This window comes from Rana temporaria, chromosome 3 (assembly GCF_905171775.1).
Source record: "Rana temporaria chromosome 3, aRanTem1.1, whole genome shotgun sequence".
NCBI lineage: Eukaryota > Metazoa > Chordata > Amphibia > Anura > Ranidae > Rana > Rana temporaria.
Window position 1 is genome coordinate 420,564,649 of NC_053491.1, and position 288,358 is coordinate 420,853,006.

The 288,358-nt window shown below is 43.6% G+C and overlaps 3 protein-coding genes across 6 annotated transcripts in view; 2 read left to right on the top strand and 1 right to left on the bottom strand.

Annotated features, from left to right (window-relative positions):
* Positions 1-4,465, top strand: part of SFTPC (surfactant protein C) — a 5,076-nt gene extending 611 nt beyond the window's left edge. The window contains exons 2-5 of the mRNA XM_040346151.1: positions 270-422; positions 1,893-2,015; positions 2,521-2,628; positions 3,747-4,465. Of these exons, the coding sequence (XP_040202085.1) occupies positions 270-422; positions 1,893-2,015; positions 2,521-2,628; positions 3,747-3,860 (498 nt within the window). The 3' untranslated portion in view covers positions 3,861-4,465. The remainder of the gene's footprint in view (positions 1-269; positions 423-1,892; positions 2,016-2,520; positions 2,629-3,746) is intronic.
* An 84,015-nt stretch (positions 4,466-88,480) lies between these two features.
* Positions 88,481-230,783, top strand: BMP1 (bone morphogenetic protein 1). 2 transcript variants are annotated; one of them, XM_040346152.1, is made up of 20 exons: positions 88,481-88,738; positions 111,461-111,556; positions 156,934-157,089; positions 157,271-157,388; positions 157,506-157,684; positions 159,641-159,746; positions 159,933-160,057; positions 185,379-185,494; positions 189,306-189,408; positions 189,500-189,616; positions 194,348-194,493; positions 195,047-195,242; positions 199,914-200,039; positions 200,612-200,772; positions 202,341-202,521; positions 207,203-207,328; positions 209,012-209,139; positions 214,354-214,567; positions 219,291-219,541; positions 229,054-230,783. In XM_040346152.1, the coding sequence occupies exons 1-20, from the start codon at positions 88,588-88,590 to the stop codon at positions 229,186-229,188; spliced, it is 2,931 nt and encodes a 976-aa protein (XP_040202086.1). In that variant the 5' UTR covers positions 88,481-88,587; the 3' UTR covers positions 229,189-230,783. The 2 variants fall into 2 exon arrangements, with proteins under 2 accessions (XP_040202086.1, XP_040202087.1); XM_040346153.1 differs by lacking the exon at positions 207,203-207,328.
* Positions 230,784-247,456: 16,673 nt separating this feature from the next.
* Positions 247,457-280,841, bottom strand: LOC120933138 (phytanoyl-CoA 2-hydroxylase interacting protein). Of its 3 annotated transcripts, XM_040346155.1 has the most exons (6): positions 280,411-280,504; positions 278,553-278,646; positions 261,013-261,188; positions 258,546-258,720; positions 251,930-252,047; positions 247,457-249,087 (listed from the first exon to the last, which is right to left on the bottom strand). In XM_040346155.1, the coding sequence occupies exons 3-6, from the start codon at positions 261,178-261,180 to the stop codon at positions 248,562-248,564; spliced, it is 987 nt and encodes a 328-aa protein (XP_040202089.1). In that variant the 5' UTR covers positions 261,181-261,188; positions 278,553-278,646; positions 280,411-280,504; the 3' UTR covers positions 247,457-248,561. The 3 variants fall into 3 exon arrangements, with proteins under 3 accessions (XP_040202089.1, XP_040202091.1, XP_040202088.1); XM_040346157.1 differs by lacking the exons at positions 278,553-278,646; positions 280,411-280,504 and adding an exon at positions 280,729-280,841; XM_040346154.1 differs by lacking the exon at positions 278,553-278,646 and having other exon boundaries at positions 280,411-280,515.
* Between the last annotated feature and the right edge of the window lie 7,517 nt (positions 280,842-288,358).

The following is a 288,358-nucleotide window of genomic DNA, read 5'->3' on the forward strand; positions in this document are numbered from 1 at the left end:
TGTTCTTCTGGTAGATAGAGGCATGCCTTCAAAAATGCTGGTCGTGTACAGTCATGCTAACACAAAATAAATCATTTGCTTTTCCTCTGGCTATCTGCATACTTTTTCCTGGTCACTGATTCGGAAGGTATTAAACAAGTTGGTCATCATGAGAACTTAGCCACTAACTTGTTAAGGATGAGGTTAGCAATAGCAGCTCCCATGTTTCTCTTGTGGCAGGTTTACTTTAAAACTTTAAATCCTCCATTTAATCTTCAATTGTTCCCCAGGTGTATTCTGAGCTGCTGCCTGTGCCCAGGATACCATGCCTTGGTGGCCTTAAGAAGCTCCTCTGTGTGGTGCTGGTTGTGGTGCTCCTGGTCATAGTCCTCCTTGCTGTCCTCTTGATGGGCCTTCATATGAGCCAAAAACATACTGAAACAGTAAGTTTTATATTCAATTCAAAAAAGATAACGGGGAAATTTTTCTACCACCTAGTGTTTGGTGCAATTATGTTTATTTCAATGGTTTTAAAAGTGTATACAATAACGAGTGACTATTTTTACATTCAGAATGTTATTTGAGGTTTCACAAAACCATAAATTCTAAGAAAATAACACAGTCAACCTTATGATATAGTTATTACAGTACCAAATACAAAAGAGGCAATAGGGTAACAAAGTGCAGCAGCTTATGAACACAGAGTATAAACCAAGAAAACACAATAAATGTATCGTTCAACAACCCACGTAGGAACACACTTCAAGTATCAAACCATAGGAATTAACCTCTTCCTGCAATCTGTCATGGTTCGCGTGACAGATTAACACTTTACTTGCATGAAAGGCTGGTAGTAAGATTTGTATAAACATAAATCCAGAGAAGTTAAGAGAAGAGGAGAGATGGAAAAGGTAAGAAAGAGGAAAGCAAAGGAAAAAATAGAGAAGACAGAAGAAGTAGGAATCAGAGGTGGTATAGATGTCATACAATTACTGTTGGGAAGAAGACATGGGTGCCTTCATATAGGTTACCCATGGTTCCCAAGTTCGATCAAAAAAGCTTGTATATCATTGATCACACTAGCAACCCTCTCATGAACGGTGATCCAGGATACCTTATGTTTAAAAAGAAGAAATGGAAACAGAAGATGACTTCCATGATCCCAAGAATGACAATGTATATGTATATTGTGTATTGATGAATTATAGAATTGTCCGGTTTAGATTTGTCTACTCTACAATCCAAAGATTAGATAAATGGCAGTCTCTACAATTAATACTTTTACCATTACATAACTAGTTCTAAGTACACAAATGGTAGAACATAGTAGTCATACTCCAGTACATTATAACATTTCTGGTATGGGACCTTAAATACAGTTCTGGAAAAGCTGCGGTGGGGCAGTAAGGCTGGATTCACACCTATGTAGTTGTAGTGTTTTTTGCATTTTGCAGATTTGCACTACAGTCCATTTAACATGGTTTCTTATGAAAAGGTTCGGTAGTGCAAATCTGAAAAATGGCATAATGTATAGGTGTGAATCCAGCCTAAATTACAAGAAAACGGAAAATTGTATACTCACCTTTTCGTAATTTACCTTTCCTGACGCATCTTCATGGCAGCACACACTGGGTTGTGACTCCGCCCCAGTGTGTGCTGCCATGAATGCGTCAGGAAAACGGAAAATTGTATACTCACCTTTCCGTAATTTTCCTTTCCTGACGCATCTTTATGGCAGCACACACTGGGGCGGAGTCACAACCCAGTGTGTGCTGCCATAAATGCGTCAGAAAAACAGATTTGTGCAGACTGCTAACAAATATCAGTGGATTTTCCTCTCTGTGAAAACGTCAATAAGTCTGTGTACAGTACATAATGTTATAGTTCAGACCATTATCTCTTTGTGTCAACAGATTTTCCAGATGTCTCTGCACGATGGAGCAAGTTCCAAAGAGAAACCTGCTGAAGGTGTGGCGACCTTCCACCTGGACACTGGAATCAATACTTCAGCCAGTGTTATCTATGATTATAGCAAGGTAATGTCAGTTCCCATGTAGACTAAGCAACTGTATGATAAATTGTAACTTAGGGCAATTATAACCCTCATTTCTATAATCCATATTTGTAGTAAGAAAAAAAAAAAGTGAAATTTACAAAATGGCTAAGCAGTAATGCAAATATATTGAATGGCAAAATAGTTGATATATACATTTCATTGGTGTATACAGCTGCTTGGCTACAGTTCCACTTTTACAATGAATTCACACTGTTCTGTGTGCATTGTAGCATGCATGGTAATGTAAACACATAGGTGTAAATACTGTAAATCAGTATAATCAACCCTTCACACTAAACTGCAACTCAAGGATGTGAACCAATAACAAAGATTTAAATTTGAAATACATTGATTTCTGCTTGAAATGCAGCACAAAAATGCATGAGTTTTGCTGCTTGAAAATGGACAAGTTTAAGAAGGCCTGAAAGGTTAATAATGATAGCGAGTTTTAGTTAATAAATTCTTTCTCTTTTCTCTTTACACAGATGTTGATCTGCACACGCCCACGTCCCGGACATGCATGTTACATTACACGTATGGAAGCAGAACGCATACAGAGTCTTCAAAACATTGCTGAGAATGTGCTGAGCAAGGTGAGATTTTTTTTATCTGGGACAATTGCTCAACTAGGGACAAAATAGACCATTTCAGAAGATCGCCTTTTGCAACATTGGGCCAGATCCACGAAGCAGTTACGTTGGCGTATCTATTGATACGCCGCGTAACTGCTAGTTTGCTTCGGCATATCTTTGTTTGGTATCCACAAAACAAGATACGCCTGAAGCTGCGCTAGATCCGACTGGCGTACGTCTTAGTACGCCGTCGGATCTAAGGTGAATATTTACGCTGGCCGCTAGGTGGCGTTTCCGTCGATTTCCGCATTGAGTATGCAAATTAGCTAGATCTGACGATCCACGAACGTACGTCTGGCCGGCGCATTTTTTTACGTTGTTTCCGTAAGGCTTTTTTCGGCTTATAGTTACCCCTGCTATATGAGGCGTATCCTATGTTAAGTATGGCCGTCATTCCCGCATCGAATTTTGAAAATTTTACGTCGTTTGCGTAAGTCGTTCGCAAATAGGGCTTTGCGTAGAATGACGTTCACGTCGTAAGCATTGGCTTGTTGCAGGTTAATATCGAGCATGCGCACTGGGGTACCCCCACGGACGGCGCATGCGCCTTACAGAAAAAACTTCATTAACGTCAGGTCAAGTAAAATTAACATAAAACACGCCCACATCTTTAACATTTGAATTCCGCGCCCTTAAGCTGGCAGATTTACGCTACGCCGCCGTAACTTTAGAGGCAAGTGCTTTGTGAATACAGCACTTGCCTCTCAACGTTGCGGCGGCGTAGCGTTAATACGATCCGCTACGCCGGACTAAAATTACGATCCGCTACGTGGATCTGGCCCATCATGTTTATCCCCGTCCGACCTCCCCCCGGCTAGGTCAAAAAGTCATATATTGTGAACCTCTGCTTTGATGATGCAGATATTTTACACCAATATCCCGTGGCTTTCATTTGTTCCAACAAATTACAGAGAAATGTAAAAAAAAAAAAAAACATACAGTATAGTTTCAGTTTGTGAGATGGTGAAAACTCGGGGAAAAGTTTGGTTGTTATTTAGTAATTTTCCTATGTACCTCCTTAAAAAAATGTATTATAACATTTCACTGCCTGAACCTAAAAAATATCTCCTTTTACCCAGATTGGTTTGGATACTGCCAGACAGAATGAACCCGCTAAGCTGGAGAGTGATCCTTCAGTCTTGGGCACTACCATCCGTGTGTTGTGTGGGGACCTGCCAGTCTACTGGGCCTAATAGATTCTTCCATCCTCATGTGAATCTAGGCACCGTCAATATTATATCAATGTATACATTAATATTACCTATACACAGCTTCCCTACATGTCGCTTTTATTGAATGGAACATATGTGAGAAATGGAAAGGAAAACTGGAGGTGTTGACAGTGGCAACCAGTCAAACGTTAGCTTTCATTGCCTAAGATGCTTTAGAAAATTGGTTTATGGACAACATTGGCACTTTATGTGCCTCCAATTTTCAAATTTTGTAGAAAGTTAATGATAAATGTATAGATTTTACAGTTTGCCAGTTTGTTATTCTATATGCTGTATGACAATTCTGCCCATCAAACAACATTACCTATGTGTATGTACACAATGTGCAACTTCTGCAACTGCCATGTCTAAGTGCCATGGGATGATTTGCCTTGTTAGTTATACTGAATGTGTATAACATCTGCCATGATCCTCTACTCCATTTACACTTTACACACTCAGTTTACACTAATCCAAACATATACACTTGACTCCACATACCTCCTAAATGTCCCTATTTCAGGTGAGACAGTCTTGGTTTTAATTTCCGCAAGTGCATGTGCTATTGTCTAAATACAGTCAGAGTATAAATAACTATGGGGCAGCCAGATTTTTTTGCAAGATGTTGGAAAGTATGATTCTTAGTTTGTCACATTTTATGTATTCAAAATGTCCTTTTTGTCTTCTTAAAGCGGAGGTTCACCCAAACAACATGTATATACGATCATATTCTTTATACTTCCACCATGTACAGTATGCCCTTTTATTTTTTATTTTGGCTCTACATACCTTATTATGGCTATTTTCCACCCGGCTTCCGGGTACTGACTCATGCGGGAGTAGGCGTTTCTATGCACAGGCGCAATATCACCTAGGACTTCGCCCAGATGATTGACGTCCTTGAGAAGAGCCAAAAAAAAAAAAAAAAAGGGCATACTGTACATGGTGGAAGTATAAAGAATATGATCTTATATACATGTTATTTGGGTGAACCTCCGCTTTAACAACGGTTTGGTCCACAACAAATCCACTTTTGTTCATTGTTACCCAATAATATTCTATTTTATTGAACCCTCTTCAGATGTTGGCCCTTCGTTGCTGCTGTATACATACTGTATACTTCATGTTCTTCTCTGTATGTCTGAATGTTAATATAAGAGCTTACATTTAAATAATCAAATTCTTCAAAAATAAAATTTTGAGCATGCAACAAATGGTGAAATGCTGTTTACTTCTGTGAAAAATATAGTTTAACAAAACAATGCAAAGTTATACCTCCATGTAAAAAAAAAAGGCATAAACACATATGAAATAAACAGTTAGAACCTATACCAGGTACTTCAGAGTATGGTGGATCCTGTGACTCACTCAGTGTGTCAGTGCCTGGTCAATCAGCAGTGTCCCGAGGCAATCCCAGAGACCTATGTAAGCCCCAACTCTGGGAACTCGTAGCTTTTACAGGACTGTCCACTGTATTTTAGCAGTGTAGTAAAAGGAATTTGAGTAAATGTTCCTGTGGAGGGAAGCATTTAAATTAACCTGTTGTTTTTTTGGCCTTTATGGCCTAAACACATGTTTTCAAAGTAATCTGTCAAGTGTTTATCACTCCTTCTGCTTATGCTAATTTCCTAGCTGCCATGTTGATGCCTTGGCTTCAGTTCCCTTCATGAAAGTGTATGAAAAAGCAAATATATTTTTTTTTAGATTTTGGATAGAGCAGGTAAGGGTTGGACAGTTTATCATTTTTTTTTTAAATTATTGCTGTTTATATCTCTGCTGGGGAGATTCACTCTGTTTGACTTGGTGAGCATTGTTTCCAAGACAAGAAGTGAGGGTAAATCTAACATTTTACAGTTGTCACCAGAGCACACGTGTTCCTGTCACAACTTTCTATCATGGAAATCCCATTCACTTCCTCTCTTTTGTATCTCTGAGACAGGAAATGAAGGGAAGTCTCACCAGTGTTAAACAGTCAACAAAAAAACAGACCATTAGGGGATTTCACCAATACCTATTCTCAGGACCGTCTTTATCGTGGGGCAAAAGGGACAGCTGTCTAGGACCCAGTCATTGTTGAGGGGCCCAAAGCAGCTGACCCTTGAGCCCCTTGTCATGGGAAGCCCTGGACCGCTGGTGGTGGGAGCAGGGTGAAGAGAGACCGGGAGGGAGAAGAGTTTCCTTTCCACCGGAGAGGTGAGAAGTATAGGACGCAGCATACCTGACACCGCGGCGCCACCCAGAGCCTGGATTCCTCCACCCTCCTCTCCACTCCCAGCTCTGACAGCGAGCAGAGGACAGGTGGATCGAGGACCCACTGGAGGTGCAGGCAGCCAGGGACTGCTGTCTGCCCTCCTGTCCACTTTCAGCATTGACAGCGGGTGGAGGACAGGCGAATTGGGGGCCCCCCCAAGGACCCGCGGGAGGCTCGGGCAGCCAGGGACTGCTGTTCACCCTCCTCTCCACTTCCAGCTCTGATAGTGGTAGGAGGACAGGTGGATCGGGGCCCCCGAGGACCAGCAGGAGGTGCAACCAGGCAGGGACTGCTACCCGCCCTCCTCTCTACTTCCAGCACTGACAGAGGGCTGGAGGACAGGCAGATCGGACTCCCTGAGGACCGGAGGGAAGCGCATTCAGTCAGAGACTGCTATCCGCCAGGGAATGTCTGCGGTCTATGAATCAGCTGGAAGAAGCAAAGCACCTCACCCAGAAGGAGAATGGGCCCTGCCTGCTGCTGACCAGCATGAATGTATTATGGAAGGTACAGGGCATCTCTCACCCCCCCCTCTCTGACCCCTCTCTCTCTCTCCCACCGGGCACAATTTTGAAGCATGACATATTGGGTATCAATTTACTTGGCGTAACACTATCTTTCACAATATAAAAAAGAATTGGGCTAACTTTACTATTTTATTATCTTTTAATTCAAAAAAGTGTATTTTTTCCCCAAAAATTCAGTTTGTAAGACCGCTGCATAAATATGATGTTACATGAAGTATTACTCTAGGGTGTAATTCATCCATATAATCCAATCAGGGGAAAGAAGGAAGAGAAAAACTCCTCATAGTATAAAAATGTAAAATTTAATCATAAAATTCCAAAAATAAACACCCAAATCCACATCAGCAAAAAAAAAAAAACAGTCACCCACAATAGGTACATGGATGGAAGATGTCATGCAAAAAATGCGCAGTGAGGAAATGGTAAGGACCAGTGTACCCGACCGGTTTCGTCTCAAAAAGACTTCGAATCGGCGTGTGCTCCAAATCAGTTCTCACTTCCGCCCTCTCTCAGAAGCGTGCGCTCCAGGGGCCGGAAGTGGGTGTTTTAGGGATCCACCCACCTAGGGATGGGAAATGTGCCCTCATTGGGTCACCGCGAGTCCCGTCCTCACAGCGAGGATAACAGATGTCTCCCCCCCCCTAATCTCCGCCCCGGAGCCGTGGTTGGAGAGTGCTAGAGCGCAACACAGACGAGCGTAATGCGTCAGGCGGATCCCGCCCTTCCATAAAGGGCACAAATTCTAACATCATGGAGGAAAAGGGATTAATCATTAAATGAATTAAATAAATTATTATTTAAATTACTGCAAGAAACACCTCACCTCACCTAAAGGCAGCTCAATAACAAACTATCCATCCACTTGTGTTCATAGGTATCTGCAGGGGGAAGGACTGAACCTAATTTAAATATGAGATCGGTCTCACGAGAGTGATAGATTGTAGTAATGCAAATCACTGTTAATATTCACAAATATATCCAAATAATGGGAATTGAACATAGAGAAAAAATGAGAAAAAACAAGCAAGTTGATCATAAATGCCCTCAATCAACCAACCTACCTGGGTAGTATAAGCCACTCAGGATTGGTTGATAAAGGCATTGATATCCCACTCAATGTCAAGGCCGTGAGGCACATAACACTTGAGCTGGTATATCCAAAAAAACTCAAGTTTAGATACACCTCTGACACTAGGTTCACCTCTCCAATGGGGAATGAATTTGTCAATAATCTGAAAGTTGGTACCCTCTACTTATTTGTTATGCCGCTCCAAATAGTGCCTAGGCACCGTGTGGTTTGTGCGGCCTTTCTTGATACTGGTAATATGTTCACCTACCCTTGTGGAAAAGGCCCGTATGGTACGACCAACGTACTGTTTTCCACAAGGGCAGGTGATAAGGTACACAATGTGCTTGGTAGCACAAGTGAAAAAATGTTTATTGGGTATTCCAACGAAGTAGTGGTAGATTTAAAACTTGTGTTTTTTTTTCCTTCCACTTACATTATGCAAGCAAACATTGCATCTCCTACAGGGATGAAATCCCTTTGACAGAGGAAAAAAAGAGGGCTTAACAGGGGGATCTAATATATTAGGTGCGATTTGACTCTTGAGAGACATTGCTCCTCTATAAATCACCCCAGCATCAGTTGGAAGGGAAGGTCCCAGGACTTGGTCACTTTTTAGAATCTTGCAATGTTTCTTTATACTTTCTTTAATTTGTTTGTGTTGGGTGGAGAAAGTAGTAACAAAAGAGTTTTTAAATCTTGGTTCCTGAATAGTTTTTGGCCGTTCTGTTAGTACAGTCCTATCAATTGTGGTAATTCTTTCAATTTCCCGATGAATATCACGGCCATAATAGCCTTTGTCAGTAAATCTAGTTTTTAGGATCTGCGCCTGAACTTGAAAATCTTCAAGATTAGAACAGTTCCGCCTGATCCGTAGCAGTTGACTGCGAGGCACAGAACTTAACCAATATGGATGGTGACAACTGTTGACCGGAATATATCCATTCCGGTCGGTGGTCTTAAAGTAGGTTTTTGTCATCAACTGGTTGTCCTGAACCAGAATCTCTAGATCTAGGAAGTGTATATTAGAGTAACTTGCCTCATAGGAGAGGTTGATTCCAACTTGATTATGGTTTAAGGTGGAAATTAAATCGTCAAGAGACAGTCGATCATCCCTCCATAGGAGGAGGATGTCGTCTATGTACCGAACCCAGAATGGAGTCTTTCCGAGGGTTGGCCGAGGTCAGCCGAACTGTCCTCAGGCCTTTCCGGCCATTTCCGAGGCTCTCCGGTGCCTCCTGCCTCTGGCCGCATGCGGAATTGCATGTCATTGAAGTGAATGCGTAAAAAAATTTTTTTGTTTCCATTGACTTCAATGGGGAAACTCGCTTTGATATGCTTCCTCTCACTTTCTGACTGTATGTCTGTAACACCGCCGTCTCGATGGACGGAACGCGATGATGTCACCGGCACCCTACGCACGTTTCGTCTCCAAAGGACTTCTATGGGGATTTGGAGACGAAACGTGCGTAGGGTGCCGGTGACGTCATCGCGTTCTGTCACAGGAAGTGAGAGGAAGCAGATGGAGATGCCGCCGCGGTTTTTATGATTTGTTATGCTGGATCAGTCATCGCTCTTGTAAGTGCAATACTTTTTCATTACATTCATTATATCAACATATTACGCAATGGGAGATTCTGTTTTTTATCTTCTGAGTTACCCTTGGATTTACTAGTCGCTGTCCTGATTCTGGGGAGACCTATATCCCTGAGCTTGATGAGACTGGTTCAAAACAGTCGCCCTTTCCGGTAAGCAGGCAACCACACTTATGGGTGTTTAAAGATACGTTTTTTTTTTTTGGGGAAGATTGGTGTTCTTCATTATTTTCTTTGGAATCACCTGGATACACTTTGGAAGTTAACCCTTCACATGGACCATTTCTTTAAAAATGTGAACGGGACTCTGCTTTAGTTTTTTATTCACAACACTTATTTTGCTTCTTAGTTCTTTTCTTTTTTTGAGTGTTTATTATCATTACTCATATTTGTTTAGCATTGATCACTGTGTTTGTTAATTTGATTCAGTGTTTCACTACCTATTTTCTGCTTATGCATCAATTTAAAGGGGTTGTAAAGGATTTTTTTTTTCCTAAATAGCTTCCTTTACCTTAGTGCAGTCTTCCTTCACTTACCTCATCCTTCCATTTTGCTTTTAAATGTCCTTATTTCTTCTGAGAAATGCTCACTTCCTGTTCTTCTTTCTGTAACTCATCACCGTAAGGCGAGGCTTTCTTCCTGGTGTGGAGAAAGCCTCTTGAGGGGGGAGGGGGCGAGCAGGCAAGTCAGGACACTCTCTACTTTGCAGATAGAGAAAGGAGCTGTGTGTTACAGGGCGTCCTGATACTCCTGCTCGCCCCCTCCCCCCTCAAGAGGCTTTCTCCACACCAGGGAAAAAACCTTGCATTACTGTGTGGAGTTACAGACAGAAGAACAGGAAGTGAGCATTTCTCAGAAGAAATAAGGACATTTAAAAACAAAATGGAAGGATGAGGTAAGTGAAGGAGGACTACACTAAGGTAAAGGAAGCTATTTAGGGGAATTTTTTTTCCTTTACAACCCCTTTAACGACTTCAATACCGGCCCATTGTAAAATGACGTCCACAAAGGACCTCTACCGTTCAGAGTGGACGTCATATGACGTCCTGGGCTTTGTGGGGGGGGATATCTGAATGATGCCTGCAGCTAGAGGCATCATTCAGATATCCTTCTCTTCTGCCGGCGATTCTGCACAACGTAAGAATGATCATAGCGGCGGTTCCGCCGCTAGATCGTTCTTACAGGCGGCGGGAAGGGACATCCCCCCCTCCGGCCGCCATCGGTGCTTCTCCGGGCTCTCCCGTGCCATCGGGGGCCCGGAGAATGAATCGTCCGGCGCTGGCAGGAAGCATAGAGATGACTGGTGACCAGATGGTCACCAGTCATCTCTATGACCATCGGAGGACCGGGCGAGATGTGATGACGTCACGCCCGGGTCCCCGTAAGTAAAAAAAGCCGCGATTGCGGCTGTTAAGCAACTGTAATCATGAGATCGGTGAATTTTTTTTCACCGATTTCATGCTTTCAGGCCTGGAGGAGAGATGCAGGGTCTTATTGACCCCACATCTCTCCATAAAGAGTACCTGTCACACACATTCCTATTACAAGGGATGTTTACATTCCTTGTAATAGGAATAAAAGTGATAATAAAAAAATAAAAATAAAAAAAAGTGTAAAAAAATAAATAAATATGTAAAAAAAAAAAAAAAAAAGGAATACATTTTTTTTTTAACGCCTCTGTCCCCAGTAGCTTGCGTGCAGAAGCGAAGGCACACGCAAGTCCCGCCGACATATGTAAACGCTGTTTAAACCACATATGTGAGGTATCGCCGCGTGCGTTAGAGTGCCAGCAACAATTCTAGCACTAGATCTCCTCTGTAAATCTAAACTGGTAACCTGTAAAAAATTTCAAAGCGTTGCCTATGGAGATTTTTAAGTACCAAAGTTTGGCCCCATTCCATGAGTGTGCGCAATTTTAAAGTGTGACATGTTAGGTATCTATTTACTCGGTGTAACATCATCTTTCATATTTTACAAAAAAATTGGGCTAACTTTACTGTTTTGTTATTTTTTTAATTCATGAAACAATTTTTTCCCCAAAAAAAGACGTTTGAAAAATTATTGCGCAAATACCGTGCAAGATAAAACGTTTCAATGACCGTCGTTTTATTCCCTAGGATGTCTGCTAAAAAAACCTATATAATGTTTGGGGGTTCTGTGTAATTTTCTAGCAAAAAAATTATGATTTGTACATGTAGGAGAGAAGTGCCAGAATAGGCCTGGTATGGAGGTGTGTATAAAAGCCCTGTATGGAAGTGGTTAATTTTATATTTAGCGCTACACGTATCACCTTTCATTATATAGCGCAGTGTCAGTCCTAGGGCTTTTTTTCCTTTTACTCCAAAAAGGACGCCATATAATTTTTCTCCTAGTGCATTCACTTCAGAGCTGCAAGTCATATGACCAGCAATAAACAATTCTTCATTTACAGTAGCTTGATCAAAGCAAATAATTCTAGCAAAAGACATAATTACAACAGCTAATTCACAGTATTTGGTTTTAGAAGGAATGGGAGAATATTATGTACACTGCCCTCTATCCTAAGCAGTCACCAGAAACATACCTATCAAAGATGTAGTATATAATTGTATTCTTCAAAGTAACCTATTGTCAGTGAAGAAGCTCAACAAGCAAGGAAATATAGTGACATTTAGAAGCAACAGTTGAATTCTCACAAAAGGAGGCCATTTACTAGCAAAAGAAAAAAAATCACATATGAATTGTATCAACTGAAATTTTGAAGTGATTTGGTTAACACTGTCAGAGACAAAACAAGCTTCATGAAGAGACACAGTCAGCACCATCTGAACAACCTGAGCAAGAAACCTCATCTGACACTGCAAGAAAAGGAACAAAACCAATACAATTTTAATAAGTGTCAGTTATTTATCTTCTGGAAAGAAAGAGGCTGAACCACCTGAAACCTCACTCAGATGGGAAGGAATGCAAAAGCTACCTGTTCAAGAAAAAAAAAATACTATAATATTTTTTTCTATACTGGGTCTTTATTATAACACACTAACTTTATCACCAACCAATAACTTGGTATTACATGTGCATTACCTAAGCTTTGTCCTACACAGGAGCTCCACCCATATAAAAGTCAGCAGCTATAAAAAGTGTAGCTGTTGACTTTTCATAATCGGACACTCACTTGTCCCACCCACGGTCCAGCGATGTGGGCGAATGAATCCCCACCCCTCTGCCCCTCTTCTCCGCGGCACCTGAGGTGAACTTTCTTTCGGCACCGCGGAGCCCCGGGAGGAAGTTGGTGCTGGATGCCTCTAAAAATAGGGTATCTGCCCCCCCCCCCCCAAAAAAAATTACATGCCAAATGTGGCTTGTGGGTGGAACTCCGCTTTAAAGCGGAGTTCCGGCCACAATTTCACTTTTTATATATAAATACCCCTGTAATACACAAGCTTAATGTATTCTAGTAAAGTTAGTCTGTAAACTAAGGTCCGTTTTGTTAGGTTGTTACAGCATTTAGACACTTTATAAAATAGAAATTGACTGGGGCCATCTTAAGTGTGGGCATCATGAAGCCAGACTGTATGACTTCCTGGATTTCAGCCTTGCAGATCTCGCACATGCTCAGTGCTGCACAAGCAGTGTCAGATTAGGTTTCAGCACCTGTACTGTCCAAGTCACATGATTCTTCGAGACTGGGGAGTGCACAGACTCCTGGAAAGTTACACCCACTACATTCCCAGGAGTCTGTGCGGTGTAGGTTAGGAAGCTTAAGCACCTAGGTGCAGGAAGTGGGAAGATTAACTATTCTGCCTAGCAACAACACTTTGAAGGCATCTAAAAAAAAAAAAAAAATTCTTAAAGGACTAATGACATTTTTTTTAAAACTACTGATGTAATGTTATATTTATGGGTGGAACTCCACTTTAAGAAAAGAAAAGAAAAGAAAATTTGAGCTTGCAATTTAAAGTGGAACTTAATTGTATCTGAGCACTACAAACTGAAAGCACTATTTAATTCACTTTTACCATTCACATCAAACTCCCCTGTCCACCCATGACTCCATGCTTTATTTTGTTGAGAAATCAATTTGAAAAACACTCCCTAGCATTTCTAGCTGTAGCCATATTAAGTAAGGGCAGATGATTAATGTAGCACTTACTTCCTGGAATCCATCTGCCATTAGTTCATGCAGGTGTTTCATCAGATTAAGCGACCTGTCAGAAAGTGTAACGGAAGTGACGTTTCGTCGCCGCCATCTTGCTACACCCCACACTCGTCCATTGTAAGGATACACTGAGCAGGGGGTAAGCGGACATCTTGTTACACCCACCGGAGTTTTGCATACTACACGTTTTTTAACAGTAAACTGATTTTATATAGTGAAATACAGTATTTATAACTCCATGGGAATGTTTAGCAGTGAACTTTTGTCACTGCTAAACTTTCTGTAAGATCAGCACGCTTGCTGCAGCTTTTAAAATTCAACATCTAAACAGTAAGACAGAGTTGTAAGTACTGTATTTCACGATATAAACTCAGTTTAATGTTAAAAAAAAATGTAAAATGCAAAACTCCAGTGGGTGTAACAAGATGTCTATTTATCCCCTTCTCGGTATATCCTTACTATTGACGAGTGCAGGGTGTAGCAAGATTGGGATGACGAAACGTCACTTTCTGATGGGTCGCCATATCTGACGAAACACAGGTAGGAGGGTGTGCTTAGCTGAGAAAGCCCCTCCTTCCCTCCTCCAGATGAAAAAAATGCCCATGAAGACTCCTAGGATGTATGACTTAATTTTGTTTTAGGCCAGAAACCAGAAGGCAACTGAAGAAATGCAAAAAAATATAAATATACAATTTTAAACGCCTTTATAATTTCCTTGAAGATTTTGAAACTGACATTTTGGTGAGAAATTGTGGTAAAGCGCCACTATTTTTTGCCGTCATTTTTGCAGAGGTATTCGGCCCCTAGCGAGGGTTTCAGCGGCGCTTTGCCGGCGGTTCTGCCTTGCTGCCCATTCATTTCAATGGGCAAAAACGGTGTACACCGCTCCTTTACCTCTCCAAAGATGCTGCTTGCAGGACATTTTGTAACGTCCTGCCTGAGCATCGCTTCAGTGTGAAAGCCCTTTTTAGACCAAAGGTGCCTGAAAAACGCCCCAGTGTGAACGGCAGTGCCGATCCTGACCTCCCTGGGGCCCTAAGCAAAATGACATGTCACATTAAAGTTGAGAAGCGGAGGATGGGGTCGGTGCTAACAGTGACATGTCACATTAAATATTTAAGTTGAGAAGCGGGGGAGGGGGTGTTCTTCTGTCAGAAATTACATCTTACATTAAAGTGAGAAGTGGGGGGTGCTGACTTCTTACCTCTTCTCCCATCCAGCGAGTTGAGAAGCGGGGTGAGGGGATGACTTCTCACCAGACAGGGCCTCTAGTAATTTGGGGGGCCCTCTGCAGCTTTGCGGGGCCCTAAGCGGCTTGCATAGTGAGCCTATAGGGCGAATCTGGCCTGGTGAACGGGGTCTAAAGAAATAAAGAAATTAATTTGACGTTACCAGTCCAAGATTCTGTTTATTCAACAAATGCATTTGCCAGTAGTTGTTTCACTCTCACCCTGCAAACATATTTTATTGTTCTGCTACTTTTAATTTTACTGAAAAATGTGTTGAACACATGCAGTGGCGTTTTTATCTTTTTTTGCCAAGTAACATCTGTCCATACATCTCATTAGATGCTTCATAATATATTTATGTGCTAAATATAAGTGTGATATTATTACTCAGTATTATGCTGGTATAATTAGTACTCCTGCTATGCTACTACTACTATAAAATTATGATTATTAAACAGATGTAAGAAGACGTATTTCCTGACCAACTATTGACTAATAAAACCTGTTTAAATGCTGTATGGGTATCACCATAATGTCAACACTTCTTTAGTACAGTTTAAAGGGTAACTCCACTTTAATGAAAAAAAATATTGCAAATTTAGAAAAATAACAATATAATATATACAATTGCGACAAAAGCCAAATTGTAATTTATTGCTATTTAAAATGAGTTTTCCTTTTTAATCTACAGTGCTGCTTTTCTGAAGAACTCAATGCGCTATGGCAACCTGTAGACGTTACATACACAGATGGTGTATAGAACGCCCCCAAGATTCCATTTCCTGCTTATATGATTGGCTCACTGGTTTTCCCAGAAGTCTGCACTAAGAAACAAGTCAGATTTTAGGCATTCCCTGCAACAAAAACTTCAGTTTTGGTGAGATGGTCCCAAAGGGTTAATCACCTCTAAACCCCACCACTCCTTAGGGCCCTGCAAGTGCATCAACTGATCAAAAATTAAAATGTCACTGCTGCTATTGTAAGCCCTATGGGAATACTGTAGATGGCTACCTGAGTTTAGGGCATCAACCATTTGATTAATATGTGCGTTGAGGAAAGAGTTAACCTAACAAGCCCACTTATAAACTCAGGTGGACTTTCTGGTTCACCCACCTTATAACTTCTTTGTAGCTGGCCCCATGGGCGGGGGAAGAGGAAAGGAAAACGCATGTATATTTCTCTTGTTTTATATGCCGCTATCCTCGATATGTATCTCATTGATTGTATTTATACAATGCGTGTAAACCTGTATTACTGGAAATTTTACTTTGAAATGTTGTATACACTGATATGACTAATGCACGTATTGTATTCTTGTCTGTCGGCCTGTCAGTTTAGGTGGACAGTCATGTCTTGGTAGGTTTGCAGTTGTGCCATACTCTTTCCATTTTCGAATGATGGATTGAACAGTGCTCCGAGAGATGTTCAGAGCTTGGGATATTTGTTTTATAACCTAACCCTGCTTTAAACTTCTCCACAACTTTATCCCTGACCTGACTGGTGTGTTCCTTGGCCTTCATGATGCTGTTTGTTCACTAAGATTCTCTCACACATCTCTGAGGGATCTCTCACAGAACAGCTGTATTTATATTCAGAATAAATTACACACAGGTGGACTTTATTTACTAATTAGGTGACTTTTGAAGGCGATTGGTTTCACTAGATTTTAGTTGGGGGTATCAGGGTAAATGCGGCTGAATACAAATGCAGCCACACTTTTCACATATTTTTTTATAAAAAACAAATTGAAAACCATTGATCATTTTCCTTCCACTTCACAATTATGTGCCGATTTTTATTGGTCTATCACATAAGATACCAATAAAATACATTTAAGTTTTTGGTTGTAACATGGCAAAATTTGGAAAATTTCAAGGGGTATGAAAACTTTTTTAAGGCACTGTAGTTCTCAGTCCCTATTTTTTTTTTTACAATCAATTGGGCATGCCCATATCTACCTTATCCCTATCCAAGTTACAATCCCTTAATAAAACAAAATAAAACAAAGTACAAGGACTGCTTCTTGACTACTGAGTGTCTGAAGATTTGTATGTTTGGCTGTGCAGAGTGAGAGGCGGACCACATCTACCAGCAGCCCTTTATGGGGGTACCGCTACACATACAATGCAGGACCAGCTTTTTAGCATAGGTTGTTCGGCAGAAAGGAATATAGTAAGTAATTCTGCCTATACCATACCCCAAGACTAAAAGATTATTAGAGCCTTACTATCCAGGAGGGGGGAGCTACCATAAGGGGGTATTTTAGCTCAATGAAATTAGAATTATCCCAGAAAACACTTTGGAGCAGAAATATCACTGGCAGTTCTTCCAGCAAAATTGTTGTCAATTAAACGCATTTCTAACGTCACGCCTTGTGTCACTCTAAAATAGGTGGCTGACCTAGATAAACATTAATTTTATCCTGAGAGTTTGCCAAATGCTATAGCTGTCTGGGTACATCATTAGGCAGCCAAACAGATGACAAAACTAATTGATATGCACTCATTCAGAGACTCACATGCACACACATACACGTACGCTTGCACTATATTAACATAAAGTTAACATATAATATATATAGTATAAAATCCTTCATAGAAAAATAACCTCTCAAAGTAAAATCAATAATCTAATTTTTTTTACCTTATGTAGCACCCTTTAGTATGCTAGATGTACATAGGATGTAGTGTAGGTAAATTTGGCTTGGCTGGGAGCCAGGCCTGGGTTGAATCTGGGTCAGGGCTGAGTGACTCAGGGAGGCTGGATGACTCAGCAAGCAGCATCTCTGGTGACTCCCCCTGCTTTCTGGAACCTTGGAGAAGCTTCCAGAAGTAGTTGATGGGGTCTAGGATTAGCTGTTTGGAGTATTGATGAGGGCCTCGGCCAATCCCCAGTGAAATGGTCTGGCAGGGGGTAGACCACCTCATAAATACTTATGCCAGCAGGGGTACTCGGGTGGAAGATTGGAGATGGAGTGCTGAGGAGGCTGTCAGTGGGGCTTGAGGGAGCCACCTAGTCTGGGGGGGAGTGACCTTGGGCCTGGAACTTAGGTGCTTGATGGACCCTCTACAACACAAGGAGGACTCCTATCCTGGAGGCAAGAAGCAAGGAGAGGCCAGCGGGAGCGGGTCAGCATGTCTGGGAGATCTCCTGAGTGTCAGACTGGAGGGCTGGTGAGTGTCAGTCTGGAGGACTGGGGAGCATCTTTCGGGAGGACTGTGGAGAAGTAGACAGGAGGGAATATTTTAATTCAATATTTTAATTTAACTTCAATAAAAGATGCTGTTGCAGCCAGGAGGGCTGGCAGGGCCTGAAGAAGTGGTGCTGGGACCAGTAACCATTGGAGGAAGTGCAGTAAATGTGTTAATGGTGTCACTCTACATTCCACAAGTAAAGGGGTTATGAATCCATCCTTGCCTGTAATGGGCCTTTGCTATAGACTATAGTAGAGTGACACTGCTGGAGATTCTGAAAGCAAGTGAAGTGCTGGAGGAAGGAAAGGAGCTATATAAAGGACTGTATATACTAGGAGTTGTCCCTGAAGTTTGCTTTGAAGTCAAGCGGGTGTCCCAAAATACCCCTATCCCCATCCAAGCTCATTACCCTTAATAAAACAAAAAACAAAAACAAAGTACTGGACTGTTTTCTGACTCTGAAGTGACAGTGAACATTTGGTGTGACTGACTGTGCAGGGTGGGGGATCCCAGTTCACTGCAGCCCTTAAGGGGGTTTCGCTACACTTATTAAAATGTCTCATCCCAGATGCACTTCCCCCAATATTGGAGAGCATGCACAAATACTCCCTGGTGCATGCCCGTGGGACTACATATCCAAATGTGTGCTAGTATTCTAATGCCTCTTTTACACAGGTGATGCAACAGATTCAAGTGGCAAGAATCAGTTGATTCTTGCCGATGTGATTACATGTGTAGCGCTTGGTTGCTACTAGTAACTAACATCCACCATATCACCCTGCTGCCAGACCTCCATCTATCACCTCAGAGACAATGAACAGTCATTTGCATTGATTTGTTTTTGTTTATTGGGGGGATATAACTTGGTTGGGGAAAGGGGGATATGGGATAACCATCATATTAAAGAACTTGTAATTTGATTGAGTCTTGAAGCACAGATAATATCTACAGTCACTTCCCCTGCATCACAATGCAGACTATTTCTCCTCCTCTGTGTATCTCCCACAGACTGTTGCTCCCAGGACTTCTCTCCTCCTGCACAAACTTTAATGCAGATCGTTATCTTTCCTGAACAGTCTCAATGGCTGGCTATGAAATATGCAGTTACTAGGCCAGAGGTCTGCAGTACCTCTCCCCTCAGGCCGCATCGATTTGACACCTTTCCCACAGTCTCTCCTCTGGCCTCGCACCCAGCTACCCTGGCATGCCTCATCCAGAAATCCACTGTAATCCACTCACCAACCTTTTCTTGCCCCGAGTCCATGATAGAGTACATTAACTGGACGAATGTTCTGACAGCTTCTCCAGCCCCTCTGTTCCAGGACACTCCATCCATGACCGTGTAAGGATATAGCTCCCTCCCAGCTCTCCTGGGCTCCTCCGCGATCGGCACACCCTCCCAGATGGGGATGGCCTCCTGCTGCTGCCTAATGCTTCATTCTCCACGTCTCCCGACCGACAACTCCTCCCCAGTGGGCTGGGACCTGAACTTTTGTGGGAGGCCTGCCCCCTGACAATATCAAGTGGGGATTGGTCAGGGCTCCTCACATGAGCTCACTGTCACTCCAGTCCTGTGCCCTGCCCCTCTTCCAGATCATTTTACCTGGAAGCAGGGGAGGCACCCCAGAACTAGAGCACAGGTGGTCACACCCTTTGGTACACTAACCACTCCCTGCCTCCAGATCAAAACAAGCAGGTCTAACCTGAAGCATAGATCTGCCTGCCTAAATTTACCTGCACTGACAGTTTCCCTAGCAAAAAATGATCCTATTCTAGCATCTTTTTCACATATTTACACTGTACATTTTGGCATAGACATCCTAACTACAGGCCCCTGCAGCTAGTTTGACATACAAGTGAAGCCAGAGCACTACTCCCTTAGAAGGAATACTCTACCCATCACAGGACTTCATCTGTTCCCGCGGAGGAGATGGACAGCTGTCGCATCCCTGGCGTTCCTAAAAGAAGGCATAGACAAACATACAACCTATCTATACAGACTAGCTATACATTATCAGTTCCCCGGGCAGAGGGAGTTACAATCCTCTACGTCTACGAGGTGACAGAATAAATATTTTTTTTCCATAATTTACAAAAAGTGGCATGTGTTTCCCTGTCACTCCCTCAGGAGGGATCTAAGGGAACCTCCTGGTGGGCACAGCCAAAACATACATGCCAATGACCAATGAAACCTTCTGATTGCTCCTGGGTTGAGGGGCCCCTCCTGAAGGGTAGGTAGCAACAAGGTTTGACAGGGACGGTACACCTTAGTGTCCATGATTCTCTCTTATCAACCTGGGCGGATGGACGGGTAATAGTTTTGCCAATAATGTTCAGAGATACGGTGTGTATTTAGCTGCTTCCCTGATGTTCCACTTTGCAGTGAAATTGATGAAAAAAATGACACCACAGATTGATTATACAAAGAAAAAAATTGTGGGTGTTGAATGAGCGCAATTGAATCACAGATATTCAGTTTCCATGACAGCAGAGAATGTTGATTCTTAGAACATATGTGCAGTATTCTTTCCTTTTCCTGAGGCAGAATGAATATATTTCTGATGCAGATAAATCTTCCAATGTGGACAGCTGTTCTGGTCATAGATGTCTAATTGTCTTCAAATCACTTCCTGTTGTGTCTCCAGGACAAGAAGTAAAGTGAGATCTCCCCAGCTAGACACAGACAGCAAGAAAAAAAAACACTAAAAAGAGCTGTAACTATCCCCCACAATATTCAAAGAAATACCTCCAACCATTCCAGATTTCCTGGGACTGTCCTGAGACTTTAAAAGAATCCCAGCATCCCGCAGATCCGGACTTTGGGCGGGGCTGAATACTGGAGCACTTGATCTAGCACCTGCCTGCAGGTCTTTGCAGACTCTTTGTGGTGGAGTGATCTCCTTCCCATAGCATCCTCTAGTGTGCTAATGTATTTGACTCATGGTAAGTGTGAGTCTGGAATCTTGGTCAGGGTTTATTACAGGTCAGGCTGGATGACTCATAGAGGCTGATCTCTGGTGCCTTCCCCTGGTCCTGGGGGACAGTTACCAGCAGCCCCTGTGGGGGTAGTGCTACATTCCTGACAGAGTCTGTATAGTCCTGGCTGTAGGAAGAAGGGAGATAGTAGCAGGGCTGGACATAGACTTCTGTGTAAGGTAAGTGTTTTCCACTGACACTAATGTTCTTCCCCAGCCCCTAGTGGGCACTGTTATTCCCCCACCATCTGTTGGCCACTTTTGTTCTCCTCCTTCCTCCCAGACACTATTTTTCTCATTATCCCTGTAGCGTTACCCCAGTACAAGCAGCTGGTAGTTTCCCCAGGTCTTCCTTTATTGTAAATCATAAGAAGTATGTAAATGACCATATCAGGTTTACCTATAGGATGAGGTCAATGCCATTATATATAAAAATCAATGTTCTATGTGGCAATATTAACATCTATAGCATTATGGAATAAAGATTTTAAAATACTGGCTAAAATACTAACTTTGAAAATACAACACTCATTAACAAGTATCATCGATTTGGACCATACATGATTTACGACAGACATTAATTTACGTAGACTTTATATTAATATACTGTACATGCTCAACATGTCAACAAAGGGTCCAGAATGATGGCTTCTTTTAATAAAGAGAAGGCCTTCAATAATATCGATTGGCCTTTTCTATAGTAAATACTCAGAATGGTGGGATTCCCAATAGTGTTTATTATTGGATACAAACGCTATATTATAACCCCATGGCAGCAGTTAGGCTGGGAGGAAGGTTGTCAATAGACATGTGCGTTCCCGTTCGTAACAAATGGATTTTCGTACAAATTTGTTTGTATTCATACATTCGGATCAATTTGAACATCCGAAAAGCTGAAAGAGCCAAAATACGAAAATTACAGAATTACGAATAAGCAAAATAACGAACAAGCGAAAATACGAACGTATGATCGGACAATCTTGCTAAAATACGAAACACCGAAACAGCAAAAGAACGAAAATGACATCTATAACGAACGATTTGCATTCCGTATTTTAAATCCTCTGTCAGTTCGTATTTTCATTCGTATGTTCGTATTTTCATTTGTGTGTTTTGTAAATCCGTTTCTTTGTCTGTTCGTAAATTTGTGTACTCATATCGTTCTTTCGAATGGGCACTGGGCAGTGTAGTTATTGAGTGATGTATCTTACTTAATATCTTAGCCAATCAGCGTATCTCTTTTGTGCTGAGTCACATTGGACAGTGTAAAGCCTCGTACACACGACCGGACTTCAAACAAACTTTCAGTGGATTTTTGTCCAAAGGGAGTTGGCTGAACTTTTGAAACAGAAAAAGTTTGTCTGATGGAGCGTGCACACGGTCAGATTTTTGGGAAAACGCTCATTTTAAAGTTTGTTGGCAAAAATTCAGACCGTGTGTACGGGGCTTAAGAGAAAGTCTATCTTACTATGGATTAGCTGCGTGTTGCGATGTATTTACAAAGGTACAAAATTACAAATCTATTAAACAAAAATTATTATCTAACAAAATTTCGAATTTCGAATCAACGAAAATAAATTAGACCGAATTACGAATCATTCAGTATAAACGAAAATAAAACTGTTACGAAATACGAACGGGTCCGAATAGGAAAACTTGCGTCTTACGAAATTACGAATCTTTACGAACCTACGGAACGAGAACAAAAAACAACAACATTTTTTGTTGTGCACATGTCTATTGTCAACCTCTTTTCAGCTATAGAGTAACGCGGCAGGGCTGCCCTCTTTCTCCGGTCCGCTATAGCAATCGAGCCAGCGGCAGAGGCTCTTTGGACTTCCCCAGATATTCGGGGATTACAAATTGGGGGACTGGAGGAGAGGGTAACCCTATATGCGGATGATATGTTGCTCTTCTTGGGCGATGCTGGCCCATCAGTACAGGGAGCCTTAGATTTGCTAAATACATATTCGTTATTTACAGGGCTCAAGGTAAATTGGGATAAATCCCTGTTGTTTGCTATTGATCAAGGAGCACAGGATACAGATTCTACGGACCTGCCACTGCAATGGGTAACAGTATTTAAATATCTCGGGATAGTACTCTCACGACAGGCCTGTGAATTTTTTATGCTTAATTTAAATCCAGTAGTACAGGAACTTAAGAAAAAACTAAATGTATGAGAGACTTTAACCCTGTCGCTGTTGGGTGGCATAAATATAATAAAGATGAAGACTCTCCCCAAATTTTTATATTTATTTAGAAATTCACCACAGTGAGTACCGATTTTTTTTTACACAATTACATAGTAATTTCTTTTCATTCATATGGAGAAATAAACTACCCAGAATTTAATTGACTGCATTTATGCGCCCTTTAGCACAAGGGGGACTGGCCTTTCCAGACTTTCACAAATATTATCTAGCGACACAGCTGGTAATGGCAGGTGGATGGTTGAATCCAGATCACTATAACCCTGCGATAATGTTAAAGGCTGCGGTGGTAGGTTCCACTGAAGCACTCCAGGCATTGCTGTTCCGAGGTTTGAAATCTTCACATGACCTGACCCCCTCAATGGTAACAACGATAAAGGTATGGTGAGCTGGCTTAGTGCGAGAAAAACATTCTAAAGCGATTCTATCTCCAAATACTCTGCTGTGGAGGAATCCTCAGCTGCCTCATTTAAACTCCATTCAAGATCCAGGAGCTTGGACTAGATTTAAGGTTAAAAAGCTAGCTCATGTAGTGCAGGGAGAAACAGTGATACCGTTTGAAGAAATGATAGAGGAGCACTGGAATACTCCAGGAAGCTATTTTTTTAGATATATGCAACTTGCACGTGCTCTTTCTGCCCAATTTACTCAAAGCTTTCCGCAATTGGTAGAATCTGGATTAGAGCAGATAACTAGAGGGAGATTGGAAGAGAAACCGATTTCAGCATTATATACCCATTTAGTGGGAGCATCACTGTCAGATATGAGTAAGCTTCGAGCATGTTGATTAACTGCTTGCCGACCAGCCGCCGCAGTTATAGGGCGGCAGGTCGGCTCTGCTGGGCGAGATCACGTAGCTATACGTCATCTCTCCCAGCAGCCAATAGGGGAGCGCACGCACGCGTTCCCCCCGCTCATCCCTGATCTCGGTGCCCCCGCCGGGCACCCGCGAACGCTCGTTACAGAGCAAGAACCGGGAGCTGTGTGTGTAAACACACAATTCCCGGTCCTGTCAGGGGAGAAATACCTGATCTTCTGTTCATACAATGTTAGAACACACCCAGGGAACATACTTAACCCCTTCCTCGCCCCCTAGTGTTAACCCCTTCCCTGCCAGTGGCATTTTTATAGTAATCAATGCATTTTTATAGCACTGATCGCTATGAAAATGACAATGTACCCAAAAATGTGTCAAAAGTGTCCGAAGTGTCCGCCATAATGTCGCAGTACCGAAAAATTCGCTGATCGCCGCCATTACTAGTAAAAAAAAATATTAATAAAAATGCCATAAAACTATCCCCTATTTTGTAAACGCTATAACTTTTGCGCAAACCAATCAATAAACGCTTATTGCGATTTTTTTTACGAAAAATATGTAGAAGAATACGTATCGTCCTAAACTGAAGAAAAAAATAGTTTTTTTATATATTTTTGGGGATATTTATTACAGCAAAAAGTAAAAAATATTATTTTTTTTCAAAATTGTCACTCTATTTTTGTTTAAAGCGCAAAAAATAAAAACCGCAGCGGTGATCAAATACCACCAAAAGAAAGCTCTATTTGTGGGAAAAAAAGGACGCCAAGTTTGTTTGGGAGCCACGTCGCACGACCGTGCAATTGTCAGTTAAAGCGACGCAGTGCCGAATCGCAAAAAGTGGCCTGGTCATTGACCAGCAATATGGTCAGGGGCTGAAGTGGTTAAGAGACGTTCCAGAGTTAGAGGAGGAGGAGGAGAACTGGGAAGAGATATGAGGATTCCCTTTTCAGACAGTGGTTTCTCTTCAAGATAAACTTATACAATTCAAGATAACACACAGAATGTACTATAAACCCTATAGATTATTAGACATGTGCATTAGTTTTCGTCCCAATGCATTTTCGTCCGAATTTCAGGTATTTTCGTTATCGTTTTAACGAACGAAAGCGAATGCGCAGAATAAGAAAATCTAAAGATCCGACATAAAAAAATGCTTTATTTTCGTTTTTGTTGCAACAACAGATAGGAGATTCGACATGATGCTGACAATAACAATCTGTGTCGAATGTGCCTAACCTTAACTCTATTAGTCCAAGATTATTCTACATAGAGAGAAAAGATTCGACATTATAGAGAGAAAAGATCGCTGCTGGAATTGGGTGGGGGAAGTAAAATAAAAATAATGATCATGATGAATATTATTGGCTGATTGTAACCAAAGAGGAGGAGCAGTAAAATAGCTAGAACTAACTTGACAATTCAACATGAACGACGAAGATTCGACAAAGCATCGAAAAAGATACAAACATCGAATCTGTCATTGAAGGCTTATGGTGTCTGTCGAAAGTTCTAAGAAGATTCGATGGAGCAGCTAAACTGTACGACGCTGCAATCGTACATTTCCGGTGAAATGCTCAGCCCATAGGCTATAGAAAAATTCTAATGTTGGTTGACTAGTAATAATAATTAATAAATATAATTATTACTAGTCATACAACATTAGAATTCTGCTATAGCTTGTAGGTGGAATATTTGACCGGAAATGTAGGATTGCGGCGTTGTACAGTTTCGCTGCTCCGTCGAATCTTCTTTGAACATTCGACAGACACCATAAGCCTTCAATGACAGATTCGACCTTAATTCATTCAGATTTTCGGACGAATGTAATTTCTAACGAAAAACAAAATAAATAAAAACAAAAAACAAATACATTAATTTTTCTGATGAAAACGAAATTCCGAAACAAAATATTTCAGTGTGGACATGTCTATAGATTATATAGAATAAGCCCATTGAATTCCCAGAACTGTTGGAGATGTGGATATATCCCAGGTGATTCTATTCATATATTTTGGTCTTTTGCCGCTATTGTCATATTTTGGACAAGGGTTATAAATGTAATTGCTATAGTTACGTTAGGGGTCTTAAAACAGGATGCAGGGATCTGTCTTTTGGGACTGGTGGGGAATAATATTTCTACTATCGCAATGAGAACACAAATAAATCTGTTGCTTTATTATGCGAGAAAGGCAATAATACTGAACTGGAAAAAATCAGATGCTCCCTCATTTGCCTTTTGGAACTATTTAGTAAATGACAGCTTGTCTTTGAATAGAGAAACATATTGTAATAGAGGATGTCAAGAAAAATATGAAAGAGTTTGCCCAAGTTGGATAGTAGAACCTACAACGGTCTCTCTGAGCAATCTATGGATTAAAAAGCTGTAATAGGAATAGACATATGGAAGTTTAGGAAAGAAGGTAACGAGATGTTGTATAAGAAAGCGACGGGGTACAAAAAAACACACCATGACACAAGGTTTTATGGGGAAGAATATTTATTATTGTATGTACACTGAGCAAAATTATAAACGCAACACTTTTGTGTTTACCTCTATTTATCATGAGCTGAACTTAAAGATCTACGACTTTTTCTATGCACACAAAAGGCCGATTTCTCTCAAATATTGTCCACAAATCTGTCTAAATCTGTATTAGTAAGCACTTCTCCTTTGCCTAGATAATCCATCCAGAGCAGGGGTCTCATACTCAAATTACCTGAGGGCCACAAGACAAGTTTCCATATACCATGGGGGGCCGCATGCAAACTTTCAAACTTCAAAAACAGTACTGGTGTCAGCGAACGCATTATTAACCCTGACCACTATACTGCACACTGACCACTACACTACACACTGACCACTCACCATCAGGGTACAGCACATCAGGGTACAGCACATCAGGGCACAGGGCACAGCACACATGAGTGCACAGCGCACATCAGGGTACAAAGCCCAGCACATCAGGGTACAAAGCCCAGCAAATCAGGGTACAGGGCACATCAGAGCACAGCACATGGGGTACAGCACAACAGGCCACATCAGGGTGCATGGCACATCAGGGCAGGGCATATCAGGACAGGGCACATGGCACAGTGCAGGACATGGCACATCAGGGAACAGCACATCAGGACAGGGCACATGGCACATCAGGGTACAGGGCACATGAAACAGCACATCAGGGTACAAAGCCCAGCACATCAGGGTACATGGGGCACATCAGGGTACATGGGGCACATGGCACATCAGGGTACATGGGCCACATCAGGGTACATGGGGCACAATCAGAGCACATCAGGGCACATGGGGCACATACGAGCACACCAGGGCACATGGGGCACATGAGAGCATATCAGGGACAATCAGGGAACATGGGGCACACCAGGGAACATGGGGCACATGAGAGCACATCAGGGCACAGCACATCAGGACAGGGCACATGGCACATCAGGGTACAGGACATGGCACATCAGGGCACAGCACATCAGGACAGGGCACATGGCACATCAGGGTACAGGGCACATGAAACAACACATCAGGGTACAAAGCCCAGCACATCAGGGTACCCCATGTACCCTGATGTGCTGGGCTTTGTACCCTGATGTGCTGTTTCATGTGCCCTGTACCCTGATGTGCCATGTGCCCTGATGTGCTGGGCTTTGTACCCTTATGTGCTGTTTCATGTGCCCTGTACCCTGATGTGCCATGTGCCCTGTCCTGATGTGCCATGTCCTGTACCCTGATGTGCCATGTGCCCTGTCCTGATGTGCTGTGCCCCATGTGCCCTGATGTGCTCTGATGTGCCCCATGTTCCCTGGTGTGCCCCATGTTCCCTGGTGTGCCCCATGTTCCCTGATTGTGCCCTGATGTGCTCTCATGTGCCCCATGGTACATCAGGGTACATGGGCCACATCAGGGCACAATCAGAGCACATGGGGCATATCAGGGCACATGGGGCACATACGAGCACACCAGGGCACAATTAGGGCACATCAGGGCACATCAGGGCACAATCAGGGAACATGGGGCACATGAGAGCACATCAGGGCACATGAGGGCACATCAGGGCACATGAGAGCACATCAGGGCACATGAGGGCACATCAGGGCACATGAGAGCACATCAGGGCACATGAGAGCACATCAGGGCACATGAGGGCACATCAGGGCACATGAGAGCACATCAGGGCACATGAGAGCACATCAGGGCACATGAGAGCACATCAGAGCACATGAGAGCACATCAGGGCACATGAGAGCACAATCAGGGCACATGAAAGCACATTAGGGCACATGAGAGCACATTAGGGCACAATCAGGGCACATCAGGGCACATCAGGGCACATGAGAGCACAATCAGGGCACATGAAAGCACATCAGGGCACATGAGAGCACATTAAGGCACATGAGAGCACATTAAGGCACAATCAGGGCACATGAGAGCACATCAGGGCACATGAGAGCACACCAGGGCACAGGTCAGTATTTACTTGTTGTTTTCTTCAAAGGCAGAGTAGCGCAGGAAGCTTCTGTCATAAATTCACTTGTCTCTCATGTCACAATGCTACTCGCCGGCAGCCCCCCGCCCTCTCTTCTCGTCCATCTCAGATGATGTCACCAGCAAATGGGGATGGACGAGAAGAGAGGAGGGGCCGCACGGCAGTAGCAGTGTGACATGAGAGACAAGTGAACTTATGACAGACGCTTCCTGCGCTACTCTTCATGCACCTCGATCTACACTTCCACGGCACCCGCTCTGCCTGCTGGCCATTTAAAACTGGTCCGCAGGCCGCAGATGGCACGCGGGCTGCAGATGGCCCGCGGGCCGGTACTTTGAGACCCCTGATCCAGAGTATTACGATTGTCCCTCCACATCTCACTTTGACATATTTAGGTAGATTCACAAAGAGTTAGGCCGGCTTATCAGTAGATAAGCCGACCTAACTCAGAATCTATGCCGACTTATGTCTCAAACAGAGACACGCTTAAACATATCTAAGATAGGACGGCTTGCGCCGTCCTATCTTAGGCTGCAACATTGAGGCTGGCCGCTAGGTGGCGCTTCCATTGCGGTCAGCGTAGAATATGTAAATTAGTAGATACGCCGATTCACGAACATACGCCCGGCCGCCACAGTACATTTACGCCATTTCCGTAAGGCATTATCAGGCCTAAAGTTATTCCATCTATTAGATGGAATAGTAATGTTAAAGTATGGCCGCCGTTCCCGCTTCGAGATTTGAAATTTTTACGTCGTTTGTGTAAGTCGTCCGCTAATAGCGATTTACGTCGTTTACGTCCACGTCAAAATCAATAGGCCCGTGCGGCGTACTTAGCCGCAATGCACACTGGGAAATGTAGGCGCCCGGCACATGCGCAGTTAAAAAAAATCGTCAAAAACGTAAGGTCAAGCTCCATTAACATAAAACACGCCCCCTTACACACATTTGAATTGTTTAGCTTTAGGCTACGCCGCTGTAACTTAGCAGGCAAGTACATTGTGAATCATGTACTTGCCTAGCTAACTTACGGCGGCGTAGCCTAAACATGCTAAGCTACGCCGCCGCAATTATTACTAGGAGTAGAGGGCATAGCTGCTATAGGTACTGACAGCCTAGGGCTTGGCCAATTTTCTTAATTAAGTGTTTGTAAAGGATAATTTTTTTTTTTTAAATAACAAACATTGTATACTTACCTCCACTGTGCAGCTCGTTTTGCACAGAGTGGCCCCGATCCTCGTTTTCTGGGGTCCCTCAGCGGCTGTCTCGGCTCCTCCCCGCCTCAGATAACCCCCTTTGGGAAGCACTCTCCCAAGGGGGTTACCTTGCGGGCGCGCTCCCGAGTCCTGTATTCGGCGTCCATAGTCACCAACTACAGGACTCGGCCCCACCCCCAACATCATTGGGTTTGATTGACAGCAGCTCCAGCCAATGGCTGTGCTGCTATAAATCTATCCAATGAAGACCTGAGAAGACCGGGCAGAGGAAGAGCGCATTCGTGACACAGGACTTTCCAGGGCTCAGGTAAGGAAAATGGAGGGCTGGGGGGGCTGCAAATCGTAAGATGCATAGGATACATTAAGGTGAAAAAACAGGAACCTTTACAACCCCTTTAAACTGGCATGACCAAGATCTTACAAAAGGGTGTTCCTGCTACGGATATCCCCAGTATTTTTGCTTCCTGAAGCTCTAGATTTTCCCTCATTGGCTCATTATGCATGTTACACTGAGTTATGCTCTATTCCCACTGTTATTGTTATGATTGTTGGTATTTATTCTACCATTGCAGAGGATTATGTTCTCTATGTCTTCTCTAGTCTGCTTCTATAGTTGTGGTTCTCTGTATGACATCATACAATTCTTAAATCAAAAAAGTTACAAAAATGTTTTAGGAAATACCCTTGTTCACACAGGCAGTGTGAACAAGGAAGCAGTAAAAGCAGTCCACATTTTTACCTCCCACCGGCAGGCATGTCTGTGTACATTGGCGTAGTCACAGCTCAACATATTTTATACAGCATGTCTCTTTTGGCAGGCGGTAGCAGCAAATGCGCCCCATTCAAGTGAATAGGACTGTGTCACAACAACAATTCAACCACATCTAATGCACGCGGTTGTAGAGCAGTGGATTTCCTCTCAAAAGGCGGCATAATGCCTCCAAGTCACCTGTCAAGCGGCTTTGAAATGCAATCCACCGCAAATAGCTTTTTAGAACTGCCAAACCAACATCTACCTGTGTGTACGAGGCTTTAAAGTCATGAAATTCTGACATCAACTCAATCAAAATCATTTAAATTTTCACATCATGAATGGAGCTTGCCTTGACAAAAAAAAGTTTGGGGCAGATCCACGTAGAATTGCATACGCTACGCCGCTGTAACTTACTTTTTTTATCTTCGAATCCAGAAAAAATTTGCGCCGTAAGTTACGGCGGTGTAGTGTATCTCTCGCGGCGTAACGGCGCGTAATTCAAATCGGCGAGTAGGGGGCGTGTTTCATTTAAATGAAACGCGTCCCCGCACCCAACGAACTGCGCATGCTCCGTTCCTAAATTTCCCGCCGTGCATTGCGCTAAATGACGTCGCAAGGACGTTATTGTTTTGACGTGGACGTAAATTACGTCCAGCCCGATTCATGGACGACTTACCCAAACAAAACATTTTTTTTTTTAATTATACGCGGGAACGACGGCCATACTTAACATTGCGTACGCCACCAAATAGCAGCTTTAACTATACGCCGAAAAAAGCCGACTAGAGACGACGTAAAAGAATGCGACGGCCGCTCGTACGTTCGTGGATCGGCGGAAATAGCTAATTTGCATACTCGACGCGGAAAATGACGGGAACGCCACCCAGCGGACGCCGAAGAATTGCATCTAAGATCCGAAGGCGTACGAAGACGTACGCCTGTCGGATCTAACCCAGATGCCGTCGTATCTTGTTTTGAGGATTCAAAACAAAGATACGACGCGGGAAATTTGAAAGTACGCCAGCGTATCAGTAGATACGCCGGCGTATTCTCTTTGTGGATCTGCCCCTTTGTATTTACTCAAGGACAAAGTTATTTAGGAGTTTGTGTGGGCAAGTGATTTGGAGGTATGTGGACCTCAGAAGGCCTGTCTAATTTATGACTCACTTTTTTTCTCTCCATCGTTCATGTTCTCCTAGAGGGCTTTCCTATGACCCACGCTTTATAAGAAATATGAGTCACACTGTGCACATCCTCCTACTGTCCACATAATCCAGAGATAATCAAGAAAACAGCTGTCTGTGGAACACTTTCATGGCAGTTTCTAGAGTCTTGTAAGATGCCCAAACTAACATTTCCCAGGTATGAAGTCATGGCCTATTTCCTGCACTGACAATCCTTGCATGTTTGCCTGGTTGGTTATATCTCCATCACTGGGTTTGATGTACATCATGGCTTATAATGATTCAATTCAACCTACTGGCAGAGAAACATAAACTATATTAAACTCTTGGAAGACATAATGTGAAATTTGCAGATGCATCTGACAAAGAATTGTACAAAGAAAAACCTTATGCCTTTTATACTTTCTATTTCTGTGTGGATTAGAATGCATAAACAGTGATGTTTTTACATATTATCTTAATAAAAATTTGGACTCTAAAGGAAATTTGTAAGTTCTTTATATAACTGTATTCTATTTTGTATGTATTGCACACTACCCTCACTGTACACATGGCACTAATAATGTTTTCATTATATGTTTGAATTCTTTCGAAGCCTGATTAGAATAAACGTACAATTGTAATATTAATGTGATACCTACGTAATCATCTGTATAAAAACCTTCAATTGTGTCATAATAAAGCAGAACAGTTATTTGGGAAGATGCTGAGTGTATCTTTTGTGTCTGTTCCCTACTGCAGTAGTTATTATTAATTTGGAACCACTAATCAATATGAGGTTAGGAGATAGCCTATCTATAAAATGTCAGGACTAAAAAATTAACATTTCAAAAATATTTTCTCTTTTTTTGACAACTATATTTATTGTCATATCAGCAGGTGGACTATTCACGTGTTTTTTCCAAATGTTAAAAAACCTGGGGCCAGATTCTCGTACATCCGCGTATCTTTGTGCGGGCGTAACGTATCCGATTTACGTTACGCCTCCGCAAATTAGACGGGCAAGTGCTGTATTCTCAAAGCACTTGCTCCGTAAGTTGCGGCGGCGTAGCGTAAATCGGCTGTCGTAAGCCCGCCTAATTCAAATTTGAAACAGGGGGGCGTGTGTTATGTAAAATAACCATGACCCAACATGATTGACGTTTTTCACGAACGGCGCATGCGCCGTCCGTGGAAATCTCCCAGTGTGCATTGCTCCTAATACGCCGCAAGGACGTATTGGTTTTGACGTGAACATAAATTACATCCAGCCCCATTCACGGACGAGTTACGCAAACGACGTAAAATTTTCAAATTTTGTCGCGGGAACGACGGCCATACTTAACATTGGTACGCCGCACTTACGTCACCATATAGCAGGGTTAACTTTACGCCGGGAAAAGCCTAACGTAAACTGGGTAACTGTACTGCGTCGGCCGGGCGTACGTTCATGAATTTGCATATCTAGCTGATTTACATATTTCGACGCGTAAATCAGCGTACACGCCCCTAGCGGCCAGCGTAAATATGCAGTTACGATCCGATGGCGTAAGAGACTTACGCCTGTCGGATCTAAGGGAAATCTATGCGTAACTGATTCTAAGAATCAGGCGCATAGATACGACGGCGCAACTCAGAGATACGACGGCGTATCTGGAGATACGCCGTCGTATTTCGGTTGTGAATCTGGGCCCTGATGTTTACAAAGCTCAGTAGCTCAAGTGTAATGTACACAAATATTTGAATGTGTAAAGCCCCTCTTACTCCCCCTTCTTATGAACATCTCCAACGGAGGCTTCCATCAGAGTCAGGGTACCTTAAAGTATCACTAAGGGCAAAACTTTTTTTTCTATTAGGCCTCATGCGTTTTTGGACGTTTTTACAGTTGCTGTTTTTGGCTTCAGTCACTTTTTTCTATCATCAATAAACTCTCCAGCATGTTATCGGCATTTTGTAACATTTTTGATCCCATTGAGTAAAAAAATCAGTGAGCGTATTGTTTAAAGGATTTAAAGCCATTTTGTGTGCACTGAATGCCTTTTAAAAACCTAGGTATTGTTTTGTAAAAGTAATGGTGATATTGTTGCTGTGCTGCACCTGCAACCTGTGTAGAGAGCAGAGCTGTGGGAGGGACCCAACAGGCCTATCCACTACTAGCTGCCTGCAGAAATCTACAGGAGGGGGCCGCATACAAGACCAGTCACCCTGCACAAGGAGAAAGATCAGCAATATTTGGTCTTAATACAGGAAGCTCCTGCAGAGATGCAAAGTTTTACACTGGATTACTGTACAGATCTGAAAGAAATAAACAAAGCACAACAAGATTCATGTAAGAATGCACTGCCTCTTGTAGTTCAGCTTTAAAGAAATTAAACAAAACAGACCCAAAACCATTACCCCTTTAATTAAAAAAAAAATAGTTGGGTCCAGTACTCTTGAATTGCACTGCCAACGTTGGATTTCACTGGACCCTTTATGCACGCATTCTTTGGTACCTACGATAACCCCTTAAAGGATCACTAAAGGATTTTTTTTTTTTAGCTAAATAGCTTCCTTTACCTTACTGCAGTCCTGGTTTCATGTCCTTATTGTTCGTTTTTGCTTTGAAGTTGCTGTAATTCTGCTGTGATCTCCACACTTCCTGCTTGTCTGGCTCCTTATAACCACAGTACTGGGAGCTTTTCACAGTGGTCTAAGCTGTCACTACTGTGTGTCTGAAACTTAACAGAACCAATCAGATTCATTTTAAAAACAAAACACTGCCCTGGATTTGTTTGTTTTTGTTCTGTGGGTCTCTCTAGTTCACAGGAACATGAAACCAGTTTAAAAGTGAAACTAACTTGCAGGCACATTATATGATTGATTTTTATCCATTTGTAATCATTTTTAAAAGGAATCAGTTAACTATTATGTCTCTCACCTTAATGCATTCTATCCTGGGTTAGAATATTGTGATATAATGATATTTCTACTGAGAGCAAACAGACATGTGGCATACACTTTTACATTAATGAGCCACCTCTTTGTTCTGTTGCCTATAATCACAAGACTACTGTGCCTAATGGTAAACCCAGGCCCTGGGTCTTACTTTTTCTCTCCCATGTGTAGAGATTAAATAAATATAAAGATAAGAAGAAATCCATATTTACAGATTTCAGGTCTGGTACAGATCCAGGCCTCCTTTTCATGTCATAGGGAAGACTTTATCACAATGGCTAGCCTCTCATTATATGCAAAGCTTGGCATACAGCTCATTTATAGTTAATACATGCCAGTGCTCATGGCAGGGATTCAGCAAGTGTTATATGCGCTGAGGTCAGTGTATAAGAAGAGCAAGGCGCACTTCTGCAATCTGTTATGTGAGACAGGCATGACTAAGAAGCCCAAACTTCTACGGAGTAAAATTTCCTTTCTTGTAAGCAAGAAAGACTTTTCCAGCTCCATCTTCTTGGCTTCCTCTGTGTCTGGCTACATCATTAGTAAGTGATTAGAGAGACCCATGTCTGTTATTATATGTTTTCAGGACTTGTAAGAAAGCTACTGCATACAGCAAATGGAAGCAAGGCACCACTGAAACTACTTTTCACACATTATGACTGTCCTTATACTTGGCTACCTCTTAGGACCAGTTTCCGCGGACATGTCCGACAGTGTATAAGGCCTAGCGGACAGGTTTCCAGCGGACAAAAGTTTCTTAGCAAGCTAAGAAACTTGTCCGCTGGAAACATGTCCGTCGCACATGTCCGATGGTTAGTACACCTAATCGGACATGTCCGCTGGTTATGACGTGTAACCAGTGGCCCGAAATCCCGCGCATGCGTCGTTGATTCGACGCATGTGTGGAAGCATTGCACTTCTGTGTTTGAGAACGTCGGTGTCGTCTACGTCACCGCGTTCTCTGTCCGCGGGGATTTTGGTCTGATGGTGTGTACATACATCAGACCAAAAGCTCCCAGGAGACATGTCCGATGAAAACGGTCTCCTCCTGTGTACGGGGCCTGACAACAATTTATATTCCGGATATGTGCCTGCTGTACCATGTACTTGTATGAGAAAGTCTCTTGTTCTCTTTGTATTACTTCCTTTGTGTGAAATCCGTGGTGTTTCTGCCAGTCCTTCTGCTTTATTATTAAAAACTGACCACACTAAGCAGGAGAACACACTGTGGTCAGTTACCTAGCTATGCTGAGAACTCAACCTGCTCTCCTCCAATGATCAAACTTGTCTTGACATGCCCATGAGGCACAGCCATTCACAGGGAAGCTTAGTGTACTGCTTCCTTTCCTCACCCATCTCTTATGCAGCTGAGAACAGAGGGAGTGTAATCACTGATAATAAAAAAAAAGGGGGGGAAAGGTGTTTTGCCTTTCATTTCTATTTTAAACTGAATGGGTTGTTTTACAAGGTGATCGTTTACAATCACTTTAAGGTAAGTAAAAAAGGCATTTAATTAGAGTTTTTTTTTTATCCAACAATTAAATAAAGAGTTATACCGCATACACACGAAGCTTGGCTTGCATACACACGGTCACACAAAAGTTCTCTGAACTTTCGACCATCAAGAACGCGGTGACGTACAACACTACGAGCAGCCGAGAAAATTAAGTTCAATGTTTTCGAGCATGCGTCAAATTGTTTCCGAACATGCGTCGGAATTTGGCGTGTCGGAATTGCCACAGACCATCGGAATTTGGTCCAGCCTTGTCGGTGTCCGTCGCGTCCGAATGCAGCGTTAAATTTGGCGCCTCGGTCGAGCTGTGCAGAGCCGGATTTCCGGTGTGTTCGGCTCCTCTCGGGTGGCTGCGGGCGGAGCCGAGCATGGCCGAGCCTAGCCGAGTGCGCAGTACATCTTTGGGGCAGCTTTTGGGCCCTGAAAAAAACGCTCCAAAAACGCCCCTCTCCATTGAAATGAATTGAAAAGCGCTGTAAAAAGCCTTCCTTTCACACTGCAAAAACGCCCTAAAACGTTCGGTCTTATCGGTGCTTTACCAGCGTTTTTCGGGCGCTGGCAGTGTGAAAGGGCTCTGAAAGTACTCAGGCTTTCACATTGAGATTGCAGATGAGGCTTCGCTTGAATAACGCTCGAAAAACGCCCCAGTGTGAAAGGGGCCTCATGCCGCGTACAGGCGGTCATTTTGTGATAGAAAAAAACGAAGTTTTATGTGATGAAAAAAAACAACGTTTTTCAAACTTCATTTTCAAAAACGATGTAGCATACACACCATCGTTTTTTCCAAAAGCTCTAGCAAAGCGCGGTTACGTTCAGCACGTACGACGGCACTCTATTCCATTCAAACTCGCTTCATAACTTGCTTCTGAGCATGCGCGGGTTTAAAAACGTCGCTTTGCCCACACACACTATCATTTTAAATGACATAAAAAAACTACGTTTTGAAAAACGACACAAATTCAAGCATGTTCGAATTTTTTTTTGTCGTTTTTCAGAAGACATAAAACAACGTTTTCCTCACACACGGTCATTTTAAATGACGTTTTCAAAAATGTCGTTTTTTTGTAATATAAAATTTACCATCCTGTATTTCCAATACTTACCACTAGATGTCAACATTTGCCCAGCTTGGCACACAGAAACTGTTTTCCAAGTTCTAACTGTACTTTAGAAGGAAGATTGGATAACATACAAAGCTGTCATGATGAGACTACCCAGGTTAATGATAAATAGATTCTTCGAAGCCTCGTTTACAATACTGCACTATAACCAATGGTAAAAAACAGAATATTCTTTGTTGTTTATTCAACTCTTAATTTTACATCAGATGCAGCAGAATTGTTGGCAAATTGCCCTTTTCCGCTGAGTTAATCGTAATCTAAATGTCTTTCATGGGAAATGTTGAGAAAAGCGGTCATGAAAAGAAACTAGAGGGAAGAAAACTGTGTTGCCTTATTGTTTCCCAGCTGTGATTTATTTTTTATAAGCACCCCCCACATCCCAGTCTCAGGCCTCAATCAGATAGGGGCGCGTGGCGGATAGGCTGCTGCTAAACCAGTGATTCTCAAACTTTTGAAAAATATTTAAACTATTTAAAATATTTAAAATTGACAGCAATATTAACATTTTTTTATTAAGTTCAAAAAGTAGCATATACAGTATCCCACAAAAGTGAGTACACCCCTCACATTTTTGTAAATATTTTATTCTATCTTTTCATGTGACAACACTGAAGAAATTACACTTTTCTACAATGTAAAGTAGTGAGTGTACAGCTTGTATAACAGTGTAAATTTTCTGTCCCCTCAAAATAACTCAACACATTAATGTCTAAACCGCTGGCGACAAAAGTGAGTACACCCCTAAGTGAAAATGTCCAAATTGGGTCCAAAGTGTCAGAATTTTGTGGGGCCACCATTATTTTTCAGCACTGCCTTAACTACTTGGTAACCGCCCTATAGCCGAAATACGGCTACAAGGCGGTTCCCTAACTCTAGGAGGGCGTCAATATACGTCCTCCCAGAGAGTCACAATTGCGCGCCCGAGCGGGCGCGCACGCGCGATCACCGGCGCTCGGCGGGTCCACGGGACCCGCAGCAACACGGATCGCGGTAAGGAGCCAATGGAAGCGGCTCCTTACCACGTGATCGCGCCGTCCAATTGGACGGCGCGATCACTTGTAAACAAACCGGCGTCATGTAATGACGCCGGTTCCTCCCTCTCCTCTCTGTACCGTTCGGTACAGTGTGAGAGGAGAGGGAGGGGGGGGGGGGATCGGGCGGCAGCAGCAGCTGCCGCACTGTGGGCTGGATCTGTGACAATTGCAGTCACAGATCCAGCCATCCCTGCGCAATACTCTGCAAAATAAAAATAATGATGAGTGCAATGATGAGTGCAATACTCTGCAATACCCCACCCCATACTCTGCAATACCCCACCCCATACTCTGCAATACCCCACCCCATACTCTGCAATACCCACCCCCCATACTCTGCAATACCCACCCCCCCATACTCTGCAATACCCCCCCCATACTCTGCAATACCCCCCCCCCATACTCTGCAATACCCCCCCCCCCCATACTCTGCAATACCCCCCCCCCCCATACTCTGCAATACCCCCCCATACTCTGCAATACCCCCCCCATACTCTGCAATACCCCCCATACTCTGCAATACCCCCCCCCCATACTCTGCAATACCCCCCCATACTCTGCAATACCCCCCCCCCCTACTCTGCAATACCCCCCCCATACTCTGCAATACCCCCCATACTCTGCAATACCCCCCATACTCTGCAATACCCCCCCATACTCTGCAATACCCCCCCAATACTCCGCAATACCCTCAATACTCCAATACCTTGCAATACGTCGCCTATGGGGATTTTTAAGTAGCAACGTTTGGCGCAATTTCACGAGCGTGTGCAATTTTGAAGGGTGACATGTTGGGTATCTATTTACTCGGCGTAACTTCATCTTTCATATTATGCAAAAACATTGGGCTAACTTTACTGTTTTGTTTTTTTTTAAGCACAAAACTGTTTTTTTTTTAAAAACACGCGTTCAAAAAATTGCTGCGAAAATACCGTGCAAGATAAAAAGTTGCAACAACCGCCATTGTATTCTCTAGGGTCTTTGAAAAAAAAGCATATATAATGTTTTGGGTTTCTATGTAATTTTTTAGCAAATAAATGATGATTTTTACATGTAGGAGAGAAATGTCAAAATTGGCCTGGGTGCTCCAGAACGCCTGATGGCGCTCGCTGCATGTTGGGCCTCTCTATGTGGCCACGCTGTGTAAAAGTCGCACACATGTGGTATCGCTATACTCGGGAGGAATAGCAGAATGTGTTTTGGGGTGTAATTTGTAGTATGCATATGCTGTGTGTGAGAAATAACCTGCTAATATGACAGAAACTAGATATTTTTTTTTTTTTTTACAGAATTTTCAGTCTTTTTTCTTTTATAGCGCAAAAAATAAAAACCGCAGAGGTGATCAAATACCACCAAAAGAAAGCTCTATTTGTGGGAAAAAAAGGACAAAAATTTCAGATGGGTACAATGTTGTATGACTGAGTAATTGTCATTCAAATTGTGAGAGCACCGAAAGCTGAAAATTGGTCTGGTGATTAAGGGGGTTTTCGTGCCCAGTGGTCAAGTGGTTAAAGCGGAGGTTCGGTAAAAAAAAAAAAATTAAAAGTCAGCAGCTGCTAACACTGTAGCTGCTGATTTTTAATAAGGACACTTACCTGTCCTAGTCACCAGCGATGTCAGCCCCCGCCAAGGCCGATCCTCGATCCTGGCAGCTCCAGGCGCCGCCATCCACATTAAGGGAAACAGGCAGTGAAGCCTGTGCGGCTTCACTGCCCGTTTCCTACTGCGCATGTGCGAGCAGCGCGGCGCTTTGTGAATGGGCCAGCTACTTTCTGGGATACACACAGTTCCCAGAATGCAGCGCGCCCCATTCACAAGAAGAAACCGAGTGTAGGAGGATGAAGAGAATCCACCGCGGAAGACGAAGAGGCAGATTCGGGACTTCCGCATAGCAACAGCTATTTAGAGTAAGTAAAAATGTATTTTTTTTTTTTCATTTAATTTTTTTTTTATATTTTTTTTATATTTTTGGTGGAAAGATTTTTTTCAGGGTGGAACTCCGCTTTAATCCTCCTGGAAATGGAGTTCACCAGAGCTTTACAGGTTGCCACTGGAGTCCTCTTCCACTTCTCCATGACGACATCACGGAACTGGTGGATGCTAGAGACATTTGTGCTCCTCCACTTTCCGTTTGAGGATTCCCCACAGATAGGGTTTAGGTTGAAGACATGCTTGGCCAGTTCATCACCTTTACCCTCAGCTTCTTTAGCAAGTCAGTGGTCGTCTTGGAGGTGTGTTTGGGGTCGTTATGTTGGAATACTTCCCTGCGGCACAGTCTCTGAAGGGAGGGGATCATGCTCTGATACAGTATGTCACAGTACATGTTGGCATTCATGGTTCCCTCAATGAACTGTAGCTCCCCAGTATCAATAAGGCCTTTCAGTGCCCATCAGTGCCGCCTATTAGTGCCATCAGTGCCACACATCAGTGCTGCCTTTCAGTGCCGCCCAACAGTGCTGCCTATCAATGTCCATCAGTGCCACATATCAGTGCAGCCTCATCAATGCCTCCTCATCAGTGTCCATCAGTGCCAGTGCCACCTATGAAATCAATGGTGCCACTCCAAAAACACTAAACTGAAAAAAAAAACACAAAAAAAACATGGTGCAGCAGCTGTCGCTGCACTACACTCAGGTGTGAATGGAGTCAAAGAAAAGCCTAATAAAATTTTTAATCCTTTCTCCTCCCATTCGATCCACAGAAAAGTTTTAACCCTATGTCCCCACTAGGTGAACGTAATGAAAAGGAAGTAAACAGTTGATGGGATGTTGCAGCAAGTGTGGGTTGTACAACTACTTTGGAGAAATGGTGTAGAAAGAACACAGCCCTAGAGGTATCATCCAGTGACTCGACAGTCTGAGTGAGTTCCTCTGTCCTCAGGGATTCTGCATGCTGTAGCTGTCAGCACATGCTCTGTCCTGTCACTGCCTTGAGAAGTGTGAATTGTATGTGATCAAGCCACGCTCACTACATATTGCTGTTATGAAGTCACTGGACTCAATAATGGTCTAACCCTTTCAGGGTAATTTTCCCAATCTCTTTAACAAAAGCCTATAGCAGCATACTTTACACAAGCCTAGGAAGGGAACAAAAATTCACCCACAATTTTGGATAACTAAGGCCACAATCACATGATAAATCTGCTGCAGTGATGCAAAATCTGCAGAAAACTGCATCTGGGGGCCCAAGTGTGTGTGGACAGCCATGGCTGGGAAGTCTGTAAAAAGCAGTGACAGGCTGACAGCGGCCGCAGGTGTTTGAGGGTAATTGTATAAGGAGGGACAGTGTCAGGACTCAAGTACTCACCGAGACCAAAATGCTGAGGGCGGCTCACCGTTACGACCCAGCGCGCCCGCCCCCTGGAGTTGAGACAGGAGGCAGAAGCACGAGGAGGTACTGGTGCCAGCGGGATAACGGAACTTGATGGTGGCTGTAGTAGGCAGCAACAGGTCCTGCAGTGCGGCAGCCGGAAACAGAAGACAGGTGGAAACAGGTCCGGAATGCAGGTGTAGTTCAGGGAACAGACAGAGGTAGTCCGGGGTTCAAGCCAAAGTTCAGGGAGCGGAGACAGCAGCAGGTCCAGGTCACAAGCCAAAGGTTCAGGGGCAGGAGACAGTAGCAAGATCCGGGTCACAGGCCAAAGGTTGGGGTCAGGAGAGAGCAGAGAAGTCAGAAACAAGCCAAGGTCGAAGTTCCGGGAGAGAGCTGAGTCAGGAGGAATTCCAAGTCCAGGTACAAGGGAACAGCAACAGGGACACATGAGCTGACGATAAACCAGCAACCTGTCCTCAGACAGGGGCTGGTTTAAATAAGGCGGTCATGCCTCTGATTGGTCCCGCAAAGGTGCGCGCCCATGCATGCGCACCCGCTCACAGTGCCCGGGTAAGCGTCAGAGCGCAGATCTACCGCGCATGCGCGCCACACGGACGCCTGTAGAGCTGGGGCCCTGACAGACAGTTTGCATCCTGGGACAATCATCTGCAGGGCAGGACTTAGGGTGGTGGGGGCCCCTGGGCTTGAGTGTTGAAGGGGCCCCCTGGAGCTGAGAATTGGGGGGGGGGTCGAAGATGTTGAGCGAGGGGGGGAGGGGGGATCATAGTTGTCGAGCGGGGGGGGGGGGAATTTAAGTATTAAAGTTGTTTAGCGGAGGGGCGCGAATTGAAGTTGTTGAGCGGGGGGGGGGGCGCATTAAATTTGTTGAGCGGGGGGTGCCTCTCACCTGTGCACAGAATGTGTTGCCACTCTTTCCTTAAGCAGACATCCACACACCGCTCCGGTTCCTCCTGGGGGGGTTTTGCAGTTGTTGAGCGGGGGGGAGTGCCTCTCACCTGTGCCGACAGCCGGGGCCACAGACTGTCATTAGCCCGGCTGTCGGCTTTCTTCCCTTCAGCAGCCACAGTCCTCCACACACCGCTCCGGTTCCTTCTGCTTTTGTGCTGCCTCCTCTTGCAGTGCAGGAAAATTAACCCTTTCGCTGGACTGCGGGAAGAAGCTGTCTGTGCGGGAAAGTCCTGCAGAATCCGTGCGTGTTGGGAGGTATGCGCAGGGCCGCCATCAGGAATTTTTGGGCCCCTTAATAGGGTTGCCACCTGTCCAGGAATCACCCGGACAGCTCAGGTTTGGGATCTTGTGTCTGGGTTTCAGTCTGCCTGAAACCTGGACACATTATTTAGACTGGGCTGTGGCTCCCCAAGTAACTGAGGTAGTCACACAAAAATCTGTTGCCATTCGGGAGATGCGGGCCGCTGTCTGGGGGCAGGTTTGGCATCACTGAGGGGGAGCCATGATGTCAGCAAGAGCAGTTTGGCCACACCCACTGTTTGCCGCAGCGAGCTGCATTACCACTCTCCTTGCTTGAGGTGCCCCAGGTCTTTTATAATCCTGTTGTGTATACTACGAAAAAAATGTGCCCTGTGCCGCTTAAGTGTTCGGGTTTGGCTTGAAGAAAAGGTGGCAACTCTACCCCTTACACAGCTTAAGGCATGGGCCCCCTGGAGCAGAGAACCGAGGGGGGGGGGGGGGTACTGCCGCCTGAAATTGAGAAGCGGGGGGGGGGGCCTTAACAAAAAAAAGAAGAAATAAAGAAAAATATATACAGTACAGACCAAAAGTTTGGAGGACACACCTTCTCATTCAAAGAGTTTTCTTTATTTTCATGACTATGAAAATTGTAGATTCACACTGAAGGCATCAAAACTATGAATTGACACATGTGGAATTATACATAACAAAAAAGTGTGAAACAACTGAAAATATATTTCATATTCTAGGTTCTTCTAAGTAGCCACCTTTTGCAGCAGACACATCTCTAGAACTGGTAAGAGGAGACTGTGTGAATCAGGCCTTCATGGTAGAATATCTGCTAGGAAACCACTGCTAAAGAAAGGCAACAAGCGGAAGAGACTTGTTTGGGCTAAAGAACACAAGGGATGGACATTAGACCAGTGGAAATCTGTGCTTTGGTCTGATGAGTCCAAACTTGAGATCTTTGGTTCCAACCCCCGTGTCTTTGTGCGACACAGAAAAGGTGAACGGATGGACTCTACATGCCTGGTTCCCACCGTGAAGCATGGAGGAGGAGGTGTGATGGTGTGGGGGTGCTTTGCTGGTGACACTGTTGGGGATTTAATCAAAATTGAAGGCATACTGAACCAGCATGGCTACCACAGCATCTTACAGCGGCATGCTTTTCCATCCGGTTTGCGTTTAGTTGGACCATCATTTATTTTTCAACAGGACAATGACCCCAAACACACCTCCAGGCTGTGTAAGGGCTATTTGACCAAGAAGGAGAGTGATGGGGTGCTGCGCCAGGTGACTACCTCTTGAAGCTCATCAAGAGAATGCCAAGAGTGTGCCAAGCAGTAATCAAAGCAAAAGGTGGCTACTTTGAAGAACAGTTGTTTCACACTTTTTTGTTATGTATAATTCCACATGTGTTAATTCATAGTTTTGATGCCTTCAGTGTGAATCTACAATTTTCATAGTTATGAAAATAAAGAAAACTCTTTGAATGAGAAGGTGTGTCCAAACTTTTGGTCTGTACTGTATATATAAAAAAGGGGGTAGCCATCTGGGGCCCTGGATACCTCTGGACCCTTTAATAAAAAGAAAAAATAAACCTCTCGGCCCTTTAAAAAAAAAAAAAAAAACATTTATAAAAAATACATAAAAAAAGAGAAGTTGCCATCTGGGGCCCTGTGGCCTCTGGGGCCCTCTGGGCCTTTTAATAAAAAATAAAAAAATATAACAAAAATAAAAAAAATAAACATTTATCAAAATAAATAAAAAAGGGGGGGTTGCCACATGGGGCCCTGGGGACCTCTGTAAAAAAAAAATCTATATATAAAAAAAAGGGGGTTGCCATCTGGGGGCCCTGGAGACCTCATATAATAAAAAAAAAAATATATATATATATATATATATATATATATATATATATATATATATATATATATTTTTTTTTTATATATATATAAAAATATATAAAAAAAACATTTTTTTTTAATAAAAAATAAATAAAAAAAGGGGGGGTTGCCGTCCGGGGCCCGGGGGACCTTCGGACCCCTAAAAAAAAAGGGGGGTTGCCATCCAGGGGCCCTGGAGACCTCTGGGCCCTTTAATAATAATATATATATATATATATATATATATATATATATATAAAACATTTTTTTTAATAAAAAATAAATAAAAAAGGGGGCCCCCTATTGGGCGGGGCCCATGGGCTTGAGCCCAGTCAAGCCCAATGGTAAGTCCGGCCCTGATCATCTGTATTGCTGATACTTTGTACTGGCTTCCATCTGCAGCTGTCTTCACCCACGTTGGCTCATGGCTGCAGTTTTTGGTAAGATACCTGTGCACCACGGCCTATTTAGCTTTGGCTATGTGAAGGAGGCCCTAAAGGGACACTAACGTTTGCTATTCAAAGCTATTTGAGTATGAATTCTTAACTCAGAAAAACACCATCTATTGCACTTAGCCTCCTCAAAGTCTCCAGAATTTTTTCTTTTTTGCTGCTGCGACCCACTTCCCGTTAGAGGGTGGCTATGTCCATTCTCCAAGGTCCTACTATATGAAGTAACGTAGACACCCCCTATTGCTCATTTCCTCACTTTTTTCTTCTTTGATAAGTGATCACATAAATTCTGTTCTGCATAAGGGACTTAAGGGCGGCGAAGCAGTAGTACATTGATCGTGTGTGTGGGTGAGGGGGAGTGTCAGCACAAGTCAAATTATTGGAGGACTGGCAGGCTGTGATCCTAGCACAGACAGAAAACTGATCAAGCTGGGATGTATGTGCTTGCATGACTATCGTGGTCAGTTTGAAATAAGAAAAGCAGGGGGACTGGCAGGATCACTAGGTATTTCACACAAAGAAAGAAATACAAAGAGAACAGGATACTTTAACACATGTACAACCAACATATATCAGGAATATGAAATGTTGGGGTAATATATTGTTTAACCACTTCCAGCCCAGGCCTATTCTGGCACTTTGCTCCTACACATAAAACTCATCATTTTTTTTTCTAGACAATTACTCAAAACCCCCAAACATTATATGTGTTTTTTAGCAGAGACCCTAGGGAATGCGATCGTTGCAATTTTTTATGTCACACGGTCTTTGCGCAGCGATGTTTCATGAGTGAGAAAAAAACAGTAAAGTTAGCACAATATTTTTGTATAATATGAAATTTGATGTTACGCTGAGCAAATAGATACCTAACATGTCACGCTTTAAAATTGTGCACGTTCAAGGAATGGCGCCAAACATTGGTACTTAAAAATCCCCATAGGCGGCTTTTCAATTTGTTTTTCTTTTACAGGTTACCTGTTTATAGTTACAAAGGAGGTCTTGGGCTAGAATTATTGCTCTCACTCTAACGCTTGCAGTCATACCTCACATGTGTGGTTTGAACGTTGTTTACAAATGCGGACATAATTATTATTATTTTTTTATTGTTTATTTACATTTTTTTATTATACTTTCCCTTTAAAAACATATTGTTTTTATCACTTTTATTCCTATACAAGGAATGTAAACATCCCTTGTAATAGGAAAAGTGCGTGACAGGTCCTCTTTATGGGCAGACCCCACATACCTCCTCCAGGCTGGAAAGCCTGAGATGCAAAAAAAAATGCACAATTTCAGGCTTTCCTGCCGAGTCCCAGTGATTGTTTACTTCTGCCGGCTCGGACGTGATGTGATAACGTCCAGGCATCTGAGAGTCAAAAAGATTGTCGGAGACCATTTGGCCCTCAGTTTTCTCTATGGCTAACTTCCGGTGTCTGCAGATTTCTTCTCCAGCTCGCCAAACGCAGTGAAGAGCCGGTAGAAGCATTGGAGGGCAGCAGGAGAGGGGATTCCCCTCCTGCCACCGGTAAGATCGATCAAGCGACTAAACTCCCGCCATGATTGTTCTTACCGAGCAGGGAATTGCTGGCTGAACAAAATGATATCTGGATAATACCTGCAGCTGTAGGTATCATTCAGATATCCCCACTCAAAGTCCAGGATGTCATATGACGTACCTTGGGTGGGAAGGGGTTAATACTAGGGTTGTCCCGATACCACTTTTTTAGGACCGATACTTTTTTTCAAGTAGTCGCCGATACCGAATACCGATACTTTTTTTTAAATGTGTCCCCAAATGCAGCGATGTCCCCCCACATATGCAGCCATTGTCTCCCCCCATGCAGCCATTGTCACCCCCCATGCAGCCATTGTCTCCCCCCATCCAGCGTCTCCCCCCATGCAGCCATTGTCTCCCCCCATCCAGCCATTGTCACCCCCCCATCCAGCCATTGTCACCCCCCATCCAGCCATTGTCACCCCCCATCCAGCCATTGTCACCCCCCATGCAGCCATTGTCTCCCCCCATGCAGCCATTGTCTCCCCCCATCCAGCGTCTCCCCCATGCAGCCATTGTCACCCCCCATCCAGCCATGTCTCCCCCATGCAGCCATTGTCTCCCCCCATCCAGCGTCTCCCCCCATGCAGCCATTGTCACCCCCCATGCAGCCATTGTCTCCCCCCATGCAGCAATGTATCCCCCCATCCAGCCATTGTCACCCCCCATCCAGCAATGTATTCCCCCATGCAGCCATTGTCACCCCCCATGCAGCCATTGTCACCCCCCATCCAGCCATTGTCACCCCCCATCCAGCCATTGTCTCCCCCCATGCAGCCATTGTCTCCCCCCATGCAGCCATTGTCACCCCCCATCCAGCCATTGTCACCCCCCATGCAGCCATTGTCACCCCCCATGCAGCCATTGTCACCCCCCATGCAGCCATTGTCTCCCCCCATCCAGCATCTCCCCCCATGCAGCCATTGTCACCCCCCCATCCAGCCATTGTCACCCCCATCCAGCCATGTCTCCCCCCATGCAGCCATTGTCTCCCCCCATCCAGCGTCTCCCCCCATGCAGCCATTGTCTCCCCCCCCATCCAGCGTCTCCCCCCATCCAGCGTCTCCCCCCCATGCAGCCATTGTCTCCCCCCATCCAGCGTCTCCCCCCATGTATCCAGCGTCTCCCCCCATGTATCCAGCGTCTCCCCCCCATGTATCCAGCGTCTCCCCCCCCATGTATCCAGCGTCTCCCCCCATCCAGCGTCTCCCCCCCATGTATCCAGCGTCTCCCCCCATCCAGCGTCTCCCCCCATGTATCCAGCGTCTCCCCCCCATGTATCCAGCGTCTCCCCCCCATGTATCCAGCGTCTCCCCCCATCCAGCGTCTCCCCCCCATGTATCCAGCGTCTCCCCCCATGTATCCAGCGTCTCCCCCCCATGTATCCAGCGTCTCCCCCCATCCAGCGTCTCCCCCCCATGTATCCATGTCCCACTTACCTGCATCCCCGCTGCCGCCGACTGTGTCATACGCCGGGAACATTACAACTTTGAATCGCTGTAATGATTGGCGCTGCGTATAGACACTCCCCCTCGCTCGGGATTGTACAGTTCACCCGAGCGAGGGGGAGTGTCTATGCGCGGCGCCAATCATTACAGCTATTCAAAGCTGTAATGTTCCCGGCGTATGACACAGTCGGCGGCAGCGGGGATGCGGCGAATGGCGGCGGGATGCGGCGTCACGGCGACGGCGGCGGCGGCGGGGGAGGGGGGGGGGGAAGTATTCTATTTGGGTATCGGGGGTATTTGCGGGAGTACGAGTACTCCCGCAAATACTCGGAATCGGTCCCGATACCGATACTAGTATCGGTATCGGGACAACCCTAGTTAATACCTTGTTAAAACTTGTAGAATTATTATAAAAATACGTGGAGTTGCTTTCTCAAAAATATTGTACATTAGATATTTATCTATATTTGTAGCCTGAATCTCATTGATAAAATGTCAGGAAATTGTTGTTCGACAGACTGAAAGCTTGCAACTTTTTTTTGGATCAAGAATTATTCTGGCTGTGTACAGGCTGACAAAACCAAAATAGGCTGACCAATTCAAGCGTGGCTTACAACAACTGGCCCAATTTACTGGCACAACCACGTTTTTAATGGCATTTTACAAAAGTTACAGGATTACAGTTTAAAAAAGAACACATTTCATTATTTAAGCTACAAACAAGTACAATATGCACATAGCAATCTGATTTAAGGTAGATATTAAGGTAAAAAAAATACATATTTCTGTTATTTTCGATACAATAATTATTAAATTATTATTTTTTTGTCACCTATGTCCAACTGGAGACTGAGACGTTCGCTTAATTTCTGTTCCATAGCCACCACAGAACATGTGGGTAAATCCCTGGTAGCCACTAGGATCACCAATGCATAGTTGATGCCCCCAATTCTAAAGACCTCCTGTCTTCATCACACTATCACCTCCTTTCCCCATCACACCATCCCTCCATCATCTCCTGTCTCTATCCCTCCATCACCTCCTGTCTCTATCACTCAATCACCTCCTGTCTTCATCCCTCCATTACCTCCTGTCTCCATCACACCATCATTCCATCACCTCTTGTCTCCATCCCTCCATCATCTCCTGTCTCCATCCTTCCATCACCTCCTGTCTCCATCTCTCTATCACCTTCTGTCTCCATCCCAACATCACCTCCTGTCTCTATTACACCATCATTCCATCACCTCCTGTCTCTATCCCTCCATCACCTCCTGTCTCCATCCCTCTATCACCTCCTGTCTCCATCCCAACATCACCTCCTGTCTCCATTACACCATCATTCCATCACCTCCTGTCTCTATCCCTCCATCACCTCCTGTCTCCATCCCTCTATCATCTCCTGTGTCCATCTGTCACAAACTACGGTGAACGAGAGTGAACCACAACTGCGGTTAAGGGAAAAGATTTCAATGCACTTCTCTATGTCATGTGATTTTCAGTACTGTACCCCAGGCGTCACTCTAATCAGAGAAAAAGAGTTTGGGGGTTCACTACATCATATCTCTCACATATAGGAATGCATTGAGCTACTAAGGGAGGAGGTATTACAACATACCTTCAACTTCTAGCTTTAAAAAGGAATAGCGAACATGTTCAGTATTTTAGGCCAGGAGGCCATATACTATTAACAACAAATGTCAAGCACGTAGCATATGAGAATACTGTATGCAGATAGCATATACTTGAGAGAGGCAACTGAAGATTAAATGATATAAGAGTGTTTGTCCCTTTAAGATAAGCCACAGCTGTTATATAAAACCATAATAACTAATCCCAAGCACAGCGGTAGTATAAACTTGAGCCGGGTACAGTACTTAGTAAATGCAATATGTGAACAGGGTAATTCTAAAGCAATAAATGTAACGTGGTAATGGTACTTATCCGTTTGCAGAGCATGAGAGTTCTTCAGCAATAGCAGAGTATCGTAGCAGCAATAGGAATCTGTAATGGAGGCTTTCCTGGTGGTGGATATCTTAGGGTGTCCCCTGAGCAACTGCAGTAAGGAAGGCAACGTGGATCCAGGTAGAGGGTACTTAGTAGGATTAAGTTGTAGTTTAATGGTGGCATGGATCCGGGCTGCGATGGTTTTCAGCTGAGGGGATTATTGCCAGTAGTTTGGTGGTAGCGTGGTCCGGCTGCGGCCGACAATAATAGAACAGCGTGTAGTAACAACGCTGTGCTGTTTATAGCAGCAAGGCATGTGTGGCAAATGGAGCTTTGATTATGCTCGGCACTTCCGTGTTCCACGCTGAAACGCACGTGGAGCCGGGCGATGACGTCAGTGCGCGGTTTGCCGTATGCGTTCCAGCATGGAACGCAATACGGCGACGAAATCGCAGTTTACACCATCACTCTATTCCTCCATCACCTCCTGTCTCTATCATCTCCTGTCTCCATCCCCCATCACCTCCTGTCTCCGATAGATGGCACTGATGGGAACTGTTAGGTGGCACTGATGGGCAGCACTGATGTGCACTGATTGGCAGCACTGGTGGACACTGGAGAGACTGCACTGATAACCAGGACACTGATCAGTGCCCTAATTATGAGTGTACAGGTGAAACTCGAAACATTTGAATATTGTGCAAAAGTTCATTTATTTATTTATTTTTTTGTTTCATAATGTTCATTTATTTTACTAATGCAACTTAAAAGGTGAAACTAATATATGTGATAGACTCGTTACATGCAAAGCAAGATAGTTCAAGCCGTGATTTGTCATAATTGTGATGATTATGGCTTACAGCTCATGAAAACCCCAAATCCACAATCTCAGAAAATTTGAATATTACATGCAATCAAAAAAAAAAGAATTGCACATAGAACAATATCGGACCTCTGAAAAGTAGAAGCATGCATATGTGCTCAGTACTTGGTTTGGGCCCCTTTTGCAGCAATTACTGCCTCAATGCTGCATGGCATTGAATGGATCAGCCTGTGGCACTGCTGAGGTGTTATGGAAGACCAGGATGCTTCAATAGCGGCCTTCAGCTCTTCTGCAGTGTTCGGTCTCATGTCTCTCATCTTTCTCTTGGCAATGCTCCATAGATTCTCTACGGGGTTCAGGTCAGGCGAGTTTGCTGTCCAATCAAGCACAGTAATCCCACGGTCATTGAACCATGTTTTGGGGCTTTTGGCAGTGTGGGCAGGTGCCAAGTCCTGCTGGAAAATAAAGTCAGCATCCCCATAGAGCTCGTCTGCGGAAGCGAGCATGAAGTGCTCCAAAATCTCCTTTCAGTAATGCCCCGTACACACCATCACTTTATGTGATGAAAAAAAACGACATTTTCTGTGAAGTAAAAAATGACGTTTTTGAAACTTCAATTTTCAAAGACAAAGTTGCCTACACACCATGGTTTTTCTCACAATGTTCTAGCAAAGCGAGGTTACGTTCTCACCACTTTTTCCATTGAAGCTCGCTTCTGGGCATGCGCGGGTGTAAAAACGTCTTTTTAAACGACGTTTTTTGCTACACACGGTCAATTTCTGTGAAGTAAAAAACGACGTTTTGAAAAACGACACATAAAATTGAAGCATGCTTCAATTTTTTTTGGTCGTTTTTTACAAGACATAAAAGTGATGGTGTGTACGGGGCATAAGTTATGGGTTACTAAATATGCAGTCGGAAACACATTCGCTGAAGTGTATTCGGGATTGGGAACGGGAGCTAGGGAAGACTTTTAACCTGGGAGAGCAACAAAGGATGATTAAATTTATACATGAAACATCAAGATGTGCTAACTATAAGATTTTTTCTAGATGGTACAAAACACCAGAAAAACAAAAAAAAAATCTTCCCTGACACCACAGATCGGTGCTGGAGATGTCAGAAAGAGAAAGGTACCATGTTACACATCTTTTGGGACTCTCCAAGGCTGAAAAGTTTTTGGGGGGAGATCCTAAAAAAATTTCAACGCTTCACAGACTCAACAATACCGGAAGAGCCAGCATTTTGCCTCTTACATGTTAATGACCTGTCGGAGAAGGCATAAAAGGAATCAATCATTTGTCATCTTCTAGATGCTGCAAAAGCTTGTATACCACTAAAGTGGAAATCAACATCACCACCAACAATACAGATGTGGGTATGTAGAGTGAGGGAGATTAGTAGGTTGGAAGATCTGGTGCTCTCCTCCTGACATCAGCAAGAAAGATATTCCGGGACCTGAGGTCCCTGGAATGCCTTTCTCGCTTCTGACGAGGGAAAAACTCTTCTCGACAATGCAACAAATATGTAGGAAAACTGAATAGAACAAGGATATAGGGTGGTGGAGTAGGCGGGGTCCTCGTCCCTTCCGGCGCACAGAGTTAGATAAATATGTGTATATGTATGTCTATATATGTTTTTAGTTAGGGGGGGGGGCTCTTTTCCTTTTTTGGAAAGAGGGGGGATATATAGGGGAAGAATTATATAAGGCAGGTGACCCATGTGTTTAGTGTATCCAGCGTTATGATGACTCCCAATCTCAGGAAGATAGGAGAGGGTTGTTTATTTTCCATAGGTATAAGATATGAGCATAATGTTTTACTTTGGACTTTGTGGATACCTATTGATGTGATGTATATATATTGGGCCAGATTGTTAGAGGCGATACCACGGCGTATCTCCAGATACGCCGTCGTATCTCTGCGTCCGGCCGGTCGTATCTATGCGCCTGATTCTTAGAATCAGTTAAGCATAGATATCTGTTAGATCCGACAGGCGTAAGTCTCTTATGCCGTCGGATCGTAACTGCATTTTTAAGCTGACCGCTAGGGGCGTGTATGCTGATTTACGCGGCGAAATATGTAAATCAGCAAGATACGTGAATTCCCGAACGTACTCGCGGCCGACGCAGTAAATTTATGCCGTTTACGTTAGGCTTTTCCCGGCGTATAGTTGCCCCTGCTATATGGTGGCGTAAGTGCGGCGTACCAATGTTAAGTATGGCCGTCGTTCCCGAGAGGAAATTTAAAAATTTTGCGTTGTTTGCGTTACTTCGTCCGTGAATGGGGCTGGACGTAATTTACGTCCACGTCAAAACCAATACGTCCTTGCGGCGTATTAGGAGCAATGCACACTGGGAGATTTCCACGGACGGCGCATGCGCCATTCGTGAAAAACGTCAATCACGTCGGGTCACAGAAGATTAACATAAAACACACCCCCCTGTCCCACATTTGAATTAGGCGGGCTTACGCCGGCCGATTTACGATACGCCGCCGCAACTTACGGAGCAAGTGCTTTGAGAATACAGCACTTGCCCGTCTAAGTTGCGAAGGCGTAACGTAAATAGGAATTCGTTACGCCGCCGCAAAAATACGCCGGACTACGAGAATCTGGCCCATTATGTTTATCGGTACACTATTGTTATATCATTATTGTTGGTTTGACATGGAACTGCCTTTTTTTATTGAAAATAAAATAGATATTTGGGGGAAAAAAAATCTCCTGGTAGATGGCTGCGGTGACCCCGGACTTAATAAAGCACAGTGGACCAACACCAGCAGATGACATGGCTCCTCAAATCAATGCAGACTGTGGAAACTTCACACTGGACTTCAAGCATCTTGCCGTGTGCGCCTCTCCATTCTTCCTCCATACTCTGGGTCCTTGGTTTCCAAATGAGATGCAAAATTTGCTCTCATCAGAAAAGAGGACTTTGGACAACTGAGCAACAGACCAGGTCTGTTTTTCTTTAGCCCAGGTAAGACGCTTCTGACGTTGTTTGTTGTTCAGGAGACTTGACAAGAAGAATACGACATTTGAAGCCCATGTCCAGGATCCGTCTGTGTGTGGTGGCTCTTGATGCACGCACTCCAGCCTCAGTCCACTCCTTGTGAAAGTCCCCAACACTTTTTAATGGCCTTTTCCTGACAATCCTCTCCAGGTTGCGGCCATCCCTGCTGCTTGTGCACCTTTTTCTTGCACACAACTTTCTATTAACCCCCCTGGCGGTGTTCCCGAGTCTGACTCGGGGTGAGATTTTTATACCAAAATCGGTATCCCCGAGTCAGACTCGGGCTCGCCTCGCTGCAGCCACATACAAAGTTACTTACCTTGTCCCTGGATCCAGCGATGCCACCGCGCTGTGTGAGCGAGCGGGACCTCGCTCGATTCACACAGTGTCCTCCTGTGGCGCCGATCTCCGTTCCCTGCGATGTTACGACGCACGGGGGTGGAGAACGGCGCCAAATTCAAAAAGGTAAACAAACACATTACATACAGTATACTGTAATCTTATAGATTACAGTACTGTATGTAAAAAATACACACCCCCCTTATCCCTAGTGGTCTGCCCAGTGCCTTACATGTTCTTTTGTATAATAAAAACTGTTCTTTCTGCCTGCAAACTGTAGATTGTCCAAAAGTGTCCCTTTATGTCAAAAATGGTTTTAGAGCAGCTATAAATCAGCGATAATAAATTATAATCACTTGCAGAATTGTGCGATAGCGATTTGTGGGGAAATTCGTCATAAAAAAATTTAAGTGAGTTATTCCTAAGAGTTAAAGCGGTGGTTCACCCTCCTTGACATCATTATACCATTACATTCGGCATCGTAGCGCGAGCTACGGTATGCCGGTGTTAAATTTTTAATCCCCGTACTCACTGTGCTATCGATCATTGAAGTTTCCGACTCCCGCGGGGAATGGGCGTGCCTATGGAGAGGGAGGATGATTGACGGCCGGCTCTGGCACGTCACGCTCCCCGAAGACAGCCGGAGTAGGTCTCGGCTCTTCACGGCGCCTGCGCACAGGCTATGCGCAGGCGCCGTGAATAGCCAAGCCTATTTCGGCTATTTCCGGAGGAGCGTGACGTGCCAGGGCCGGCCGTCAATCACCTTCTCTCACCATAGGAACGCCCATTCCCCGGAATCTTCAACGATCCATAGCACGGTGAGTACGGGGATAAAAAATTATTTTTTTTTTTTTTAATAGGGTGAACCCCCGCTTTAAGAAGGCCTACAGTATAAAACGCCAAATTTCCTTGCAAATAATGGTACCGCTTTCAGCACCTTTTTTCTGAAATAATCATACCGCCAGGGAGGTTAATGTGCTTTGATACAGAACTTTGGGAACATCCAGCTTCTTTTGCAATTACCTTTTGAGGTAATATTCAAATTTTTCGAGTTTCACCTCTAGATGTCCCTTTTAGCAAAGATGATTATTGGCCTACTTCTCCCCTCCTCATGCGGTCAGCATGAGGAAACGTGTGCCAATAACCGGATTCTGTTGACATTCGTGATCAGCTGTAATTGGACACAGCTGATCATGTGGTAAAGAGCCACATATTGGCTCTTTAACTCAATATGTGATCAGCAGTGTCCTCCGGACACATCATATGACCGCATCCCAGAACTAGACAATCATGCTGTAGCCATCATTCAGCTATAACGCAAGTGGTTAAATACTTTAAAGCTGGTTAAAGCATTTGTTACCATAACATTTCATATTCCTGATATGTGCCTGCTGTACCATGTACTTGTATGAGAAAGTCTCCTGTTCTCTTTGAATTGCTTCCTTTGTGTGAAATCCCTGGTGTTTCTGCCTGTCCCTCTGATTTCCTATTAAAAACTGACCGCACTAAGCATGAGAGCTCAGTGTGGTCAGTTCTCTAGCTGTGCTGGGAACACAGCCTGCCCTCCTCCATTGATTAGACTTGTCCTGACACACCCCACCTACACTCACTGGGAAGCTTAGTGTGTTGCTGCTTCTCCTCCCCCAGCTCGTATGCAGCTGAGAACAGAGAGAATGTGATCACTTATAAAAAAAAAAAAGATATTTATAATGTTTTTATAATACCTATACAAAAAGGTTTAACCTGCCTTTTGCAATCAAGCTTCTTACCAAGTTCATCTTTGCATTGTTTGCAGGAAGAAAAGAAGGACTGTCAGGTCACCTGTGGCCAGGTGACAAGTGCACCCCGTTGGGGTCAGGGATGCACCACAGGGTAGTGAACCCTATAGCCGACTGCTGCAATCAGAGAGGAAGCGTGAACCCAAGATTCCCCAGGGCGCGGAGTCTAAGACCCAACTTTGTGTTCACCAGAGCCTCTAGTGGTGAGGATGCCCTTCGCCGCAGCTGGATCCAGGTCGTGACCCCTGGGATCCCCTAGGTTACGCTCCGCAGGGAGAGAGGGGAAGCAGCAACCAGGACAAGCGATAGTGATGGGTAAGCCGAGGTCAGGGCAACAGGCAGACAAGGGTAACCGAGGGACAGGCAAAAGGTCAGGGACACAGGCAAACAGGAGAAGTCAGGGACGAGCCAATAACGGTACACAGGAAGGTAAACGTAGCACACTGCAGACAGGAACTTAAGCTAACAACACGGTTGAACAGCAAAGCAGACCTGCAGTGCAACAGTTAATATAGACTTCCTGGGATGGCCTGGGGTGGGGCCATACAGGAAGGAGAGGTGATAAAAAGGCAGCCAGAAGAGAGTCAGCCTCTGATGGAGACATGAGAAAAAGGTAAGCTGCCAGACATTATTGCATGTCCATGACAGTGACTTTTTCAGCTATGAATAAACACTAATATAAGTGTGAAACGCGTCAGCTTTACCAGTGTGCTTAGCTGTGACTTGTAGTGCTGTTTTGGATTTTGGATTTTACAATAAAGGCAATTTTTATTCAGAGTGTGGCTGTCCAGAAGAATCCTTTTCTTTTGTTTTGACTTTTTCTGGTCATAGGGGTCTTGATTGCAGCTCTCGGATTCCTAAGATCAACCCATCATACAATGGTTACACCAGGAAGGAAATCTGACCCCCCCATATTGGAAAGTAGAGTATCCGTGTTCTTAGCAATGCTTACTCTAAAGAAGAGATGAATGTGGGCGCAGGCTGTATAACCACAGCTGCAAACCTGTCATGGAAGCCAATAAAGCAAAATCACAAACTCCAGCCTTCAAGTCTTGACTTTTATTGCAAATTCAAACTCCTGAGTGTTTTCTGAGGATTAACCCACCTTCTCCAGGACACTCCATTATTTGAATTAGCAATAAAAGTCAAGTCAAATTACATTCAATGAAGACCACTTATGCGCTAGTTCTTGCCCTCATACTGGAGGGGTTCAGCTCTTGAAGCTTCTGCTCTAACATATGAAGACTGGGCTAATTTATAGGAGGCAGAGCAAAAAAGATTCTTATCCTGCCCTTACTAATCAGAAGGTTCTATTAGCACATTCTAGAAATTACAAACGAGATCTCATTGATCACATAAATTTGTTCTGAAATATTTGTTATAAAGCCAATTACCACCAATTAAAAAGAATATTACATGTGCACAGGTGCAACTAACTGGTTCTGATATCCAGGGATGATCCCAACTTTTGAAGAATTGTCCCTGGAATGTTTGTAACTAGAAAAATCCCTGATTGTCTCGTTTTACCATTTGCACAAGACCCCATTTGCAATATTAGATAATAATGTAGTGATCTGTGGTCCATCCAGGAGGAATAGGCTTTGATTATGTGAGGTACGCCAGCTCAGCATCAAACTATCCCTGAAAACTATTACAGTAAAACCTTGGATAGCGAGCATAATTCATTCCAGAAACATGCTTGTAATCCAAAGCACTCTTATATCAAAGCAAATTTTCCCATAAGAAATCATGGCAACTCAAATGATTCGTTCCCCAACCATTTATTCATAGGCCCTTGTGTTTATAGTCCATATAAAAATATTATAGGAATGTGATGGGTTGTGTAACCATAAAATGTCCATCCACAAATGGAAAACTCCACAAGGGGGTTAGAAGCAAAATCCAGCAGGAACTACAGAGTACAAAAGGAAAGCGAGGCGCCTCTTAGGCCCCGTACACACAACCAAACATGTCTGCTGAAACTGGTCCACGGGCCAGTTTCAGCAGACATGTTCGGTCGTGTGTAGGCCCGAGCGTGCAGGATTCCAGCAAACATTTGCCCGCCAGCGGGCAAATATTCCTGGACTTGTTTTAAAACAGTCCGCTGGAATCCTGCCCGCTCGGACATGTTCGGTCGTCTGTACAGACCTACCGTACATGTCCGAGCGCCCGCCATCCCTCGCATGCGTCGAATGACTTCGACGCATGCGTGGAAGCATTTAACTGGCAGGCCCGCCCACGTCGCCGCGTCATCTTGTGTACACGGCCTTAGATTCGGTTCACACAGAAGTGACTTGGGATCCGACTTGAAGTCGCCCCAAGTCGCAAGACATTAGAAATTCAATGGAAGTGAATGGGCGTCCACTGCCGCCGCCATGTCCCCTCGGAGCTTTCTTCCTGTTATCGCCGCTCCGGCGCTGTGATTGGCCAGAGTGGCGATGACGTCACTCCCGCGCATTCGCGCGGGAACGGCAGATCCCCGCGCATGTGCGGAATTCCGGCAATATCATGGCATCTACAATTCACAATACCTGCACGGTCAGTGCGCCTGCGCCGTAGACAACGGTGCATTCCTTTCTGCATATATCTCCTAAACCGTGTAGGTTTAGGAGATATTGCAAACACCTACAGGTAAGCCTTAATCCAATGAAAGCTTAATCTAGGCTTACCTGTAGGTGAAAGAAAAGGTTGCTGCACTACTTCGAATCTGACTTCTAGGCGACTTGTATCCATTGATTTCAATGGAAGTTGCCTCCAAAGTAGGATCACTGTCTTGACTGAAGCGACTTTCCAGGAAGTGAAAATAGTTTTTAAGGGCAAACCCCTCCCTCCCACAGAGCAGATTATTATTTAATTGCCATCTGGCTTTGTCGCCTGTCCTGGAGGCGACTTGGGACACGTTGTAAATCGCCCCAAGTCGCCCTGATGTTCGCGCTCAAGTCGTCTCTAAGTTGCCTGTGAAAGTCGCGCTGGAAGTCGTGTTGCCCCAGTGTGAACCGGCTCTAACTGTAGCAATATGTTGCTAAATGTTGTACCTTCATTAAAGCGGGATTGTAAGGAAAGGACGGAGTGTCAGGGAAATGTCCGTAGTAGAAGTACTGGCAATCTTGCCAGTAGAAGAAATGGCCATAGAAGAAGTACTGGCAATCTTGCCAGTAGAAGAAATGGCCATAGAAGAAGTACTGGCAATCTTGCCAGTAGATGAAATGGGAGCCATAGGCTCATCATGTGACAGGAAGATCCTTCCTGATGCCTATTTAAAGAGAGCTCTGACCATCAGGCAGTGCTGACTGGTCTTCAGCTTGTACCCTGATACCCTGAATCTTGCTGTTACCTTGCTGATCTCCTGTTGCTGAACCCGGCTTGCCCTGACCCCGTTCCTGAACTCTGTTATTCCCGGACTACCGGTTTCTGATCCTGGCTATTCACCTGACGCTGCTACCGCCTGCTGCTTAGTACCTCGCTGCCCGCCTTCCACTTGACCCGGCTTTCTGTATGACCCCGCATCTGCTTCCTGTGCTGAGCCCTGGCAACCCCCCAGTGTCTGCGACTTGCTCCTGCGACTTCCTGCGACTTCCTGCTACAAGTCTTCCAGGAACTACACCTCATCTGATATCCAGTGTCGCTGCTCCTGCGGAGTGCCTCCTACTCATCCCGGCTCGCACCTCCCGCTACTGCTGTCGGAGTCTTCATCTGCAGGCACTCGTGTTCCTCCTGTCCCTCGGTGTCCTCTGTTTCATCTCCAGCGGTGCCAGGGCGGGAGATACAAGAGAGGCCGACCTCGTCATCTCAGTCTCCCATCAGGTACGTGACAGTACCAGTCAGCCAGTGATGGAGTCTGAAAGGGAGGTCTCTCTTCTACAAACCCTCTGTCGGACTGTTACCGCACTCTCTCAAACGGTGCAAGGGTTACATAAGGACTTTGTTCAGCTTCACGACCAATTGCAGCTTGCACCCAGCCTGGCTTCTACCTCTGAGGACTTGGGAATCAGGCATTCTGCTGCTCAAACCGTGACTTGCAACCTTGTTGAACTTTCCTGTTCCCCTGAGCCAAGAGTGCCCCTACCTGAACGTTTCTCTGGAGATCGTAAAAAATTCAGAACTTTCCAAAATGCCTGTGAACTTTACTTCTCTCTGCTACCCCGCACCTTCTCTACGGAAGAAGTTAAAGTGGGATTCCTTATCTCCTTATTGCTGGATGAACCCCAGGCTTGGGCCCACCGGCTTCGAGAGCAACATGATCCTGTCTTGGCGTCCGTGAACTCCTTTTTTGCGGCCATGGCTCAACTATATGCTGACCCTTTCCGTCATCACATAGCGGAAGCTACTCTGAGTCACCTGCAACAGGGCTCCAGGCCCGTTGAGGACTATGTATCGGACTTTCGCTTATGGAGCGCTGATACTAAATGGGACAATTCTGCCTTATGTTTCCATTTTCGTCTCGGCTTGTCGGAAGCTATCAAGGATGAGCTAGCCAGGGTGGACACACCTTCTTCCTTGAATGACCTGATTCTTCTTGCTATACAGATTGACTGTCGTCTACGGGAAAGACAGTCTGAAAAAGCCTTGAATTCCCACTTGTTGCCTGTTCATTCCAAACTTCCTTTACCCGCCTCCTCCGCAGCTATGCCGAAAGACACCCAGAAGGTTCCGCCTGCCAGTTTTCCGAGATCTCCTCTGACTCAGCAAGAACGATCTCGGCGTTATCATAATAGACTCTGCCTCTACTGTGGCGATGAAGGCCATTTCCTTCAGTCTTGTCCTCGAAGACACCGTAGGAGACCCTCTCCTCCATCTCAGATGGTTGCTTCTCCAAGCCTGGGCCAGAACCACACCTCACTACCAATTTCTCTCCAGTTTTCAGGAAAGATCCTTACTGTCCCCGCCATTGTGGATTCTGGGGCTTGTAGCTGTTTTGTAGACTCTTCCTTCGCTACCATGCATGAACTGCCATTGTGCGCCAAGAAAAACAGCTTTTTAGTTCATCTAGCGGATGGTTCAGGTATCAAATCGGGACCCGTCACTCTTGAGACTGCACTTATTCCCTGTTCCACGGCTTCTGGGCATCATGAACTCCTACGTCTGGATGTCATCACATCCCCTCTGTTCCCAGTTATCCTAGGGCAACCCTGGCTGAAGGCACACAATCCTCTCATCAACTGGTCCTCTGGGGAGGTGTCTTTCTCTTCTGATTATTGCAAGAAACACTGTTTTCCTCACACGCCCAGCCCGGGTGAACAATTCCTCTGCATCACTGTGGATCCTGAGACTGCTAAACTTGTGCCTTCCGTCTATCATGAATACCTAGATGTTTTCAATAAAAAGAATGCCGACACTCTCCCTCCTCACAGACCATACGACTGTCCTATTGAACTGCTACCTGGCGCTGAGATCCCCTTTGGCAGAATTTATCCCCTTTCTGAACTTGAGGAATTACAGAAGTATATCAACGAAAACCTTGACAAGGGTTTTATCCGGCCTTCTTCTTCCCCTGCCGGAGCGGGGATATTCTTTGTTGAAAAGAAAGATCACACGCTTCGGCCTTGTATCGATTATCGGGACTTAAATAAGGTTACCATTAAAAATCGATACCCTCTACCCCTCATCCCTGAGTTGTTTCAGAGACTGCGTGAAGCACGTGTTTTCTCCAAGTTGGATCTAAGAGGGGCATATAACCTGATCAGAATCAGAGAAGGGGATGAGTGGAAGACGGCCTTTAGGTCTCGTTTTGGTCACTTTGAGTACCTGGTTATGCCCTTTGGGCTTTGTAACGCGCCAGCGACCTTCCAGCACTTTGTGAACGATGTGTTTCGGGACTTTCTTGATGTGTTTACCATCGTTTACTTAGATGACATATTGGTCTTCTCCACTTCCCTTGAGCGTCATCGAGTCCATGTTAAGAAGGTACTAGACAGACTAAGGAAACACCATCTTTATGCCAAAGCAGAAAAATGTGAGTTCGAGAAGTCCACCATTTAGTTCCTGGGTCTTGTTATCTCCGCGGATGGGATTGCTATGGACCCCCAAAAGGTCTCTGCAGTTCTCGAATGGCCAGCCCCGACTGATAAAAAATCTGTACAACGGTTTGTGGGATTCTCCAACTTTTACAGGAAATTCATCAAGAACTTTTCAGGTATCATATCTCCCATCACACAATTAACCAGATCACACACAACCTTCTCATGGACTTTAGAGGCTCAAGCTGCTTTTGAAAAATTGAAGGGCCTTTTTACTTCTGCACCCATCTTGAGACATCCTGATCCTGCTTTGCCCTATGTTCTTGAGGTTGATGCCTCCGAAATTGCTGTGGGAGCCATATTGTCTCAACGACTGGGGACAAAGTCTCTACTTCACCCTGTTGCCTTCTTTTCTAGGAAACTAAGTACCTCGGAAAGGAACTATGACGTTGGTGATCGGGAATTACTCGCTATTAAGTCTGCCCTGGAAGAATGGCGCTATCTTCTCGAAGGAGCGGCCCATCCTATTCTTGTGTTCACCGATCACAAAAATCTTGAATATTTAAGAACAGCCAAGAGACTAAGACCCCGCCAGGCTAGATGGGCTCTCTTTTTTGCAAGATTCTGCTTCCATATTACTTATCGGCCAGGGTCTAAGAACGGGAAGCCAGACGCCCTTTCCCGTATGTTCCTAGACACTGAGGTTCCTCCTGAACCTGATACCATTTTGCCTGCTAAAAATTTTCTTTTGTTACAGAGTGATCTCATCTCGCAAATCAAGTCAGCAGTCCAGAATCATCCTCCACCTCCGGAACTCCATCTTCAATGTAAGGAAGGGCTCTACTACCACGGTGAGCAAATTTTTGTTCCTGAGCACCTACGAACGGCAGTTCTTTACATGTGCCATGACCATCCCTTGGCAGGGCACTTTGGAGCCTATAAGACCTCAAATTTGGTCCTGCGCTCCTTCTGGTGGCCCCACTTGTTGCAAAACTGCAGGGACTATGTTAAATCTTGCACAACGTGCCTTCGGAATAAGTCTGATAGGGCTAAGAATTGGGCCCTTTTGGAACCCCTTCCTGTTCCTGACAAATTGTGGTCTATGATCTCTATGGACTTCATTGTCGAGTTACCCCCTTCCGAAGGGTTTACCACCATTTTTGTAATTGTGGATCGGCTATCTAAGATGGCCCACTTTGTGCCCCTGAAAGGTACCCCTTCTGCAGCGGAAACTGCCTCTTCCTTTATCAGAGAAGTTGTACGCCTACACGGCATTCCTGCTAACATCACCTCTGACCGTGGGGTGCAATTTACATCCCGATTTTGGAAGTCCCTATGTGAAGCTCTGGGCATTAAACACTGTTTGTCCTCTGCCTATCATCCTCAGACTAATGGGCAAACAGAGAGGACAAACCAGACTCTGGAGCAGTATCTGCGTTGTTTTTCATCATTCGCACAAGATGACTGGGCCTCTCTCTTGCCGTTAGCAGAGTTTGCATACAATAACTCTATTCATTCTGCAATCAAACAAACCCCTTTTTTTGCTAACTATGGGTTCCACCCATCCTTTTTGTCTGATGTTCCCCAGGAATCCTCAGTCCCAGCAGTACAGGATCGTCTGGACTTCTGGAGGTCCAACAACCAACTCTTGCAGGAAACCATCACTAAAGCCCAAGAAAGCAACAAAAGGTTTTTCGATAGGAGGAGGAGAGGTAACCTTGACCTTCAACCAGGGGATAAAGTGTTGCTTTCCACTGCAAATTTAAAGTTGGCTTGCCCCTCTAAGAAATTAGGACCCAGGTACATTGGCCCATTTCCTGTTAAGAAGAGGATTAATGCTGTTGCCTTTGAGCTTAGCCTGCCGGGAAGTTTGAGGATTCATCCAGTGTTTCACGTCTCCCTCTTGAAACGATCCATTGCTAACCCCTTCCCTGATCGTGAACCCGAAGCCCCAGCCCCTGTGCTTGTCGAAGGAAACGAGGAATTTGTGGTCGAAACTGTTCTGGATTGCAGGAAGAGAAGGGGTCAAACCCAGTTTCTAATCAAATGAAAGGGCTACAGCCCGGAAGAAAATTCTTGGGAACCGGCTTCTAACATACATGCACCAAGATTGGTGCAAGCCTTTTTTCAACGCCACCCAGAAAAGAGAGCCCTGAGGGGCATCCAGAGGCTGCCCGTAAGGGGGGGGGGGGCAATGTAAGGAAAGGACGGAGTGTCAGGGAAATGTCCGTAGTAGAAGTACTGGCAATCTTGCCAGTAGAAGAAATGGCCATAGAAGAAGTACTGGCAATCTTGCCAGTAGAAGAAATGGCCATAGAAGAAGTACTGGCAATCTTGCCAGTAGATGAAATGGGAGCCATAGGCTCATCATGTGACAGGAAGATCCTTCCTGATGCCTATTTAAAGAGAGCTCTGACCATCAGGCAGTGCTGACTGGTCTTAAGCTTGTACCCTGATACCCTGAATCTTGCTGTTACCTTGCTGATCTCCTGTTGCTGAACCCGGCTTGCCCTGACCCCGTTCCTGAACTCTGTTATTCCCGGACTACCGGTTTCTGATCCTGGCTATTCACCTGACGCTGCTACCGCCTGCTGCTTGGTACCTCGCTGCCCGCCTTCCACTTGACCCGTCTTTCTGTATGACCCCGCATCTGCTTCCTGGCAACCCCCCAGTGTCTGCGACTTGCTCCTGCGACTTCCTGCTACAAGTCTTCCAGGAACTACACCTCATCTGATATCCAGTGTCGCTGCTCCTGCGGAGTGCCTCCTACTCATCCCGGCTCGCACCTCCCGCTACTGCTGTCGGAGTCTTCATCTGCAGGCACTCGTGTTCCTCCTGTGACTCGGTGTCCTCTGTTTCATCTCCAGCGGTGCCAGGGCGGGAGATACAAGAGAGGCCGACCTCGTCATCTCAGTCTCCCATCAGGTACGTGACAGGGATTCCACCCGCAACTTTTTTTTTTTTTAAAGTCAGAAGCTACTAACAGTGTAGCTGCTGACTTTTAATAAGGACATTTACCTGTCCTACTTGCCCGCGCTGATGGCCCCCCCGATGCCGATCCCACGATCGATGCAGGTCCCGCGCCGCCATTCACACTAGGGGAAACAGGCAGTAAAGCCTTAAGGCTTCACTGCCCATTTCCTACTGCGCATGCGCGAGTCTCGCGCCGACTTGTGAATGGGCGGCTGCTCTCTGAGAACACACACAGTTTCCAGAAAGCAGCGCGCCCCATTCACTGGGAGAAGATGAAGAAGAAGACAGACCGCGGCTACGGAAGAGGCAGATTACGAACTTCCGCATAGCAACAGGTATTTCGGGTGAGTATAATTTTTTATTTTTTTCACATTTAAAAAAAAAAATATATGATTTTTGGGCAAATGTTTTTTTCCTGGGTGGAACTCCACATTAAATGTAAAGATATTGCTATACTTAGAGGCACCTCTCTTCACTTTTATACTCAGTTGTGACATGACGCTACTTGTATAGCCTTCTGGGTATTGTGTCAATAAACGTATTTGTATTTTTATAATTGGTGCCTATAAAGTACATTTTTCTGTACCCTTAACATACGTCTCTACTTGTATAGCAAGACATTGCTTGTATATCAAGTCAAACTTTATTAAAAAAAAATTATTGTCTTGCAAAACGCTCTCAAACCAAGTTACTCTCAAACCAAGATTTTGCTGTATAGGAAAATCTGTATTTTTTAAAGAAAATGCTACTTGTCCAGCTGTTTCTGACCTTGTGCCCCTTTCACATGGCCGGTTTGTTGCAGCCACCGTATTCCTGAGACAAGGATATGTGGATTATTGCTGCTGGAATGACTGGGTTAAGCAATCAGGATGCGCTCAGCCCATTTAAACGAATGTCGGGCTGACAGCAGACACTGCTGATCGCATGTAGCTGCACACAGAGCAATTAGCTGCAGTTTGGGACAGATGGCCAAGCCTAGATGCAGTCAGCTCACATTAATTTAAATGGGCAGAGCAGCCATTGCTGATCATATAACCCAGTCATTCCAGCAGCAAGAATCCACAGATCCTTGCCGCAGGGATCCAGCGGCTGCAACAACCGGCCATGTGAAAGGGGCCTAATTTATTCCAAGTCACCAGTCTGGAACAACTATGCATCTAGCAATGTCTGTGGAAAGTCAAAACTCCTGATCATCATTCTTGTTCCAAGCACGTGACTCAGCAGTAAAGCATTTGGGCTAACATTACAGCCAGGTAACTAGCACAATCATAGGAAAAGTTAATTTTCTCAAAGAAGCTGTCGGATGAATTGAATGGACTTAAATTTTAAAGGATCGTCATTATGTCTAATGTGGGCCACACCTACTTAATTCCAGAAAATAATTAGGGCACTTCAGAACTTACAATATAGTAAGTATTGTAATTTACCATATTTAATCTCAGAGGAAGGGGCCATAAACAAGGGTGTAACTAGAAATCACAGGGCCTCATAGGTAAATTTTGATGGGTCCCCTGGAAACTATCTCTATTGTACCTGGCACCTTTTTTGCTGGTAACCATTGGATTATATTGTCTCATTAATAGCTTCACCCCTCACCATAACAATAATACACCTCTGACAACAGCTGTTTTATGGTAGTAAACAAACAAAAAATCGCTCACATTGGTGGTTAGCACAGAAATATGCTTTAGTTCATTATTGGTCATTAAAATTTGCCCCTGGTGTGCGATTAATAAAAAAATGATCTGGCATTGATGGACAGTAAGAAATGCCCAGGTGATGGTGGTGAACTGAAAAAAGTCGATGTCCAGTTGAAGTATGAATGCATGTTCAATGGTCAGTAGGATAGGGTGACCAGACATCCCCAGTTTCCGTCCCCCAGTCAGTCACCATATTGAGTACACTGTCCCCGGACCAAGTCTGTCCCCAGTTTTGCCCCTGAATTTGAATTGAACAGGGTCTGGGGCAATTTCAAAGACAGTCAGTGCAGAATTAATTAAAAAAAATCTGAATTACACACCTCCGATCCGCCACTAGCACCTTCATAGGATGAGTGTATAAATGTTTTTGGTTTCTCTGCTTAACAGGGAGACCACTAGGATCATTTAGCATAGACTGCTTAGTGTGCTCTGGTGCTGTTTTTTTTTTGTCTGAGTATCTCTATACCTAGCAACCTAGGGAGATTCTATGGGCTATAGGTGGAGACTAGGCAAATAAGCAGCATGAATATAGATACAGCCCTGGCAAATTAGAAGAAGAGTCCCCCCTTGGCATGCTGGGTGCTGGTATATATGTTTAATTAGCACATGGGCTCTGTGTTACTCCCAGGAAAGGATTGCATTAGGCTGGGGGTAACCTAAGGCCCCATGTGGCCTCAGGTGGGTGACCTAATGACCCAAATTGCTAAAATGTGGCTTCAGATGTAGGATCTGAGAGCCTAAAGTCTGTGTGGCAACCCTGGTACTACCATAGCTGACAGAGGGAGAGTCTACAGTCATTACCATATGGAATAAAGATCGTAGCTCTATGTCAGTTGCCAAATACAGGTACAGGTACAAAGGTACATGCTGATCAACATATGCTGTTAGTTACAGTAAAACCTTGGTTTGAGAGTAACTTTGTTTGAGAGCGTTTTGCAAGTCAAGCAAAAATTTTAAATAAAATTTTAAATAAAATTTGACTGGATATACAAGCGATGTCTTGATATACAAGTAGCCTCGAGTAGCAAGTAGCAACATGGTTAAATTTAATGAAGGTACAACATTTAGAAACATATTGCTACACTTAGAGGCGTCTTTCTTCTCTTTTAGCTCTGTAGCTCCTGCTGGATTTTTTTTCTAATCCCCTTGTGGAGGCTTCCATTTGTAGATTGACTTTTTATGGTTACACAACTTGGTCACATTGCTATAATCTTTTTATATGGACTATAAACTGGAGGACCTACGAACAAATGGTTGTGGAACGAATCATTTGAGTTTCCATTATTTCTTATGGGGAAATTTGCTTTGATATACAAGTGCTTTGGGTTACAAGCATGTTTCTGGAATAAATTATGCTCGCAATACAAGGTTTTACTCTATATGTAATAGTTTGCTGTCATCAACCACAGTTTGCAAACTACTTTCTTCCATCTTACAGTTGATGTAATGTGTCTGACTTAGTTCAGGATTTTATTGTCTAGTGTGGGAATTTCATAAACACCAGTAATGACTGAACACAAGAATCCCATCCTCAGGCACTGACACCTTATATCGGGTAGGGGAGGAGACTCTGATGTGTATTGCTTCATGACAGACAAGAACAATAACAGGGCTAGAAACTATTCCACACTGTAAATCCAACAAAGGAAATAGTTAAAATAATACATAGTCTTGCTATGATTTTAATCATAATAGTTTATTTTTAATTTTTACATAAAGTGCCTTGAAAAAGTATTCATACCCCTTAAAATGCCCCTTTTCCACATTTTGTCATAATTGTGAAGTGGAAGAAAAATGATAAATGGTTATAAAAAGTTTTACAAGTGAATATCTGAAAAGTGTGGCGTGCATTTGTATTCAGCCCCCTTTACTCTGATACCCATAACTAAAATCTAGTGGAACCAATTGCCTTCAGAAGTCACTTAATTAGTAAATAGAGTCCACCGGTGTGTAATTTAAAGCAGATTTTTACCCAAAAGTGGAACTTCTGCTCATTTGTCTCCTCCCCTACCACTTCCAGGAGACCCGACCGTAGCGCATTACGTCAGTAGCTCGGCTCCCTCCTCCTTCCCCCGCCACCGGGCAATAGGAGAGCACAGCGGTGCCTCGTGCATGCACAGTAGGGACCCGGCATATAGCTGTAATGCTTCACTACTTGGTTCCCTTAAACTTGTTAGAGTCTGCAAAAGACTTGAGACTGGGGCAGAGCTTCACCTTCCAGCAGTACATCGACCCTAAACATACAGAGCTACAATGGAATGGTTTGGATCAAAGCATATTCATGTGTTATGCCGCGTACACACGATCGGATTTTCCATCAGAAAAACCTTGCATACACACTATCACACAAAAGTTCTCTGAACTTTCGACTGTCAAGAATGCGGTGACGTACAACACTACGACGAGCCAAGAAAATTACGTTCAATGCTTCCGAGCATGCATCGGGATTTTGCGCGTCGGAATTGCTACAGACAATTGGATTTTCCGATAGGATTTTTTTCCGTCAGAAAATTTGAGAACCAGCTCTCAATCTTTTGTTGGGGGAAATTCCGACAGCAAAAGTCCGATGGAGCATACACACGGTCGGAATATCCATTCAAAAGCTCACATCGGACTTTTGCTGTCGGAATTTCCGATCGTGTGTACTGGGCATTAGAATGGCCCAGTCAAAGTCCAGACCTAAATCCAATTGAGAATCTGTGGCAAGACTTGAAAATTGCTGTTCACAGACGTTCTCCATCCAATCTGAATGAGCTTGAGCTTTTTTGCAAAGAATAATTGGCAAACATTTATTTTTCTAGATGTGCAAAGCTGGTAGAGACATCCCTAAAAGGATTTGCAGCTGTAATTGCAGTATAAGGAGGTTCTACAAAGTATTGACTCAGGGGGGCTGAATACAAATGCATGTCACACATTTCAGATATTTATTTGTAAAAAAAAATTGAAAACCATTTATCATTTTCCTTTCACTTCACAATTATGTGCCACTTTGTGTTGGTCTATCACATGAAATGCCTATAAAAAAACATGTACATTTTTGGTTGAACATTACAAAATGTGGAAAATTGAATGAATACAATTACTGAAGCCTGATTCAATGCCGTATTCGGCACTGTATGCTCTTTATAGACCAGCCTTTTGCAACCTTATGGTTCCACCAGAGGTTGCTAAGGGTTGCTTGAGCAATTTCTGCTTCTCATGTCTTGTACACACGATCGGTAAAAAGTTCACCGGGAAAACCAAGGGGAAAACCGAGAACCTGCTCGGTAGCTTTTTCCCCCTACACACGGCTGGGTTTCCCGGCAAGAAAACTGCCATGAGAGCTTTGGTTGGGAAACCCGGCCGTTTGTATGCTCCACCGAAGGTTTTCCCCATAGGTAAACTGCCGGCTTAAAAACCGCTGGGAATCCCGGTGGGAAGAAAAAGAACATGTTTCCATTTTTCCCACTGGGATTCCCGGCGGTTTTCCTGTCGGGAAAACTGTGATGGAGCATACACACGGCCAATTTTCCCAGAAAAAAGCTTTCATGGTAGTTTTCCCTACGGGAAAACTGGTCATGTGTACGAGGCATCAGATAGGTAACCACTGACAGCAATGATCATTTTAACTCTCTGTAAGGGGGGATTTTTCTGACTACCAATGGAAGGAAGCTTTTATTCCATCTGACTACCAATGGAAGGAACATTCTTCCTACCAATCACCAATGGAAGGAAGATTTTCTTACAACTGACTACAAATGTTATTAGCAATCTTTCAACTGACCACCAAAGGAAGAAGCATTCTTCCAAATGACTACCAGTGGAAGGAGCATTCTTCCCACTGACCACCAAAGGAAGGCGCATTCTTCTAAATGACTACCAGTGGAAGGAACATTCTTCCCACTGACCACCAAAGGAAGGAGCATTCTTCCAAATGACTACCAGTGGAAGGAGCATTCTTCCCACTGACCACCAAAGGAAGGAGCATTCTTCCAAATGACTACCAGTGGAAGGAGCATTCTCCCCACTGACCACCAAAGGAAGGCGCATTCTTCCAAATGACTACCAGTGGAAGGAGCATTCTTCCCACTGACCACCAAAGGAAGGCGCATTCTTCCAAATGACTACCAGTGGAAGGAGCATTCTTCCCACTGACCACCAAAGGAAGGAGCATTCTTCCAAATGACTACCAGTGGAAGGAGCATTCATCCAATTAACCAGTAATGGTAGGGACAATCTTACCAATGACCATCTTGCTAATGTATTGTGAGCTGAATATATAGTGATTATTAGCAGGGGATCTCTGAGGTCGGAAAGTTATTTCAATATCGTGTTTAATGCCCCTTTCTCTTTATTCAATAGAAATAGCCAACTCAAGAATCCAATCATTCAACTGTTATATACAAACATATCAAAATTATTCCTATGCAGACAATGATCAAAACCCCACATTTAAAAACCATTAAAAAACAAAATTTCTCATTTTTAGGAGGTAGACAAAGTAAGTTCTCATTGATGAACACAGCATTATTCAAAATTCTGTCCGTTTATTTGTTTTCTGGCCACCTATACAGTCTTGAGTTGGTCTTATGCAGAGTTATTTGACTTGTATTTTCAAATCCTCAGATGAACAAATACATGTCTCCAAAAGAACAGAGAAGGCTGTCCCAACAGGCTCCAAGGAATTCTTATTATCAGTCAATTTAATTGATATCAGCAGTTATTAGACTGCATAAGGAGTTACTTTGCCAAGCAGGCTGATTGCAAAACACCATTACAAATCTGCTGGAATAGTTGGTATATGAGTTATGTGTTCAAGTTCATTGGCATAAGACAAGCTTAATGCTGTAAGGGTGACCATAACACTATTAAACTGCCAGCATTTAGAATTCTGCTGTTATCAAAAAGGACTTCTAATGCCAGAAAGCGCCAAGCTATTTATGCCTCAAAGGAACGAGGAGCTGCTGTGTCTGTGTGTATGAGGCCTAAAGGTTAATGAGCTAGTTCCCATACCCATTCCCCATAACCACTTGTAGTTGTTTCATGAGTTCCTCCATGTTAAAAAAGGTTGAGAAAGGCTGCTATAGACCATTTGATATTTTTGCAATCAATAAGATGAGTAGCTGTCTCTTATAATAAGCTACAGCAGGGAAAGTGTGAAAGCTTTTACAAGTGTTCAGGAGCAGAACAAAATCTACACATCGGATCAGAGAAATCCTTTTTTCCACAAGATTGCAGTTTGTTAGAAATAATTGTATTATTGAAGCTACAGCACTGCTGGGCACTCAGAAGTTATTTTGAGAGCATTCGGTTACTGAACCTTTTGTCAGTGTAAGCCCCGTTCATACTTATGGCATGTTAATGGGCTCAGTATACATACATTATATCATTATATCATTAAAAATAAATGCCAGCACACCTCTATTTTGTACAAAAAGTAAAGTGAGGGGAAATTAAAAAAAAAAAATTGAGTTGTCCTCAGAAGAGATCTTCTAATGGGGACACCTATTCCAGGGACAGCTGTCTAAAACCTCATACACACGGTCAGACTTCAAACAAACTTTTACGTGGATTTTTGTTTAAAGGGCATTGGCCATGAACTTGGTATGCATACACACGGCAGGACTTTTTCAGCAAACTTTCCCAAAATCATGTGGTTTTTCAGCTCTTTACCGCCACCCTTTGGTCAACTTCTGCTATTGTTGGTTGATTTTAACATTGGTTCTGAGCATACGTGTTTGTACTTTGTTGCCGAAAAGTTTGTCCGTTTGCAGAGCGAACTTTTGTCAGATGAAAACCGAAAAAAGTTTGTCCGATGGAGCGTACACACGGTCGGATTTTTTTGAAAACCTGTTCATTTTGAAGTTTGTTGCCAAAAAATCAGACCGTGTGTATGGGGCTTAAGATGGGAATTCCCATCATTTTGAGAGATTTCTTTTTAACTGCTGTGTCCCTAGAGAAGGATATGAATTTAAATTTCCCCAGCAGTACACAGACAGCAAAAATGAACTTGTAGGCTTCCCTACTTTATAGTTTTAGCTATACATATAATTTAACTTCTTACCATATGCTGTGGGGTAAGGGTAGGACCAGTGCCAGCCCAAGACATTGTGCTGCCTGGTACCAAGAATGAAATGCGCCCCCCCCCCTTAAAAAAAATCACGCCCACCAAAATTCCCCCACATCCATTATTTTATATCATGATAACTAAAGTGGACCTGTCATGGCTCTATACATGTATATAGAAGTATAAAGAGGACCTGTCATGGCTCTATATATACATGTATATAGGAGTATAAAAGGACCCGTGTGTGGCCATTGGCTGCGACGTCAGCCGGCCACCTACGATCGATCCACAGAGAGCCAGAACGGGGATCTGTCAATGTAAACAGACATATCCCCATTCTGACAGGGGAGGAGAGACAGATCTGCTGTTCCCAGTGATTAGGAACAGGGATCTCTCTCCTCCTCCAGTCATTCAAACCCCCCCCAGTTAGAAACACCTCCCAGGGAACACATTTAACCCCTTCCCTGACAGTGACATTTACACAGTAATCAGTGTAATCAGTCAATCCTTCCTTTACACTGATGGAACGTCTCCTCGGCCAATCAAAACGGTAATAAAGCCCGGGTGGAAAGGGAGAGGGCAAAAGAAAGGGACTCCAATCGGACGGACGTACACCTGGAGTGACGTAAGCTGGCGCTGAGGACGCCGCTCGTTTGTTTTATCACTGCACGATTTAGTTAGTTTTGATGTAAGCGCAGGTTTTTCTACAATAAATTACCCCTGAGTCTTACTGTATTTCACGATTGGAGTCCCTTTCTTTTGCCCTCTCCCTTTCCACCCGGGCTTTATTACCGTTTTGATTGGCCGAGGAGACGTTCCATCAGTGTAAAGGAAGGATTGACTGAGATCATCTATAAGAACATTGCCAGTAAGGATTATATCAGATGCACTTTATTATTGGCCTGGAGGTAAGAGTCCTGTGAGCCCAGTGTGGGATACGATATTCATCTGTCAATTACTGTTACCTGATTGATTGGATACTCAGCAATACCAGCATTTCCATCTGACAGCTTATCTATTGATTTTTAGGATTTTTGCACTGCATCACTTTACTCGTTTATGGGACTTTTTTGCACAGCTTTGCCCATTCTATGTACTTGTGCACTTTATATATTTATCTATATTTATTTATTGAGCTTGGAAGCTCTCTGATTATTAATTTTTCTTCATTCACACATCAATATCATTCACTGATCACCTGGAATTTTTATATTGATTTCATTTAGATACCTTTTGTTTATGGCTACACTTATCATGTCTGTGTGATACGTTGCGCAGAATCCCATTTATTATTTATCTCTGTATTTGTGTATTGTAAACACTATTAGGTTTTGCTGCACTGTATTTATTTTGTTTTGGTTACTTCACATTAAGGGTTCCATATTAGCGCTTAAGCACTTATCACTCTAGGCGGAACGGGTTGGCAACAATTTGCCTCACAGTGCAGCGGGCTGAACGGGCTGGCGGGCGGCAATTTGCCTCACAGTGCAGGCAGGGCCAGTGCTAGGCAATTTGGCGCCATATGCAAGACCAGCAACGTGCCCCCCCAAACAAAAATGTCCCCCTGCGTCCAACATATGTGATGCGCACCAGGAAATTTAAGGGGGTGGGGTGGTAGGAAGCTGGCAGGGGGATGAAGATTACAGGGGGTGGTAGGAAGATGACACAGGTTGGTGGTAGGAAGCTGACAGGGGTGGGTGGTAGGAAGATGGCAGGGGTTGGTGGTAGGAAGCTGACAGGGAGGATGGCGATGACAGGGGTGGGTGGTAGGAAGCTGACAGGAAGGATGGAGATGACATGGGTGGGTGGTAGAAGACTGACAGGGAGGATGGAGATGACAGGGGTGGGTGGTAGAAGGCTGACAGGGAGGATGGAGATGACAGGGGTGGATGGTAGAAGGCTGACAGGGAGGATGGAGATGACAGGGGTGGGAGATAGAAGACTGACAGGGAGGATGGAGATGACAGGGGTAGGTGGTAGGAAGCTGAATGGGAGGATGGAGATGACAGGGGTGGGTGGTAGGAAGCTGACAGGGTGGGTGGTAGGAAGCGGACAGGGAGGATGGAGATGACAGGGGTGGGTGGTAGAAGACTGACAGGGAGGATGGAGAGACAGTCATGGACATGCAATAATGTCTGGCAGCTTACCAGGTGACTGACAAGTGGCTTCATCTCTCTGGCGCCTCCCTCTGGTTTCTGGAAGGTTCTAGAAAAGAGGTGGGGAGAGAGGATTAAAGTGGCATGAGGTGTATCTGGGAGCCCTGACCAATCCCCAGCTCGGATTGCCAGGGGGCAGGCCTCCTATTTACACCCAAAATTAGCCTGCTGGAAGAGGAGTTGTCGGATTGAAGAACTGAATGATGGAGGCTGTTGTGACCTTTGAGGAAGCCCCCTTTCTAGGGGCCTTGGAGAGCTGAGAAGGAACCCCTCCATACAACCCAACTGAGGCGTGTCCTGAACAGGAGCAAGAAAACGACAGCAGGGGACATTGCCTGTAAGTCATCAGGAGGGATCTATCTGGGGTCAGTGAGTGCCAGGCACAGTGAGAAGATCTGGGAGAGACATGCCAGGAGTACATGTAGAGCCAGAGGGAGAGACTGTAATGTCCCTGGGCTTAGAGACAGGCTGCTGCAGCCAGGAGGGTTGGCAGAGGCTGCAGGACTGCCTGGGGCCAGTAGTCCACCTAGAACACAGCTAGCTATTTTCAGTTGCTATTGGTTGCCAAACCAAAGGGGAATGCAGACCCCTGCCAGCAAATGGCGAAGTCAGAACTGTTTAGCCTTATTCAGAGTGGGGCCTAGCCATGCGCTAGCTGTGCCAGGAATCAAGCGTTGTGCAGTAGAGGAAGCAAAGATGACTAATAAGTGATGTGCTGGAGGATTATGGAGCTTTAGAGACTGCAAATACAGATTCCATATATCTTTCATTCTTTTAAAGTCAATTATCTTGGCATCCCATGTTCCCTTTACCCCATGTAAGTTAAATCCCTCAATAAAACCACAATAAACAAGAAGATGGACTGTTTGTTGTTCAGTGAGGAGTGACTGGAAGTGAATGCTGGGCTGAGAAGGGTGACGGGTGAAACTACAACACTCAGCGACCCAAGGGGGCACCTCTACATAAAGAAGAATGATGACAAACAGGAAAGGTACAAAGACAATGCATAAAATCTATAACAAATATGAATACAGATAAGTATTACCCGAAGACCAACAGGGGCGGCAAACTCAGAAAAAAGTAAGGTATAACAATGTACAGTAACCTGGGTCTGGGTAGATATTAAGGCGTACACATAAAACGATTCTTAGGTGGGTAGGAAGAGGTAAGGAGAGAGAAGAGTGCAGGGGAACATATATTAGTTAAAGCCGAACTCTGTGGTACCACATATATGTGTGAGGCTGGTGTCAAGTGGTTAACAATGTTTTGCAGAGTGTTGAAATTATGCACTGGAAGCTTCTTATATACAGCAATACACTTTACTTTCATGGAGGAATAGCAGAACATGTCTTTACATTATGGAGACAGGAACAGGAACAACAAACCAGTGTACTGAACATAGATAGACAATACATCCTGTTATACATAGAATACATACTATAAACACTATGGGCCTGATCCACAAAAACCGGCCGTAACTTAACTTTTGGCATTTAAGTTACACCGCCGCAAAATCTCTACCTAAGTGCCCGATCCACAAAGCACTTACTTAGAAATTTTGAGCGGTGTAACTTAAATCCGTCCGGCGCAAGGCGTTCCTAATCTAATGGGGCAAGTCCCATTTAAATTAGGCGCGCTCCCGCGCCGGACGTACTGCGCATGCTCCCAACGCGATTTTCCCGACGTGCATTGCGCGAAATTACGTTACGCCGAGTTTTGTGAATCGCGCCGGGTAAAAAAAGTTGCGTCGGAAAAAAAAAGAGATGCGGCGGGAAAAAAAAACAAAAAAAAAAAAATTGACAGCGTCGCGGGAAAGAAGGGTCTACTTTTACATGGTGTACTAACTTTACACTTTGTAAAAGCAGCCCTAATTTTGCGACGGCAAACTAATACTTACGGAGAAAAAACGAAGCTTAAAAGCTTTGTGGATCTCCGTAAGTGCTAATTTGCATACCCGACGCTGGATTTCGACGAGAAATGCCCCCAGCGGCGGCTGCGGTACTGCATCCTAAGATCCGACAGTGTAAGTCCCTTACACATGTCGGATTTCCTGCCTATCTATGAGAAACTGATTCTGTGGATCAGTTCCATAGATAGAAACAGGGATACGATGGTGTATCAGTAGATACGCCGGCGTATCCCTTTTGTGGATCAGGCCCTATAATCCTACAATGCCACCTGCAGCATAGATAGGTAAAATGCATACAGTATTGTCAGTTTAAGAACAACCATGCTGTTGTTCTTCCAACACCCCTTCTAAACAGAATGTGCTTTGTCAAATTACATTCATCTTCTTCTGGAAATAACTATGACGTTCCTTCAACAAAGGCTTGGCAAGTGCATCAGCAGTCATCGCCTCTGATGAGCAATATTGAATGTCAATAACACATTGCTCTTGATTATCCCTCAGTATCCCTCAGTTTGAAAAAAACGTTGTATTGATTTTCATGGTGTAGTACACATACAACTGCAGCCCACGCAGGATCAAGACCAAGTGGTCTCGGTTCACATCAACATTTAAAATATGAATAAAACAACTGAAAATTTTAAACTACTTTCCAATAAGGAGAGTGGGGTCTGCTCAGAAGAAGCAAGGCTCAAACAAAGGTGAAAAGGATATAGAACAAAGTAACAATTCTATGACAGAGTATTAGTCAAGGCCTACACATTAAGTTGCATCACTCGGCTCATTGGTTGCTGTAGAAGTGTCATCAAGCCAGCATGATCAGATCTTTTGAAACTTATGGGGGCAGCCCCTGCTGGCATATATAGCTTTGTAAAGAGGTAAACTGGCATTAATCAGTCCCTTCCAAAAAGGAACGGTGAGAGAAATTTTCTTCCAATTCATTGAGATGGCTTTGCGGTCATAAAACAACAAGAGACTATGGAGTATTCTCCTGGTCACTGTCATTGTCAGCTGATCCACCAGCCCCAGCAGAAAACATCTTGGGTCTCTTGGGACAGGTATCTGTGTCACACGACTAATTACTGCTAGGACCCCCTTCCAATATTGCGTTATTGCCGGGCAGGTCCAAAAAATCTGACAGAATTTGCCATGTTGATGCGAGGAACTCCAACAGGATGAGGAATGTGCAGTGGATAATCTATGAAATCTGTGCGGTGTATAATACGCTCTGTGTAGAATTTTGTATTGGATCATCTTATCCCTGGTGGAGATCAGGGAGGAGAATGGAAAATCCCATATCTCCTTTCAGTCATTATCATCTATTTCCGGAATATCTCTCAACCATTTCTGGCGAAGAGAAGACAATTTGGGACTGGCGGCCACCGTCAAGTAACTGTACAATTGGGAGGTGGGTTTCTCCAGATTCTGTACAGTAGGTGATACTTGACGTCGATGTGTTTCGTCCTAGGATTGACCCTTTCTGATTGCGTAAGCTTTATACATCCCTGGTTGTCTACTCCAGGAATTAGGAAGACAGATGGATATACATCCTTATCTATGTTGATGACATTTTAACCTGTTTTAAACAAGAAGGGGATTATAATCATTGATATAGTTCACAAACTGAAAGACAATTTTGAAATCAAAGAGCTAGGGAACAATAACAACTATCTGGAAATCCAAATAGAGAGAGAAGACGATGGAAGCTCAGAAAATCTCTGGAATCTTGGAACAATTCCATATGCAAGATGTAAAGGAAGTGAAAACGCCTATGGAACCAGGTTAACAAAAAAACAATGAAGCAGAAAACTTGCTACCCAACAATGACTTGTATCGCAGAGCAATCGGTAAGCTGCTACTGTATAAGTTGCCAGTGTGACAAGACCAGACAAAGTTGCAGCAGTGGGCATACTATGCTGGAAAGTTTGAGCTCCCTGTCAGCGTGACTGCAACGCAATAAAAAGAGTGATTCAATACCTCAATTCAGATTAAATTATGGTTACCAGCAACATCCAATCCAAAACTGGTTGTATATGTGGATGCTGATTGGGCCGGTGACTGCAAAGACCACAAATCCACAAGTGGTTTCATCTTCCAGTATGGGGAAGGAACCATAAGTTGGTCTTGTCGAAAGCAAACAACTGTTGCTCTATCTTCAACTGAAGCAGATTACATTGCAGCAGCACATGCGTGTCAGGAAGTGATATGGATTTGTCAACTTTTTGTGGACATTGGGGTAGACATGTCAAAACCAATTCCCATTTTTGAAGACAACCAGGGATGTATAAAGCTTACGCAATCAGAAAGGGTCAATCCTAGGACCAAACACATCGACGTCAAGTATCACCTACTGTACAGAATCTGGAGAAACCCACCTCCCAATTGTACAGTTACTTGACGGTGGCCGCCAGTCCCAAATTGTCTTCTCTTCGCCAGAAATGGTTGAGAGATATTCCGGAAATAGATGATAATGACTGAAAGGAGATATGGGATTTTCCATTCTCCTCCCTGATCTCCACCAGGGATAAGATGATCCAATACAAAATTCTACACAGAGCGTATTATACACCGCACAGATTTCATAGATTATCCACTGCACATTCCTCATCCTGTTGGAGTTCCTCGCATCAACATGGCAAATTCTGTCAGATTTTTTGGACCTGCCCGGCAATAACGCAATATTGGAAGGGGGTCCTAGCAGTAATTAGTCGTGTGACACAAATACCTGTCCCAAGAGACCCAAGATATTTTCTGCTGGGGCTGGTGGATCAGCTGACAATGACAGTGACCAGGAGAATACTCCATAGTCTCTTGTTGTTTTATGACCGCAAAGCCATCACAATGAATTGGAAGAAAATTTCTCTCACCATTCCTTTTTGGAAGGGACTGATTAATGCCAGTTTACCTCTTTACAAAGCTATATATGCCAGCAGGGGCTGCCCCCATAAGTTTCAAAAGATCTGATCATGCTGGCTTGATGACACTTCTACAGCAACCAATGAGCCGAGTGATACAACTTAATGTGTAGGCCTTGACTAATACTCTGTCATAGAATTGTTACTATGTTCTATATCCTTTTCACCTTTGTTTAATTTTCCAGTGTCATTGCTGGCATATACTCAATAAATCTGTACTATGTTAATTACTGGTTGTGTGGCGCTTCATCTAAAGTCCCAATGGGCAAAACTCTGCATTTGTATGTACAATGGGGATGGAGGCGCCTTGCAGAGTACTACCAACCATATTTTGTTTATTTATGAATTGGACACATTATGTAACTCAAATGTGTTGTCTTCATGTCAAAAAAAAACTTTTGGTGTGAGGAAATGCAGTTTGTATGGATCATTGGAGCCTATGGCTTTAGAGGCTACACATGACCAATACGTAGGATCTGTGTGTGGCCTTCTCTCCTCCTCAGGATGTCACAGCTGAGCAAGCCTCAATCAGAAATAAAGGAAAGCTCTGATCCTATAAATCAATAGGGGCCCATTCAGACTGTAATGTCCGTGCCAATGCGCCTTGACGTGCATAATGACGTGATTCCATTCAAAAAACTCAAACATCTCTCTATTTAAGGAGTCTGTATGGAGTCAGGATCTTGGCACACTGATCTGGGTCTGGACAGTGCAGAGAATATTTCCACAAGGCTGCACCCAGGGTGACTTTATTATTACAACAATAACCAGGGCCCTGACAGCAGAACAATGGAAGTTACATGAGCGATTGGCTGCATACCCTAAGCACTATTTTGTTGGTGACAGATTGCCTGTAAGGGCCACCATCTAAAGACTAGAACACACCATGAGATTATCGGACAAATAATCGTCAGTTTTTTTGGATGCTAAAGGGCGAAAATTCTCGTATGGCAGAATAAAAATTCGGAAATGTGATGTAATGTATTTGTAGTGTATTTTCGGACTAAAACTGTACTGATTTAATGAAAATTGTACGTTCTGGTATCGTGCGAGAACATTTTTTGTGTTTGTCCCTTCTGAAAACTTCAGCCAAATGCTGGGTACTAACGATCAGATTATCGTACAATCGCTTCAAAAGCCATATTTTTTGTACGATATTCTGATCGTGTGTACAGGGTTTAATTACTATTATTGGTATAGGTGTTGTATATTTAACAGTCTCCTGTAACATTAAATTTAGAAAACCTTTAGAATATGTCAGGATTTACTGCTGCCTGTGACCACATTGTGGAAGCTTCTCCTCACTTTCTATCTCTGTATTATCAAGGAAGAGAAATGCAGAGATTGGAGATAAACAGAATTACCCAAAAAAGTGTGTTGTTGTCTCTGCCACCATTAGAGATTTCTCATTACTTCTTGTCCCTTTTTCACCATTTCACTGGGATAAGACGTGAGAGGAAATCTCATTAGCTGGGACGTAAACAACAATAAATCCTGCGGGTTCTAAAGCTGGCCATACACTGTCGGGTTCCTTTTTTATTCTCCTTCAGTCAATGGGCTGATGCTAACAAAAACTACATCCACACAAATAAAGGAGATGGTGGAATCCCCCCCCCCCCCAAATCAGGATGCTTTATTCTGACAGCCGCACCCACCGCTGTCAGAATACACTGATCAACAGCTGTAGCTGCAGCCGCTAATCAAGAAAGGTTTTTCAACATGTAACTCCAAGCAGGGGCTGCCACACACTGATTGAAAATAATCTTGTCACTTCTAACCAGCCACATTTTAAACAGTATATTGCCAGCTTAACTCTCCCACTCCACTCTATTTAAAATGAAAGAAAGTTGGACTATAAAGTGGACTTATCTGTACATCTGACTCAATAGATTCCAGACATAGGTTAGTATTCACCTTTTCCGTCAATCATTTCCATTGTATTGAGGGGAAGACACTGCCTGAAAAAACGTCCTGATGACCGGTGCCCTCATTGGTTTGTTCCATGAGCCCTACGTCACTACTGCCTCCTGTAGTGGCTTAGAGGCCAGCAGGAGGACCCACAGAATGCAGCGGAGATCAGGAATCTGATTTTCAGTGCTGAATTCTGAAGATCCTCCTTGCAGCGATTTATTTTTAATACAATGGACATCTTCAGAGCAGGTGGCATTAAAAAAAAACAGAAAAAAAACAATACTTTCCTTCTGTCTGGCTCCGTCTTCTGTAGTAACTTAGTAGTAGACTGTAGTACTCTTCTAGTAGCTTGCCTCTACATGATGTCCTCAGTCTTGCAGGCTGCATGATGCCCAGCCTCATTCAACCCGGGAGACTGAGGACATTCTGTGAGTGCAGGGTGCCATGAACAAGCTACCTGAGGGGGGGCATCAAAGTGCTCTGCACTCAAATACAATGTTGTAGAGAACGTTGCTGCTGTGATCATGTCCTCACCACTCTCTGCATCATGCAAGACCAGCCAGTGCCAGAAGGCGATCCAAATACACTTCTTGTCATGTACAGTCTTGAGACATCTGGAAAAGAAAAGTATACAAAGAATAGCAAAAATGACACCCGCGGGAGAGGGGGGGGGGGGGGAATTATGCTCCAGGAGTACTGTGCCTGCACTGACATTTACAAGATTATGTTATATAGTCATTATCAGGAATGGCACTTTGGTCTCCATGAGAGTTAGGCCCCTTTCACATTGGGCGGATCAGTAATGATCCGCCCCGTGAACCTCCGCTTGCTCAGCGGGGATCGCTCCGTTGATCCCAGCTGAGCCGGCGGATGACAGGGCGGTCCCCGCACACTGTGCAGGGACCGCCCTGTCTTTTCTCCACTCTCCCCTATGGGGGGATCGGATGAACACGGACCGTCTGTCCGTGTTCACCCGATCCGCCAGACGGATGGAAAAGTAGGTTTTTCCTCCGTCACACTTTGGCGGATCGGAGCGAGTCGGATGTCACCGTTGACATCCGCGGCTCCATAGAGGAGCACGGAGCGCCGTTCAGGTCCACCTAAAAAACTGGCAGGCGGACCTGAACGGGCCGCCCGTGTGAAAGAGCCCTTAATAAATATCTAAATGTGTAACGCATGCACTGAACAGGAAATACATGTTTTTAATATGCCCAGGTGTGAAAAGGGCCTAAGAGTCTGTGACAGCAGCCTTTTATTCACTTCAAGTGGGTCTTGCATCACTCAACATGTTCATGGGAACGCGAAACCCACTTGAAGCAGGTCAGATGCAGGTCAGAAAGAATAAACTGCAGGTCCAATGTATCTGTCAATAATTCCAAATGATTTCAGAAGTGTTTTGAACTCATGCCTTTGAGACAAGTCCAAAGCCTGGTGACCAATCTTGTTTTAACATGTAACATGTGAATAGTCTCTTGGAACAGGGCAGCAGTTACAGTGGGTTGCGGTTGGGGTAAGGTGTCAAAAAAATATAAAAAAGGAGATGAAAAAAACGACATCTTACTGCAGCGATTTCTTGCAGACGCAAATTTTAGTGATGGCTGAATATCAATTCTCAGATCAGACTTCCTGATGGTGGCAGCAGTGGACTATGACTGCATAATCTATCCACTAGTTTCTTTTGGAAGCTTGTGTGACAACAATAGAACTCTATTTAGGGGAAAGATAAGGAGTGTTGTCACCATATAATACATATACCTGGTCATTTCTGGCTTTTTTTCTCCCAGGGGTGCAGGCTTTTTACTTGGATAATGAATCTCAAGGGGTCGGGCTCAGTTCTCTCAGTGTCAGTGTCACTCCCTTCAGGCAGAGCAGGGACCAAGATAGCTGCTGGATAATGGTTTATCCTCTCTCCAATCTCCAATGGCAGCTTACTGTGGGCAGAGGAGAGCCCACTAAGAACAGACTCCCTGAATGATGGCCACTTGGGTGGAGGGAAAACTGCCCTTCTTCATATCCTTTCCTTTAGGTGACATGCCACATGAGCAGAGAAGCTGCTTTCATTCCTGAGCTGGCCCTGGAAGGAGGTCTTATCTGTGCATTCATTCATGGAAGGGAAGGTGGGAGAGCAACTCAGCCCCAAAGATTGCCTTTCCTGATCAAAACCCCCCAAGGGGTACTCAGCCTTCCTTCCGCCTAACAGTCCTCCTACCTCATAGCTCTTCAACCTCCCTCCCATGGCCCCCTTCACCCCCTCAATCTTTCTTCCTCAGGGCCTCTTAGTCATCCTTCCTCCCTCAGAGCCCATCAATCTTCCTTCCTCAGGGCCACTTTAGTCCTCCTGCTTCCCTCCCTCAGAGCTCCCCAACCTCCCTCCCTTTGAGCCCACCTGGCCTCCCTCCCTCCTTCAGAGCCCTTCAGTTTTCCTTCTTTAGGGCCCCTTAGTTTTCTTGCCTCCCTCCCTCAGAGCCCCCCTTGCTTTCCTCACTACCTTCTTCCCTCCCTTAGAACCCCTCAGTCTTTCTTCATCTGGGCCCCTTAGTGTTCCTGCCTCCCTCAGAGCCCCCAGTCTTCCTCCCTCCCTCAGAGCCCCCAGCCTTCCTCCCTGCCTCAGAGCCCCCAGCCTTCCTCAGAGATCCCCAGCTTTCCTTCCTCCCTTATAGCCCCCCAGCTTAGCTTCCTGCCTCCCTCCCTCCGAGCCCCTAAGTCTTTCTTTATCGGGGCCACCTTACCCTCCCCCCCACCATTCCTCACCCTTTTTATGGTCCCCCAGCCTTCCTTTCTTCTTCAGAGCCCCACATCTTCCCTTACTCCCTCTCTCAGAGCCCCCAGCTTTCCTCCCTCTCTCAGAGCCCCCCATCTTTCCTTTTTTCTCTCTCCCCCTCTAAGAGATCCCCTGCCTCTCTCCCTCCCTCAGAGCCTCTAGCCTTCTTCCCTCCCTCCCTCCGAGCCCCCACCACTTTCCTTCCCCAAATCCCCTCAGCCTTCTGACTCCCCTCCTCAGCCTCCCTTCCTCAGCCTTCTCTCTCCCCTTCAGTTCCATGCACCCCCAAGAATCTCCCAGACCTCCTCCGCTTCCTAATCTCAATAACATAGACACCAAGGCACTTTTTCTCAGACGCAGCAGTATTTTTTCCTCCCACCGACGCCATAGAGATGTCACCAGAGGTAACAGTAAGGCTACATTCACACTTGAACTGAGTTTTTTCAGGCTTTTTTTTTTTTAAAGCACTTTTTTCAGGCATTTTTGAGTGTTTTTTCTTTGCAAATATGATAGGCATTTTCATTTAGGCATTTTTGCAGTGACCAAGATTGACCTGGGTAAGGTGTGGAAAAGTGGGGGAGCTGCTGTTTGAGCTGAAAACACCTGAAAAAAGGCTTGAAAAAAATGCTAATTTCTTGCTGTTCAGGTGTTTTAAACGCTCAAATCTGCCTGAAAAGCTCATGTATTTTTTTGAGCAACAGGCATTTTACTACAGGCGACAAAATGTTCAAATGTGAACAGGGGCCACTGAAATGAATGGGATGTTGCTTGTTGAACGTTTCTGAGCGTCAAGCATTAAGCTGAAAAACACTGATGCCGCGTACACACAACCATTTTTCGGCTTCTAAAAAATTACGTTTTTAAGGGTCTAGAAAAAATGACGTTTTTTTCAACCCGATCATTAAAACGGCCTTGCCTACACGCGATCGTGAGAAAAAAAAACGCTCTAGCAAAGCGCGGTGACGTACAACACGTACGACGGCACTATAAAGGGGAAGTTCCATTCGGATGGCGCCACCCTTTGGGCTGCTTTTACTGATTTTCACGATTTTCTGTCTGTTACAGCGCGATGAATGTGCTTACTCCACTACGAACGCTAGTTTTACCAGAACGAGCGCTCCCGTCTCATAACTTGCTTCTGATCATGCACGTTTTTTTCACGTTGTTAAAGCCCACACACGATCATTTTTTACAACCCGAAAAACGACAACGTTAAAAACGTTGTGAAAAAATAGAGCATGTTCGAAATTTTTAATGGCCATTTTTTAGATCGTGAAAAATGCTCTGGAGCCCACACACGATCGTTTTTAATGACTTTAAAAAAAACGTCATTTTTTAGAACCCGAAAAACGGTCGTGTGTACGCGGCATGAAGTGTGAACAGGGTCTTACTCATCCATTGGATAGAAATGTTCCACTGTCTAAGATTGGATCTCCACTCACGTTTGGGAGATTTCCTAACACTTCCTGCTGCTTGTCCAGGACAGGAAGTGAAGTGGAATCTCCCCAGTGGGTTTTACACTCTCCATCTCACACTAAAAAGTACAATGTTGGCAATACCTATCTCCACTCTATCCAAAACAAACTACTTACCTGTAAAGGTGGGAAGTGACCTTCTTCATTTGTGAAGGAACAATACACCAAACATCCACAATGAAGGAAGGAAATGATACTCTGCTTGTATCTTACCTAGGAGAAATGTGATGCTCTGCACATCCCTACCTAGATGACTGTTGAGTGATACTCTGCACTCTGGGTTTATAAACTGCACAACACCCATCTGTTGGGACAGGGAAGTCATCCATCCTCAGGCCAATCAAATAGAGAGGCGATGCTGAGGACATTCATCCACAGGGAAAGGGAAGGTACTATGTTCTCCAGGGACCTGTATAGAGGATCAGATCTGCATTACCCCAACACAGCCAGGGAAAAGAGCAATGATCTGCATAGCACTGGGTAGGCTCAAAGAGAGGAGTAATGCTCTGCACTCACCCAGGTAAAGTAAGGGAAGAAAGGGACGCTCTGCATACATCCAGGTAAAGTCAGAGAAGAAAGGGACGCTCTGCATACACCCAGGTAAAGTCAGAGAAGAAAGGGACGCTCTGCATACACCCAGGTAAAGTCAGGGAAGAAAGGGACGCTCTGCATACACCCAGGTAAAGTCAGGGAAGAAAGGGACGCTCTGCATACACCCAGGTAAAGTCAGGGAGGGAATCGATGCTCTGCATACACCCAGGTAAAGTCAGGGAAGAAAGGGACGCTCTGCATACTCCCAGGTAAAGCCAGGGAAGGAAGTAATTCTCTGCATGCACCAAGGTAAAGTCAGGGAGGGAATCGATGCTCTGCATGCACCCAGGTAAGGTCAAGGAGGGAAGGGATGCTCTGCATGTACCCAGGTAAAGTCAGGGAGGGAAGGGATGCTCTGCATTACCTGAGTAGAGTCAGAGAAGAAAATGACTCTGCATACATCTACAGAGGGTCAGGAAGAGGAGTAATTTTCTGAATACATGTGAACACAAAAGGGATGCTCTGTACCAACACCTGGGAAGTCAGGGAGAACAGTGATGTTCTGTATACATCTATTAGAGTCAGGGTGAGGAGTGATGATCTGTATAACGTGTATATTGAAGGTGAGGAGTGATACTTGGTACCTACAGCTGAGTAGAGTGAGGGACAGAAGTGATGCTCTGCATACTCATCGGTACAATCAGGGAGAGGAGTGATGTTCTGCTTACAAGAAGAGAGATGCTCTGCGAAACACATATACATAGATATAGGGAGGAGTGATGCTCTGCTTTCACATAGGTACAGTCAGGGGGAGTGATGCTCTGCATACATGGAGTGGAGTGATGTTCTGCATACAAGGAGAGGAGTGATGTTCTGCATACATGGAGTGGAGTGATGTTCTGCATACATGGAGTGGAGTGATGTTCTGCATACATGGAGTGGAGTGATGTTCTGCATACATGGAGAGGAGTGATGTTCTGCATACATGGAGTGGAGTGATGTTCTGCATACATGGAGAGGAGTGATGTTCTGCATACATGGAGAGGAGTGATGTTCTGCATACAAGGAGAGGAGTGATGTTCTGCATACATGGAGTGGAATGATGTTCTGCATACAAGGAGAGGAGTGATGTTCTGCATACATGGAGAGGAGTGATGTTCTGCATACATGGAGTGGAGTGATGTTCTGCATACATGGAGTGGAGTGATGTTCTGCATACATGGAGAGGAGTGATGTTCTGCATACATGGCGTGGAATGATGTTCTGCATACAAGGAGAGGAGTGATGTTCTGCATACATGGAGAGGAGTGATGCTCTGCATACACGGAGTGGGGTGATGTTCTGCATACAAGGAGAGGAGTGATGTTCTGCATACATGGAGTGGATGGAGTGATGTTCTGCATACAAGGAGAGGAGTGATGTTCTGCATACATGGAGTGGAGTGATGTTCTGCATACAAGGAGAGGAGTGAGGTTCTGCATACAAGGAGAGGAGTGATGTTCTGCATACAAGGAGAGGAGTGATGTTCTGCATACATGGAGTGGAATGATGTTCTGCATACAAGGAGAGGAGTGATGTTCTGCATACATGGAGAGGAGTGATGTTCTGCATACATGGAGTGGAGTGATGTTCTGCATACATGGAGTGGAGTGATGTTCTGCATACATGGAGAGGAGTGATGTTCTGCATACATGGCGTGGAATGATGTTATGCATACAAGGAGAGGAGTGATGTTCTGCATACATGGAGAGGAGTGATGCTCTGCATACACGGAGTGGGGTGATGTTCTGCATACAAGGAGAGGAGTGATGTTCTGCATACATGGAGTGGATGGAGTGATGTTCTGCATACAAGGAGAGGAGTGATGTTCTGCATACAAGGAGAGGAGTGATGTTCTGCATACAAGGAGAGGAGTGAGGTTCTGCATACAAGGAGTGGAGTGATGTTCTGCATACAAGGAGAGGAGTGATGTTCTGCATACATGGAGTGGAGTGAGGTTCTGCATACAAGGAGAGGAGTGATATTCTGCACACACGGAGTAGAGCGATGTTCTGCACACACCTGTGTATCCAGTAGTTTGTTGGGCCGGCTGTGCAATGCTCTGCAGCCCCCGGGGTGGGTGATCCTCCAATCCCCGGCTCCGGGGTGAGAGGTCCCCTGTGTCTCCTCCAATCCCCGGCTCCGGGGTGAGAGGTCCCCTCTCTCTCTCTCTCTCTCTCCCCTCCCCTCTCTCCCAGGACACAATGATATCCCCCGGCCGGACTGTAGAGGGGGCTGATTTGCAGCGAGCCCGCCTCCCGGAGACATCACATCCCAAAAAGAGGAGAGCAGAGGAGTCCAGACCAGCTCAGCTCTCCGCCCGCCGCCACCGCTGGGATGCCTTGGACAGGCAGAGCCCCTCCGCTCTTTCTATGGCTGCTCCTCCTGCCCGGGGTGATCCCTCTGGGGGAGGAAGATTACACCGACCTGTACACGGAGCTGGACGAGTCCGAGGAACACATCGACTACAAGGACCCCTGCAAGGCTGGTGAGAGAGAGGGGGAGAGCCGACCGGGGAGGAGGAGGAGGGGAGCGGAGGGGGAAGGGAGCAACTTTACACCCAAACTTTAATATTATTATTAATGGCAACAAAGTGTCCATCCGACCTCCCCCATGTATGTGTACAGGAGGTGGACTCTGTCACTTTGTATCTCTGTGTACACATAGGACTGTACTCCGAGCATAGCGGGACACCACTGTCACTATGTGCACCTACCTAGGGGGACATGCACTGTGGGTGGGGGCACCTACCTAGGGGGACATGCACTGTGGATGTGGGGCACTTACCTAGGGGGACATGCACTGTGGATGGGGGGGCACTTACCTAGGGGGACATGCACTGTGGATGGGGGGGCACTTACCTAGGGGGACATGCACTGTGGATGGGGGGGCACTTACCTAGGGGGACATGCACTGTGGATGGGGGGGGCACTTACCTAGGGGGACATGCACTGTGGATGGGGGGGGCACTTACCTAGGGGGACATGCACTGTGGATGGGGGCACTTACCTAGGGGGACATGCACTGTGGATGGGGGGCACTTACCTAGGGGGACATGCACTGTGGATGGGGGGCACTTACCTAGGGGGACATGCACTGTGGATGGGGGGGCACTTACCTAGGGGGACATGCACTGTGGATGGGGGGGGCACTTACCTAGGGGGACATGCACTGTGGATGGGGGGGCACTTACCTAGGGGGACATGCACTGTGGATGGGGGGCACTTACCTAGGGGGACATGCACTGTGGATGGGGGCACCTACCTAGGGGGATATGCACTGTGGATGGGGGGCACTTACCTAGGGGGACATGCACTGTGGATGGGGGGCACTTACCTAGGGGGACATGCACTGTGGATGGGGGGCACTTACCTAGTATAGGACATGATTTGTCCTCTGTCAGTGTGATCCAGGTACACAACTAATAAGGATATGCGCTGTAAAGACGGATACACACTATACAATTTCCTTTAGGGTGTTTTATTTTATTTTTTTTAGATTTGGCAAAACCATATAATATGACGTCAAACCCAAACACTTTTAATTTGTATTTAATCAGACAGGCCCTTCCACTACATAGTTGAAAGTAAGACCCCACACACACTATACAGCTTTTTTTGTTCCGATTTACTAAAACCATGTAGTACAAGGGCCGGCCTGATTGCATAGAAATTGAAACTCTTAAGGTTTGACCTCCATATTACATAAATTTACCAAAACTGGGAAAAAAAAAAAAATACAGAAAATTGTATAGTGTGTATCGAGGTACACCCCCAGTAAAGACATTTTATTTATTTATTTTAGGTACTTGTATAGCGCTGTCAATTTACGCAGCTACATTGGACACATCAGTCCCTACCCCCAAGGAGCTTACAACCTAAGGTCCCTAACACACACTCCTACATGTACTAGGGCCAATCTAGACAGGAGCCAATTAACTTAGCAGCATGTCTTTAGATTGTGGGAGGAAATCGGAGTACCCGGAGGAAACCCACGCAAGCACAGGGAGAGCATGCAAACTCCAGGCAAATGGTGGCGTGGTCGGGATTCGAACCAATGACCCCCTTTTTTTTTTTTTTTTTGTTCTGCTAGGTGAAAGTGCTAAAAACTACTCCACTGTTACTCTGGGATTGGGGTACACCCCTACTGCACTGTTACTCTGGATCAGGGTACACCCCTAGTAAGGACATGCACTGTTACCCTGGGATCGGGGTACACCCCTAGTAAGGACATGCACTGTTACCCTGGGATCGGGGTACACCCCTAGTAAGGACATGCACTGTTACCCTGGGATCGGGGTACACCCCTAGTAAGGACATGCACTGTTACTCTGGGATCGGGGTACACCCCTAGTAAGGACATGCACTGTTAGTCTGGGATCGGGGTACACCCCTAGTAAGGACATGCACTGTTAGTCTGGGATCGGGGTACACCCCTAGTAAGGACATGCACTGTTAGTCTGGGATCGGGGTACACCCCTAGTAAGGACATGCACTGTTAGTCTGGATCTGTTTACAGACTTATCAGTGTTGCAAGCTGTACCTGAGCTGAAGGTTTAGTAGACGTGTCCCCGGAAATGTCCTCCTTTCCTGGTCATCAGACCCCTGAAGGACCCCTGTTCACCCAACTTGTACATCCAGTATTCAGTACACATCACATACTCCTAGCCCTGGAATATCTCTATTGGCAGACTTAAATAGGAAATTAAAAAAAAAGTTTAATCCTCCAGATGTGATTGGCACACTGGTGACTGGCACTTGGTCCTATAGATTTACTAAGACTGGTGCAGCTGTGAATAGTAGCCAATCATGTTCCAACTTCAGCTCGTTCAATTAAGCTTTGAGAATAAAACCTGGAAGCTGATTGGTTTCTATGTAGAACTGTACCAGATTTTGTACTCTCCAGCTTTAGTAAATCTCCTATCTGTCAGTATTTGACAATCTGTGAACCTTTTATATTAGTATTTAATAAGACAAATCCTGTGTTCACGTTCTGATCTGTGTATTCTAATTGAAGTGTCCATGTCACAGCAGACAAGTGTCCCTGGCAACCAGGATTGCCTGAAATCCAGACAATGTTCTTAATCTTTGTGTTGTAGACGGGCACATTGCACAGCTTGGGAGTCCACAGGGGCTGTAATTAGGATAATTAGGTGCAGCCATACTGATGTGTCTGACTAGGAGCCTTGGCTCTCTATAGTCGGGTGGTAAAAAGAGCATCCAGCAAACCTCTGCTCTCTTGTCAATCTACCTGAAGCAGCGGCTCATTTATGCTTGAAGTGCCCTCTAAGCTCCCATGCACACTTGGCATTGAGCCCTGGTACATGGAGTTGAGGGCACAGGGGCACCGTCCAGCCTCGCTGCAGGCAGAATGTCAAAATCTATGAGAGCCTGTCAGCTGCTGCAGCTGGATGGTGCGATTGGCGGTACAAATGTTTAGGGCAGTGTGCACCCAGGGATGAATGGCCAGAACACAAGTCTCATAGCGTCTAACAGTGGGGCTGCCAAGGACACCTGTACCCTCTGCATGCAGCTAAATGCCAGAGCCCTATGCAATGGGGCATAAACAGCGATCTGCAGTAAATTGCTTTTCAGAGGGCGCTTGACAGGTGGTGATGTCACCTCCCTGTCTGTTTTAACCCCTGAAAACCTGCACCATGTCCATTTGTGGTACAGCCCCATTCAGTTGATCGAGTCATGTTCAGCAGAAAATGTGACACGGTGGGGGGGATACATACATACAAAAACTGTACGTAATTCATGAAAACCTTGTGACAGATTTAAGGTCTCTGATCTAACAGATTCAGGTTGTTTTTATTATCGCTGCTTTAAGATCCAGTGATAATTCCCATCAGATTGCTGTAAACTGGTATACAGACAGGCAGTGATGATCAGTCGGGCCTGTCTGTGCTCGGAATTTGTCATAAATTTGACCACTTCCCACACACGGCTTGGGGTTGCTAGGGTCCCACTGGCCACCTTCCTCCTAGTAACCGGTGAGACTTTCCCAGCTTTATTCATCTTCTGGCCGACAGCTGAATGTAAACAAAGGGGCAGAGATACTGACTGATGCGATTTACACAAATATGGCAATGGCTCTATTTGAATAATTACAGGACACTCCGGGCTGGAAGATGAATGGGCCAGGGATAAGATATTGGTTGTCATTATGTTTTTGGTTGCCTCACTGATGGCATCCTAGCAACCAGTGATATAGGGGGCACACTGACAGTGGGTGAAGCCTGTTGGGGATACTTGACTACTCCTCTACCAGATTCGCCTGCCTTGTGATTGCAATTGCAGATTCCATAGACTCAAATGCACTATTTTGTCCAAAGTTTTGGGAAGCCTACCTTTACACGCACATGAACTATAATGGCGTCTTAGTCCGTATAGTTCAGTATTGAGAGTTGGCTCACATTTTGCAGCTATAGCGGCTTCAACTCTTACCGGAAGGCTGTCCACAAGGTTTAGGAGTGTGTCTATGGGAATGTTTGAGCATTTGTGAGGTCAGGCACTGATGTTGGATGAGAACACATGGCTTGCAGTATCCACTCTTATTCATTTTAAAGGTGTTCTATCGGGTTGAGGTCAGGACCCTGTACAGGCCAGTCAAGTTCCTCAACCGCAAACTCGCTCATCCATGTCTTCATGGATCTTGCTTTGTTCACTGGTGTGCAGTCATGTTGGAATGGGAAGGGGCCATCTCCAAACAGTTCCTACAAAGTTGGGAGCATGAAATTGTCCAAAATGTCTTGGTATGCTGATGCCTTAAGAGTTCCCATCACTGGAACTAAGAGGCCAATCCCAACCTCTGAAAAACAACCCCACACCATAATTCCTGTCCCCCCCCCCCCCAAATGATTTGGACTAGTGTAGGTCCATAAAGGCTTGGATGAGCTGTTTAGGGTGGAGGAACTTGACTGGCCTACACAGAGTCCTGACCTCAAGCCAGTAGAACACCATTGGAATGAATTAGAGTGACGACTGAGAGACAGGCTTTCTTGTCCACATCAGTGTCTGCGCTTCTGGAAGAATAGTCAAAAATTCCCATAGACACACTCCTAAACCTTGTGGACAGCCTTCCCAGGAGAGTTGAAGCTGTTATAGCTGCAAAAGGTGAGCCAACTCGATCTTGAACTCTAAGGCCCCTTTCACACGTGGTGGATCAGTAATGATACGTATGCTCAGCGGGGATCACTCCGTTGATCCCCGCTGAGCTGGCGGATGACAGGGCGGTCCCCGCGCACTGTGCAGGGACCGCCCTGTCTTTTCTTTACTCTCCCCAATGGGGGGATCGGATGAACACGGACCGTATGTCTGTGTTCATCCGATCCGCAGACGGAAGGAAAAATAGGTTTTTTTTTCCGTCTGCAAAATCGGATCTTTGCGGAGGCGGACGAGATCGGGTGTCGGTAGATGTTCATCCGCTGACACCGCAATCTCATAGGGACCAATGTATGTCCCTTTTGCATCCGCAAACAGATGGATGAAAAAGCGGACATTCGGTCCACACGTGTGAAAGGGGCCTAAGGACTAAGACTGGGATGCCAATAAATTTCATGTGTGTAAAGGCAGGCGTCCCAATTGGTAATGTAGTGTAAATCCAATAGTGGGTATGGAACCAGCCCATTGGCTTTTTCTGTCAATAGCGAGGGAGGTGGACCTAATGATGATGAATTAGTTTGAATTCCCCCATTAGATTCCATGCACACCACAATAAAAAAACGTTATCGGGCTCTGAACTGGTGAGACGGCTTTATGGACCTGTTCCTGACATGTATGTGAATCTGATCCAAGCACCGACATTTGTAGTGTGGAGGTTGGTCAGAATTCTCTAAAGTAGCCAAGACGCTCTTTCTGAATTCCACGGTTTGTATTTGTAGGAGTTCTGCTACGTCTTGCTGCACAGCAGGATGCCTTGTGTGGAAAGCAGAGGAGACTGCAAGCACTGACACATCACCAAAAACATGATTGCTGGTCTGTTCTGTGGAGAACGTTGAACTATTCCCCCTCCTTCTCTATCCCAGCGGAGTTCACGACAAGATGTAACTAAAAGCCACGTGGTGGTGTAAAATCCGACCCCCCCCCTAGGCTCAGCACTAACAGCTTTGTGTACTTCGGTCTTGAGTGTTTCTGATGTGTGAGCATTGGTGTAAAATGTTTTGGCACCCGCAAATTGTACATTTTTATAGCCAATATGTCTTTGGATTTGACTTTTCCTGTGCATATGGTGTTATCCAAAAAACATAAAGCTGGGTACTTTAACGTGTATCTAAATGTAAGAACATGCATGTAATATATTGCACTTTACCCGTCCTTAAATGTGGGGGCTGCATTCGTTTTCTTTAGTTCAGGCTTTCTTCACTTTTATTTTTACAGTACCTGTTGACACTGAGACAAGAAAATACCAACAAAATTGTCCTCTCCCTCCCAAGACCTCCTTCTCTAGCTTCCTTGTTAACTCATCCCATGCTCGCCTCCAGGACTTCTCCAGAGCCTCTCCCACCCTCTTGATCTCTCCACCCCAATTTGTCCGACTATCTCCTGCTCTGTCCACTTTCAGGTGATCCCTAAAAACTCATCTCTTCAGAGAATCCTTTCTGGCCCCCACCTAACTGTACCCCTATCCCCCCCCCCCCCCCCCCCATCAGCCTATTCCTACAGTTTTTATACTTGACTCTACCCTTCTAGATTGTAAGCTCTAATTCCTACTGTATTAAATTGTATTGCAATTGTACTGTCTGTCCTTATGTTGTAAAGCATTGCGTAAACTGTCGGTGCTACCAAAATCCTGTCAAATAATGTCTGGTGTCCATAACTGATATGCAGCTTCATGGCAGCTGAAGATCGAATGGAGGACAAGATGGTAGCCTCCTTGGTAGAAAATGATAGGAGGGTTTGTTTCGGTTCCACTTTAAAGTGGTTGTAAAGGCGAATGTTGTGTTTTTTTTTTTTTTTTTATCTTAAAGCGGTAGTAAAGCCACGTGTGTGTGTGTGTTGTGTTTTTTTTTTTTTTTTTTTCATACCTGTAAAGCAAAAGGCATAATGAGCTAGTATGCTAGCTCCATTATGAAATACTTAGGGGAACTTGCCTGGTCCACGCCGAGGGAGATGTCATCTTTCCTCGGCGTGTCTTCCGGGTATCGGCACTCCAGCACTGTGATTGGCTGGAGCGGGAGACTCCTGTCCGGCGGCTGCCAGGCCTTTAGCCGAAGATCCCCGCTGCAGTCAGTGGCGCATTGCGAGGGGAATATCTCCTAAACTGTACAGGTTTAGGAGATATTCTTTATAATTACAGGTAAGCCTTATTATAGGCTTACCTAAAAGTGAAAGTACAGAGTATACTACCACTTTAAGATAAAAAAAAAAAAAAACCCTCTCTGTGTAGCAGTCCCCCTAAGCCGCTGTAATACTCACCTGAGCCCCATCTCTATCCAGCAATGTGCAGAAGTGCCTCGGCCATCTGGACCTCTCCCTCCTGATTGGCTGAGTCACAGCAATGGTACAATTGGTGGTCCCTGGAGGACATCATTCCTCGTTGGAGTTGTGCCTCCTCCTCACTTTCTTTCCCCTCCCCTTTCAGGCACCAAAGTACGGTCCAGTGACCTCATCATCTCCTCCGTCCTCGTCACTGGAGCAAACTTGTCAGTATGCTGCAGCTGGGGGAACATGACTGCTAGTTTCTTGTCCTTCTGTGGCCACTGACTACAGACCCACCCATCCTCATTTTTATAACCTAGTGGAGTGTTTTGTAGTTCATCAAGAGAGATGAGAACTGATAATTCAGCAGAGGCAAACCTGTGTGTGTGTTTTTTTTTTTTTCATGGATAACAAGTACATGATACCAGCTGAGGAAATAATTCACATCCAAATGTAATTTATGGAGGAAAAGGAACATCTAGGGGGCAGAGCCTCCTATTTGTTTCTATATGAGTTTTAAGGTTGTATAATTGTCAGAGACAACAAAGTGAATTATTTTATAGTAAAATCAAAAATGGCTTTATTATAAATTGATAAAAGTATAAGTCCGGTCAAAAATGACCACATACTCATTAATTTTTTTTTCTTCCTCATTTTATGTTTTGAGTATCAAAGAAAACTGCATTTGAATCTTGTTAAAGGGGTTGTAAATGTTCATCTTTCATTTTCTAAATAGGTTCCTATTGCATTGTTGGTTCACTTACCTTTTTCCTTCGATTTCCCTTCTAAATATTTTTTTCCTTTAAATTTCTCACTTCCTGTTTCTCCTCAGTAAGCTGTCCACCATCATCTGAGCAGTGGAAAGACATTTAGAACAGCTTACTTAAAGCGGTGGTTCCCCTAAAAATAAAATGTTAACATTGCCTTTCCCAAATAAATTACGATTAGAATCGGCCAGTTTTATTAAAAAAAAAAAGCTCCGTACATACCGTTTGTTAGATTCGTTCCCACCGCCACTTCCGGGTACGATGCTGGCGGTGGGCATTCCTAATTGATGGACAGGCATCCGACCGACGCATACATCGTGTCACGAGATGCCGAAAGAAGCCGAACATCGGTGCGCATGCGCCGTATAGAGCCGCACCGACGTTCGGCTTCTTTCGGCATCTCGTGACGCGATGTATGCGTCGGTCGGATGCCTGTCAATCAAATAGGAATGCCCACCGCCAGCATCGTACCCGGAAGTGGCGGTGGGAACGAATCTAACAAACGGTATGTACGGAGCTTTTTTTTTTAATAAAACCGGCCGATTCTAATCGTAATTTATTTGGGAAAGGCAATGTTAACATTTTATTTTTAGGGGAACCACCGCTTTAACACAGGAGGAACAGGAAGTCAGAAATTCAGACAACGATTCGTACCTACCTAATCTAATCATTTCTGTGGTAACTTAGGTTATGTGAACTGTCTGTCTAAAGCTTTTCCTCTCATTTTCATTTTTGGGCATCTTAACTATTTTATCTGGAAGTTTTAGGACAGGTGGGGGAAATGAAAGTGTGATATGGATAGAAAAGTAGAGACTCTGAGAGGGGGAGAAGGGGTTGGTAAAGAGGTAGAATGTTAGTGGGGGGTAGAGGATGAGAAGAGAATGGTGGGAGGAGAGGTGGTTACTTGGGGTGTGAGGAGAGGGAAGGAAGGCAAGTTAAGCCATGCTGGGGGCCCCTAGCCCCCCCCCCCCCAAGGTGTCCTGTACCCACTGTTAAGACCTGAATGCTTTCCAGTGTGGTTGCAAGGAGGTAAACCTGTACCAAGCATACCTTGTGGCTTGGTATATATCATTTTTGACCTCTAGGGAAGCCGTTCTATCAACATGGTGTTGGTCGTCCTATGGAACCACATAACCACAGTTGGTGGGTTAGTTTGTTTCCATAATGCTGCCATTGACTGTATTTGCCCTAGCAAAATTTAAGAGGTTTATCGGTATAGAGTTCTTGTAGTTCTTTTCTGTGAAGTTGTTAAAGTGGAAAAGAAATGTGGCCAGTTATAGGTCTAGATTAATCAATACAATAAGTTTGTGGATGAGTTCTGTTACCTTTTTGGAACTGTGCAATAGACTGAAAGTATGTAGGAGAGTGCCTGAGCTCTTATTACTTCTCCAACATGTTAGTTGGAGATTTTGGGAACATTTTTATGGTGGACGGTGAGGATTCTACACCATCTGGTCATTGTGTGTGTTTGTTTTTTTTTTGTTTTTTTGAGTTTTTGCGAAAAGTGTGATACTTGTGAACCCCATTTTATTTATTATTTTTTTTCACTGCCAGATGGAGGGGAGGGAGGACCTCCTCACTTTAATGTAACGGTATGTCTTATATATTAATTGATGCCTCATTCACATGGGGGATACTGAAGAGCATGCAGATGCAAGGGTTGTGTTCACCTGCATGATAACAGACAGTTCATGTATTCTTGTGCAGGCAGTCCCATTTATGTAAAGTGGGAAGCAGTAACTTCTTAACAATGTTGCGCACAGTGGACACAGGAACATTAAGATCTCTGGAGATGGACTTGTAACCTTGAGATTGTCCATGTTTTTATTCTCGTATCCTCAGACGATTCTTTGCTGCCCTTTCTCTTCTCCATGCGGCACCCAGAGACATACAACAGAAAGGTTGAGTCAATTGTTCACTATTTTAATTGATTGCCGGTGTGATTTCTATATTGTCACCATCTGTTAATACAATTACAAATTACAGGCGCATTACAAACTTGGAATGCAATTATTACAATTTTGAGAGTGCCAATAATTTCGTCCATGCCATTTTTGGAGTTTTGCACGAACAGGTTTTGGCTTTTTGTTTCTCTGTATTGGTAGGATGATTAAAAAAAAAAAAAAAAAAAATTTTTTTTTTTTTTTTTTTTTGTAATTGCAACAATTTTCTGTGCAAAATGGTGCATTATCTGAGAAATGCACGGGTGCCTCCTGACCCATTCACAAAGCGCAGAACAAAACTGTCTGTGGACGCCACAGGGCTTCCCTTCTTCAAAATGGTGGCAGCAACTGATTGAAAAATTGGCTCGGTGAGGACACCGCTGGATTCCTGGAAAGGTAAGGGCCCTAATATTAAAAGTCAGCAGCTACAGTATTTGTAGCTGCTGACTTTATAATGGAGGTTCACCCTAAAAACAAATTTTTAACATTAGACTAAAGACATTTACTTTCGACAGGTCCTTTTTTTTTTTTTTTATTCTGATTTGGTCCAGGGCTTCCATGTTCTGATGACTCCGGGACTGGGCGTTCCTATCCTTTGGTTCGATGATTGACGGCTTGTGAAACAGGTCCCCTGTCGCACAACGCGTGTCACCAGATTTACGGAAATAGCAGTGCTGCGAGTCGGCACTATACGGCGCCTGTGCAGTCGGGTCTACACGGCGGGCGCAGGCGCCGTATAGTGCCGACTCGCAGCTCGACTATTTCCGGAAATCTGGTGACGCGCGTTGTGCGACAGGGGACCTGTTTCACAAGCCGTCAATCATCGAACGGAAGGATAGGAACGCCCAGTCCCGGAGTCATCAGAACCCGGAAGCCCTGGACAAAATCGGAATATAAAGACCTGCTGAAAGTAAATGCCCTTACTATGCTTAGTATGCTGAATGTAATGTTAAAAAAAATTTTTTTGGGGTGAACCCCCGCTTTAAGGCCTTTTTCACCAGAGCGTGGAGCTGTCGGAACCGAGTGATTGGAGGTGTTCAATCGCTCAGTTTTTAGTGCGGAGGCGCATCCACCTAGGTAAGTATGATTTTGCCAAAAAGCCCAAAACCATACTTCTCTTTTGTAAATAAAAGCTGATCATTGTAAGCGGCCTTTTCAGCAAGGAATGGTTTGATTCAACGACTAGCTGCTACATCTGCACAATGGCTTGTTCTGTTGTACAGGCAGGGCTTTTTTTCAGGGGGAACTCAGTTCCACCACCTCTGGCTCGGACCCTTTGGTGCCTGCTCACCACAATCACTTGTAAACACAGAAGTCTGGTTTCTGTGTTTACAAGTGACAGCTCTGCACTCTGTGTTTAACCACCTGAACTCTGCATTCTGTATGTAATGCAATCCTGGTATTTAATGCCCCTTTAAGACACTTCTACTGTTTGTGAAATCTGAACGGGTCGTGGTTGAGTTCCTGCACCTATTTTCTGAGGAAAAAAGCTCTGTGTACAGGTATTCAGGGTACTGATAACTGGTACAGTTTCCATCAGTGCTGCCTATCCTTGCCCATCAGTGAAGGAGGAAAATTACTTATTTACAAAATTTACTGACAGAATTTTTAGAAAAACTTTTTATTTTTTTCAAAATTATCAGTTTTTTTATTTGCGTGTGTGTTTGTTGCAAAAAAAAAACAACCCAGCTGTGAATAAATACCATCAAAAGAAATCTTTATTTGTGTGTGTGTGTGTGTGTGTGTGTGGGGTTTATTTAATTCGAAGTGTGACAGCACTGGAAGTTTCAAATTGGTCTCGACAGGAAGGGGTGAAAGTGCCCTGTTTTTAAAGCGGTTAAAGTAATTTTGAACCTATAAAAGATCAGTTGACCTATTGGCCCTCTCTGTGCTTGTTACCCAGCTCGTCTCCTGCCGCACACCCCGCTCCTGTCGGTCTCTTCTAGTCCTCGTGTACACATAGACTATTTTGGCCATGGGAGGATGCAAAAGAGCGGTCAAAACGTTCCTATCCTGAAAGCAATTCTTCCGCGCTGAAGAGGTGGATGAACCTCTCCTAAACGATCCTAAAAGTGTGTGTATGTGTGTGTGTGTGTGTACATAGGCTTTTATGGAGCTGAGTTTAAGAGCTCTGGCAAAAAAAAGCCAAAAGCTCCTAAACTCAAGTTTAGAAGCTGCTAGTGTACATGAGCCCTTATCTCCCCTCCCAGTCCGTCAGCACCTCTATGCTGAACACTTCTTCTATCTGAGTGACACATACAGCGTTCCTCTCCCCTCCCCACACATCAGGAAAGATTCCCTGCCACATAAACACAAAGGCCGACACGCAGACACACGCATTAACACAATCATTTGTATATTATGCAGTGATTCACACATGAAGGCACACAAATGCATACTGACTCATGTCTGTCCTGCACAACACTAGAGTAGTACAGGTCATGTCTCAGAGCCATTGTGAAATTTTGAGTATAAATTCCAACTAACAACAAACTTTAATGTGAGCTCTGACATCTGTAATGATGTGAAATTTGTGTGACGTGAAGGACTTCCTGCATCTACTGCGTTTTTTCCATGTGAAATGCTTTGTCTGTCCAGAGGGCTACAGGCATGGCTTTCCTATAAAGACAGTCGCCTATCCTCCGACCCCTAGCAGTACATACTTTTTTTTACTAGCTCCTAAGCAGCTCAGTTTTAATTGGGGACTTGGGATCAACCTGTCAGAGCTTACACAGGGATACAGACTCCCATGCTGGTCCCATAGTACTTAAAGCAGAGGTTCACCCTAAAAAAACATCTATGTACCATCCCATCCAGCATACTTGCGTCAGCTATAGTATTTTTTTTTCCCGCTGTATTTACCGTTTAATCGCTTAGTTTCGTTTCAGACTCCCGTGGGGAGTAGGCGTTCCTATGAAGAGGGGAACATGATTGACGTCTGGCTATGGCGCGTCACGAAAATAGCCGGAGTAGGACTCGGCTCTTCACTGCGCTATACCGCGCCTGCGCACAGACTAGGAGCTGACTGCGCAGGCGCCGTATATATCTGAGTCCTATTTCGGCTATTTTCGGAACGCGCCATAGCCGGACGTCAATCATGTTCCCCTCTTCATAGGAACGCCTATTTCCCCGCCGGACTCTGAAACGAAACTGAGCGATTAAATGGTAAATACAGCAGCGGAAAAAAAAAATATATACTATAGCTGACGCAAGTATGCTGGATGGGATGGTACATAAAAGAAAAAAAAAAAGTTTTAAGTTCACACTGGCATTAAAAGCAGGCGTTTTGAGAGGCGTTAACTCCCCTCAAATGCCTATGCAAATGATACAATGGGCAGCACATAGAGCTGTTCACACTATCAAAACATGAAGTGTTCGTGACGCGTTGCTTCAAAATTGAAGCCCCATGTCAAATCAGGAGGCGTTTGAAGACTTTAAACGCCTCCCATTCAAGTCAATAAGTTGAGCCTTGAAGAACTGATTAACTCTAACATTTACAGTCACTTCCCCTGCATAACCCATGCAGACTATTGCTGCTCCTCCTCTGCATCAACTCCTGCAGACTGTTACTCCCAGGACTTCTCTCCTCCTGCACAGAACTTCCACTGTAAATTGTTCTTCTTCTTGTCCCATCATCTTCACTTGACAAGAGATCACTCTGAATAACCCCAGATACTGGCTGAATTTTGCTGTGTAGTTACTAGGCCAGAGGTCTGCAGTACCTCTCCCCGACAACTTAGTGGTTTAGCAGCTTGTATTAGTTGGTGGACTGCATGGTTCATGATGACCATCCTGCAGTCTCAAGACTATGCAGAAGAAGGTAATAGAGTAGAGGAGGAAGTGAAAGAAGAAAAAACTAAAGGTAGAGGAGAAAGCAGCGCACACCTTCCTGCAGCTCTTAAAGGTTCACTAGGATCTGGATGAGGTGGTCTCCATCAGGTAAGCTATCCAAGGAGAAAAAATAAAAAAAGGGGGCACATCACCTTAGTCCATTATCCCTTGGATAAATATTTATTATGGAAAAATAAAACTACTCACAATTGTAGCTAAAGGGTTCACAATGCAACAATTTCCCACAAATGGCGACAATAGCTCGAGCCCAAACGCACTCCAGATAATCGTATGGGATGTGATGAGGGCCACTGCCAGCTTGTGTGTTTCGAAGGCCGACCTTCATCAGAGCTCAGGTGCTGAGCTCTGATGAAGAAGGTCGTCCTTCGAAACGCGTAAGCCGGTAGTGGCCCTCATCACTTCCCATATAATTATCTGGAGTGCCTTTGGGCTCGAGCTATTTTCTGTTTCCAAAAGCAATCCAAGGATCCCAAGATTTTTTCATATCTGGGCATCTTACCCTGCAGGATGGTAGAGAGACCTTCTTTGAGCATTATCCAGGACAGTATGGCCTTTAGAAGATCTAAGGGTCTCGTAGGAGATTTCCAAGATATTGCTATCATAATTTTTGCCACTATAGAGATGAATACTATTAGCCGCTGAATGAGTCTTGGGGCTCCCTCCATGGAATGACAAGCCCCCCTTTTTTACTTTACGTGTCGCTTTCACTAGTGGGTATGTGTTGTGCAGCATAGTATACAGTAGGAAAAGCAAGACTTTCATTGCAGCAGAAGCCGTAGGGTTGGGGGAAGGGTCAGTGTCGGGAACAGAGAGGACTACAGCTGGAGCCCCTGGGAGACTCATGCTGATGGGATAGATGAGAACATGCTGTTTTATACTTGGAAGTGCATATGTGTCAGAAGGTACAGTCAAAGAACTTAGTTTTCCTGACCTGCTATGCTTACTTAATCTTAAAAAAAAAAAAAAAAAACATTATTCAGCCTGGTGCATCTCCTTCTAACTTGCATGTGTATCATGTGTCAGCAGAGCTCAGATCATCAACTAGAGCGTTATTCCCTACGCTTCATTTTAATCTAATTAGATAATAAGACATATGGTCATAATTTACATTAGCATGTACAGCGAGCAGCTATGTTCGCCAAAAGGCAGATCACTGCAGCCAAGAATACTGAAGGAAAATTCCAGCAAAGGGGAACAAACAGAAATCGCCTTATTTTCATAACCTCATACTTGGGTTTCAGGTGCAGAATAAAGTCCTGCATTTACTATACAAGGAATCGCATCGGTCACCTAGCCACAGTACTGTAGAGTCAACTATTCTGTTGACCTAAATGGTAACTGTTCTCCAAATTTAAAAACATGCAATATACTAGAAAGTTAGTACACTTATTACGTAACTGCATGTTTAACTTATTTTTTTACTAAATTTGTGCTTACTGGTATGTTTATATGATTAAATGTAATTGCACTCAATGTCTGCTTAGCTACAACTCACTAGTCTACCCTTTTTTATTTTATAAAAAAAAAAAAAAAAAAGTTTTGCCTTTTCATTTCCATTTTAAACTTAATGGATTGTTTTTACAAGATGACCGTTTTACAATCACTTTAAGTATTGATCCAGAATTGATATAACTCCCAGGCAAATGTAACCCTTTCCTTTAATAAAAGAAAAGCCTTGACTTTAACTTAATAATAATCATAATATTATGATAATTATTATTCTTTTTTTTTTATTCTATTTTAAAAGCCACCTTGCTAACAAAGTTTTTACTTCTGGCGAATGCTGCTATTTGTGTTTTCTGAGCTGCAATTGTGCAATGAATTTGCGGCAGTGTTGTCAGCTTCTCCTCTCTGCATCTTCCCATTGTAGTGAGCAGTGATGTCTGCATGTTGGCGTCTCTGCCTTTTTGTAAAGGAAAAGAAATGAGAGAAGTTTTAGAAGTGAAATGAGAGCTTTCATTACTGACCTTTCTAATATTCTTAAAGAGTTCCGCTGAAAATGGTAGTCAGCAGCTACAAATACTGCAGCTGCTGACTTTTAATATATGGACACTTACCTGTCCTGGGTGATTGCAATATCTGCACCAGAAGCCGATCTGTCCCTTGGCTCTCGCGTGGAGGTCCCGCCATCTTCGATAATGGAATCAGGAAGTGAAGCGTTGCGGCTTCACTTCCTGGTTCCATACTACGCATGCGTGAGTCGCGCTGCGCCATCCTACTGGTCCCTGTTGTTGTCTTCTGGTACCTGTGTGTCTCCCAGAAGACAGCGGGGGGCACCGAGGAGGGGATACTGCAGCGCTCTATGCCCGGAAGTGGGAGCGAATTCCTGGATTGCACAGGTACCTGCTCCCTCCTCCCCTTTAAAAGGTGCCAAATGTGACAACGAAGGGGGGGAGGAATCCGAAAAACAGAAGTTCAATTTTTGGGTGGAACTCCACAGCCAATGGCTTTAATACTTTGGGTTTATTTAGACCCCTTTCCCACTGAGGTGCTTTACAGGTGTTTTTCCGCTAAAAATGGCACCTGTAAATCGCCTCTCAAGCCACCCTAGTGTGAAAGTCCGAGTGCAGTCATACTGGGGCGGTGCACTTGCAGGACAGGGGGGAAAAAAGTCCTGCACGCAGCATCTTTTGGGGTGGTGCGGGAGCGGTGTATACCACCTCCAAAGTTCTTTGGCAGTGCCGCAACACGAGCAGTTTAACCCTTTTATTCGGCCGATAGTGGGGATAAAAAGAGCGCCCTGCTAGCGGCCGAATAGTGCCGCTAAAACTAGCAGCGCTTAACTGCTACCTCCCCAGTGTGACATCTGGCTATCATGCACAGCTGCATCGGCTTCTAACTTCAGCTTGTTTTAATTGGGCTTTGACAAAAAAAAATTGAAGTTGATTGGTTTCTATGCAAAGCTGCACCAGATTTTGCACTTTTTCTTGTAACGTTCCCTCTTTGAGTCACTGACCTGGAGCAAGTATGTAGGCAGTCAAGTCAGGACTAGTGATCTGCATGCTTGTTACTGTGTATATGCAGAGGTTGTGTGGTCAAGGTTTGCTTTGCTTTAGCATAGTACTGGTCTTCTTTTCCTTTTTTATTTTTCTCCAAGGGTGAGTAAATTGAGTTTTTATATAGCCTGTGTGGGTGGGAAGGGGATTAAGTAAATCTATGTCAAGGTTTTTGGCTATATACCCCCCCCCCCCCCCCTTTTTTTTCCAGAAAAATCCTATATAAAAAGTGGTCAATACTGCATACATCCACTTGTGTCCATGAGTTATGTTATGAGTTGACTTGCGTAGTACGCTCTGCACATGTATCGCCCTGAATCCGAATGACCGTGCACACTAGTCATTCTGGGAGACTGAAGTCACACTGTGAATGAACTTGGTGTCACAAAACCCACATCATAAACTATCAATAAATGGTGTATTGCATGCTGTTCATACAAGTATGACATGTTTGTTTTATTATATTTTCCTTTTACAATGACTTTAAACTATGTGTGTTTAGTATCACTTTAAGCCTGGTACATATAGGCAGTTCTTTTTTTCATTCAACCCCCCCCCCCCCCCAAAAAAAAACAACAACTTGGGAGCTTGCTGTACTAGCTCCCTGCTACGTTGTGTTCTGACAGGGGGACTGATCCCCTTCCATAACACACTGGTTAGAACTCGCAGCCATTGGCTGCTAGTTTTCTAGCATGCTTGTTGGACAGAAACCAGTCATGAGAGGCCCTCTGTCGGATAAGGAACTCTAGTCTACACAACCGGATTGTTTTGTCTGATTTTCAGCCCATGTGTTATTTTAAGGTGAGATTTACACAACAATTTGTTGTCTGACGGTAGAGCATGTGCGGAGTTACCCTGGTCATTCGGAATTCCCATTTAGGCTGCATTCACACCTTGGCGTACCTAATCGCTGCGTTTTGTCCCAAGAATTGCGGCGACAAATTGCTGCGTTTTGTACCGCGATTTGCGGCGACAAAACGTCGCGATTGTGAATGCAGCCTTACCCCAGGTCCACTTCTCCTATGCCGAACGCCGAAGCGGCCTGAAAAAAAGGGTCCGGGACTTGTTTTGAGCTTCAGGCGTGCAGCGTCTCGGCGTTCGGCATGGAGTTGTGAACCATCTCCATAGAGGGCAATGTAAAAATCATCCCTCCGGCGTATTAGGGGCTGCTGCGGCGTCGTGCTCCCCCAGGGCCACAAAATATATAAACCGCATTTATAGGCGCTGCCTCAGAGGGGACAGGGAGGGGGGCGGGACAAGTTCCATTAGATTACATGAAGAGAGTCTCATGTTTACTCAGTGGTGTCTGTAATAGAACGTCCAGTCTCCTGGGATGCCATTGAATGACTGTTCTGTCTATCATAGGAGGCGGGACTTTGTATTAAAAAGTTAACTGAGTAAACAGATTCTCCTGTTTTGTAATCTATCGGCACTCCCCCCCCCCCCCCCCCCCCCCCCTCAGAGGCTGCAGATGGGCATCAATCAGGCTGCACTGATGGCAATGGTAAGGCTGCATTCATGGCACATGTAAGGCTGCAATCATAGCAATGGTGAGGCTGTGCGTGTTATGCGCCGATAAATACGGTATATCCAAATTACACACCCAAGCTCATCCTTAGTCCTGAGCAGCGCTCTGGGATTCGTTGGGGCCACAAAAGATATATACAGTGTATCCAAATAACACGCCCAAGCTCATCTCTTCACCACACACAGCCACAAAGTCAAGAGAATTCTTGTTGGGCGGTGTATTAGAGCTCGAACAAACACACTTGGACCAAATTTTAATGGTTTAAAGAATGTCGGGCAAAATGGTCGGCCCTCACGCATGTTCACTTCATCAAATCTGGCCCTCTTTGAAAAAAGTTTGGACACCCCTGGCCTAGATAAACATGTGCACATGGTTACATGCGTACAATAGGGTCCAAATTGGACTGCAGACACTGAATAAACGCTGTGTACCAGAACAGACCTGTGTGAATGGTCCATCTGTATAACTTTGCGATCTGAATGCAGCCTATATTGTACGTGAGCCCTTATTGTTGGGACAAAGCTTGCGTTTCTGGTTTATATAGTTAACAAGGCTGAGAGCCAAAAGTAAAGAACTATCAGTTTGATTGCAGAAGTCCTCTTCTTCATGGAGCAGGAAACAGGCACATTTGTCCTTTTAATAATATGTTTTCCTGCACGTAATAAAAGTGGTTTCCTTTCCCATGAGAACAGACATGGATACCTTGACCAGAGCAAGTCATGCTGCTCCAGGAGCATTCCAGGACATAACCACTGACGGCAGGCATGCAGATGGCTGTACATCTGTCCAGGGTTTACTGGCCAGTCTGCATCCACAAAATACTGACTGACTTCAGCTTGTACTCTCCTCTTTGTCTAGGAAGACATTCTTGACTTTTTTTGTGTAAATTTTTGGTGAATCGTGAAAGAAAGTAATAAGGGTTTAAGAGATGACCGCAGCCATAGAAAACGCCATATCGTAGGCCCATACCCAATCCTTGTCTCGCATGCTGTCACTATTCACATTTTGTGGTCTTTTTATACCTACATGTATGTTTCACTTATTGGAAGACGCTGGAGTCAAACTGCTTGACCAGGTTAATTCTATTTTTCTCAGGGATTTTATTGATATTTCTGTACAACTCTGGCTAAAAGTTTTGTGAATAACACAAATATATGTATGCATACATTTTTTTTTTATTTTTTTTTTTATTTTTTTCCCCTCAGTCGGCTGCTTTAGTGTGGGATCCTCATCTTCTGGGGTCCCTCGGCGGCTGTCTCGGCTCCTCCCCGCATAAGCTAACACCCCTGGGCAGCGCTTTCCCAAGGGGGTTACCTTGTGGGCGCGCACCTGAGTCCAGCATTTCCGCCTATAGACACGAATGCCAGACTTGCGCCCAATGGCTGCGCTTCTATCAATCTATTCAATGAAGAGCTGAGAAGACTGGGCCGAAATCCAGCACTTTCTCAACGCAGGACTATCGAGGGCTCAGGTAAGTCAACCGGGAGGCCTGTAATCATTGGATGTTTTTTCACCTTAATGCATAGTAAGGTGAAAAAAACAGGAAGGTTTACAACCCCTCTAAGTGTATGCAAAGAGTCAATATCTGCAGTGTTGACCCTTGCATGCTGTCAACTAACTTCTGGGCCACATCCTGACAAGCCCATTCTTGCATAATCAATGCTTGGAGTTTGTCAGAATGTGTCGGGTTCTTTTTGTCCACCCGCCTCTTGAGGCTTGACCACAAGTTCTCTATGGGATTAAAACAGGGTTTGCCAATTTTGCTTGGAATCTAGGAGCCAGCTAAAAAAGTTAGAAGCCAGAAAACGCGCCCCGTCCTGCCGAGCTTGTGCGAAGAAGCGAACGCATACGTGAGCAGCGTCTGCATATGTAAACGGTATTCAAACCACACATGTGAGGTATCGCCACGATTGGCAGAGCGAGGGCAATAATTCGAGCCCTAGACCTCCTCTGTAACTCAAAACATGCAACCTGTAGAATTTTTTTAAACTTCGCTTATGGAGATTTTAAAGGGTAAAAGTTTGTCGCCATTCCACGAGCGGACGCAATTTTGAAGCGTGACATGTTTGGGTATCAATTTTACTCGGCGTAACATTATCTTTCACAATATAAAAACAAATTGGGCTAACTTTACGGTTGTCGTCTTATTTTTTTTAATTAAAAAAAGTGCGCTTGTAAGACCGCTGCGCAAATACGGTGTGACAAAGTATTGCAACGACTGCCTTTTTATTCTCTAGGTTGTTAGAATAAAAAATATATATTAAATTTGGGGGCTCTAATTGGAGGGAAGGAGATCCCAGTGAAAACACTGGGGAAGCTCCATTAGAATTGCTGGTTTACTTGTCATGCCAGCGGCCACCACAAGATGGCGCCAGATCACAGAACAAAGCTTAGGCCTGCAGAAGGCCGCAAAGCCGCAGCCTCAATTACCCGCCGGCGCGGCCCGCCGTAATCGTGCGGTGGAGGAGGTAGTGGCGCACGGAGACACAAAATGGGATATCCTGTGTCTCCATGCACCCCCACCGCACGATCGCATCGGGCCTCGGCTTTGCAGCCTTCTGCAGGCCTAAGCTTCCTCGGACGCCAGGTCGCTAATTCTAGTCACAATTGCGCCCGGATTTTGTCAAACCCTGGATTAAGGTCTGGGGAGTTTCCTGGCCATGAACCCAAAATGTCATTGTTTTGTTCCCCAAGCCACTTGGTTATCGCATTTGCCTTTTATCTTAAAGTACTCCATGCTGGAAAGGTCATTGGTGATGAACAAACTGTTCTTGGATGGTTGGGAGAAGTTGCTGTTGGAGGATGTTTTTGTACCATTCTTTATTCATGGCTTTGTTCTTGGGCACAATTTGAGTGGGCCCACTGCCTTGGCTGAGAAGCAACCCCACACACATAGATGTGCACCCCAAAGCTCAAACACATTTGCATGTGTATATTGACTGACGGCAGCACAATGGACGGTGTCAGTAGTTTTTTAATAATTTTTTTTTTTTTTTTTTTTTTTAGGCTCCTTTTTGGAAAATGCAGTTTGACCATTTAGAGTGTAGATCTATAAGGTCACACCTGACAGTTAAAGAATATGTAAACCCAACATTTTTTATTCCTGATATGAGCCATGTACTTGTATGAGAAAGTATCCGGTTTTCTTTGTATTGCTTAATTTTGTGTGAAATCCCTTGTGTTCCTGCCAGTCCCTCTGCTTTCCTATTAAAACTGACCACACTAAGCAGGAGAACACATCAAGGTCACTTCTCTAGCTATGCTGGGAACTCGGCCTGCTCTTTTCCAATGGTTAGACTTGTCATGCCGTTTACTGAGAAGATCAATGTGCTGCTGCTATTTAGAATGTGTTTATATTTCTGCACACGTTGTGCCTTTTCATTTCCATTTTAAAAAGGGTTTTACGCCCGCAAGGCTATACTGCTCAAATGGAAATGCCCATTGGCACCTACTCCCTATTTTTGGAAAGCTCTGGTTAATGCAGCAATACCGCTGTATAAGTTCACGTATGAATCCTAGGGGTTGTCTTGGAAAATTTACCAAAACGTGGGATATCTGGGTCACCCCAGTGGGGACAAACCCCTCTGGGGATGCCCCCACAAGATTCACCCCCCCCCCCTCTGATTTATCTATACTTGCCTATTGAAGGCATCTGTAGGGTAGTGTGGATTAGGTGGTGCCCTTTTTTTGGTTTACGCCTATGCCAATGAGCAGTTTTCATATCTGAAATTTTCGTTGCCAAGTGAATTGTTTTGATAGTGTGTTTGTTTTTTTTTTGTTTTTTTGTCTGTTTTATCTTATAAGCCTGGGCATGCCCAATAGGTGGTGTTTTGTACCTTAACCTGAAAATACTTTAATAAAGAGTATATTTTAAAAAAAAAACGGGGTTGCACCGATACTGGTGTACTCGTGTATATGCTCCCATGCTTAATCTGATGCCTCGGAACAAAGGGTTCCACTCCTGCAAGTCAGTAGGAGTCACGCTGGCAGCAGTGGCAGGTAAGCTGGCAATGGTGTGGGGCACAGCTTATATTTTCCTAATCCTGGGTGTTCTGTCAGAATCTGCGACCTGTCACATTGGGTAAGAGAAGTGACGTTCCGTCAGAACACCGGCCATCTTTGTACACCCTGTAGTAGGTCTGCAGTCAGAAGGTGTTAGCCGACATCTTGTTATACCCAGCCCATACAGTTGGTGAACTATATGGGCTGGGTGTAACAAGATAACGAGATGTCTGCTTCCACTTTCTGACTGCAGGCTGTACCAAGTTGGGCGTTGCGGTGTTCTGACGGAACGTTGCTTCTGTTGGTTTGCCGATTCTGATGGAACAGGTCTGTCCTAGCAGAATTTAATAATTTTAAATGGAAGTTGTCTCATTATGCCAGCCAATCCCTTAACTGTGTCCTGCGGAGACGTTTTCAGATGGAGGGCCGCCTTTAAGGGCTCATTGTTGAAATCCCCACCCCCCCCCATATTTTATTGTATAGAGTCTTAATGCATCTTGTATCCTTATTTAATATGTACTACTGTTGTGCTTTGTTTCATGTTTTCCATTATGGCTTGCGTGAGCTTTCCTTGGTGATGCATCCTATAAATAACAATGGAGTTGTCATTTCATATTTAATGTATTTTAATACCCAAGTATATCTTCAATCCAATCCATGTTTTCTGACCGGCTACTTTTCTCTCTCTCTCTCTCTCCAGCTGCTTTTATTGGGGATATTGCCCTGGATGAGGAGGATTTGGCCCTCTTCAAGATAGATCGTATTGTGGACTTAAGGAACCGAACAATCTCTACAGGTAACTTTCTGTAAATTTAATCTGTGAAATTTAATATAATATAATTTTTTTTTTTTGTCGTCAAAGCACACAGTGATGAGAAATTCCAAAATGTAACACTTGTCACCAGAATAGGGGAAGTGATGAATATCTTCCAGTTGGTATGCTTGTTCCAGGGAAAATTGGCCAAGGTGGATGTTTCCTTCATTTGTAGAGATTTCCTGTCTCAGTTGAGATTCCAGGACAGAAAGTGAAGGAAAATCTCAATGGAACATAGGGCAAAACTTAAAACTGACAAAGGTTTTAAGTTAACATTTTCATAGTCTATCCAAAACTAAGACTAAACATTGATTGTACCTATACATATACTTTATGCTGGCCATACATAGTCCCCTCTTTTGTCTCTACTAATATATCTATCTATCTATCTTCTTATTTTTCGAAGTTAGAGCTAAAGGAGATTGCTGTACAATAGATTCCGTCATTGCTGCTGAACAGCATGGATGGAAAAAATGTGCACTGCAGGCTATTGTATTTAATAGCCAAGTTTACATAAAAAAAAAAAAAATGCACATTTTATTTTTTTCTAAGGCTGCATTCACACCTGAGCGTTTTGTCGCCTGAAGCGCAACGCTCAAAAACGCTAGAGGAAGAAAAAATACATTATTCCCTATGGAGATGGTTCACATCTCCACACCAATACGCCTGGCGCGTATCGGGCGGTTTGGTCGTTTTTGAGCGTTTCCATTTCCCATAGAAAGTAATGGAAACGCACGATTCAAGCGACTAGCGCGACAACGAGCGTTTGCTACGGGCGATTCGTCGCTTTAATCAATAGAACTTTTCACCCAGGCAGAAGATTAAAAAAATCTACCAACATAGCGAACAAATGATGAAAAGATCATTTTTCCTATTGGCAAGAATAAAAAACGTCGAAGTACAAAAACGGTGGACGACGCTGTATGCAAACGCGCAAATAAGCATGAATACACACGACAAAACGCCGGAAAAAACGACCGACGCTCGGGTGTGAATGCAGCCTTAGGCACCAGCAGAGCATCGGAGAATTCAGCAGATTGCAGATTAAACTCAGTATAGCTGTCCGCAGTTACCCAAGTGCAGGAAGAGCAATGAACTATGAGGCCGGGTTCAAACCTATGCAAATTGAATGCGCATTTCTCTGCATTCAATTTGCATAGCAGGAGAATGTGACTGGCTCTCTATGGAGCCGGTTCACATATCTCCTGTGTGTGCGTGCGTGCATGTTCTCCCTGTGCCTGCGTAGGTTTCCTCCGGGTACTCCGGTTTCCTTCCACTTCCAAATACAGGCTGGTAGGTTAATTGGCTTCTGTCTAAATTGGCCCTAGTATGTGTATAAATGTGAGTTGGGACCTTAAATTGTAAGCTTCTTGAGGGTAGGGACTGATGTGAATGCACAATGTATATGTAAAGTGCTGCGTAAATTGACAGTGCTATATAAGTACCTGAAATAATACTTTGGCGAATACTTTAATAATACTTTGAACTGTGTCTGCCATAGAGATAAATGTAATTAAGACCATGTCTCACTAGCAACTTTGTAACAGATGTGTAACGGCTCTGTTTTCTCCTGGATTTGTAGCTGGCTACAGAGTTACTGATGTAGCTGGCTTTAATGCAGATCTAGGCAGCTACAAACCGCTTGTGTGCCATGATTACCAGCAGCTGCATTGGCTAACATGACTCGCTCCAAACCTTCCAAAAATTCAGCTGCTTGTGAAGTGAGCAACCAATCACTTGAGTGCAATGCATTTTTTTTTCCCTAGCAAGAGAAACATGGGGGGGGGGGGGGCAGCTCTGTACCCACTACAAAATCACCAGAGTGACATTTGACCTATAGCGGCTATTACTAGGTTTTTCCAGATCTTTGCCCTCAGCTCCAAACCTTACACCATATTCCTTTCCATTGTGAAAGGAGGACAAACGAAACTAAGGACTAAACTAAGGATTTTATTTGGTGGCTGTGTTTTATCTACCTTAATTTTCATATATATTGTGACATTGTTATAAAGTTAGTTGTGTTTTTTGGTTGCATACATTTTTTTATTTTTTTTTGTTTTAAAAGAAGGGTGCGTTACATCATTAATGTACATTTTTGGTCTCCCTTTGTTGACACGTGGATGTTTTAGGTGCACTCAACAATTTCCTGTATACCGTGTTTCCCCGAAAGCAAGCCCTACCCTGAAAATGAGACCTATCTGGATTATCAGGGTGGGCTGCAATATAAGCCCTACCCTGAAAATAAGCCCTAGTAAATCTTATTAAAAACCCTGTAATGCTTTTGTTAATAGCCAGTGTCTCCGTTTGCAGCTGAGTTTAATGTTTTTACATGTTTACAATCACCGCTGACCCGCCGGAGGTCCTCTTCTCTCCTCCTGTATGATGTCTGTGCCCCTTCCTCTTCTGCGCATGGAGCGGGCTGACGTCATTCGATATCTCGGCTGTTCTTTCCTCCACTCCTCCCACCTAGCGGCAGCCCCTCTGTCTTCAGTACACAGACGTCAGCGGCAATCGCGGCTCTTCTTTTCCCCTCCTTTCCTCCCGCTGACGTCTGCGCCCTCTCTCTTTACCGTAGTGCACGGAGCACACTGACGAAACATTCTCTTTCCTCATCTCAGAGAAATGTTAAGGTACTTTTATACAGTATAAAACAGGACTGACTGAACTGTAATAGAACTGATTACTTTACTATCAATTCAGAATGATTTAAAAAACAGACTCCTGACCTGACAATGTTGTGGTGGGGGGGGGGGCGGGCTGGGGATGCAGGGGGTGAGGGGAAGACGGAGGACACGGAATTTTTAGATTTTAAGAGGGAAATTGAGAGGGATAGATGACGCTGCACAAACACTGTGTTGTCTATCATGCTTTAAAGAAACAGAATTTTTTTTTTTAAGCAACAACCAGCCAGACAAGACCGTAAATAAAGCGTGTTTTTTGTGACCATAATTAATATAAAACCCGGGCTTATTTTCGGGGAAACACAGTATTTATATATATATGTGTGTGTGTGTGTGTGTGTGTGTGTGTGTGATAAATAAATACAAATATATAATATTATGCATGTTTAAAATCACCAGAAACGGGTGTATCATTCTTCAGTTTATTCTGAAGAAGGATGGTAAGTGTGGATCTCCTTGGTGTATCCAGCACTTGGCTAACAGGTGGTGAGGAGTTAGTTTTTTCAGGTGCAATGAATGCTGGGACTTGTAGAGCACAGGATAGTAATTTCTGTGTATGCAGCTGCCAGTAGTAAAGCTGTTGCTAACCTGCACCATTTACACCTTTCACAACCAACCTAATGGGTAAATCGGCGTCAGCAGACAGATTTCTTGTAGAAGTGAGTAAGATGGATGTAATGCCTCCCTATTGGTCAGGGGTGTTACTCGTCACATTAAAGGATCAGCTGGTAGGGATACAATGTGGAGAGAGAATGCAGGGTCAGCTTGGAACAGGAAAAAGCAAGCTTGGCATATAACTTCTATAGCTCTAAATTTACAGATCATTTTGACATGCAGATTTTACTCAATGCTAAGGAATTTGTCCTCAAATGCTCAATTTTAATTGGTGGCCAGGTATGTGACAGATTTTGGCCACATGCACACGGGCGTATGAATATATTCCCCGAAATACTGCTAGAAGTTGGCAGAAGAAATGCCTCTAATCGCACGTTTGTTTGTTTACAGGGGTATGGCATTTAGAATTGAGTGTAATTTTATTGGCTATAATATTTATTTATTCTAGCCACAATGTAAACGCATCAGCGTGCATGTGCATTCACACGTAAATTTCTGTGATTTTATTGTTTTCATTTTCGCACAGTGTTATTGTTTGATGCGCTCACTGTATCATATGTAGAGTGGCTCCTATTGCCAGCCCAGGCTCAGACCAGTTAGTGGATTCTTGCAAGGTGCAAAACACAAATTTGCGTTGCTTGTACTTATACTCCAGTTTTGGGATCTGACCAATGCCTTATGTGACGTGTCTAGGTATTTGTACTAGGGTTGTCCGATACTACTTTAAGACCGAGTGTCAGTAGTGTGTGGCTTTTTTGGGGGGGGGGGGGGAAGGGGGAAGTGGACGGTGTCAGAGTGTGTGTGTTTTGTGTTTTGTTTTATTTTATATTAGCCCTGTTAGGGGGGGGGGTGGCTTTGGTAAGATATCGGGGGTCTAAACAGACCCCTGACATCTCCCTTTTTGAGACAGGAAAAGGGACTGAGGACACAGATTACTCAGTCCCCTTCTCTGCAGCCTCAGCTACACTGAAGATGAATGGACAAGAGATGGCGGTTCCTCTCCATTCATAAACTGAAGCATCGTAAACTGAGTTTACGATGCTCAGTGATGGGTATGAATGAGAGATCGCTGACTCTGTGCCTTCAGTAAAGGAAGGAGCTGGTAAATGACATATTTACCGGCTCCTTCCTCCGCTCTCCATCCTGACAGATCAAACAATGAGAGGGACCGGAGGATGATATGGGGGACAGTCAGGGGTGATCGGTGCGGCGCTGGGGAGGAGTTGCAATCACCAATCTCACTGTATACATTTCAATAAAGCGACTGAAAGCCGCAGGAGGGAGAGAAGGAGAAGCGGCTGTCATCTGCTTTATTGAAATGTGTACATGGAGATCAGTGATTGTAACTCCTCCCCAGCGCCGCACCGATCACCCCTGACTGTCCAGGTATCGGATTAAGCATCTGATCATCTGCCCAAGTACAAATGCTTGGTATCGGTATCGGGACAACCCTAATTTGAACTGTGAATTTTTCTTATAAACTGTACTTTAGAACATGTAAACACACTGTGAGTCCATTGCTTGACTTCTGAAAACTCAATAAAACTTTTATTCTAATTACTTGAGTCTAACTACGCTCATAAGCTCCTCTCAATGCAGTTTTGGGGCATTTTCTTATCGCGCTCTTCTTAAAAACACTCCTCCTAAACGTTGCATTTAAAATATGGATCTGAGCGCCCAGTGTGCATGGCCACATGGGTAACACTGAACTGAGTTTAAAGGCATAAAAAAATATACTTTACCCTGTAAAAGCAGCTTTTTTTTTTTTTTTTTTTTTTTTTTTAACTCCCGTGTGCTGGTGGCCTAACAAAAAAATAAAAAATAAAAAAAATATATATATATATATATATATATATATATATATATATATATATATATATATATATATATATATATATATATATATATATATATATATATATATATATATATATATATATATATATATAAACTATAACATTTCTTGCATAAGCCCTTTTATTTTTCTGCATCAACACCCCCCCACCCCGAAACCATGTGACCCGATCTGCTACTTGTTTTCTTCCTTCCTATGATATCTTGCTCACCTATGACCTTTTAATTTTTTTTTCTGCTGAATAAATCTTATTTTATCTGCGTTCTTTATACCTCACCCCTACTCGCTCATCCTGTTGTTCTCATTGCTTTCCTGTTTTGATAAGGAGTCATGGAAATCATCTTAGTCATGCCCCAGATTTACGCATACACCTACGGTGGGATTTTCTGTGATTCTCATAGCCTAGCTCTTCTGACACGAGACGCTTTTCCTGGGCCAGCTGGTCAGCTGTGGTTGGGCGGGGGGTGGATTTGTTTTGTGTTTGCATTTTTAGGAATTCTATATTTTCATGGACGGACGTCATGATGATGTCTGTGTTCCAGTTTTGCAAGTTTGGAGCGTGCAAATTTGAGGACATTTTAAAGAAATCGCAATTCTTGTCATATTGTAGTAATTGGGTCCGTAAAAAATAAAATTATTGTGCAACATTATGTCTGAGGATATTAACAGTAATATGTAGATACAGCCCTAGTGCTTGTGGGAGCTGTAAACTGACGACCATATTACATCACCATACATCCAGGGACAACTAGTCATGCCCACATCACTAGAAAGTTTGGATGCTGTTTCAATGGCAGCAGATTGAAGTTGGGAGTGTCCACATTTCTGTCTTTTCCAGAACTGATTCATTGCACATAATACGTTGTTTGATATGCCAATTCAATATGTATTAAACTGGTGTCTACTTTGTGAAATCCCTTACTTTTTCAACATCTGTCCGCACAAAACTTTTACTGTTTTTGGTTTTATTTACCTAGTTGGACTGCCCACAGCACTTGTCCAGGTTTTGCTATTGGAGTGGTACCTCTGCTGGGGCTTGCTCTCTGACTTCCTCTCGGGCTCTCTGTGTGAGTAAGGTTAAAGTGGAACTAAACTGGTCTCCCCTCAGTGGTGCAGACACCTACATCCAGTCTTCTTCCAGGTTCATGTTCTTTGGTTTTCTTGCTTGGAAGTTCATTCATTCTGGCACTGAGGTGCAGCTAAAAATGAATGCAAGCAATCGCGTAGGTTTCTTTTTGGAGAAGAGCACTAGGGGTTGGATTACTAAAGGCAATCGGACTCTGCACTTTGCAATGTGCATTTGATTTAGAGCACAGGTCTCAAACTGAGCGGCCCTCCAGCTGTTGCAAAACTAAAAGTCCCATCATGCCTCTGCCTGTAGAATTCATGCTTTGTAAGGCCCCTTTCACACTGGGGCGGGAGGTGCGGTGGCGGTATAGCGGCGGTGTTTTTAGCTTCGTTTTTCTGCCGATAGCGATGCGGTTTTAACCCCCGCTAGCAGCCAAAAAAGGGGTTAATTAATACCGCCTGCAATGCGCCTCGGCAGAGGCGCAGTGCCGGCGTTATAGCTGCGGTTTTCCATTGCTTTCAATGGGAAGGAGCGGTAAACACACTGCTCCAAAGATGCTGCTAGCAGGACTTTTGGAGCGGTCCTGCTAGCGCACCACTCCAGTGTGAAAGCCCTTGGGCTTTCACACTGGAGAAACAGCAACCGCTGTTTAGGGTCGGTTTGCAGGTGCTATTTTTAGTGCAATAGCGCCTGCAAGCCGCCTCAGTGTGAAAGGGGCCTTACTGTCAGCCTTGCAATACCTTGTGGGATTTGTAGTTTTGCAACAGTTGAAGGGCCGACAGTTAGAGACCCCTGATTAGAGCTTCGTAAATGAGCAGAAGCTCTGCTGACTTTCATGATCCAATCATGTGCAAACAAATTTTTGTGTGTTTGTTTTTTTTTTTTTTTTTTTTTTTCTTGCACGTGATTGCAAAGAATACCCAAAGTGTACAGCCTTTTTGCCTTTAGTAAATCGACCACATGGCATCTGCGATTTTTAAAGGGGTTGTAAACCCTAAAGGTTTTTCACCTTAATGTATTCTACCTTCTGTCACTTAGCCCATTATACTTGCCTGAGCCCTGTGTTTCCCACGACTGGAACGAGCACACCAGCTCTGGCCAGTGTCTCATGTCCTGATTGGATAGATTGATAGCAGTGCAGCCACTGGCTCCCACTGCTGTCAATCAAATCCAATGACATGGTGGGAAGGGGCCGAGTCCGAAGGAGAGACTACACAGCAGAGGCAAGTCGGGCTTTTTTTTAAATTTTTTTTTTAAATTTTTTTACAAACCCTTTTTAAGGCTGAATTCACACCTGTGCATTTTTTTGTGCTTTTTACAGATTTGCACTACAGTCCATTTAGCATCAAAGGGAATAGGGAATACAGGATTATTGCGGTGCCACAGAAAGTCAATACCAATATTTATAAGACATTGTTGCAACATTTTATTAATTACAAAGGAAAGTTAAAATGCATATCCAAAACAGTAAAAGAGGATAATTCACATGGATAGTATAAAGGGAGCATTTATTATATATATATATATATATATATATATATATATATATATATATATATATATATATATATATATATATATATATATATATATATATTCTCTCGGTCAAGTCTTCCTGACTAGTTTCGCCAAACATTGGCTTCATCATGGGATTAAGATGTGACTCTAGAATAACGAGGTACATATGTTAAGAAACCTCATAATGAAATATTTAAACAATATGACATGAATAGATGGCTGGACAAAGAAGCCAAACGGCCGAGCGCAACATCCAAGGGTCCACCCCCCACAGGCACACGGCGTGTATACACACTCTAAAACCCAACAAGATGGTGAGTTTCCACCTACCCCAAGATCTCCACGAGATCAGATTGAGGAACAAAAAACCCCCCCGGGGGTGGATGTCAGACCAACAATGCCAAAGCGTGGCTAACATTTGGAGTGTTGAGACAAACCATTTAACACTGACAGATGTGCTAAAAATGATCAGCTTTCATATTTTGATTGTTAAGCCTTTATCCCAGAAGAAAAAAACAATTGCTGCAGATGAGCTGTAGTTTGTCCTAATTTTGTTAGTGTATCTAAATCTGCTAATACAGCCAACACTCCCCTCCTCCAGACGGATAATGCTGGCCAGATCAACAGGGGTGGGAAAGCCTAAAAAAAACAAAAACAAATGCAGCTGTCACATCTAATGATTGGTAAACTGCAATAGATTACAAAATATTACTTTCTTTGGATTTGAGATGGTTTTCAAGTTCTCTGGATGAGTGGATGGTAATGGGTGTCATTGATTCCTAGTGATAGGTCACTGCAGACCATCTGAACAGAAATGTGCAATTTCTGAGATGTTAATCCCACACTCTGCTTCTATCTGCATCTCACCCCACTCACTCTCTGCTTACATCGCATTCTTGCTTTTTATGCGTTGTGTACATTCCTCCCATTTCCCTTTTTTTATGTGCATTCAGATTCATATTTTTAACTGTTTATGGGTCTGCTTATAGAACTTTTATTGACTTTACTCATCCTCCCCTTTTTTTTTTTTTTTTTGCTTTCTTTCATCACTCTTTTCTTTTCTAAGTGGAGCTTGACCATTTTTAATATACCAGGTTACCTTGCAGTACTGAGAGAATATAAAAACATTTCTGTGTGGGCAGTCAGTGTTCCTGACCTTGGTGCTTCACGGTCATACTGATGAGCATTAAATTTGAAGCAAAGGCAATATCTTTTAAAACCCCTCTTTTAAACTTTTGTCTTTTGCATTGCTATTTATTGCTAAGTATCATTTCTGTCTGCCGCTTTGTTCCTCTGCTATCAGCATGAGTCACTTCTGACAAGTTTTCCTGACACAGAGAGAAAAATGGTGACAGGGGAGCTGATTGACAGCCTCAGCTTTGTTCTTGTGTGCTGTGTGAAGGGTGGGTGTGTCCCTTCCCTCCAATCGGCTCTCAGAGCTCTCCTCACTGAGCTCTGCAGTGTGTGACTTCAGCTTTCTACCCCCTTTTTTGTTTTTGAACTTTGACGAGCTTTAAAAATTCAGGACTTTGAACAGATGTAGAGAAGACCTCAGATGGGTACATTTTATGAAGAAGGATTCGTTTTAATCTCGATCACCTGAGGCTAGCCTCTTCACTGTGTATGTATGTATGTATGTATGTATGTATGTATGTATGTATGTATGTATGTATGTATGTATGTATGTGTGTGTGTGTGTGTGTGTGTGTGTGTGTGTGTGTGTATATATGTGTATATATAAATTAGTGTGTGTGTGTGTGTGTGTGTGTGTGTGTGTGTGTGTGTGTGTGTGTGTATATATGTATATATATGTGTGTATATATATATATATATATATATGTATATATATATATATATATATATATATATATATATATATATATATATATATATATATATATATATATAAATTTATTTATTGTGTTTTACATATATAGTTTACAACCGCTTTACCAATAAGTGTGTGAGAATACCTCCTTGTAACTGAAGTAACATTTCTCTCCAGTATACTATTACACATTTTTTGCTCTAAACCAGGGGTCTCCAAACTTTCGAAACAAAGGGTCAGTTTACTGTTCTTCAGACTTTAGAGCGGGCAGATTGTGACCAGAGGGAATAGAACATTTTTCGGGCTTCAGTTGGAGTAAGCGGTGTCCCATCTTTGGTTTAGTGGGAAGACTAGTGCCCCATTATTGGTGTCAATGGGAAAAATTGTGCCCCATTTTTATTGTCGGAATAGTGTATCATTTCAGTGGGCTAAATAATGCCCCAAAAGCCGGATAAGAGCAACTAAGGGGCCGCAGTTTGGAGACCCCAGCTCTAAACGATCTCCCTAATTCAAACTGAGAAGGATAGCCAACCATATTTTAAGTCTTCTGTGGCTTCAGAGGCTTAAAGCACTTAAAATACTTTTTTTAAAAGACTCTTTTGTGTTCTTGGCTTCCACCACACCCAGATACAAATATTCACAAAGTACATCTTCCTAAACATAGCCGCAAATGCCACAAAGGCTTGTAATAAAGCACACAGCCGCTTCATTGTAATTATATGGAAGGTAGGAGCAGCAGTTGGACGACTTCTATGGAGTTACGTAGGAGAAGTAAAGTTAAATTTATACTTGCCTGGAATGTTGGACAGATTTTATATTACACAGACTATTGATATACCAGAATTTGTAAGTAGTACTTAAGTGTATTGTCCCCTTTGAAAATGCCAGCTGACTTGTTCTTATGCTGATGATCCGGCTTTTATGGAAACCTGTCATTGGGGGGGGGGGGGGGGGTACAAACATATAGGCTGCCTTTTCTGAGCTCTTATTCTCAAAGTTTTAGTTGCTTGGCAGTCATGATGATACTTTTGCTTCAAAACATTGTGTGACCAACCTAGAACAAATATGCAAATCTGAATTTCTGACTTTCCTTATCATACCTTTTCAAGGTTATTGAGTCGGGAACAGTGGTTAAGCATGACGGCCAGCAAACTTGCATTTTAAGGAGGTGTGTTCAGCAATGACAATGGCTCTGAAATAATTAAAGCTAATCGATCAGGCAACTGCTATTTTTAGAAAGAGCTTATAAATGGCAGACTTTGTCTTGATGGGTTTCCCTAAACCAGTGATGGCGAACCTTGGCACCCCAGATGTTTTGGAACTACATTACCCATGATGCTCAACTGCACTGCAGTGTGCATGAGCATCATGGGAAATGTAGTTCCAAAACATCTGGGGTGCCAAGGTTCGCCATCACTGCCCTAAACCATTTGCTGTCTATAGGCCATTTATAAACAGCCTGGAGTTTAACCACTAAGGCTGCATTCACACCTGAGCGTTTTGTCGCCTGAAGCGCGACGCTCAAAAACGCTAGAGGGGAAAAAATACATTATTCCCTATGCAGATGGTTCACATCTCCACTCCAAAACGCCTGACGCCGAACGCCTGAAGCTCGAATCGGGCGTTTCTATTTCACATAGAAAGTAATGGAAATTCTTGATTCAATTCAAGCGACTAGCGCGACAACGAGCGTTTGCCACGGGCGTTTTGTCGCTTTAATCAATAGAACATTTTACCCAGGCAGAAGATAAAAAAAAATCTACCAACATAGCAACAAGTGATGAAAAGATGATAATTTTTCCTATTAGCTAAAATTAAAAAACGGCGAAGTACAAAAACGTCGGACGACGCTGTATGCAAATAAGCATGAATACGACCGAACGACCTATGCCTAGGTGTGAATGCAGCCTTAAGGACCGCCTCCTGCACATATACGTAGGCAGAATGGCACGGCTGGGCACAAGCACGTACCTGTACGTCCTTTTTAAGTGCCCAGCCGCGGGTCGTGGCCCGGTCCGAAGCTCCGCGGACCCGATTGCCGCTGGAGTCCCGTGATCGGTCCCTGGAGCTGAAGAACGAGGAGAGCTGTGTGTAAACACAGCTTCCCCGTTCTTCACTGTGGCACTGTCATTGGTCGTGTGTTCCCTGATATAGGGAAACATGATCAATGTCACACGTCCAGCCCCGCCCCCCTACAGTTAGAAACACATATGAGGTCACACTTAACCCCTTCAGCGCCCCCTAGTGGTTAACTCCCAAACTGCAATTGTCATTTTCACAGTAAACAATGCATTTTTATAGCATTTTTTGCTGTGAAAATAACAATTGTGTCAAAATTGTCTGTGTCCGCCACAATATCGTGGTCCCGAAAAAAATCACTGATCGCCGCCATTAGTAGTAAAAAAAAAAAAAATTATTAATGAAAATGCAATAAAACTATCCCCTATTTTGTAAACACTATACATTTTGCGCAAACCAATCGATAAACGCTTATTGCGTTTTTTATTTTTTTTGCCAAAAATAGGTAGAATACGTATCGGCCTAAACTGAGGAAAAATGTTTTTTTTTATGTATATTTTTGGGGGATATTTATTATAGCAAAAAGGAAAAAATATTGCATTTTTTTTTTTCAAAATTGTCGCTCTATTTTTGTTTATAGCGCAAAAAATAAAAACCGCAGAGGTGATCAAATACCACCAAACGAAAGCTCTATTTGTGGGGAAAAAAAGGACGCCAATTTTGTTTGGGAGCCACGTCGCACGACCGCGCAATTGTCAGTTAAAGCGACGCAGTGCCGAATCGCAAAAACTGTCCGGGTCCTTTTACCTGCATTTTGGTCCGGGTCTTAAGTGGTTAAGTAGTTAAAACAAGATCATGGTTAAGTATGCAGCTGTGAGCTTGGTACCTTTTCTCTTTTTTTTTTTTTCTTCCCCAAATGGTGATTGGCTTTCACTCGGTGATCCCTTTTTAGTTTACTGTGAAGGAACGCCAAACCCCTGCCACTGCTGTTGAGAACCCTGGGACTGCATTGAATTCTGTCAGCATGGAAGGAGGAGGAGCTTGGGGAACATTCTTTGCCCCATCTCCTCTGTAATGTACGAACCCAAAAACATTTAGCATTTTGTTACTTCTTCTGCTGTGACCATGGAGGGAGCTAATCGGGCACAATCTGTGCTTGATTAGCTGCCGTGTAGGCAGGGGAGACATCGGGGAACGAAGACCCCTTGTGTCCACATAAAAAGGACTTGTCATCTGGCCATGGTATTGCATAGATTGCGCTACACATGTTAAGTATTACTCTCACTTGGACGCAGTGACACATATCTAGCACCATATACAGAAAAGTATGACTATATCTAGCACCATAGTTCAGTTAACTTGATATACGCTAAATCAGGGGTGTCCATCCTTATTGACCTTTCTGGGCCATATTAAAAGAAGAGGTCTTGTCTTGGGCCACACATAAAATACACGAACAATAAGGACAACACAAAAAGTCGGACAGATCACAAGCTGAGGATCTCTGATAATGTACCTATTTGAGTAATAAAGGTGTTTTTTTTTTTATTTTTTTTTTTTTTATTTATTACAACATCTCCACAAACTGGTTCCATGGATGGAGTAGCAATTCTCAAGGTGCTCATCAGATATTTTTGATATCTATTTTCGCCCTTCGTGTACTTCATCCTTGAAAATGGTTGTTCACAAATAAAGGTGCCGAAAATGTATGACATGAATAAGGAGCGATTTGTGAAGAGTGGGATATTTTTTTTTTTTAAAAAACCTCTTCTGAACGATATAACTTGACGGATAGTAACTGACGCTTAAAAACTTCAGTTTTTATGCGTTTACATGCCGCGTTTGGACACGTTTGCATTCTTAGGCCTCATTCACACGAGGCGGACTCCGTTGCTACAGAGTCCACCAGCTCAGCGGGAGATCAGTCTGCAGATCTCCGCTGAGCCGACGGATGACAAGCTCCTCTCTGCTCACTGAGCGGGGAGGGGCTTGTCGGGCACCGCTGTCTCCTATGGAGCGATCCGTTTTCATCAGATCTTACCCGATCTGCCATGGACGGATGGGGACGTGCCCCCATACGTCTGTTTTTGTCGGATGTCAGCGGACATGTCTCCGCTGACATCCAACGCTCCATAGGGATGCATGGAGCGGCCGTTCAGGTCCGCCGTCAAAACTGACAGGCGTACCCAAACGGTCCGTCCTTGTGAATGAGGCCTTAGAAGGGTTGTTTTAGATTTTATGACCATTTAAAAAAAAAAAAACTCCTGTAAACTAAACTCTTCGCAACATTTTCACGCGGTCAAACGCGTTTGGCATTTTCAAATGCCTCTAAACATTCGTCCTAAACGTTTTTTCTTTCCAAAAAAATGCCTTTAAACTCCTCTTATCAGTACATGTACACAGGGTCGTTTATAGTCGTTTCTAGGCAGTTGAGCGTTCAGGGGCAGCTTGACAAAAAATGCCCAACTGCTCCTAAACTTCCATGTATCAGCAGCAGAGGACATGAGGCCTAAAAGTAAGATTTTTTTTTTTTTTTTTTTTTTCGCAATCTGTGTCCCGCTCCAGAGATTTCCCTTCACTTCCTGTCCCATAACCAACAGGAAGTGAGAGGAAATCCCTGCAAATCAAGGGAATTCCTTGGAGGACCCCCAACTCTTTTACTTTCACTTTCATTGGTAAACAGGACAAATATGAAGGGTTGTCTCCTTAACTGGGGGGATGGGGGGCTGGTGCACAATCCCTCTCCACTCTATCCATAACTAAAAAAAAATTGTCTTTTTAATTATACTATAAGTTAATATAATTATACTATAAGATTTTTGTGTTGAGCTGTTTTATAGACCTTTTGGGCTGGCGGTTGGACACCCCTGCTCCAACTGCTTTTTAAAGCGGGAGTTCACTCAATTCGTTTTTTTTTTATCTTCTCCCCTTAGATTCCTGCTTGTTTTGTCTAGGGGAATCGGCTATTTGTTTTAAAATATGATCCGTACTTACCCGTTTTCGAGATGCATCTTCTCCGTCGCTTCCGGGTATGGGTCTTCGGGAGCGGGCTTCCGACGGTCGCATCCATCGCGTCACTCGTAGCCGAAAGGAGCCGAACGTCGGTGCGGCTCTATACTGCGCACCGACGTTCGGCTTCTTTCGGAAAATCGTGCCGCGATGGATGCGACTGTTGGAAGCCTCTCGGAAGACTGTCAATCAAAATAGGAACGCCCAGTCCCGCAGCCCATACCCGGAAGCGACGGAGAAGATGCATCTCGTAAACCGTAAGTACTGCTCATATTTTTTTTTTTGTTTACAAACTTTTATTGCAAAAGATAGAGAGCGGTACATAGTTGGATATATATAAAAATACAGCATAATTATAAAAGATGTGGTAAGTTCTTATCAGAAACAGAAATATAATATGACACAGCAAAGCAATTGGGGTTAACAGGCTTTACTTAGAGATGGGAAAAAAGCCGTGGAGGATCTTGAAAGAATATTGAAGGAAGCCATGTTAAAAAGAATGTGGTATAATAAAGAAATTAGATTGTATTAAAAAAGAGAGGTGAATATTCCGACCAGGGGGACCATTTATTGTTGAAAATGTGCATGGTGTTTTGTAGAGTATGGGAGATTTTTTCCATCAAATTTATCTCGTTAATCCTGTGTTTGAGTGGATTTAGGAGTATTATTGGAGATTTCCATTGAGATGCAATCAACCAGTGTATGGCTACACATATTGTATGGATGAGTCTCATATGGCATGTGGAAAGGTCCGTGATGGGGGAGAAAAGTAAACAGTTATGTATTGTAAGGGTGAGTACTGCTCATATTTTAAAACATCTAGCGGATTCCCCTAGACAAAACGAGCATCCATCTAGGGGGAAATTGTCATATGTGTCATAACGGGTGAACCTCCTCTTTAAAGTGTTGCCTTTGGACAGTTTTGGATACTGTACTTTTTCACCATTTCACTATGCTTGGCAAACTTTTTGGGCTTGACTTTTTGGTTCTTATTTATGCCTGGCTCACACCTATGCATTTCTTAGCTTTTTTTCAGTTTTGCAGAAACTCACTACAGTCTGCTTTCCACCACAGGACCTCTTTGTGCTGAAAGTGACCTTTGTGTATAAGCTGAAGTTAGGAGCTGATTGGCTACCATGCACAGCTGTACCAGGTTTTGCACTTTCCAGTTTTAGTAAATTAACACCTTTTTATGAGTTTAAAGGCCTTATTTTGCCATTGAACTTGTGGCAGGTGACGTGGCCAGGTCATGTGGCAAGTGGACAATCCGCAACTTGTGCCAGGTGACGTGGCCAGTGAACGATCCACAACTTGTGCCAGGTGACGTGGCCAGTGGACAATCCACATTTTGTGGCCAGGTGATTTGGCAAGTGGATAATCCATAACTTGTGGCAGGTGACATGGCAAGTGGACAATCCACAACTTGTGGCAGGTGATGTGGCAAGTGACACGCTAAATACAAGTACTCTGTTGCTACTCACTCTGGTCTCACAAAACGGCTGAAATGGTTAATACTGTTTTTTTTGAGCTTGGGGAGGGTCTTATGATGTTTCTTAACTAAACGCAAATGCGGTAAAACGCTGTGAAATTTGCGGCAAAACGGACGTTTTTAAAACGCCGGTTTTAGCCTTTAAAAATGTGTGTTTAGCAGAGTTTGCACCGGTGTCCCGTGTGCAAGGGGCCTTTGGGGGTCTGCCCTGGGGAAAACCTGTGGAAGCGGGAAATACTTTGAAGCGAAAAAAAAAACGTTCTCCGCTGGGTGATCTATATACATTGCATGGAAACTTTTTGTTGCAGATTCCTACCTTTTTGTTCTGAATTAACAGCTGTTTGTGTTCATGTGCACAGCAATAATTCTAAAACCACTCCAATACAGATTCAATCAGCTTCTGCATCTACAGGGCTCCGAGGAAAGTGGCAGGGTCTGCATCACTTTAAACATGATTTTCATTTGGGAGTATCTCGGCAAAAAAGTTTTATATATATATATATATATATATATATAAGTGTGGCGTACAATTTTTAGTTAATATGTTAGGTTTCAAAAAGGCAATTTTATTCTTGCTCTAAATATAAAAAAAAACAACTACCGTATTTATCGCGGTATAACGCGCTCTGGCGTATACCGCGCACCCCCAAAGTGGCCCCCAATCCTGTGGGGAAAAAAAGATATTTTTTGTTTTGTACTTAGTTTTGATGTCTTGCGCGGCGTCCATCTGCGGCCTCGTCGGGTCCGGCGTCCTTCTGCGGCCTCGTCGGGCGTCCATCTTCGGCGGGTCGGGCGTCCATCTTCGGCGGGTCGGGCGTCCATCTTCGGCGGGTCGGGCGTCCATCTTCGGCGGGTCGGGCGTCCATCTTCGGCGGGTCGGGCGTCCATCTTCGGCGGGTCCGGCGTCCTTCCGCTCGTTTCCCGCCACGACTTTGAATACTGCGCCCGCATATAGCGAGCGCAGTACACTCGTGGATCTTCGGGCAGGCTCGGGCACCTCTCGCACTGACGTCCTGTACGCTCAGGACGTCAGTACGAGAGGCGCCTAGACTGGCCGAAGATTCACGAGTGTACTGCGCTCGCTATATGCGGGCGCAGTATTCAAACTCATGGCGGGAAATCGGGTATCGGCGTATACTGCGCACCCACGATTTTGCCCTGATTTTCAGGGCAAAATAGTGCGTGGTATACGCCGATAAATACGGTATATGTTTTAGGGAGCAAAATCTCTAATCCACTCTGAGAATACCAGACAGAAGAGATATACTGTATATACTATTGGAGGCTGAATATGGAAACTATCATATCCCGTATATACTTGAGTATAAGCTGAGTTTTTCAGCACTTTTTTTTGTGCTGAAAATGCCCCCTTCGGCTTATACTCGAGTCACCTTTTTGCACCTAATCTCCCGCATTTTGGGGACCCAGTGCGGGCCGTAGGTCCCCTGCACCTTAAACTTGGCACACATATAGTCCCACTCTTCCTCTACAAGTGTGCAACGTTTTTTGCCCGGGGGACCTACGGCTGGGGAGCACAGATTTTATTTGTTTTTCCCTTCCATAGACTCCCATGTTAAACGGTCATGTCTCCGGTAACTTTGGGGACCCGGTGCCGGCCATAGGTCCCTTGGCACACATGTAGCCCCAGTTCTCCTCTACAAGTGTGCAAAGTTTGCTGTCTGGAGGACCTACGGCCGGGGAGCACAGATTTTTTTTCAAAGCCTGCACCCCTTCTATATACTCCCATGTTAAACGTAAGTCCTAGTCATGGGCACAGTGAGGGGGGCACATGGACACCCTAGGCTTATACTTGAGTCAATATGTTTTTCCCATTTTTTCAGGCGGCTAGCACGTGTAAGAACTATAAGCTGCAATATGTTACATTTTGTGTTCTTGGGTTTACTTGCAGTGCCTTGAAAGTATTTAATTCCCTTGAAATTCTCCACTCTTTGTCATGTTGCAACCAAAGATGTGTGTATATTTTATTGGGATTTTATGTGATGGACCAACACAAAGTGGCATGTAATTGTGAAGTGGAAGGAAAATAAATGTTTTATTTTTTATAATTGCAGTAAAACCTTGGATTGCATAATTTGTTCCGGAAACATGCTTGTAATCCAGAGCACTCGTACATCAAAATTTCCCATTAAAGCGGGAGTTCACCCAAAAAAAATGTTTTAACCTTAGATTGATGCTCATTTTGTCAAGTGTTATCGGGTAGTTTTTTTAAAATCGAAGTTGTACGTTTTAGAGTGATCTTCTCCGCAGCTTCCGGGTACGGTCTTCGGGACTGGGCGTTCCTATTTGACAGGCTTCCGACGGTCGCATACATTGCGTCACGAGTAGACGAAAGAAGCCGAACGTCGGTGCGGCTCTATACGGCGCCTGCGCACCGACGTTCGGCTACTTTCGGAAAATCGTGACGCGATAAATGCGACCATCGGAAGCCTGTCAATCAAGTAGGAACGCCCAGTCCCGCAGCCCATACCGGGAAGCGGCGGAGAAGATCGCTCTCTAAAACGGTAAGTACTGCGTCTATTTAAAAAAAACTTCCCGATTCCCCTTCACAAAACGAGCATCAATCTAAGGTTAAAAATTTACTTTTCGGGTGAACCTCCACTTTAAGAAATAATGGAAACCCAGCGGATTCACTCCACAACCTTTTATTCAGAAGTCCTTTAGTTTTGTAGTCCATATAAAAAGATTTTAGCAATGTTACCAGGTTGTGTAACCTTAAAATGTCAATCCACAAATTGCAGCCTCCACAAGGGGATTAGAAGCAAAATCCAGCAGGAGCTAGAGGGTATAAAAGAGAAGAGAGGCACCTCTAAGTGTAGCAATATGGTTGCATTTAACCACTTAAGGACCCGCTCATGTACATATACGTTCTGTTTTTAAAGATGGATATCTCGGTAACGGCAGCAGTTGAGTGGTCCTGTTAACTAGAACGGTGGTCTCCGCTGCGGATTAGCCGCAAGATCGCCGTTATCGGCGGTGGGAGAGGGGTCCCCTCCCGCCGCTCTCCCGTGCACTCCGCTGCTTACCAGAGCCGTTGGCAGCGGCGGAAGCGATCAGGTCCTCTGTCCATCTTGCTGTGGATGCAAAATGGCCCCCATCCGTCCCCATAGCAAAGCAGGGAGGAAGTGACTTCAGAACGTCACTTCTAATCATGCTTCTTAAAGCAATATTTTTGTGTGTGTGTTTGTTTGTTTGTTTTTTTTTTTTTTTTGCTTTTAAGTCTAAATATGAGATCTGAGGTCTTTTTGACCCCAGAGCTCATATTTTAGAGGACCTGTCATGCTTTTTTCTAGGGATGCAAGGGATGTTTACATTTTTAAGGGTAAAAAATTTACGCCATTCCACGAGTGGGCGCAATTTTGAAGCGTGACAGGTTGGGTATCATTTTACTCGGCGTAACATTATCTTTCACAATATACAAAAAAATTGGGCCAACTTTACTGTTTTATTTTTTAATTAAAAAAAGTGATTTTTTTCCAAAAAAAGTGCACTCTTAAAGCGGTGGTTCACCCTCCTTAACATCATTCTACCATTACATTCGGCATCGTAGCGCGAGCTACGGTATGCCGGTCTTAAATTTTTAATCCCCGTACTCACTGTGCTATCGATCATTGAAGTTTCCGACTCCCGAGGGGAATGGGCGTGCCTATGGAGAGGGAGGATGATTGACGGCCGGCTCTGGCACGTCACGCTCCCCGAAGACAGCCGGAGTAGGTCTCGGCTCTTCACGGCGCCTGCGCACAGGCTATGCGCAGGCGCCGTGAAGAGCCAAGCCTATTTCGGCTATTTCCGGAGGAGCGTTTTTTTTTTTTTAATAGGGTGAACCCCCGCTTTAAGACCGCTGCGCAAATACGGTGTGGCAAAAAGTATTGCAATGACCGCCATTTTATTCTCTAGGGTGTTAGAAAAATAAATATAATGTTTGGGGGTTTTAAGTAATTTTCTAGCAAAAAAAAATGTTTTAGTCATGTAAACGCCAAATCTGAGAAACAGTCATGGTCAACATTTAGCAACTCACATGGTTGATGATTAAGAGGCACATCTTGGTATGCAGGCCCTTGGGGTAAAGCTGTCCACATAGACCGTCCTCTGCTCCACTGGGTCTCACTGCTGTCAGTCTGCAATTATGACCGGGAAGACTACCCTGCAGTAGAGCGATCTGAAAGAGAAGCTTGAATCGCTCGTGGCGAGCAGCGTGGAAAAGATGGTGTTGCTGACGGTGCGAAGGATGGTTTATGTGGACAGTTGCTAAATGTAAACCATATTACTACACTTGGAGGCACCTCTCTTCTCCTTTTTATACTCAGTTGGGACACGATGCTACTTGTGTATCAAGACATCGCTCGTTTTATTAAAATTTTTATATTAAAAAATATATATATTGTCCTGCAAAACGCACTCAAACCAAGTTACACTCCAAGGTTTTACTGTATGTGAAAAGTGTGGTGTGCATGTTCAGCCCCCTGAGTCAATACTTTTGTAGAACCACCTTGCGCTGCAATTACAGCTGCAACTCTTTTTGCAAACCTAGAGAGTGACATTTTTGCCCATTCTTCTTTGCAAAACAGCTCAACCTCTTTCAGATTGGATGGAGAGCGTATGTGAACAGCAATTTTTGAAGTCTTGCCACAGATTCTCAATTGAATTTAGGTCTGGACTTTGACTGGGCCATTCTAACACATGAATATGCTTTGATTTAAATCCATTTGTGGCTCTGGCTGTATGTTTAGGGTCATAGTCTGCAAAAGTCTTGAGATGGGGGCGGAGGTTCAAACAGGCTCTCTTCTAAGATTAGCGTGTATTTGGCATCCATTCATCTTCCCTTTGACTTTGACCAGCTTCCCTGTCCCTGCTGAAGAAATGCATCACCACAACATGTTTCACGATGGGGCTGGTGTGTTCAGGGTGATGTGCAGTGTTCGTTTTCTGCCACACATAGCGTTTTGCTTTTAGGCCAAAAAGTTTGATTTTTGGTCTCATTTGATCAGAGCACCTTCTTTGCGTCCTCCACATGGCTTCTTGCAAACCGGACTTCTTATGGCTTTCTTTCAACAATGGCGTTCTTGTCACTCTTCCATAAAAGCCAGATTTGTGGAGTGCACAACTAATAGTTGTCCTATGGACAGATTCTCCTACCTGAGCTGTGGATCTCTGCAGCTCCTCCAGAGTTATCATGGGCCTCTTGGCTGCTCTTCTGATTAATGCTCTCCTTGCCCGTCCTCTCGGTTTAGGTGGACATCCATGTCTTTGGTAGGTTTGCAGTTGTACCATATTCTTTCCATTTTCGGATGATGGATTGAATAGTGCTCCGTGAGATGTTCAAAGCTTGGGATATTTTTTTTTATGACCTAATCCTGCTTTTAAGGTTTTGTACAACTTTATCCCTGACCTGTCTGATATGTTCCTTGGCCTTCATTATGCTGTTTGTTCCCTAATTGAATTCAAGGTTAATCTGCTCAATACGACCACATCCCTTGGAATTGTAGAAGACCGAAATATAAATAAAATGATTCACTAAGGTTCTCTAACATATGAGTTTCACAGAACAGCTGTATTCATACTGAGATTAAATTACACACAGGTGCACTCCATTTACTAATTGGGTGACTTCTGAAGGCAATTAGTTCCACTAGATTTTAATTAGGGGTATCAGAGTTAGGCTGGGTTCACACTACTACACTACTTTCATCCTACTTTGCTCTGTGTTCAATGTTTCCCTATGAGAGCGTCTTGTACACAAGTCCTACACAAGTCGGTCCGACTTTGAAAATGCTCCCTGTACTACTTTTGGTCCTACATTGATTCTACTTCAGCCCATTGAATATCATTGAAGTCGGACCAAAGTAGTATCCTGTTCATGAAAGTAGGATGGATGTAGGACCAATGTAGGATAAATGTAGGACCAATGTAGCAGAGCAAAGTAGGATGAAAGTAGTGTGAACCCAGCCTAAAGGGGACTGAATACAAATGCACGTCACCCTTCGAATAATTTAGTACATTTTGAAAACCGTTTATCATTTTCCTTCCACTTCACAATTACGTGCCACTTTGTGTTGGTCTATCACATAAAATCCCAATAAAATACATTTAGGTTTTTGGTTGTAACATGAAAAAATTGGGGAAATTTCAAGGAGTATGAATAATTTCAGACAATTTTTAAAATTTTAAATTACATTTTTAAATTGTATAAAGCAACCTTTCTCAACCAGGGTTTGGTGCAGGACTGGGGAAATTATTATAGAATTTAGGAGCCAGTCTGTCTAAGGCTGGGTTCACACTACGGTTTTCCCGTCCGTCAGCCGCATACGATTTATATGAAAAACCGTATGCGGCTGAAACGGACGGGAACGTATGGAACCGCACATATGTGCGTTTTCCATTGACATTAATGTTAAAGGAAAACGTATGCGGTTGCCATACTGTTTTAAAAACGACCGCAAAACCGTGGTTGAACACGGTTTTGCGTACGTTTAAAAAACGTTTTGCCAGCAAATCGTACGCACCCGGATGCATCTGAGTGCATACGATTTGCAATGCATTGTCTATCTATACGTTTTCCTGTCCGTGCCCGTACGTTTTCAATACTGAAATCGTATGCGGCTGACGGACGGGAAAACCGTAGTGTGAACCCAGCCTAATACATGAGTGAGCTTGGCTGACAATAACTGGAGAACCTCCAAGGTTGGACACCAGCTGTGAGTTATAAGGTGCATTGGCTACCTGGCTAATGGGATTGGTCTTGTCCCTTACTATAGGTTGCTGGGGGTTTCTTGAGTAATGAGGGATAACAAAGTGATCTCCCATTTTCAATGTGTACCAATGTACGGGGTGATTTCCCACTGAACTTTAATGTAAAGGGTCATATCTACAATGATCACCAGTTCACGGGGGCTTATTCCCACTGACCAAATGATACTTTTCCACAGTGTTTCTTTTTATTTTTCATTTATTTCTATGATTATTCAATGTATATAGCCAGTAAGTGTAAGACTAGGTTCACACTGCTGCGCTGCAAATGCATTTTTTTTTTTCTGTGTGCTCATTACCGCGATTTTACCGTAAATTTCAGGAGTTGGACATAGCTGCGATTGATGTTCTAGCCAATGGAATCATAATGTAATGTAAAGAAAAAAAAAAACGTAACTTCCTGTGTACTTCCTGGTTTTTGTGGAGAGTAGTGTGGTGGAATTCGCACATATATGAACCATCAATGCGATTCCAGAACGATTTACATTGATGTCTATGGAGCTGAATTCGCATTGCACACGGATCAAACTCGCACAGGACCCTTTTTGCACGCAGCTTAGATTCACACCACACTTATGTGAACGGCACTAATGTAAAACAATGTTATTTAAATGATTTGCAAATTTGAGCGATCACAACGGCTCAAATTCGCAAAAGAATTGACAGAAATATTATAGTTATGTAAATTTTATTCCCTCCTTCTTTTTTTTCTTTTTTTTTTTTTTAAACGGCTTACTGAACTTGCCATTTTACTGTGAAATGTAAATAGAATAAACTTTAGCAGGTTTTCCTTGAGACCTCAATTATTTCAAGGGTTCCTCTAGGGTGAAGAGGTTGAGAGAGACTGGTATAAAGTCTTTATTTTTGTACCATTCAGCCTAAGCTTAGGGTGATGTAAAATCCCACATCATGTGTGTGTGCACTCAGGCTTCTTTGCAAACCGTTTGGCAGCTATTGTCTGGAATTCTGTATTGTGTGTGACTACCATTATTATGGCTGGGGCATTAAACCCACGGTATGAATAACGCATACAAAGGAGGGACAACTGTTTGCTTAGGCCCTTACAAGACTGCGCCTGATGTACACTGCAAAGGAGTGCATGATGGCAACTGCATGGTTGCTCGGCAACCTAAACGAGAATTATGTGAGGTTCAGTTCATGTGCTTGTACTGGGCCTCAAGACAGAGTGCTTAGTATTTAATCCCCGGGCCTGAGACTTGTATTGGCGTCACCCTGGTATTTGAAGGTACCGTGAGGCGAAAATGGGAGTGATGGAGATATTTTTAAAGTTGACAGTCACCGACGGGAATTTGTTTTTATAGTAGGTTGTGTGTTTTTTTGTTGTTACAATTTTTACTACAGAACGCTATTGGCATATCTAAAAGAACCTACTGTAGAGTTTTTATGAAATATTGTCGTACAATTCAGCAACTTTGTTCTGTCTCCCTGTTTTCTGATGTGTAAACTGCATAAATGCTTGGGAATGTAGAACTAATGCATTAAAACCTTGGTTTGAGAGTAACTTGGTTTGAGAGCGTTTTGCAAGACAAGCAAAATCCTGTAGAATTTTTTTTTTGACTTGATATACAAGCAATGTCTTGATATAAGAGTAGGGTCCTGTCACAACTGAGTATAAAAGGAAAAGAGCCTCGAAGTGTAGCAATATGGTTACATTTAATGAAGGTTCAACATTTACAGACTCTCGCATGGTTGATGAATAAGAGGCACATCTAAGTATGCAGGGATCCAGGGTAAAGCTGTCCACATAGACCAGCCTCCTCATTGCCATTGACGTCATCTCTTCCACTCTGCTCTCCACATGAGGTGCTCTCCACATGAGGTTCAAGCCTCGCTTTCAGATCGCTCTACTGCAGGATAGTCTTCCCTGTCAGAATTACAGACCTGACAGCGGTGAGAGCTGGCGGTGCGGGGGATGGTCTATGTGGACAACTTTACTCCGGGTGCCTGCATTCTTAGATGTGCCTCTTTTAATCATCAGCCATGTTAGTTGCTGAATGTTGTACCCCATTAAATGTAACCATATTGCTACAATTAGAGGCGCCCATTCTTCTCTTTTATACTCTGTAGTTCCTGCTGGATTTTGCTTCTAATCCCCTTGTGGAGGCTTCCATTTGTGGATGGGCATTTTATGGGTATACAACCTTGCATAGCTATTATCTTTTTATATGGACTATAAACTAAAGGACTTATGAATAAATGGTTGTGGAACGAATCATCAGTTTCTATTTCTTATGGGGAAACTTTGCTTTGATATACAAGTACATGGTTCCGGAACGAATTATGCTCGCAATCCAAGGTTTTACTGGATTGTCAACATTTTTTCTTGGAAGTTGGGGATGATGCTTGGTTGGTTACCAGCTTAAAGTGTGTTCAGTTACTTGCAGGTAGCCATGTATAGTTGGTGTCTGATACCTTGTAGATCCTAAGGCATGAAGATCTGCTTAACGTCAGTAAAGCTACACTTCTATTTTTTTTTTGCATACTGTAATATAGAGGGCCCAACGTCGCCAGCCAGCTGCTTGTGAAAAGTAAATGGCCTTTAGTTGGGTCTCAAACATGCCAACACAAAAGGTTATCTTCAGTAAAATAAAGGCAAAATAGTCCAAAATCCAGGTATAATGAACACAGAAAATGGCTCCCCGCCAGTATCTCAATCCCATGCTTGGGCTTAGGGGTCCCAGCTGTTTTGGGGCGCAAGACAAGCATCAGAAGCTCAGCAAACTGAGTCAGTCTTCAGATAGTCCACGCTTCTTCACTGCTGTGAACCACTTCACAGTACCTCAGGTGCAGATTCCCTCCTGCTTTTTAAAGCTCCTTTGCAAGTGGGTTAGTGCTTTCAGGACCCAGTAATCTGGGTTTGGAGGCTCTTTCCCACATACAATCTCTCTGAACTTCCAAATTCCTTGTCCCAAATAAAGACTTGTGAATCCAGAAAGTACTGTAACCCGGTCCTCTCCTCTTTGACCGCCATATTACCGTACTCTCACCATGCATGACTGAGAACCCCCCAGTACTAAAAATGTCTATCAAACTCTCCGTTGAAGGGACCACAACCCAAATAGTGGTGAAATAAACCTCCCCTCTAGGACCAATCCCTGAACACTGACAAGAGGGTCACACGCTGGGCACCTCTGCCATTCATAGCCTGCCTTGTATTTTTTTTCAATGAAGGCAAGGTGTTCTTTGATTGGATGAGTCGGTGATTGTGACAATACTGCCCTTTCTCTCCATCAATCACCGAACACCCTGTATTCATTGAAAAAATATATACAATGTGTTCTTTGAACCCAGATCACGGCTATCGCTGTATGTAATGTTGACTACTACAATGATATACAGCATTCTCAGCAGATATCTGGTATGCATACTTACATTGAGTAAAGCTGGTCTAATGTGAGTATGCAAAAAATAGAATTACTGCAGTTCAGCTTTAAAGTTGAAGTCCAGGGATAGGCAAAATTCTACCCTTGCAGTGGGGGTGCAAGGATTATTGGCTTGTTTACTGTATGCCTAGGGGGGCCTCCAAAAAAAGCTATCTTATTTCTCCAGCCCTCCCACAGGCTGCCTCCAGGCTTCAGTCCCTGCAGCCTCTTCTCCCCCATGTCCCCATGGTTGTAGGTTATTAAATGTCATAAAGTCCAGTGCAGAGGGTATAGAGGATACTGAAGGATGGTTCACAAGCTGGGGAGTAGAAAAGAGTGCCCGCTGCCATGGGATTGGAGGGATAAGGTAAGCAAAACTGCTGTTGTTGGTCCTCCTAGACCTAAATTAGTATTTTACCCTTGCAGTGTAAGGGAAGCCCATTGCAAGGGAGAATGTTTAATTTTCACCTGAGATTGGCTTTAAAAGAGATGTTTGGGATTTTGAAAAAAAAATGCTCATCCAGATGGATGCAGGATCGCTCCCTCTGCTGGCTCTAAACTGAGCAATCAGAGACTGGTGATCACTCACTTCTCGGCACTATGGAGTACTGAGTTGGGTGGGAAGCAGCGGCTTGATCTCTCTGCAGCTCACTAAGCTAGCTGCCGGTCCAGGGTTCTGGGTGGATCCCAACTATTTCGTCTGGATCTTTTCAGAGACTGAACCAGCTCTGTGACATCAGCTGGCAGCAGGCTTCAACCCACTGTCAGCTGAAAATGGGTCACAAGAATATAACTTTTGCTATACTTCTCCTTTTTAAAGGGGAACATCAACGGACACAGCGAGGCAGGTGACCAAATTCACGGCAAGTGTTGGGAATACAGTGTTGTCCTCTCCATCACCATCCTGTTGATTGGACACTGAAGAAACATCCAAACCCAGGTTTTTGGCTATATCTGAACAAGTTTCTTGCTACGTAACCATTCACAAGCTACAGGTTGTACAATATTTTATTTAATGAAACGGATTGAGATGTAGACAGTAAAGGCTCATAAAGGGAGGGGAGGGTAAATTCCTGCCAAAAGGGATTATCTTTAAGTGTGTTTATTATAGAAAAAGGATAGTGCTGACAGACAGATATTTGTGTCCTGAATCAGCACGGTAAAGGAGGACAAGATTTCCTCAAGTGGCGCCAATAAGAGAAGAAACAGATATATATAATCTCCCCAAGGCAATAATTGTTGATGGCCAGGACGATATAGGAGCAGAATTTTATCTGTAGAGAAATGGTAAAAAAATAACTGTTTAACAATAGTATCGGGAACACAAATTTTAAGTGTATCTAAAGGCAAAATTGTATTTTATTTATAATTTGGATAGAGTAGAAAAAAATAGGCCAACGGATTGGCTTGGCCATTGGTTTTTCATTTTATGATTACATTTTCTGCACCTAATAAAGTAAATCGCAAACCTGAGCATGTGATATCAATGCTTTGAAGTCGAGAAGGATGGGTCAAGCCTTCCTATTCTCTTATCACAGCGTGGTCATTAACCACTTCAGCCCTGGAAGGTTTTACCCACTTCCTGATGAGGCCATTTTTTTTGCGATCCGACACTGTGGTGTTTTAACTGACAATTGCGCGGTCATGCAACGCTGTACCAAAATAAAATTTATTTCCTCCCCCCCACAAATAGGGCTTTCTTTTGGTGGTATTTGATCACTTCTGTGGTTTTTATTTTTTTGCACTATAAACAAAAAACTCCAGATTTTGAAAAAAATTGCTATAATACTTACCAAAAAAAATCAAATTTCTTCATTAATTTAGGCCAATATGTATTCTACTACATGTTTTTGGTTAAAAAAAATCCCAATAAGCGTATATTGTTTGGTTTGTGCAAAAGTTATAGTGTGTACAAACTATGGGATAGATGGCACCTGGCGGGCCGGGAAGGGGGCGATCAAGGGAATAAATGTGTTCCCTGTGAGGTGTTTCTAACTTTGTGGGGGGGTATGTTTCACTGGAGGAAGAGAGATCACTATTCCCTTTTTACATCGGCACACTGCTTATCCGTCTCTCCTGTGAATGATCGGCGAGTCGTGGCCCCTAAACTACATGCACAAAATCATGTACAGGTATGCGATTTTTGCGCACCTGGGCCACCCTGCCGCAGTAAATGTATGTAGGGTGCTCCACAAATGGTTAACGTGGCTTATGCTGCAGAAAGGGATGGGTCAAGTTTGACATTTTACAGGAAAACCCCAGATTTTCCCTTAATTTTAGCCGTATTTTTCTCTGGACTTGCTATTCAATTTGTCATGTGGTTTCCTCTGCAGACAACCTTTACCTGTGAATTGATTCATTATATTCTCGGTTTGAATTTCCCATGTTTTGCAATTGATTCACACTTGAGAATTTTTTTTTTTTTTTTTTAAATGACTCAAGGTTGCATTTGGTGAGGCGCTTATAAGCGTAATTGGGCACAAACACATGTGTGTAAATGTATTCTAGTGGCTAGAATAAATAAATATTCCTGCCAATAGAATGCTCATATGCTTCTAAACGCAATATGCCTATAAACATGTAAAAATACGACATTGGAGTCATTTTTTCTGGCAGCATATTTGGATCATAAACTCATATATGCCTGTGTGCTTAACTTAGGCTAAACCTTGATTGTTCCAAAAAATCCCTACAAATTTCGTACTTGACCATAAAATGTTCTTGTGACTTAGGCTAGGTTCACACTGCTGCGAATTCAAAATTGCAGTAAAATCGCGATTTTACCACGGTTTCGCAGCTGCGGTTTTGCTGCGATTTCGGCCGCTATTTGCAGGGTTTAATGTAAATCGCGGCCCGAAATCGCCAAAAAGTAGTACAGGAACTACTTTTTGAAATCTGTGCAGTAGGGCTGTGCAAATTAACTTTTAATTAATCGATTAATCTTTAATTTTTTTGATCGATCAAAATCTTTTTGATCGATTAAAATTCTTTTGATTGGTACTCCCCTCTCCGCCGACTTCTGGGCCTTCAGGGAGTTCCGTAGGAGATCCAGTAACGTCACGGACACCGGCGGGGCTTGCCGTGTCCATCTGAAGGGCTCCTTTGCTGTGCCTTCCTATCTGCATGCCGGCGGGACCTTACTATCAGCCACACGCAAGGGCTGTTACACTTCCCTTTATCACTTCCCTCTATCAACCTGGGATTCTACAACCATCCACTGGGAGTTGTGATAGTTCCCTTCATGGGACATCTACATGCCGACGAACTGATGTTTTTTTTTTTTTTTTTTTCACCTCAGACATAACCATTTGCAAAGGAAGGTCGCGAGTTTTACCCGCCTTTCATTTGCCCGCCATATCTCCTTCCTGGTTTCGCATCATATGTGGAAATTTTTAAATGTGGCTTTTTTTTTTTTCTTTCCCTTTTTTTTCCCTCCCCCCTCTCCCTCCCCCTCTTTCCTCCAGTCATATCTATCGTGTGTATTTTATCTACTTTTACATATCTTTAAACATTTCACCTTTAATTCTTGTAACCCTTATACCCCCGTTTTCCACACCCCCCCCCCCCACCCCATCCCCTGGGACTCCAGTTGCCTTTCTGTTTCTGACTTTTTTTTTTTTCCCTTCTCTTAATTTTGAGGCTTTCTTATATAGAGTCCGTCCTTAAAAGTCCGAAAATATCTTGCCAAGTATTATACCCTATGCACCCATAAGCTCCGCGAATGTCATGGAATTTTTGAACTCCATCCATTTAGACCATGTCTTTTCAAATTCCTCTAAACTATCTGAGTCACTTAACCTTAGAAATTCTAAGTTTTGAATATAATTCATTTTATTGCACCATTCTTTAATGGGAGGACTTTCCCTTTCTTGCCAATGACTGGCTATCAGGCTTTTAGCTGCGGTTAACATGTGGGGTAAGAGACTTTTCTGATATTGTTTCATAGATAGTCTTATCCTCTGATGCAAACATCCCCAGGGGTCATCTGGAATCTCTGTGTTCGTTCTTTCCGTAATTAATTGTCTAATTCTTCTCCAATACACTTTGATTTTTGGACACTGCCACCATATATGGGCCATATTTCCGATCTGCCCACATCCGCGCCAGCACATCTCTGAGGCTTCTTTCTTATATTTGTGAGCCTTGTCTGGAGTGATGTACCATCGGATTAGGCATTTATAGTTTAACTCAATTATTTTACTATTTGCTGATGAAGTGTGCACTCTTCTCCATATTTGTTTTAATTCTGGAATATTTAACGAGGATCCCAATTCCTCCTCCCACTTTTTAATACATGGTGGAATGTCCAAACAATCATCTTCTATGAAATTCTTATAGATCTTGGAGATAACTCCTTTCCCTGTTTGTCCTTGACTAATTCTCTCAAGTGGGCGTAAATTTTCTGCTGATCTATACGGCTGTGGGAGAGCCTCAAAAAATGTTTTAACTGGGCATACCGCCATTAATTTATCTCTATTATATCTCCTTTTTCCTTCAATTCTTCATAGGTATTTAATTTATCTCTTGTCATGACATCCTTCAGCTGAGCATTCTTTTTTTTTTTATCCATTTACCGGATATCTTTTCTAACCCCGGTGTAAAATAATTTGAGTCTTTTATTGGCATTAGTGGTGAATTAAAGTCCCATTTTTCCCTCTTATGAACTTTATCCCAAATTTTTATAGCATGACGAGTGATGCTATGTGATTGTCTACCTAACTCCCTATATTTGTCTGGGATCCAGATGATGCTCCCTAAAAGGGCATTGCTCATCTGAAATTCCATGCTTGCCCACCTTTTTTGCTTAGTGTCCCTAATCCAGTCTATCACTCTTGTGAGAATTACTGCTTCATAATAACCTCTTATATCTGGTGCTCCCCATCCCCCTTGTGTCTTATTTTTTTTCAGCGTTGCCCAACTAATACAAGCTTTTTTACCCTGCCAGACGAACTGATGTTAACCTCTCCTCATCTGGATTCAGCAGTGGTATCGTTGTACAAATTTTTATACCAGTATCATACTTAGCTACATGTTTTTATGACTGCTTTTGGTACCATTTGGTATTACTCGCACCATTTTTACAGTTTATGTAGCTACATCGATTTTATCTCCAGTGCAATATCTATTTTGTTGCCTACTTGAAGACTATAAAAGTTTTAATGTTATTCCCATTGAGCACTGCCTTTGTGTGTTTTTTGTATCCTGCTATCCATTTTTCCAGTGGTTGGTAGCTGCACTGGGAATCAGCCTGCAAGGAGGAGATCAGCTAAAAGTAGTTGGATCTGTATGTGCGTTTTATAATTGATCAAAATTTAGTCGATTAATCGATTAAAAAAAAAACGATTAATCGAACAGAAAATTTTTGATCAGTAACAGCCCTACTGTGCAGCGATGCGGCGTCGCACCGATTTAGGATGGTGCCAGTGCCGGCAAATGCCACCGATTTGACATGTGAAATCGCATCTCAAATCTTAACAAATCGTACCCAGTGTGAACCTGGGCTTAAGGCTCCACTTTAACAGGTGTTCAGCCACAGTGTGAATCCCAGAGTCCAGAATCAACTGATCCTGAGTTTTTGTCAGTTTTGTGTGCATCCAGCTGCGATCATCACAGGCGATCACTGGTTGTGTGAATAGGCACGAATAGCTGTGGCAACCAAGCTCATACACTGCAATTACAAGACTGCCGGTGGCCACAATTTTTTGCGCCAATTTGCGTAGGCCATGATCATGTGCATTTGCAGCTGTCAAAACCAGCAGCAGAAATCGTTAGATTTCTTCTGTTGGGATTGACATTGTGGCTAAACGCCCGTATAAATGTAGCCTTGAATATGTATTCAGTGAGGGGGGGGAAAGTATTTGATCCCCTGCTGATTTTTTACATTTGCCCACTGACAAAAATGATCAGTCAATAATTTTTTTGATGGTAGGTTTATTTTACCAGTGAGAAACCATAACAAAAATATCCAGTCCATTTAACATGGTTTCCTATAGATGTAGTTGACATCTGTGCATGTTATGAAAGGGGCCAGGGACTTTTTTTTTGTTTTTGTTCTGGTTTTTGGTTCCATAGACCAGGGTTTGACAAATTTGCTTGGAATCTAGGAGCCAGCTAAAAGAGTTAAAAGACAGAAAACGCGCTCCCGTCGAGCTTGCGCGCAGAAGCGAACGCATACGTGTGAAGCGCCCGCATATGTAAACGGTATTCAAACCACACGTGAGGTATCGCCGCGATCGTTGGAGCGAGAGCAATAATTCTAGCTCTAGACCTCCTCTGTAACTCAAAACATGCAACCTGTAGATTTTTTTAAACATCGCCTATGGAGATTTTAAAGGGTAAAAGTTTGTCGGCATTCCACGAGCGGACGCAATTTTGAAGCTTGCCATGTTGAGTATCGATTTACTCAGCGTAACATTATCTTTCACAATATAAAAAAAAAATTGGGATAACTTTACTGTTGTCTTATTTTTTAATTGAAAAAATGTATTTTTTTCCAAAAAAGTGCGCTTGTAAGACCGCTGCGCAAATACGGCGTGACAAAGTATTGCAACGATCGCCATTTTATTCTCTAGGGTGTTAGAATAAAAAATATATATTATGTTTGGGGGCTCTAATTAGAGGGAAGGAGATGGCAGTGAAAATAGTGAAAAATTACACTTTTAGAATTGCTGTTTAACTTGTAATGCCAACGGCCACCACCGGATGGAGCCAGCTCACAGAAGGACACAGAGGGACTTCACAAGGCCGCGGGCTCAATTACCGGCCATCGCGGGTGAGGTGGGGGCGCACGGAGACACAGGATCCTGTGCCTCCGTGCGTCCCCTAATTGAGGCCGCGGCCTCAATTACCGCCCCCCAGGTCACAATTTCTTGTCGCAATTGCAACCTGGGGATTGTCGACCCCTGCCATAGACTTCAATGGATCAAAAGCGTGTATTGAAACTGCACCTGCAAACTGCAACCTGCATAGGTGTGAACCAAGCCTAAGCACAGGTTCACACTTCTGCAATCTCAGAGATCACATGCAATCTCTGAGCAATGCGGGTTCTGCCATACAGTTGTATGGCTGAACTCGCATTAGACTCGCACAGAAAATAGTGCAGGGACTTTTTTTTCCCCATACTAAAAATCGGATCGCATGGGTGTTCTCACCTATGCAATCCGATTCCTGTGCGAGTTCGCGATCTGTGAACAAAACTGGGGGTGTCATTAACTTTAATGACACCCGCAGCGTTTCGCACAAGGCAGTGTGAACTGCCTGCAGGAGAGGAGTGATGCAGGAACCAGCACTTTTTTGTGTGCATGAATTTTTGCATGAACACTAATCTGGTTTTAGTACTTTTTTTTATTTTATTTTTCTTTAGTACGCTTTTGGACTTGTATGAGAGTCAAATTTGGTGCATAGCTGCTGGTAACATCACAATTTCATATCATTTTGTTGGTAATATTTTTGTTTTAGGTCTGTGTTTGGGGCTTTGCACACATGAAAAACCACTGTAGCAGCTCAAAAGGGACATAATTTAAAGTGAAGAATTGGTGCCTTTGTGAAGTTCTTATTGCTGCCTCTAAAGAGGGTAATCCCCTTCACTTTGTAGAGGTTTTCTCACACTTTCTCCTCTTTGTAAAAAGTGAAGGGTAATCTCCCCAACATGGTACAGACAGCAAAAAGTAGGGGATGTTTAAAACTCTTGTCAAACACAAAAATTGCTATATTCATGTAGGCATTCATCCCTGCAATGTGTAATATAATTGTGACGAATGCAGGTAACAAAATTGTTAATTATTTAAATAGTATAGTGAGCAGAGTATAAATGGCATAGCTGTGTGTGCGTGTGTGTGTTTTTTTTTTTTTTTTTTCTTCCATCAATCTGTTTAATTAGTTTACTTTTGTGCCTCTTATCCCAATCTGTAAGTCCTTCTGCCTCTTTGTCGGATGTCTCTGCTTGGCCTGAGAGTCACACTTGTTCTAAGGAATTTTCTGATGGGTCTGACAAGGTATTCCTGGATGTCTGTTTTCTTGAAAGGGCCTTGAAGTGGTCTGATGAAAGCCTCCATTGGGTTATCCGGTAAATACACAAGCTATGTCCATTGACTCCTCTGTCTGAAGAGCGAAAGCTCTACTAGATAATCTGCGGCCTGCCAAACTTCAGTCCTTGTTACGAAGTATAATGAAATTGTCCTTCCCAACATGTTAATGGAATTTCCACTAAAGTCTAATTATCTAATTCTTCTTCAAGCTTTTCTTTGGTTTAAAAAGTGCAAATCTCTTCAGGATTCGGTGAATTGCACTAAATAAAGCCTGCCAACCTGTTTCGAATGTCCTGTTTTCTGGAATGATGGTATGTTGGCACGTTATGAAGCCATGTGGTTCACATACCTGCTTCTAAGCTTTCTCCTGTTCAGTAATCTTTCCCAGACTAGTATTGAATCAATGTGCTGAACATTTTTACTTTTATAGCATCTCCTGCTTTTGTTCTACTTTGATCACATAAAATAGAGCTGCCTAGACTTTAGCAAGGACAGTTAGACTATTGAGAATAGTAGGGTTTATGGTATGTGATTTTCGATTTTAAAACCTTTATTTATTTAAAGCAAAATTGCAGCCAAAATCTAAAACCGAAAAATCAGCACAAGGGACATAACTTGGTCAGGAAGATGTCCTTTGTATTGAGTCCTCTGCCGTAAGTAGTAATCTTCCTTCATCCTTCCCCCATTGCTGTAATCTTCTGGTGCGGCGGGGGTTAATAGAGCCAAGGGGCTGTCGCAGGCTCTCATCAAGAGCCTGAATATGCCCATTCTTTTCACCCTGTTGCTTCATTTACCGGTACTATAGCTTCTATTGGTAAAACGGGATCTAAGAATAGGGTACAGGCAGATGATTACTGCCAAAGAAGAGGAATCCGAAAAAAGGGACACATCCCATTGACTGTAAGTTATGCCCCTTGTGTGGATTTTCCTGTTTTTGTTTTTGTCTGCACTTAGACTTTATCATGTCTTCTTCCTTCTTCTTCATCTCATACCTGCCTCCTCTGTGCAGTTGGTTTTGCACAAAGCAGCCTGGATCCTCCTCTTCTCAGGCTCTTCTTCTCTTCTCCTAGCCCCTCCCTTCTTTGATTGTCCCTCAGCCAGCATCTTGCTACAGGGGGCACTAAAGCCGAGTCAGTGTCGTGTATCCATTCAGACACTAAGCCCCGGCCTGGCTCCGCCCCTCTCTCTTCTGATTGGCTGACTGACTTTGACAGCTGCAGGAGCCAATGCCGCCGCTGCTCTGTCTCAGTCAATCAGGAGGAGTGTCCTGGATGGCTGAAGGGATCATGGACATCACTGGAGGGAGAAGGGGCTCAGGTAGGTAATTAGGGGGGTGCTGGGGGGGGCTGCTACACACAGTTTTATCTTCATGCATAGATTGCATGAAGATAAAAAACCTTCTGCCTTTACAACTCCTTTTTAGAGTATGCAACAATGGCTGCATCTGCTCCCTGGAGCAGGAGGAGTGGAAAGAGCTGAATTTTCTCAGGTTGTACATGATGCAGCTTCCTCTTTCCAGAATGGAAACCGGAGAGTGCACATCACTGTCCAGTGTGCATCATCATTGCCACGGTTCTGTCGCCTGTGCGTAACCTGGAGTGCTGAGTTTGGGGTGCTGTCAGAGTCCCCTGGGTGCATAACTGAGAGTAGATGTTAAGCTGTGTGTGACTGGATGGTGAGCTGCAAGATCACTGGGAATAAGGGAGCAGCTGCTGTGGGGAGCTACTATCTGCTGCTAGAGACTGAGCCGTTTAGGAAGTGATCATACAGCCATCTAGTAGCCTTATTGTTGCCTGCAGACTTGACTGGGACTTTTCTTGCATGCACCAATGGTACAACTGGGCCCAACGCTAGCCAACTGAAAAGTTAGGACTAAAGAATGTCTCTTTACAGCTGCTACACAGGGAGTTTCACCTATTGCTTATGCTAAGAGGTACCTCTCAGAGGACATTGCACCAGATCTAGTTATAGTCTTGTTTGTATTGCTGTTAATCCTTACATGTACTGTTTATTGCTAACTTTGCTGATGCATGAGGTAATCCCAGTCTAGTGGTACAGAACTCTTATTTTACCTTGGTATAGTGATTATCTTGTCTAGTTAACTGTGTCTGAACTTACCTTCTGTGTGTTCATTTATGTTTAAACCACCATTTATTCTAACCTGTAATAATACACTGAGTTTGTGTACCACTAAATTGTCTTGTCTATTTCATGGCTAATTTACAGCCAAGTTAAATGTATCTATAGTTGTGTCCTTTATAAGTACTTGCAGTAACTTTTCTTCAACCAGGTGTGTAAAAGGATTTAGGTTGCTCTTGGAGCTGAGGCGCAGAACAGAGGTCCCAAAGTACCAAGTGGCTCTTGTGCAGCACTACTGATATAATTTTCTCCCTCGTCTTCCAGGACGGCACGCTGAGAGTAGACTGGCCACCTGACAGGAAACACAATCAAAAAAGAGGTTAAAAGGCCCCACCCTTCCCATGTGCCTCAGTTTCTGATTGTGTTTCCCCTACAGCGAAACAGTTTTTTATTTTCAAGCTGACCTAAGGCCTGGGGCTGGTGGTCCCCCCCCCGGAGTCTAGACCTCAGGTACTGGGTGCTTTTGGGTCCGGTCAAGGTGCTTGCACTTTCCCGGGGGGGTATCCCTTCTTTATGGTCTAGGGAGGCTGAAAGTGCTATCTAAGAAGAGTGCCTCCCTGGACGCCAGAGCCTCCTAGCTAGCAGGGCTTCCCTAGTGCTCTGAGGCGGCCGTACCTCTCTCCCCCCCCGTCTTCCCTCCTACCTTACAGGGAGACTTCCCCTCTGCAGCGTGGTGTCGGCTGGGCTGGGCGCCGCTCCGAGCGGCGCCGTCACTTGCTGGGCGCGTATTGATGACGCGCACGCCGTCCGACGGCGTGACGTCACTCCGCCCCTACAAGATGGCGGCCTCCACCGACGGATGCCAGATTTCGCTGCAGAGCACAGCAGAGGCAGAGCAACGCGCAGCCGGGGAGAGAGAAGGGCCGGGCGCCCTCATCATGGAGGACCGTCTGACAGACATGGCTGCTGAGGAGTCCACCCGGGGTGAGTCCTCCTTGTGTTCGGGGGTAGGGGGCTTCCCCCCCCCCCCCTCTTGTTGTAGAACCTCAGCTGTGAGAGTATGTTGCTAATGGGCCTTTCTATTTTACATTATGTTTTAGGAGAGGACCCTTCTGCCCAGGGGGAAGCCAGTAGATCCACTAAACCCCTTAAAAAAATTAAGAAATGTGGGAATTGTAATGATAAGCTCCCGACAGACTATAGCAAACCCTTTTGCTCCAAGTGTATCCTTAAACTAGCTGGGAAAGAGACCTCGCAAATCATGAAGGATTTTCTCTCTGTGCAGTCAGAAATGCTCGCCACTCTCAAGGATTTTAAATCTTCCTTGAAAAGTAGGGAGTCTGATCCCCCTGTACCTGGTCCTTCGTCCCAGGAGGGGTCCACTTCTGCGCGGCTGGGTTCCCGCCAGCGAACTAGGAAGGCTCCTTCCTCTGACTCCGAGGATTCTGAGGTCACTCTTCAAGAAGAGGGCCTGGTGGAAAGCCAGGCGGAGGAAGAGGACGAGGATGCCAGGTCTGGGAAATATATATTTTCCGCAGATGATATGGAGGGTCTTCTCGCAGCCATTTACGCCTCTGAGCAGATCCAACATCCAGCGGAGCAGGTTTCAGCCCAGGACAGGATGTATTTGGGTTTAATTAAGCCTCAGTCTAAGACTATCCCAGTGCATCAATCCCTCAAGGATATTATCCGGAGGGAATGGGCTGAGCCAGAAAAGAAACTTCCCAAGTTTAAAACCTGGAAACGCCGCTGCCCCTTTAAAGATGAGGTGGAGGATACCTTTTTTAAAGTTCCTCGTCTTGACGCATCTTTAGCTCAGGTCTCTAGACAATCCGATCTCTCTTTTGAGGATGCTGGGAGTTTAAGGGATGCCATGGATAGGCGTGCGGATACCTCCCTCCGTAGAGCCTGGGAAGCCAATGCAGCCGCTTTGGGTCCTGCGTTAGCTTCAGCATGCGTCGCAAGGAACACTGCCGCTTGGACTTCCAGGCTGTTAGATCATCTAGCAAGTTCTTCCAAGTCTAGAGAAACTCAAGAGTCCCTCCAGGTGATCGGCAGTGCGGTAGCCTATTTGGCAGACGCAGCTATTGAGACGGTTCGCGCTTCAGCCAAGACTGGAGCACTTATTAATGCTTCTAGGAGAGCTGTCTGGCTGAAAACTTGGAGGGGCGACCTTGCGTCAAAAAACCGCTTGTGTGCGATTCCGTTTGAGGGTTCCCTCTTGTTCGGCACCGCATTAGATCAGGCCCTAGCGAGATCCTCTGAAAAAGGAAATAAATTTCCCTCCAAACCTAGAGCAAATAGGGGGAAGTTTTTTCGTCCCAACCAGAGGAAAAACCCCCCCCCAGGGAAGAAATCGGCACCCGGCAGGCGCTGGGGGTTTGGAAAGGATAAGCCAAAGAGTGGGATCCTTTTTTCCAGCCCCAAGCCTGGTGAAAAGGATCCCAAGTGACGAGAGGGTAGGGGGCAGGCTCTCCAGGTTCCTTCCCGCTTGGGAGGAGATAACCAGGAGTCCTCACGTCCTTCAGATCATCAGGGAAGGTTACAGGCTAGAATTCCGCCAGTTTCCTCCCCCCATTTTTCTCCTCACACACCTACCAAGCGATCCTCGCAAAGCCGCTGGACTTTCCCAGAACGTTGCCAGCCTGGCCGAACAGGGAGTCATAGTCCCAGTCCCTCCAAATCAAGAGGGCCAGGGAGTATACTCCCATATTTTTGTCGTTCCCAAACCACTCGGGAAATTCAGATTGATCATCAATCTCAGACCCCTAAATGTTCATCTTCAATACAAGAAATTTCGTATGGAGAATGTGTACAGTCTCAGGGGCCTCTTGTTAGAAGGCGTGTTCATGGTGACAATAGACTTGAGGGATGCTTACCTTCACGTTCCTATTTGTCCGGATCACCAGAGATTCCTCAGATTCGCCCTCACCTCTGCCCAAGGAGTTCAGCACTGGCAGTTCTCGGCCCTCCCCTTCGGACTGGCTTCCAGTCCGAGGGTGTTTACGAAGGTCCTGGCAGAGGTGATGGCTTTTCTACATTTAAAGGGGATCTCCCTCGTCCCTTACTTGGACGACCTTTTGCTCTTCAACCTGAGTCGGGATCAGCTCCTTCTGGACCTGGCCACTGTCATAACCACCCTGGAATCCCTTGGTTGGATCGTGAACAGGGAGAAGTCTTCTCTCCTTCCAGAACAAAGGAAGATGTACCTAGGTTTTCTTATAGACTCCCTAGAAAGGAAGCTTGTCTTATCCCAAGACAAAGCACAGGGTCTTATGACAGCGGTCAGGTCCCTAGTGGCGGCTGTAGATTCCTCGTTCAGAGAAATCATGAGGTTGTTGGGACGGATGACTTCGTGCATCCCGGCAGTTCCCTGGGCACAACTCCACTCAAGGCCCCTGCAGGCCTTCCTTCTCTCATCTTGGGGGGGAACGGAAGAGACGTTGGATACCAGGGTCAGTATCCCGGTTCCAGTAAAAGACACCTTACAATGGTGGCTATTGCCCCAGAACCTTTTAAGGGGTCGTCTGTGGAGTCAGGTCAACCCGATCAAAGTCACCACAGATGCCAGCAGCTGGGGGTGGGGAGCCCATACGGAGGAACTTCGAGCCCAGGGTTCTTGGAATCCCCAGCAAAGGCGGGCTTCTTCCAACTACCGGGAGTTATTGGCGGTTGGGGAGGCTCTGGAAGCCTTCGAGGAGAGAATTCAGGGCCGAGAGGTCCTAGTCCTCTCCGACAACGCGACTACGATCGCCTTTCTCAACCGGCAGGGGGGCACCAGGTCACACTCTCTCCTAGCCCTCTCCCTGAGGATCCTAACTTGGGTAGAACAGAGGGTGCCCTCTCTTCTAGCGGTCCATATAAGAGGGTCCCTCAATCTGGAGGCCGATTTTCTGAGCCGCCAGCCCATCCTTCAGGGGGAATGGGAATTATGCCCGGAGACCTTCAGCTGGATTTGCCAACAGCTCGGTCGCCCAGAAGTAGACCTCTTTGCGTGCAAGGGGAACAAAAAGGTGAGCAGGTTCTTTTCCCTCTCCCGAGAGCAGGGTTCACTGGGCGTGGATGCGTTGGCTCAACCCTGGAGATTCCGGTTGGCCTACGCCTTTCCTCCCTTGAATCTCATCCCAAGGGTTCTGCAAAAATTAAACGCCTCAGACACCAACCTGATTTTAATCGCTCCTTGGTGGCCCAAGAGGTCCTGGTTCCCCACCCTGAAACATTGGGCTCTAGCTCCCCCGCTTCCTCTCCCTCCCCGGGCGGGTCTTCTGCGGCAGGGGCCGGTCTCTCATCCGAACCCAGAATTCTTCAGCCTGACGGCATGGCTCTTGAGAGGTGGAACCTGCAGCAGAGAGGCTGTTCGGAAAAGGTGATAGGAACCCTGTTGGCTAGTCGCAAGAAAGTCACCAGACTCATCTATGCAAGAATCTGGGGGGTCTTTTCGCGCTGGTGCTCCGCGAAACAGATCTCCTACCCTGACATCCCCGTCATCCTGGATTTCCTCCAGGATGGGGTGGAACTAGGCTTAGCCACTAAGACCTTGAGAGTCCAAGTTACGGCCTTGTCCTATTTTTTGGACAGGAGCCTTTCTGGGGATCCTCTTATTAGGAGGTTTCTGACAGCCAGGGACAGACTTTCCCCTATAAAAGTCTCTAGAGTTCCCCCTTGGGACCTCTCCCTAGTCTTGAATCAGCTATCTAAGGCACCATTCGAACCTATAGATAGTATTCCAATTAAATTACTTTCCTTTAAATTTACTTTTTTGTTGGCTATCACGTCTGCCAAAAGAGTGGGAGACATGCATGCTTTTTCCATTAAGGAACCCTTTCTTCGGGTTTTTGAAGACAGGGTGGTACTGAGTCAGGATCCTCTGTACCTGCCCAAAGTGGCAACTAAGTTCCACAGATCCCAGGAGGTAGTCCTCCCTTCGTTTTGCGCAGATCCCAAGAATGAGAAGGAGGCTACTTTTCATTGCTTGGACGTAAGACGTTGTCTTTTGATTTATTTAGAGAGGGTAAGTGAGTTTAGGAATTCCCCTCATCTTTTGGTTAATTTTTCTGGTCAGAAAAAGGGTCAGCAGGCAACAAAAGCTTCTATATCCAGATGGATCAGGCAGGCTATTTCTTTATCCTACACCTTAGCGGGTAGACCAGTTCCTGTTATCAAGGCCCATTCCACCCGATCACTGGCAGCCTCCTGGGCAGAAAGAGCAGGAGCTTCCATAGAACAAATATGTAAAGCGGCGACCTGGTCAAGCCAGAATACGTTCGTCAGACATTACAGAGTCGAACTGCTGTCACCGCAAGATCTGATGTTTGGTAGGAAGGTCCTACAGACGGTGGTCCCGCCCTAAGGTAGGCCCAAAGATTGCTTGCTTTTCTCTCAGCGTGCCGTCCTGGAAGACGAGGGAGAAATGACCAGTTACACTTACCGGTAGCTGGATTTCTACGATGTCTTACAGGACGGCAGGCCTACTTCCCTCCCTGTTATTTACTGCTATTCGGAGTTATTTTTTTATTAGGTCCTAGGACCGTGTTCTAATAGCGGTTACTTATCTACAAACTGAGGCACATGGGAAGGGTGGGGCCTTTTAACCTCTTTTTTGATTGTGTTTCCTGTCAGGTGGCCAGTCTACTCTCAGCGTGCCGTCCTGTAAGACATCGTAGAAATCCAGCTACCGGTAAGTGTAACTGGTCATTTTATCATCTAGAAAACCCTTTAACCCAGGCTTTCTCAACCATTTTATCCCAGATGAACCCTTAAAAAATGTTCTGGTGTCTGCAATTCCTTACTAAAACAAATTTATCCGAGTTCAATGGGGACAATGCCCCTTACGTTGGCAGTCAATAGGAAATCCAACTCTTGTAGAAGCGGTCGGAATGCCAGCCTTGGAGACAGTTTAAAAGATCATGGGCATCATGTTGCTTGCTTTGCCAAATAACATTATCCCTGGAAGCACCATCAAATGGGAAATCAATCAGCCACAGCTTAAGGAACCCCTTGCAACCTCTGGCGGAACCTTGGGGTTCCACAAAATCCTGGTTGAGATTGGTTGCCTTAAACTCTAAAACTTGGAACATATAAGCTCAGATAATTCAACCAAACCATCATTTGTATCATTGATTCTATGACAGTCCTACTGTGTGTGTGTGTGTGTGTGTGTGTGTGTGTGTGTGTGTGTGTGTGTGTGTGTGTGTGTGTGTGTGTGTGTGTGTGTGTGGTAGAGGCAGTTGTAGCAGAGATCGTTAACCTAGCTGTATGTTTTGGGGATGGGTTAGAGAACACAAGGGTAAGCGCGTATACAAACTCCATTCCATGCAGTTGGCTTCTATGGTGAGAATCAAACCCAGGACCCAGAGTAGTAAGGTAAAATGTAGGCCAATTGGGCAAAACCGTGTACCGTTTTTGGGGTCCAAATTTTTAGATGGTTCCCCAAAACTGACAATATAGCAGCAAGAAAGTGACCATGACATTCGGCAAGAAAAGTATACTTAAATACTCAACAATTGTTTTGTCCTCTGTAGGTGAAAAGGCAGATCAGTGATCATTCCATAGGAAATGTGCTGAACAGAGTGTTCTGGACCTGGAAATCGTGTCCTGATAAGCAGGGTCATTGTGGAATGACAAGCATGTACACAAACATAGAGGCTCCCTCCCTGTTTGCTTACTCAGCAGAAAAACGGTGACAGCGTCTTCCCAGCAGCTTGTCACAGCCAGACAGATGTTTGGCAACATCCATGGTGGCATGCCCCAGCTAATGAATATGTGAGAGACCAATCCATTTCATGTTCTCTTGCAAAAGTGCTGTGTGGGGGTTTTTTTTTGTTTTGTTTTTTTTTTGTTTTGTTTTTTTGCATGCAACTGTTGGTAAATGTTTTAGCAACTGAAGCAGAAAACAAGGGTCAAAAGCGGGAAAAGTGTCTTTTTTTTCAATACTAGTTAGATTCCATCTAGGGAGCTCCAAACTTTCCGAACAAATGGCCAATTTACTGTCCTTCAGGCCTGAATCACACTAGTGCGTTGCGTTTTTGAGCTTTGTTGTCTTTGCGAATTTCTCTATAAGGTGTTCTGCAGATCAACTGTGTTTTAGCTGCAGATCAGGTGCGAATTTGGAGACCTGGGAGAGGGGAGGGGGAGGGGGGAAGTGTATTGAACTGAATGAGACAAATACTGAAGAGAAATGAACACATCTGCGAATTCAGCTGCGTACCCATCAGGGCTGTGGAGTCGGAGTCGAGGAGTCGGAGTCGGGGGAAATTTTGGGTACCTGGAGTCGGAGTCGGCAAACAATGCACCGACTCCGACTCCTACTAAATTTAGATTGGAATAAAAAAAAAAAAAAGCAAGTTTAAATGTCCCAATTCACAAAAAGTTATAATTAATGACTTCTCTACTGTAAGAATAAAGACCAATGCATGCAGTGCCTCACGTAACCGCAAAACGAACACGTTAAGTGACCGTGAAGAAGCATGCTTTTCATGTGCTTCACTATATGGCACGCAACGCACAATTAGGAGCTGCAATACTTATACTTTCCATAGTGTTGTGTTCTGCTTTTACAGGGAACGCAGCGTCCATGTGTAACCTAGCCTCTCACTGATAAGGGATTAAATAAATATGTTTTTTGCAGGACTAGAGAGTGAGACACTTGTATAAGTGAAGGGAATGGAGGGCCAATAGTTCAAGACTGAAGCTGTAAACCATTTGGAAAAACTGCTGTCATTTAGCTAAGGCTATAAAAACTTGTAAACTCCGATTGTTAGCTTAAACTTTAAACATGACTATGGGATTCTCCTAGGAAAATCATGTTTTAGAATAAAAAAAACTTTGTTTTCATTGTGTTTGTCTTTTGCTTAAACTGTGCAATACAGTAAACTGTTGGATTCCCAGCCAGTAGTCCTGTGGTAGGTTGTGTTTCTTTCCCTCAAGGAATGTATAAAATACATTCGCATATTAATACAGAGGAGTCGGAGTCGGAAGTACATAAAACTGAGGAGTCGGAACATTTATCTACCGACTCCAAAGCCCTGGTACCCATAGAAGATAATGGGACTGAATTCGCACCTGAGCCGCACCGCAAGACATAAAAACCCGCACACGGTTTGGAGGCAATGCGCAGTGCGGATGCATCGCACATATGTGAACCAGCCTCATTGAAAACAATGTATTTTGAAATGTCCTGCGAATTGGATGCAGTTTAAGCCGCACTCAATTCGCATAGGTGTGAACCTGGCCTCAGACTTTGAAAAGACTGGACTTTGGGAATTGGGAGTAAAGGACCCATCAATGGTATTGGTAGAAGGAATAGTGCCCCATCATTGGTGTCTTTGGTAGGAATCGTGGCCCACTGTTGGTACCAGGGGCATAAATAATGCCCCATTATTGGTGTCAGTGGGTTGTTGGAGTCAGTGGTAGGAATTATGCCTTGTATCAGTGGGAGAAATAGTGTCCAAAGGGCCACATCTGGCCCCTGGTCCAGAGCTTGAAAACTACTAATCTGATCTAGACTTAAGGAATCTGTTAGGAGTAATAGATGCTTTTTTTTTTTTTTTCTTTATACATTAGTCCTGCAAAAGGACTTGTTTATTACAGGGCTTTGACGGTGAGACCTTTGAATTTGACCTGACTATGTATTGTTACCCCTCTCCAACACTACCTGGAGGAATTGAAGTTGGATTTACTAAAAGCCGCATTATGATGGTCACTATTTGTAAAGTCCATACCGTGCCTTCCTCTGGCTACCTCACTGTGACCATGATTAGGCCTGCTGAACCAGCCCCCAGGCATTGAGCATCACATTAGGGGAGCGCGCACATAGGGGTGAGGGTGCTTTTTACTCTGAGGTTGAACAGAAAGGGGATTCTCCAGTGTATTTAAAATCGATAGGGATATAAAAACAAATATGCACACACTCTCTCCTATTTTTTATTTAATTTTTTTTTATATTCTCTGCTACTCGTACAGTATACCTTATAGATGCGATGTATAAGAAACTTATCCCATTCTTTCCTCTTCTGTTCCCCAGTATCCAGACCTGCAAGGAATGGCACATTGTCAAGGACAGGACGCCGTGCACGTACAGACAGAAGAGTCTCCCGTGGCAGGCGAGCTGCAACCTCTCGACCAGAACGCGTGTGGCCACATGGGATTATTCCTTACGTTGTCAGTGGAAATTTCACAGGTCTGTCAATAACTCTACCTTAACATAAAAGCCCTAACTACTTTATCTGTTTAAGCTTTTTATACCCTTTTGTCATTCTGTCATTTTGATGATCTATTTTTTAAATTTCATAAAACTTACGAAGTCCTCCTTGCCCTGTTTTTATCATCTTTTTTTAATATATTGATCTTCCATGTCACAGGCAGTCAGAAGGCAATATTTCGGCAAGCGATGCGCCACTGGGAGAAGCATACTTGTGTCACGTTTCTAGAGCGAACCGATGAGGACAGTTACATTGTTTTCACATATAGGCCTTGCGGGTAATGTAGCATTTCACATACAAATCAAAATGCTGTGTGGTTTTAATTTTTTTTTTTTCAGTTCTCAGAGTATTTACTCTTTTTCTTGTTCCTCCTAAATTGTCATCTTGCGTGCAGGTGCTGCTCCTACGTTGGGCGTCGTGGAGGAGGACCTCAAGCCATTTCTATTGGAAAGAACTGTGACAAGTTTGGCATTGTGGTTCATGAGTTGGGTCACGTCATTGGATTCTGGCATGAACATACAAGACCGGACCGGGATCATCACGTCACCATCATCCGCGATAACATCCAACCGGGTACTTGAGAAGATGGTCCCCAGGGCCCAGGGCATTTTTGTGAGCTTTTGGTAGCTGGTATTGGCAAGTAAAAAAAAGGACAGCTCCAGTTCTGAAAGATGTGCATTTAGTACTATTCAACCTTAAAATAAATGGACACAATTGGGTTTACATGTACTGTAAGTTGATTATGTATTCATTATGTAGGTTTACTTTGGGAACCTTTTTATATTTGTCCCCTTGTTTAGCCTTACTTAAAGAATATCTCTGACCTTTTGAAGACTAACAGTTGGTGTCATGTGCACTGACGCAGCACCATAGCCTAAATACGTACATGTAGAGATGATGATTTGTGAAAAGGCAGCAACTGTCAATCCTCATGGGAGCTTGTTAGTTCTGACTTCCAGCTCTGGTGTTGTCAGTAGACACTATTAAGAAGGCTGAAGTTTATGCACAGCCAAAACTTTTTTAGTTCTGTTGGGCATTTACTGCTATTCGGGGCTCTCCTAAGCCAGCCATAGACTGTTCGACTCTCAGCCTGTTCAGCAGGGAGCAGCCAAGATTCAAACCATTTATGGGCACGCTGATTGTACCCTTGTTGGTCAGCTTGGGTGCAACCAGCCTGATGGATTGTCTTGCAAATTTTATTGCCAGTGGCTATAGCCACGAGCACAAAAGCTCCACGGAAGGAATCACCCCACCAACACTGACTGCATTGATGGAGGGGAATAGAGTGACTTTCTTTCCTGCAGCCTATGGTTTTCTGCAACAGTCTACGGCTGGCCTTAGAAATTTCCAAGCACATGCTGTCTTCTGACAATAGTTTTCACGATAAAGGAATTAAGGAAAAATCTCCAATGCCAACAAAGACAAAAATAAAAATGCCTTTTTTGTTTTTTTTTGTTTAGTAGAATGGAGGAAGGCTAGATCCCTTTCTGTTTTTTTTATTGCTGTCACTTGGACAGTTAGTCGTTTCACACTACGGCGACACGACTTCCAGCGCGACTTTCAGAGGCGACTCCGACACGACTTGAGCATAAACCACAGGGCGATCTGGGGCGATTTACAACACGACTTGAAGTCGTCTCCAGGACAGGAGACTTTCCAGTGGCCAATCGAACAACAATCAGCTCTAGGGAAGGGAGGGGAGGGAGAGGTTTGCCTGAGAAATGTATGTTATCTTCCTGGAAAGTCGCTTCAGTTAAGACAGTGATCAGACTTCGTGGCGACTTCCATTGAAATCAATGGGTACAAATCGCCTACAGGTCGGATTGAAGTAGTACAGGAACTTCTTCTGAAGTCGGAGCTTAAGTAGTGTGTATTAACACTGCTCCCATTCACTTACATTGTTTTTCTCTACAGCGCGACTTGGGACGACTTGAGGCGACCTCAAGTCGGATCCCAAGTCGCCCCAGTGTGAACCGACTCTAAATGGAAATCTCTCTATCAGAGCCTCGGGTAGCAGTGAAAACCCAACAGAGGTTCTCATCCTTTCCTCATCCTCCCCCCTCAAAACAAAAAAAGTTTTGGGCAGAACTTGCGTTTTAAATATAAACGTTTCTAAGTAAGCCTGCACAACTGTAATGTTTGGGGGAAAAAAATCCTATTTTGCATAATTCTAGGCATAACTGGCTTTGATTAAAATGTTTTCCCAGCAGTTATTGAAATTGTCAGAATGTGGGAAAGTACTTTGAGTCTCATCATGCAGATTAGGAGTTATGACTTTACTCTGACATTCCTGATCTGCATGCTTCTTCCAGGAAAATAGACAGTACATGTAGCACATTTTGCAGATCAGATATCAAAACGGTCTGATCATAGATTTGAATAATATTCAAGCAAGGACATTGAGAATATAGGGTAAATTTATGACCAAGACTCCTCGAGGGTGTGTCCAAATAGTGTGGCTACGTCTTGGCAGTTAAGAATTCCAGAGGATCCCTGTGTTTTATATCTGATTGACTGTTATTTCCTCAGGACAGGAGTATAACTTCCTGAAAATGGAGCAAGAAGAGGTGGAATCTTTGGGAGAGACCTATGATTTTGACAGCATAATGCACTATGCCAAGAATACTTTCTCTAGGTAAGGGAATATTTGGAATTCATGAGACATAGTGTCTTTACCAATTACTGTTTCCACTTGATGGATCACAACCCCATCTTGACGGAACACTTGAAGATTGTTCATTAAACCTTTGTAATAAAGCTGTCCATGGCCTGTGGCTGTACTGTTGTTCACGCATTCTTTGGGTTTTTTCTTTTTTAACAGAGGGATTTTCCTTGACACAATTCTACCTAAATATGAAGTTAATGGAGTTAAGCCATCGATAGGACAGAGAACAAGACTTAGTGTTGGGGATATTACTCAAGCCAGGAAGCTCTATCAGTGTACAGGTAATGTGGTTTGCCACAATTTATTTTTATACTAGCTATATGTTGGTATAATGCTGTGTATATTAAGCTGCCATTATTTAAATAAAATGCTGTCAAATAAGCTGTAAAAGAGAATACCTGGTAGAGAATGTTGTGTATTCGTTGACCTGCTGGTATGTAGGAAATGTGTGCACTAAGCTATATTAGTGATGCCTAATCTCAAACTGTGCTTGCGGTTTTAATGGTTTGCCTGGAATTTTGTATATATATATATATATATATATATATATATATATATGTTCCTGATCAGTGTAATATACAGGAAACGTGTATACGGATTGTATTGTACAAATAATACAGCATGTCCTTTGCTTTGTTGATGTACAGGGAATAATTTGTGCACTAGATTTTGGTACTACACAAGAACTAGGGTATGTAGTGGGTTTTAGGATGTATAGGAAGTGCTTTTGTACAGAAGTTATTGATTTTATTTAGAGAAAAGTGCCATGTGTTCTTATCTCTGTCACTTTCCACCTATTGCTGGCTATGCAGATGTTATGTATACGTCCTTTCCTAAAAGTAAAGGGCATGCTGTGTGTGTACTCTGCTCTCTGGGTGTATGGAAAGCTGTGTGTACTAATTTCTGTTTAGTGTGTCTGTATCTATGGAATGCTGTGTGCTAGATCTGTGTGCAGCGGATGCTTTGTGTCCCAGAGAATGCTCCATGTACTGGGTTCTACTGGTGTCCAGGGAATGCACCATGTACTGGGTTCTATTGGTGTTCAGGAAATGCTGTGTATTGGGTTCTGTCGCTGTGCAAGAAACGATCTATGTACTGGATTCTGTTGGTGTGCTGGAAATGCTGTGTACTGGATTCTGTTGGTGTGCTGGAAATGCTGTGTACTGGATTATATTGGTATACTGGGAAATTGGTACTGGTGTATTGGATCCTACTGGGATGTATGCTGAGAATTTTTTTTGTGTAATTCACTCTATTGATATGCAGGGGATGTTCTGTGTGGGATCTATTGGTGTGTATGAAATGATGTGTGTACTGGATGCTGTTGATGTGCAGGGAATGTTCTGGGTCTACTAAAATGCTGGGCGTGCCGAATGAGTTGGGCTCTGTGTACAGCTAATGTTCGGTTCTCTGGGATCTGTCTGTATGTATCGCTACCCCCTCAGGAGCCGCTGGTTGTTTGTGGGATCGGCATATTAAGTTACCTCTTACCGTTGTCTAGGGGTGAAGTTGATGAGTAGATTAGTAAGCGAATGTGCAGTCAGCAAATAAAGGTTTTCTGAATGCTTTATTTCTCGGCCGAACACGACCAACAACCATAAGAGGTAGATAGGAAAGGCTGATGAGGTAAAGGAACTTTGCAGTATCAGGCTTTTGGATGAGAAGAAAGCAGTCCTGCTTTCACAGTTAGTCGCCACTCTAGCCAGAGTGGGTGAAGTGCCTCCGGACAGACTCCTGCTACGAGCCTGGCAGCCGAAGCGCCACTTTAAGGTTGCTGGGAGGAACAGGTCTCTGCCACAGACCTGGCTCTAGGGACCTCTGCCACAGGCCTAGTACTTGGATGAGCTAAATGGATTGAGCGAATCCTCCCAGTAGATTAGGTTACGGTCACCGTGTGACAGTTGAAGTGTACCTGTCAATGTCCCGGTCACCAGATCCCTGATGGTTCGTTCAAGCCCCTCAGATAACCTGCCTCCTGGTTTTCCTTGAGCCGATCCCCCACCGCACAGCACATAGCTTGTGATATCTTCAATAGAGTTGGGGACCCAGTAAATCACTAGGGCCCCTTTCAGCAGCATCGAGCTCCGCGTAGCATGCGACCCCGGCCTGGTAGGCCATATCGCCGGGGTCCGTTGGATGCGCACCCCCTAAAGGTGGGTGCCACACCTGGAACCCGCGAAGAACCAAGAAATATGGCGTCTGCCACAGATATACTTTCCCCCAGCATGCCCCTCGAGGGAGAACTCCTCCAATTGGCTGCTGGGGAAAAGTGGCTCTGCCAGAACCCCTCTAGTGCCAACTGTCGCCCAGGGGTGGGATTGGCACCCCTGGAGCGCAGACTGACCTACAAGACAGTTCAGGAATGACAGCAGCCCAAATTTTACAAATTATGAATGGGAGCAAAATAACATCTCCATACCACTCCTATGCAGACGACACACAACTGTATTTACGCATCTGCAACAAAAAGGATCATTCTCTTGGACTAGAAATGCCTCACTCTAATAGATAACTGGATGACAAACAGTTATCTTAAGCTCAATGGGTCGAAAACAGAACTTCTCCTGTTTCATGCTAACTGGAAAAATGACCCCGCGTCAACATGGACTCCCCCGCCCATTCTAGGTAAAACTATCACCCCTAGCACCAAAGTCAAAAGTCTCGGAGTCATTTTCGATACCTACATGACAATGGATGCACAAATAGGGTCAGTATTCAGCGGATCCCACCATCTGCTGCGCCTACTACGCAGACTCACGCCCTTTATCCCGAAAGAGGACATTGCAGTCGTGGTGGGAACAATCATCAATTCCAGACTCGACTACGCAAATGCCCTCTATCTAGGACTCCCCAAATACCAAATCACTCGTCTGCAAGTCGTTCAAAATACGGCCGCTCGACTAGTGACTGGAAAAAAAACATGGGAATCAATCTCACCTTCACTGAGATCCCTTCATTGGTTGCCAGTAAAAGACAGAATCACTTTCAAGGCACTCTGCCTAATACATAAGTGTATTCAAGGAAACGCCCCCCAATATCTATGCGAAAAAATAAAAGCCCATAACCCCAATCGCAATCTGCGATCCACCAATCAAAACCTCCTCCAGATACCCAAAGCCAGATACAAGTCCAAAGGAGATCTAAGATTTGCAGTCCAGGGACCTCGGCTGTGGAATGCACTACCAACCACCATCTGACTGGAGTCGGACCACTTGGCCTTCAGGAGAAGGATTAAAACCCATCTCTTCTGAGGTCAAGGGGTTCCTTACCCATGAAATGGATACAGCGCCCAGAGGCGATTCAGTTTGCATGTGTTGCGCTTTACAAGTCTCTCTCTCACTCATTCCCCACTAACTTTAACGTAGTGCCCATACTGAAAGTAAGGGGGTGCTACATGTATATGGGGGTACTGTGTGTACAGGACTTTTTTGGTGTGCAAAGAATGCTGCAATGCAATTGTTTCCATTTAGCTCTGTAGTGTGCAGTAAATTGTCTGTGCCGTTATTTTCCAGACTATGCAGAAGGGTTGATATGTATTTGGCTCAGGGAATGCTGTGTGAACCAAGTCTTGTTCTTGGCCTTTTCCTTTTCTAATTGACTTGCTCCGATCTTTCTCTCTCTTTCTCACACTCATCAGTTGGAGAGCTGTACATCTTGTCCCCCTTTCACCATGCTCGTGTAAGTGAACCTTTCCCAGTTTCCCTGACAACTGCAGGAAGCATTTGTTTGCAATGGTCATCAGCTGTGTGTAGAAATGTCAATACAGTGTTACTCCAAGCACAGAGCTTTGTCTGTAACCATCTAATTTCCGAGAGGAATGTAGCCCACTGCTATATTAACTCTGCCGTGTCCTAGCCTGAGCAGAACAGGTTGTATTCAGCTGGCACAGATCTTCCAGAACGGCTTTTTCTTGGAATACCACAATGCGTACCAGATGTCCACTCACACATGTGCTGGCATTGTCCCATAATGCTTTGCTGTAACTTCTTACTTGTTACAAAACCTAGCTGTTGTCATGCTAAACCATTTCATTTTAGAAGGACAAATGGAAAATGCTTATTATGTAAGATAAAAAAATAAAATCTACCTGAGCTAGACAAGTCTCAGGAGTCAGGTGGCCAGTGCACCCTAAAACATGTCTGATGGCTAAGCTGTTTATGCTGTAGTAATAAAGTAAGTGGAGCCACACATTGCCTTTGCTAAAAATATAAACACAAAGTGCACCCGAGCATGCAGATGAACTTTTTTTATAGGTGAAAGGTAAAAATGCTTACAATATAGTGACTTGGTCAGGGCATATCACCAGAACTGACCTCCCCAATAGTAAACCAGCCGTTCCTGAAGACACACTTGTTGGGTAGCTGGCCTAGAGAAGAGAGGTTACCAGAAAAGAACATGCACTAACAGAAGAAGCGGCAGACCAAAGGATAAAATCCAAATTCATATATTTGTTTTTTACATTCGCACACCTGGCCTAAAGATTTCCAGACTCTTGCAGCAGAGGGGTCATTGGGTGGATAGTGGGGGGATATCCCCCTTTCCCAACCAGGCCCCTCCCTCTACTCACTTTTTCTTTCTACCCCCCCCCCCCTTTTTTTTTTTTTTTTTTACTCCCTTTTCTTATTTGTTTTTCTTTCTTTCTTTCTATGGTCAGACTAATTGACTTTTACAACTGAGGCTGCCAGCTCGATTGTCGGCCTTCTAGGTGCACCTATACACCAATCGTTTTACATGCTCCAGATCTTGCCATTTGTGAATCACTCTTTCCTTGGCTTCTGGGCTTCTTCCTGCCCTTTTCCTCTTGTTTTAAGACTTGAGGTCAACACATATTTTGTATTGTTAAAAATAGTTTGACTTTCTCGAAGGCCTTTGAAATCCTGGCCATAGAGACATGGCGTCCATCCCTGTTGAGGTCTTTGGACTTCACATGCTTTCATTATAAGTGATGTTTTTGCAAATGGATATTACTAATAATTGTAGTTACCATGCTTTTATATAATGTCAGGCCTTTGGGCCCATGTATTTGCACCCTTTCAAATAAAGTATTTTGTGAAATATCAAAAATAGTCGGAGAAATAACCCTCTTCACCTTGAATGGACTAAACAATATAGCTTTCTGTATGAATCTAATGTAAGGAAGCTAATTGGTCAGTCAGGAGAGTCACTGGCCAGCATTATCTGTGGGAGCAATCGAGATCAAGGTTCTTGATTGCTTTGGCAGATACTGCTTGCCAGTGACTTTCCTGGTCTAGCAAATGGGTTCCCTACATGGAATAGTGCAGGAAAGCTATATTTCGAATCCATTTGAAAGTTATTATTTGAAAGTGGAAGTCCAAGCTCTAACTAAGCATAACACTGCTCCCTCCCTCTTCTAACTCCCATTCTACCTACCCTATAGAAGGAAGATGCATATACTTGCCTATTCTGAGAGTGTTGTGGTCAAGTCACACGCTTTCCCTAGCAGCTGGCTTCAGGGGAGAGAGCCCTGAAAATGGGTGGCATGCCTGGGTGGTAATGGGACATCAGTTGTCGGCTGTCCCTCCCCCTAAAGCCACTGCTGGGAGACGATCACGAGACTGGATTACAGCACCCTAAGGCTCCATTCACATCTTGGCGACAAAACGCCCGACGCTCGATACGCTGGAGGGGCGAATTTCCATTGCTGTCTATGAGATGGTTCACGCCGAAACGCCGTACGCCTGCCACCTGAAAACAAGTCCCGGACCCTTTTTTTCAGGCGGCATTGGCGTTCGACCATAGACAGCAATGGAAATTATTTGTTAAAAAAAAAAAAAGTTAAACGAATCGCGGCAAAATACGCCGCGTACGCGGCGTTACTTGTCGCCTAGGTGTGAATGCAGGCTGAGAGATTGCAAGTATAAGAGTGTTCCTTCTACACAGTTGTTGGAACAGGAGAGTGGTTGGAGCCATTTTAAGCTTGGTTGGTTAGAGCCTGGACTTTAACTGAAGCCCTAAGAGCCCTTTAATACGGGTGGGTGGACCGATCTGATCCTGTCCACTAAAAACGGATGGATAGGGATGCGTTCACCATCTGTCTGGCAGATCAGATTGCAGTAAACAGACAGGCAGTAGAGGAGTGTGGGCTGTGTCCACTCTGCATAAGCAGAGTGGGCACCGACCAGCCATCTACCTGCTCCGCAGGGATCAGTAAACTGATTCCCCACTGAGCTGGTGAACTCCAACGGAGCCTGCCCTGTGTGTAAAGGGCCTAATGTGGTTCTCTGATCACTGAAATGCATTGACTGTTTTTAATACTGTATAAAGAACTTTTTTTTTTTTCTTCCTTTTCGGTCTGGCGCCGCTTCCATTAAGATAGCCTTGTCTGCTATGAGCAGCTTAATCTGAGCCATTGAGTTCTCTTGCTCCATTTCATTACTTTGTATTATCTCACATCACAGTCCCAGCAACTCTTGGGTGCTTTTTTCTTCATTAAAGTAAAGATGTTGGCAGAGAACTTCTGAAATGGACACTACAGGAACCATGGTAAAAGGAACCTGCAACAAAGTTCCCAGAGTGTGGAAACGGAGAAGTTTTTTATTTTGGTCATATGAAGAACTTCCAGTCCCAGGCTAGATACTTCACAAAACTGGGGTACAGCTTTGGTCCTCCAGTTCCCACATTCTAAGATGTTTTTGTAGATTGCTTCAACATGGTTCTTGCAGGGTCCACTTCAGGGGTTATTATTTCTGCTAACCTCTCTACAAGAATGTTTCCACCATCTGTTGGTGTGATCTGGTTTATAATTGGGGGTGGTGGTTGTATTCCTGATGCTATGCCCTGATCAAGTCACTTTATTGTACATGCAGTTTTGTCTCTAGCTATTAAAACAGTAGGCACCATGCACACTGGCATTTTTCACTAGCTCAAAAAAAGCTAGAAAAAATGCTAATGGCATATTTGTTCTAGCTTCTACTAGCATTTTAATAGCTTTTTAGAAGCTTTGAGGAGCAGTAACATTTTATTCCGTTGTTTTTGCAGTACATTTGGGGGAAAAAAGCTGTTGATAGCATTTTTAGGAGCATTCAACATGTTTTTCTGCTAAAAAAAAACTTCCTGCTCCTAGATGCTGAAGCTCAGAGTGCTAATAGCCGAAAGTAGGTTGCATGGACACCTAGGATAACGCTATTTAGCTTCTAGGAACAGAAAAATGCTCATAACCAATTCTAGGCATTTAAAACAAAAAATGCTAGCGTGAATAGCCTTCATGTGCATGGTTTTTGATTTTGCATGCTTATATGGCCTATGGATATACGCAGAGCTTGTGAGCACAGACATATTTCCCTTTGTACCATTTGAACATTTGACATATTTCGTGGCTTTTAGAAAGTTCCTGATGGTTCTGTGATGTACTAAGCAGCTGCAACATGACTGCAAGCACCAAACATTTTTTACAGCGGTCTTGTTAAATATGTTGCTTTGGTTCTCTTCAGTGGGACCCCTCTGATTTGGCAGTGCAGGGGGTAGCAACAGGTTCTCTCTAATGTTGGCTGCTGTGAGCCTTCTCTTTTCTCCTCACCACTGTTTACAGTTGCTGGGAGCAACTAAAAAAGTTGGGGCACCATTGGATCACCTCTCTTGCTTTCATGTTGGGGCAAGGGGTCTTTGGGAGAGTAGGTAATCGGAGTTCACTTGACTACCAGGAGACCAAGTAGAGGACTCTTAACTGTGTGTCTCCTGAGTTTCCCGGGGAAATTGACAGCTATGGGAAACAGCCCTCAGCCTTGTATAAACTCCAAGTTGTGGAAAGCTTAAAACAGGGCTGTTCTCACCCACATGGTTAGAACGGAGCAACAGAAGAGTAAAGGGACGGGAATAGGAAATAGGCTGGTATAGAGGCCAAAAGGCAAAGAACAGGTTCACTTAAAGCGGGGGTTCACCCGAAAAACACATTTTTAACATTGGATTGAGGCTAATTACGGGAAGCACAATCGGGTGTTGTTTTTTTTTTTTTTTTTAAATCAATGCAGTACTTACCGTTTTAGAGAGATGTTCTCCGCTGCTTCTGGTTATGGTCTGCGGGACTGGGCATTCCTATTTGATTGACAGCCTTCCGACCGTCGCATACAGCGCGTCACAAGTTGCCGAAAGTAGCCGAATGTCGGTGCGCAGGCGCCGTATAGAGCCGCACCGGCGTTCGGCTTCTTTCGGCAACTCTGGACGCACTGTATGCGAAGGTCGGAAGGCTGTCAATCAAATAGGAATGCCCAGTCCCGAAGACCATACCCGGAAGTGGCGGAGAACATCTATCTCTAAAACGGTAAGTACTGCATTGATTTTAAAAAAAAAACACCCGATTGTGCTTCCCGTAATTGGCCTCAATCTAATTTTAAAACATTTTTTTCTGGTGAACCCCCGCTTTAAAGAACTTTTTTTTTTTTTTTTTAATCGGTTCTACATTAGAAATATTTTGTGCGTCGGCTGATTAAATCTCTGGCAACAGATTTAAGGATCAGACAGTTCTTAGCAAGCCAGAAGATTTCTAGTATTTCTTTACCTCTGGGACGCTAGGTTGTTTATCATCTTATTATCTCAAACAGTCAGATTTTTGTGTTACTAATCTTATCTCATGTGATGTGATGGTACTTTACCATTTACTGATAACAGTTCTGAAGCTTGACTTTACCAACCTGTGCTATAGGCGGTATGTAGGATACGGTTTCTGATCATTTATTTTTAAAATCGTATTTGTCTGGCAGACATTGTGATTTAATGGCTTCTGTAATTGTAAAGTTCTGTTCTGAGTGTCCTTGTCTTCGTGTATGGTTGTTCTCAGGTCAGTGGCTTAGAAAGTAATAAAGCCAGAACAGCCAAGCAATTGGCATATTCAGTAGGACAAGTCGCCTACATATTCATATTGGAAATGGGTAAATCTCACTCCAAACTGGGTGTATAAATGAAAATAAAATAAAAAATGTAATGATAAGCTGCCCCCCTAAAAAATCTGTGTTATCTGAGATGTATACAATGTGAAACGAGGGCAGGGGGCGCTAGATACACAAAGTTAAATAATTAATACTAAACAAATTATATGTATGTGCAAAACACGTTAATATGCAAAACAATAGTGATAAATAATTGATGAAGTCCCTTGAAGTAATCAGCTACACGCTGAAAAACTCCATAGTGCAAGTGAAGTATACAATAGTCCAATAAATCCCACTGAAGGGAAATAGTTAAACAGTCCTTGAATAATAAAGTGCTGTGTGCTTTAAATCCACTGAATAAAGTGTCCACCTTCACCAGCTATAGGATGTTCACCCAACTGTTGGTAAGGTGCCATCCTTATTCTGAGCACAGTTGGGTGAACATCCTATAGCTGGTGAAGGTGGACACTTTATTCAGTGGATTTGAAGCACACAGCACTTTATTATTCAAGGACTGTTCAAATAAATCCCACTGATGGGAAATAGTTAGACTATTGTATACTTCACTTGCACTATGGAGTTTTTCAGCGAGTAGATGATTACTTCACGGGACTTATTCAATTTATTTATCACAATTTTTTGCATATTAACGCTTTTTGCAAAAACAGATAATTTGTTTAATATTAATAATTTAACTTTGTGTATCTAGTGCCCCCTGCCCTCATTTCAAATACATATTCATATTAGTACAGGTTTCCTAGCCAGTACTTTTTTTTTGGGGGGGGGGGGGGGGGGGGTATAAAGTGAGGAAAGATCAGGACATCTGTGATTTTTTTTTTTTTTTTTTTTTTTTTTTTTGTAAAAATCTTTATTTGTGGACGGCATGGTATTACATCACAACATGTGTTGTCATAAGCATCTCACATCAGACAATAAGCCATCCGTTTTCATATTTACCAACATAACAGGAATGCAGAAAGAAACAAGAAACAAAAAAGAAAAACAGGGGGGGCACATAGTCTCCCCGGGACTTGGTAGCTTTACCATTATCACTAATGAACTGGGGAACCAGGTAGCGGTCCCAAGACGAGGGCCACCTCCCCTATACAGTACACATAAGTTTGTGGCTTAAAATATAGAGGTGGCACACAATCATCTAACCAGGTAATAAAAAAAGGGGGATTCCCCGGCGCTCCAGGGAGGGGCCAGGGACCGGAGGCCGATCCGACGGACAACAATTAAACCACTTACACTGTGCAGGTTATGAAGGAAAGCCGGCCGGGCGCGCACGAAGAAAGGGGGGCCTCCAAGGACCTCCAACTTGCCTCCCTCCCCGCAGCAACCCACACCGACCCCCACCGCGATCGACAGGCCAGCCCCGGGGCGGCAAAACAAGTGCCCAACCTCAGGGGAGGTCAGGCTGCCCCCCGGGAGCCGGTCGCCGAGTCCGTCCGACCAGCCAGGACCCCCAGCCCACCAGCCACCAGGGCCCCCAGTGTCAACACAACGTCCCTAGGCCCCAAGGGGGGGACCATAGGGAAAAGAGGGGAGATAAGGGGAAAAGCAGGAAGAAAAGGCAGGGAAAGGAAAAGAGAAAAGGAAAAGAGAAAAGGAAAATAAATAGAGTTAGAAGGAACGTACCTGAGACCAGACATCCAGCTCCTCCCCCGCGCCACTTGCCACCTCCTCCACGTAATGATAACAACTAAAAGTAAACGACACTCAAGAAGTGCAAAGCGGCTCAACCAAAGGCAGGGCTGCAGGTTATGGGGCCCGAGGTCTTTGCTTAAGGGAGGGGTCTGCTAACTCCAATAATGCCACAACCAAACTGGAGGAGACAAGTCTCGAGTCCAAGAAATACGTCGTCCAGGCTGACCAGGTGCTAGAGTAACGCTCCCGGGTATTCCTACAAGTGGCAATCCAGTCCTCTGCCTCCCGTATCTCATCAACCTTGCGAACCCACTCCTCCCTGCTGGGAACCTGTGGGCGCTTCCAATATATTGGAAGTAGCCGTTTTGCTGCGTTCAAAAGATGAGGCAGCAGACTGCGTTTATACTGGCTCGCCGGCATGGGAGGAATGTGCAACAGAAAGTGAGTCGGGGAGAAAGGGACGTCCAGATCCAGTATGTCCTTAATCTGGGACTGTACATCCAACCAGAAAGGCCTTATCACTGGGCAGTCCCACCAGATATGTAAGAGCGTACCCCTGTGGCCAAGTCCGCAGGCACCCGGTACCAACGTGACAGCAGTTTATAGTTTGTTTCTTGGGTCTTGGAGTCAATGGAGCTAGATCGGGTGAATTGGTATAGTTGCGTCAGCTGGCCGGGGGTAAAAGTCGTGTCCAAGTCTCGTTCCCAGGTCCGGACAAAAGCGGGTTTCCGCGTGGGGGTCGCAAAGCTAAGCAGGCGGTAGAGTTCAGAGATCATGTGGGGAATCGGCTCCTCTTCAATAAAGAGGCGTTCAAAAGCTGTGAGTGTAGAGGTGTCCCTGATCAAGTCCCTGTGGGTCTCAAAAAAGTGATGAAGCTGTCTGTAGCGCCAGAAGTCCATGGGAAAGGACCCGTGCCGCCCCCTAAGCATCTCCAGGGGTAGAAGCTTACCGTCTCGTAACAGTTTACCACAGCTAGCATTACTGTCGTCCACCCATGACCCGAAGAAACCCGCCTGCTCCCCCGGTGGGAACCACAGGAAACCGCCCAATGGGGCCAGAGAGGACACGGGAGGGGCCAACGCCAACCTAGCATTGAGCCGGTCCCAGATCCTCAAAGTCTGGATCGTCAGTGGGGAAACCGCGTCCGACAGTCCCCTATCCCCCCGGGACAGCCAAGGGGCGTAAGAGAGGTTCCTACCCGCCATGCACTTTTCCATGGGAACCCAAACCTTGGTGGCAGCGTGAAAACGCCAATTGAGTATTCGCTGTAGGATAATCGCCCTGTGGTATCTCTGAATATCAGGGAGACCCAGGCCCCCCACCTCTCTCGGGCGTGTAAGCAACCGAAGCGCAATTCTCGGCTTCCGGTCGTTCCAAATAAATTTAGAGATCAGGCTGGACACCCGAGTGAAAAAAACCTTAGGAAGGGACATGGGCAACATCTGCATATAAAACAGGATACGTGGCAGGATATTCATCTTCACTACAGCCAACCTCCCCAGCCAGGTAAAGGCCGTCTTAGTCCAAGTGGCCAGGTCATTTTTCACTGTGGCTAGCAAGGGGGGGAAGTTGGCTGCGTAAAGGGTATCACATCTATCCGTCAATTGGACACCTAGATATTTCAGGGAGGACTTTGCCCAAGTGAACGGGAAAGCAGTCTGTAGCCGGTCAGCCAGTGAGGACGAGATCTGGATAGGGAGTATTTCAGACTTTGAATAATTGACCTTAAAATTTGAGAGGGATCCAAAATGGTTGATTTCACGCAACAGATTTGGCAACGAGATCAGGGGCTCCGTCAAGTGAAACAGCACGTCGTCAGCATACGCCGAAAGCTTGTGCTCAGTGTGGCCCACCGTCAGTCCTTTGATGTCGACATTTGCCCGGACGGTGCGCAAGAAAGGCTCAAGCACCAGGGCAAACAAGATGGGCGACAGCGGACACCCCTGCCTCGTGCCATTTCTGATCGGGAATCTTTGGGAAAGGAATCCATTAACCTTCACCTGGGCACTTGGGTCCGAGTACAGCGCCATAATCCAAGTCAGCATATGTGCACGGAGACCCATAGTTTCCAGCACGGCCTGAAGATAGCTCCAATCCACCTGATCGAAAGCCTTCTCCGCGTCTGTGGAGAGGATAAGATACGGGGGAGAGTCGGCGGTGACACGTGCCCAGTGAATGAGCTGAATTGCTCTGACAGAGTTGTCTCGGGCCTCCCGGCCCGCAACAAACCCCGTCTGGTCAGGGTGAACAATTAACGGGATCAGGTGTTTCAGTCTGGTGGCGAGAATCTTTGCTAGGATTTTGACATCCACATTCAGGAGGGATATGGGTCTGTAACTTTGGGGCTGGGTCGGGTCCTTCCCATCTTTGGGGATGACTGAAATATGGGCTAACAACGCTTCACTGGGGATGGCACTGCCTTCTGCTATGGAGTTGAAATAAACACACATCGACCCAGACAGCAGTGGCAGGAATCTTTTATAGTAGGCTTTGGTGAATCCGTCGGGGCCGGGGCTCTTGCCATTGGGCAAAGACTTCACCGTAGCCTCTATCTCCGTAGGGGTGATGGGGGATTCTAATTGGGTGGCCTGTTCGTCCGTCAACGAGGGAAGGCCAGACGCCGTCGGATAGTCACGTATGTCAGCGAGTCTCGAGTCATCGGTCCCGGGGGGCGCGTCGAACCCAAGTCATACAGGGAGGCATAATATTCACGGAACCCAGAGGCTATTTGGGAGGACCTGACCGCCAGCAGCCCAGAGGGTAGGCATAGCTTATGTATCAACATTTGTGCACGCTTCTTCCTGAGTGCCCTGGCGAGCATACGGCCACATTTATTACCGTGCTCATAATATTTATGCGACATGTAGCGTATTTGTTTACGTGCCTGTCGGTCTAACAAGCGCAAAAACAATTCCCTCAGGTCAGTCAGCTCCCGCAGAGCCTCCGGGCCGCCGGTATGCTTATGCCGAAGTTCAGCCGTTTGGAGGGCCTGTAGCACCCTGTTAAAGTCCGCCTGCTGGGCCTTTTTTAGTCTAGATCCCTGGGAGATCAATTCACCCCTCACTACCGCCTTATGGCCCTCCCATACAATGCCCTTACTCATTCCTTCCGTGGTGTTTTCTCAAATAGTTAGTCAAAACCTCCTTCACTCCCGCGACAGCCACCTCATCGTCCAATAAGGATTCGTTTAGTCGCCACGACCAAGCCCGACGGGCGTCCGGTTGGAAGGCCAACGTGGCTGACACAGGGGGACATCTGTGATTTTAAGTGGGTTGCCATTGTTGACATCCTGAAAATCCTGTCTGGCTATTCCTATTTTTAACACTTTGCATCACTGATTTGCAAATGTATGCAGCATTTAAAGTCCGAATACCTGAACCATATTTTTGTGCTGAACCAGCATTGAACTGAAAGGATACTTGTATAAAGCCCAGACAATTACAATCTTTGGGAAGTGAGATCAACAACAGACTATGTATTTCCTTTTATAATTAATTTATTTTAAATAGACTAGCAATGTCGCCCAAACTCTACATTTCTCAGCCGTGGTACTTTGTGCATATTTCCAGATGTCCAGGTAAAAGCACAACTTTCATTGGCAGAGCTTAAAAGAAGCCTCTTATTTTGCCTTCTGTAAAGAGGTGTGAAAAACATGCAGTATTGGCAGCAGCCAAGTACTAGAAGGAAAAAATGTACTGGCAGTGGCCATAGTCGGATTCAAACTATGAAAGTCCTGCTCTCATATTGGTAGCAATTGGTTATAGAGCGCTTACTGAAGACCCCTTTTTTTTTTTTTATAATCATTCGTTTTTATTTGTTTTTCTTAATTCAGTAATTGACAGGTACAGTTAACATTGTTGCAAAGTAACAGTATAGACAACAACCTCCTTGTACCATAAGGAGAGAGTATACAATTGCTATTAACACACAAAAAATAGAGAAGAAAAGCTGATTTCCTTCTACTCTTCATCCCAGTGTCTATTCCCTTGTGTCTCCCCCCCCCCCCTCCCTCCCCCTATCCTAAGGAGCGTGCCACCCTCTTCGTTTCCTTACCTAGGAAGTGGACGGGTCGGTCTAGTGACCTCGCTACCTCCAATAGTCATTGACGAGAAAAGTCTGGCTGACAAGCCTTCTAACAAGGCCCCTCCCCCAGGGGTCTCCCCATTGAGAACGGTTGGGCAGTTGGGCTGTGGTTATCCCTTGTTGTCAGAGGAGATGAAATCCTGATGGACAAGGGCATCTCCGCCCCTATGTCCCCCTAGGAGGGATCTCCCGCAGCCCTCATCCAGGGTCCCCAGAGTCTCACAAATTTACCATAGTTCCCTTGTCTGGTAAAGGACACTCTCTCACTGGAAATGGTTAGGTTAATGGTCGCTACCCAATTTTCTACGGACGGGGGGGGCATGTGCTTGCCATTTTTGAGCTATTATCTTGCGTGCCTGAAAAAGGCATCTTAATATTGCTTCCAGGTTGCCAGGTGGAACTTGATTGTCCTCCATGCATCCTAGCAGGCAGGTCAGCGCCACTGGGTCGAGGGAAGACCCAAAAACCCTATTAATCCTCTGTTATCTCCACCCAATAGCTGTAGAGCTTTGGGCACCTCCATACCATATGCAGGAAATCTCCTTTACCTCCACATCTTGGGCATTCATTGTTTTGCCTCCACCCTAGTGTGAACAATTTTTGGGGGGTATAATATACCCTGTGCAATAGGAACAGGTGGGACAGTCTCGCTGGAGCTATTGAGACCAAAGCCCCCTTAATAAATGGACCCTAGTCCTGGGGGCAATCGCATTAAGTGATCTTTTGTATCAGAGCAGTGGGCTGTTTGCAGTGACGGTGTTATAGAACAGACCTTGGAAGTGGCAGCCATGAAGATTTATGTGTATGTGTAGCATTGTGGTTCACATGCCTAAATTACATCACTTAAATATTTAATAGATTGGTTGTCAGAAAAGGGAGGGATGCATTAATTGGCGGATTAAATAATTGTCTCTTTAGCAGTGATATTAAAGGGGTTGTAAAGGTTTGTTTATTTTTTAAATAGGTTCCTTTTTAAGCTAGTGCATTGTTGGTTCATTTGCCCTTTTCCCTTCTAAATGTTTTTTTTCTTTGTCTGAATTTCTCACTGTTTTTCCTCGGTAAGCTTTCCACCATCATCCGAGCCATTCTGGCTGGGGGTTAATCAGCCAGAACAGCTTACTGAGGAGGAACAGGAAGTGAGAAATTCAGACAAAGGAAAAAAAAACATTTAGAAGGGAAATCGAAGGAAAAGGTAAGTGAACCAACAATGCAATAGTTTTAAAGGAACCTATTTAGAAAATAAAAAACAAACCTTTACAACCCCTTTTTTAAATGGTCACTAAAGGAATTTTTTTTTTTTAGCTAAATAGCTTCCTTTACCTTACTACAGTCCTGGTTTCATGTCCTCATTGTTTTTGCTCTGATGTTGCTGTAATTCTGCTCTGTTCTGGACACCTCCTGGTTGTCTGTTTCCTGAGGACCACAGTACTGGGAGCTTCTAGTTTCGTTTTCCAAACCATCACTTCTCTATGGCTCTATACAGCACAGAGGCAGGATAACATTCAAAAACAAAACTGAAACTATAGGTACATTATATGATTTATTTGTATCTATTTTTAATCGTTTTTAAAAGGAATCAGTTAACTATTATGTCTCTATACCCTGTAAACAGTCATTTGAGCAAAAAAAATGTTTTCCTTTACAACTCCTTTAAGGCAGAACAAAAGCCTTTACAAGGTACTCAGGATGCCAATGTGTGTAGACTTTTTTTAGTTCCACTACATGTAAGAAGAAAGCAGGGATTCATTTGTTTTTAGCCTTCTCATTTGCTACAGCGATTTCATCAGAACCTATACCAAGCATCTTCACTTCCCATATTCACAGATAACCTCAGAACATCTGTGTGACATCTGGTGATCACATGATTGTGACATCATCATGAGTGGAGAGACACCGCAGGAGGGTGGGGAGGAGAGGGCCATACCGCAGGGAATGTGTAATTAGGCGGTCAGTGTAACTGTCGGCCACCTTGTCTACTGTTTTTCTTTTTTTGCAGGAAAAACCTCTGATCCTAGTTTAACTTCCAGACTGTTTATTTTTTTTACATTCAAAACTGAAAGCTGTCAATAGTTTTGCATTGAAAGTTCTGCCAGCTGTTAAATATCACTAACGTAAAGCTACAATGTCTACTTGTTGTTTGAAAGCAATTTGTTAAAGGAAAAGTATATAGAGAAATACAGAAGCTGCTGTTGCTGACATGTATAATACCTATAAAACGGATCATACTTGAACCTGATTGCTTGCTGTGCTTTTTTGTCCTTTTCACATCTTTGTACTGGTTTATGAAACCAGTCCCTGGGTTCTTAGTGTTTGGTCAGCCATTCACACATGCTAGCAGTTAAGAGAAAGGGAAAAAATAAAATATGAAGTTGCTACTGCCACAAACATAGGGCATTTTAATGTATCATCTGCTCTTCAGTTTATTATGGAACTAAATAGCTTTGCATTTTTACACAATTTTCTCTTTCGTTCATGGACGGGCACAGCCTTAATCTTGACAAAGTGGGAATTGGGCTTCCTTTAGGAGTGACTAGGCAGAAAGTGTTAACTTCAAAGCTGAACAGCCCTGCCCAGGGGGCGGTCCTACTGGCTATATCCCCTCAGCCTGCACCAAGCAGTTCAGTTTTTTTTTTCTTCTGCCTAGTTAAGGAGAAGACATGGCTCCCTTCGGGTCCATAGGCCTGGAAGCTTTATTTCAAATCTACTTTGGATTTTTGGTATTTTTTTTACTGTGATCTTTGATCAACTGCCGACTGGGCGACAGGCTGGATCCCAGATCCTTGTAGCCCCCCCCCAGTTTCGGCCATCGCTCTACAGGTGGCCAGTGAGCTAGACGCTCCAGGGCACGCATATGACCGGTCTTTAGGGCCGAGTCGCAGCAGCCGGGCCGACAGTCACCTCTGTTACCCTGCGGGAGATGGTCTGTCTAGGATGCTTCCAGCACAACCCTAAGGAAGGGTAAGTAGTAATCCCCTGCTTCAGGAGGAAGACAGAGCTGGGCATTATTGGAGAGGTGAGTAAAGGGCCTTACCTCCTCCTTAGACTCTCTGAGCTATCTGCTGGGCAGGGGTTCCTCTGGGGAGCTTCACTTGGGGAACCATAAGTCACTAAATCAGTGTATAAAGCTGCATAAGAGATTCTGCTTACCTGTGTGTCCTGCTCCATGCTGTCGGTGGCCATGTTTGGTGTGTCCATGCTGTATTTCTTGACTTGCACTGGCGGCTATTTTCTTGTAGCTGCCTCTGTATTGGCCTCTAGCGACACTCTTCAGCCATTTTTCTGGTGATTTCTGCTGATGTGCACTGACTGCTGCATTACTCTGCTGCACTGTGGTTTTCTGCCCTGTTGGCCTCTAGTGTCAGATCGGCAGCCATTTTACCAGACCATTTAAAAACGTCAGATGAACAGATACACGCTGCTGACTGAGCAGTCTGAAAGATTGACAAAAATAGCAGCCCCACAAACGGCCTTCGATACCAGCTTTGGAGAGCACAGATCGACAGACACACTCTGCAGGAAGCAGCTCTGCTAGCTAAACCTACTACGCTTCCTGGGTGGTGAGTCTTCTGGGGGGGAAACCCCTCATCTCTGCTGCAGCCAGGAGTGGTGGGTTACTTGTTTGGGAGTCCCTGTGTCAGGTGTGTGGACAGCATGGCGTCAGAAGCAGACGCTTTTTTCCCCTAAGACACCGGAGCTGTCAATTGATGCCCCTGCACCCGATGTATCGGTGGACGCTATCTCGGCAATCCTAGATGCCTTCATGGCCAAGGTGGAAGCAGCGTGTGGGAGAACGGGGGCTAGAAAGCGCCCCCTCCCCCGCCATCTTCTGGGAACAACTCTTGATGCGGGGTCCAGCTAGCGCTCATGACCCTGGCTCTGAGGTAGCTGAGGATGCGGATAGGGCTCTAGTAAGTAACCTTATCACCGCAGTGCAAGATACTCAAAAAATAGAGGGGTCTGCAGAAGCAGCAGACGTGCCAGTCCCCTTTGGGTTCCGTAAGGTGACCCGTACTGCTAAGGTGTTACCTTGTGTGTCTTATTTAGACAAACTTTTATACAAGGAGTGGGATAAACCACAGAAGGTTTTTTCAGTCCCTAAAAATCTACGTTACCCTCTTGAAGAGTTTTTTTTTTTTTTAAATGGACCTCGCCTCCGATAGTGGACCCTCCCCGCCTTCAAAGACCCTGCGGAAAAGAAGGCTGAGGCGATCACGCACAACCTGTACACGGTAGTGGGTTTGACGGTACACCCAACCATAGTTGGGGCCCTGGTGTCTCAGACACTCACGGAATGGGCAAAGATGCTGCTCAATGGGTTACAAGCACGCCAGGCTTCCCCGAACGAGGTAGCCCTAGCTGACCAACTAGTACAAGGCCTAAAATTCGTTTGCGAATCAGCCTTGGGCACTATTTCTCTGCTGGCCAGGGCTTCAAGTCAGGCAGTGGTGTTACGCCGTCTACTTTGGTTAAAGATTTGGTCCGCCGACCAATCTTCCAAGAAAGCCCTGATGGACTTGCCCTTTAAGGGCGACCAGACTTTTTGGAGCTTCCCTGGATTACATAATTAAAGATGCTACAGGAGGTAAGAGCACACTGCTCCCACAGTCCAAAAAGGGGAAGGAGCCACACCGTAGGCAAGGGCCCTTCTTTACCGCACACAAGCGTTTTTTTTCGTCCACCCAGTACAGTGGGTAAAAGACCACATGCCGATAAAGTGCCTGCTCAGGGACAGAGACATCTCTGGTTTCACAAACCTGCAGACAAAGCTACGTCCGCATGAAGGTTTGCCCCCACCCATCTCTCGGGTGGGGGGACGTCTTCGCAAATTCGTGACCTGGTGGACATCTCAGGTCCCCCGACCGGTGGGTTTGCAAAGTAGTGTCTTCAGGGTACAAGATAGATTTTTTTTTTTTCCCTCCAGCTACAACCGACTCATCGGGAAACCCTATTTGGGGCAGTTCAAGACCTGCTGAAATGCGGGGTGGTTATTCCTGTCCCAGTACAGGAACGGTTTCAGGGGTTTTACTCAAATCTGTTCATAGTACCAAAGAAGGAGGGCGTTCGCCCAATTCTGGACCTCAGTGCCCTCAATTGCTTTGTGAAGGTACAAGGTTTCTGCATGGAATCCGTTCGCTCTGTTGTCACTGCCCTCCAGCTGGGGGACTTTCTGGCATCCTTCGACATCAGGGATGCCTATTTACACATCCCCATATGCACAAAGCATCAGAGACATCTGCGCTTTGCGGTCAGGGAAGACCACTACCAATTTGTGGCTCTCCCCTTTGGCCTGGCATCAGCACCAAGGGTGTTCACTAAGGTGCTTGCCCCAATTCTCGCCCTACTAAGACAACGTGGCATCGCTATCGTGGGCTACTTGCACGACCTGCTTCTGAGGGCCGGTTCAGCCTCAGAATTAGAGGTGAGCGTTTCTATAACCTGTCAAACCCTCAGACACTTTGGTTGGGTACTGAACTATCAGAAGTCGGTAATGGTACCGACTCAATGCCTAGTATATCTGGGGTTGATTCTGGACTCATCAGAGGCAAAGGTTTTCTTCCCTGTGGAAAAATTGCAGACCCTCCGGGCTGTGGTGCGGCAGTTGACATCCCAGAAATGGTCATCACTCCGCTTTTGCATGCAAGTCCTGGGCCTCATGGTGGCCTCCTTTGAGGCAGTACCATATGCGCAATCTCACACGCAAGTGCTACAGAAGGAAATTCTGTCCAGATGGGACAAGTGCCCATCATCCCTGGATTATCAAATCCAGGTGAGCCACCTGGTTAGCACCTCCCTAGTTTGGTGGCTGACCTCACCGGCACTTCTGTCCGGGAAGTCGTTCCTTCCCCTTCACTGGATAGTCATCACAACGAATGCCAACCTTAACGGTTGGGGGGGGGGAGTCTGGGGGGTTCAGTCGACCCAGGGTCGCTGGTCCCCGGAGGATTCCCACTTGCCGATCAATGTCCTGGAACTTCGGGCGATCAGGCTGTGCCTCTCCACATGGTCTCAGAGGCTACAAGGGCGTCCAGTCAGGATCCAGTCGGACAACGCCACGGCAGTGGCATATGTCAACCATCAAAGAGGAACAAGAAGCTCGGCTGCAGCGTCGAGAGGTCGCCAGATGCTGGACCAAGGAGAATGGTCTCTGCAAACCGGATGTGTTTCAGCTCCTTTGCCCAAGATGGGGCACGCCAAACGTAGATCTCCTAGCGTCTCGACTCAATCGGAAGGTATTGAGGTTTGTGGCCAGGTCAGGAGGCCCATGGGCAGACCCGACAGATGCGTTGGTAGCACTATGGAGTCAGTACCTTCTAACCTATGCCTTCCCTCCTCCTAAAGCTTCCTCCCCATCTGCTTCGCAGAGTGGAGACAGAGGGGATCCGAATTGCTAATTACAGTGTGGGCCGGACCAAAAATTAGCTATAAGTACAATTAGGGGGCAGATATCTGCCCTGACTGTCTTTTTTTTCAACGACCCCTGGCGGCTCACTCTCTAGTGAGAACGTTTTGTACAGGGGGTTCGGCATGCGGCCCCTCTGGTCCGTCCTCCACTACCTCCGTGGGGATTTGAATAGCAGACCTCCCTTGGCGTCTACTGCTATGAGCGTACCTGCTGTTGCAAGGTCCCATACGTCATCCTGCTTTACAGTCAATGGCCTTAATGGCATGACCTCTAGGTACCTCAAAAAACTGAATTTGAGAACATTAGGGAAGTTCCCTTGTTGATACTTTCTCAGAAAGTGGTCCTTTTGGTGGCTGTTATGTCAGTTAAGACGGGTTCTGAGTTGGCAGCCTTGTCATGAAAGGCTCCCTATCTGATCTTCCACAAGGTGATGCTGCGGCCGCAGCCTTCTTTTTCTTCCCAAGGTCATTTCGACCTTCCATCTCAAGGAAGACATTGTACTGCCATCCTTGTGTCCTCATCCGTCGAATCCTAAGGATACGACGTGGCATTCCTTGGACATTGTCCGAGCTCCGAGAAGATACTTGCCTGTTTCTGCGCCATCCGGAGGTTAGACTCACTGTTTCGGTGGCTGGTCTCATCGGCCACCATTTCGAGGTGGATCCGACAGATCCCGATCAGGCTTGCGCTATAAAGGGTCGGGCGCCTCCCTGTCATGATGCATTTGACCAAGGCAATGGTGCCTCTTGGACTTTCTGACATGAAGCATCTGTTTCCCAGGTGTGTAAGGCGGTGACCTGGTTGCACGGTCACACTTTCACTAAACTTTACAAGTTGATGTGAGTGCATCTTCGGATGCTTCTTCGGCCGCAAAGTTTTGCAGGCGGCTGTTTAGAGTTGCAACTCCTCAGTTGAGGAGCTCTGTTTTGTTTTGGGGTGAAGTTTAATTTTATGCTGTTCCCACCCCTCATTTTGACACTGATTGGGGACATCACACTTTGTCAAGATTAAGGCTGTGTCCGTCCATGAACGAAAGAGAAAATTGGATTTTATACTCGCTGTAAAATCCTTTTCTCTGAGTTAATGGACGGACACAGCACCCACCCCTCTTTTTTTTTTTTTTTTTTTTTTTTTTTTGCTTGCTACGAACTGAACTGCTTGGTGCAGGCTGAGGGGATATAGCCAGTAGGACCACCCCTGGGCGGGGCTGTTAAGCTTTGAAGTTAACACTTTCTGCCTAGTCACTCCTAAAGGAAGGCTAATTCCCACTTTGTCAAGATTAACCACTTCCATACCAGGTACTTACGCAGCTTCCCGCCCAAGCCAATTTTCAGCTTTCAGCACTGTCGCACTTTGAATGGCAATTGCGCGGTCATGCTACACTGTACCCAAACAAAATTGGCGTCCTTTTTTCCCCACAAATAGAGCTTTCTTTTGGTGGTATTCGATCACCTCTGCGATTTTTTTTTTTTTTGCGCAACAACTAAAAAAAGGCTGAAAATTTGGAAAAAAAATTACGTTTTTATTTTTTTCTGTTAATTTTTTTGTAAATAAGTTTTCTCTTTCAATTACGGGCACTGATATGGCGGCACTAATGGGCACCGATGAGATGGCACTGATGGACATCGATGAGGTAGTACTGACGGGCACAGATGAGGTGGCACTGATTGGCGGCGCTGGTATGCGACACTGATGGGCACACATAGGCGGCACTGATGGGCACACATAGGCGGCACTGATGGGCACACATAGGCGGCACTGATGGGCACACATAGGCGGCACTGATGGGCACACATAGGCGGCACTGATGGGCACACATAGGCGGCACTGATGGGCACATAGGCGGCACTGATGGGCACACATAGGCGGCACTGATGGGCACACATAGGCGGCACTGGGCACTCATGGGCGGCACAGATGGGCACTCATAAGTGGCACAGATGGGCGGCACTGATGGATACTTATGGGTGGCACAGATGGGCACTGATAGGTGGGCACTGGGCATGGATGGGCACTGTGGGGTGGCACTGATGGACACTGGGGTGGCGCTGATGGACACTGGGGTGGCGCTGATGGACACTGGGGTGGCAGCACTTATTTTTTGCCAGGTTGCCAGTCAGTGCCCATTTGTGGGCACTGACTGGCATCTTTTTTCTTTATGCTTTTTTTTTTTTTAGACTTTTTTTTTAGACTTTTTTTTTTTTTTTGCCCACCCTGGTGCTCCAGGGTGGGCATCCCTGGTGCTCCAGGGTGGCGATCCGAGGGGGGGCTGCGCTGATAAACAATCAGCGCTAACCCCCCCTGTCAGGAGAGCCGCCGATCGGCTATCCTCTACTCGCGTCTGTCAGACGCGAGTGAGGAAGAGCCATCGACGGCTCTTCCTGTTTACATCGTGATCAGCCGTGGTTGGACACGGCTGATCACGTGGTAAAGTCTCCGCCGGAGGCTCTTTACCGAGATCGGAGATGCAGGGTGTCAGACTGACACCCCGCATCACCGATCGCCGCGATGCGCGCCCCCACGGGCACGCGCGGCATGAAATCCTGCAGGACGTTCTAGAACGTCCTGTCAGGATTTCATAACCACTTCCCGGACGTAAATCGGCCATAGGCCGGGCGGGAAGTGGTTAAAGGAGTTGTAAATGAAGAAAAAAATGTAACCTTAATGCAATCTATGCATTAAGGTGAAAAAACATCTCATAATGCCGGCCCCTCCGAGCCCCCGTTATACTTACCTGACCCCTCGAACGTCCCGCGCGGTCCCGAGATCCTCTTCGCCGCTCAGCCTGGCCGCTGATTGGCTAGAGCAGATAGATTGAGAGCAGCGTAGCCATTGGCTGGCGCTGCTGTCAATCACATCCAGTGACACGGCCGAGTGATACAGTGAGCGGCTATGGCTGCTGGCTGTATCGCGGGAGCATGCCCGAAATTACTGACCGCCATGCAAGCTCTCGCATGACTGTGGTGAGTAATTGCGAGGAGGACCAGAGACAGCCACCGAGGGACCCCAGAAGACGTGGCTCGGGGCCACTCTGTGCAAAACGAACTGCACAGTGGAGGTAAGTATGACATGTTTGTTAGTAAAAGGAAAACATTTTTGTCATTTAAAATAACGCTTTAAGGCTGTGTCCACCAATGAACTCAGAGAAAAGGATTTTACAGTGAGTATAAAATCCTATTTTTGCATTAATTGAATACTTATGAAATGCACATATTCGGTAAAATAGACAGCACTTAATGATATTATCAACATCAATGACTGGACCATTTAGTTGTTACCGGACCATCTGGCTTTCCAAGCTTTGTAAAAGCAATCCGACATCCTAGTTTTTTGCAATAAAATACAAGACCACAGCAAAATTGGGTGTAGAAGTGAGAAAAGATGACAAGCAGATTATTATAATATGAGGAAAGGTATACAAACTAAGCTGCTAAAGGACTTGGAGGCACATGTTTACAAAGGTCCGACAAAGGTGGTCATTAATTGGTCTGGGAATAGCGACAACCCTTGATTCTCCCTTGCTATGCCTCAGTCCGTATCTTTCAATCATTTCCATCCACTAAAACTAAAAACTTAAGTCATTCTCTGTTACAAAAAAAAAAAAATGAACCCACGCTTGATGTCACAGTAATCAATAGACTGCAGTAACCTTTGTGATTTACAAGATCTGTGCATACAAAAAAGTGCGCTGTCCCTTTTACAGTTTTAAAGTGCTATACAAATTTATATATACACACACACACACACACACACACACACACACCCCTTATGTGCAATAAGTATCAAAAATTCATGCATGATGAAATAAAAATGAATTCAAGTGCAAAAATAATCGGTGTCCATAATCGGTGTCTATGAATAGTCCATCCACTGTAAAAAATAAAATATAAAACTGACCGCTGCCACTATCTCCATCTTGGACTGCACTTTTGTGAATGGTCACCACCACCAGTACAAAGCAATTACCAAAAGATCTTTTAAATACACGGTTAACCAAGCATATGTATCCAGAAATTATCAGCAAAAACAGTCTGCACCTCCCACAGGATGGCCCTAGCACACCTAACTCAAATGTGCCACCACAGATACAGAGCTGATATCACTCCAGCAAACAAACCATGGCCCAATATCTTATAAACAGCAAGTTTATTAAACTTGTGGTGCTCGCAAAGTCAGATCAAAGCATGTAACACTGCTAACAGCAGCCTGTGAAATGACGTCACGAATAGGCTCCACCCTACGTATTTCATTGAAACTCACGTCTTCAGGGGACTTCCCCTGAATGAATATTTTATTATGCTATACTTTTTATATTTATTGCACACAAGCATGATTATACATGCTTTTCTGTGGCAGTTTCACATGGACATTTTGTGAGCGAAAATCCCCTTCGGTTGAGTTTTTTTACAGATCTGTTCATAAGTGTTAGATCTTCTATACTGTGTTCGAAACTGGAAAAATAAATGTGGCTGGAGATGGGCTTGAAGCTGTTGCTGAATGTGTAATTTTTCTATATGTTCATGTGATTGTAATTGTCACCTCTTAATTAAATTATTATCACCATAACTCTTATTTCCACAGCTTGCGGGGATACTTTACAGGACAGCCAGGGCAATTTCTCATCTCCAGGTTACCCAAATGGCTATTCTGCTTATGTGCACTGTGTGTGGAGGCTTTCTGTAACCCCAGGGGAGAAGGTATGTATCTAGCTGAATGTGAACTGGTTAATTATTTTCTATAACAGTATCTGGTTGATTATAAGAACTGCCTCCTGCATAATGCAGTCCTGAGCACAGTACATCAGGTCATCCCAGCATGAGGCTCCTGTTGCACCACACCAGGCTTTTGTCTGCTCAGCATTATTCTGCCTCCAGCCTGCAGCTGACGCTCCTTATCTGGGTAGCTACTTCCCTCAGGGGTTCACAGGTATTTTTTTAACACTCAACAAGTCATGTCTTTAAACAGAGAGAGAGTTATGCTGAAGGGTGATGGGGGGAGACTGCTGAATCGATCTATCGTACAATGACTTCTCAAAGCAGGGTTTGACAAATTTGCTTGGAATCTAGGAGCCATCTAAAAAAGTTAGGAGCCAGAAAACGCGCCCCCGTCTCGACTAGCTTGCTTGCAGAAGCGAACACATAGGTGAAAGTGTCCTGGGCTGCCTTTGAGCACAAAAGACCACAGTGGGTTTCCTGGCTGATTTAGTATTAAGTTGCTACTGCCATAATCCTCTTCCCCAAAAGTCAATGGTTTTGGGTTCGGGCAGTCGTCTAAATCTTTCAAATTCTGTTTAGTGCACCCTCCGTGGCAAGGAATGATGTATGCCAATCTAACTTGCCCACAAAAGGTGTTTTTACCACCAAATCAATTTTTCTCACCTACTCCATTAAAGAGTATAGCAAGAAATTGGGTTCTTGCCTAAACAGGACCTGAATGTCCCAGTGGGTGAGGTCACAGTCTTTAAAGACCTGGATCCAGAAAAAAGTTTTTTTTTGGTGGCAAAAAGTGGTTTGGTCTCGCAGCTTCTTTTCCAACCTGTCCATGCTTCCCAAGCCAAACGAGGATGACTGACTGGTCTATTGTGGACCTCAAGCATTTCCCCAAGTCCCTGAAGGTACATTTCAGAATGGAATTCACCGGGACGGTAATTGCTTTGCTTCGCCAAGGGGACTTCTTGTGTCAGTGGATATTAAGGCTGCCAACTTTCACATCCTGATTTTTCCGGTTTCTGCAGCGTTTTCTGTGATTCACAGTGAGGGATCACCACCATCAGTTTGTGTCATTGACTTTTAAACTGTCCATGGCCCCAAAGCATTTACCAAGCAGTTAGCTTTGATTCTGTGGTCTTGACAACCCCAGGTATCTCTGTTGTGGAGTATGTGGATGAACTAGTTCTCAGGGAGCAATTGTCTCAAACTTACATCAAATGTCCAGCAGACAAGGCAGATCCTAGAATAGTTTGGTTTGTCCTGATTCTGGCACTGCATCTGGAGTATTTAGGCTTGGTCCTCGATATAGCACAGGTGAAGGTACTGCTTCCGAAGCAGAAATTACTCTATTTTAGATTCCAGATTGAGTCCTTGAGGTTGTTGGAAAGTCCATTGATTCAGGGCTGCATGAAAGTGCTGGGAGGATGGACCCTTCATCCAGAGGTGTTTACATAGATTTGTCTTGAGACACAAGATGTGAATCTTTGTCCAGATTCAAAAACAAATTTGACTGGTTTTGTGTCCCTAGCCAGGGAACCTCTAGCATTTGCGGTGGATGTACCCTAATGACCCCTTAAGATGAACTTTCTCTGATCTATGCCTTTTTTTTTTTCACTGCAACTTCTCCCTTGCCAATTGTGCAAGATAAAGGTGGAGGGAGTCTAATAACACCATCTTGGCCAAGAAAAATGTATGTAGACCTCGTAAATCTCTTAGCAGATGAGCTGTTGATTCTTTCAGATTGGTCAGACATTATGTCAATCCTGCTTTACAGTCGCTGGCTTTGATGGCAGGGCTGTTGAAACCCAGGTCCAGAGGGATAGGGGAGTTTCTAAATCTGTAATTCCTACCCTTCTTAAATCTAGAAAGTCTGCTTCCAGGGAAGGTGTATAATCGTACATGGAAGGGTTATTTCTAGGGCTGTTACTGATTAAAATGTTAGTGTTCGATTTAATCGTTTTTTTTTTTTTTTTTGTCGATTTTAATTGACTAATTTTGATTAATTATAATGCACATACAGATCCAACTACGTTTAGCTGATCTCCTTGCAGGCTGATTCCCAGTGATAAAATCGATGTAGCTACATAAACTGTAACAATGGTGCGAATAATACCAAACGGTAGCAAAAGCAGTCATAAAAACATGCATCAAAGTATGATGTACACATTTTTATACCAGTGATACCACTGCTGAATCCAGATGAGAAGGGGGTTAACATCTGTCCGTCCGGCATGTAGATGTCCCGTGAGGAGAAATATCACAACTCCCAGTAGATGGCTGTAGAATCCCAGGTTGATAGAGGGAAGTGTAACAGCCCTTGCGTGTGGGAGATAGTAAGGTCGTGCCGGTATGCAGATATGAAGGCACAGCAAATGAGCCCTTCAGATCGGCACGCCCCGCTGGTGTCCGTAACGTCACCGGATCTCCGACGGACCCCCCTGTAGACCCGGAAAGCCGGTGGAGAGGTGAGTACCGATCAAAAGAATTTTCATTGATCAAAAAAATTAATTAATCAAGGAACTAAGGTAATTTCCACAGCCCTAGTTATTTCACATAGTGTGAGGCGCAGTTTTGGGCTTTTCTCCAGTGTGGTGTGGAGGTGTCTTTGAATACCCTCAAGAGGCATATCTCGGCATTGGCCATTCTATTTCAGTCTTCTCGCTCCTTGGTTAGTCTTTTTGTGCAGGGTGTCAGTGATTATTCCGCCTATGCAGTTCCCCTTGTCTCAATGGGACCTTAACTTGGTCTGGTCTGTTTTGAAGTTTTTCTTTCTTTAAAACTCTTAAAGAAATTCCCTTGTTGCTTCTTACGTTGGAGGTTTTATTTTTAGCTGCCATTACCTCGGCTTGCAAAGTCTTGGATTTTACTGTGCTTTCCTGTAAAGAACCCTACCTGTTTGTTTGTTTTTTTCCCCCCCAGAATAAGGAGGTGTTGAGGCCTGAATCAGGACATTTTGATGCCATCTTTTTGTCCTAATGCTAAGGACAAGGTACTCCACTCTTTGGAAAATGTTAAAGTTTAGCTGAACTGCAGCTTTGTTTTTAGTTTAAATCCCTGTTAGTTCTGCTTGAGGGCATTGGCGAGGTTTAGGCTGCTTCTCAATCAACTATTTTTAGGTGGATTCATCAGCTCTTTTATTAGACCTGTGGTATCAAGGGCAAGGTCCCTTCCACAAGGAGTGTCGGTGCTTTCTGAGCTAGTCTTCTTTTCATACATTTATAGAGTTCCACCAGGTAGATGATTATGCTTCTCTGGATGATCGTTTTTGGCCAAAGGTGTTGTAGGTAGCTTTTTAGTGAGGTTCCCCCTCTTCTTCTTTTTTGGCTTTTAGGTATTGTTGCTGTTGCCTTCACATGCCATGAAGTCATGAATATTCACTCCTCTGTGTCTACGTGGTTTTCTTCCTGGTACTTTGGTGTCCTACCACACTACAAATACATGTCAGTAGGTTAATTGGCTCCTGCCTAAATTGTCTCTAGCATGTGTTGGGGACCATATATTGTAAATTCCTTGAGGCCAGGGACTGATGTGAATGAACAATATGTGTAAATCTCTGCGTAAATATATTGGCAATTTTATATCTACCTCTAATAAATAAAATGATACAGCCAAGGCAAAAATTGTAAATCTGCTTTTTTTTATGCTAGTTTTCCTTAATGCAACCCAAATCTGAAACACAAATTTGTGCTTTTATACAGAGGCAGCACCCCATATTTTTTTTCTCAAGACCTGTTTAGTTTTCCTTGCCCTCATATGTACCATGATAAATGTGCACTCTCTCATTACAACCCCTCTGTAGATAATGCTGAACTTTACTTCTTTGGATGTGTACCGTAGCCGCCTCTGCTGGTATGACTACATCGAAGTCCGAGACGGACATTGGAAGAAAGCTCCACTCATTGGTACTTTCCTTTGTTCTGTAATAGCAGCTGTTTTTATTCTGAAAATGTTTTAAATAGAACTGCATGTTCATAATTGCTGCTACTTTCTTAGGACGTTACTGTGGAGAAAAGATCCCTGAGCCCATTATATCCAGCGATAGTCGTTTGTGGATTGAGTTCCGAAGCAGCAGCAACTATGTGGGGAAGGGATTCCATGCTGTGTATGAAGGTAAGTGGGAAAGTGCCCAGTGACTGCAATCCAGGAATAAGGAGTTGGGGAAGTTTTAAAATGGCTCAGTTTTTAAACACTGGTCTAAAAATAATTGTGTACAGTAAGCATTAACCACTTAAGCCCCGGACCATTTCGCTGGCCAAAGACCAGGCCACTTTTTGCAATTCGACACTGTGTCGCTTTAACTGACAATTGCGCGGTCATGCGACCTGGTCGTGCAACGTGGCTCCAAACAAAATTTACTTTTTTTTCTTTTTCACAAATTAAGCTTTCTTTTGGTGGTATTTGATTACCTCTGCGGTTCTTATTTTTTGCTCTATAAACCAAAAATGGAGCATCAATTTAAAAAAAAATCAATATTTTTTGCTCTTACGCTATAATATCCCCCCAAAATGTATAAAAATACATATTTTTTTTCTCAGTTAAAGCCGATACATATTCTTCTACATATTTTTGGTAAAAAAATTTTTTTTTTAATTTATTTTCACTTTTGGGACCATTGTTATTTTTACAGCGACCAGTGCTATAAAAAAATGCACTGATTACTGTAAAAATGATACTGACAGTGAAGGGGTTAACCTGAAGGGCCGCTGAAGGAGTTAAGTGTGACCTAGGGAGTGCTTCTAACTGTTAGAGGTCGTGGCTTGCTTTTACACGTCACTGATTGCTGTTCCCGATGACCGGGAACAGACGATCGGTGACATGTCACTAGGAAGAATGGGGATATGTTGTGTTTACACTAACATCTCCCCATTCTTCAGCCCTGTGACCCGATCGCGGGATCCCGGCAGACAGAGAGTATGTGGGTCCCTGTCACAGAGCACGCCGCCGCCGTGCGGCGGTGGTTAAGTTGAGTGCAAACAGTGGGCAGGTGTTTGGAAGAAGTTATGCAAGTATCAAAATGCCTTCATTGGCAGTTGTCAGTTTAAAGGTGCTCTAGGCAGATTGTATTTGCATGCACACACCATTTTAGGTAATGCTCGCATGTGATTCTAGTCCTCAATGAAGAAGTAAATTAAAAAAAGTGAAATCCACTGAATGGAATGGGTGTGCTAAAGACAGCTGTGCTAGGGAGGAAAAAGCTAGATGATACTGGATGTCCTCCAGCCAGGAAATGGGACAGGTTCTGTCTGACTTCCTACAACTTCTAATGCATACTATGAGAACCTCAAAGTATAGTGATACGAGTAAGCAATTCAAGCACAGTACAGGAGCCTGTACAACTGTGCAAGACTGAAGGTAAGGCCAGAGTTCAGCTTTAAAGCATCCCTCGGCTTCAGTCAGGGAGTGGTGAACAGAAGTAAACCTGTGTGTTGTCTATGCCGAGTAAAGCCATAGGTTCTCTATCCTCCACCACTTCCAACAACAGATCATACTCTTTACTTTGACTCCCTAATATTCCATTCAGTGGCTGAATGCAAAGAAAAGATTGTAGAGAAAAATGACGAAGGAAGTCTGGAGTCATGTTGTTCTCTGCTTTTAGTCTGTACTGTCTTTCGTGTCCTCTTTGGTGCTGTTGGATGTGGTTGGGTCCTCTTCCCTCTTAGCGGAGGGGTTTACTAGTCATGCAGACTGACCCAAATTACCATGGTATTTGAAGACTGTGATTTCAAAGGCCCTAAGCGCATTCCTGCACCCTCTCCTGCAGGTTCTTTATCTGATTTCCCTGCAGTCTTGGCAGCTTCGGTGCCATTGGATTGTCTGATTCGAAATCATTGGAATCCTTCTCATATGAGCTTATCCCTGAAGAGTCGCAGTCTACTGTTATCACTTCAAGTTAGTCGACTGTTTCCGCTCTTACTCATGCAGTGAGCACCACTTAAACAGGCTAAGCCTCTGGTTTCAATCTGCGTGCTGTTTCCAGCCTTGGGTAATTTAGGACCCTAAAGCGCCTTTTTCTCTTATTTTTCTAAACATTTTTATGCAACCTAAGCTCCCCTCTAAGCACTTGTTAGCTTTGTATCTGTTTGGTACAACTTTTATCAAAATGTGGTTTGTTCCCGCTGTGTATCCGGTCATGTCTTGCCTTAAGATGATTAATGTTCCGGTGGAGGATGTACCTGGTTTTAAGGACCTTACGGATAAGTGATTGGAAGTCCTTATCAGAACTGTTCTAACTTGAGGGTCCTGCCTTTTATCCAATTTAAATATCGAAGGCAGGATTTTTTTTTTTTTTGCTACATCCACTATGTGCAGCCACTGTTGAGACATTTTGACAACCTGTAGGTCTGACTGTTGTAATACAATAGCTGCAATGGGAAATTCGTCCATCTGCACTCTATAGCGTAGGTGGAGGAATCTGTAGGTATTTGGCCAATTTAAGGAGCAGACTGCAAAGTCGTCTCCATGTCTGTCAAGAGAGGCTTACACAATCCATGTTTCATTTCCTGCCCTCTGCCCATCTCTCTTGGGCCTTGTGGACTAAGGTGTCTTGGCTCTGGCCCCTTTTGCAGATGGTAGTTATTTCCGCCTGCTAACTATTACAAAATCCAAAGGGTGCATGTCGACATTTGGTCCATCAATTCCAGATAGAATCCACAAGATGTGCCATTGCCCCTCTTAATCAGGAAGACTTTCATGCTTCTGTGGGCATGAAATATGCTTACTTGTGTGCCCACCTCTAGCACATCTGTACTTTCTGAAGTTTGCTATAAAACCATTGCAATTCGAATTTGTGGACCTACCACTCACCTATAGTAACACCTTTGGATGTTCACCTAGATGTTGGCCCTGTTGCCTCCATGGCATCCTCATTGTGGGATACTTAAAGGGGTTGTAAAGTTAAACCTTTTTTTCCCCTAAATAGCTTCCTTTACATTAGTGCAGTCCTCCTTCACTTGCCTCATCCTTCGATTTTGCTTTTAAATGTCCTTATTTCTTTTGAGAAATCCTCACTTCCTGTTCTGTCTGTAACTAAACACAGTAATGCGACATTTTCTCCCTGGTGTGGAGAAAGCCTCTTGAGCGGGGAGGGGGCAAGCAGGAGTGTCAGGACGCCCACTAATACACAGCTCCTTAGTCTATCTACTTTGCAAATAGACTAAGGAGCTGTTTGTTAGTGGGCGTCCTGACACTCCTGCTTGCCCCCTCCCCCCTCAAGAGGCTTTCTCCACACCAGGGAGAAAATGTCGCATTACTGTGTTTAGTTACAGACAGAACAGGAAGTGAGGATTTCTCAGAAGAAATAAGGACATTTAAAAGCAAAATCGAAGGATGAGGTAAGTGAAAAAGGACTGCACTAAGGTAAAGGAAGCTTTTTAGGGAAAATTTTAAATGTACCTTTACAACCCCTTTAAACAACCACCTGTTAAGAGAACAGTCAGTGTGGGCTATGGCAGACCATGTTTTTCGAACTGTTAAGACCTTACAGTGGTTTAGCCTCAGGTGCATACTCTTCGATCCAGAAGCCTTTTCAACTCTTCCTAATCTCTAATCGGCATGAGATTATTGGAGCTGACTTTATCTTGCATTGAGATGGTTCCCTTTGCATTGCAGAAATCTGGAAAGAAAGAGGGCAAAGTTCTGTCACTGTGGGACTTATTGATGCCAATGACCATGCTTTTCCAGGCTTGGTACCTCCCAGGAATCCAGCTCTAGAGCTGGAGGAAGTAATTTCTTGTTTTTTGAAGGATTCTCACAGCTAATGCCAGTCTGTTGGGCTGGAGTGGCGTTCTGCGCACCCGGTCGATGCGGACAACTTGTTTGAAAGCATCTCCACTCCCAATAAATTTCTTGGAGCTTGCGGATATTCCTTCGGCAATGGACTGACTTCTTGGAGGGCCGTCTAATCCAAATTCAATCAATGCCACAGTGCAAATCAACTGTCATGAAGGAACCAGAAGTCTTGCTGTGGCAAGAGGTAGATCAGTTCCTGTCTTGGGCTTAACTTCATGTTCTAGCCTTGTCAACCATGTACATTCCATGCATGGACAATACACAGGTGGATTATCTCTGTCAACCTCATCTCGACCCAGGAAAGGGGTTTACACAACCAGCGGTGTTCCCAGACTTGTGTTCCAGATGGAGTATGCTAGATGTAGACCTTGTGTCCTCAAGGTTAAACAGACACTTGATAGGTTTGTATCTAGGTGCACGGATCGTTAAGCTGATATGGTGACTCTATGAGATCAGTATGCCCTGGTCTATGCCTACCCCAAATCCCCCACTTCTCTGTTGGCTCAAGCTGGAGGATGTTCAGTAACCCTTATTGCTGCAGATTGTCCAAAGTGGATGTGGTAGGCTGACCTGCTATGGTTTTCAGCAGTCACACTGTGCCCCTGCCAAAAACTGATCAGCAGGATGCTTCACAGGCTCTGTATCCATGTTCATGAACCCATCCCTGTATACCTGTGTCAAATTCGGCTGTGAAAATGAGCCATTACAGCCAATGCATGTTCATTCACTTTATATGGATGTTCATACTGCACGGGGCTGTGTGAATGAGCCCATATGATGCATTTTGTCAGTAGTATTAACGCAACAGTTTTTGTTTCTTTGAGTCCCCTCTTTAATAGTTTTTACATGTTGATCCTGCCAGTGGACTGGTAAATCTTTCTACTTTAACATGCTGACAATGCTGTTCTGTCTGCATTGAAATCTCATGGCTAGGTTGTCAAACTCTGGGATAGAGTAGTCTTGTATAGATGGTAGTTTTAAATGGAGCCGTGATACTTTGTCTTTTTATGTTTTTTTTTTTGTTTTTTTTTTTGTTTTTTTGTTTTTTTACAGCTCTGTGTGGAGGAGAGATGAAGAAGGATAATGGTCACATACAATCTCCAAATTATCCAGATGATTACAGACCAAACAAGTCCTGTGTGTGGAAGTTGCGAGTGTCTGAAGGTTTCAATATCGGAGTTACTTTCCAGTCTTTTGAGGTCAGAGACAAATGGAGTATGCACTTCAGTGAAATAGTCATGTATCATTTTCCTGATCTGTTTGCAGATTCATTTCCCTCTGTCACGTCATTCCCCAACCCCCCCCCCAACCCCACCCCCCCCTTTCGCTTTCTCAGTTTTTTTTTTTTTTTTTTTTTTTTTACTTGTTTCAAGGCCTTTATGATTTCCACATTAATCTGTTCACCCTTTTTCCAACTCTTTGAAAAAAAAGAGTTTCAACAAAAAATTATTTTTGCCAGTGGTGAAAGGTCATGGAAGTTGGAACTCTAATTTCCCTATTTTTATTTTTTTTCTATTAGATTGTTAACCATTTTTAAAAGCCACCCTAAAGGGGTTGTAAACCCTCATGTGGGTTTTTTTTTTTTTTTATATATAGAATGCATTAAGGTGAAAAACCATGAGGGTTTACAACCCCTTTACTTTTCTTTCCAATTGACTCCAATGCATTTCTTCAAAATGGCAACATTTTGTGGAGTGGGAAATGAAAATCACAGTGAAGAGTAGTGCTAAAAACTCCTTTTTTATTCTTCAGATTGAGCGCCACGACAGCTGTGCATATGATTATCTCGAGATTCGGGATGGTAATACTGAATTCAGCCCTCTAATTGGCCGTTTCTGCGGCTATGACAAGCCAGATGACCTGAAGAGCTCCAGCAATCAGCTTTGGGTTAAGTTTGTATCTGATGGATCCATCAACAAGGCAGGCTTCTCCATCCATTTCTTCAAAGGTCAGTAAAACTAAGTCCCCACTCCAAGGGTAACGTGTGACCACAGAACACTTCTAATCTTGCCTTGCACAGTGACTGTATTTGGAAAATCACTGTCTCAACATATCAGTTGGGTCCCAAGTTACCACATTTGTGAATTATAAACTGTTTCATCTGTAAGATCTGTCTTTGCTCAAAGTAAAACAATTATAAAAAATGTTAAAAAGACTTTGCGCATAGAGAACAAAATAAGCAGCCAACACGTCACTAGACATACAGTGCAAAATGGGGGGGGGGAGACAAAAGTGTTGGGCTAAGTGAGCAGGTGAATAATGTATGAACCTGATGAGGTAAAATATGCAGGGCAAAATAGAATTTGAACACAACGAAAGTGAATAATCCTCTATGGAAAGTCCATTAGAGTTTAGAATACATTGAAAAGTTATTTCTTGGATACTTTGGAATGAATCTTGAAAATACAGTCAAAATTGTAAACCAGCTTGTAAATAAAATGGAGCATGAGAAACGATTCTAAGAGCATCAGATACCCCAGATGTCCAGTAGGATGAAACGCGTCACTTGATGCGTCAGTTGATGCTCTTGGAATCGTTGCTTATACTCCATTTTATTTACAAGCTTGTTTTAACTGAATTGCTGTAAGTGTAACCTCCAATGATAACTTGAAGTAAATGGTGGACACATTTAACTAATCAGGAACTGGACTCAGGTAATACAGTGTTATTTTGGTGACTGGAGGAAACATTATGTAGTGTCTCTGTATCCCCATCATCTGGTTAGTTTAGAAATGTCAAACACATTACTTCAAAAGCTGAACTTTATATTCATGTCATGGTTACCCTAGTCAACAGTCCAAAAAGAAACATGACCTGGGTAGAGAGCACAGTCCCTTCCAAGGGGGCTAAATAAGAGGCCTGTGGGGCACTCATGGGATGAATGCTGTAGGCTATGCATGGATTTCAAGTGTGATAGCCTAATGGTTGGGTGGTGTGCAGGAAAGGAGGCCTCCGGTCACTCTGTGGCATAGCTAAGCTAGCTGAAGACCATTGAAATTGGACCAAGGAGAGGCAGTGATGGTAGATATGCAGGCAGCAAGAGATGCGTCTCCTGTGCTGTGATTATGTTTCACAGCAGACAGATTGGGACACACTGGTGGTGATCATTTTATCACTGAGAAGTCTGCCATAAGAACATTCATAGTTTTAAAGGAACTAGCAGTTTTCTTTTTACCATCATTAAAAACACATGTAGGTAAATGACAGAATAGCTTGTGACACTTCAACGTGTGTGCTCCCACCTGCTGGGGCCTTGCATGTGGGACACATGCACAATAAGGGTAGTTAGTGCATGCACAGTAGGCGCCACTGCCTCTCAATGCTCTGCCGGCTGGCACATGTACAGCAGGAGCCACTAGCTCGGACTGGCTCCTGTCCTTTTAAAATCTGACACTGTGCCCAGCAGACTCGTACAAATTGGGGTCAAGCACTGTGTCCCTGAGCCCCTACTGCACTTTTTATAGCCAGGCACAGCACCAGACATCAGAATGACAGGAGCCTCTGGCATATTAACCCCTACTGTGCATGTGTCAGTGGTGTACAGCCCTAATGCTGTGCACAGGGTGTGCTCCTGATGGGGACAAAAAAGCATTGGAAGGTCAAAATTGGGAGTTGCATACACGGCATATGTCTGTGTGTTTCAGTGCTCTATAGGTCTGAGTTTGGGGGGGCCTTACATTGCAATTGTACATCTATATTGCAGTATCACATGGTGTGAATAAGTCCTAAGTATTTAGCTGTGACTTTTTACTAAAAGTACATTTACAGTACAGGTAATAGTAGTACACAGTAGTGTAGCTCTTCCACAAGCTGTGGAACAATTTGTAGCGATTTATGGTTATATTAAAGATGTGTCTATATGCCTGGAATTCTGCTTGAATAGACCCCAGGTGACTTCAAATTCTTGTGGTTTATGCCAGAAACTCTGGCCACCATTGTGGCTCAGCCCATGAGGTAACCCAATGACAGAGTCTGGGGTGATGTCATCATGGTGAACCAGGAGAAGTTCTCATCACAGGGTGGGAACTCAGTCATGATGCCTTAGAGTTCATTTTTATAAGGAAGGCAGAGTGACTAAATGCCCTGGTGTACTCTGTCTGCTTTCATCATTAACATTATGTATTCCTGTGGCAGCTGTTGGACTGATAGATTTTTTCCATAGTTCACTGCCCAGTAAATGTGTGCTTGTAAAAATTCCAAGATAGGCCCTGGTATTATGTTCTGGAAAAAGTTCCCTAAGAGAAGTAGAAGATAGACCGGGCCTTTTGTTATCAGTATTGGCTGTACTTGTACAAGAGGCGGAAGCGAATGCATCTTGTATGATGCAACCAATCTGATTCTATATAGCGGCTTTTAGAGACCGAATCAGACTGTCTGCAATACGGACACATTGGGGCTCTTTTACTATTTTAGGGTGTTCACACAATATGAATGTGAATGATGGTTTAATTCAGACATTTTCCTTTTTTTTTTTTTTATATATTTTTAACTGAGCAACTTGCAAGTATTTCTAAAACAGGTAGAAGGAAGTTATGGCTGCAGGAAAGATCTAGTGATTTTTTTTTTCTCCCCCAGAATACGTGCAGGAACACAACCATGCAACCCCTTTTTGCAGATAGGCATTCATTTAAGTGTGAAGTGGCAGCGAATGCTGTGCATATGACAATTTGCGCAGGAAAGAAGTGCGGTGCGTGTGAATGGCAGTGTGTGCAGGAAAAGTTTGCACAGTGTATGAAATTAGAGGGGTGGGTATGAATGTGAGTAATGTATGCAGGAGTGTATGACAACAGGTAATATGTTCAAGAGAAGTTTTTGATGGCAGATAGTAGGAACATGGTGTGAATGAGCCCTAATTCAATTCTCAATCACTGCAGTGGCCACTGGCATGCATAGAGACCGCAATTGATGTTGGCGGTCAGCACCAGTGTCCACCCCCTTCCTTGCTTCTCTGCCACCTTGCCTCCTTATCAGCTTTCCACCCTCTTGACCATAACATCCCACACGCTTGAGTGAGGTTGAAGGTAGAAAATGGCGCTACATTAATACATATATGTAAAAGTGCAATGTGAGTAATATGGGTAGTGATATTACCCTTTTGGTATGAAGTGTAAAGTGCACCTGTGCTTAATGGTGAAAAACCATAAATACAATAAAAAGATCAAATAATTGCAATGGTGCACTTAACGTGATCTTTTTATTGTATTTAACGCCTTAGGCGCTGCGTATGGATTATTACTCCCCAATCCAAACGTATACAAAAAATAAATGACAGAAGGAAATTAAAAATATAAAAATGAAGTGAAAAAGTGCTTTGTGAACTTCTAGTTCCTTATTTCACACAGTGACCACCTCATACTGTGCTCCAATCACAATTTGAGGTGGTCACTGTGTGAAATAAGGAACTAGAAGTTCACAAAGCACTTTTTCACTTCATTTTTATATTTATTTTTAATTTCCTTCTGTCATTTATTTTATTTTATGTATACGTTTGGATTGGGGAGTAATAATCCATACGCATAGCCTAAGACTTAACGTGCACCATTGCATTTATTTGATCTTTTTATTGTATTTATGGTTTTTCACCATTAAGCAAAGGTGCACTTTACACTTCATACCAAAAGGGTAAAATCACTACCCATATTACTCACATTGCACTTTTACATATGTGTATTAATTAATGTAGCGCCACTAGTGTGAAACAATAGTCTCTGATTTATATCTGATTTTGTGTCCCTTTTAATGAGCACCAAGAAACTTTTTTGCGGTGAGTACAAAGGTCCTGTTTGCGTGTTTCTTTTGTGTTTTTTTGACTTTTGTTTTTTTTCCTGTTAGTTTGAAACCTAGCGATATGCATTTTTTAAGCTAGCAGCCTAATTTTCACTCGCTGTACAGAGAAACTTCTGACTCATCTCTTTAGAAAGCTCAGTCTATAGTTCCAATTGGGCAAACCAGGCAGGCTGTCACGTCTATAACCTATTAATCTAACCCATAGTGCTCCGGAAACCCTTTATCATGCAGTAAATGGTTATTTGTAAAGCAAAACTTGTTCACACATGGCAACAAATAGAAAACATTTGTTTAAAAACTCATCTGTCTGTCATAGCACAATGCTCCTCTCATGCTATTATCCGCACTTACATTATCTTGGATTATCACTTTGAAGAAAAGCCTTATCTGGGATGAGGAGGATAATGGTCTACCCCTGAAGCTAATGTAATCCACCAACACCAGCCCCAACAATTGTGTCCAGTTCTGATTGTTTAATTAGTGTACCGTGCAAAAATATTTACCAACAGGATGAAAACATTTCCTGATTATCATTCATTTCGTGTCACAAATGAAGGTTTAGAACATTAGCTGGGTTTGGGAGAGTTGCCTTCGGAAAGAGAAAGTGAAGGCAAGTTTCTTATCGGAGGTACCTGTTTCAATGGTGGTTGTTTGAAGGTGCGGTTTACCTTTTTTACTTTGCAGAGGATTTCCTTACATCCTGTTGTGTCTCTGGGGTAGGGAGTGGGGGCAAATCTTTGCATTGGCCAGCAAAATTTAAAACTTGACTGAATCTTGGATTAAGTCTCAAGCCTGCCCTTCTCTTAAAACACATTATGATTTTTTTCTGCAGAGGTGGATGAGTGTTCCCGTCCTCATAAAGGTGGCTGTGAACAGCGCTGTGTGAACACACTGGGCAGTTACAAGTGTGCATGTGAGCCGGGGTACGAGCTGGCGCCAGACAAGAAGTCTTGTGAAGGTGAGTTATATATGTGAGGTATATATTTTCTACAGTAGATGTAAACCTTTACTAAATGATGGCTAAAGCACTGTGTAAACAATTATTTTTTTAATATTTTTTTTTATCCCTTGTGCTGCTAATCTTCTGCAACCACTTAAGCCAGAAATATCAACTCAGAATCGCCTGGAAACATGCTTTGTTTAACTTCTGAGTTTTATTCCCATTTACATGAGCCTTCGTTTTTATCAGTGGTCTCCAAACTGCGGCCTGGGGGCTGGCTGTATGTGTACCTTTGCGTGCCCTTACCAATGATGGAGCACCATTCCCCCTGCTGACCCCATCAATGGGGCTTTATTCTTCCAATTAATACCAACAATGGGGTACTATTCCTCCCAATAAAACCAATGACTGGGCACTGATGCCGAGGGAATTTTCTACTCCCACTGGCCACAGCCCAGCCCCCCTAAAGGCTGAAGGACAGTAAACTGGCACTTTACTTGGAAAGTTTGGAGACCCCTGATCTAGTTCATTGCTTTTGCAAAGTGTTTCTGGTGCCACTATACCTTTTTCAGTTCTGTATACCGTTTCAGCTGCCTGCGGTGGTTTCCTGACCAAACTGAATGGATCCCTTACTAGCCCGGGGTGGCCGAAGGAGTACCCACCCAATAAGAATTGTATTTGGCAGCTGGTGGCACCGACTCAGTTCCGCATTTCTTTGAAGTTTGACAAGTTTGAGACTGAAGGCAATGATGTGAGTCCTAGTCTATAGTGCCCATGTTTTCTCCATACTTCAAAATATTTCTTTACTGTGTACAAATCTTAATTTTTCCCTTTGGAATTCACTTTCTACAGTGCCTCTGAAATAAAATAAGCCCAGATATGTGCTAATTTTTCTCATATGTTACACCATCTGTTGAGACCTTTATAGTGTGTGTATGTATGTATATTACATAAAACTCTCGCATTAAAGCAGTAGTAAACCTGCTGAACTTTATTTTTTTAACCCTGTAAAGCAAAAGGCATAATGAGATAGTAGCTCATTATGAAATACTTACCTTAGAAGGAGGCTTCAGTAACATACCTGGTCCATGCTGAGGGAGATGACATCTTGCTTCGCCGTGTCTTCCGGGTACAACGATATTGTTTAATACTATCAAATTTATTGAAAAATCATCAAAGAGTTTGGGGGTAACCCCCTCAAAACAGATTTCAGCAGACCATATTGATACCAACCCCATGATGGTAAAGCATCCTCCTTTCTTTTAACATAGTAGGGTTATGCAAAAAAAAACTAACTCCTTTTTTTTTTTTTAGATGATTTTTCAATAAATGTGATAATTTTAACAATATTGTCATCCGATAGAAGGTCTCAACACCTCTAAAATCCCACTCTACTTATCCACTTTTCCTATACATTAAGGGATGCTGTGTTGATATCAACTGGACTCATTTACTATTTAACGCAGTATTGAACCCATTATCATTTTATTATATTGCAGCTTACCAATGCTTAGATGTTATGGCTGCATTGCTCTGATAGAAGTCTACGTGTTTAAAAGTTGGCATGCCTTATTTAAGTGGTATGTTTTTCACCAGGGCTACCATTAGAAATCCTATGACCCCTGTAGTGTCTCACATCCCCCCGCCCCCCATTCCCAAAGCCTGGTGTCTCATGCACTGCTGTAAGCACAATGGCAGGGAGCTACCCCGTCTGCCTTGTGCACCGAGTCTTCCAATCCTTGCCTGGGGTATAACCCCATGTGCCCCGCTCCTGAAGGGAGGGATTTAAAGTATCTGCTGGTGTATGCCCACCTTTTAGACTGATGCTGCACTGTTCCCTTGCACTCTACTAAAATGACGCTAGGCAAACTTTTCCAGAGCTTTTTTTTTTTGGGGGGGGGGGGGGGTTGGATGATCAACTGTGAAGGATTTTCCTGTCCGACAATGGTAGTTACGCCTTGATAAGCTGGTGTCGGGAGCGCCTGCTCAATTCATAGACTTGGGTGCTTCCCTATGTATGTGTTTGGAAAGGAATGAGTCTTTGGAAGTCAGATGCTTATGTACATCCAGACACTAATCTAAAATCTGTGGGCAGCTGAGGAATCAACAATTTCTAGCATCTCCACTGTGTACAACGAGGCACAGAGGAGATGCCAAGTCATTGACAATACTCAGCAATTAGGAGCAGCTGCCCAAAATAAAACAAGGGAGTTGAGTAAGGGGTTAATCTCTTTATTTTTATGAAACTTTTCCTCTCTTCCATTACTGTCACATATTTCGTATTCCATATTTGGCCTTATCTCTCTCACCACTGCCCAGGTTTGCAAATATGATTACGTGGAGATTCGCAGCGGTTTGACAGCCGATGCTAAACTGCTTGGAACATTTTGCGGAGCAGAGCTCCCCCCAGTGATCACTTCTCAGTACAACAACATGCGTATAGAGTTTAAATCAGACAACACCGTGTCCAAAAAAGGTTTCCGGGCCACATACTACTCAGGTGAGCCTCTTCCCTGCATGCTCCTCTTCTGTCTTATGTGCCTGAATATTGTGGGTGGGGGTGAATGGGGGGGGAGAGGTTTAGAAGGTGCACCAAGGAAAACTTGAATGACTTTTAGCATGACGACCATACCATCCTGGTCATAATCTGCATTGCTCTGTGATTTCATTACCTCTCTACTGCCCTTGCTACTGCATCAGGGTGACAAGCTGTTAAATTTGCACCTATGTCTTATTTGGTTCAGTGGTGGAAACATCAAGATCAGATTTCCCAACAATGCTGCCATGGTTTTAACAGTGCAGGTTTTCCTAGAGAAGTTCTATTTGGGATAATTTCCTATAGGTAGGCATGATTGAGGACCCATGACCCTAAAACCCTAGCTCCCATAAATGAACTACTAACAGCATTAATAGAACTGAAGGAACTTAGAACAATAACCTAATGGGAGTGATATTTTGCTGTGAACGCTAGACTTCCTTTGCAGACTTCTCATTGGACAACACTCACCTTAACCTTCAATGGCTAACAACAAAATCTGATTTATTTTTATATCTGTGTATGGCAACTAGTGTTGTAGGCCGACCATACAGTTTTCAAATATGGAAGCAGATCTGACTGGCCTCAGAGCAATACCAAGTGCTACCATAAACTTGAAACGTCGGCGAAAGCAAGAAGCATTGGTAACCAAAGCAAGTTTTTATATCTGTAGGGTAGCTAGTGGCTGCCTGTCTTCCACCTTAAAAATAATGTACACTTGAGCCACCTAAAAACAGCCAGATCATGCAAATGTCGTCTCATGTCTTCCCTTGGCTATTGGCTAGTGATTTAGAATAGATAAAGCAGAAACATGCACACTCGTATCAGCCAAATCTGTTTGTATAGACTCGGCAAAGCTGACTATATCTTAGAGGAACAGTAGTGATTGCCCAACAGAATTTATGTCCGAATACCAATTCCTTAATGCCCCTTTTGAGGCCTGTTGGCCTGCAGTCCCTTTTTAGGCTGGGTTCACACCATTGCGAATTGCAATTCGCAATTGTAGGAGATTGTGACCGGCTCTCTATGGAGCCGGTTCACATATCTCCGCAGCAGGTCCAATTCATCTCTTGGTCCATTTTCAGGTCTGAAATCGTGACCCATAACGCATCGGATCCCTGCTGTGAGATGAGACTACCTAATGGTTTCCATTTCCTCTGGCTGCCATCAGCTGCAGAAGGCAATGACATAAAGTGCCTGTGTAGCTTAAGTGGGCATTTACCAATGACCAGACTGGCCTCACATGATGGTGGCTGTTTACAGGATTACAGCACATGGACAGACTTCCTGACAGATGTACACATGTAACTAAATGTCTTTAAGGAAAATTGCCCTGTGGGTAATTTTTGTTAGTGGTGGGTGGCTTTAGTAATGGAAAATTTCGTTTTTTTTTTTTTTTTTTTTTTTTTAAAGGTAGCATTCAATTTTAAGGGTTTCTGTTTAGCTTGTCTGATTTTCAAGACCTCATGTACTGTTGGAGGTTTATTATTGAGGAAATCTGATCTGCAGGACATAGGTATCCATACAAGCATGGTGTTATAAAGAAAATTTAACATGTACATGTTGTCTGCACCTTGCTCTAGAGACAAGCAAATTCATTGAGGTCACTTTACTGTACTTTCATCTGAGATTTTATACTTGCATTCCAGAAGTCACTGTGACTGTGTGTCAGTTTGCTTGTCTGTAGTGCGTTCAAGACTCGCACTGAAAATACTGATAGCTCTTGTCATGTAAGAAAATTGTTCTTGTTCGTTGCAACCAGTCCTGTTCTGTTCTTTCATAATTTTTTTTTTTTTTTCACCAAGACTGGAAAATGCCACTGGCAAGTGGATTGGTTGCAGAGGGCAATTGGAACACTCTTCTTTCAAATAATTTTAATATATGAACTATAATATTTAATGAGATGAATGAAATAATCAGAAGCTTTTGAGGTGATGGTCATTTAGGAACCACAAGGGACTTGATCGGGTCAGTTTTAATACAGCCTAGACTGTGTAGCAGTACAGTGATTTTAAACTTTTCAAAGTAATAAAATATATTTGGTAAATTTTAGTTTGTGGATCAACCCGGCCCAATCCCTTGAATGGTTGCATGCAGGGCTTGGCATTTACGCTGCATGATGTCCTTTTCTTTGCACGATTATGCCTCAGCTTCTGGCTCCCAGCTCTGCATCATGGATCAGAACGAGGAAACTGTTACACTTCCCTCCCCTGTCCCCGGCTCACTCCTTTCTTTGTCTGTCTCCCATCCCTCTCTCTCTCTCTCTCTCTCTCTCTCTCTCTCTCTCTCTCTCTCTCTCTCTCTCTCTCTCTGCATCTTCTTTTTTCTCTTGCCTCCTCTTTTTCTCAATTCTCCATTATACTGCTGGTTTACTTCACAATTCCTTCTCCTCCTTCATGCAACCATCTATCTCCGTCACTTCTCTCCTCTTCATTCCTCTACTCCCTCTTTCCTTTGTGTTCTGCCCTTCCCTCTACTCTCCCCTCTCTTCCACCTTCTCTCATTACAGAGATGAAGAACAAACAGAAGTTATTACAGCTGCAAAAAATGAACCAGCAGCCTCAACAGCCGAAAAAGGCTTTACCTCGGAACCGTCCCCGAATGAGAACGAGGACATCGAAAAAGACTCGCTCCCCTTAATGAAAGCCCCCGTCCTAACTTTAACCCCCATCAACTCCATATAACTCATTCTCCTTCCTCTTAACCCAGTCCAACTCCTCATTCTGTCTCCCCTCTTTTATCCGTCCAGCATCCATGTCGTACAGTGCATTTCTTCCCAGCGGAACTGGGAAAACACCCCCGCTGCTCTGACATTTGGGATTGGTGGGGGATTTGCCTTGGCAAACAACTGTTACCTTGATCATTTTTATTATTTTAGTAAATAAATATCTATTTTTATTGTTTTTTAACCAGATGTATTCTATCCTTGGTGCCTATAGTATCTGGGGAATTTGTATTATTTTGAAAGCTTTCAAGGGACCATATACTAGAAGGTATCTCATTTACTTAAATTTGAGATGTCTTCATACTGTTGCCTGTGCGCCCAAAAAAAAAATGTTTTTTCCACCCAAGATTTTTATTTATTTTTTTAACTATTTTTTTTATTATTATTTATTTATTTATCTATTTATTTTTTTACTCAAACCAATGAGTTAGGATTATTCCCTTTTCATGGCGAAATAGAATCTTCCTTAATGTAGAACTAAAGGCAAAACTTTTGCTTTCTTTTTGGATAGAGTAGGGGAGGCTGTACCCCATTAGGGAGATTCCCCTTTACGTCCTGTCCCATAGACAAAACAGAAAATAAATGGCAATTTCTCTAAAATGAGGGGATCCATGTTTTTCACCAGCAACACCAGAACTAGTGCCCAATTATAAGATTTCCCTTCTATCCACCACCTGATGACAACCCAACATGGATGCGCTTCCCAACATTGGGATCGTCTTTTATTCTCAGTGATAATGGTAACAGGATGAAAAGAGGGGTGAATCTCCTTAATGGGTACTTATAGCAATGAAGACGGTCCCTCGCCACACTATTCAAATCTTCTTCTTAAAAAAAATATTTAAAATTAGCTTTTAGTTCTACTTTAAACATGTTTTGTCATGATAAAGCTATAGATGTCGCCATGATATATATATTTTTTTTGTGTGCATGCTTCAGAGTTCTGATACCTATTGCTTCTGCATTACTTTGTTGGCTACAGACCAGGATCAAACTTGCAGGTCAGTTGCACACCGAATAGTAAAGTATTGAGCGATGAGGGACCTGGAGCCAACACCTGGCTCTCATTAAAGGATTTATTCAGCCAAAAACTGGTATTTCAGATATGGATAAAGGCTGGTGAACATTTATTTTGTATATCTTTTCTTTGGATCCAGCAACAAGATTGCCCAGCTGAAGTTCCTAGCTCTGCTGTCATCCCCCAATACTAATTTAGTTGAAATGCCCATCAGGGAGAGGTGGTCTTCCTGCTATTGACCATGAAAATAGTTGGAGCTGGAAACTCGGATGCCGAATGAGACCACCATTTTAAATAAGATTCAGAGCTTTTCAGGCAGGCTTAAAGTGAACATATGGCCAGGCTATATACATATCCTTTGCAAAGGATAGTAAAGTAGCTTTAAATCACGCCTTCACTGACCTCTATAGCTGCATGCTCAGTAGAACAGTTCATCATCAAAATGTATTAAAGAAGCCCTGAAGTCCTTTCAGCTGTTTATTTATCAGCTTGGCTCCCCATCCCAGAATTTCTTTATATGAGAGATTAGAAGGCTGCCAAGTCACTGACGAGGGGGAAGTAATATGGGCTGAGCTGCTGAGAAAAACTTCACTGCTGGGCAATTTGAGGATGAAGCACTGGAAATTGGGCTGTGTAGGCTGATGGCACTTCACTCTGAGAGGTTCACTACATAATGGTAAGGGGAAGTCAGAGTGATTGTGGCTGACAGATGCTGACTGAATACCTCCCATCACTGAACCCCCCAGTTCCTCAAGCTGCTTGGTGCTCCCTTTGTCTTTCTCAGGTAATTGCACTGCTGGTATAAGGGTGGTGGGTACAACGATTGTGTCTCCTCCTCACTCCTTTTTTTCCTATCTTCTCTATTCTCCACGGTGATCACTACCTTGTCCCCTGTGTTACAGATAAAGATGAGTGTTCTCGGGATAATGGGGGTTGTCAACACGAGTGCACCAACACTCAGGGCAGCTATACCTGTCACTGCCGGAGCGGTTTCACCCTGCATGAGAACAAGCATGACTGCAAAGAGGGTAATCTAGCCTCACATGTGTGTTTACGTTATGTATGTTGTCCACTCTGTGCACTCCTGTTGGCATTTAAGACCTCATTGGTTTTCTGCAGTGCCAGCCTTTTGCAGATGAGCAGAACATTGTCATAAGTGGATGTAAGTTGTGCCATAAAGGGATTTTGGTTGCCAAACGGAACTAAGCCTATCAGTTTACCTGTTTCCCAATACGGTTACACACAGGCATGCCTGTGAATAACTGTCACAATTACTTGTCCTCTCATTCAGATTGTTAAGCCATCAAATTAATGCTGTCATAACTGATCATATGTGCAGCTGCATAGCAACTGCAGTTCAAACAGAGATTAAGATGGCAACTTTTGTCTGTAAAGGTGGGTTTAGTTCCACTTTTAAATTTAAACACGGCAAGAAAGAATAGATGCCGGTCACCCAATAACTGATCCTTCGGTAGGGCATCATCCATATTGTGGAACATCCGCTGATATTTTTGGGGTCTCTAATGTCAGTAGGACATCTGCCTCCTAACATTCAGTGATTACCCACATTTCAGCGTAAAGAGTAAACAGTTTTGTGCCATCAAGCCAAAAAAAAATTTATTCTTAAGACCATGCAAGATCTTTTTTATTGGGTCTCATTCACACTACATTCAGCAACAGATATATGTATTATTTCATATTTGATGGGTTGCAATATTTCTATACATGCATTTTTACACACCCTTCATCATTGGGTCATTTCCCTATCATGGGTGTCCAACCGGCTGCCCTCCAGCTATTGCAGGACTACAAGTCTCACAAGGCACTTAATTACTGTGTTCAAAGTGTATTATTTCACTGCCATGACTAATGCCACTAAACATGACAAAAGGCTGATGTATTCCTTCTTTTTTAATCTGGAGCTCCATCCAAGATTTTTTTTTCAGTTTTTAACAGGACGGGAATGATTAGGTTTCTGTGTCATTGCTGGAGGAAATTTTCCTTCTGCCCAACAGGAAGAGACCTGAGATTTTCCTCCCATCTGGCCAGCGGTAAAAGGGATGAGTATTTTGAGAGATGGCAATAAAAACCTGAACAGCTTTGGATGGAGTTTCACTTTTAATAACAATTTTTTTTGCTGGGACTTTTTTTAAATGCAAAATTGTGCTTTTTTTTTTTTTAATTTTTTGGTTCAGTAGACTTCCACGGTAAAGCTGTAGAACAGCGTGTAGAGCGTTTTTGCCACAATTCTGCCAGGATTTGTGTTTTTGCATTTTTTAATCTGCTCAACAAATTTGCCCCCCCAAAAACTCCATTTAAAAAATGCAAATCATGGTAAAAAAAAAACAAAAGGCAATGCAGAAATGCTCAAAAGCAAACTGCATATGTGTGGATGAAGCCTAAACTACTGATTATCCAATCCTCCTTTTGTAATGGCGATGAAGAGAGGAAAACATGTTTAAAAGTCCTGTTGTAGTGTGACAAACATGGTTCCCTCCATTAGAATGTTGTCACTTAAGGGCAGGCAGTGTCATCCTCATGATTTTTGCTGGTAAAAAAAAGGCTAAAAATGAAAACTGATACATCCACCGCATCGAATGTCGTCTGGTAAGCAACAACATATTTTGTTCTTGGGTTTAAGGGGCTTTAACTGCCTTCCAGGGTCTTTCTTTTCTTGCTTATCAGGACTAACTTTGTTTTCTTCATTTTAGCTGGTTGTAACCACAAAGTATTGGCCAGTAATCAAAACATCTCCAGCCCTAACTGGCCAGACTCCTATCCAAGTAAGAAGGAGTGCACATGGCAAGTGACATCCACAGCAGGACATAGAGTCAAACTGGTAAGGCACGAGACACTTACACCCTCCTAAGTTCAATTAAATAGAAGCCCAATATATCATTTGTCTCTGAAAAAAATTGAAAGTAATTTCATCCAGATGTAAGAAGCATATGCTATCCCTCTGTTCTCAGGAAATCTTACTTTGGTGTTAACGCTCTTTTGACTCCTGCCATGATGTATATATTACTTGCACAGTTCAAAGACGACAAGCATCAACTGTATTTATTGTATACGTTTTACTATTGGGATCATTTTCCAATGCAACCAGCATAGTACAGAGTAGAGTGTAAAAATTACTGCGCTAACACTACAACGTGTGTATATGTGTGTATGTAATATATATATATATATATATATATGTAATATGTAATGTAATGTTATATATATATATATATATATATATATATATGTGTGTGTGTGTGTGTGTGTGTGTGTGTGTGTGTGTGTGTGTGTATATATCCAAAACAGGTGGGTTACTTTCCTCTTAAACACTTTTCTGTGGTTAAAGCAATGTCAGTGTGGACTTTAATATATCCACCAATTTCAGATAAGGACAAAAGCTTCAATGCTGCAATCCGTTTACTTGAAAAAAGTTCCAAATGTATAAACTTGTTATTTGTTTGCCAAAGTGTGTGTGTGTGTGTGTGTGTGTGTATATACACGTATAACACACACTTTTTTTCCCCTTAAAATCAGGAGCAAATCGTGGGTGCGTGTTATACGCTGATATCACTTTCTTTTTTACAAACGGGGTGGGTGGGGATCGGGCGGTGGTGTCATGCATTAGCAAGCGTCGATTTGCTGGGACCACGGGTTACCCTAGCAACCTCTGACGCTGCATGCGTGAGTGTGCCGCCCCCTGCTCCTCACCACAGGGAAGACTCCCACTCATGGGCTGCTACTAGGGGCGTGACGTCACGTGCGCCCCGCCCCCTGCTGCTCGCAGTTCCCGGGTCCAGTCTCTCCTTGCGTGTAGGGGTGTGAGGTCATGTGCGCACCCCACCCCCTGCTGATCGCATTTCCCAGTGTTCGGCCGGACACCTGGTCCTGGCTCTCCTTTCAAATAGGAGCGTGAAGTCACCTGCGCGCTCCGCCCCCCTTCTGCTCGCGGGGCCTGGTTCTCCATATCCCGCAGCTTCCGCCCCTTCTGTGTTTTAGTTGCCTCCTGCATTCAAGGTATGTGGGCATGTTAACAGTGATCACTAATGGGTATATTTTTATTATATATATATATATATATATATATATATATATATATATATATATATATATATATATATATATAATTTTGTGTGTGTGCCGCGCTAAGAAAATTGTACATGTAAACAATGTACAAACACAATAAGTGAAAACAACTGTTAAATAAATGCAAGTGATGGCATAAATATACTCTATTAAGTGCATATAAATTGTACGTCAACACAATAAATACATTGATGGTCACAATGAACTAAGTGATCCAAAGCGGTATGTAATGAGAAAGAGCAAGTCCACAAACATCCATGTTGGAATGAATTCCCAACACACTATGCAAGTGTGAGGGAGTGGCAGATAGTTTATACAAATAAGGATGATGATGGGGAAACTGTAGAAGAAACACCCGGGGCTGTGCATCCACTACCCAAGGAGTGGAGTAGGTACTTTACCGTAAGATGTGGACACACGCCAGCGGTGGTGAGTCAGACAAACATGGCATGAAAACAGGATCTCAAACCGTGGTCTCCAGAAATCCAAATGACACCCACAAGTCTCATCCGTCAAATGGTTGGAAGTAGGGTCCTAAACAAAGAATTGGGCTTCCACATAACATAAAAATATATGGGTTTTATTTAAAAAGTACTAAAATCATAACTGTACAATAAAATCAATGTGATGACAAAGTAATACAAATAAGCGCAATGTGCAGAGTTGATCACATTGATTTTGATGTACACATCGTTAAGATGTTGGTACTTTTTAAATAAAATCCATATATTTTTATGCCCTGTGGAAGCCTAATTCTTCTTTTTTTTTTTTTTTTTTATGACTCTACTTCCAACCATTTGACAGATGAGAAACTTATGGGTGTTTGGATTTCTGGAGACCCTTAGGCATCCTCCTGTCTGAACACAATAGCTCAGCAGGGGGGATCTGCTGTACTAACATTGGATTGTTAATACAGCCGCCCCTTCTGAGCGCTTCATGTTTTTTTTTTCTTCCTTTTAGCCCTCTGGGTTAACTTTTCGAAAAATCGAATGTATACCCAGCATAACTAGTGTGGATATAAATGCAAGAGTATGTTCCTGACGCTTGTTAGAGCTGTGAAAGCTGCTTAGATGAGTATAAGTATTCAGACCCCTTTTCACATTTTCCAATTGTTATGTTGCAGCCTGATACTACAGTTCTTAAAATTCATTTTTTTTTTTTCTCATTAATCTAAGCTCTAATTTTAGAAATGTCTGAATTCAGTAAAAAGAGAAAACTGTATTCCTGAAGATGTGGCAACTTATATGGTCACAAGCTTCGAAGAGCTCTGTTTGTACTCTGTACAAGGAGAACCAATATAAGATATTATTTCATTGGTACCAAACCTCAGACCTGCTCCACTCTAATTACCCCTCTACCGATCGCCAGTATTGGCACTGTGGTGGAGAAGTGGGAATGCTATACCACACCTATTGGTCTTGTCCTTTGATTGTCCCCTACTGGCGGATGGTCCACTCCCTGCTCCATTCACTCTTTTTTGATTTTGGGTGCCATTTAAACCTAAGACTTTGCTTTTGGGTCTCCCACCTCCCTCTTTTTCAAAATTGTTAAAAAAAAAAACTCCTAACTCAGGTGTTGACTGCTGCACAGTGCATGGTAGCCCTGAAATGGAAAAAAGTGAACCCCCTCCTTGTTTGACCTGCATTCTAGGATCAGTGATGTGAAGCGGATGGAATACCTGACCACTTCTTTAAATACTTCTCTTGATGCACATATTCAGGTCTGGGAGCTGTGGGATCTGTTGGAGAACCCCATGACTCCCTGACTCAGGGAGGCGGTCTTTTGATGGAGGACCTGGGCTTTGGAGGGATTCAGTTATGGGTGGTGGTCCTTTCTTACTGCTTTCTATCCATCTCTCTATCTATCTCTTCCTCTGTCTTCTTTCTGTTCTTTTTTCCCTCTTCGTTAGTCTGCTCGACCGCCTTCTTCTCTACCTAATTTGGCTACACGTACTGGTGCGGTGTAGACATAGCCGATTCACTAGTGTTCTGAATCGTAACCAGATGATTTGATGTTCATACACATTGTCCATGTCTCACATGACTTGTACGCCTTAACCAAGTCTTTCCACTGGTTGTACCCTAACGGAGTATATTCTCTGCTCTATGCCTACTAAAATTTCATATGCTATCTTGTTTTTTTTCTGTTTGACACTGTTGAAAATCAGTAGAACTCAGTTTTAAAATAAAAAATATGAAAAATCTCATATGTACTTAAAGGGGTTGTTAAGTCTCAAGGTGAAAAACCTGTGCCGCGAGGCCCCCCTTTTTCTTACCTGAACACATTTGTTCCAGCGACGAGCGTGGGCCCAGCAGCTCCAGCCACTGTCTCTCTTCATTGGATAGATGGCAGTAGGAGCCATTACAGCCTCAAGTATTTTTTGGCATGATGCGACAAGCTTTGCACACCTGGATTGGGGAATATTCTACTTTGCAAATCCGCTCGAGCTCTGTCAGGTTGGATGGACAGTTGGTGGACAGACATTATCCGGTCTCTCCAGAGCTGTTCAGTAGGGTTCAAGTCGGGGCTCTGAGCTACACTAGGACATTCACATAGCTGTCCCTGAGCCACTCCTGTGTTGACTCGGATGTGTGCTTAGGATCGTTGTCATGTTGGAAGGTGAAGCTTCAGGTTAGTCTGAGGTCCTAAACGCTGTGGAACAGGTTTTCATTAAAGATATCTCTGTACTTTGCTTCATTCAGCTTTACCTTAACCCTGACCAGTCTCCAAATCCCTGCTACTGAAAAACCTCACAGCATGATGTGGCCACAACCATGCTCCACTGTTGTGAAGGTATTGGGCAGGTGATGAGTGGTACCCACTTTCCTCCAGGCAGAAGGTTTAGAATTGAGGCCAAGTTCAATCTTGGTTTCATCATACCAAAGTGTCAGTCCTTCAGGTCCTTTTCGTTTGCAAACTCCGAACAGGCTTTCATGTGTTTTTGCACTGAGAGGGTTCCATGTAGCCACTCTGCCATTAATCTCAGATCAGGGGAGGGCTGCATGGATGGATTTCCTTTTGGAACGGTCATCTCCACAAAGGATCTCTGAAGATCAGTCAGTGACCATCGAGTTCTTGGTCACCTCTTACCAAGGTCCTTCTCCCCTGATTGCTCAGTTTGGCCAGATGACCAGCTCTTGGAGTCCTGGTTGTGCCAAATGTCTTCCTTTTGAGAAGTTTGCCTTTTATAGAGGTGTGTGCCTTTCCAAATCATGTCCAATCAATTTACGTCATTTATAATAGGTGGATACCATTCAAGGTGTAGAAACATCTCGACAACGATCAAGAGAAATGCGAGGAACCTGAGCTAAATTTCAAGTGTTGCAAAGGGTCTGAAAACTTGTGCCAATGTGATATTTTAGTTTTCCCTATTTTCACTATTGTCTTTGTGGGGTGCTGAGTGTAGATGATGAATGAGAAAAAAAAAATGAATCTAAGCAACTGTAGTATCAGGCTGCAAAAAAAAAGTGAAGGAGGTCTGCACACTATATGAATGCACTGTACCTAGGCACTATTGGAGAGGAAAACTGGTAATACTTCAGATAATGCAGGAAAAGCTTCAATGACCCACGGGGAAACAGATTTGAGTGTGTTCATAAGATTTGACTTTATTCAGTACCACAGTGGCTTATATGCAGAAGAAAGGAGGGAGGGGCTGTGTTAATGCATATGTTTCTAAAAGTTATACAAACTTTCTTATTTTAAACTGCTGATTTTAGTTAACAAAAACTAGCTGATTTCCTTTTACAACAGGCTGCTCTGTGAATCGGCTTAACCACAATAACTCTCAGGGTGTGTTTCTATGCAAACTGTCAGTTATGTCAAAACACGTACATTTAAAAGTTAATTTCTACTTAAAGAAAATGGAGTCAGTTATTTATACATTCTATTACATGTATTTAAAGTGCAAAGTTCTGTTGAGAACTCATTCTATGCATCTCCGCTTCATGCAGATCTTTTGCTTTTTCAGATAGTGAAGGAGGTAGATCTGGAATCCCATCAGGAATGTATTTATGATCATGTTGAAGTTTATTCTGGCACTGATGCTCAGTCCCCTGTCTTAAAACGGTTATGTGGCAGTAAGGTCCCAGAGCCCATCATTGCCCCAGGGAGCAGCATGTTTGTGAAATTTGTATCTGACAATTCCGTACAGAAAAAGGGATTCCTGGCAGAGCTGACAACAGGTGAGTAACATCGGCAAGATAATTTGTTGCCTTAATATCGTTGGTAAAGGTGCCTCTTACTTGAATTTAGTTTTTTGGGGTTTTGATGCAGTAATCAGAATCATTGCAGCATTGCAAACGTTGTTTGCTGGTCACTCTATCCCTGTCTGAAGGAATTGTAATATGCTTTCAAATGTAAGCAGCAGGGCTAAGGTCTTTTTTCACAATTGCCAGGCTCAGTCTTTGCAATGGAGTGAACATTTTGTAGGTTCAGTAGCACTTTTTTAAATGAGCTGCTTCAAATTGTGAAGTGCCAGTTAGGCTTTTGGGGTTAAAGTATATGGAGGTCCACCAGAGAGAGAGACTCATTCTGAGGCCGTTTCTGGTGCATTTGAAAAAGACTGACCATTCCCATTACAATCTGATGTCTGTTAGATTTACCAAGATGGTGTAATGTTAAGGTCATCAACACATATCTAAACCTAAAGTCAAAAATGTAATACATTGAAATTTACCAGTCCTTGGCTATGGTAGTTGTATTTGTTTTCTTTTTTCAGACTAAGAATATTTTCCTGTCTGGCAAGATCAATGGTTATTTTCTGTACTTGTTGAAGTGTTGTTGTCACTTTTGTGAGCTAAACAGGAATGCAAACATCTTTGTGTCTTCTGTAAACTAAAATCTCCTCAGCCCACCATGGAATAAAGATAAGCAAAAGCAGGTGATCTGCCGATATGGTTCCTCCTATCGATATGGTTCCCCCCCTTGACTGCGCAATCCGAGCCGACGGAAATCACCGAACCTGATCAGCTGTTTTTCAGGTGTAGCAACAGGTACAGGGCGACGTGGAATTCGCTGTAAGTGGCCAGTTGGCCTCAAGTCCTCGCTTCGCTCTGACAGCTCGCTGCGCTTGCTCGGCCTCCTGGCTCTTTTTTTAACATCCTTCACAACCACAGGGATGGTAAGGAATGGGCCTGGATGCCGCCCCGAGCCTCGCATGCGCCGTGTACACCTGAAGAACAGACGATCAGGTTCGCAGATTTCCGTGGGCTTTGCCTGCGCAGTCAAGCACGGAACCATATCGATAGGGGAACTAGCTCGACAAGACACCGGCAAGCTTGAAGACAGCCTTGGCTCCCTCCACAGATACAGTGAAGATGTGTGTGTGTGTAGACAGTAAGTGTGTTATCTGCAAGATTACTAATTGGAAGTAAAGGAGAAAAATAAATCTTGATAGTGACTGTCAATGATCAACTTGTAATACAACCCGGTCAGTTTAAAATAGGAAGGAAAGGAAAAACATTTGTGTATAGATAGAGATATATCTATCTATCTATCTATTTTTTACTTGATTACATTCCATCTGTTCTCAGCTGCATACGAGCTTGTAGGAGGAGCACATTTATATTCCCAATGAAAGACTATACAGAGGGGATGTGTCAGGATAAGTCTGATCATTTGAAGGCGAGCAGGCAGAGTTCCCAGCATAGCTAGAGAACTGACCACGATGTTCTCTCCTGCTTAGCGTGGTCTGTTTTTAATAGGGAAGCAGAGGGACTTGCAGGATCACAAGTGATTTCACACAAAGCAAGAAATAAAAAGAACAGGAGACTTTCTCATACAAGTACATGGTACAGCAGACACATCTGGAGTATGAAATTCTGGGATTATAAACACTTTAAATGTGTTACATTTTTGTTTTTGGGTTGACATGTACTTTAACACACTTTTTTTTAATTTGTTCCAATGAGGCAGGCTATTGCACTACATGTAAAGATGAATGTACAATCAGATTGTTGCATATATAATCAGAATAGGGGCACATTCACACCTATGTGTGCGTTGCAGGGAGAATTTCAACATGCACAAGTAGATGTGAACGGGTCCAAATCTCTTCCCTTTTTAAAATCGTTCTAAAGTCTAATTGCTTTTTTTCCCTTGGTTCATTCCTGGCATTAGGCTGGGTTCACATATATGGATCCAGTTTGTAGCCCAGAGTCCGGGATGTTTCTCTTCACAGGTTCAGGTGCAATTTTTTTCCCTGAATTCACACCTAAACCGGACCCAAAAACGCATAGTACCATTTTTAAAACTGTGCCATGGCCGCCCCGCACACATGTTAAACCGCTCCATTAAAAGCCAGTCGCATTCACATGAGTTACAAGCACATCCAATTTGCATATGTGTATATATAAACAAACATGCTAAACTGCAGTGCATAATTGAGAACCAGGCACATAGGATAGAATGGTAGTTCTACTTGAAATGCATTTCTAGGCAGTATAATTTACATTATTTTGTTTAAGGAAAATGGATGCATGACTAGGCCACACGAGTAGGATATAGGGGCTACAGAATGTAAACTAACACTCTGGATTATACATTTCCCAGTTAGCCGGAGAACACTGTGTAAATCCCTAAGAAGGGCCTTTGTATTGGCCAAGGCAAAAGGAAGACTAGGCTGGTCTGTTAAGCCTGCTGTTTTAATATATTATAGTAACAATGATTTATTTATTTTTAAGCCCTTAAAAACTGGCAAAACCCTTTTTTGTGCTTTTTTAGCTTTGTCCAGAGGCTCCCCCACAACCCCAACTGGTCTGCTAATTGATCTCGACTCAGTAGTCCAGAGCATTTGGAATGTGCCAACTTTCTTCAGCACGGCGACAGTGTCTGCAGTTAATAAAAAGTCTTTGCATTGTGAGTTTTCTGCCAAGCTGGATGTCTTGGGCCACCAGAGCAGTGACCAATTAACAGAATTGCAAGGGGGGAAAGGCCTACCAACAACACCGTCACGGGAGGCATTATCCATTTCTTTTATTGCATTGAGAAAACCTTTAACCTATCCTGTTAATAACCACATCCTATCCTGTTTTTCAGTAAGCTCTTAATGTTGACACTTGCTGGGGACCGTTTGATGTCCAGCATCCATTACCATCACTAAAAATACTTGTCTTATTGTTAAATAGGTTCTGGATTTCTCAACTTAATCAGATATTTTCCTTGTCCCTGTTAATAGATTTCTAATATTAAAAGACTAAACTAAAAAATAATTACAGGGAACTGATGTATGTAGAGGAGGAACAACCATGTCACTGTTGGGCCAACTCTGATTCTCTCAGGCTAGTGATCACATGATGAATCGGTTGATCTGGAGCCCAGAGGTGGTTATTCCCAGACTCGTCCTAACCCTATCTATATAATCCTGTTGTGCCCATTGAGGCAAACTGCTAAAGATACAGATGAAATGCATGTAATGGAACGGTTTTGCCTACTAAAGGATTTGCATTTCTATACACCCAGTCTTGACACTTAAATTCTATGTGAAGGTAATGACTAAGCAACTGATATCTATATTGTCCAAGGAGAAATTAAAAGGTTTAAGGCGGAGTACCCATAGCGACTGAGACTTCCCCTTTCATAGGTTTAGCACAGTCAGAACAAAGATTGCATGTTGATTGCTACAGGCCCTGCAAAACACGCTGAAGATTTCCTCAATAAGTAAATAAGCCTCCATATGGTGTTCAGACAATTTATTTTTATTTTTTTGCTAAAGCTTAAAGGGTCACTAAAGGAATTTTTTTTTTTAGCTAAATAGCTTCCTTTACCTTGCTGCAGTCCTGGTTTCATGTCCTCATTGTTCGTTTTTGCTTTGATGTTGCTGTAAATCCTCTCTGTTTTGGACACTTCCTGGTTGCCTGTTTCCTGATAACCACAGTACTGGGAGATTTCTCACGGTGGTCACTAATCAAGGAGCTGTGTGTAAAACGAAACTGGATTGGTGCTGAGGAGTTTTAGACAAAGTATCACTGCTCTCTATTGGCTGACTGCCCTCTAGTGGCTCTCTGTACATCAGAGAACCAGCAAACAACAGCAAAAACGAAACTACACTGCAGGCACATTATATGATTGTTTTTTTATCTATTTTTAATCATTTTTAAAAGGAATCAGTTAACTATTATGTCTCTATGCCCTGTAAACAGTCATTTCAGCTAAAAAAAAAATTCCTTTAGTGACCCTTTAATATGTTTAAGATGCTCATATTTACGAGAACTAACACATAAGTGAAGGGACGTAAAAATTTGCTGCTTCTCCTCACTGCCACTTAACATCTGGGTTTCTGGTATTTTACTAATGGAGTGCTAAGAAGAAAGCCACCGCACACCTGACAAATCACTCCATTCCACATTGATTAGGAGAATGGATATCCTCAAGCTTGACATTGACAGCCCTTGTAAAGGACGGCCCCTCTGATGGATTTCACCCATAGGGTTTAGTCAGAGATGTAGAACTAAACCCTGAGGGTGAAAAGCATTAGCGAGGCAGTCCTAGATGAGGGCTGTCAATGTCAGGATTGTTGGATATCCTTCCTAATAAATGTGGACACCAGTGAGCCCTCTGGTGTGCAGTGGCTTTCTCCTTGGCGCACATCGCAAGTGAAGCTATGATATGGGCTCAGGCTCATGGCTCAAATAGCTGTTGGTTGGAGAAATTGCCCAGTTTGACAATTAGATTGTTTTGGACTCCCTTTCTAACCTTACACTAGTGCCCATGGGACAGGCTCTCTAGAGAAAACCCCAGCAGGTAACAGTAGATGGAGATTGTAACTGTAGTACATTGCTGTTGCTCTGTTGACTTATCTTGCGTAAAGTTGCACACCACAAATGTGCCTCTAAAATCTAGATATAGCCATTGTGACACCATAATGTTTTTTGTTTTGTTTTTTATCTGCGATATTTCTATTCACAGAGTGTGGAGGAACGCTGCAGGCAGAAGTTAGAACCAAGGATCTGTACTCCCATGCCAAGTTTGGAGATGATATACATCCATCCGCAACAGAGTGTATATGGCACATTGTGTCTGAGGGAAAGTATGGAGTAGAGCTGGTCTTCCAGAGTTTTGAGCTAGAGGAGGAACAAGACTGTGGATATGATTATATAGAGCTGTATGATGGACCAACTGAGGGAGCTCCCAGGATGGGGCGATACTGTGGGTCAGGGGTATGTATGCTGTAACCTGATTTAATGTACACCATGTGTAACATCAGAGGATCCATATGTGCTTTTGCTATTTAGTTCTTCTAGTACAGATGTGTCATATGTTTCTATGACCAGGGGTTGGGAGCCACAGTTTGCACAATTTTGTATTACCGGTAAATATTCTGTGATGCAGAAGTAGCCATATATTCGTATAAAAGTGTATGCTTCTTGTGGAGGAGTAGGGCGTCACATGATGAGATTTTCAGTACAACTGTAAATCTGTACTGATTTTCAGTACAACTGTAAATGGTGTAACTATATATATATATATATATATATATATATATATATATATATATATATATATATATATATATATATATATATATATATATATATATATATATATATATATATATATATTATGTAGCAATACACACCAATTTGAGCATGTGCAGTGCCCCCCAAGGCACTGTTCTAGCAGAAGATGGATTAGGGACTGTGGAAGGAAGGGGAGGATGAGAGAAGACATGATCAAACTCAACAAAAAGCACTGATAATTTCCCTTTGGAATTAATAAAGTAATCTGAAGCCACCACACCTGTACTGGACTGTGTGGTGTCCACCGTAATATTCATGGCAGTCACTGAAGGCGATTTAGAAGGCTTTAACCACTTGCCGACCATAGTACATCCTCGCTTTGCATGGGTTACCGGTATCAAAATTTTGATTTGATTTTGAGTGGCTAAACACTGAAAAAAATAAAAATAACAATTAAAATAATTTAACAGTGCTCCCCTCGTCCTGTGCTTATGCACAAAATGCAAATAAATGCGTTACTCCTGCATGCATATGTAAACAGTCACCACACCACACGTGGGGTATCGCTGCAAACTTCATTGAGACCAATAAATCTAACCACAGACCTCCTGTTTAACTCCAAACTGGTAATTTGTAAAGGTGTTTAAAGCATTGCCTATGGAGATTTTTAAGTACCGTAGTTTGGCGCCATTCCACGGGCAGATGCAATTTTCAGTGTAACATCTTTTATGTTTTACAAAAGAGAAGTGCAAGTGTCAGAATTGGCCTGGTTGGTAAGTGGTTAAAAATATGGCTTAAATGTCACTTTACAAGCCAACTAGACCATGGAGATCCTCTGGGGTGTAGAAAATGCCTGCCCAGAAACCCGATCACTTGCATCGGCATCAATACTGTAATGCCGTGTACAGACAATCGGACATTCCAACAACAAAACTGCGGATACATTTCCGAGGCATGTTGGCTCAAACTTGTCTTGCATACACATGGTCACACAAATGTCAGAAATGCCGAACGTCAAGAACGCGGTCACGTACAACTCGTGCGACGGCACTAGAAAAGGGAAGTTCAATACCAGTAGTGTTGGTAGACGTTTTGGTGAGGGACTATTCGCATTTTTCAGCCTCATGCTTTTCAGTCCGTTACAGCGCGACAAATGTGCTGAATGGCAGTTTTACCAGACCAAGTGCTTCTGTCTCGTACTTGATTCAGAGCATGCGTGGAATTTTTTGCATCGGAGTTGTCCACACACGATCAGAATTTACGAGAACGGATTTTATTGTCGGAAAATTTGAGAAACGGCTCTCAAATTTTTGTTGGAAATTCCGACAGAAAATGTCCACTGGAGCCTACACATGGTCGGAATTTCCGACAACAAGCTCCCATCCAACGTTTGTTGCTGGAAATTCCGAGCATTTGTACTCGGCATAAGATTGCAATACCAATAAGATAACCGCACAGGTCCAGCGCTACTGTGTGTTTCCACTTTCCTCAACTTAAACAATGTCTGCCTTCCCAACTATTTTCAGTGGACTACAAAAAGCATCCCCCAGTGTTAAAGAAAACAGAACAGTGGTAGTTATTCGACAGTGAAATCATTCTAGTATGAAATTGTTGCTTCTCCTTGGATGCTGCACAGTGAGAGCGTGTTTGCACGCTGGGACAGGAAGTGTGGTGCTCGTAGGATTACCAGATATAAAAAAGCATGTAAATATTACAGCAGCCACATCTCTGGACTTCTAGGCTGCAGTATATTACATGTTTGCTCTTGGACATTTGGAATCTGATCTATGCCAACTGAAAATGTTTTTGTTGCCTAAAGGACACCTGTCATGGTTGAAATGTGTGGCCTGTCATTGTTGGCCGACGTGTGATAATTGTCAGAATTCCTAGCTGTCTTTTTAGCTTGTGTCGTTTCTAAATCACTGACCCAGAAAAGGCCTGCAGTAAGTGAAGTTATTAGAACCCCTGATGTGCACGCTTGGATCAATGACTCAGAAAGTAGACTTATTATAGCCAGGCAACTGCATTTTTTAGGAGGTCAGTAGTTTATTTTTCTTGTACTAGTTTTTTTACTAAGTATCCATAAATCAGCGTTGAACGAGGTGTGTAATGCATAGTCAGCGAAAAAGCTTTGCAAAACAAGCTTTTTTTTTTTTTTTTTTTTTTTTTTCACTGTAATCTCCTTTAGTGTCGTCAGTCATGACCCTTTCCTTCTAGAGAAAGGAGTTCTGTGCAATTCACTGACTGCTGGGAGGCTCCAGGAAAACCAATTTAGATCAATTCACCAGCATAACAAGAACATCCTTCAGATACATTTACTAGAAAAACAAAAGTATAATCTCGTATATCGTGCTCGTGGCATTCCTATTACATGGGTGTAAAGGTCATTTTATCTATCCCTGTAGAACAGAATGCCAGAATCTGGCCTACATCATACATACATTTCCAGAGTTGACTTGCATAATAGATATAAAAGTGTCACTGATCCATTTTTCCCCATCCTATAATTGGCCAGTCTGTTCAGCAAAAGTGTCGGTTACATGGGTTGGAACCAGTGGCGGCCACTCTATTGGGGGAGCCCTCCACCTAATCTACATGCAGGGCACCGGACGCATGTTTTTTTTACTGTTTTTTTGTTTTTAAGCACATGATTAGAGACAATTTTAGGTTTTAGATTATTTCCCTTTTGGTATGCGCATTAGTTCCCCCCTTTTTTAATTGGAGCCAATTGTCTTAAAAAAGGGTGGGCTTGGGGCACAGAGCGCTACGCCCAAAGACCACCCAGTGTAACAATAGCCAATTAATATTCGCTATGGTTCCTGCTTCTCCTCCCGGCCATTCAAGAAGCGGGTCTTAATACCCGATTGCCGAGAAGAGGTGACCGTATTGGCAGAAGCAGGGTAGAAGCTGCCGAGGAGGAGACGCAGGGGAAAGCTGCCCACAACAGGATGGGCTAAGTGCGGGGCTGGTGGGTGGACTGCCAAGCGAGGGGGGGTGTGGAGGTTTGACTAACCAGTACGACGCCCCACCCCACAATTTTTTTTTTTTTTTTTTTATCTAACTTGGGACAAACCTAAACTAAAGAACATCTTCCTCTGGAAGATGTAAATAACTGCCTCATTCTATATTGAAAACCTAGGAAAGATTTTTGGCTGTACTTTCCAGTATTTTACTACTGCTCTTATTAAAGCAATATCATATACAGAATTAGACTGGAGTTGTATCCAGCTAAGCATTTTAATCATTTAGTTTTTCAAGGATTTGGAAACTGATTTGGCAAAAACTTTCCTCTACTCAAGACATTTATATAATGCTCTGGAAGTGAAATGTCAGATCTAGCAGTCCGGCTGTAGCTCTGTTTGATCGCCATGTAATTGCTCTTTTCATTTCGGTACAAGTAGTCGTTTGAGGTGCAGCGTTCTGCTGACACACTGGCTGTTTGCATACGCAAAATGAATGGTTACGTTTAAGGTCAGGAGACCTAACAAGAGAGTGTTCTGTGGGCCTGGAGCTTCCAGGAAATTATTTAGGCAGCTTGTAGAGACACCTGGGTTTCCCATTAACGTACAGAGGGTTATGCCGCTTACACACCATCACTTTATGTGATAAAAAAAAACGACGTTTTTAAAGACGTCAATTTAAATGACCGTGTGTGGGGGGAAAACTTTGTTTTATGTCTTGTGAAAAACGACCAAAAAAAAATTGAAGCATGCTTCAATTTTATGTGTCGTTTTTCAAACCGTCGTTTTATGTGTCACAGAAATTGACCGTGTGTAGCAAAAAACTATGTTTAAAACAACGTTTTTAAACCTGCGCATGCTCAGAAGCTAGTTATGAAGCTAGCTTCAATGGAAAAAAGTGGTGAACGTAACCTCGCTTTGCTAGAGCATTGTGAAAAAACGATGGTGTGTAGGCAACGTCGTTTTTGAAAATTGAAGTTTCAAAAACGTCGTTTTTTACTTCAGAGAAAATGTCGTTTTTTTCCATCGCATAAAGTGATGGTGTGTACGCGGCATAAGTCCTGTCCCTTCTAGACTCTGGAGATATATTCATGTGCTGTATGTCCTAAAATACAAGAGTGTGAATTTTCTTCAGTCAAGGCAGTCCTTCAGACATCAAAATGAGTTTAATGATAAATTCCAAGCATATACTTAAATAGGAAACCGCCTAAATGATCGTTATGTTGAATATACACTTTTTTTTAACCACTTGCCTACTGGGCACTTTCACTCCCTTCCTGCCCAGGCCAATTTTCAGATTTCAGTGCTGTCGCGCTTTGAATGACAATTGATTTACAGGTCATAACAATTTGGGTACAGCATTGCAGAATTTTTTTATTACATTTATTTTTTATTTTTAGACAGAGCTTAATTTTGAGGGTATTTAATCTCCACTGGGTTTTTTATTTTTTGCTAACCAAAGGATTTTTTATTTTTTTTGTAATTTTTCTCCTTCACTGATGTGCATCGATGAACCGGACAGGCACTAATATGCAGCACTGATGGGCAATAATAGGCAGCACGGATACACTGGGCACTGACAGGCATCACTGGTGGGCACTAATGGGGCAGCTAATGTCAGTGGGGATGTTTCCGCTGAGGAATGCTGCTTACTTGCTCTCCTTTCTTCACGTGCTGTCAGCATGAGGAAAAGAATGGCGATATCTGGCATTTCCTGTTAACTATGTGATTGGACACAGCTGATCACATGGTGAAGAGCCTACAGGATAGACCTTTTTCCGTGATCAGTGATGCGCTGTGTCCGAGTGAAAGAAAATAGAATTCAAGGTGCACTTGTTGGGTCCTACTGGTCGAACAAACAACTATAAGAAGGGCAGAAATTCACCTGTAAGGCCTCGTACACACGACAGAGATTCTCGGCAGAATTCGCCGAGAAACTCGGTCAAAACCCGGATTCTGCCGAGAATCTCTGTCGTCTGTACAGTTTTGGCTCGATGGAGCCGCCGAGGAACTCGACGAGAAAATAGAGAACATGTTCTCTATTTTCTCGTTGGCCGCGTTGTTCTATAGGAGAAGGCGGCCCGCCGAGCTCTTCGGCGGCTTCATCCCAAAACGAGACGAGGAACTCGACGTGCCAAGCACGTCGAGTTTCTCTGTCGTGTGTACGAGGCCTGAGGATAAAGGTTAGAGGGGATGATTGTTTGCCCCTCTTTTCACATTGATGTAATGGTGTGATGTTGCTATCTTTCTGGCAACACTGTGTAACCCTAATCTTGTGAGAAGACTCTTCAGCACATTCTAGCCAACAAAAAAAAGCCTTGATCCAAAGTACACCACCTTTTTATTTGTATTTTTTTATTTCCACAACTTGCTGTTCATGCCCCATGAGCTGTCACTATAATTATAAACAAAGGTCCTCCGAGATCTGAAAGTAATTGCAAGGGTTAAGAGGCTGCTTTAGATACAAATATGCCATATCCCAGTGTTCAGGTCATAATATATGTGAGACCGGCATAATGTGTTCTGATGCGGTCTCCATGACAACAGAACAGAAAATAAGTTCTGGCATCTGTTTACATTTGGGAAGGGTAAAGCTGGAAAGAGCCATCTTTATTCTTTGTTATCCGTCTTTATGCCTAATTTGACATCTGTAACAAGTGAATCTGAGAGCCATATGTGTGGACACGTGACGAGATTGCCGTCGCAATCAATCACTTTACATCGTTCCTACATTCTTGTAGCTTATCTAGAATGGGTAAAGTAAACAAAATCTGATTGGATGCTATAAAAGGATGCTGTTTTTAAATAATTTTGCCTATAGTTCTACTTTAAAGCGGGAGTTCACCCATTTATTTATTGTTTGACCTTAAGCCGTACTTACCGTTTTCAAGATGCATCTTCTCCGCCGCTTCCGGGTATGGGTCTTCGGGAGCGGGCGTTCCTTCTTGATTGACAGTCTTCCGAGAGGCTTCCGACGGTCGCATCCATTGCGTCACTATTAGCCGAAAGAAGCCGAATGTCGGTGCGGCTCTATACTGCGCCTGCGCACCGACGTTCGGCTTCTTTCGGAAAATCGTGACGCGATGGATGTGACCGTCGGAAGCCTCTCGGAAGACTGTCAATCAACATAGGAATGCCCAGTCCCGCAGCCCATACCCGGAAGAAGATGCATCTCGTAAACGGTAAGTACGGATCATATTTTAAAACATCTAGCCGATTCCCCTAGACAAAACGAGACAAAATGAGCATCCATCTAAGGGGAAAAAGTAATATATACGGGTGAACCTCCGCTTTAACACATAATCACTGCAGTACGACTGATTGGATCTTTTTGCTGCTACTCCCTTCTGCAGTCTGACCTCTATCGTATAGGCACTGCAGGGAGAGTATACCCTTTCCGTTTTAGCTACGAGTTGCAAGAAAAATTAGCTCAATTCCCCCATCAGACTTTAAAAGGGGAATCCTTATGGAGCTATTGTGTTCTGCTGGCAGGGACAGCTATTGCAGCCACTAGCAATAATCGCCTTGAAAATCTGGCAGGCTACATTTAGCCTGCCCATACATTAGACCTGCATGACTAATCGTTTAAATATCTCGATTCAACCCCACACACGATCTTAATCCAGCATTTCCATGATTCATGTAGCAAAAAGTGTGGCACAGTTCCCTGCTCCCAGCTGTCAAAAAAAAAAAAACAGCCAGCAATGTTTGTCAATAAAGCAGAGAGATAAAAAGAAACATTGCATCTTTCAATGGGATCAACAGATCAAAGGGATGAACTTTGGTCTGCAAATGAGGTCAGTTTAACCACTAAAAGGAGAAGTACAGCCAAAGATTCAGTTCATTTTGCACTCCTGTGACCCGTTTTCAGCAGGGAGAGGGCTGAAGTCCGCTCTCTGCTGACATCAGTCGGTCCAGGCTCGAGTGTCTTCACGAGCATGGAGTCTGGATCCACCGCAGATCAGGGCAGAGCAGTCAGCAGCTCTCTGCTCGGGGAGCTGTGAGAACAAAGTGATTGGCGGTGTTCAATCGCTCGGTTCTCAATGTAAATGCCCCGGGGGACAGATGCTGCATCCAGCTAGGCAAGTATGAATAAAAAAATAAAAAAACTTTTTCTGGCACTTGTTGCTTACAAGTTAAACCTTTTGTATTAAAAAAAAATAAAAATAAAACATTACTTAAAATCCCCAAATATATATATTTACCCTAGAGAATAAAGTTGCAATATTTTGTTATACTGTATTTGAGCAGCGGTCTTTCAAACGCAATTTTTTGGGAACAATTACACTTAAAGTGGATGTAAACCCGAATTTACATTTTTTTGATGTCACAATGTACAGTATAAGATTTCCTATCATCTGTGCCCAGTCTTGCCACACAGTTAATCCAGCTCTGAGCAATCCTCTATTGTTCAGTGAAATAAAACAGACTTACAGAGAAAAACCTTAGTCCGTTCCGTCCCCTTGCTGTGAGTGACAGGTTATTTACATATCTCATGCACTAGCCTGAGACCGACATTATTTTTTAAATCCCACCCCCGCTCCTTTTCTGAAGTCATGTGGTTACTTTTCTGGATTTTGACTGGATGTTGGTGATCATAGCAGAATTTAGTGTAAGGAATACACAGGAAACAATGCATGTTAAAAAGGAGAGTGTAGAGGAGGGCGGGGGAGTCTACTGACATCACGGATCTACCCACAGAGCTCCAGACAACAGATCCACCCACAGAATCTGCAGTTTTTCAGTTCTTATAACAGACAGAGGGGAAACATTTGACAGGTAAGGATACATGCAGGAGGCACTATGGCAGTAGTTTAGAAAGGATGAGAGTGGGTTTACATCCACTTTAAAATAAAAAATAAACGGAAAAGTTAGCACAATTTTGTTGTATAATGTGAAAAAAATGTTTTTAACCACTTAAGGACCTGCACATATACGTCGGCAGAATGGCACGGCTGGGCACAAGCACGTACCTGTACGTCCGCTTTAAGTGCCCAGCCGTGGGTCCCGCGACCCGGTCCGAAGCTCCGGGACGCACGGACCCGATCGGAGTCCCGCGATCGGTCCCCGGAGCTGAAGAACAAGAGCTGTGTGTAAACACAGCTTCCCCGTTCTTCACTGTGGCGCTGTCATTGATCGTGTGTTCCCTGATATAGGGAAACACGATCAATGATGTCACACGTCCAGCCCCGCCCTCCTACAGTTAGAAACACATATGAGGTCACACTTAACCCCTTCAGTGCCCCCTAGTGGTTAACTCCCAAACTGCAATTGGCATTTTTACAGTAAACAATGCATTTTTATAGTATTTTTTTGCTGTGAAAATGACAATTGTCCCAAAAATTTGTAAATTGTCTGTGTCCACCATAATGTCGCAGTCACGAAAAGAATAGCTGGTCGCCGCCATTAGTAGTAAAAAATGTAATTAATAAAAATGCAATAAAACTATCCCCTATTTTGTAAACACTATAAATTTTGCGCAAACCAATCGATAAACGCTTATTGCGATTTTTTTTTTTCTTTTTTTTTTCTTTTTTTTTTTTTTACCAAAAATAGGTAGAAGAATACGTATCGGCCTAAACTGAGGGGAAAACGTTTTTTTATATATTTTTGGGGGATTTTTATTATAGCAAAAAGGAAAAAATATTGAATTTTTTTCAAAATTGTCGCTCTATTTTTGTCTTTTAGCGCAAAAAATAAAAACCGCAGAGGTGATAAAATACCACCTAAAGAAAGCTCTATTTGTGGGGGAAAAAGGACACCAATTTTGTTTGGGAGCCACGTCGCACGACCGCGCAATTGTCAGTTAAAACGACGCAGTGCCGAATCGCAAAAACTGGCAGGGTCCTTTTACCTGCATTTTGGTCCGGGTCTTAAGTGGTTAAGAACCAGCCACGATTGAACAATCTATGGCATGGGTGCTCAACCGATAGCCCTCCAGCTGTTACCGAACTACAATTCCCATCATGCCTCTGAGAATCATGCTTGTTGCGATCAGCTTTGCAATGCCTCATGGGATTTGTAGTTCCAGAGGGGCCACAGGTTGAGGATGCATGGTCTATGACCAGCTTTAATGGTGTATTAATGAATACAAAGCTGAATTTGTGTCCCTCATATCTGCTTATACACAAAAACATTTCCAAAACCTGAACTGTGCATGTACAACGCAACTGATAATTGAAGTCCACTTTTATTGTTGAATGTCCCCTGTTTATAACCAGTTCATGATCGGTTACATTTTGTTCTCCACAGCCCCCGGAGGAGGTGTATTCTACAGGAGAATCTCTGACCGTCCGATTCCACTCTGATGACTCGATTAACAAAAAGGGATTTCACATACGATACACCAGCACTAAATTTCAGGACACGCTTAATGCCCGCAAGTGACACCCAGCCACCCTCTACCCCTCTGCCTTGTTGTTTTCTGGGACCAAGTCCACCTATACTGGGGACGATTCCTGACCTGCAGGACCCCAACCTCTGATTCAATGGATATGAGGTGGCAAGCGGCACCACACAGGATAAAGGACTAGAAGATCCTCAGGGATATCTAAGGGCACAGACTCTTCACTGGCAGATGGACAAACCTTTTCCTATATATGTCTTTTTACATATCTACATGGACATACATGACAAAGGCTCTGCCTGAACACACTAATCCTGTGCTGAGTGCTGGTTAGGGAACAACTTTTATCCTGTGAATTTTTCTTTCTGAATTTTTAAAGGGCCACTAAACTTAAACCACAAGTTGCCTTTTCATAAATAAGGCATCCATAACATTCAGAGTTGTATGTGAGTCTTCATACAGTAACCGCGCAGGAAGCTTCTCACATTTTTATTCAAGTCTTTAATGACCTCAAAAAATATTTTGCATAAGAGGTTGGCTGTCTATAGGGTCTTAAAATCAAATTGATAAACCCCAACACCTTTTTTAATAAAACGTGCAGGGAATGAAGTACAAATGCAGTAGTCCACTTGAACCAACCCAAATTCACTTTACAGGCCAGGTATGGGTGGTTCACTTTGCACTTAGTGTTTTGCTTCCTACACGATTTTCTAGAATAAATCTGATTATATGTAGCAGAATACCACTCCATCTTCTTCCTATATCACCCATTCTGTTTTATGTTCAGTGCAGCTGCTGAAACAATCGCATATGGCTCTGTATATGTTACTAAGAGGTGCTTTTATATAACGTATTGGGACATTTTTTTTAAAAACAATCTCAGAGCTATTTATCGTGGGAAATTATATTTATGTTTGTTCTGCATGAAAGGGGCAAACATTCATGGCATTGAGCCATTTTCTCTCTAGTTTGAATGTTATTCATCCATACAGAATAGTGAATCTGTAGAATCTCATATTATGGCCACTATGATCATAGGAAACAAATATTTACTATGATCCTCAACTCCACCTTGTGGCCATCATGCAGTATTTTCCCGATTCACTATGTTCTGTAGGAATATTCACATTCAACCTGGAGAGAAAATAGTTTAGTACCGTTTGTTTTGCCTCCTTTCGCACAGAATAAAATGTACATGCAGGTTCAAAGGATGAATAGCTCTGCATTTTTTCTTCTTCTATCAATGCACCCCTAATTTTGTGTATGTTTTTAGGTTTAGCGGTCCTTTAATTAAATTCTAATGGCCAGTAAGATGGGTCTGGCTTTTGAAGCTTTTCTATATAGTCCTGAAATGGGCACTTTTTTTTTCTTTCTTTTTTTAAAACCATTTTTACTGACACCCGTTGTCTAATGTCTCGCCATTTTGTTCACACCTCTACAACCCCAACCCTCCCCAAAAATCAACCTTCAAGGCTTCTGTTACTCTATAGGCATTTCTGTGCTTCAGCCAGTGTGGGTAAGAACAGGATTGTAGTCACTGAGCCATCCAGAAGCTTCTGAACCCACCTAACTCAGTGAGAGCGTCTGCTATGAATGTGTAAGCTATGGACTCATTAAAGATGTTCACCACTGTGAATCTTGAGTGTCGGGCCAGTGCTGTGCTCACAGAATTCTGGCAATAGTGTAAAACCTACACCAGAAAAGATCGTAAGGTGAATGCACATGAATGGAATGACTGACAATTTTTTTTATTTTTATTTTTTGGAGTATTCGCATTTTAAAACACAACTGTATGTATGCCATGTTTGCAATAAGTACAGGCAATGGAAAGACTGTGTGGTATTTATGTACTTCATTGTCTGCGGTGACCTCTGCCTATTGCTGTTTCCTGAGCACCTTTTTTGTTTCCTGTTGTTTTTTTTGTTTTTTTTCTGAACGAGGAGTGTGGCTGGCCTGTGAGACAGATTGATGTGTCATTATATTCCACATAGATGATGGTTCTTTAAGGCCTGATTCACACCTATGCATTTTTAGTTATTTTTTGCAGATTTGCACTACAGCACGTGTTCCGTAGGAAACCATGTTAAATGGACTGTAGTGCAAATCTGCAAAAAGCACTAAAATGCATAGGTGTGAATCGAGCCCAACAGATCCTTGGTCCAGCAGTTTGGATCTGCGGGTGAGGTGTGGCGTGGGACAGAAAAAAAAGCAGACGTTGCAGATTTCTGTACATCGCAGCTCACCTTAAGTCTGCATTTTAGTGTCAAATGGGCACATAGAAACCAATTTGTTTTCTATGTGCCCTTGCGAATATCTGTTTTTCTAGTGCAAAAAACTGTTGATCTGTTGGGCTCATTCAGACCTGTCCTGTCTGATGCATTATGTCTTGTGTTACCATGCAATTCGTTAAAGGGTTATTTCAACTTTTTTAGAAAAGGTGAACTAATACTGTATCCCTGGTTCTTGCTTGTCTTACCTCTGTGAATGATGAGCTGTTGGTGCCCATGCATCCGGTCCAGCGGTCTGAGAATTTGGAATATTCGCACTTCTCCCTCTTATTTCTGTAGAACAGATCAGAGCCATGCTCTATTTCTGTGCTGACCAGTAAGAAAAAAGAGGGAGAAGAGCAGGAATGTTAATTTCCTTGACCACTGAAGTTGGCTGCATGGACATTGGGCAGTGCATTACCCACTGAAGTGGGTGATGAAATTGTGAACTTTAAGGCTTGATTCACACCTATGCATTTTTAGTGCTTTTTGCATTTCTGGAGATTTTGCTCTACAGAACGTGTTCCATAGGAAACCATGTTAAAGGACTACCGCTCCAAATTAATAGAACTGCAGTATGTGTGTTGAGGTTAAGCTAGGCTTAAAATAACATTACCACAATGCATAGGTCTGGTTGGACCCTAAAGGCTAATTCCAGCCAAGATTGTGTTTTTTTTTTTTTTTTTTAAGATTTGGATACGTTTTTGATCTAGTAAAAGAGAGTTCACATTTCTATCAGGTATTTTTCTTGCCTGGCTCCAATTGGGAGAATTACCTTTCCTGTTCATATGATGCTTTTTATAAGGAAAGGATGCCACCCTAACAGGAAGTTACAGGCAGTAAAAAAAATTGGAACCCTTCCTACAAGTGGGCTTTTGTTGTGGTCTGTGACCCTGTTGGCAAGTTTTCCCATTACTTCCTGTCTTTACAGGAAGTTGGTAAAATCTATGGGAAAATTTTAAAGGATGAGGCGCTAGTGATGTTCAGTGAATCAAAAATGCAAATAAATAGCAAGTTTAAAGTCCATGTGATAAATCCCAACACCAAAATTGTGATGCTCAAAATCATATTCCTAGTTCTTCACCACCAAGTGCTCAATAGATAAATTATGACCCCTTTTTACAGGACGATCAAACAGTGATTCTGGAATACCAATTGATTCCACTGACGGCACAGTTCCACTCTACTGTCCCCTCGAGATGAAACTGGGATTGAAAAAATTACGCCACAAGAGACAGAGGTAGGTCTCATAGTGTATTTTTAATAGATAAAAACAAATGGCAATTACACTCACATGTTACAGTGCTGATCCGGGTACCAGGTATAATCGGCATGTGCAAGCCGCTTGCACATGCTGATTACACCTGGTGCCTGGATTGGCACTGTAACATGTGAGTGTAATTGCCATTTGTAATTTGCTTTTATCTATTAAAAATACTACACTATGAGACCTCCCTTTGTCTCTTGTGGAGTCATTTTTCCAATCCTAGTTTCATCTCGAGGGGACAGTAGAGTGGAACTGTGCCGTCAGTGGAATCAATTGGTATTCCAGAATTGCTGTTTGACCTTCCTGTAAAAAGGGGTCATAATTCTCTGGTGAGTGGCCATTCATCTATTGAGCACTTGTGGTGAAGAACTAGGAATACGATTTTGAGCATCACAATTTTGGTGTTGGGATTTATCACATATGGACTTTTAACTTGCTATTTGCATTTTTGATTCACTGAACGTCACCAGCGCCTCATCCTTTAATATAATTTTCCCATAGCATTTGGTGACCTGTTCACTTTAGGGGCAGCTTCCATTATGTTCACTGATTTCGCAGGGCACCATTCATTGTTTTAAAATCTATACTGAGGAAAATACAGGGGCTGCCATTGCTGACCTCCTGAAAATGCTATTGGCCTGGCTTTTAATACTTTCTCCGTGACTGACTTGCAACAAGTATGCAGATCAGCAAAGCCTGAGTGAAGTCAGAACTGATCTAGTTCATATCTGCTCCAGGTCAGTGGTTCAGACATCAAAAATTTCACATGAGTCAAGCAACCGACCATTTCTAAAGGAGAGGTCAGCAGTAGCATTTTCCATACAGCGTAATATACATTTTATAGTAAATTCTCAGTATTTAAAACCATATGTCGCATAATGCAGAAGTGACATCACCAAGGAATGGTGTCACAAGGAGATCAGTGCCCTTGTTGTCTTAAAGCACACCTGTTATGAGAGCAGTAGGAAGATGCCATTGCTGGTCTCTTTCTGAAAATGCTAGTTCTTTGGTTATATCTGACTCCAGAACTATTGAGTTCCAGACCTGGAGCATTTCCTCTGTCTGTACTGGTTCGTGGTCAATGCCTGAGAAAGCACAGAAGCCAAGGGTTTAGTATGTCGGCAAGACAACCAACATTCTAAAGTAGAGGTCGGCAGGGGCAGCCTCCCATGTGTCTCTCATGCCAGAGGTACCTGTAAAACCTATGCAGAACTTGCCACTGAAGGTGGCATAGATGGTAGCAAAAGCACCTTCCAGTGGCCATCACAGCCTGAACATTGGAGTTAAACAAAACCGTAAGTCACAGTGATAAAACAATTTGCAGCCAGTTTCAGAACCTATTTCCATGAAGAAAACGGAACCAAGCTTTTCGTACTTTTTGTGCTAAAGTTCAAAGACCCTGGCAGGTCTTATCTTTAGATGTTTCCTTGAAAGATGGGCAGATGTCTCGTTGTTTGCTATTCTTTGTTAGACATCAGTCCTTTTATGAAAAGCTTAACAGGAAAGTGCAGACTAATTTTGGCTCAGGGCACCTGCATCTGGCTGATAGGAACACAGTATCATCTCATTATTTATTGCAGCTTACTGGCTTCTCACTACTCTGTTGTCAATTGTGCAGCCATCAACTAAATAAAGCTTGTGTCTACATACAATTCAGATAGTTATTAAGTCATAGAGAGAAGTTCCGCTTTAATGGACTACACTGTATTCAATCAACCTTGACCATTTTTAATCCTTGCGCTGCTAGCATTAATACATTGATAGGAAAGTATATTATATTTACTTGTTTTTAAACTTTTATTTTTTTATCCAGCTTGGCATTATGACATTTTATATGGACATTCTTTAATACTTCTTAAATGGTGGCTTTTGCACAGTGGACAACATTGTACCCAGTTACTGTTTGGACTTTGAACTGGTAAAAAAAACTTTTATTTAGTTGATGCACCTTTGAGAACAGAGTGATAAGCCAGTAGGCTGTGACTTGCATGGAAATAATGAACTGACACTGTGTACCTAAAAGCCAGATATGGCTGCCCTGAACCAGAAGTATGCAGCGCTCACTGTTGGCTATAAAGTTAGCGCTTACCTTGTGGACAATTGTAGCTCAGTGGTCATCAACCCTGTCCTCAGGGCCCAATAACAGGCCAGGTTTTATGTATGACCTTGGGGGGGGATGCATCCTCGAATACTGAAATCACTGACCAGCAAATATCACCTGTGATGTATTTCAGTTCTCTTGCAAACCTGGCCTGTTAGTGGGCACTGAGGACAGGGTTGATGACCACTGGTGTAGCTAGTACAAATACCCGAATGGACTGCCAATGGATGCACATAGATGCTATATACGGTGACTGTTGTAATATTAAAAAACCCCTGTGCTGTATTGGAAGAGGCCCTACTAAGTGCCATTTGCCTTCCCCATGCTTGTAAGTATATGATAATGGTAGGTGTTGTGGATTTTGTGAATTCCATGTGCCCTCTACATGGTGATCCACAGAGGGTTCTGTCTCACATATTTGTACATCTGATATTCTAATGTGACCAGACTTGAAAACATGGCAACATTTCACTCATGTACCTCCCATGAGTTACTTTTGTACAGTGCTGCTTCTGTAACCACAGATACGGATCATATAGTAGTCTGGTCCTAGGAGCGAGTTGTCCTGTTGTACACACTTACCATGATGTCACCATGCTGCCTCATACAACACTGACCTTTCACCTGGAAGCTTTATTCAATACTCCCACACCCCAGACTCCAAAGATGTGACTATTTGCACAAGTGCAGGTCCAGGGGATACTTTACTTCCTGTACCCCTAAAGTTTGCTAGTGTCAGACTTTCGGAGCTACACAGTTCCATAATCGTTATATAAAATTCAAATTGGTCATGTAAATTTGAAGTCTTTGTAGGTTTGTATAAAAAAGCCGGTTAACAGAAAGGCTGCTACCATTCTGCAGTCCAGACTTGTATGGTATTTCCATAATCGTGACCTATTCGAGAAGGCCAGATATATAGGGTGTGTAACAATGCTATGGAGCGTTTTTGGCTTAGTATGAAGAAAACATAATTGAGTGGCTTCTTTTAGAGAGGTGGCAGTGCTCACCTATGCTCACCTAAAAAATCTACTGCGCTAGCCAAATTAAATATCTATATCAGAAATAATCTAAAAAGGATGATGAGCGCAGTCTCAAAACCACCTACAGCGCATAAGTGATATTCGCTAAACAAGCAATATTTGTACCTAGTGATGTGTTGTCCACAATAATAAAGTGCAAATGCAAAGTAAGTGCCAAACAAAACTGCTCCAAAACAACAAGTGCCGCTAAGTGTAAACAGTGAAAATAGCCAAAACAAGGGAGAGGTTTGCCTGAGAAATGTATGTTATCTTCCTGGAAAGTCGCTTCAGTTAAGACAGTGATCCGACTTGGATCAGACTTGGAGGCGACTTCCATTGAAATCAATGGGTACAAATCGCCTACAAGTCCGATTGAAGTAGTACAGGAACTTCTTTTGAAGTCGGAGCGACTCGAGTCGTGTGTATTAACACCACTCCCATTCACTTGCATTGTTTTTCTCGACAGCGCGACTTGGGACGACTTGAGGCGACTTCAAGTCGGATGCCAAGTCACCCCAGTGTGAACCGGCTCTGATGAGTGCAATCTGGTGAATAAAATCAATAAAACTCTTCAAATGCTTCCATCCATGAATATCAATGCTTCAACTGTAGATCTTCCTGCTATATCGGCTCACAGAGCGCTTACCTCAATACATCAGTATTGTAACTTTAAATGATGATACAGCAGCTTCCTGAGCAGACAGTGATATCCATACTTGTCTCCAGATACTGTCAGATGATTAGGAGGTCTTCAGGAAAATGGAGCCTCACAGTGGGGACAGATATTCATCATCAAGCAGATATAACCAGAAAGAAAAAAGCTCCCATAGTGAAGTAAGCAAGTACTGAGTAATTTAATAAAAATATATATGCTTACACTGCATAAAAATGGCATACAGGGATAAAAACGGCATACATGGATGGGCAGACTCCTATGTCACTTCCAGTCACGTGTGTACTTCCTAACGCGTGTCGTCACATCAGAGGATCCTCTGATGAACTCACGTGACGACACGCGTTAGGAAGTACACACGTGACCGGAAGTGACATAGGAGTCTGCCCGTCCGTGTATGCCGTTTTTATGCAGTGTAAGCATATATATATTTTTATTAAATTACTCAGTACTTGCTTACTTCACTATGGGAGCTTTTTCTTTCTGGTTATATCTGCTTGATGAATATCTGTCCCCACTGTGATCCTCCATTTTCCTGAAGACCTCCCAATTATCTGACAGTATCTGGAGACACGAATGGATATCACTGTCTGCTCAGGAAGCTGCTGTATCATTATTTTAAAGCTACAATACTCATGTATTGAGGTAAGCGCTCTGTTGGCCCATATAGCAGGAAGATTTATTGATTTTATTCACCAGATTGGACTCCTCAGAGCCGGTTCACACTGGGGCGACTTGCGATCTGACTTCATGTCGCCTCAAGTCGTCCTGTAGAGAAAAACAATGGAAGTGAATGGGAGCAGTGTTAATACACACGACTCAAGGCGATCCGACTTCAGAAAAGGTTCCTGTACTACTTCAATCTGACTTGTAGGCGATTTGTACCCATTGATTTCAATGGAAGTCGCCTCAGAAGTCTGATCACTGTCTTAACTGAAGCTACTTTCTAGGAAGATAACATACATTTCTCAGGCAAACCCCTCCCTCTCCCAGAGCCGATTGTTGTTTTATTGGCCACTGGAAAGTCTCCTGTCCTGGAGACGACTTCAAGTCGTGTTGTAAATCTCCCCAGATCGCCCTGTGGTTCACATTCAAGTCGTGTTGGAATCGCCTCTGGAAGTAGCGCTGGAAGTCGGATCGCCCCAGTGTGAACCGGCTCTCACAGTTTTGTTTTGGCTATTTTCACTGTTTACACTTGGCAGCACTTGTTGTTTTGGAGCAGTTTTGTTTGGCACTTACTTTGCATTTGCACTTTATTATTGTGGATAACACGTCACTAGGTACAGATATTGCTTGTTTAGCGAATATCACTTATGCACAGTAGGTTGTTTTGAGACTACGCTCCTCATCCTTTTTAGATTATTAATGATTGGTAAACATTCAGGAGGCAATCCTGTTGCCTCCTGATTGTCTGCTTTTATCTAAATGGGGTAGTTTGTATTAAAAAAAAATCACACTGAAATAGTGAGCTGAACGTTTGGCTCATCATTGTGGTGCACCCCCCTTGAACTCAATGGGCGAATGGGGGTGCCTGTCAAACTCTGCAGCCCAAGTTAAAAATGCTGCAGTGCAAAGCTTTGTGGCAACAGCATGTGTAGAGCCCTGTAAGGCTAGCATTTGGTTAGGTGGCAATATCGTGGCTCAGCCGCTTATTTCTACTGGCTGCTGGTGTGAAAGAGTTCTTACAGCAGCACACACAAGTGCCAGGAGAGAGAGTAGTGAACTGACAGTTGGTTCTTAACAATAAAGTTTTGCCTGAACTTCCACAGTGCCAGCAGCTTGATTAGTAGTGAGCTATATTTGCCAATACTTTACCTTGATAGCTGTCATATATTATTGAAACCTTTCACAAAATGTGTTTAGCCAGACATATTTTTAGTTTCTGCTATTGAAAACATTTGCCTAAATATTCATGTGCAGTTGGTGACACCTGAGAGGTGCAGGACTGCCATTAAGTGGAAGCAGGTCAGCGCTTGTATACATTTTTGTTTTATATTTTGGCATGTGAAAATTATTTCCTTCAAAGCACGAATAATGTAACTGTTTGTGTTTTTGCTCTGTGGTTAAAGCCCAAGTCAGGCAAATTAAAAAAATGTTCCATTGCGGAGGGGCTGTGCCCATACTGCAATGGTTAATTGCTGTTTTTTTTTTCTTCCTACTCCAACCTAAAAAGGAGATCCATTTACCAAATCCTCTGCTACTTCCCACAACTGAACCAGCCTGGGCATATTCTGTGCCCACCCCGTGGTCTAGAGTCCTGACATTAAGAGCAGAGCAGGGTCCATAGCCCTACTCTAGGTATGAGGATGCAAAGAGGCATTCCACCATTGGATTGTGCTGGTGCAGCGGAGGATCGGGAAAGAAACAGAAGTTGCCGTTTCCAGGCTCTTGAAATATCTGGCCCTTGTACTAATATATTTGCAAGCTATACACAGAAATGTTAACGATAACAAACATTCATTCGATTATTTTATAATAAGCTGATCAATTCCATATGTGTAATTAAATATAAATAAAAAATGACTAGAATTTCAATTTTGAAGTACAGCTAAAATCTGGTATCTTTTACATGTTAATGTTATTTCTAAAATAGTTTTAAACCTTTTATGTTCTGCACTCTGACCCTGTGACACACACCCCTAATAGAGACTGCAAGTGGCCGTGCCAATGCACATGGTGCAGGTATAGTTCTCCATTGCCACTATCGGGAAGCCTGTACAAAGAAATGATGTGCAGCTGATGTGAATCGGGATGGACATAATTCACGTCTAAGTTAAAAAAATGACGTCGTTGCGACGTCATTTAGCGCAATGCACGGCGGGAAATTTAGAAACGGAGCATGCGCAGTTCATTTGGCGTGGGGACGCGCTTAATTTAAATGAAACGCGCCCCCTAATCGCCGATTTGAATTCCGCCGCCAGAGATAGACTACGCCGCCGTAACTTACGGCGCAAATTCTTTGGGGATTCGAACCGGCCAAAAGTAAGTTACAGCGGCGTAGTGTATCTCATACGCTGCGCCCATTTATTTCTATGTGGATCTGCCCCGAAGTGTCTAAGACCGGCCATAGACTGATACATTTTTTTCTTTACAGTGTAGACAGCGTAATCCCTCCGGCCGAGCCATTGTGTTCTCCTGGTGGGGCAGCTGTCCCCGCCAGGAGAACACAGTGATTATTGCTAGTGGCTATAACACCGGCTTACAATAATCTCTCATGTATAATCTGGTACCTAACCTGGCTGGATATATTCAGCCTGCTCATACATGGCTTGAATCTTGGCCGGTTCCTGCTGAACCAGCTAAGATTCAAACTGTCTATGGCCACCTTAAGAGGCTGGAGGCAATCGGGAACACTGAGATGCAAAGAAGGTGGCATCTAAGGCATTTTTTATGATGCATAGTGCTGTAGCAAAATACATGTCCCCCAATTGGGAATTAGATCTGCTTTAAGCTTGTTAGGGGTATCTGCGAGTTAAGCCCTATACACACTATTAGATTTTTCTGCAGATTTTTGTCTTCACATTTGCCAAAACTATATAATATGAGGTCAAACCCTAAGCGTTTCAATTTTGTATGCAATCAGGCAGGCCCTTGTACTACCTGGTTTTGATAAATCTGAAGAAAATCTAATTGTGTGTGTATGGGGGTTTAAGGTGCAATAAATCATTTTTGGATGTGATCATTCAATTTCTTGGGTCTCATTTACTTTTTCAGTTTACAAGTCATTTTGTGACAAAGTGAATGTGCAAAAATTAGCCACATCCAATTTACCAGTACCAAAGTAATTAAATTGAAGTACGTAGCTTAACCAATATGGTGCATGTGGCTAAAAACAAAGATTGGCAGAGCATGTGATTTTGTAAGGAAAAGCCTTGACAACAACAGGATTTTAAAGTGGAACTAAATCCATCAATTTAAAAATGATGTTCAAGAATATTAAAGTGGGAAAATTATATTAAAGTGGGAGTAAACACCCTTGGTTGATTTTTTTACCTATAGTTAAGCCAATAATAAGGCTTGCCTATAGGTCCAGTAAAAATGTCCTAAATGTGCACGGTTTAGGAGATTTTTTACTTGTGTAGCCGCCTGTGCCATCACCAGCGCATTCATGCTGAAGGAATGTCATACCCATGCGTTTTCTTCAGAGTCCTGTGCCATAAATGGTGTCGCAAAATCTTTGCGGCTCGTCCGATATAAAGGATCAGAGTCCGCCAACGCCGAAGGACCAGGCGAAGATGGAAGCCCTGTCAGCGGTGACTTTGTGCTTCTGGAAGGCTTTGTTTTAAGGTAGGTTTCACATAATGTGCTAGTATGCAATGCATACTAGCACATTATAACTTTGCCTCTTGCTCATTCCGGAGATAGACTTGTAGTGTGCACTGAGCATTGCATATGCCTACAACTAACATGCACAACAAATTGAAGTGAGAGGGAAAATAAGAGATTTAGGAAATAACTGTATATGTTTAGGGAGGAAAAAATAAAATAAATAATGATTTAATGAAAAATAGGTTAAAGGATCGTTAAGTTGAGGATGTGTATAGATGAGCTGCTAGTAATGAGCATGCAAATCCTATTCTTTATAGGCCCTAATAGAAGAGAACTGCTGGGCGTCTAAGATGGAATAATTAGGTCAGTTATTTGCATGTACATGTATCCTTCAAGTTTTAGAACAGAATAGTTAGATACATGTTCTGTGCATGAGGCTTTTGTATTTCATAGACCTCCCTTTGAATGATCTGGCAACCCCATTCAGCACATATAATAAATCTTCAGTGGGAAATTGCATGCCAAGACAGCTGTGTTTACTCAGGAAATCTATTATTTGCCTTCTCTGCCCCTCTTTATATTGAGAAGATGACTAAAAGGGAATAGCACTCGGGTCAGGGGTCTAGTCACTCTTGCTACAACCCCTTACAACTCCAGCCATTCTTCTTTTGCATAGCAGTCAAAGCACAACATTGCCATGGAAATTCATTTACTGTGATGGACATTTCACCACCGCCTTCACTGAGAGTACATGTAGGGGATGATTATGGAAACAAACCAATCACAAGGCTAATATTTTAGGGTGGAAGCTTACTTATATTGAAAATTAAATAACCACTATACCTGAAAAATATTTGTCAATAGATATGTAAAAATACACTGATGGGTAATTTCCCTCCTGTTTGTGTCATTTTTCATGTTTTAGATGTATTGGTCAGGGGTTCCTCTAAACGTTTCAGTGTGAGGACCACATTGTATATTTTGCAAAAATGTAATGGCAAAAAAAAACAGGGTTCAAATTGGACTGTCTTTTTACATCAAAGTGTCCACGAGAGTTCCTTTTATATGAGGGTCCCCATTAGAGTTCCCCCTTACATTAAGGTCCCAATCAAAATTGCCATTTACAACAACGCCCCCCCTTACATCAGGGTCTCCATCAGGGTCTCCATCAAAGTTTCCCCCTCCAGATATGGGTTGAGGTGGGGGGAGGTTTAAAGTAAAGGTGGGGGGAGATTTAAAGTAGAGAGCAAAGGCAGCATCTGCTGACCGTAATCATTAATCTGTGCACATTGAGAATACACCTCTGACCTTGGCTGTAGACCAGTTTGGAGACCCCCTGATCGAAATGTTTGGATGTATTTGCATAATAAAATGGAACATTAAAATATGTTAAGCTTAAACATTTTTTATTTTTTTCAATTTTAGATTGGGAATTATGGGGAGGGGGGGTCCAAAACCTTTTATCAAGTTCTGTTTTGGGGTCTCTGTTCACTTCCCATCCTGGAGACGGAACAGGAAATGAGGAAATCTCTACAAGGTGAATGGAATTCTCATCTGAGAGTTTTCATATGAGTATTTTTCCCCATTGGAAGATTTCTCTCACTTTTTGCACTGGTGCGAAATCTAAATTTTATAGATTTACCCTCACTTTCAATCTTGGTAACACTGGTGATCAGAACGAATAGAGTGTCTCCCCCAGCAAGGCCACCGAAAACAAAAAAGGCTTGACTGTCTAACCCTCATCCCTACTCTATCAAAAACGAAAAAGAGTTTGCCTTTACATACAGTTTAAGTAAAACAAAAAAAAACATGCTTTACCGAAAATGCTGTAACTTCTGTTTTTGTTTCTTTATAGTGTTCCCTTTAGGAACTAAGAATGAAATGGTATATGGGATAGAAGTTTTTTTTAAACATATTTACATTCTCTAGACAGGCTGTAGAAAAAAAAACTTTAAAACACACCCATACTGACCTCTGTAGCTGCAAGCACTATGAAACTATTCACCCTCAAAATGTCCAAGTCCATTCTCAGCACTGCACTCCGACTCTTCCTCTGCTCTGTTTAAGTCAAATCTCATTCACGTATGATGCCAGATGTCATGTGGGTGGACCTTTTAGCGCATTGTCCATAAATTGCCCATAAATTTCAAATCGGCTGCCCTACACATGACAAATTAGCTCATCCAAATGTCTTCTGCTTCGAGCTTCACGCATTTTTTAAGTCCCCATCTTTTGCAGGAAAACTTGGAACTGCTTGCCACATTTAAGGTACCAGTAACAAAGAACGGCACCACAAGCATGATACCCGTTTTTGGTGCGTTTTGTAAATGAGTGCCAAATTGCTTGCATTCACAAATGCTGTAGTGTTGATGCGCAAAAATGTGTGTATGCCCAAAGCTTGGCATCATGGTATGAATCTTTAGGGATTAGAAGGCTGATAGACTGCCCAGCCACTTTTGAAAAAGGAGAACGGAATGAGCTGCTGAAATAAAAGTGAAAGTACCTTCTGCTGTCAACTGAGGATCAATTACCGGTACCCCACAGTGTCTTCCATCTGCTGTAGTCCTGACTTCCAATCATCTAATCAACATGCCTTACCTTTTGCAGCCAATGCTGTTTAAATGCATTTCCTAAACTGGGTAACAGTTCTTGTGAGCTGTAATGGGCACCAGTGATTCTGCCACCTCCAACACCAACATGGCTTAGTACTGATAAAAAAAATACTGTTTTTTATGAGCCCTTATTCATTTGTCCTCCGCTGTCCCACAACATGGTAATGTATGAGTGTTCTTCAAAAAATGTCTGCACTTTAAGCTCTATTAAATATAAAAAAAGTGTGAAAATGTTTTGAAGACCCCTCGTACATTTATAAAGCATGTTGAATAGCTTTTTTATAAAATGTTATTTTTCCTTTTTATTTAATTTACAGCTGTTGCTTTTGGATAATTGGGAGAGCTCCCTTTAATTTCCAGCTGTTGCTTTCAAATGAGCCCCTAATGCCCTGTACACACGATCAGTTCATCCATTGGACCGTTTTCATCAGACGATCCGATCGTGTGTACAGGGCATAAGACTGTGTTCAGACTTGAGTGATTTTACAGTTTTTATTTTATTATTATTATAGCGTTTTTGTAGTCATTTTTACTTGAGCATTTTTTTTATTATTTTTAGCTAATAGAAAACTAGTTGCTAGGTAAAAACATACACAATGGGCCAGATCCACAAAGAGCCGCCGTAACTCAAATATTCTGATTTAAGTTACACTGCCGCAAAATTTCTACCTAAGTGCCCGATCCACAAAGCACTTACCTAGAAATTTTCGGCTGTGTAACTTAAATCCGTCCGGCGCAAGGCGTTCCTATTTTCATGGGGCGAGTCCCATTTAAATTAGGCGCGCTCCCGCGCCGGACGTACTGCGCATGCTCACAACGTAATTTTCCCGACGTGCATAGCGCGGTTTTACGTTACGCCGAGTTTTGAGAATCGCGCCGGGGAAAAAAAGTTGCGTTGGGGGAAAAAAAAAGATACGGCGGGAAAAAAAATAAAAATAACTGTCGCGGGTAAGAAGGGTCTACTTTTACAAGGTGTAAACAGTTTACACTTTGTAAAAGCAGCCCTAATTTTACGATTGCCACGTAAGTATTTACGGAGATTTCACGAAGCGAAACCGCTTTGTGGATCTCCGTAAGTGCGCATTTGCATACGCGAAGCGGCATTTCGACTCGAAATGCCCCCAGCGGCGGATGCGGTACTGCATCCTAAGATCCGGCAGTGTAAGTCCCTTACACATGTCGGATCTTCTGCCTATCTTTTGGAAACTGATTCTGTGGATCAGTTCCAAAGATAGAAACAGGGATACGACGGCGTATCCCTTTTGAGGATCTGGCCCAATATGTACGTTTTTCAAATGTACCAATTGAAGTTTATTTAGGCCAAAAACACTTGAAGCTCAAAAGATTAAATTTTTTCGAGTGTCAAGCAACACTACCTTTAGGTGAGACCAAGCTCAACTGATGTATCCTGGATATTGAGGGTTTTGGAGCTTCGCGCTACAAAACGCTCAGGTGTGTGCATATGGCCTATGTGATGTTGCCCAATGTGTAGTATTTAAAGCCACGTGGCTTGGTCCTATAAAGCATTACAACCACAGCAAACATGATCAAACATAATCTGTATTTGTATATGTAATTATAAATATCACTTTAACATGGTGAGATACAACAACTCAAAGACCACAACATTCCAAACCAGCATCACAAACACATATACATTCAATATATGGCTCAGAGTAGGAGATTTTTATTTATTTTTTGCTTCATTTGAGCACAAATTTCACTTTTTACTTCTATTTTTTTTTTTTTTTTTATTAAATCTCAAGTGATTGTCAATGCTGCTTTTTTATTCTGGGATCTGTTGGTCCTTAAATCTCAGAACCCTCTCTACCTAATTAGTTAACAAATGACAAAATTCCCGCACTCCCCTACAGGTAAATACAGTTGTGTCCAGACTCTACTCAGCTCTAAACGGCAATAAAGGAGTGTTCAATTAAACGTTATACTGCAACGCAACAAAAGACAACGTATGCATCTTCTTCAAAGAATTCCTGATTAGAGACTTTTATTACTGCACAGATGTCAGCAGGTTATGTATCAAGCTACCAAAAAAAAAGGATAAATCGAGAAACTGGTTATAGCAAGTCTAATTTACTAAAAGGACAAAGCTGGCAAAACAATAGAGAATTTAGATTTTCGCCATGTTATTTATGGAGTGAACCTTGGAAGATCGTCACTGTTCTCATACAAGTTGCAGCACTAGTGGTCCGGCCATGAAGCAAGATAAAAATATTGTCTCAGCTAGTGCCCTCTAGTGGTGGCATGAAATAATCCACTCACCTGCTTTTTCTTGGCTTGTTCAACAAGAATGAGATAAATACCATCCAATCTAATACAATTGGCTGACCAGTCTAGGAGGGAGGTTGAATTTTCCCAGCTAATCCCTTGTTCTGTCAGAAGTGTGAACAAAGGACATCTGCTATCACTATAAACTTGAACATTTAGCTGATATGTCAGTCACCTGCTGGTTGGCTTCTTATGGCCATCTAATACACTATAAATCCTGAAAATTTAATAATATAATACATGGGGGGATTTAAAAGAGACTTGGTTCTTGAGACCAATAACAAGAGGCATACTGCTGACCTTCCTGAAATTCTATCTATGTGGTTGTTAAGTTGACCCTCTGACTTTAGGGCATTCTAAGTGACTGACCTGGAACAAGTATACTTATTATGAGGTCTAAATGTTTGATAGTATAGACTCCTTTTTCTTGTAGTAATAGTATTTCTTTTAACAAGGCTAGCCACACACCATTAGATTTCCCCCGTTTAGCCCAGGGGCTGAACAAGAGAAATTGATCGATTCTTCCATCCAAACTAATGAATGTGGATGGAAGAATGTGCACTGCTGTCTATTGTATTCAGACAGCTGCAACACCAGTAGCTTACTGAATACCCAAAACGTGACTGCATCTCATAGCATGCTTTCACTGTTCGGCCAAGGATTTCCACAGAGCTTAGTTGACTTTTAAATTGACTTGATAATACCAACAGGGCCACCCACAGCTTGAATTTTTGGTAGCAATCAAGCAAAATTCGAGCAGTTCATGGCTAGTTTAACATTTGCCAAATGCAGAAGAGTGGAGCCTAGTGTCTGGATCGTGCAAATCCACTATACATGTGTGGGAGCTGCAATGTCATTGGCCACCCTATGGCCGAAGAAAGAAGACCTGGTCAGCAGAAGCTTCCGTGAAGATGGTATTGTTGCTGGAGAAGGACAAACTCTCCAAGGTCAGTGTGCCATAATGTGCAACTAAGCCATGCATTCTTGAACATTATGGCAAGGGCTCCCACTGCACCCCCAGCCCTAAGTTCTTCTTTGCGTTGCTATTTTCTTGTTCTGGGGTTGTGAAGCTGCTGCATTCTCAGAACAGGACACATAGATGCACAAATGTTGCTTTACAAAAATGTAGGCTGTGTTTAGTATTATTTGGTACCCTTATTCCCTTTGACTAAGTATGGTAACTCATTCGGTACAGTTATATTAATGCAAGTTTTGCCCAGAAGGATTAAATACATTTAAAAAAAAAAAAATTGTTGATGGCTTTTCTCATTGTAGTAAAGATGAAGCTTAAAGCGGGAGTTCACCCATTTATAAAAATTTTCCCCTTTTCCCCTTAGATTCCTGCTCGTTCGGTCCAGGGGAATCGGCTATTTGTATTAAAATATGATCCGTACTTACCCGTTTTCGAGATGCATCTTCTTCCGTCGCTTCCGGGTATGGGTCTTCGGGAGCGGGCGTTCCTTCTTGATTGACAGTCTTCCGAGAGGCTTCCGACGGTCGCATCCATCGCGTCACTCGTAGCCGAAAGAAGCCGAACGTCGGTGCGGCTCTATACTGCGCCTGCGCACCGACGTTCGGCTTCTTTCGGAAAATCGTGACGCGATGGATGCGACCGTCGGAAGCCTCTCGGAAGACTGTCAATCAAGAAGGAACGCCCATTCCCGCAGCCCATACCCGGAAGCGACGGAGAGGATGCATCTCGTAAACGGGTAAGTACTGCACATATTTTAAAACAAATAGCCGATTCCCCTAGTAAAAACGAGCAGGAATCTAAGGCTAAAAAGTGCCCTCTAAGGGTGAACCTCCGCTTTAACTAATACGGACAAAATGCTTGTGTTTAGTAGCTCCAGGGACCACACATCTCAGAGACGGAGGCTGCTACCAGATACAAGTATGGGATAGCAGGCTGAAGGCCCTGATGCACTGTGAAGAGCATGCTGAATCTGTCTGTGAATGGATTTAAACTTATGCCTAGTAAATTGGAAAGACTTTTTGGCTTTAGCTTACTTGCAATTCTTTCAGGATAGAGTTAGCAGTGTATTGTTAAAGTGGAGTTCCAACCATATAAAACAGCACTTTCAAATAGTGTAGCTGCTGACTTTTAATAATCGCACACTCACCTGTCCTACGGTCCAGCAATGCGTGTGAACGAAGCCCTGCTTCTCTCCGCAGTGCTGGCATTCTGACTGTGTGTGTGAGCCACGCTGCACGCGGTGATTAGCCAGGCAATCTTCTGGAACCTGTGACGTGTCCCAGAAGATTGCATGGGGGCTGAACTTCCTTCTGGCGCCCTGGGAGGAAGTGGGAGCTGAATGCCTCTAAAAAGAGGGTGGCGTGTCAGGGGGTCACCTTCACTTAAAGCTGAAGTTCCAATTTTGGGTGGAATTCCAATTTAAATGTTTTTTAGTATGCCTAACAATATAACCTCCTTTCAATTCTTTTTTTTATTACAACACCCAAGACAAACTGCGTTTCTTCACACTAACCAATCAAATTCAAGCCTGAGCTAAAAATGACAACTGGAGAACGAACATTTGAAGCTCATTGATTGTTGTGGAGGAATATACACAGTTCTTTGTGGCACAATATCATAAGGAATACGGTTTAGGTGACAAATCCCAGCTAGTGGTCATCTGCCTATATATTTTTACTTCTCATCCATGCTGATTTGCTATATCTGGTGAAATATTTTGGCACATGTCAAAGCACTGGTTCTGAAACCTGCTCTGTTCATTGTTCCGCCTATAGCGCATAAGGAAGCCCATTTATTTGCAAGGGAAGAACAACTAAGCTGCCCTTTTAATTCTTACGTCTGCATGTGGACTAGGTGTTCTGTGGGGATTGGTTTTGGAAATGCACTACACACTTTCAACACCATAAGCCACTCAACAAATAGTGCTGACAAACTACATGTGCCTCCCTAGCGAGCTCCAAAAATGTTGCACACCTTGCAGCTAGGGTCCTTCTTGGCGTTTGCTGTTGAAAGGCTCATTAACTGATGCCCTTTGATCTCTGACAGTTGGCCCAAACCCTGGGGCACTGGGTCAGTGTAGAATATCTCAAGAATAAGATCCTGTGCATGCCAGTAACTGCCCTGTTCACCCCGGGTCAGGAAAGGGTTGTTCTTCGGGTCCAGCAGTGGTAAGCGAGCGCTACAAAAGATATCTCCTTGAGAGCCTTGAGGTGCCAACACCAGAATGGCATAGTGATAGGCACTGTACATGCAATAGAAGTCGGCAAAGTAAAGATTTGTCCCCTCATTAAAGAGGTGCCTGGCGGGTACAGTGACTCTCCATCTTCCATAGGGTGAGTCATTTGGTGGCAGGCCTGTGTTAAATTCTGTATTGCAGCTGAAGAACACACCATGAAGGGTACTGCTGATGGGTGATCCATGGCTCCCACTTGGGTCTTTTAAGGATGGAAGCATCAGGCCTCCCCACTTGTCCCTGTCAAATTGTAAAACAGAAATAATCAATACAAAATGTGTTACTGCGTACACTGTCAGGTATAAATGTACATTCTGAATGGAGGATCTGCAGTCCTTGTAGTAGTAACACTCGTTAAATGAACAAACCAATTTGTATATGTGCACTTGGCCATATACAGCATATATACTATTATATGGCCAAATGTCTGTAGACACCTGACCTTTACACCTATATTCGCTTGTAGGATGCCCCACGGGCTTTAATATGTAGTTGCCTAATGCCTACACCCTCCCTTTCAGCTATAAAAGCCTCAACTATTTTGGGAAGGATTCCCACAAGAGTTTGTAACCTTACTGTCGGAATTTATGCCTATTCAGCCAAAAATGCATTGTGAGGTTAGGTGATGCTGGCTAGCAATGGGCATTCCACTTAATTCCAAAGGTGTTCAGTAGTGTTGAGGTCAGGCAAGTATGCAGGCCACTCAAGTTCCTCCACACCAAACTTATCAAACAATGGGGGTTATTTACTAAAGGCAAATCCACTTTGCACTACAAGTGCAAACTACAAGTACAAAGTGCACTTGAAATTGCACTTGGAAGGGGTAGATCTGAAACGAGGGGAAGCTCTGTTGATTTTATTATCCAATCATGTGCAAGCTAAAATGCTGTTTTTTATGTTCATTGCATGTCCCCCTCGTATCTACAGCGACTGCACTTCCAACTTGTAGTGCAAAGTGGATTTGCCTTTTGTAAATCACCCCCACTGTCTTAATAGATTTAGCTTAGGATGCACGGGTTTGTATATGTTTAAAGAGAAGAGTTTAAAGGCTGTAAACCACAGAGGGGGTCATGGCTCTGAAGTTAAAGAGGAACTTCACTCGCCATCCACTTCCCCCACCCTTCTATCTCTCCCCCCCCCTCCTCTTTTTGTACAAATCCACCATCCCACTGGCTGCTGTGTCCCACGCCACCATATTCAGGCTTGATCCACCCGTTGGTTTGTATATAATTTTTGGGCAATTTTAAGGCATTTTGCGAAGTCATCACAGGGTGCCTGGGCACCTTGAATGAAAGGGCTGGTATAGATAATGGTCTACTTGTACAAGAAATTCTTCATTGACAAGGGCTCAAATACAGGTGAGATTTGTAGTCTCTTAGCACGAGGTAAACCCCTTGTCAGCAGTTTCTTATTTTCCAAAAATTGGTCTAGATTTTTTACAGCGATAGTAATGTTGCCAAAATGGGTTCGATTTGATTCACTTCATCCACTAACTCTAATGGCCTTAGTATGACGCACAGTGGTGTTTCTCTGAAAGCACTGCCATGTTTGTTCCTGCTGGCTTTTCCAGGTTGGATTCCTGTCCCGGGTCCCCAGTTGCTGCTTGCAGTGTTCATTTTTAGCTGCGATGACTGCAAAGACCAATTGACCCAATATTTATAAATGAGAATATACCCAACTACTTTAACAACAAGAACAAACAAATGCATATATGCTCTCTACAGAGAAATCGGGGCTCACATGAAGCAATCATGCTGAAAAATTACATCATGGACGATGTGTAGCATGTAGTAAATGAAAGAACCAATAAGATGTGTAGCGCCTGTGTACTTTCGTACAGGTGCTATGCTTAAATTTAGTGGGAGAATGAGAGATTTATGTTACTCTCATTCTTTGATTTAACAAATTTTTGGCTGTCGCCAAATCTGGATCTGTCCTGTGGGTCAGTATGTGCCCCAGAGATGCAGTCTCATCTCTGGGCGGCAGGTGGCATCAGAGGGGTCCAGGTGGAGCCGCTTCTTCCTAGCAGCCAATTGGAGGAGTTTTCCCTCGCGGGGCATGCTGGGGAGGGGTATTTCTGTGGCGGAGGCCGTTGTTCAGGGTTCTTTGAGTTCCTGGTTCCAGGTGCAGCACCCACCTTTAGGGTGTGCACACGTTACAGGCCCCACCACTATGGCCTACCTGGCCGGGGCCGCGTGCTACGCGGAGTTCCTGACTCTGGGCTCTCATAGCCCGGAGCAACGTATGCTGCAAAGGGGCCCCAGTGATTTACTGGGTCTCCACTTCTATTGAGAAGATCCCAAGCTGGGTGCTGTTCGGTGGGGGATCGGTTTGAGGAGAACCCGGAGGCAAGTGATCCAACAGGGCTTGAACCAACCACCAGGGATCTGGGCACCTGACATTGACGGGTCACATTCAAGCTGTCAGTCGGTGACCCCAAGGACATACTGGGAGGATTTGCTCTACCATCCTAACTTCCAAGCACTAGGCCTGTGGCAGAGGTCTCATCTGGACATCCAGATCTAATTTAGAGCCAAGTCTGTGGCAGAGACTTGTTTCCTTTCCCAGAAGCTTTAAGTGGCGCTCTGGCTGCCAGGCCTGTGAGAGAGGTCTGTCCAGGGGCACTTCACCCACTCCGGCTATAGTGGCGACGCATATAAATACCATTGCTAAAGGGCAAGCCTGCCTTTCCTATCCATGGCCTAATACTGTAAAGTTGCTCTTCCTTCACCAACCTATCCTGTCTACCTCAAGTTACATGTTGGTCGTGTTTGACCGGGAAAATAAAAAAAGCATTTGAAAACGCAACCAACGGTCCTGGACATTCTATCATTGCTCTCAACACCACCATCACCCCTAGACACAGTATAGAGGTAACTTAAACACGCCGATCCCAAATCTAATCAGCGGTTCCTCCGGGGGTAGTGCTACAGATGTTTGTTTTTTTTTGTTTTTTTACTGGTAAACTGAAATCTGATTGGTTGGGATACATATTTGCCCTTTTAAGATGCAATGCTTTTATTGAAGAGTTTTTGATTTATTAATTCCAGAAAGAATGCTGGTAGAATGATTTATTGGGTACCTGACATGCTGGAAATATTCTGCCGTCTGATTCCGGTAGAAGACCTGAAATGACAACATTCGGCCTGCAATCCCCTCTGCCTTGTCCTTCAGCTGCTGCACCTGCTCCATGGCATAATCTGTTTGGGAATATGGAATACACAAATGTTCATGTTTTCTGCTTCTTTAGGTTTTCATTTTGAATATATGATCAAACTGATCGCTGTACTACAGTGGTGTGAAGGATGTCTGTGTCATTTTACCCTTGTATGAAAATATTTTGCCTCCATACTTGTAACATTTTGATAATGATTTTTATGAGACTATGGGAGTTGCCCCCTTCATGACCTGGCCATTGTTTGTGATACAGCACTGCTTTACTTTAACTGACAAATGCCCACAAATAGCTTTATTTTGGTGGTATTTGATCACCACTGCGTTTGAATTTTTTGCACTATACACAAAAAATTTACAACTAATGAAAAACAATATTCTCTGCTTTCTGTTATAAAACGTATTTATCTTTCCATCCATGGACGGACACAGCTTCCTTAAATCTTGACTTGTGGGTTATGTTCCGTCTATTAGGAGAGGACTAGGCAGACATGTTAGATATTTAAAATACATGTAACTTTAACAGAGTTGAACAGCCCTGCCCAGGGGGCGGTCCCTCCGGTCATAACCCCTCACCCTGCAGCCAGCAGCTCAGTTTTTTTCTGCCTAGTAGAGGAGTAGGACCTGGCTCCCCCTTGGGCCCAGAGTCCTGTAGAAATGTTTACTTTTTAGTATTTTTTGATCCTAAGATCTACTATCAACTGCCAGCTGGGCGACTGGCTAGATAATATAGATCCTGGTAGTCTCCTCAGTCCGGCCATCGAGCGTGAGCAGACCTTAGCTAAGCGCTGGGTCGGCCACGACATGCTCTGTATTCTCCAGGAGCGGCGGTGTGCTATATGCTCCGGGGTTCACATATGGCTGGGCTGCTGTCACAGTGGACCATGGCCGACACCCACCCCATACTGCCCGGTGGTGAGTCTGTCTGGAACGTACCAGCAAGTCCACGCATGGACGGGTAAGTTCAGTTCCTCCTGTTCTCGGCAGGTTGGAACAGCTAGGCATTCCAGGGGGGTCATTAGGGGGGTCTCCTGTCCTCCCTTTCTCCTCCCTATGTCCCCCACTCTTTCCTCCTCCCCTTGCCGGGCCTGCTGTGTCGGCCGGGGTGTACCTGTTGGGGTCTCTGTATCCCGGTTAGGGGCTGTGGGGGGTGGCCTGACCTTTGGGAGCCTCTGCCCGGCATCTATGCGGCCTTCTCACCACCTCAGTGTGCTCGGGCACCATTTTGGGTAGCGCTAGCACCATTTTCTTGTGGGTTTTTTCAGCATTAAGCATTCCCATTGCTGGTGGTGCAGGTCTTCATTGCAGGCGGCCATTTTCTCTTTTTTATATGCAAGTGCCTTGACTTGGTCCCTAAGGGCTGTCAGTGGGTCTGAATGGAGTCAGAAGATTGCCTTTTTTTCCCCTGACTTTCCAGAGGCATCAACCGGTGCCCCTGCACCTGCAATTTCCATGGACACAGTCCTGGAGTCATTTGTTGCCAGGGTGGAAGCGGAGGTCCTTTGTGGTCCCTCAGCGCATAGCGGTCCGTTACCCATTTGAAGAGAGACTTTTGACAAAATAGGCTTCTCCCCCGGTCGTTGACCCCCCGGTATCGAGGTTAAACAAGGTAACCGCTATCTAGGTAAGGGGGACCCCTGCTTTTAGGACCCTACTGATATGAGGTCTGAAGCGGTGAGTCGGTCCGTGTTCACCATGCTGGGGTCAGCATTGCGGGCGATAATGACTGCGACTTTGGTGTCTCAGACACTCACTGAATAGGCAAAACTTTTTCACCAGGCAGTGGAGGAGCATCAGCTCCCACCAGAAATCACTGGCCGACCAGCTGGTGCAGGGCCTTGTGTACGTCTGTGATGCATCCCTGGATGTGGCTCGTTTAATCTCCTGGGCCTCTGTATTGGTGGTGGTTTTGCGCCGCCTGATATGGCTAAACTGCTGGTCCGTGGACCAAGCCTCTAAGAAGGCTCTGACAGATTTGCCTTTCAAAGGTGGGAGGCTCTTTTAGTGCCTCACTGGACGACATTATTAAGAATGTCACTGGAGGTAAGAGCACTCTTCTACCTCAGTCCACTAAAAGTAAGGGGTAAGGAGCCTTAAGCCGGGCCCCTCCTTTCCTGCACAATAGCTGTATTTTCGTCAGTCAGTGCCCGCTAGCAGACCCTCCCAAGCCGATAAAGGTTCAGCTGGGGGACAGAAGCGTCCCTGGGTGCGCAAGAAATACTAGCCCGCAAACAAGTCTGCTGTCCCCCCATCCGATTCTTGAGTGGGGGGACGTCTTTGCGAGTTTGCAGCTTGGTGGACCTCCCTGCTTTCTGACCAGTGGGTTTGCAAATTAATCACGTCGGGGTACAAGATCGAGTTTTTCTTGTCCACAAAACAGATTATTTTCCTCAAATCTTCCTCTCCTTTCATCTCGCCGGACTGCCCTGACTGGTACAAGACTTGTTGAGGTGATCATACCCGCACCACCCAGGACAGCTTTCAGAGATTCTACTCAAATCTGTTTGTGGTTCCGAAGGAGGACAGAGTTCATCCAATCCTGGACCTCAAGGCCCTATTAAAGGAGGAAGTGTCTATAGCCGATCAGACTCTCTGAGATGAACCTCCAGAAGTCGGTGTTAGTACTGGCTTATCACCTTGAATTCCTGGGGCTGATTCTGGACTCCTCGGTGGCGAGAGTTTTCTTCCTCCAGAGAAGTTGCAGACGCTCCAGGCTGTGGTGAGGTTGTTAACATCCCACAAATGGTCTTCTCTCCTTTTCTACATGTGAGTCCTGGGCCTCATGGTAGCTTCCTTCGAGGCAGTACTGTATGTCCGATTCCACACTCGAGTTTTGCAGAAGGAGATTCTGTCCAAATGGAACAAACCCCCTTTTGTCTCTGGATCATCAGATTCAGGTAAGTCGCCTAGTCAGGACCTCTCTGACTTTGTGGCTGATATCCCCGGCACTTCAGTCTGGGAAGTCTTTCCCTCTTTTTCGACTGGTCTGTGCTCACACCGACGTCAGCCTGACCGGTTGGGGGGGTGTCTGGGGGGGTTCAGTCGGCCCACGGTCGCTGGACTCCGGAAGAATCCCTTCTACTGATCAATGTCATCGAACTTCGAGAGATCAGGCCATGCCTCTCCATGTGGTCACTGAGGCTACAGGGGCGTCCAGTCAGGATTCAGTCGGACAATGCCACGGCGGTGGCATATGTCAACCATCAAGGAGGAACAAGGAGCCCGGCCGCTGCGTTGGAGGTCGCTCACATCCTAAGGTGGGCTGAAAGGAGCGTGCCGGCTCTATCGGCTGTTTACATTCCGGGCATAGAAAACTGGCAGGCAGACTATCTAAGTTGCCTGATGCTGGACGAAGGGTCACTACACCCGGAGGTGTTTCAACTCCTTTGTCGGAGATGGGGCACGCCAGATGTGGATCTCCTGGCTTCTCGACTCATTCGCAAGGTGTCAAGGTTTGTGGTCAGGTCCAGAGATCCCTGGGAAGACACGTTGGTGGCTCCATAGGGTCAGTATCAGATAATTTCTGCCTTTCCCCCACTGAAGTTGCTTCCTAGTCTGCTCCGCAGAGTGGAGGCCGAGGGGATTCCGGTGATCTTACTCGCCCCAGACTGACCCCGGCATTCCCTGGTATTCCGACCTTGTGCGCCTGGTGGTGGGCGCTCCCTGGCATCTGCCACTGCGGGAGGACCTTCTGCCTCATGGTCCCTTACTTCATCCTGCTTTTACAGTCTCTAGCTTTAACGGCATGACTATTGAAAGTCAGGTACTAAGGGTCCGTGGTCTGTCAGAAGAGATGGATTGGCGCCTGCGGCCATATTCGGTTTCTCGGATCCTGCTGTTCTCACAGTGTGGAGTGGATCAGGAGCTTGCCTTAAGCACTTCTGAGGGGCAGATTTCAGTCTTAGCTGTTTTCTTTCAACGACCTCTGGCGGCTCATTCACTGGTAAGTACGTTTGTGCAGGGGGTCCGACATGTGGTTCCCCCGATTAGACCACCACTTCTTTCATGGGACTTAAATCTGGTGCTCTTTGTACTTCTGGAACCCCCTTTGTGGACATCAGGGAGATTCCTCTCTTGCCACTTTCTCAGAAAGTTGACATTACGTCGGTCAGAAAGGTTTCTGAGTTGGTGGTTTTGTCTTGCAAGTCGCCCTACTTGATCCTCCATAAGAAAAAAAAGTGGTGCTACGCCCGCAGCCTTCATTCCTTCTGAAGGTAGTTTCGTCCTTTCACCTGCATGAGGACATTGTACTTCCATCCTTGTGTCCTCACCTGTCGCATCCCAAGGAGGCTGCGCTACAAACTTTAGATGTGGTACGTGCCCGGCCGTGTGTACCTGTCTGCTACGGCTCCGTTCCAGAGATCTGACTCACTGTTTGTGTCGGTGTCTGGTCCAAAGAAGGGCCTGGCGGTCTCGTCGACCTCCATCTCAGATCAGACAGGCTGTCCTCCAGGCCTATGCCCTTAAGGGGCGGGCGCCTCCCTTTCCTGTAACGGAGCATTCCACCAGGGCAATTGGTGCCTCCTGGGCTTTCCGACATCGAGCGTCTGTCTCACAAGTGTGTAAAGCAGTGATGTGCTCATCCGTTCACACTCCCTCAGTTTTGAGGTTGATGTGAGTGCTACTTCGGATGCTTGCTTTGGCTACAAGGTTTTGCAGCCGGCTGTTTGAGGTTGCAACTTCTCTGTTGAGGAGCTCTGTTTGTTTGGGGTGACGTTAGTTTTTTAATTGCTGTTCCCACTTCTCATTTTTTGACACTGCTTGGGAACGTCCCACAAGTCGAGATTTAAGGAAGCTGTGTCCGAGAAAATAGAATTTTTCATACTCGCAGAGATAATAGAATTTTTCATACTTGCAGAGAAAATAGAATTTTTCGTACTTACAGTAAAATCCTTTTCTCTGTCGTCCATGGACGGACACAGCACCCACCCCTCCGTTTAAGTTTGAAGCTTCTTTTTGACGAACTGAGCTGCTGGCTGCAGCATGAGGGGTTATGACCGGAGGGACTGGCCCCCTGGGCTGTTCAACTCTGTTAAAGTTACATGTATTTAAATATCTAACATGTCTGCCTAGTCCTCTCCTAATAGACGGAACAAAACCCACAAGTCAAGATTTAAGGAAGCTGTGTCTGTCCATGGATGACAGAGAAAGAGATTTTACGGTGAGTACAAAAAATCCTATTTTATACATTTAAAAAAATGAATTTCTTCATAAATTTTGGTCAATATGTATTCTTCTACATATTTTTGGTATAAAATCCTAATAAGCTTATATTGGTTTATGCAAATTATAGCATCTAGAAACTATTTGTGTGTGTATATATATATGTATGTATATATGTGTGTGTGTGTGTGTATATATATATATATATATATATATATATATATATATATATATATATATGTATGTATGTATGTGTATATATATATAATATATATAATATGTGTGTATGTATGTATATACATACACACACACACTGCTCAAAAAAATTTAAGGAACACTTTTGAATCAGAACTCCTGGGATATTGATCTGGTCAGTTATTTAGCAGAGAGGGAGGGGTGTATACAGAGGGGGTTGTTAATTTCAATTAACAGCTAAGCAGCTGAAACTGATTAACGGGTGCCCTAGATGGGCAACAATGAGACGACCTCCAAAACAGGAATGTTTTTTCAGGTGGAGGTGTCTGACATTTTTTTTCCCTACTCATCTTTTCTGACTGTTTTTCACTAGTTTTGCATTTGGCTAGGGTCAGTGTCAATACTGGTAGCACATACTTCATATTCCCATCGCACACTTTCCTGGATCCACTCTTGGGTTTGGGTGCTCGTAGCAACAACCAGCTGGATACTGGTATACGTTACAGTAGAAATATTTGCCAGCACACCATGGAACAACGTGAATAGCGTCCAAATGGATGTTTTATTGCATGATCACAACACAAAGAGAGTGCACCATTGGTTGATGGCGCTTTATATTTTGCACATTGTAACCCCACATTTATCACATGCACTCTCTTTGTGTTGTGATCATGCAATAAAACATTCGTCTGGACGCTATTCACGTTGTTCCATGGTGTGATGGCAAATATTTCTACAATACTGATAGCACGAGGCGATACTTGGACCCTATAAAGGTTGCACAGGCAGTCCAACTCCTCCAGGATGGCACATCAATACGTGTCATTGCCAGAAGGTTTGCCGTGTCTCCCAGCACAGTCTCAAGAGCATGGAGGAGATGCCAGGAGACAGGCAGTTACTCTAGGAGAGCTGCTCCTTTGTGCAAGGAGGAAAAGGATGAGCACTGCCAGAGCCCTACAAAATGATTTGGTTAAAATTAATGGTTAAAATACACCTATGATAAAAATGATAGACCCTTCATTTCTTTGTAAGTGGACTAACTTACAAAATCTGCAGGGGATCAAATAATTATTTTCCCCACTGTATGTGTGTATGTGTGTGTATGTATGTATATATATAATATAAATAAAATAATGTGTGTCATCAGCAATCTGTTTGACTCTTACCCCCTGTACAGAAATGTAGTGTCTCACTCCACCCAGACACGGTGTACTCCCCGTCACTGCGCTTCACCGCAGTCTGCACAGCCAACGTGTACTCTGTCCGAGGGCTCAGGAACCAATGACCACGCACTGTCATAGGCAGGACCACTGCTTTCGCCACCAGTTTGGTTGGCACATCCTTCACAAACAGAAGACCACAAGATAGACAATTAACAGTTACATTTATTATAGTTAGTTATCATGCAGATGTTTTAGCTTTGTGAATTGAGTGGAGATGGGTTAGAACCTTTGTCAGATTTTACATCATGTCTGTGTCACCAGTGAGAATTTTCTGTTTGATTTTAAATGGCCAGTAGTAGAATACAAAAATGTTCAGACAATAGGACCGAAACTTGTAAAAAAATGCTTTTTGTCTAGCAGGTTCATTTGCCGTGAACACAGAATGCACTTTGCCTACATGGGTTCCTTGAGCTGATTGATTGACCTCTAGTTTCTGAGGCTAACGTCACTTGGCAAAGCCAGCTTCAGGACACCAAGGATATTGTAGCTGTCTGTAAGGATGGCCTTCTGGCCACCACTTTAAGGAGAGCATTCTTTCCACTGGCCTTCAATATAAGGCACATCTTCCTACTGACCCCCCAATTAACTGGTTTTATCAAGGGTTCCCCAACACCTAACAATTATGTAAAGGGTTCCCTTCAGGTTGAGAAAGATTGGCCTATACACTCTCATGCTCAAAAACCTTGTGCACCTACTGTGCTTGTTGGGGGCTGGCAGCTGCCTGGCGTGTGACCTAAATGAGCAGCCTCCTGGGCAATACAGGACTTTTCCCAGGGTTAGAGAAGGACATGCTGTCTTTCTTCTCCTTCCTGCTCCCATGTGCTGTCTTTCTTTTCCTTCCAGCTCCCGTGTGCTGTCTTTCTTTTCCTTCCTGCTCCCAGCTCCCATGTGCTTTCTTTCTTCTCTTTCCTGCTCCCAGTCCTAGAACCACCCACCTAATGAGACTGCTTTCCACTCCTCCCTCCAGGCTCCAAGGGAAGAATATTGCCTAAAGGGGCACTCCATCTGCCTATATGCTTCATTTGCAAGACCAGAGCAAACCAATGCAAGTGACCAGTAGATGTAATAACCTCAGATTGGATTTTGGTTATAAAAATAAATCATCCAAGCTGTAGTCAGACACTCACACCATGGTTCAGAAAATCCAATAAAGGCATATCCCAATGCCATGGAAGAAAAATATTTTGATGGTGCAAGTAACATTTGCTAATCTGTTTATATATTTTATTTTAAATGTTTTTTCATTGTTTTATTAGGAGCTTAAATGTTACTTGTACCATCTTGTGCTTCAATCTTCTTGCATGGTAATGAGATATATCGTCATTGGATTTTCTGAGCCATGGTTTGAATGTTTGTCTGTACCTTGGATGGAGGTTCCCGTTTGAGGCTATTGCATTTGCTGGCCGCCTGTGTTGGTTTGTTCAGCTCTCGTGCATCAAGTGAGGTGACTCCAGGAAAAAGATTCATCCATACGTAATGGGTACTGGGTGCACCAGATTCTTCAGCCTGGGAGTGTAAAGGCGAAGTATTATTTGACCTCTTATTTCGTGGGGTCAAGTGATCTGGTGAGTGGTGGTCATGGGAGCAGAGCATACTGGACAAAAAAAAATTGTTACACGTTTTGGACTTATTGTCTCTGAACAATTTATATAAAAAGTGCAACATTCTAATACAGTATATAGTTAAGACTATACATTTGATTCCCAATGTAAGCAGCTATACAAGTGTTCCGGGAGAGACCGTAAACTTCTGCTTTAAGGTTTGAAATTTATACATCCCCGTAGATGGGATTCCTTTTTTCTTCTTGCTCTTCTTCCTTCCTTCATTTCATCTTATGTCTTACACACAGGGCCGATCCGCCCTATAGGCTCACTATGCAAGCCGCTTAGAGCCCCGCAAAGCTGCGGAGGGCCCCCCAAATTACTAGAGGCCCCACCTGGAGAGAAGTCATTTTTGGCCCCTCACCCCACGTCTTAACTTGCTGGCTGCATGGGAGAAGAGATAAGAATTCAGCACCCCCCGCTTCTCACTTTAATGTAAAATGTAATTTCCGACAGCAGAACACCCCCTCCCCCCCACTTCTCAACTTTAATCTTTAATGCGCCCCCCCCCCCCGCATTTTTGCCTGCCCCCCGCTTCTCAACTTTAATGTGACATGTCATTTTGCTTAGGGCCCCAGGGAGGCCAGGATCGGCACTGCTTACACACATCAAACAGAAAGGGAGTAGAGAAGTGCACTTCCTCCTCTGTCTTGCTTTAAACAGTCAGGAAGTATTTCAATATGTTAAATGGGGATACAAACAGCCATTAAAAAGTTCTAACCCTGATACACTCTATCAATACTTAAAAGCACGTTTTTGCTGGAGTTGGGCTTTAATGCATCTGTATATAAAGAACGTGTGTTACTCACCCGATGTTTGAACTTGTTCTCTTTCTGTCCGCCTGTCTTATTCAGGTCTATGAAATAGTGAGTTACTCTCCTGGCATCATATGGTGGCATCTCCCAGGACACCCGAAATGAGTCACAGGTGATGTCGCTAATCTGAATACCATGTGGAGCAGTAAGAGGCGGCTCCATGACGTGTGCTGAAAGATGGATAGCGAGGATTACAAGGTTTATAATATGAAAAATTGGGTGGCAAATATACAACGAGAGCACCTTTCACTAACCTGTTCTTACAAAAGCAATGACATCCATTTTTGTTTAAGCTTATGTAATGAATAAAATATCTTTGTAATGAGTAGTACAAAGCCAGTGACAGTTAAAATGGGACTTAGACATGGATGAGTGAATTTGGGGTGGAGGAATTTGAGTGGCCTAAACAGAGTCCTGATCTGAACCAGAGAAAACACCTTTGGGATGAATTGGAGCAGAGATTGCGAGGCAGGCCTTCTATCCATTGTCAACCATTCCCAAAGACACATTCCTAAACCTTGTGGACAGCCTTCCTAAAAAAGTTAAAGCTGGTATAGCTGCAAAGGGTGGGCCAACTCAATATTGAACCCTATGGACTAAGACTGGGATGCCATTAAAGTTCATATGTGTGTGTAAAGGCAGGTGTTCCAATATGTTTGACAATAAAGTGTATGTATGTACTGTATGTGTATTATTATTATATTATACCCGGGTTCTTTTTTTTTTTTTTTATATGACGTTGAATTTGCATTAACTGCTTTATTGGAACTCCCCCTTCCAATATCAACTGATCAGCAGCTGTGACACAACACATTTGTAATGAATCAATGAACATCATCAACACAGCTCATGAATACCCAATACAAAAACTAAAGTGAAACTTTTCCTTATATATTATCTCTAAAGACATTGTGCCACTTGAAATATTTCATGAATTATTTAAAACCAAAAGACCAACAGTACAATAAAAAAAAACTTTGCTTTCTGCACAATAAACTCAATACTTTTCCTCTAACAATGCAGCCTGTAGTTATCTTGTTTGGTACAGTAAAACTTTGGTTTGAGAGTAACTTGGTTTGAGAGCGTTTTGCAAGGCAAGAAAAATGTTAAAATATATTTTGACTTGATATACAAGCGATGTCTTGACATACAAGTAGCGTCACGTCAGAAATGATTATAAAGGGGAAGAGAGGTGCCTCTAAGTGTAGCAATATGGCTACATTTAATGAAGGTACAACATTTAGTAACTCACATGGTTGATGATTAAAAGAGGCACATCTAAGTATGCAGGTATCTGGAATAAAGCTGTCCACATAAACCGTCCTCCTCACCGCCATCTAAGTCCTCCCTTCCACGCTGCACTCCACGAGCGCTTCAAGTCTCTCTTTCAGATCGCTCTACTACAGGGTAGACTTCCCGGTCACCATTGCAGACTGACAGTGGTGAGACCCGGCAGTGTGGAGGATGGTCTATGTGGTCAGCTTTACCCCGGATGTCTGCATACTTAGATGTGCCTCTTTCAATCATCAACCATGTGAATTGTTAAATGTTGTACCTTCATTAAATGTAACCATATTGCTACACTTATAGGATCCTCTCTTCTCTTTTATACTCTGTAGCTCCTGCTGGATTTTGCTTCTAGTCCCCTTGTGGAGGCTTCCATTTGTGGATGGACATTTTATGGTTACACAACCTCACATAGCTATAATCTTTTTATATGGACTATAAACTGAAAGACCTATGATTAAATGGTTGTGGAACGAATCATCTGAGTTTCCAATATTTCTTATGGGAAAATTCACTTTGATATACAAGTGCTTTGGATTACAAGTATGTGTTTTCGGAACGAATTGTGAACGCAATCCAAGGTTTTACTGTATTTTAAATGCATTTTAAGCTTTTATTTAAAATAAAAAGAAGACATGTTTAGATGCTAAAAGATACTAACAGTATGGCTTGATATACCCTGCTCTCATATAGTTTAAAAGGGATACATACATCTGGAAATAAATACATTGGTATAAAGCAGTAAAGGTAACACAAACCGTTGTAAAAACTCACTGGGGTAGATCCACAGACAACGGTGCATTATTGCGCCGGGCGTAGCGTATCTAAGATACACTACGCCGCTGTAACTTACTTTTTTTGGTTTGAATCCTCAACGAATTTGCGCCGTAAGTTACGGCGGCGTAGTGTATCTGTTGCGGCGTAAGGGCGCGGGATTCAAATGGAAGTGATGGGGGCATGTTTTATGGAAATAGGTCAAGACCCGACGTAAACAACGTTTTTTTTTAACTGCGCATGCGGCGTCCCTGGGGGTATCCCAGTGCGCATGCTCGAAATTTAACTGGAACAAGCCAAGGCTTGCGACGGTGACGTCATTCTACACAAATTCCTATTCGCGAACGACTTACGCAAATGATGTAAAAAAATTCAAAATTGTACGCGGGAACGACGGCCATACTTAACATTGAGTACGCCTCATAACAACAGCTTTAACTATACGCCGTAAAAAGCAGAACGCAAACGACGGAAAAAAATGCGCCGGGCCGACGTACGTTCGTGGATCGCCGTAACTAGCTAATTTGCATACTCGACGCGGATTTCGACGGGAACGCCACCTAGTGGCCGCCGAAAAATTGCAGCTTAGATCCGACGGCGTACTAAGGCCTCGTACAGACGGGCAAACATGTACGATGAAAACGGTCCGCCGGACCGTTTTCAGCGGACATGCCCGCCCGGAGATTTCTGTATGATGGCTGTACACACCATCATACAGAAATCCGCGCGTACACGATACGCGGTGACGAGGACGCGGCGACGTGCGCGGCCCTGGGCGTTCAATGCTTCCACGCATGCGTCAAAGTCATTCGACGCATGCGAGGGATGGCGGCCGCTCGGACATGTACGGTAAGTCTGTACAGACGACCGAACATGTCCGACGGACAGGATTCCAGCGGGCATGTTTCTAAGCAAGTTTAGAAACATTTGCCTGTTCGAAAACGGTCTAGCGGGCAAATGTACGCTGGAATCCTGTCCGCTCGGCTGTACAGACGACCGAACATGTCTGCTGAAACTGGTCCGCGGACCAATTTCAGCAAACATGTTCGGTCGTGTGTACGGGGCCTAAGACGTACGCCTGTCGGATCGATCCCAGATGCCGTCGTATCTTGTTTTGTGGATACAAAACAAAGATACGACGCAGGAAATTTAAAATTACGCCGGCGTATCTACTCCTTTTGTGGATCTGCCCCACTGTCTTTGGTTAGGCAGATAGCATGCAAACAGGATAAAAGACTGAAAGGATAATGCAAACTGAAGGAGCACCAGATACAATTTGTAAAAGATTCCACATTGCTTTAATGGTTCACAAAAAAACATTCATCAGGGCTATAAGAACATTTAAATAAAAATGTCAGTTTTAAAAGGACAATCTAATAATACAGCTCAATGTGTAGTAATTTAATAAATATATATATAGCGAGAAAGACAGAGTTGCATACTGTATAAGTAAACCTGAAATGAGTTCATAATGTACATTCATAAAAACTAAATGCAACATGATAATAATGATTATTTTGTCATTACTGAACTGATTTGGATTATAGTTATTGAGACTCGATTTGCTATAGCACTTATCTCATAAAATACATGTTAAATATATTGCTATGCTACAACAGTTTAACTAAGCATATGTGTAAAATTGTGCAATAAAAAGCAAAAGTATGTCATTACTATGACTGGATTGTGAAAGCATGTTGAAACCCGATACATATTATGAATTAATTATTCAATACTCTAAAACGGGGATCTCCAAACATTTCAGTACGAGGGCCGCATTGTAGATTTTACAAATAATTGCAGGCTGGAAGAAAATCCCCATCAGGATCCCCCCTATATGTAGGTACCTAATCGGAGTCCCCTTTACATTACAGTGCTTATCGGAGCCCCCCTTACATTACAGTGTCTATCAGAGCTCCTCTTACATTATGGTTCCCATTAAAGTCTCCCCTTACATCTGAAACAGAAACCATAGGCAGCCTCTGCTGACCCTAATCTTTAATTGGTGCACATTGAGGACATACCACCGACACTACCTGCAGCTGTGGGACCACATGTGGCCCTCAGGCTGAAGACCCTGAGACCCCTGCCTGCTTTAAAACAATGTTGCAACTTGCAATATACACTATCCTGATATATGTCTCGATAAAACTGAGCTATATGCTCCAATGGTAGCAGAATCTTCAAAAAACTCTCTAAAATCAATGAGTGGCACAGGTTATCAGATACAGCGTCTCGATCGCTCATAAATACCTCCATTATAGAGGCTAACTACAAGGTCTTACTGAGATGGTATATGGTTCTGGCTAGACTGGTCACCTTTGTGCCTGGTGCTACTCCGGAGTGCTTTAGGAGATGTGGCCAGACGGAATCCATCTACCATATATGGTGGACATGCCCCAAGGTCAGGAAATTCTGAATCAGGGTGTACAATTTTATCTATACCCTTACCCAGATTAAATCTTCAAAACATGCGCTCCTGGGGGGCAGGGTACCTGAAGCTTCCAGATCCCAAAGACGGCTCATTACATTTATTTTTATATCAACAAAAATAACTATAGCCAGAAATTGGAAGTCTGCAGCCTTACCATTTGATCAACTTAAACGTAAACTGTCTTGGCTTATGTTGAACGAATGGTTAACAGCAATTGCACAAGACAAGATGAAGTTGCTCCACAAAGTTTGGGACCCGTGGATCGGATATCTGACCAACAATCCCAGGACGATCGCAACTTAGACGCAGTCCCGAGGATTGCTGTAAGAGGCACGGAGCTTCAGCCCTTTCCCCCCCTCCCCCTTCTATTGACTCTTTTCTTCTTTCCCTCATGGTTCTGTTTCTCTTCTTTGATCTACCTCTCTCTCTCCTAATTACTTGAAATGTTACTGATAGGCATTAATTTTTGTCTATTACTTGCTAACGGTTATGTATGTTATGGGAGGAGGTTTCCTCGAATATATCAGTGTACTACCATGTAATCCTGATGATATAGTTTATTTCATAATGAAAAGACGATATCTTTGTGAGTTATACTGTAAAACTTTAATAAAAATCATTGAATCATAAAACAATGTTGCAATTCTGGCAGCACCAAACCTGCTTAGTAATGGCAAAATAATATTTTTTGTTATCACGTTGTATTTAGTTTCATGAATATCATTTTTGTAATGTTTTGTAGTGATTTTATGATTACTTGTACATAAGTCTTTATATATTGGTAAAAATTAATCACAAGAATATTTATTATTGTATTTGTCCTTTTTAAATTTACATTTTTAATTATACCTCCTTGTAGCCTTAAAGAATGAGGCTTTCTTGCCCCTGAAATACATTGGTTGATTTAATGTGAACCATAAAAACAATTTGGATTCTTTTACAATTCTGTTCTGGTGCTTCTTCTGCTTGGTTTACGCCTATATATTTTGAGACAACATTGTGCTATAACAGCCAGTATTGTGGGCCACTAACTGGAACAACCTGGTTTTAGAGGGTGGTACCATGCTTCAAAATTTACTGTGATGATATTTTCCTAGGTATTTTGTTTCCCTCTTTTAGCTGCTTATGGATATTTGTGGTCAACTTCTGTAAGATTGTAGGGGGTAATGAGTGTTGAGAGGAGTTACAAGACACTTTACATCCAGTTTGGTGGCCTGTACAGTCACAGTTATAAGTAACCTACAGTAGCCTAGGACAGTATGATGTCTAAATAAAACTCTGTACATAATGAAACCAGCTTAGCACTAAAGATTTAGGTAATTTATTTATAATATTTTTAAACTTGTAATGGATGTATTCAATGGTATTTAGATGCAGTGATATCCAATCTATAATTCTACAGTAACTAATGACATGGTTGAGGGATTACATGTCCTGTACATTTCCCCATAAAAATAGTCACAAAATAGCAGCTTGCTCTAACTATACGAGGAAGGTCTACTGTCCAATCTGACATCATATAAGCATTCTGGGTATTTTTGTGATTAGAAACCTTACCAAGGTTAAGAGCTATGGGCCAAATTCTCAAAAACGCCGCCTAACTTAACTTTCAGCAGTTAAGTTACACAGGCGTTAAATTTCTACCTAAGTGCCAGATCTTCAAAGCACTTACCTAGAAATTACACGCCGTGTAACTTAAGTGCCTCCGTCGCAAGGCGGTCGTCTTCTCGAGGGGGCGATTACAATTTAAATGAGGCGCGCTCCCGCGCCGGCCGTACTGCGCATGCGTGTGACGTAATTTTCCCGACGTGCAGCGCGCGAACGTAATTTACGCCGGGCTTTGTGGATTGCGACGGGACAATAAAGTTGCGACGGGTGAAAAAAAAAATACGCGCCGGAAAAAAAAAATCTAATTTAAAAAAAAAACGCGGCGATCGAAAAAAAGGTCTGATTTTACATGGTGGACTAACTTTCCACATTGTAAAACCAGCCCTAATTTTGCGCAAGCAAATCGGAACTTACGCAGAAACCACAATGCTTAAAAGCTTTGTGGATCTGCTTAAGTCCTCATTTGCATACGCAAAGCGGCATTTCAATGAGAAATGCCCCCAGCGGCGGATGCGGTACTGCATCCTAAGATCTGACAGTGTAAGTGTCTTACAGATGTCAGATCTTCTGCCTAACTTTGGAAAAATCCTTTTGAGGATCGTTTCCAAAGTTAGGCACAGAGATACGCAGGCTGAACAGCAGTTCCGCCTGCGTATCTCTTTTGAGAATTTGGCCCTATGTTGGTAACCAGGTTTGCACACATCTGAGGTGGGATTTTGGTCCACTTTATTTTTTACAGACCACCACTAAATCCTTAAGGTTTCTTGGCTGTCAATTGACAACTCGAAGTTTCAGCTTCCTCCATACATTTTCTATAGGATTAAAGTGGAAGTAAACCCATCCATAAAACGGTTTCATTTGCGGCACGTGCCGGAAATGTAACACTCCCATTGGTTGTGCTCTCAACCAAACTGTCAAACCATCCAATGGCTGGTGTCATAACTGATCACATGTGCAGCATCATGGCAGTGGTAGATTAAACAGAACAATAACAATAAAAGCAGTGCAGCGCAACCTAAATGTAAATATAAACACTAATATGCAATGTCCATGAGAAGAAACAGTCCACAAGTGATTGGGAAAAGGCACAATGAAAATGATGGCATGCAATGTGGATCAAACGTGGCCAGAAATCCCTCCACTGCACACAGAGTGGTTTCTCACCTCACTGATTCGACCTATAATGGGTCACATGACATGTAACTCATTCCCAGTATAACTACTTAGAACATGCAATCGATCAGCATACCAAAGGTGTTGATCAAGGTCCTGAGCTTTGTCTCCAACATGCATATGAAACATAAATTAAGACAATCTAGTGCTCTCTATATAAGGAGTGTTTGATTGTAAGATAAAACAAAAGCGAAACTACTCACAAAGACGGCACTCAGGCGCGAGTGCTTACAGACAGCATAGGAAACAATTGCAACAGCGATGGCTGTGGGTGATGTCTGTCGTGACTCCTCCACCTCGTACGTGTTACGTCCATGGGCGGGACTTCATCATTGTCATGTTGGGAGACCCATTCATGACCCAAAATAAGTCTGAAGGTTCTTATCCAAGATTTTACAATACATGGCCCCGTCCATTACCCCCTGAATGCGGCAAAGTCGGCCTGTACCTTTAGCAGAGAAACGGCCCAAAAGCATAATGTTTCCACCTCCGTGCTTTACTGTAGGGATGGTATTCTTAAAGGGGTTGTAAACAAAAAAAAATATTTTTTAAAAATAACAAACATGTTATACTCAGTTCAACTGTGCAGCTCGTTTTGCACAGAGTGGCCCCGATCCACGTCTTCTGGGGTCCCTCTGCGGCTGTCTCTGGTCCTCCCCACAAGAACTACACACATTCATGCAAGAGAGCTCGCATTGTGTGTAGTCCTTGCGGGCGCTTTCCCGTGATACAGCGAGCGGCCAGGCTAAGCGGCGAAGAGGATGTCAAGACCGAGCGCGGGACTTTTGAGGGGTCAGGTAAGTATAACGGGGGGCCGGTATACTCTGAAGTTTTTTCATCTTATAGCATAGAATGCATTAAGGTGAAAAAACGTTTTCCTTTACAACTCCTTTTAAGGTCATAGTCAGCATTTTTCTTCCTCTAAACATGGCGAGTCGAGTTAATACCAAAGAGCTCAATTTTGGTCTCATGTGACCACAGCATTTTCTCCCAATCCTTCTCAGAATCATTTAGATATTCACTGGCAAACTTCAGACGGGCCTGTACGTGTGCCTTCTTGAGGAGGGGGACCTTGCAGGTGTTGCAGGATTTCAATCCATGGTGACATATTGCGTTACCTATGGTTTGTCTGGTGACTGTGGTCCCAACTGCCTTGAGATCATTCACAATCATCTACCGTGTAATTTTGGGCTGATCCCTCACTTTTTTCATGATCATCCTTATCCCATGAAGCAAAATCTTGCATGGAGCTCCAGACCAAGGGCGATTTGATTGTTTTTTTGTATTTCTTCCATTTGCAAATAATCGCTCCAAAAGTTGTCTCCTTCTCACAAAGCTTCTTGCTGTTGGTCTTGTAGCCCATTCCAGCCTTGTGCAGAACTACAATCTTGTCCCTGACGTCCATTGACAGCTCTTGGGTCTAGCTCATGATGGGGAGTTTTGAATGGAAGAAAGATTCTGTGGACAGGTGTCTTTTATACACATAAGGGCCCAGATCCACAAAGAACTTACGCCGGCGTATCTATTGATACGCCGCGTAAGTTCTAAGATGCCCCGTCGTATCTTTGTTTTGTATCCACAAAACAATATACGACTGAATGTGGGCTTGATTCGACTGACGTACGTCTAAGGCCCCGTACACACGGTCGTTCCAAACCGATGAGAATGGTCCGACGGACCGTTTTCATTGGTTCACCGCTGAAGTGGCCTGATACCTGCGTACACACCATCGTTCCAAAAACCGATCGGGTCAGAACGCGGTTACGTCAAACACACAACGTGCTGAATAAAACGAAGTTCAATGCTTCTAAGCATGCGTCGACTTGATTCTAAGCATGCGCGGGTTTTGAACCGATGCTTTCTGTACTAACCATCGGTTTGGACCGATCGTGCAGCGGTCCATCGGTTCGGGTTTGAGTCATGTTTTAAAATTTTGGACCGAAGGAAAACAGACCGATTGGCTATACACACGGTCGGTTTGGACCGATGAAACTGAACCTTGGTCCATTCTCATCGGTTTTGTCTGACCATGTGTACGGGGCCTTAGTACGACGTCGGATCTTAGGTGCATATTTTCGCTGGCTGCTAGGTGGCGCTTCCGTTGATTTCCGCGTAGAGTATGCAAATTAGCTAGATACGCCGATCCTCAAACGTACGTCCGCCCGGCGCATTTTTTTATGTAGTTTACGTAAGGCTTTTTTTCGGCGTAACGTTACCCCTGGGTCTATGAGGCGTACGCAATGTTAAGTATGGACGTTGGGACAGCGTCGAATTTTCCGTCGTTTGCGTAAAACGTTTGCGAATAGGGCTTTGCATAAATTACGTTTACGTCGAAAGCATTGACTTTTTGCGACGTGATTTCGAGCATGCGCACTGGGATACCCCCACGGACGCCGCATGCGCCGTTAAAAAAAAACGTCATTTACGTGGGGTCAAGATGAATTACCATAAAACACGCCCACATCTTATCCATTTGAATTGCGCAACACAGTTACACTACGCTGCCGTAACTTACCGCGCAAATTCTTTCAGGATACGGAAACTATGCTCTAAGTTACGGCGGCGTAGTGTATCTTAGATACGCTATGCCTGCCTAAAGATAGGCAGATCTTTGTGGATCTGGCCCAAGGAGTTGTCATTAGGAGCACCTTCTTAAATTGACAGGACTAATCTGTTGTGCCACATGAGCACATAATGTAGTCAAACTGCGGCAGCCAGAATTATTGTTGGTTGGTAGGGGATCAAATACTTATATTACTCCCTGAACTGCAACTCAATTTATAACACACCTATGATAACAATAATAGACCCTTCATTTATTTGTAAGTGGGCAAGCTTACAAAATCTGCAGGGGATCAAATAATTATTTTCCCAATGTATATTTTTTTTATTTTGGTATTAACAATGTACAATGTATGTACAGTATGTATGGAAAATGTACTAACAATAATTTGTTTTTGTAGTAACTAATCAACATTCAACTATCAGATCTGCAGTCCAGAGTTGTAAATGAAACAATAATTCTAACTGGTTGCTATAGGCATGAGGAAATTTGGTAATGAGCGTCATACAGAAGTCTTTCAGATAACTTCAGCTAAGTGAATTGTGCTACATAAATATAACTAGCACACAATAAAATTTGATTCCATTTGAGTTTCTAGAGCAGTTTAGGAAATGGAGACAATCATTGCACACTTCCACTTTGATTCCCTCCAATTTTATGAGTCACGGTGCCATTTCATTCTAAAAAAATGAAAATAAAAACTGTAGAAACCATCAAACAAGAATCATGCTTCATCCTCTGTGATAATTTCCTGGGGAGAAAATAACAGAACTATGGTTCTAATTAGGGAAAGGTGTGATGTTTAATGCACAGGTCTACATTTCTTTTACATTATATATATATATATATATATATATATATATATATATATATATATATATCCAGGGCTTTTTTCAGGGGGAACTTGGGGGAACTCAGTTCCACCACCTCTGGCTCAGACCCTTTGGTGCCCGCTTACCACAATCACTTGTAAACACAGAAGTCTGGTTTCTGTGTTTACAAGTGACAGCTCTGCACTCTGTGTGTAACCAACTGAACTCTGCATTCTGTATGTAATGTAATCCTGCCATTTAATGCCCCTTTAAGACCCTTCTACTGTTTGTGAAATCTGAACAGGTCGTGGTTGAGTTCCTGCACCTATTTTCTGAGAAAAAAAGCTCTGTATATAGCCCTAGCTAAACTGAACTAGCTCCCATCCTCAGCTGCTTACTAACCTTGGCTCCATTGATATGGCCTACTTAATAGTTTAAATTCTATTGAAATAACTTCATTGCTGGTCACACAAAAGTGCCTATTGACTTGTATAGAGCCATATACAGAGGATCTCCAGTCTCAGTATATAAAGCCATTTAAGTAAATGAGGACTCTGCAGTATTAAAATAATTAGTAAAAGATTATGTATGGGTACAGCTGTCTTTTAATGCCAACAGTTTTACCCATCTTGGGTCAGGCAGAGTCTATTTAAGACTCCTGCTCCCGGGTTTGGCATGCTTTATGCGTGTGGCTAGTGTAGGGACAGATTCCCACCTAGTAGGTACAGTGGTTAGTGGCAGGGAAAGGTTCCAGAGGAGTAGGGAAAGTGCAGGGACTATGCCGCCTTCTCAAAAGGGAGCCTTCCATTTAGGTGTCACCCAGTCAGGCTGCATTTTTGCTCCTCGCTGCAGAAACTGTCAGCATCAGTCCAGGATCTAAATCCTCTACTGCTGCTTGTAAGTGTCTCTGGGTGTGTCTTTTCTCACTGGGCCTGTTTGTATGTTGTTAAAACTCTCAAAATATACAACTTTCATCAACCTCAACCCCTATTCTTTGCCACCGGTGTACCATGCTGCACCCTATCCACAGGGAGGCACCAACAATAATAAAAAAAAAAGCATTGTTAGGATAACTGAAATAAACATTTTTTTTCTTGAAATCTTTCAAACTGTACATGCCGTTTCCTTTTTCAAGGATAACGTGACTGATCAGGGTCTCTTCCTGTTCTATGGGAAGCACACAAAGTGCTTAGCATGGAAGGGAAACAACAACTCAAGGCCCAGAAAGATGCCTTATCTAAACGCATTACTAGGCTGGCCAAAAGCCACTTGTACTTATTGACCTCAGACTCACTCTGAAACAAATACTAAATAACAATGCCAAAAGAGCGCTCTGTAGAATTGATCAAAATGTAAGTGCAGGTAATAAACCCAGAAAATGATTGGCAACAGTTCCAAGACACCAACAACTTATGACATACACTGATTAGTCATAACTTCATGACCTCTGATAGGTTCAAGGGCATCTGAAATTTGTAAGCATGTTGTCCCTGAAGTTGATGTGTTGAAAGTAGAAAAATATGGGCATCACAGTTGGTTGTGTATGGGACCACGTAGCTGCAGACAGGTCAGGGTGCCCATGCTGACCCGTGCTCACAGCCAAAAGTGCCTACAGTGGGCCCATGAGCATCAGAACCGGCCCACAAAGCAATGGAAGAAAGTATCCTTGTCTGATGAATCACTTTTTATTTTACATCATGTGGATGGCTGGGTGTGTGTGTCACTTACCTGGGGAAGAGATAACACCAGGATGCAGTATGGGAAGAAGGCAAGCCAGACGGAGGCAGTGTGATGCTTTGGTAAATGTTCTGCTGGGAAATATTGGGTCCTGCCATTCATGTGGATGTTACTTGACATGTGCCACCTAGCTAAACATTGTTGCTGACCAAATAAACCCCTTCATGAAAATGTTATTCCCTGCTAGCAGTGGCCTTTTCAGCAGGGTAATGCACCCTGCCACACTGCAAAAATGGTTCAAGGTGTTGACTTGGCCTCCACATTCACAATCTCAATCCAATGTAACATCTGTGGGATGTGCTGGAAAAACAAGTCTGATCCATGGAGGCCCCACCTCAATGTACAAACAATCTGCAACTGACAGCTTGGTGCCAGACACCACAGCTTACCTTCAGAGGTCTAGTGGTGCCCATGCCTTAAAAGGTCAGGGCTGTTTTGGCAGCAAAAGGGGGACCTACTTAAAATGAGGTGGGTGGTCATAAAGTATGGCTGGTGTGTGTATTTTTCTTGCAAATAAAAATTACTGAGATGAAAAACACTTTTCCTCATAAGATCATAAACCAATCGTTCAAAGAAGGCTTTGTTCCGAGCTCCCTCAAGCAAGGCATACTTAAACCCCTCCTAAAGAAACCCAACCTCGACCCTAAAGACCCAAACCATCGCAGACCGGTAACAAACCTTAACATCATCTCCAAGATCATGGAGAAAGCAGTAGTAAAACAGCTACAACCCCATCTGGACGCAAACACAAACTCCTAGACCCGCTTCAATCAGGATTCCGCCCAGGAAACGGGACAGAAACGGCACAGAAACGGCACTCCTCAAGATATGGTATGACGCCCTTGAAGCAGCAGATGACGGAGAATCGTGTCTCCTAGTGCTGCTGGACCTTAGTGCAGCTTTTGACACGGTAGACCACAAGACTCTGCTCATTCGACTCAAAGAAGTTAGACAAGGGGAAGGTAGAGGGCGCTAGACCACAAACACAAATAAGTGATTGGACAATGCCACATATATGTGTACCACGTAAATAAACTAAATATAAAATTAATACATTAGCAAATAACTCTGCAACATGAGTGAAAACAATCGCTTGAGAACACTGTGTTAGGAGAAAAATATTCCCAATATTCCCAATATTGTCATAGATTTGCAAATGTCTCTAAAACATAAGTGAACACACTCAAGTGAAATCGTTGTGTTAAAACGTACGTCGGAGGCGTCCCTGGTCACGTGACGTCCTCCCGTGCTGCGAGCTGTCAGCTAGGATCTCGTGGTGGAGCTACGGAGGTGGCGTCTCACCCCCCAAACCGATACACAAACCGCGGATTGGTGGTTAACAAGTCTGCAGCCTCAGTGCCGGGTAGGCACCTTTTAAAGTAAGAGGCCATTTGGCTTTCCTTGTTTTTAATGTCATTTTTTATTAAACGTTATCACGCTATTGGATTCTCCTGGTTCTTTTTGCATATGTATCCTAATTGGAACGCCTGGAGCTGAGGTGTACATATATTCTCCATATCATCATGTGTGCAGGCACAATCCTGCTCAAGTTTGTGTGACTATCTTTTTAATTAAAGTAGTCAACTCGTTCTGGTAAGAGCATTTACTTTACAACACACCTTGGGTGTAAAAAGAAGATACAAGTGTGGTGGTGGCACTCCATATCTCTCTTCATGTAGGAAGATCACGGCAAATTAAGAAGATTTCATTGTTTTCCTTGCACAATATTGGGACTATTTTTCTCTTTAACACAACGATTTCACTTGAGTGTGTTCACTTATGTTTTAGAGACATTTGCAAATCTATGCACAATATTGGGAATATTTTTCTCCTAACACAGTGTTCTCAAGCGATTGTTTTCACTCATGTTGCAGAGTTATTTGCTAATGTATTAATTATATTTTTAGTTTATTTACGTGGTACACATATATGTGGCATTGTCCAATCACTTATTTGTGTTTGTGGTCTAGCGCCCTCTACCTTCCCCTTGTCTAACGTTCACAATTCAGTATTGTTTAAGAGGAGCAGCTTTTTTTAGTTTTTAATTTAGTAGTTTTGTTTGGCGTGGAATTTCACCCTTTCACTGACTCAAAGAAGTTGCTCGGACTCTGCCCTACCGTGGTTTGCATCCTTCCTAGAAAATCAATCGCAGACAGTGAAGCTAGGAGGCTTCACGTCAGAATCACGGACCATTACATGCAGAATCCCTCAAGGATCACCCCTTTGGCCTGTACTCTTCAAAATCTACATCCACCCACTCCTCAAAATCATCAGCAAACAGGACCTGCGCTACCACTCTTATACTGATGACATGCAACTTTACTTTCGAATCACCAACAAAAAAGACCAAGATCATGAACTAGGAAAATGCCTCACTCTAATCGATAATTGGATGACGGAAAGCTCCCTCAAACTCAATGGATCCAAAACAGAACTTCTTATCCTTCACGCAAATCAGAAATCTAACTCTTGGACCACATGGATACCACCCACCATCCTTGGACAAACCATCACCCCAAGCAACAAAGTCAAAAGCCTCGGAGTCATCTTTGACTCAGACATGGTGATGGACGCACAAATAGGAGCAGTAGTCAGCAGTTCTCACCATGTTCTCCGCTGCTGCGTAGACTCATCCCCTTCATCCCAGAAGAGGATACAGCAGTAGTGGTTGGAACAATCATTAATTCCCAACTCGACTACGCAAACTTCCTCTACTTAGGACTACCCAAATACCAGATTTTGCATCTACAAGTTGTCCAGAACACGGCAGCCAGACTCGTAAATGAGAAAGGAGAAACTGCCGCTCCAGGTGAGTGCACTATGCAATCGATGTCCTCTCAGAAACCGTGGGTGCCGGCAATGCACAAAGCAAAACTCGAAAAGGAAAATATGGACGGCCGCACACCAAAAAAACACTGCTTGCTGTGCTTTGTAGTGCTTTTTTCTATTTTACCATTAAAGGCTACCTTTCAAAGTTTTTTTGGTGTGCGGCCATCCATATTTTCCTTTTCGAGTTTAGCCTGACTGGTAACAGGTAAAAAAACGTGGGAAGCAATCTCCCCGGTCTTGAAGTCCCTCCACTGGCTAGCCGTAAAGGATCGGGTCACAAATGCGCACAAGGAAACGCTCCTCAATACTTAAGCGAGAAAACAAAACCCTTAGTCACCAATCGCGTGCGCCAGTCAACCAGCCAAAACCTCCTCCAAATCCCCAAATCCCGCTACAAATCTAAGGGAGAGCGAATATTTGCAGTCCAAGGAACGCGGCTCTATAACGCTCTACCCACGACCATCCGCATGGAAGAAAACCATCGGGCTTTTAGGAAAAAACTAAAGACCCACCTCTTCTGAAGGATCAGGACGACACTGGATGCAAAGCGCCTTTAGGCGATTAAGTTTGAATTTGCAGCGCTATACAAGTTACTCACTCACTCAGATAGAGATAGATACAGTAGAGAGAACCTTTTGTACACTGTTATCAATGGCTAAACAATATTTTCCCAGGTGCGTCCATTACTACTCGCAGCAGGTGAGCAGACATCTCAAAGTACCGTACCTTTAGGGCTCTAAAATTGTAAAGATTTCCCCTGATGAAATAAAAGCAATGGAGAGGAGACAGAAATATGTGAGGAAAAGCTCCAGGTGGCCATATGAAATATGCTTAATGGCAAAAGCCAGAGTCCAGATGGATAAACAGTCAAAAACAGTCCTCACTGATTTGTGCAGAAACCAATAGTCAGATATTATTCTGTGACTACACAATGTGTCAAGAGGTTGCCGAGATACATGACCTATCAGAAAAGGGAAACAGATGAAGTCACACCCCTCTAGACTCTTGAAAAAGGCTCCAGGCAGGGGTTTGCATGTAATTGCATATGGCGTGATTACCTGCAGTTAAGGAAAAATGATCACCCCTGGACACAAGCTATTTGCAATTAAGGGTGATTATCTGTCTTTAACCACCTGTGAATCCATGTGCAGAAATCCGCTGAATTCTCGCCAGAAAAGAGACCTAGAAATTGACCTAAGAATGTAAATCTTTCCTGGAGACAGCTTTACAACACATAATACAATAGACTATGATACATCACACGCTATTCATAGTAGAGTAAGGGCCTGTTGAACACTGGTCTTAAAACAAAAAATGAATTTAATGATGACTGTAAACCCTCTCACCCCTCCCTCAGGTTTCATTTGTCTTTGTAACTACATGTATTTTGTTTGATGTTTTGTGCTTTCCCTGTTCATCCGGTTCGCCCAAAGCTGCAGAACTTATGAACAGGCAATTTTTATATACAGTTTGTATATTTTTCGTATATTTTATTCGTATATTGGGTATTCGTTGGAATGAATACCCAATCAGATGCAAGGAAAATTTAAAAAAAAATGAATTTTTGCTTGCACATGATTGAATGATGGGAATCAGCAGAGATTCACTGCATTTACCAAGCTCTGGGCAAAATTTGTGCAATTGCACTTGCAAAGTGCTCAGTCTATTTGCCTTTAGTAAATCCACCAGAAAGGTTTGGGTTGACAGTGAAAAGAATGTGACTCATGAAACAGAAAAATAATGCAGGACAAAATACCTACAAAATTTTAGTTTTACTGTAAATTTAATGTATCTTAAATTGCAGTGATTAATACATATCCCTCTTTCCGTATACTTTTCTAAAGTATCTGTGTTCGTTTAAATTTGCTTTTCATAAAAATTTAAGGAAAGAAAAATCTGTTTTCCATGGCAACCAACAAGCATCTCATTGTCAAGCCTGTAATAAACTGAAAGAATGACAGCTGCAAACCGGTTGCTATTGGCAACTTTACTTCCATGTATTATAAACCACTGTGGGACCACTGTATCAGAATGCCTTTAATAAGAACAGTTTGTGTTGCTGAACAGCAGCAAATCAGATTTTGACTTTCATCCTCTGACTGGTATTTTCCATTGCGCGTTTGATCACCGTTGGTCGATGAGAACCATCACAGACACTTCAATAAATGCAGTGAAAGCAGTAATACAGGTAGGTAGAAAAATAGAAACACAGATGTTGCAGTATGGATAAGACTACCAGGGCATGCTGGAGATAGTGGCTATGACATGGGATGCCCAAAGCTAAAACAGACACTGCCATCAGGATAATAAGCATTACCTGTCACCCAGGTCACTCAGTATCTGTGCTGGCTCCGACAAATGACTGCTGCTATTCGCTTTTTCTCTCTCCAGTTCTCCAATAGCTGTACAGTCTGTGGGAGGAAACCATATATTAATCTCTCTCTCTCTATCTATCTATCTGCTTACAAGCCACCCACACGTGTAAAATAGCCACAGCTGGCCTAGATCCTGTTTCACAGTCCTTACTTTTCCAGTGCCCCCCACCTTCCTTTCCAAAAACATCTGTCTACCTGTCCTGCCTCCTCAGACTCTGATCCACCTGCCATTATCCTATATTCCACAATATTATCCCTCCGTTGCCATCCTAACTACTGCAAAATTGCTCTAGGGCAACATCCTAACTCTTCAAAATTCTCATGCCAGAGAAATGGATTAAATCAAAGAAAAGCATCTCTATAGACTTGTTCTAGAAGACTGAGGCCCCATACACACGGGAGAATTTATCCGCGAATACGGTCCAGCGGACCGTTTCCGCGGATAAATCCTCTCAAGGATTTCCGCGGATTTCTATGCGATGGCGTGTACACACCATCGCATTGAAATCCGCGCCGAAATCCTCTGGCGATGACGTGTCGCGCCGTCGCCGCGATTATGACGCGGCGACGTGCGCGACGCTGTCATATAAGGAATTCCACGCATGCGTCAAATCATTACGACGCATGCGGGGGATCCCTTAGGACGGATGGATCCGGTGAGTCTGTACAGACCAGCGGATCCATCCGTTGGGATGGATTCCAGCAGATGGATATGTTCTGCATGTCAGCGAATATCTGATCTGCTGGAATCCATCCCAGGGGAGATATATCCGCGGATAAAGATTCTATGGTGTGTACGGGGCCTGAAGAGAAGGCACCAGCTACAGCTTATGATAAACTACAAGTTCCAGCATGGTGTCTGACAGGGCATGCTGTGACCTGGCAAGTTAACTACGCAATGCAAAACACGTTGCTGAATCCATCAGTTCAAGTTCAAGTGTTGCCAGAAACCTCATTTGCCATTGCGTCAGAAGGCATGCAGAGCATCACATGCTTTGCAGAGCATTGCCAAATCAGTTATCTTGCATAACAGTTCTACGGCATCCAAGAGGACAGACTTATGCCACCCCTGCAGAGCACTGCTTACACTGCCAAATATAGATTTCTCCAAGCTCACATATGAAATAAAGCTTTCGTAAACAAAAAAAAAAGAAAAGTACCGTACTCGCAACATTATGTTACATTGGCTTCAACTCTCTGCAAGAGGAAAAAAAAACACAGAGCTATGTTTTGAGCATGCATCCACGCACTAGAGAGGTGAAGTGTTAAGAATAAGGAAGAGGAAAAAGCGCATTGTCCATAGCAACCAATCAGGTTTCACATTTCATTCTCCAATCTGCTCTGCCTAAGTACTAGTTGGCATTTAAATGGCTTCCACGCCATTACTACAATCAGCTAGGCTCTAGTTTTCAAACATCAGTCCTATTTATAAAACATACAGGCCTATTCGGTAAGGCAGTGTAAAGTGCAGTAACCCATAGCAACCTATAACAAATCAATCTACTGTAGTCAGAGATGACATGAGCCCTATTATAGTTCTTTTTCAGCTTCTATATATTTGCAAAAGGTAAATTCAAATACCTGTCTATGGTTATGCAGAAAGCCTTACTGCACACACATAATTGCACAAATCTTTTAGAACAATGGAGAAAAGTTCAGATCTAGCCATCGCAAGGATGTCACAAAATCACAGGTAACGTCACCCTGCAGAGATCACAATTCCATATCTTATACAGAAAAAAGACAGATGACAGGAGACACCAGGGCACCATCAAATTGGCAGGTGGATACATAACATACCTTGGAAGGGAGGCTGTGGTACCTTACTGAAGAATGAGAGAGTGAAGGAATGAGACGAGAGATGGAAAGAAAGGGGAGAGAGAGAGGAAAAATAGTGAGTAGGAGGGTAACAGCAAGCAGGGAGGGAGAGAGAGACAGAGAGGGAGAGAAGGAGGTGAGAGAGAGACAGATCACAGGCTGACACACAGAAAATAAATATAGTGATGTGCACAGTTTAGTAACCCATAGCAACTAATCATATTTTACCTGTCGTGAACGGTAAAAGATAAACGGTAATTGGTTGCTATGGGTTACCGTACTTTGCACCTTGATCTTTACCTTATTCATGAAAACAGGGAAAGCTTTGAAGAAGTAAAAATAGGCAGCAAGCGGTCAACAAGCGATGGTTAACAAAAAGATCCAGCAACAAAGAGGTTACATTCCATTCTGACGCAAGTCGCACATTGCACAAGCCTGTTATTAAGAGAGGGGGGAATGGCATTGGCAGCTTTGGAGTTAACATAAATAACAGATACACCATCAGATGCTAACACGCGGCACTGGAATTTCTCCAGTTTCAAAGGGAATAATTAATCTTGGTAATGTTGCCAATAATAGGATGCCAGCTGTAATCTACACCGGGGCCATTGTCAGTTACCAGAAATGTGCCCAAAAAATAAATAAAAATGGTGATCCTACTATCATGACCCGACACAAAACTTTTATCACCCCCACCAAGGCAGCAAATGATGAGAGATTTCACTATATTATAGTAGATATGCTGCACTTGGTTAAGTGATGATTTAATTGTTCCCCATTAAGCCCTCTAACAAGTCTGAGTCCTTTTCATTAGCACCCTAGCTGCTCATAATCCAGTGACAAAGATTGCTATTGAGTGGGAATAATGGCTAAAGATAAAATTGAATTCTGGCCACCTCTGTAATTTTAAAGAAGACCTCTAGCAATTGCAGCCTAGGAGATTGAAGTGTTCTGGATTAACAATTATCTTTTTGTTAAAGAGGATTACAGAGTTAGCTCTGTATAGGTCAGAACTCAGAAGTAAAAACTTGGAGCTTTTTAGAGGTGTGATGTAGTAGGTACTGGGTGTAAGGTTGCTGGTTCAACTAGACCCGTTTTTTTTAGGACTATCTGGATGTATGGAACTCTCTCATGCATCGGCAAGTCAATACATCCACACAGAGATATGGTATGTCAAGACTAGGCTTTATTTCTTGTGCGTACTTGTACATAATCAAATCATACAATAAAGGAACGCCCCTGTCTCAGCCAATCATATTTAAGTAATTAGGTTATACAAGTAATATTCGTCACAATTATACATCGTGTGTAAAATATAACAATCTATCTTCTGTGTGTCAAACCTTGTTTCTACTGCACCTTATCTAATGTTATCATTCTTTGCCTAGTACATAATAACATTGGCAAGGTTCTTATCTTTTGTGTAACTAACCCTAGAAGCTCAAGGATACATCTTCATACAAGCATTAATCACTATGGGGGAACTCTAGCAAGCCTTATAATGCATTGATATTATGGGGGAACTCTAGCAAGCCTTATAATGCATTGATATTATGGGGGAACTCTAGCCTTTCACTGGGTAGGTGAGTACACATCAGATAACTGGCCTTCCCAATACCTACTATACCCAACAGACAACCATTACCCCAAAAACTCTATTTAATATCCCTAATTATGCATATGGTCAACACAGCTCATATGATGGGGCAGAAATGGAATAGGTTCATCCGTATGGCCCAAGACCAATTAATCAAATATATGTACCGCTACCCCCATAAGTGTAGCAGGATCCCCGACCTCCAAAAGCCTAATGATGACCTCCACAGTCAGGGAGAGCTGACATCCTTCCTTGTAGTGTGGGTTATTATAGGGTGACCAGACATCCCCGGTTTCTGTGGACAATCCCCAGATTGAGGACACTGTCCCCGGACCAAGTCTGTCCCCGGTTTTTGTCCCCGGACTGGTTTTGAACTGGGGCTGGGGCATTTTCAAAGACAGTCAGTGCAGAATACAAAAAAAAATCTGAATTGCACACTCCCTCTCTGCCGCTCCTACTAGCTTAGGGGTGTATTTTTTTAATTATCTGTGTGCCGTTCCGATGATCATGTGCTGGTCAGAGCAGAGGGAATATTTCTTCAGTTTTGGGTGCATGCCCATTCAGCTCCACTTGCATGTTCTTCTGCCTTGGCTCAAGTCCCGGCCAGCCACCTGCTTATCTTCTTGCCTTCCCTGGCGGAGTGATCTTCTTCCACTCCCCACTGAGTAGTAGTAGCCAGGGCCCGGAGAGTAAGACTTGACAGGCTGTGAGGCGGGCGGTGGCTATGGGCAGAGAGTGGCTGATTGTCGCCATTACTAGTAAAAAAAAAAATATGTCTCTGGATTGCATTTGAAAAATCTGGTCACCTTAGGTTATTAGGCATGGTGGGTGCATAGCAAGTTGGAAACATGGGCACCAGTCACTTTTTGGAATGCAAGAAAAGAGATTTATTGTCTCTTAAACAGAACTGGGGGAGAGAGGGTTAGGGCCAGGACACCCTTAGGCAGATGCAATAGTAATTGGCAGACTCCAAGACAAAAATAGGCAGACAGCTATACAAGTAGAGGGCCTTTAAGCTGGATGCAGCAACTGTAATTGTAGAACTGCTGTCTCCTACGGCAACTTAATTGTGTACAGTCAACAGAGATCCATACATGTAACTTACAGTAACCCATTATAAATCTTTTCTGACATCTCAGGCCTCGTACACACGACAGAGAAACTCGACGTGCCAAGCCCGTCGAGTTCCTCGACGAGTTCCTTGTTGAACTTGTCGAGAAGCTCGGCAGGCTTGCTTTGCGTACACACGTAACATACCAAAATCTGGTCGTTCTCCGGCGCGATGACGCTCACGACGTATGACGCGACTATAAAGGGGAGGTTTGATTTTGTTGGCGCCACCCTTGGGGCTCCTTTTGCTGATTCCGTGTTTACGCGTGTTAGTAAAAGTTTGGTGAGTGACGATTCGTGCTTTTCAGTCTTTGTGCTTTCAGATTGATCTCTGCCGTTCAGTTTGTACTTGTGTGGGTCGTATCTAGGCAATCGAGACGTGCGGTCAGGTCGTATTGTTTTACATTGCGGTCCTGTCCCCGCGTTTTTCATTGTCAGGGTCGTTCTTCATAGGTCTTGCTGTTCTTCACTGCGGTCTGTTTAGTGCAATTCTGATTTGTCGTTCGTAACTAGCCTTGTAGCCATGTTGCAGGCACCTAGTCGTCGCCGACTTCGTGCTAAGCATCTTCTGAGTATAGGTCTGTTTGTTTATGACCTAGACGATGAGGAGTTCATGAACAGGAGGAGGACACGTTCATGGACCAAGAATTGGTTGCTCCGTAGGAACCAATTCTCTCACATGCCTTTGCTGCGGGAGCTTCAGGAAAATAATCCTGTTGATTACAGGAATTTCCTGAGGATGTCTGATCCCGTCTTTCAGCACCTGTTGGCTTTGGTGTCCCCCTATATTACCAGGCAGGACACCGTTATGCGGGAAGCCATCAGTGCTGAGCAGAGGCTAGTTGCCACCCTCCGTTATCTGGCAACTGGGAGAAGCCTTCAGGACTTAAAGTTCTCCACGGGCATCTCCCCCCAGGCTCTGGGCCTCATCATTCCTGACACCTGCTCTGCCATCATCCAGGTTCTGCAGGAGGAATATATGAGGGTAAGTTTTCTCCTTTAATCTCACATTTTATGTCTATAATGTATGCTAATGTCTTGTAGTTATCTCCTCCTTCCCTAATTACCATGTCTGGAATATGCTGTGAATGTCCCCTTTGCCCCCATGCATGATGTAAACTTTGATGCCCCTTTTTTGGCCTACATGCATATTTCCCATCACTTACCTCCCCAGCATGCTATCCTGGGCCCCAACCTACCTAGTCTAGTCACTTCCCAATGTATTGTGTTATATCCATTGTAATGTCCCCCCCCCTCCCCTCCAAAATGTGTTGTAAAGTCTATGTTCACCAATATTAAAAAAAAAAAATTTTAAATTTTAGGACTCCAAAACTCATCTAGCCATCCCCTCCCAAATGTGTTGTAAAGTCTATGTTCACCAATAATCAAAAATATATTTTTTTAGTACTCCCAAACTCATCTAGCCCTCCCCTCCAAAATGTGTTGTAAAGTCTATGTTCACCAATATTAATTTTTTTTTTTTTTAAATTTTAGGACTCCAAAACTCATCTAGCCCTCCCCTCCCAAATGTGTTGTAAAGTCTATGTTCACCAATAATCAAAATTATATTTTTTTAGTACTCCCAAACTCATCTAGCCCTCCCCTCCAAAATGTGTTGTAAAGTCTATGTTCACCAATAATCAAAAATATATTTTTTTAGTACTCCCAAACTCATCTAGCCCTCCCCCAAACTTGGGCACTGGCCCATCAGAGGGGGTGTTTAATGTGTTAATTGTCTAAATATATTTAGATATAATATGCTAGTTCCCAGAAATGTTATAATGCTTATAATGTCTTTGTATAATCTGCTTGCAAGGTTATGTGGCTAATTTTTTCTTTTTTTCTTCCCCAGCTTCCGTCCACACCACAGGAGTGGCAGTCTGTGGCTTTGGACTTCCAGACCCGATGGAACTTCCCCAACTGCGGGGGAGCCATTGACGGGAAGCACGTCCGCATCGTGCCTCCACCCCGTTCAGGATCCCAGTTCTTTAATTATAAGGGGTTCAACAGTATTGTGCTGATGGCGGTGGTGTCAGCACAGTATGAATTCCTTTTTGTGGATGTCGGGATGAATGGACGGGTATCGGATGGGGGAGCCTTCAGGCAGACGGAGTTCGCGCTTCGCCTTCAGGATGATGATCTGTCATTGCCACCGGATGACCAGAATGTAGAAGGCCTGCCATTTGTTTTCCTGGCTGATGAAGCGTTTGCCCTGGGACCCCATCTTATGAGGCCATTCCCTCAGCGCACCCTCACCCCAGAGAGGAGTGTCTTTAATTTCCGGCTGGGCCGAGCACGTAGAGTGGTTGAGAACGCTTTCGGCATCATGGCCAGCCGGTTCCGCCTTTTCCTCACCTCTCTCCACATGGCGGAATATAAGTGGAATACAATTATTTTTGCCTGCTGCATTCTCCACAATTTTTTGCGGAGACAATCTCCAAATTATATGGCCCTGGTTGGGCCCGAGGCACAACATTTGACCCCTGCAGAAACTTTGGCGGGCCTTGAAGCTGGCCACACAGGACTGCCCCCCCAGAGTGCCCGTGAAGTCGGGACAAATACATGGACTATTTCATGGGTAGGGGGGCAGTACCATCTCAATCAAATTTGCCCTAATTGTAGCTTTCAACAAAATAAATCATAATCTTTTTTCTAAACTTGTTATGTCTTGCTTGTGTTGTTTGGAGTTCTTTACTAAGTGTAACTAAGTGTATTTTCATTATCAACTAGCAAACATTTCCCAGGTGACCCCCAAACCAAACACATAGAAAATTTAACGTATTTTAGGAAAAACACCACACACTTTTTTGATGTTCAAAAGCTCTTTATTTTCTTAATTTTTTTATTTTTATTTTTTCCAAAATACCCTACAAAAATTTTTGGTATATTTTTCTCATACAATATACAATCATTTTTGTATATTTTTTGGTTTTTTTACTCATACAATATACAATCATTTTTGTGGGTGATTTTTCTCATACAATATACAATCATTTTTGTATTTTTTTTGGTTTTTTTACTCATACAATATACAATCATTTTTGTGGGTGATTTTTCTCATACAATATACAATCATTTTTGTAATTTTTTTTGTTTTTTTTCTCATACAATATACAATCATTTTTGTAATTTTTTTGGTTTTTTTGCTCATACAATATACAATCATTTTTGTAATTTTTTATTTTTTTTTTTCTTAATAAACATTAAAATCTGGTTATTTTTTTTTTTTTTTTTTTTTTATTAAATAAAGTATAAAATCTTGTTATATTATTTTTTTTTTTTTTTTATTAAATAAAGTATAAAATCTGGTTATATTATTTTTTTGGTTTTTTTTTAATTAAATAAAGTATAAAATCTTGTTATATTATTTTTTGGTTTTTTTTAATTAAATAAAGTATAAAATCTGGTTATATTATTATTATTTTTTTTTTTTTTAATTAAATAAACAGCTAAATCTGGTTATATTATTTTTTTGTTTTTTTTTTTAATTAAATAAACAGCTAAATCTGGTATTTTAATTTTTTTTTGGTATTTTTTTCTGATTCAGACTCTCCCCAAAACATCTATTAAATTTTTTAATTTAGTTTCCACCCTCCTTGCTCTTTCGTTTATTTTTCTGTTGGCCAGATGTATCTCCTCCACCTCTTCTCTGCAGGCCCATATTTCGGAGATCAGCATCTGTTTAGTATGCCTGTCCAAGCCACCACCTGATCCTGAAATGTGGGACAAAATTTTTTTTTTAATTAGGCAGGCCTACATCTACATTACCTGAAGCTGGGTTAGTTATATGTTACTTTACCTGATGTGGTGGCAGGCTGCGCATCATCACCATCCCTCGGGGGTGTGGCTTGCTGGACTTCTTGCTCCCTTCTTGCTTCATGACGCCCTACGAGAATGAAGAAAATGGAAACAGGATTTTTATAGCTTATAGGCCTGAAAGAGGAATATGATTCACTTTATACAATTTCTGGGACTATTGATGTTTAGAAAAACCCCTCAGGGCAAAACACAGGATTGAAGGCATTCACAAAGATCCTGACAAATCTTGTAGCTTTGGTCTACTTTTAAACATGTAAGCCAACCAAGTATACACTGGATCACCTCAGCTCTGTGTGAAGCCCAAAATGGGTTATTAAAGGGGACAACAATTATGCAAATGAGTCCACATGTGTCACCGACTGCTGAGCAGACTCTCCTTTTACTGTATATTTAATTAGTAAAAAAAGTTTTGTGGTTTTAATAGCACATCTACATAATTTTCACGATTGATCTCACCACAATTTTAAAAAAATGTCATAATTTGTAGGATTTTAAACACAATATTTAGTCGTTCTGAATGGACGTCCAGTTTGACGACAAATTCTTGTGCATAAAAAAATATTACAGTACAACCTGAAATAAAAAACACATGGCGCGGAACAAATCTTACAAAATATATAACAAACTTACTTCTTCTAATCACTCTCCTGATCCTCTTCATTTGTTCCGGCTCACGTTTTTTAAGGTCACACCACCTTTTCCGGATCTGCTCCTTGGACCTTTTCACCCCAAATTTCTGATGGAGACTCCTCCTCACCTTCTCCATTATTTGGGCCTTGACCTTATTAGGGTACTTATATGGCCCATGCCTCCCATCGTAGTCCTCTGCTTTGAGGATGAGGACCATCTCCACCATTTCCTCAAAGGTCATGTTGGAGGCCTTACAACGGATTCGCCGTGCTGCCATATTCTCCATGTGCTTCCTACAAAAAAAAGATGGAAAAGGGGCGGGGAAAATACGACACCATGAACGTCAGGGGCGGGGAGACGTGCGTAAAGTCCCACATGCGCGTGTATAAAGGGCTACCACGTGAGTAAAAGGGGCGTTCACAGTTTGTGGAAGACGGCGGAGATAACGATCGGGTCAAAGACCGGTATGTAACTACATTTTACATGTTTTTCTTGATTGAATGATTTTGTGGCCTACATCTTAGGTTCATAAATTAAAACATAGCCAGTTTGAAATTTGAAGGTAATGGTCCGCTATAGTGCCGTCGTACGTAAACAACGCTTTGATTATGCATTTTGATCCAACTACTGTTGTGTGGGGCAATCTCGGTTCTCATCAGGATGTCTTCTAAAAACAAGTCGGTTTTAAACATGATGCAAATGGTCGCTTTTATGTCTTGACCAAACTATATCGGGAGTGCTTTTCTCTAACTAACGTTTCATACACAAATGAGG

Coding starts and splice junctions, on each gene's coding strand:
- BMP1 (XM_040346152.1), top strand. CDS start 88,588: ATGCCTTGGACAGGCAGAGCCCCTCCGCTCTTTCTATGGCTGCTCCTC. Junction 195,243..199,913: donor CTCCATCCATTTCTTCAAAG/GTCAGTAAAACT, acceptor TTTTTTCTGCAG/AGGTGGATGAGTGTTCCCGT. Junction 219,542..229,053: donor GGCGATACTGTGGGTCAGGG/GTATGTATGCTG, acceptor TGTTCTCCACAG/CCCCCGGAGGAGGTGTATTC.
- LOC120933138 (XM_040346157.1), bottom strand. CDS start 261,180: ATGGAGCCGCCTCTTACTGCTCCACATGGTATTCAGATTAGCGACATC. Junction 252,048..258,545: donor ACTACATTTCTGTACAGGGG/GTAAGAGTCAAA, acceptor ATTCCCAAACAG/ATTATGCCATGGAGCAGGTG. Junction 249,088..251,929: donor GAATATTTCCAGCATGTCAG/GTACCCAATAAA, acceptor ACAATTTGACAG/GGACAAGTGGGGAGGCCTGA.